This window comes from Haemorhous mexicanus, chromosome 30 (genome assembly GCF_027477595.1).
Source record: "Haemorhous mexicanus isolate bHaeMex1 chromosome 30, bHaeMex1.pri, whole genome shotgun sequence".
In the NCBI taxonomy this organism is placed as follows: domain Eukaryota; kingdom Metazoa; phylum Chordata; class Aves; order Passeriformes; family Fringillidae; genus Haemorhous; species Haemorhous mexicanus.
The window spans coordinates 468,643-747,484 of record NC_082370.1 but is presented as its reverse complement, the minus strand read 5'-3'; the positions used below and the strand labels follow the sequence as shown (position 1 = coordinate 747,484).

The 278,842-nt window shown below is 44.3% G+C and overlaps 3 protein-coding genes across 7 annotated transcripts; 2 read left to right on the top strand and 1 right to left on the bottom strand.

Moving 5' to 3' along the window:
* Positions 1-63,105: 63,105 nt before the first annotated feature.
* On the bottom strand, positions 63,106-192,085 carry EBF2 (EBF transcription factor 2). 2 transcript variants are annotated; one of them, XM_059870580.1, is made up of 16 exons: positions 191,462-192,085; positions 189,069-189,225; positions 188,041-188,104; positions 187,719-187,774; positions 187,275-187,348; positions 181,392-181,460; positions 99,536-99,617; positions 89,321-89,438; positions 87,444-87,574; positions 86,426-86,552; positions 81,053-81,141; positions 78,376-78,441; positions 77,706-77,883; positions 75,471-75,656; positions 72,886-73,053; positions 63,106-66,652 (listed from the first exon to the last, which is right to left on the bottom strand). In XM_059870580.1, exons 1-16 carry the CDS (start codon positions 191,590-191,592, stop codon positions 66,621-66,623), a joined length of 1,728 nt encoding a protein of 575 aa, XP_059726563.1. In that variant the 5' UTR covers positions 191,593-192,085; the 3' UTR covers positions 63,106-66,620. The 2 variants fall into 2 exon arrangements, with proteins under 2 accessions (XP_059726563.1, XP_059726564.1); XM_059870581.1 differs by having other exon boundaries at positions 63,106-66,548.
* Positions 192,086-223,519: 31,434 nt separating this feature from the next.
* On the top strand, positions 223,520-260,424 carry PPP2R2A (protein phosphatase 2 regulatory subunit Balpha). Of its 2 annotated transcripts, none has more exons than XM_059870317.1 (10): positions 223,520-223,825; positions 226,268-226,342; positions 252,359-252,456; positions 255,324-255,489; positions 255,957-256,069; positions 256,292-256,469; positions 257,089-257,253; positions 257,776-257,945; positions 258,446-258,537; positions 259,434-260,424. In XM_059870317.1, exons 1-10 carry the CDS (start codon positions 223,819-223,821, stop codon positions 259,711-259,713), a joined length of 1,344 nt encoding a protein of 447 aa, XP_059726300.1. In that variant the 5' UTR covers positions 223,520-223,818; the 3' UTR covers positions 259,714-260,424. The 2 variants fall into 2 exon arrangements, with proteins under 2 accessions (XP_059726300.1, XP_059726299.1); XM_059870316.1 differs by lacking the exon at positions 223,520-223,825 and adding an exon at positions 225,609-225,660.
* A 5,219-nt stretch (positions 260,425-265,643) lies between these two features.
* Positions 265,644-277,668, top strand: BNIP3L (BCL2 interacting protein 3 like). Of its 3 annotated transcripts, none has more exons than XR_009489789.1 (7): positions 265,644-265,821; positions 270,226-270,412; positions 270,895-270,967; positions 272,174-272,277; positions 273,064-273,213; positions 274,381-276,286; positions 277,399-277,668. XR_009489789.1 is itself a non-coding variant. In XM_059870746.1 (6 exons), exons 1-6 carry the CDS (start codon positions 265,737-265,739, stop codon positions 274,427-274,429), a joined length of 648 nt encoding a protein of 215 aa, XP_059726729.1. In that variant the 5' UTR covers positions 265,644-265,736; the 3' UTR covers positions 274,430-277,668. The 3 variants fall into 3 exon arrangements, 1 of the variants encoding a protein (XP_059726729.1); XR_009489788.1 differs by having other exon boundaries at positions 277,272-277,668; XM_059870746.1 differs by having other exon boundaries at positions 274,381-277,668.
* The last annotated feature ends 1,174 nt before the right edge of the window (positions 277,669-278,842 follow it).

Sequence of the window (278,842 nt, the reverse complement as noted above, 5' to 3'; positions counted from 1 at the left end):
CAAAAAGCTCAACCAAGCTTTTCCTGCTGTTTTACCAAGGGTTTCCTTCTGGTTTAAGCCTGGCTCTTGGTGTTATCGGAGTGATTTCTTTACCTGCTGAGTATTTCACTGAAAGAATTCAAGAATTTATGTTTGGAACAAGCCAAAATCCATCTCTACTCCAGGCATTTTGGAAGTAAAGAATGAATTCCAAATGTCAAGCTGGACTAAGGCACAGGGAGCTCCTTCAGAGCTGTGAATTTGCTTTTCCTTTGCTTTCCCCAGCACAAGATTTGCCAGCCTGTGTCACTGTCATATTTCCTGAAAAATCTCTTCGCCAGGACTTCTTCTCCTGGGAAGATGAGAAGCCTCAGAGGAAAATGAAAACAATATTATCTGATTGCTTCTCCTGTGTTTTGCTGCTTGGGAATGTGGCTGGAGATTGCTCACCAATTGGTCACTGTTTGATTTGTTCCACGGGAATTGTTTTTACCTAATGACCAATCAGGGCCAAGCTGTGTTGGGACTCTGGAAAGAGTCACAGAGTTTGCATTATTATCTTTTTAGCCTTCTGTCTGTATCCTTTCTCTATTCTTTAGTTTAGTTTAGTACAGCATTCTTTAATACAATATCATATATCATATCATCATATCATCATATCAAATTAGCCTTCTAAGAACATGGAGTCAGATTCTCAATTTCTCCTTCATCCTGGGGACCCAGCAAACACCACAAGCCTGGACCAAGTGTGGAATTTGTCCCTTGGCTTTGGCCTGTATTGATGGTTTAGGGTTTTAGGGAAGATCAATGTGTATTTCAGAAATGCTTGGTTGAGATATTTCTAGGACATCCCAGTAATCCCTGGCACAGCAGGAGTGTGGGGATACAGACATGGGGAATGCTTTAAGTAAAAGCCATGAGCAATAAGAAAAATAAGAATAAGAATAAGAATAAGAATAAGAATAAGAATAAGAATAAGAATAAGAATAAGAATAATAGTAATAATCGGAAGAAGAAGAAGAAGAAGAAGAAGAAGAAGAAGAAGAAGAAGAAGAAGAAGAAGAAGAAGAAGAAGAAGAAGAAGAAGAAAACAACCCCTCACTGCCAGTCCCCACAAGAAAAGGCATTCCCTGGGAAATGAATAATTGCCCTCTGGGGACTGCCCAACCCCTGCTGGTGCATCCTGCTGCCTTTGCCATTTTAAAATGGTGACTTAAATTATAGCATTATGAGGAAAAACATAAAAAATTTGGCTTAACAGTCCAACAACCACCTAAACTGAAATGTGTCTGTTACCTGCCAACAGACTTACAGTGGATGGCAGAAAAAAGTGAACTAAAAGCTTTTCTCTCCAGAGAACCATAAATATTTTTTCCCCAATTAATGACAATGAACCACAAACAAATGTTTCAAATGAGGTGACGACATCTTTCTTTATTTCACTCTGATGTTCTCATTGCTGGGTGCTGGGATGCAATTTGTGGAGAATGAATGTTCTGTGGTCAATTCTGTGTTAAACATCTCAAAGATCATTTCCCAAAATGGTCAGGGAAAATTCTTGATGTTCCATTTAATTTAATATTCTTAAATTTCATCTCTCTGAGTTCAAGATGTGTAATGTTCTGAACTTAAACTGGGTAATGTTTCTGAGCAGTAAATTTCACTGAATGTGCTGGAAAAAAATATTTTGGATTTTTAATGAATTTTTCCATTTGTGTTTGCTTGGGTTTTAAAGCCTGGCTACTTAGATGGGAGTGGAGCTCCCAAAAAGTCTGGTCTTTGCCATTTAATGGCCTTCTTGCTGTTTGCCTGTGCAAATATGGAATGAGGGAGGTGATTCCTTCCAATCCCCCTCAGGAAATCAAAGGCTCCTAATTCAGTGAAGCACCTGGGCTGGTAGCTGCCCTCCTGAGGTGCTGAGAACAATCTGATTTATTTTGCCTTTTGGCAGCATTTCTTAGCTCTGGCTCGGAGCTGCACTGGCAGTGCTTGGGTTGTTTGGGGCACAGGTGAAACAGGCTCTGGGAGAAGCCTCACCTGAGCTGGGTGAGGTGTGTGGGCGCAGGAAGGCCCCTGGAATTCAACTGGGTCAGAGGGAAAATACCAGTGATTTATAGCCAGGGTGGGCACTGCACTGGCAGGAGCTGGGATGTGAGGAGCCTCAGGTGGGACAGAGATGGGCTGGGTGAAGAGTGCAGCTGGAATGGTTTGGCTCAGAGGAAACCTTAGAGCTCATCCCATTCCACCCCCTGCCATGGGCACGGACATCTTCCACTATCCCAGGCTGCTCCAAGCCCTGTCCAGCCTGGCCTTGGACACTGCCAGGGATGAGGCAGCCACAGCTGCTCTAGGAATTCCATCCCAGCCCCTCCTCACCCTCCCAGTGAGGAATTTCTCCCCACCATCCCATCCCAACCAGCCCTCTGGCAGTTTAAAACCCCTGCCCTTTGTCCTGTCTCTCTGTGTCTCTATCACAACTCTCTCTTCCTCCTTTTTAGCTGCCACTGATTTGTTCCCTGGGCAGTTTTGGGTTTTGTTTTTCTGTTTAAACAGCACCAGCATCCAAAATTCGAGGAACCAAAGCACCATCATGAACCATCCTTTTGCTTCCCTGTCTTCAACTTCCTTCCACTTCTCTTTCTCTTTGCTCAATTTCTTGCCCTTCAGACTGGGCCCTGAGCTCCAGTATGGCCAGTCAGCCCCAGTCCCAGTCCCAGCCCCAGCCCCAGCCCCATTCCCAGCCCCAGTCGCAGTCCCATTCCCAGCCCCAGTCGCAGTCCCAGCCCCAGTCCCAGCCCCATTCCCAGCCTCAGTCCCAGCCTCAGTCCCAGCCTCAGTCCCAGCCTCAGTCCCAGTCTCAGTCCCAGTCCCAGTCCCAGTCCCAGTCCCAGTCCCAGCCCCATTCCCAGCCCCATTCCCAGTCAGTCCCAGCAGCAGTCCCAGCAGCAGTCCCAGTCCCAGTCCCAGCCCCAGCCCCAGTCCCAGTTCCAGTCCCAGCCCCAGTCCCAGTTCCAGTCCCAGTCCCAGTTCCAGTCCCAGCCCCAGCCCCAGCCCCAGCCCCAGCCCCAGCCCCAGCCCCAGCCCCAGTCCCAGCCCCAGCCCCAGCCCCAGCCCCAGCCCCAGCCCCAGCCCCAGTCCCCACCCCATTCCCCGCCCCAGCCCCAGCCCCAGTCCCAGCCCCAGCCCCAGCCCCAGTCCCAGCCCCAGCCCCAGCCCCAGCCCCAGCCCCCACCCCATTCCCAGTCCCATTCCCACTCAGTCCCAGCCCCAGCCCCAGCCCCAGTCCCAGCCCCAGTCCCCAGTCCCAGCACTGGTTCTATGCTGCTGGGGGGGGAGGGCTCTGCTGCACCCGCAGCCCCCCAGGCCTGGCGGGGCTGTGGGCACCATTCTAATTAGATAATAGAATAATTTCATATGCAATTGGAAGTGCTGCAGGGGGAAGAGAGGAGAGGTGTTTGGGAAAGTGGATTGTAATTACTTGAGCTGGAATTTGGCCAGGACACGGGGGTTACTCTTGCAGAGAGCACCAGGGGAGCTGCAAGGAGCACAAGGAAGGGATCTCAGATCCTGATTTAGGAGACTCAGCTCTCACAGCCTGGTGCCTGCCCAGAGCACCAGCCCAGTGCTGAGCAGAGCCTCCAGAAAAACCACAAGCAATTTTCCATGATAGAGGTGAAAAGGAAAGAGAGGGGAACTGGGAATGGTTTTTATTCTGCCCCAAATTGTCCTTGACATTTTCTGCCATGCTTTCCCTATGAAACAAAAAAGATTTGATGGTGTGGGAACTGAAGTTTGAAGTCGGGTAGCTAAAAAGATCTGATGGTTACGTGAGGGACCTCAAAAATTGTGACTTTGGCACCACTTTGAGTGGGAGATGAGCTGTGTGACTTGATAGAAACCTCCAGCCTAAAATGTGAGCCTTGATCAGGCTGAGCAGGCCAGAAATTGGAATTTTCAGAAGAAGTCTGTGTCAGTAAGTGAGACTCTTGACTTTTACTCTCCAAAAAAGGACCTCTCTTATTTTCATCCTTACTGCTAGTCAGGAAGATATATACTCCCCAAATAATAGCAGTTTCCTTGTGCTGGAGTTATAGTGGCTTTGTGATACAATAAACAGCACCCTGTCATAAGTCTGGGATAAAAAATGGCCTGACATTTCTTTAAAAGTAAAGAGAAACACCACTGCAGCAATGACCTCTGGGCAAGGGCACAGATGTTTTGCATGGTGGGGGAAACTGTGGTTCCAGGCTTATCCACGAGGATATATTGCTTACTTTTCACAAAGAGTTTTCCTGAGAAATTACAGTACATTAAAAAAAGAGAGCCCCTGGCTCAGCCCTTCGGTGTTCATTTTTTAAGTGATACAAAGCAGAATAAATGGGGCAGGGTAGGTTGGTGACTTTTGTTCTCCCTTCTGTTCCCTCACTTTGCAGTTTAAAAAAAAATTCTCGAGTCCCTCATGGTCCAAACTGGATGGAATTTTGAAGAAAAAAATGGAGAAGGTTTGTAATTCAGCACAAGTTTGGAGAATTGCCTGAGTGTTTGGATATTTATCAGCGCATCTGCAGGAATGGAGTGGGGCATCTTGCCATGGTAGTTTATGTATTGGATTTCTTGTATTTCCAGCAGATGGGAAATCAGCTGGTGAGGTCCAGTGCCACCATTCAGCCCTGAAGCGCTGTCTGGGGCGTGCTGTCCTGGCTGAAAGGTTGGAGGTGGTGTGAATGGATTTCCAGCACCTCACCTCTGTGCAGGGAGGGCAATCTGACTTCCTGCTGGTGGCTCCAGTGGTGCCTGTGACCCTGGATGCCCAGATCTTGATGCCCCATCGCCAAGGAACTCGCTGGGGGCACCAACACCCGTTCCCTGGAGATTTTCACCTCCCCTGCTCCATCCCCCTGGGGCTCTGTGCAGGTGGGTTCCTGCTCCTGTGTCAGCTGAGGCAGAGGCTCACAGGGCTCCCTGAGCTTGGGGGTAACAGGACAACCTCACTGCTTTCCCAGCTGAAAACATTCCTGGACACTTCAAGCCATGGAACTCAGCGTGCCAGGAATCCTCCAGCCCCCTCTGGCCAAGTGAGGGCTCAGAGTGATGGATTTAAGCTGAAATAGCTGTGATAATTCCCTTTTCAAACTACCTAATTTAGGTATGAGGGTCATCCAAAATCTGGGCTGGGTAAATGATGAGCTGGAAACTCTGTTGGTTCAGCAGCTGCTCTGTGGATATTTGGAGATCTCCAAAACCAAGAGCTAGATCTGAGCTCAGGAGCCCTTTCCCCAGGTGAGAGCCCACAAATAGTGGCAACTGGGAGAGAAATGGCTATAAATGAAGATTTTTGGTGACTTCTCCAGGTGGCCAGGGCTGTTTGCCCAGGTTTCTCCCAGCTGTGTTCAGCTGTAGCACTGCAAGGCCATTCTTCACCCCCAGTCCCACCCTTGGGGTGCCTCCCTGCCTTGGAGGGTCTGTGTTTGAAGAAGAAAAGTTGATTTGTATGTACACTAAGAAGCTTTTCCTCCCCAGACAGCACTTCAAGAAATCTTGTGGAGGACACAGGAAGCACAAGGAATGTTGAGCTCCTTTTGGTACCCCCATGATCTTACAGCAAAGCCAGGAAAAAACACAGCTCCAGGGACTTTGCTCTGCTGTTTTATGTGTCACACTCTGGCTTTTTCAGGTGTTTCCAGCCTGGTGACAGAGGAAAGTGACCCAAGTCCAGCCTCTGGTGAATCAAATGTTCTTTGGTGAGCCCTCCCTGGGAGCCTGGGGGACTTTTGCAGAGTAAGGGACTCAGGAGAGCTGGGATGTCCTGGGAGAGCCACTGGGAGGCTTGGAGGTCCAGTCCCAGGCAGGAGTGGCCACTGCTCTCTGACCTGTCCCACTCCTCATCAGAACCAATTGTATCAGCTTCATCACTTTATCAGAACCATCTCTGATTGCCTTTGCTGTCAGACAACAGAATTTCAGTGACCACGTGGGACCAGTAAAGCTCATAACCCCCAGCTCATCTGTCACTATTTAACGTGGGATGGCGTTCCTGGCAGGGTGGAAAATGTTCATCCCCTTTGCCTGGGGCCAGAAAATAATAGGGAAACATCTTCCTGCTCCTGAAACACCTCCATGGACATGAACTGACTTCTCTGACACCTTGTTTAAAGGACAAATAGCGTCAGACATCGGTGTGCTCATCCTGGGGATCCAGGGCTCAGTGTGGGGCTAACAGGGGGTGACTGAGTCACTTCAAGTGAAGCTGCTTCTTCAAATGTTTCTTCTTTAAACCTTTTTCTTAAAACATTTTCTTCTTTAAATGTTTTTATTTAAATGTTTTCTCTAAATGCTTTTTCTTTAAACTTTTTTCTTGGTATTTTTTTCCTTTAAAGGTTTCTTCTTTAAATGTTTTTGCTGCAAATGATTTTTTCTTCAAATGTTTTTAAATGTTTATTATTTTAGTGTTTTTTCATTAAACGTAGATTTTTTTTCTATGGTTTTGGTTGGTTTTCTATTATTTTCATTGACTGGATATGAATGAATATCTTTGTTGGAATTTATATCAGTGTCTGACTCATGGCACCTTCCTTACATCTTCCTCAGACCTTATTCTTCTATGTGCTATCATTGATTTTGTGATCTTTTTGTCCTTGTGCTGGCAGCAAAATTCAAAGGATTTTTTTTTTTTAATAGCATGTTAATAATAGGTAAATTCTAGCAGGAATTGCCACTTGGGAAGTTCAAGGGGGGGTTAATAAATGAAGGTCCAAGGACAAGTTGCAATTTTTTCTGCAGGGAAACTGAGGCAGGAAGACTTTCTGGGGTCATCTGGCAGGTGATGTGAATGTCTGAGCTGTTTTTATTGGCAGACACCGAGCCAATGTGTGATTTAACCCAGTATCCATAAATCTCCAGGGGTAGGATTGAGAGTAACAACTCCTCCAGCCCCAGCTCCTGCTTCCCTCTCTTGCTGTTGCGAACTGGGAACTCAAAAAGGGGCACAAAACCTCCCATTTTTCAGAATTAGCCCTGTCCCATGGTGAGGCATTAAACAAATGACATTAAACACTTTCATCCCAGGGTAAACTGGGAGAGGAAGGGCCAGGAGGGAACTTGGATCACATTGTTCATGAAAAAAGAAAACTTTTCTCTTTCCCAATGAACGTTAATTTAGTGCCCTTTTACATGCCTCAGTTCAGGTTTTCACCCCTTGACCACTGCTTGATCCATGAAATTGCAGAGCAAACCCTTTGTTTGCCATTTGGCACAAGTTTCATCTGCTTTCCCCTTCTCTTTCATCTTCCAGCCAGTTCTTCAAACTAATTAAAGGAACTTAGACTTGACCCAGGCTGTCCTTTCACTGAATTTTACAGTCAACAGGAAAAAAAAAATCCCTTTATCAGAAAAGTAAACAGCAAGCAGCTGATAACAGTGGAACAGAGCTCAGAGATAATCCAAAGGGAAAGGTGCTGAGCTGGGCTGAGAAGGAGACTGGGATTGGCTCGCAGCTGGGATTTTGGTGTGTATTTTTCATCCACGAGATGGCAACAGCCAGCCACCTACAGAGGCCTGAGAGCAGGAATTTGGGCTCCCTCCAAGCAGGATTTGGGTTCCCTCCTGGCTCTCGCGCCCTTTCTGGGGCGGTTCGGCACAGAGTGACCTTTGCTGCCTGGGGCTCTGGGCAGGATTGGCCGAGCCGTGTCTGACGGGCCGCCTTTGTTCGAAGAGACCCTGCCAGGGGGTTGGGGTCTGTCACGGCCCCCGGGGAAGATCTCCTGCAGAACACGTTCTCTAAAAGGCATTTTAGAAAGGGTGCTTGGGCAGGGCTGAGGGAGAAGCTGCCCTGAGGATGTGGCTCTGGGGGGCTCTTGGCCCAGCCTCAATTTCCCACCTGTAAAACCGGGGTGCTCAAAATTCCTTTTTGTGAAATAGTGAGAAAGGCTTGGATGTGCAGGGCAGGGAATAAACGTCTCTGGGGTCTGGAGCCCCAGGAGGGGCTGAGAGAGCTGGGAAGGGGCTCAGCCTGGAGCAGAGGAGGCTCAGGGGGGTCCTTGTGGCTCGGCACAGCTCCTGCCAGGAGGGGACAGCCGGGGTCGGGCTGTGCTCCAGGGACAGGGACAGGAGGAGAGGGAACAGCCTCAGGCTGGGCCAGGGCAGGCTCAGGGGGGCACAGCAGGAATCTCCCCATGGAAAGGGGGCTCAGGCACTGGAACTGCCCAGGGAGGGTTGGAGTGCCCATCCCTGGAGGGGTCACCTGGACGTGGCACTCAGTGACAAGGTGGGAACTGGGCACAGCTTGGCCTGGGAGCGCTCCTCCAGCCTCAGCAGTTCTGTGATCCTGTGATTCCACAATGGAGCTGTGGGGGGAGGATCACTGAGCCTGTGCTGGGGGTGGTTTTGTTTGCTTTGTGCTTTGGACAGTTGTGTGAAGGGAAGTTAAAGGCCTGGTCTGCTGAAAGAGGCTGTGGAGTGGCAAAACACTCAAGACTGAGGATCCAAAGCAGTGTGAGCAGCACCTTCCCTGCAGCTGCCCTGGCAGGAGGGTCTCTGCTGAGGCACAAACACCTTCAGGATGTTCTACAAGAGCCAAGGGGGTGTTTGCAGTGTTTCCTTCAGGTGAACTTGAGCATTTTCAGTGCAGGCCTGACACCATCACCCCTCATCCCATGATCTACACAAGTCCAGGCTAGAAATGGGAAATTCTGACCATTTCCAGAAATATTTTGCAGCTGACGGAACCTTGTGCCTTTCCCCTGTGTGGATTGAGCTGTATGTTATCACTTAAAATCCAGCAGGCACTGGGGTGGGGAGCGGGATGTGGAGTCTTCAATAATTAGACTGGAGAGTGCCCAGGGACACCACAGATGAATCTTCACTGAAAGATGGGCTGAATATTTAAACTGAATGCACACAGCCAGGGAGCTCGCTCTCCACCACAAGGCCCAGAGCTGCTCACCTTGTGCAGGGAAGTCCCGGACACTTCCAGGTGTTGTTGGTATTTTGACCAACTTTGGAGAGTCCTCAAAACTGAGCCCAGGGCCTGGTGGAGGGAATGTGTTTTCAAACCACTTTAAATAGTTTGAAAATGCAAAACAAGTAAGCAAAGGCATCAAACCAACCCATTCACTCGGGTGAACTCTGCAGTGTTTGGTGTGAGCACCATGGGCAGGGACACCTTCCACTATCCCAGGTTGCTCCAAGCCCTGTCCAGCCTGGCCTTGGGCACTTCCAGGGATCCAGGGGCAGCCACAGCTGCTCTGAGAATTCCATCCCAGCCCCTCCCCACCCTCACAGGGAGGAATTTCTTCCCAGTATCCCATCTAAACCTCCTCTCTTTCAGTTTAAAGCCTTCCCTCCCTTGTCCTGTCACTCTATCCCTTGTAAATAATCTCTAGGAAAAGAAAAATAATAATAAAAACAAAGTACAGTAAAATCCTGTGCTTCTTTCTTATGTTTGACATCAGGTTTTTTTCCTTTGTACCTCAGATTCTCGTCTTGAAAACCTGCTGTGGTTTTATTTTCCCTTCCCTTCAAAGTTCTCTGGGATTTGCTGGTGAAGAGTCTGAAGTTTATCTCTGATGATCTGAATGTTCCTTCTGGGAAGGAGGAAGCCATTGACATCTGGCCTGAATCTCCATGGCTCTGCAGAGATGCTTGGATCCTGAATTAAAGATGTCAGGCTCTTGGAATTGTGCAACAGAATCTGCACTGTGCAGCTGGACTCTGCAAGGGGATTTTATTTTGAATCCTGGGAAAGATTTGGATTGAGTATTTGGTTTTAGTCTTTAACTGGTAGAGGCTGAGGATGGTGTTTTAAGGCTCAGCAGTTCAGGGGGTGTTTTATTTGCTCAGCAATGGAGCAGAGCAATGTTCTGGCAAAGTTTTCATTTGAGAACCTGGGGGTGCAAAAACCCGGAATGGTGTTTTGGGTGGGGAGCAGGGGAAAAACCAGGGCCTGGGGTGCAGAGCACCCTCAGGTGCAGAAAGGAAGCTCTGGCAGTTGGGTGCAGATCCACAGCCCACCTTCCAGGCACAGACGGGGATTTGTTGGCACCAGCCAGGTAGTGCTGGGAAGTGTGAGATCCTGGAACATATGGGCTGCAATATCACAGCACAGTACCCTGGGTGAGGGAGGCAGCAGCTCAGAAAATATCCCTGCTTTTGTCAGTTTAAATACATGCTGTTGGAGTCAAAACATTTGGATTGGGGAAAAAAAAATATAGAAATGCTCTGCAGTGCGTGTCTTGAGGAGATTCCCCTCCCCCTCCCAACTGATGTTGTGTTTCTGTGGCTGCAATTAAGAACAAAAAAACCCCAAGAGAAACCCAGAAAAGTTTATTGGTCTAAAGAACAGCTCCAGTGCAAGAAAGTAAATGAAGGTTTTGGGGAAGAGAAGTCAATGAGAGTCTTCATTGCCTGAACAAGTTCCAAGGAATAAATGAAGAGTCTGGTTGTGAAGGACCACGAGCCCTTTCTGCACTGTCCCTGGCACCAAAGGAGGGCACCTGAGGGCAAAAGCACTTTGCAAATCCTATAATATATATAATATATAATGTACAATATATAATACATACTATAGAATATATAATACATAATATATAATTTATAATATATTATATATTATATATTATATATTATATAATATTATATATTATATAATATTATATATATAATGTATAATATGTATACTATATATATATATAATATAGATAATAGATATGGTTCTGATTAAACATCCAGTGATTTAGAGGCTACAGATTTTATGATTTTTATGATAATAATAGTTTTTACTTTTGTTTAAGGGGCTGGTCCTGTGTTGTTGCCATCAGGGGGAAGATGAAATTCCAGCCCTGTTTGTTCTCCCTGCTTTTTGCTGAACCAAACTCCAGCTCTTGTCACTCCTTTGGAGAATTTGGCTTCAAATGCCTTTTGCATTATTGTAACCGACAAGTCTAAGACACTGCCTAATGTTAATGCTGCTCATTGCTGCCAATTATAATCAGAGCTAGTCAAAATAAACAAATTAAACAAATAAACATGTCAAAACATCTCAGTCCTAGAGAAAATAAGCCAAGTCTGAGCCCTCTCAGCGCTGCAGCGTAACCGATGTGCTGCCTGTTATGAAATGCTCCTTCAGGTTTTCCCCCTTTTTTGGGGGGAAGGGAAGTTGGGTCAGTTGAGAATTATGGCTGAGTTCTGCCCATCTCAGGAGGCTGCAGCTGAAGCCAAATGAAGCCCAAATGTTCCTTTAGCTCCCTCACCCACCCTAATGATCATCTGCTGTGTTTTAGCTGGGTTTTAGTGTTTGGGTGGGTTTTTTTGTTTTGTTTTGTTTGAGTTATTCTTTGCTGTCAGAGTGCCGAGATGCTAAATCATTGTAGGGACTGGACAAGATGCAGGTGAAAATATCCCAAATGTGGTTGTGCACATCAATATGAAACACGCTGCTGCTGGGACCATCCCAGTAGTAAACGCAGTGCAATTTAAATTAAAAGCACCCCTGGTTTAAAAGAAAAATATGCAAAATAGACAAAATGTATTTTTGCTGCACAAAGGGGAAATCACAGCCTGGATTTGCTGAGGGAGGAGGGAGCATTTTTTTAAAATGGTATGCTAACCTTAAAAATCTGTTGGGAGGTTAAGGGAAAAAGCTGTCGCTTTAGACAGGTGGTTCTTGTAAAGAGGTGATCTTTTAGAGTGCACTCAGCATGTCAGAGTCTGGGCAGAGATAAAGCTGTAACACAGGTGAGTGCTGGGGCTCTTCTGGTGTCTGTCACAGGGCTTTAAAATCCCATTCAGAGCTTGCATTTGGAGAGGCACTTGCTTTTTTCTAATATAAGACACATGCAGCAAATACCTGCTTCAAATGGAAATGACCCCTGGAGATGTAAAGCCCAGAGCCCAGGCTCTGCTCTCACACACCTCGGGCTATCCCTGAGGGTGAGGGGATCCAAGCACCCACTGCTGGGGGACTCTGCTGGATTTCTTGTCAGGAGCCTCTGCCTGTTGTAAATGGCTGAGATCCCACTGAGATCAGGTATTCCACGTTCTCCAAGAGGATGGAGGTGGGAGGTGGAGAGAGAGAAATGTCCTTGAGGAGCCACCACAGAGCTGCTCAACAAATCCTCGTTTAGTCCTGCAATAAAGCTGGCAAAGCAGCAGTGTCCTGCTGGAGGAAAACTCAAACATCTTCTTTGAGGTGCAGTTTGGAGAGAGTGTGAATTCCCCCCAAAAAACCACACCAGGTCCACAACTCTTCCTCCTCTCCCTCCCTTCCTTTTCTTCCCCCCAGTGTTTTTAAAGCATGCAGGGGCTGGGGGAGCAGAGGAGCCCCATGCCTTTGAAATGCTGTTTGCTGCAGACAGTGCAGAGAATCTCAGTTATTAACAGCCTCTCACAAGACAGTTATTTTTGGAGTGGCCTCTGAGGAGGCAACCTCTTGGAATCGAGCTCATTTATTCTGCGTTTCACTGTCCTGCCATTTCCTGCAGAGAGGGGGGAAAAGTGAAACCACATGTTTGGAGGAGCGAGCGTAGGAAACCCCACTGAAGACAAATGACTGCTCCTCTCCCCTGGCAATTAGTCAGGGCCGGGCCGGGTGCCAGCCCAGGTGTTCCCGACTGTGTAGAAATTTGCCAAAGAACAATGAAAATAGCAGCTGATTGTGCTGACAGATTCTTCTGGTAATTTCCTGTTGTTTGGCATCTTCAGGTTACTTTCCCACAATTATGGGTCCTGATGAAGTCCTGGGCCTTCAAATCCACTTTTTTCACTTGAAACAAAGTAATTGTGTGTGTGTGTGTGTAGATCAACCCAGCTCTGCTCTCCAGCCCCTGCCTTTCCTCCTTACTCTCAGATGTTTTAATTTCATACATTTTGCAAAATACATATTTTAGTGAGTCTGAATTAAAACAAACAAAAAAGCAACAAACAAAACCCCAACCAAACAAACAAACCCCACGCCCCACAAACCTCTTTGCACCTGCACCATAACTTCCTGGCAGTCCCACTGTGGGTTTACCAGGATTTCTGCTTGTTCTGTCACCTCAACCTGCCACTGGGAGGGTTCTCCTCTGGTGCCCTCCATTACCTTCAAAATCAGGGCTGGTCAAGGAGCACTCGTGGATGGAGCCGAGCCCTGGGCTGGTCGTGGGACACGAAGGGAGATCTGGCAGGGGGAGGTGCTGTTGAAAGCAGGGTGTCTGCAGGACTGGCTCTGCAGATGCAGGAACAGCTCAGCCCAGAGAGCCCCGAGTCTGATGGTGGGGAGAGAGGAGGGAAGACAGACTTTACAGGGCCTTAAAGCTCTGTGCAGTCCAGGCTGTCAGGAAGTTATAAATACTTGTTTGGGTTTCTTGAACAACCTGACAGGGTTTTTTGAGCTGGAGCAGAGCTGGATGGGCACCAGGGGACGTCAGCCCCGGGTCCATGGTCTCGTTCCTTGGCAGAGCGTCCCAAGGAGAGGCAGAGCAGGACAGGGGGTGTTGGAGCAGAGGATGTGACAGGGAGGGGGAGTCTGTCCAGCCTCTCCTCTCAGCATCCCCTGCCAGTTCAGTTCTTCCAAAAGATCGACTCTAAGGGCGACCCTGAGTTCTGAATGCATTTTATGTATAGTTTAAATGTACATTTTGGCAAGATCTGACTTGTGTGTTTTTATATGAATAAATGTCCTGCCTTGGCTAGAAAATTTCCTAACTTTTTGTTGTCCTTAAAGGGAGGAAATTTTGCATTACTTGTGGGACAGGTGAATTGGGAGTGAGGTTGATTAAAACCACCTTGCTTTTAAACTCTTTTTCAGAAAATTGCTGGTTTGACCAAGTTAAAGTCTCTGCCTTCCCTTTAAAAAGCCAAAGCTGCCCAAAAAACACCAGCTAGAAATCTCAGGTAGATTCTCTGAGTCTGGTTCTTTTGGAGGAGGGGAAGAATAACCATTTCTGCAGGTTGAGGACCTTTTCTTTTTGCCTCTTTGCAACTCCCAGTGCCCAGGTACAAAAAGAATTGCTGAGGAATCGTAGCCAGTGTCCCAAGGAGTTCCCTTCTTTGAGGCCACTTGTGTGAACAGTTCATGGAGCATCCTCTGCCTGGCTCTACCATCCATCCCACTGTGAAATTCCTTGGGAGAGATCTCTGTTCCTTCCAGAAGGTCCCTGGTTGTGCTGGCAGCCTTTGCAGAGACCGTCACAGCTCTCTCAGCAATAATGGCTGTTACCAAGGAATGTCCCATGTGGATTCCACCAAGCAGGTTCAGGAAAAGCAGGGAAATAATGTTGTGAAACTCCCCCCTCCCCTCACCCCCTGGTTTGCATCAAAAAACTGTTTTCGGTGGAAATCTTCTCCCAGCTGGAGTGTCACCTTCTGTTCAGATCCCTAAAATTAGACTGAGAATCTTCTCTCACTTCAACAAATCTGTGCAGTCTGCCTGACAGGAATTATCCTTCTGGAGCAGAGATGGGCAGCTCTGAGGGGCTCTCTGAAGAGGGACAGCCAGGCTCTGGCTGAAGAGGGAGAACACATGGGAAGTGCAAGATTGAAAATCTTCTCTGACAGGCAGGACTTGCAGTCCTTGATGGGAATCCACCTTGCAGGACGCATTCCAGGGTTTTGGCTCTGGGGACCTGCTGCTTTGCAAGCCCCTCAGCCTGATTCAAAGCCTGCTGAAGGCAATTAGAGCCTTGCTGCTAATTATTGTATGATCATGGGATGGCTTGGGTTCAAAGGGACCCTAAAATCACTGGGTGGGATTTAAGGTCCCTTCCAACACAAACCATCTCTTGATTCTGTGATTTCTGTTCCAAATCCTCTGCTGATGAATTCTCCTGCCCCCTTTCCTCCCTTTTTTTCCGGGACAAGGACACTCCCAGTGCTTGTCCAGTTCTTCGTGGCCCCCAGTTCTATGTGAATTTATGGTTCCCAAATATTTCAAGCACTGTTGGGTTCTGCCTGAGCTGGTGCAGAGAGCTGGAATGGGGATCCCTCAGGATCTGCTCCTGCTTCTTTTACACACTTCATACAAGACTTTGGACAGCTCTGGGCCTCCATTTCATGGAATCCTTGAATTGGTGAGGTGGGAAAAGACCCTTAAGATCATCAAGTGCAGCTGGGAGCCCAGGACCACTGTGGTCACCATTAAAACACATCCTCAAGTGCCACTTCCAGGGTTGGTGACTCCACCACTGCCCAGGGCAGCCCACTCCCATGTTTTAGGACAATTTTCATGACAAAAATAATTCTTGATATCTAATCTAAACCTTCCCTGGCCTGACCTGAGTCCATTTCCTCTATCTCTGACACAGAGGCAGGACCTCTGTCCCAAACACTTCAAAATGTTCAGAAGAGAGATTGGTGCCAGAGCTGAGCTTTGTTTTACTCAAATTAAATAAGAACAGAGATGTTTAAGGCCTGATTTTCATCTGTCTTGTGACTTAATTCTGTGCCTCTTGGCTTTAAGCTGACAAAACAATGTCATAAATTCAGCCCTGAGTGGCCAAAGCTGAGAATTTGGTGTGCAAAGGAACCCCTGGAGCAGGTGGTCAGCAGAGCAGGGGCTGGAGCAGCAGCAGGGCCCTGGATGAGCCTGTGCTGGAGGTGTCATTTCACCTCCCAAAGGCCCCCCCAGCCAAGCCCTGCAGCAGCTGAGGAGGTGGCAGGGCCTTTACAAGGATTTTACTTGCACCAACTGGGGTTTTTATTCTGCTTTTAATTCAGTGAAAAAACGCTGCTTTCAGGACGCCCCGTGCAGCCCAAGGAATGTGATCAGCCAGCTCCCCATAAAATGGAGGCAACTGCAATCTAAGCCCTGGTGGTGGCTGCAGTAAAAATTGGTGTTGGGGGCTTGGTCTTGTGAGATAAAAACGCTGCTAAACTGGGCCATGGGGTAAGGGAGCTGAGCAGGGCCCTTTGTTCAAATAAACTCCCTGGTTCCTGAGAACTTTTCTGGGCTTAAATCAAACAAAGTGTTGTAAGAGTGAAAAACATCCAGGCCTTCCCCAACAGCAGCAGGCTGGAGAGCTGAAGTGAAGTTTTCTCTCCAGAAAAGTATCTTGAAAGAGCTATTGTATTAAAAAATTAAAGAAACCAAAATTTTTTATTAGACTTTCTGTGAAGCACAGCATGCTAGCAGGGAGTCCACCTGTGTTTCTAGAAAAAAATAGGGAAACTTAGTGTACTTTGTATTAGCTAAGCATGAGAATACGTTCTAATTCCTGATTATCGTGGAATCCTGGAATGGTTTGGGTTGGGAGGGACCTTAAAGTCCATCCAATGTCACCCCTGCCATAGTGACACCTTCCACCATCACAGGCTGCTCCAAGCCCCTTCCAGCCTGGTCTGGGACACCTGGAAAAAAAAAAGATTTTTCCTGCTATTGCAAGAATTGCATTGAATTTTGTGAGTGGGAAGAGTGGGGATGGGAGAACTCCCTGGGAGGCTGCTCTCCTGTATTTAGGATAGGCCTATTAATGTCTTTCAGCCTTGGTAAGTCAGGCTATTTAGGAAACAAAACATGCTTTAAAATGGTGAACCCAATCATTTTCCCCCTCAGATCAGCAGGAATTTCCATCCCAGATCTGCTTCTTTCAGCTGTAGAATTTGGTGCATAATTTTCTCTGGTTTCTTGGAAAAAAACCAACACAAAACCCCCAAAAATCCATGTCCTGTGAATGAGATGTTTTTAAGGTGTGGTTGCAATTTCTGAATGTTTTGAAATGACTTTTCTGAAGAGATCCATGTTAAATATATTACATAATAGGGCTGTTAAATTATCAGAGGAATCCTCCTGGATTTGTCCCTGTAAGAAAGATCAGGCTCTTCCCTCCCTGTTTGTGCCTTAATGTTCTTCCAGTAACTTTCAGCCTCAGGCTTGTGACCTCTGAACACAAACTCAAAAATTAATGATTTTCTCCTCTTTTTTCAAGCCAGTGCCTGCGTTTCTTCAAGTCACTTATCATGTGTCACATGACAAATGAGCTTCTGGAGTGCTGAAACTTCTAAGAATATTATTTTTCTTCTTTTTTACTCTGCTCTGTCTGAAAAACAGCTCAGTGCCTCTTAGTCTTGGACAGAAAGCTGAGGCAGAGAAAATCCTTCGGGCTGCAGTGAATGCCTTCAGCTGTGCAGTGCATTCAGATGTCACTTCACCTCTGATGCACCTTTTTAGCTGCTGCTTCTAAAGGTGAATATTTTATTGATTAATTAAGGCTGGAAAAGACTTCCCAGTTAATCCATTGAGTCTTTGAGCAAATCCCACCATGCCTATTGCATCACTGGGGAAGGGCCACATCCAGGGGTTCCTTGGACACCTCCAGGGATGGGGACTCCAAACCTCCATGGGCAGCCTTGCAATGTTTAAGCCCTCTTTTTCATGGAGAAACTCCTCCTGATGTCCCACCTGAACCTCTCCTTGCTCAGTTGGAGGTTATTTCTCCTTGGGCTATCACAGTTGGCTGTAAACCTGAATGGAAAAAGAAAATGCTTATTCTTGCACTGCCAGCAGGGATTTCCTGGGATCCAGCCTTCCATGGGCAGGCAGCTGGTACAGGGGCACCTCCCACCTGGGAGCGCTCAGGAGGAGGATGAGAGATGTCAGGCAAGGAGCACTTGGGGTGTTTGGTGTCTGTCTGGGTGTCTGTGTGTGCTGACAGAAGCCTGCAGGACACTGGGGTGGGGCGTCCCAGTTGGATCTGCATCATGGAGGGTGTTCATCCAGCTCCAGAAGAGTTCATGGAATCACAGAATCCCAGAATGATGAGGTTGGAAGAGACCTCTGAGATCATCGAGTCCAGCCTGTGCCCCAACACCTCACCCAGACCATAGCACCCAGTGCCATGTCCAGTCTTTTTTAAACATACCCAGAGATGGTGATTCTGCCCCTCCCTGGGAAGAGCATTCCAGTGCTTTATTATTCTTTGTGTGAAAAAATTCTTCCTGATATCCAACCTGTGCCTTCCCTGCTGTAGCTGGAGGCTGTGTCCTCTGGTTCTGTCAGTGCTGCCCAGTGGAAGCGACTGACCCCACCTGTCTGCAATCTCCCTTCAGAAAGGTGTAGAGAGCAATCAGGTTACCTCTGAGCCCCCTCTTCTCCAGGCTGAACAGCCCCAACTCCTTCAAACATTCCTCAGGGTTTGTGTTCCCAGCCCCTCTCCAGCCTCCTCTGGTCGCGCTCAAGCACCTCAACCTCCTTCCTAAACTCATCATCACGGAATGGTTTGGGTGGGAAGGAACCTTAAAATTCATCCAATTCCACTCTCCCACTCTCTCTTCCCCCAACTCCCACTGTCCCAGGTTGCTCCAGTCCCCATCCAGCCTGGCCTTGGGCACTTCAGGGATCCAGGGGCAGCCCCAGCTCCTCTGGGAATTCCATCCCAGCCCCTGCCCACCCTCCCAGGGAGGAATTGCTCCTCTCTGTAATTCAGGAAAGCACAAACCACATGGGCATTGGATAACTTCTGAACCTTTTCCTGGGTGTGGACACTGGCCCTGTCCTGCTGGGGAAAGGATTTTGGATTTTCCCTTGGCTGGAATGCCTGACCTGCTCCGTGTTTGTGCAGTTTTGCTGTGGTTTCACCCCAGGGCTGAACCTCAGCTGAGCACTGAGGTTCCCTCTGAAACACTTTGTGACTCCATTAGGGATAAAAAACCAAGATTGATGGTATATTAATGGCAAATCTGGGAGCTAAGTTTTATTTCCAAAGTGAAAAATCTGACTGTAGGTGAATCCGTTCCAGGGCTGTCCAGTTTGACTTATCTGAAAGGGAATCACTTATCAGCAAAGCAGGTGTTTTTCACTGCATTTCACTCTGGGTCCCTGAAAATCATTACTCATGACTGGAAACCTTGTTCCTGTGTTTTAAATTTTCCTTTTCCCCTCTTTTTGTTTTTTTCCTCCCTCCCTCTCAATTTCTGAAGCTGAGCAGCCAAATGTTGGGAATTACTGGTCTCTTGGAGACACAGGAGATTTTCAAATGGTTTTCATGTTTTTTGGAACAGTTTACATTTGGCTGATCTCTTTTAGTAGGAATTCTTGGATTCCCCCCCCCCCCCCCCCCTTTTTCTCTTTGCAGTTATGAAAACCAGGTTTGCTGCCTTGGGGGAAGGGAGAGGAGCTGAGGAAAGTGAGGCTGGGAAGTAGAAGATGAATTTATTCTGACTTTATCTTTATTTCATTCTCCTGAGTTAAATTCTACACTGCTTCTCCGTGGCCAGCTGGTTTTAATCATTCCAAGAGAACACTATTTATTAAGTGTCTGTTTCAGGCAGTGTCAAATCCTTCAGCTCCTGCTCTATTCTCCATTGTAAGCAGGAACATCAGTAGCCCAGGTGGGCTTTGAATAGCTTTGGAAAGGAGGGAGGTGAGAATCTATTTATTACTTACTGTGGATCTCAGTAGACAGAGACTCCAATTAAGGCAGGAAGCTGACACACTTGCCAACTCCTTCCAAGCAGAGGATGCAAAATGAGGGAATAAAAAATTAAATAAAATACCCCAAACTTCTCTGCGTGCTCTCCCACAGCCTGGAACTGTAATTCCTCTGTGCTTTGCTTTTTCCTTGCCTCCTTTTGTGAGCAATGAATGCAGGAAGCAGTGGGCGAGTTTATTCCAGGGCACAGGTGATGTTCAGTGCTGGAAAAGTCCATGAGCCAGGGGATCACAGGCAAATTCTTTTGCTCCAGGACTTGATCCCCCTTTATCTCTGTGCCTGAAGTAACTGAATTTACACCTCTGAAACTGATAATTGATGTCACTGTAACTCAATTGTAACCTTAGATCATGATCAGATTTACAGTATCTCATTTTTAGAGCATCAAATTTATGTTCCTGTTTAGCCAATACCTGCATTCAAATCCACAGAAGAAGTCTAAGATATCAAAAGACAGATTATTTATTGTAGCAACAAATGTGTGGATTTTAAATACACCAAAGAGCAGGAGGAAAGTAAAACAAAATAAATAAAAATTGCTGATTTAACTTTAGTCTGCTGACATCTAATTCGGAGATCACAAAATCTTCAGCAGCTCTGGTGATTCCTGGTTTCCTTCTCACGAGTCCCAGTTCAGCCACAGGAGTGTCAGCCCTAGGAACTTCCTGTAATCTCATTCAAAACTATTTGATTTGTAGAAACAGAGTTCTTTTACAATAAAATTTTGTTTTGTGTAACATAGATAGAACTGGAATTTCCACCTGTGACACACCTGTTTTCAGGACAAGGCTGGTTAAATCTAGAAGTTATTCACATGCTCATTTTTACTGCAACTTTGATTTTTCTGTAGCATTTCACCCTCTGTTAAACTGCTTTGAAAACAAAGCAGAATAAAATAGGGGAAAAAAAAAAAAAAAAAGAAAGAGAAAAAAACCCACCCATCATCAAAATTTCCAGCTCTGGATGTTTTCCAGTAAACTATTACTGAATGAAAACAGTGTTCTGTCTTCAGTGCAACGCTGGCTTTAATGGAGATAAATCAGAGCATTCAGTTACTCCACAGAAATCCTTAAAGGAGAGGGAAAAACCCCAAAGAAAAGAATGATCCTGATCATTACCATTTATTTAGCAGCTCAGGAGGAATTTGTGTCTGCTGAAGCACAAAGTGCAGCTGCTGGTGCTTGAGGAAGAAAAACTCTCCACGTACTTTTTAATTCTCTTTTTTCTGGAAAACTCACAGGGCTGTAAATATTTGCATTAAGCCCTAAGCCTGCATTCTGGTGCAATACAAAATAGGTTTTATTTCTCCTCCCTACCTCCTTCCAGTTCCTCCAAAAAGCCTTTTCTTCAATCAAAAATAAATTCAAGATGCTGCATTAGGAGATTTTTTGGAAGCCTTTTCCCACACCTACTCTGGGGTAGTTCCTTTCTGCACCTGCTGTTCAAACATTATTTTAAGGAGAAGTCCTTGGCTCAGGATTTGAAGCTTTCCCAAGCTTTGAAATGCTTCAAATTCAGCTGCAATTTTTTCTGCCATTGATGTCAATCTGTGAAATAAATACATAAAAATATTGAAAGCTGTGGAAAGAGTGGCATGAAAAATAAAAGATTCAGGGAATCAGGAAATGGTTTGGGTTGGAAGGGACCTGAAAGATGATTCAGCTCCAACCCCAACCCCTCCCACTGTCCCAGGGGGCTCCAGCCTGGCCTTGGACACTCCAGGGGCAGCCCCAGCTCCTCTGGGAATTCCAGCCCAGCCCCTCACCACCCTCACAGGGAGGAATTTTTTCTGTCTATCTGAGCAAAATTTCTTTCACACAAATTCACAGAAAGAGTTACAGGGGCTGAATAAAACAGATGCTGATTGTTTTTTAATTGTGAGGCATTTAAATAACTTTTGATACTTCATATTGCTCATATATTTCCTGTATTGATTATTTAGGGAATTATTATCTTTTAAAGCAGATTGGAGACAATTTTTAATCGATTTTTAATTTTTAAGTTTACGGGGTGGCTGCAGTGAAGTCACTGGAGCTGCAGCCACTGGGTGTAGGCTTGGGGTGCCTTTGCTCTGCAGAGTCAGGTGGGATCTGATTTTGGGGCACTCAAAGGACTCCTGACTCCCAGAAACTTCTGTAAGAGTTGAAAATTACCCCAGTGGTTTTAGTGGGAATTCTCTCTGTGACAGATTCCCAGCTGGATCTGTTGGAGCATCGTTTGAGACCCAAACATTTTAATGCAGCAATTTTTGGGGGTGTTTGGTAAGGGAGAGCTGGTGTGGTCCAGCAGCACAACAATTCAGGAATTATTGAGACCCACCAGCACACGAAGAGGACTTCATTGTTCACACACATCTCCTCCACTTGACATTTCTGCAACCTGGTGTCATCCTGCAGCATACCCTCTTCAGATTAACAGCAATTCATCATTAATCCATTTGAATAATACTTTATTTTTTTTTCCAACAGAAAGAGACAGAAAACATCTGCATATTGAGTAATATTAGCTGCAGTTTGTGTCTCAAGTGAGCCTAAGTGACAACCCTCATTTGTTATGACTGTGGATGCTTAATTGGGTTGACGTAGGATTTGGACTTTATGAAAGGAGAAACAGTTTGAAAATATTCCCCCCCCTCCAAAAAAAAAAAAACCCAAAAACCTCACAACAAAACACTTTTAGAGAGGGAAAGATCAGTGAGAGGAGCAGGGGAGGAGAGAAAAAAAGACTGAATATGTAAAAGAACAAAGCTGAATGTCCTGGTAAGGCCCAGACATTCAGGAGGTGTTTTAATAACGATGCTTAAATGAGAGATTAGTTATTAAGCCATATGGTTTGGATTACAGCTCTCATCTTTTGTTTCCTGCTTATGCTGTCAGGCATTAATGTGATTGTTTTGATTCTTTAATGCCTTAATGCATCATTCCTCCCCGTGCATTAGGATAATAACTTTGGTCCTCCAAAGGGCAGCGCTGCCATTCATTACCCTTCTGGGTTTTGGTTGACCAGGGACGTGGAAATCTCTTGGAAAATATTCCCTGTTCCAACATTCTGGAGCCAGCATGGGGAGATCAGGCAGGAAAGCTGAAGGGCATCAGAAGCTCCTTTGTCACTGTGCTGGTGCCACTTGTGTCATGGCCAAGGCAAAGCCCTCCTGCTCCAAGGGATGGGATTTGGGATTTGGGATTTGGGATTTGGGATTTGGACTCAGCTCTGCACCAGCTCCCAGGCAGCTCTTCATGGAGCTTCAGGAAAATAACGTGTGCACTTGGAATTTCTGACTGCATCTGTGTGTGTGAGAGCCTGGTTTTCTATTAAAACACATCTTTTATTCATTACCAGAAGTTGCTTTTTGGGTGAATCACAGCAGTAACCACCCAGCAGCAGAAGCTGGTTCTGCTCTGCTGTTGTTCAGGAGCTCTGAGGTCCCAGTGCCCCATGAAGCTGGATTTTACAGAGCCTTTACAAAGCCTCCAGCCCCAGGTGAGAGCTGGGATTTCTAGTAAAAGGATCATCCCTGGGGCTGGGAATTGTCCATGTTGATCACCCTTCACAGCATAAGACTTTCAGTGCATCCAAGCAGAGCTGATTTCATAAGGAAGGGTTTATTTTTTTATATTCTAATAAATCAGAGCAGTAGTGAAACAGGCAGCGTTATTTTGCAGGGTCTGCTGCGAAGGCTTTACCTTGAAATGATAAAGTTTGATAAATTCTAAGAGTTTTGATTAAATGATTAATTTTGAGTGCCTCTGTATGTGGACAGAGCAAACAGGCAAAACAAACACATACAAAACACTAAATCATAAACAGACCTTAGCAACTGGGATTTGAGAAAAATCAACACATTTTCTTCAGGGCCATTTGGACATATTTTTGTAATGGGGTTATTCCCATTTTTTCCTTCTGAAACCCACGCTGTGATTTCCCATGGTGCTGAAGCTCCACGTGCCAGTAGGAAAGGCTGTGGGGCAGCAGTGTGGCAGTGAAGCACAGGTGAAATGTGTAAATCACTCAGCAGCCCAGGGGAGGACAAGTGCTGCATCACCCTGAGATTGTTGTCAGTCTCTGGTCACCCCAATTTATCCATCAGGAAGAGCAGAGGCAGAAGGTGGAGGGAGGATGGAAGGTGTGACAGGCTGCTCACAGCATTCAAATCCTGCTGGGCACTGGGAGCCTGCTCTGTGCTCACAGGGCACTGGAGCACTCTGTGCTGGGCTGCACTGGAGGAAGTGCCCATCTGAAAGACAAGCAGTGATTTGAGTCCAGGAAATTCCCAGTGGGATTGTCACACAGCCTGGAACTGAAACCCACAGCAGCTCTCAGCCTGGGAAGTTCAGGGTGGGAGTTCTGGGAAGGGGAGGTGGGAGAGCTATTTTACCAGGGTGATTCTCCAGAGCTTGGTGGGTTTGGGGATTTTGGGGCAGAGGGTGTTGAGGATTTTTGCTTTTTTCTCCTCACAGGACATTTCTGGTGTGTCTGTAAGCAAGTTGGGTGTGTTGTGGGCAGGAATGCAACAAACTTGGAGACACTGGAAGGAACTGAAGCTGCAGAATTCAGCCCGGGGAAGAGAAGATCAGCCTGGGGCAGAAAATGCAACATGTTCTTGGGCCCAGCAATTGTTGGTACTCAGTTTAAAGGGAAAAAAGGGGATTCCTGTATTTTGTTGTATCAAAGTTGAAATTTCCTGTTGCTTGGCAGAGCAATGTCCTTTCATACAGAGCAGCAGAGGTGAAAATGCTTTTAGGATGGAATAAGTGCAGAACACATCAAGGACAATCTATGTTGCCTCCTTCCCCTTGAGCCTGACTTAGAACCCAGCAGTCCCTTCCCAGGCAATGTTTGTGCTGATCCTTGGAGTGCTTGGGCAAAATCTGTGGTGTACGAGGTGAAAAAACCACCATAGCTGAAAAAATATCTTTTTGAAAATAATGGAAATAATTCAGCAAAGCCTGATGTGATACAAAAGTGTGGCGGTGTTTGAGGGTCCCCAGGACCAGGGAAGAGATGAGAATCTTGACTCCATATTTCAGAAGGCTGATTCATTATTTTATTATATATATTCTATTTAAAGAAAATTAGATGCTAAAACTATACTAAAGAAAGAGAGAAAGGAGACATCAGAAAGCTGGAAAGGAATGATAATAAAATCTTGTGACTGACCAGAGAGTCTGACACAGCTGGACTGGGACTGGTCATCAGGAAAAACAACCACATGAGACCAATCAAAGATGCACCTGCCACATTCCACAGCAGCAGAGAATTATTAGATTTCATTTCTGAGGCCTCTCAGCTTCTCAGGACAAAAATCCTAGCAAAGGGATTTTTCAGAAAATATGTCAGTGACACAAAATGTTACCAGCAGAGCCAGGGCAGGCAGACAGGAAGGTCTCTCTCAGAGAGGGTGGTTTGAATTCCCTTTAGGCTGCTCAAGGTTACAGGAAAGGAAGATGGGATTTGGGAGAGGAGGGGGTTAATGCAGCCCCAGAAGCACAAGCTGAAGGATGGTTTTGCAGCTGGGAATAAGGACTTGCTCCCCTCCCCAGCCCCTTTCCCAGAGCTCCTCAGCTCTGCAGAGCGTCTCATCCCCCAGACCCTTCATCCTTCCCACCCCAAAATCAGCCCCAGCATGGTGCAGGCAGCAAGGGGTTAAAGGCTCCTTCTCCTGGAAATGCAGCCCTGGCTGTCTAGAGGAGCTCCTCCATCCCCTGGGGTGTGGGACGAGCTCCGGGCTGTTTGCTGCACACCAGCATTGAGTCATCTCCCTCTGTGCTGCCTGTGCCTGGCTGAGCCCCCAGAGAAGCTCGGGCTCTGGTGGCTGCTGAATGAAACAATGAGAAATATATTCCAGCTCTTTCCATTTGCTTATTAATAGGTTCTGTGTCTCGTGCTCCAAGGGGATTGTCCTTGCTGTGGAATTGCTGCCGGGGAAGCATTCAAGCATTCAGTGCCCCTAAATGGAGAAAAATGGGGAAGGAGAGCAGAGGGTTTCAGGGAAGGTTGGAGTGTGGCTCCAGAAATGTGAGACTCTGCAGAAATAGGGATGCTTGATTTCCAGGAACTTGGTTTAAATGCTCAGGGTCTCTGTAAATCATCACTCTCTGTAAATGGTGTGATTTCCTGATACCACAAGCAATTCCTTGGGCTGGAGCATCCGTGCATTCATGGGACACTCCACTGTGAAATTCCCAGTTTAGATGAGTAGGTTCAGTGAGATATTATATGAAGACAGGACTGAATATTTTATCCTCTTCCCAAATTTCCAGTGATTTGTGAATATGGGTAATATTTGTGAATGCAGACATGAGTTTTGAGCTCCTCATTCACTTCAAGTCCTTGGTTGCCAGTAAATCCTTTAGGGTTTGAGAATCTCAGCTTTGTGGTGGTTGTTTCCCCAGAAATTCCTGGTGGTTTAACAAATAATTATATGTTCCTGTTCAGATCACTGAGGTCTCAGTGTTTAAAAGGCTGATTTCAGTCCATCCTTAACCTTTTCTAATGGAGTTCTAAGATAATTTGGGTTGAAAGGATGTGTGGAGGTCATTGCTCCAATCCCCCACTCCAAGCTCAGCCACTTCTGGGTTAGATCAAGTTGTTCACAGCCTATAAACAGATTTAGACCAAAGGAAAATAAATCAGGCACAAACCTCAGATGGGTGGAAATTTGGAAGTGCTCATGTGATCCTTTTTCAACAGAGGTTTTGGAGATTAAATTCCATTGTCTCTCACTGTTTGGGGTTTTTTTTTTTGCCCCAATTTTTGAATGAAATTGTTAACTTGACCATTTTGGAATCCAACAATTAATTTTCTTTGGAAAATGGAATACAGGCTCCCACTCTACGCACAGACTTTAACTCCACATTAATGAGGTGATTTCATTCAATTAAATCGTTGAAATTCCTCACATGAGCATGGCCACAAACTCTGGGTGATGGTTCTAAACAATCAGATAAATAGATAAACTCTGAGCTGATGAGTTTTAGGTGCCAAACAGTGGCTTCAAATCTTGAATGAAGAGTGATAATGGGTGAAGGGATTCGGGACTAGCTTCATGGTTTTCCAACACATTCTTGCACAACTTTCTTATGGAAAAATCCGTGCAGGAAACGCCAAGCAGGTGTATCAGTAATTTCATTTATCTGGTGTTGTGCAGGTGACTCAGGGATATTTGCATGCACAGGATTTATGTGAATAGGTGAAGTTTTTATGGATGGAAGGTTTGATTTGCACTGGAAACCCGAACATTTGGGCTTGGTGATTCTTGTTTGGTTTGGTTCTGTGATTCAAGATTCTGGGATTTTGCATCCAGGTAATTGTTCCCATTCCCCTAAATTTGCTATATTGGGCACCCATGGGCTAAATGACCACAAACTGGGCAAACGAAGCCGCTTATTTCTGCTATTCCACCAGAAAAGCAGTGACACCTCCCAGAGCAGGCAGTCCAATGAGTTAATTAAGGAAGAATTGTCTATGATTTCATCTCACCTTATATTCCCACCCCCACCCTGTGCAGTGGAGCTGCCTCTTGCCCCCCGTGCCAGGATGATGAATGGGGGGAGCACAACAAGGTCAATTAGCTGGGTCAGTTTGGAGCTGAGAGGTGCAGAGTGTTTCTTTATTGAACGCTGCATTCACACTCCAGCCCCTGACCTGGGCTCCAGTGATTTATTGCAGGGGCAGTGTTTTGATCACTTACCTTCAGTACCTTACACTGGCTCCAGAAATCAGCTTTTCACTGTCAATTAGAGGCTGGGAAAAGAGATCCCTTTAAAATCCAAAGTGTGAGCTCCGAGAAAAGGGATGGGGAGCCTGGGGATGCTTTTCAAAACTGTCTTTGTAAGTAACAAAGAAATTACATTGGGTTCTCTCTATCTCAGAGAGAAAAAAAAAGTCATCCACAGCTGAAATTTTACAGCGTTTTTCCCCCCTGAGCTGAAACAGAGGAACCAAATCTGTCCTAACAAATTAGGAAGTGCTGCCAGGGAAAAAAGCCTGCCCTTAACATTTATATGGATTTGTGGTGGAAGTCACAGGAGAACAACCTCCTGCTATTTTCGAAGGGTTAAAAAGCTCTCATATGTCTAGAGAAGGTGTTTATTAATGATTTTTAGCAGTTATGAGGCATCTTTCACCAGAGGATACTGAAGTGAAGCTTTTGATGATGGAGTTGGGAAACAAATCTCTGCTGGTCCTGCTTGGAGTGGTCAGGCTGGGATATTCAGGGGTGGGTTGGGAGAAAAGAGGAATTGAAGCACCAGACAAAGTATTTGTGGTTTTGTTTGGGGGTTTTTGGGGGTGTTGATTTGTTCTGAGGTTTTTTGCAGTGGTAGGGCTGGGATGTTTGGTGGTGGGGTTTTTTTTGGAGGAGGCGTTGGGTTGGCGGGGTTGGTGGTTTTTATTTGTTTGCTTTCTATTGTGTATTTTTGTTTGTTTTGTTGATGTTTGGTTTGGATTTTTGTTGTTTTGGTTTGGTTTGGGGTTTTTTGGGTTTGTTTTGTAGTCCAAATTTCTATTTTTATTTCACCATTACCTCAATCAGCATCTCAGCCCTTTGCCTCAATCCTGGATTTAGGTCTCATCCCTTGATTTATGAAGGATTTGCTTTTTCTTGTTGTGAGGTACCTGTTGTTGAGTGTGGGCAGAGCCTCTCCTGTGTCCCAGAACTAAATAAACCCAATAACACTAAAAACAGTGATGGCAAAGATGCCATTCACGTGAACTTCCTAAAACATTTCTCAAGTACAGTAAAAACCATTCCAGTTCAGCTGAGATGTAACACAGGACTAATATTCTCTCAGCTCTGGACAAGTAGTTTTATATTTCAAGATACAATAGTGTGTTTTCCCCTGCATCTTCATAGCATTTAATGAATTATTTCCTCTTCTAGACTTAAGATTTTACTGCTATTGCAGTATTTAAAATATGAGCATATGACAAAAGAAAACATATTTAAAACTTCACCTGTCCTTGTAGATTTTGGAGTAATTTCCATGGCATCCTGTTTTATTCCTATAGACTGCTGTTGACTCAGTGCTATTAATTTTTATGAGACTCTCTCCATCAGGCTTTGTAAGGGAGAGGCAGATATTTAGTCCCTGGCCTGGTAAATTTTAATGACAATTTTGCATGCTTGACTTAATTCCTATTTCTCATGTCCCAGTCGTGCTTCTCCCTCACCTTGTTCTTTTAGGGCTTGATCTTGTCTTTTGAGGCTGACTCAAGAACACCCTCCAGCTCTGCTCCCTCAGATTTAACAGAGGATTTTTCCACGCTGAGTTGGTCCCCAGACCTCTCTGGATTCCAGAGGGAGCTGAATCCCAGCTGCCCTCCTGCCTTCCACATCAGAACTGTGAGCCAGGGACAGAAGGAGCTGTAAAACAGGAGAAGGAAATGTCTCTTAGCACTGCTCGAAATCTTTTGGATCTTGCAGTAAATCCCAGATGCTGAAATAGGAAAAGGAGATGATTTCCCACTATTTTCTATTCAATAAAAGTACAATGAAACTATGATAGTATTTTTGCTCCTGCTGTACACAGTGACTCTGTTCAATGCCTGTTCAAAACTCTCCCTGCCTGGGGAGAATGAGGAGAGAAGAACAGATCTTCCCTCCTACCAACCAGTAGAAACGTGACCCCAGATTTCTGGTTCTGGATGAGCACTCCCATACCCATTACCTATCGCCGCCCGGGGCTTTCTATAAAATCACAAACAGGACAGGGCTGCTGAGGGACCCCTCTCAAGCTGTTCTATTTTCCAGCATCACTCTCATTCCATGGTTATGACAATGGGAAGGTGCCAGCAGCTCACATCCCCAGCAGCAGACAAAGAACTCAATGTTACAACTCACTTTAAAAGTTTTTTGAGCAATCACACAAAGCAGAAGCACATTGACAGTATTTATATCTGTATAGTATATATTCTAAATTGACAGTGGTTCCATCCAACCACTATAAGCACAGGTACCTTTGGTTAAACAAGGTTTGCTTATTTCAAATACAACACCTGCTTGTGAGCCTTCAAACACAAGGCACAGAGCTCCATTATTAAGCTTAGAACTTCCTAATATCTCTCTAGATAGACCTTTCTGTAGCTTAGGGAGTTATTCTAGACAAGCTTTAATTCACAGAACATTGTTCTATTTGTCCTCACTTTTCTACTTTTTAAATAATTTTTCTGCTGACCAATCTCATGGCTGCAGCTTAGCCCCAATCACAGTTCTGCTGTCTCTGAGGCTGCCTTTTGCAGCTTTCCCAAGGCCCTCTGATTTTGTGGATTCCCACATTACCACATCCCATCATTGCCTTTGGCACTGGGAGTCAGCTCCTCCCCTGGCCTGTGGCTGGAGAGTTGTACATCCACAATAGGATTAATACAGCCTTTGGACAAGCTGGATCTAGTCACAAATTAATCCAAAATTCAATGAATTGGCCTTATCTGTTAAACTCTTTCTGCCTCAGAGGTGACCTGAAACAGTATAAAAACTACAGATATTTTCTAATACCTGTCTGGGTTTCTCAAGCCAGGTGTCTGCTAAGGAAGGCAGGAGCCTCCCCTGAAATGGAAAATGCAAACCCCCTCCCTCCAAACTGCTATGAATTTGAAATTAAGGGGCTCTCAGGCAAAAATATGGGAACAGGAATAACAGTTCTTTACTAGGGAAGAAAATAAAAGGATAAAATAAACACTGCAGTGAACCAAACCAACCCTGGCAGAGCCAGAGCACAGCCTGACACCCTGTGGGTCAGGGGGCTGGCAGCAGTCCCACTGGAATTGTGGCTCAGCCCTCCTGCAGTGCCAGGGCTGGTTCTGCTGGAGCAGGGATCCTGGAGAAGGGTGCAGTCTGCCTCTGGAGATCCAGGGGAAGAGGCAGCTGCTGCTCCTCTGGGAAATCCAGTGGAGAAGCCGTGCTGGTGTTCCAGAATCTCCAGATTATATCCGGGTAGGAATGCTTGGCTCCTCCCCCTGGGTTCACATCTCCCAGTGGGATGCTGCAGTTCTTATCAGCCATGTAGGGACATCCAATGGCCTCTTATCAGCAGGTGTCCCCCGGAGGGAGGAGTGGGTGTGGCAGAGATAAGGAAAACTGCCCCCTGAACAGAAGAGAACTGCCATGCAGGTGGTGAACAGAACACAGTTTGCTTGGCAATCCAGGACAGCACCCAAAATCCCTCTGGCTGTACCAGTGTCCAGGCAGGTTTGTCCTTCCATTAGTAGTTGGAAAACCTCAGACAGCTCAATCCCTCCAGGCCATGGACTCCTGCCTGGGAGCTGGGAATCTCAATTTCCAGGGCTGGTTCCGTGCCCTATTTCCTCGTGACTCTGGGAAGGTGCTTTCCCCCTCTCTTGCTCTTGTTTATTTCCAGAACCCCACAATGATTTGGGGAGGGACCTCAAAGTCCAGCTCATTCCAAGCCCTGGGACGCTGCCTGACCAGAGCCCCTGGATTTGGCTGCAGTGGGAGAACTGATTCCTAGCAGGATATTAGGAATGGGGTAGAACTAAAGCCCAAGTTGTTTCCATCCCTTTAGAGTTATTTACTGCCTGAGTCATAAAACACAGTGCTGGGCTTCCAGATAATCTCCTGTAATTGCTCTGCAAATAAAACAACTGGTTTTCCTGTCCAAAGAGCAGCTTGCAAGCCAAAATCCCAAATTATTAATCTATCTGTCCCCATTGTAGGCAAGATTAACTTGATAGAATGTTCCCCAAGGCCCTGGGTGCCCTCAGGACCTGACCCTACCTGGTTTTCTCCTGTGAATATTTACTTGGGAATGGTGCTGCAATTACAGCTTCTCATACTGGGAATGAAAGCTGCTGGAAATCAACAATCCCTCCCCCTCCCCCCAATTAGAAAATAATACCATAATGAATTTTCCATTTTGTGACATTCCTACAGAATTTCATTGAGGATTGGATCCAAACCATTGCATTCCCCAGGACACCCTGCAAGCCTCATCCTTGAAATAACCCACGGAAATGATCTGATTTAAATCCTGGAGTGTTTTGAGGTGTATTTATAGAGGTCCCTTTTGGCTTTCTCCCCAGTAATCACTGTAAAACTTTCCCTGAAGGGAACATGAATATATGTAAACCTTGGTGGGAGCAAGAAAATAAAAATAGAGCCATGAACCAAATTTGCAGCAAATATCAACTCTTTTAACTCTCTGCAAGATGGATAAAGCAGCTGAAGAGCTGCTTCTCAGTTCAGGGAAAAAAGGCTTCTCTCCTTTTCTGAGCTGCTTTTGCAGAGCTGCAAATGAATTTGGGGTTTATCCCTTGTTTTCTGGGCAGTCCCAATGAATTCATCTCCTTTCTTTGTGTGGGCACAGAGCAGGGCTGTGGTGGCTCCCAGCAATTCCTAAACATTGGCCGTGGCCTTGTTTTAATCTGGAACCCCTGACTGGGCTGATGGGAATGACTGGGGCCATCACTGGGGTGATGATCAGGGCCAGACACAGTGGGGGCACGGTGACACCTGACCCTGAGCCAGGGACACCCTGCACCTCACAGGGCTCACCCTGCACCCACAGAGCTCACCCAGCACCCACAGAGCACACACTGCACCCACAGAGCACACACTGCACCCACAGGGCTCACCCTGCACCCACAGGGCTCACCCTGCACCTCACAGAGCTCACCCTGCACCCACAGAGCACACACTGCACCCACAGGGCTCACCCTGCACCCACAGGGCTCACCCTGCACCTCACAGGGCTCACCCTGCACCCACAGGGCTCACCCTGCACCTCACAGGGCTCACCCTGCACCTCACAGGGCTCACCCTGCACCTCACAGGGCTCACCCTGCACCTCACAGGGCTCACCCTGCACCCACAGAGCTCACCCTGCACCCACAGAGCACACCCTGCACCCACAGAGAACACCCTGCACCCACAGGGCTCACCCTGCACCCACAGGGCTCACCCAGAACCTCACAGGGCTCACCCTGCACCCACAGGGCTCACCCAGCACCTCACAGAGCACACCCTGCACCCACAGAGAACACCCTGCACCCACAGGGCTCACCCAGCACCTCACAGGGCTCACCCTGCACCCACAGGGCTCACCCTGCACCCACAGGGCTCACCCTGCACCCACAGGGCTCACCCTGCACCTCACAGAGCTCACCCTGCACCTCACAGAGCTCACCCAGCACCCACAGGGCTCACCCAGAACCTCACAGGGCTCACCCTGCACCCACAGGGCTCACCCTGCACCCACAGAGCACACCCTGCACCCACAGAGAACACCCTGCACCTCACAGGGCTCACCCTGCACCCACAGGGCTCACCCTGCACCCACTGGGCTCACCCTGCACCCACAGGGCTCACCCTGCACCCACAGAGAACACCCTGCACCTCACAGAGCTCACCCTGCACCCACTGGGCTCACCCAGCACCCCACTGGGCTCACCCTGCACCCACTGGGCTCACCCTGCACCCACAGAGCACACACTGCACCCACAGGGCTCACCCAGCACCCCACTGGGCTCACCCTGCACCCACAGGGCTCACCCTGCACCCACAGGGCTCACCCTGCACCCACAGGGCTCACCCTGCACCCACAGGGCTCACCCTGCACCCACTGGGCTCACCCTGCACCTCACAGGGCTCACCCAGCACCCACAGAGCTCACCCAGAACCTCACAGAGCTCACCCTGCACCCACAGGGCTCACCCTGCACCCACAGAGCTCACCCTGCACCCACTGGGCTCACCCAGCACCTCACAGGGCTCATCCAGCACCCACTGGGCTCACCCTGCACCTCACAGGGCTCACCCTGCACCCACAGGGCTCACCCTGCACCCACTGGGCTCACCCAGCACCCACAGGGCTCACCCTGCACCCACAGGGCTCACCCTGCACCTCACAGAGCTCACCCTGCACCCACAGGGCTCACCCTGCACCCACAGGGCTCACCCTGCACCCACTGGGCTCACCCTGCACTCACAGAGCTCACCCAGCACCCACAGGGCACACCCTGCACCCACAGAGCACACCCAGCACCCCACATGGCTCACCCTGCACCCACTGGGCTCACCCTGCACCTCACAGGGCTCACCCTGCACCCACTGGGCTCACCCTGCACCTCACAGGGCTCACCCTGCACCCACTGGGCTCACCCTGCACCCACAGAGCACACCCTGCCCCCTGCACCCACAGGGCTCACCCTGCACCCACTGGGCTCACCCTGCACCCACTGGGCTCACCCTGCACCCACAGGGCTCACCCAGCACCCACAGAGCACACACTGCACCCACAGGGCTCACCCTGCACCCACTGGGCTCACCCTGCACCCACAGGGCTCACCCTGCACCCACTGGGCTCACCCTGCACCCACAGAGCACACCCTGCCCCCTGCACCCACAGGGCTCACCCTGCACCCACTGGGCTCACCCTGCACCCACTGGGCTCACCCAGCACCCACTGGGCTCACCCTGCACCCACTGGGCTCACCCTGCCCCCTGCACCCACTGGGCTCACCCTGCACCCACAGGGCTCACCCTGCACCCACAGGGCTCACCAGCCAGGGCTGCTCCCTCAGCCTGAGCTGCTGCCCTGCACAGAAATCTCCCTTTAGGGCTAGGGAACAGAGATTTCCCTTCCTGGGGACCCCACTCCTGCCCCTGGCAGTGCCAGCCTGCCAAGCCAAGGGGGCAGGGTCCGTGGGGTGAGTGGGATCAGATCCCACCCCTGGCTGCTCTCGCTCCCTTTAAGGCTTGTGCTGAGCTCTCAGCCACTCCCCTTCTCCCCATATTAACCTGCTTCTAGTTTTCGGTAAAAATTTTCCATTTCAAGGCTCCATTCAGCCTTAAAATAATTCCACAAGCAAACACAAACTTCTAATGCTACCAGAGAAGAAGGTTTTCTTTCTTTCATTATGATGTTGATAATGATGATGATGATTATTATTATTTGGAAGAAGGTGGTAAAAAAGGGAGAATTTGTCATTACTGTATAATTTAAAATTGCACAGCCTACAGCCCACAAAACAGAGCATGTAATTACACACTTACTAGAGGTAACAGCAGTGCTGATAATTATTCTTTACACAGGAGAATCTCGCTGATATCCCAGAGTCGGAAAGTGGGAACTACAATATCTTTAATACCATCCTTGGAGACCCTCATAAGCAGAGGAGAAGTATGAGGAGGCACACAGGGTCCAGAGCAATATCTTCATCGTGCTGGAATGTCAGGGGCTTTGCTACAGCACAAATCAATAGATCCAAGTACTTCTATTTTTTTCTTTTTTTCTTTTTCTTTCTTTTTTTTTTTTTTTTTTAAGGTACAATATTTTTTTTATGACCCAACCTCGGGAAAGTGCAGAGAAGTCAGAGGAGCAGCCCTGGGATGAAACAAACAGTTTGAGTGGGAGCCATGGTGGTTCAGGAGAAGAGAGAGCTGAGATTTATTCATTTATTAATTTATTTATTTTTAAGGCACGTTTCTGCTGCAGGAATTTTTAACAATTTCAGGGCTGTAACCTTAATATTTCCCAGACATTAAAACCCCAAGTATTTCTCAACCAATTTTTTTTTTTTTACAGTTATTTTATATTCCTCTCTCGCTGTTCTCTTTCAACCTTTTTTTAGCATTTTTGTCCCCTGGATTTAAATAATTCAGATTTCATCTTAATTTTGGAATTTCTCTTGGTGCTTGCCAATCTGAGCTAGAAGACAACCTGCTGGAGAATTTTCCCCATCCTCAATTTTTTTTTTCCTAGTAATTCATTGGAATCAGGGTGTGGCTTATGGTCTAAATATCCTCCCCTTTATTTCGGTTGAGTGGTATTTTATTTTGCAAGCAATTCATTTGACTTTTAAGGAGTGAAATTCTATTTACTCCCCCAACTTTCCCACGTTTTTCCAGTTGGCTTTTCCCCACCTGGTGCAAAGGGATGGGAATTTACCTGTCAGTGGTGAATGTGAATGGAGGGAGGCTCTAAATTAAGGTGTTCCTGTAGAGATGTGGGTTATAAAACAGACAAAAACCTAGTGGCACCTGATTTTCCTGTGCTATGGGGTCCAATCAGACTGAAGGTGTCTGAGAGGGCTCTCTGGGCTGCTCTAACTTAAGCCATCAAGCCAGGTGTGGTGTGGCTGCCCAAGGTGAGCTGATCCTGCTCCTCCTGCATGCTCCCAGCTCCAATCTGGGTCACGGTCACAGGGAGGCAACAGGAATAATGGTGTGCATGGAGCTCCTGGGGAGGAGTCAGGGGACAGAAAGTTAATTAAAAAAAAATCTGCTCTTCATATCCCTGCTAACAAATGTGAAATGACATCAAGGTCTCAGCAGTTGGTGTAAAGGGAAATGGAACTGCTCCACTCCACCTCTGGCACGGGCGACAGCTGGGAGCACCTGGGGCTGAAATCAGAGTCTGCCCTCTGAAAGGGACTTTCCAACAACCTCTTCCCAAAGCTCTGGACATCCCTAAAGGTGTGGATGTGGCTCTGGAGGATGTGGCTCAGTGGGGAACACAGTGGCTAGGTTGATGTTTGGACTTGATGAATGAAGGGTCTTCTCAAACCTCAGTTGTCCTGTGATTGCATTGGAGGGAGAGAGAACAAAGGAGGAAAACCCTGGGCGTGCCTCTGCCTGGGGTCCTGAGGGAGCAGCGGGGGGGTGGTGGGAAGGTCTCAATGCTGGAATGCAGGAATTCTCCATTCCAGCCCCAGTGCTCACTCAGGATGCTCCTGGGCAGCACCAGTCCCCCACCTGCAGCCTGTCTTGGGGTCAGTAATTCAGGTGATGTTCAGCACAAAGTGCTTATTTTTTTCTTTAAAAAACCCCAAATCTTTTAAATTCAAAGTGTCTTGCACCAGGATCTACAACAGTAAATTGTTTAAAACAGCAAAACAATGGAGGAGGAATGGACTTGTAGGAATCGATTCAAATGCCACTAATTTTTATTTGCTCCAAATCCTTGGTGTGGATAAAAACTTAAAGTAGTTGAACATTTTGACTTTTCACACTTAATAAAGTAGGATAAATGGACCTCTGGTAAAAAACCCAACAAATGTCTTGTAAGAATTTAGGACTTTTCTTGAGGTTTATTAATAGTGATAGATCTGAAATGAAATGGGGTCTGGGAAGCTGGAACAATGTATTCTTTATATATATATTTTATATATGTACTAAAATGCACTGGAGCCCCTCAGAAACCTCATGTTTAGGGGCTGGTTCTGCTCCTTCTTCATTCTGGGGTTTGCAGGACAGGTCAGAGATGCAGGATATTGACCATGGGAGCTCTGGGTTCAGCTGGTGGCTCTGCTGGAGGCTCCCAGGGTGACCTTGGGAGAATCACAAAACCTCTCTGGGCCTCAGTTGTCCCCTTTCAGAGCTCCAACAAAAAATCAGAGCAAATGTAAGCACCAAGTTATCTAAAATATTCTCTGTGCTGTGTAAATGTTTCTTTTCCCCTCTGCCTATCGTGCCCAGCACAGAGGGAGAGGAATTAGCAGGACACAGATGATCTTAGTGGATTATCAAGAATTAATTATTTATTAATAATGGATTGTTTCTTCTATAGCTTCTCCTATAATTTTCCAGAAAAACCCTGAAATTTCAGGTCTCTCTTAATTGGCAGAGGTCAAATTATTATCAGAGAAATGAAGTCTCATGGAGCAGTATGGGATTGGGATTGTGTGGTTCTGTGCAAACTTCTTCTCCGTTGAATTAAAACACAGGTGCAACTCCTGGTGCTTTGGAATTGTCGTGGTTTGGTTTTGGATGACAAAATACTGGAGAACTTCCTGGTTTTTCTTTGAAATGCTTGTCAGGAACATCTTGGGGCTTTTGAAAAAATATTCAGGTGGTGCTTGGAGCTGGTTTGTGCTTCCAAAATTAGAGCTCTGGTTCTGGCTGCTCTCAGCTTGGCATTGAGCTGATAACGAGGTGTCTGGGGACACTTGGGGGAATGTCTGAGGACACTTGGAGAGGTGTCTGGGGCACTTGGGGGAATGTCTGGGGACACTTGGAGAGGTGTCTGGGGCACTTGGGGGAATGTCTGGGGACACTTGGGGAGGTGTCTGGGGACACTTGGGGGGTGTCTGGGGACACTTGGGGAGGTTGTGTGTGAAGGTGGGACAGGGGAGGGTGTCTGGTGGCACATGGATGGGGAGCTTAGAGCCCAGGTGCCCAATGCCACACCCAGGGCCAGGTGGGGATGTGCAGCTGGCACCACAGGCACGTTGGAGCTCCATTCCCAGTCCTCTGTGTGGAAACTTCCACCTTGTCCCACATTTGTCTTCACAAGGAAAAGCAAGGCACAGTTCTTCCCAAGAATATTTCTGGGTTTCACATTCTCTGAACCTCAGAGAAAGGAAAAACAATTCTATCATTGGCTGTGCCTGTGTTTGTGCCAAAGCAGAATGCAATGTGGAGATTGTTTACCCACAGGGATGGAGTTTGGTTCCTTGGCCTGTCAGGGCCAGGTGTGTGTGTGTGATGGGACTGTCAGGACAGTCACGAGATTCTGTGCAGTGTGTGCAGAGTTGAGAGCTTGGCAGATTCAGTTTAGATGTAATGTAATATAATGTAATGTAGTATAGAATAATATAGTATAATAATTAATTAACCTTCTAATAAGATGAGTTAGATTCTCTCCCCTCGTCGGGGCTGCCTGCAAACACTTTAGCACCTTGCTCCTGTTTTCCATCTCCTGCAGCTGGAGCAGGAGGGAAAGGTCAGAACAAGTCCCATGCTGGGGGCAGGAGCCATGCCAGGCCTTTTGTCCTGGACTTCCTTGCATTTCAGAGTCAGACAAGCAGCTCCACTCGGGGTCTGCCCTCTGATATTTCTCCCCTCGTCATCCCAGACCCTGTGGGATCCCCCTGTGCTTCCACAGCTGAAGCTGACCCTTTTTTCCAGGACTTCCCTGGAAGTCTGGTGCCAAAAGTGAGGTACCATTTCCATGCTAATGCCTGCAGACATCAGTGGTGGTGGCTGAGCTGATATCTCTCTTTGCCCTCGCAGCTGGATTATATCTGGTTTGTGATTCCCATGCCATACCCCTAATTATTATTATTTCACACTTCATAACATTTTGGTAACCAAAATGCTCTGGGGCTCCAAACTTATCTATTCCATTTTAGCCCAGAGGAAACTTCGCAGCCAGTTCCAAATTCTAACCCCCCAAATATGAATTTAGATTGGAAATTCTGATGGATCCTGCCCGGGATTGGTGCAGCCCTGATAGAATATTGAAAACCCCGACTTTGTTACACATTGAGAGGGGGGTGCTTTCTCCCCCCCTTCCTTTCTTTTGTGTAAATCTGTTTTCACCACAGGAGCACATGCTGTCTCTTCTGGCTACAACACTACTTACTAATTCATCGATTCATCTTTAATGAGGCCCCCTGCCAATGTTTAAATAGCATTCGGAACAAAAAAAGGCAACATTTCCAAAACAGCTGCTTCTCCCAGTCTTGACATCTCAGCCTTTCAGAATTTTAAAGTCTTTTTTTTTTTTGTTTTGTGCCCCCCAAAGTTGGTAATTTATAATTTAGGTGTAGTGTTATAATTAATTGTTTGCAAGATGGAGGGGAAATAGGAAGAGCTAGGAATGGAATTAGAAAAAAAGAAAGGAATAGAGTCTCCCCCAAGCTGTAGGGAGACATGAAACCAACACTGTGGTTTCTGGGGCTCGCTCGGCATTGCAGATTGAGCAGAGGGAGAATTCTCCTTGGCAGCCAAAATCATTTGTTGTGTGTGGCAAGCTGGTCCAAGGACATGAGAATGCAAAGTTTCCTCTGTTCCTACAGCTTCTCTTTCCCTGGAAGTGTTAAAAAAATGTGGGGATGTGGCACTGGAAGATGTGGTTTAGCAGTGAACGTGGTGGTGTTGGGATCAAAGTTGGATTTGATGGTCTTGGAGGTCTTTTCCAACCTTAACAATTCCATGATTCCAATAGTTCAAACCTTCTCAGAGTTGAGTTGGCTCCACAAACTGCTCCCACAGGGGTTTGGGGCACCTTGGTCACTCCTGTCCCTATCCTGGTTTCTCTTTTCTCCAAGGACTGGAGGTCAGAGGGATGGAGCAGCTCTGCAGGCAGGAAATGCTCAGGGAATTGGGAATGTTCAGTCTGGAGAAGAGAAGCTTGGGCTGGCCTAACTGTGGCCTTCCAGGACCTGAAGGAGCCAACAGGTAAGATGGAGAGAGAGTTTTTCCAAGGGCCTGAAGTGCCAAGACAAGGGGGAATGACTTCCCACTGCCAGAGGGCAGAGTTAGGTGGGATATTGGGAAGAAATTCTTCCCTGTGAGGGTGTGAGGGGCTGGGGTGGAATTCCCAGAGCAGCTGTGGCTGCCCCATCCCTGGAAGTGTCCAAGGTCAGGCTGGAGCACCCTGGGACAGTGGAAGGTGTCCCTGCCCGTGGCAGGGGCTGGAATGAGATGAGCTTTAAGGACCTTTCCCAACACAAACCATTCCAGGATTCCAGGATCCCATGAAAGTTCTGTGTAATGTTTTCAGACCAGGAGTCTGCTCTCCTGAGCCCTGTCTCACACTGAGTTTTGAAATTCTGCTAAATCCGTGTACCTCTTTCAGGGATTAACTTGCAACTTCTGGATGCTTTCCAAATAGGAACACTTCTTACATTCAGGTGCTGCCTGTCCTTGGTTCCTCCTCTGGACTCTCTCTAGCAGCTCCACATCCTTCCAGTCCTAATGCCCAGCACTCAACAAGGCCATGGAAAATCATCCTCCTGTTGATAGGAGAGGTGGGGGTGAGCTACAGGGTTGGACCTGGGCCTGCTGTGGGAGAGATCCTGGGGATTGCCCCAAAGGTGCTGGCACTGCCCAGGCTCCCCAGGGTGGGCATGGCCCTGAGGCTGCCAGAGCTCCAGGAGCCTTTGGACACCACTCCAGGGATGCCCAGGGTGGGATTTTGGGGGCTCTGGACAGGATCAACCATCCCATGGGTCCCTTCCAGCTCAGGGTATTCCATAATTCTGTGATTCTCTTTTCTCTTGACCATGACAGATGCAGGGAAATCAGTGAATATTTTAATACCCATGTGCCATCCAAACTGCAAGGCCAGTGTTGGCAAAGGAGCCCCAGGCAGAAGAGGGGGAATCCTTGGAAAAAAGAGGATATTTTCCATTTAAATTAATGCTGCACCCAGTTTGGCTCCCCAAAAGGACATTTCTACATTAAATAACAGCAGAAGTCCTACAACCTCAGTGTGCACATGCAGCAGACTTGTGCAGAAAGAACAACAAAACCAAATGAAGGCAGTTTGGAGGCATTTCCTGGGAAAAGATTCATGATTCTGTTTCCATGGAAGTGACAGCACATCCCAAGTGGCAGAGGGAGCTGACAGAGCGTGGCTGGGAGAGGGAAAGTGCCATCTCCTCCCTCCCAGCAGAGCAGGGGGGCAGAGCAGGGGGGAAATGGCTTCTGAAAATGAGGCAGGGAAATCTGAAAGGACACATGGACATATGGTTCCAGGGAGGTCTGGGGAGCTGGGCTGATTCCCAGCTCTGCCATAAACTTCCTGTGTCCCTTTGGGCAACTCACAGAAGACGTCTTCCAGTTCCTGTGGAAATCAATAATTGATTTCATTGAGCACTAAATCAGAGCCTTAAACATCCTGGGCAGGGTTCAGGCCGGGTCCTTTGGCTCCCAAGGCTCAGGTCCAAGTCCAGCTTGGTTTTGCTTTCCTTAGGAATGAAACACTCCCCATTCCCCATAGTTTCTGATCACCTCGGAGTGGGGGGTTTAGTATCTGCCCCCACAGAGCTTTACACAACAACTGTTAAATCCTGTGCTGGTGACTCCACAGAACTTAAAACACCTTCAGGGAAGCCTTTCCTTGCCTTTGGATCATACACTTAATTTTTTTTTTTTTAATTTTAGATATGGCCTAATGAGTAGAAGAGTTAAAGAATGAAAGAAGTGAGGATGGGGAAGAAAATAACTTGACTGTGTGTAAATGTTACTGATTGCACTGAAAATTCCTTCTCAGCACCTGTAACCAGCCACATCCAGAGACAGGAGGACCCTGCCATGGAGTGGGATCTGGGATTTGTTCCCTTTAGAAATGAAAGCCCAGTGTAAAAGGACAGAAGAAATCAGACTGCAGCTTATTACAAATATCTCTGTATTTTTGTTCCACATATATCCCATGTTCAGATTTCTAATTCTTCACGTCTTTCAACCTGAAAAAGTATAGTTGGCTCAGGGGGATTTTTTTGGAAGTGTTGTAGGGGCATAGAGAGCAGAGGGAAAAAAAATAAATCCTTTTTTTGGACAGAATTATTTTGGCCGAAGTTTAGTTTGTCTCAGATTTAAACTTAGCCTTTGCCCTGGGACGAGGACTGTGATGGAATCTCAGCCTTTCCCCTTCTCCACTCTTTGACTGAGTGAATTTTTGGAAAGCAGCAGGAGCTGGTGGGCTCAGGAGAATTCTGGAGAATTCTCCAGCCTGTGCTGCACAGGAGGGGAGTTCAATGGCAGCACTGCTGCCCTTCAAATCCAGCACATCACTCCAGCAGCTCCCGGGCCTGCGGGAGGAATTCTGCAGATCCCAAACAATAACAGTGGGCTCGCACGAGGCCTGGCCACAAAACACCAGGTCTGGCTGCCAGGACTTCCCCCATAGCCAGAATCCAGCCCAGCCTTTGGCCCTGCACTGGCCAATGCATTAATTAATACAACTTCTGCATTTTGTTCCTCTTTCCAAGGGCTCTGACTGAGCTGGGGTGCTTTCACTGGAGTTCCCGGAGGAGGAGCGGGGCTGCAGGGCCATCCCAGCAGGCAGGGGAAGGAGCTGCAGTGTCTGGGCTGCTGGATGCTTGTGGGTTTTTATTTTTAATGGTTTCTGGCACTGCATTACACTGAGGTAAGTGCTTTGTTTCTCCCTCAAGTGGCACTCAGCTCCCTGGGGTTTGCTTATGAATGCTGAAGGAGTATGTCCACTCGCTTTACTTCTGTTGTGTTTGTACTGTACAAGCTTTTGGCTGTCTTTGCCAAAGGAAAAGGCAGGTTGCTGCTACTTAGAAGAAATATTTTTAATTGCATAGTATTGATTTTCTCTTTTCGTTGGTGGAGCATTGCTCTGTTGCTGATGGATGCAGCAGAACATGGGGCTGGTTTGTGTGGAGGGATCAGCTCTGAAATAATAAAATTGTATTGGGGTTCAAACCCACCCAGTTCTTTTGGGGCAGGTTTTCCTGCTTTGAGCCACACAGAATTTGGCTTTTCATGACAGATTTAATGAAAGACACATAGCTGAGCATCTTCCTCTTTCATTGCTGCACTTTGTGCATCAATACAACCAGTAGAACAGCCCCCCACAATGATGTTATGGCCACATTTGTGTTGGATCCATGTGTTGGATTCCTCCTCCTGCTCCTATCCACAGCTCTGAGGTGGGTCATGGCCAAGGGAGATGGTCTCAGGCTTTTATGTTGTTACCTTTCACCAAATGAAACAAACTGCAGAGCCCTCAGCATCCCCAGCAACACCTCGAGGAGAAAAAGAGTAATTCTGCAAATCCTTGGATGTAAACAGGTTACCCTGGAGCTGTGGAGCAGAACCATTTCTTTTATCACTGCTCTAAAGTTAGGATAATACCCAGCTCAGAGCTGGGAAAAGGCACATGGATGTTGATGCAGGGCCAGGGAGTTCTAAAATTGTTTTCACATTTATATGTAAAGCAATTACTGATGATTTTTTTTCTCTGCCTCATAACCTGGAGAAGTGGAGCAGACATGCAGGAAGTCTTACTTTTTATTTCACTCTGGTAGACTTGTAAAGCAGGCAGCCCTGGTGTACAGAGCAACAGGAGTCAAATGAAACTGGATTTTATTTTATGGCATTACTTGCAGCCCCATAATGCAGGCAGATATCTTTAGGTTGGGAAGGGGGTGACTGAAGCCCAGCATGTTCTGACAGCCCACAATCATTTCAAAGAGACTCCTGGTGACCAGAGCTTCATCCAGCACCCTCCTCTCTGCCCTGCCTGTTCTGTTCTGTTCAGGGCACTGGGGAATGCAATTTAATTTTTTTCACCCATTGAATGCAATTTAATTTTTTTCACCCATTATTACTTTGCAAACTGCTTGCTCAGACCCTCCTCCAAGCCCACACATTCTTTCCTGAGCTCTAATTAATTCATTTGCAGAGTGTGTGCTGCTCTCCCTGCTCATCCTGCAGACGTGCTAAGTCTTGCAATCAGAGAGAAGGAACTTGAACAGATTTGTTTTCACACCCTGCGTTCCGAGGCTGATGGAATCAGACCCAGTGCTGGAAAAAAGAGACACCTCAGAGAACAGCAGCAGGGTTTGGGTCAGGATTGTCCCGAGCTGAGCCCTGGTTTCCCAGCAGCAGCCCCTGGAGCATGTGCTCTGCACGGAGAGGCAAACCCTGGCCCTGCTGGTGCTCAGCCTTTGCTGCAGCCCTGGTTGGAGCAGGGAAAATGCCTCATTTTCCACCCTGGAGTGGGAGCTGAGGGGAGGCTGCGGAGTGCACCACCAGTAATGAATCACCCATCACTGCTGCCAGGCTGGGCTCCTGCCCATGCTCAGGCACCTGGGGTGGTTTGGGGGCCTCCTCGGAGGGAGGGGACCCAGGGAAGGGGAGCAGGGACTGCTGCCTGCAGCTCCCATCCCTCCTGCCTTTATCCTGAGTGTCCTGCAGCCTGTCCTCGCAATATTCCCTAGAAAACCGGGAGGAATGAGGGCTGTGTGGAGCCTCTGGAACGTCTGCTTTCCACAGAATTCTAGAATCATGGAATGGTTTGGCTTGGAATGCACCTCAAAGCCCACCCAGTGCCACCCCCTGCCATGGGCTGGCACTCCCCTGCCCCAGGCTGCTCCAAGCACTGTCCAGCCCTTTACCCACACCCTTTATCCTCCTTCACTGGGGAGCAGCAGCTACACTTCAGAGTCACAAACACAGCTCTGCTGAGGAGCCAGAGCTGCTGCTGGGGGTTCATTGTGGGCTCAGGCCCTGAGGTGTTTGTCTTCTGCAGAATCTGGATGTGCTGAGCCCTAAAACGCTTTGGTTTTCTCTGTAAGCTTCATGGCATCCTAAACAAATGTGTTTTAATGTGCTGAAAGGTGTTTAATCAAACAAATCCGGTGGCAAAATGCCTCTGAGTATTTCAGCTTTCGGGCTTCTCCTGACATAGGAACATGAGTCGTTTGAATTTGCCTTTTTGTGCTTATTCCACCCTTGTAGTGATGCCTGGATACGTATTAAATACGCAATTTAGGGTCCTTTTCTGGGGAACAAGGGGATGTACAATAGCACTAGAAAGAGACTCCACATCATCAGGGTTATATTTAACAGAGGTTTCCCTGACCAGGCAATTTTGAACGCTCAAGACTTCAAAATAAAAACCAAAAACCAAAAAGACAAATATAAAAACCAAAAACAAACAAAAAAATTAAAAAAAAAACACAAACAAATAAAAACAAGAACAAAAACCAACCAACCAACAAACAAACCAGAGGAAAAGTGGTTACTAACAATTATTTATTGTGGAAAAGGAAAAATATTTACATGGATAAAAATCTTGCACTTGGCATGTTAGGACCAAGAATAAGCTCATCCCTTGTCCTGTAGCTCTCATCTATTATTCATTCTTGCTGTTTGGCTCTTTGCATTTTGAGATGTCAAAGCACTTTGCAAATGAAGATGTAAATTGTTCTCCTGGTTTTGTAGCAGAGTGGCTGAGAGAGGAGAGGACTGCACTGGAATGAAGGGGCCTCCACATCCCAGGCCAGTGCTCTCCAGTGGGTGCTGGAGATTCCATTTCTCCAAGGGTAGCAAACATGATGGGGTCAGTTAGCTCAGAGGAAAAATGGAGGTGGAGAGGTTGGTGGCAGGGGAAGAGAAGGGGAGCACAGAACCAGGGGCTGAGGGGATTTAGGAGAGGTGGGAGAGGCAGATGTTGGGTAGGGAGTGGGCGAGGTGGGGTTGGAGTGGGCTGACAGGGATGTGTGCTCTGGATCTGGGGTGGTGAGGGTCTCTCAGGGAGCTGGAAAGAACTTCCAAGAGCAGCTGTGTCCATGGCTTTTCCAGCAGTTTTAGGGAATTGCAGAACAAGCTGACCTGGAAGGGACCCACAGGGTCATCAAGACCATTGTGGGCATTGACCTGCAGCCCTGCAGAGACTCCTAAACTTGTTTTTGTACCTTCGTAATTAATAACAAAAATCCACCTGACTTTGCAAATGGAGAATTCACAGCTCAGTGCCTCACCAGTCTGTTAAAATATGACCCCTTGTCCTTGTTCTTGATGCTGACTCTGTGTACAAATGATGCTGATGGCTCTGCCTCTGAATATCCATAATGTGCCCATCCAGGTGACGAAACATCCTAAATTTTTGAGACTGGAAATGTCACTCTGGGCCTGGAAGGATGTTTGATTTCATTCCAGGAATTGAGTAACAAATTGCCTTTAATGGCAGCATCACCAGAAATAGGCCTCCCTCGCTTTTCATGTCACTTCCAAGTGTCTTGTTGATATTTTTAGGGATTTTTATTCTCCAGCTTGTTATGCAGCAGCCAGAGCCATGCCAGGTTCTCGGGGATCAGCAGGCAGGGGGTCTAAGCTGGAATAAGAACTCCTGCACTCGTGGGTTTAATATCTTTTACTTCAAAGCAAGGAGCTGATGTGATCTTTCATCATCTCAGCTGTTGTTTACCAGCTTCCTACAGATGCTGTTTGAACTAACAAACCCCACATTTCCTGGCTGGAATGAGGAATTCCCTGGGTGGCTGCAATCCCTTCACTCCGAGGCTGAGTCGTCCTGATTGAATGATGCCACTAACGAGAAGGGGATAAAAGTTCAGGATCACCTTTCAGGCAAAGAATAACTGCCCAAATTACTCTGGCTCAGCTCCTCAGCCCTGCTCCTTATTTTCTGCTTCCAGGGAAAACCACCAGCAGCTCTAGGGCTGGGTTTGGGGTCAATTCACTCCATGTCTCAGGGACAGAGGGACGTGCCCGTGGTGCAGGGGCTCCTCTTTGGCTCTGAGCTCTGCCCAGGGGTCGTTTACAGCAGCCTCTGAAATGAGCTGAAATCCAGGAATTACAGGTGAGGAAAGAGCTGCGAGGTCACCTGTGCTGAGAGGATCAGAGCAGGGTCTTCAGTGCCTGTGATTAAAGTGCGTGAGAGGCTGTGAGGGAGAAAATAGCAGCAGTTGCAGACAAGTTCTTTTTTTCCCCTCCTGCTCCTCCTTTCCCCCCCTTTTCCCAAGCCCATCAGCAGTGTGTTCCTGCTACTTTTATCCCTTTTCCTACAAGTTTGGTCCTGCTGCAGAAGCTGATGAAGCTTTCAAACACACTGAAATAAATATGTTATAATAAAAAATGGGCTGAAGCTTTTGTGTTCCAGACTGGCCTTCAAATAGGTGCTGATTTTCCTTTCAGGATAGCAGCCAACCAGGGCTTTATTTTCCCATTGTTTATATCATAAATCATGAAATGATTTGGTTTGAAAGAGACCTTAAAGATCTCATTCCACCCCTTGCCACAGGCAGGGACACCTCCACTATTCCAGGTTGCTCCAAGCCCCATCCATCCTGGCCTTGGGCACCCCCAGGGATGGGGCACATTCCAGGCATTTTGTGTATTTGTATTTTTATGGGAACATTGTTCAGCTGCAGAGCCCTCATGACATCAAACCTGCTCACCTCTCACATCCAGGGTCCCTGTCCCAGGTAGCTGCTGGTCTGAGCAGGGAAGGGTTGGGAATAAAAAAGGATTTGGGAGTAGATTTGCTTGAGGTGATTCAGTGAGTAAGTGGCAGGGATGGGAAACAGAAGGTGATTTTTATGGGCCACTCTTAGTTCTGTTGTTCTCTAATTGTTTTATTGGTGAAGAAATGCTCTTTAAAAGCTGAGATTTAAAGTGTAAACTGCAGGGAAAATTGGCTGCTTCTGGAAAGGATGGTCTGGCTATAATGAGTTTCTCAGTCTCAAAGAGCAGGGGAGAGAGCAACCATCATTTTAAAGTACAGGCAATGATATGAAAATGTATAAATTTGTGGATATATCTGAGTTCCCCTGGTCTGAATCCCTGAAGTTGTCAGTCAGTGAGCAGATCCAGGAGTCTGCCATCAGAATTGCAATCACCCAGCTGTGGAAGACTGGTCCCAATTAAGGCTTTTAGGTTAGGGTGAGAAACTTGCTTCTCCCATAGATCTTTGCATGCACATACTGATTTATGTAAAATTATGTTACCCCATTGGCCTGTTGGCCCAGTTACCCCAGTTCAACCCCTACTGCCCATGTTTGGTTAATCCCTGGAATGTTCTCCTCTCTCTGCCCCTTGGTTTGCTGCATTCCTCTGCCCCTGTTTCCCTGTTAGCTGACCCAACCCCTAACTCCTCCTTTGCACCATTTTCCCCAGGTCCACTGGACCCTGACCCTCAGCTCCACCCTCACCATCCCAAATAAAACCCCGTGCCCTCAGCCTACACTCTGGCTTTGTCCCTGGACCCTCTCAGCTGTGTGCCCTGCTGCTGTACCAACAAACCCAGTTTCTGGAGATCCCAGGCAGACCCATCCTGCCTGTCCTGCCAGCTCTCCAAGGCAGCAGTGAGCTTGGGGCTCGGCAGTGCCTGGTGCTCCAGGCCTCACCAAGGCTCCTTCCTTACAACACTCCCTGTCAGAGCTGTGTTCCTGTCAGGGAATATGTGCAATTTTGTCTTGGTCTAGGGCAAATTTGGGAGAAAACCTCTAAAGAGGGCCTTTCTAGAAAGCAAACTTCAATGGCTCTTCTTAACTGGTTTGGGAAGGATTCCTTGGAGAGAGGTGGGAAGAACCTGTTTATTTAACAGCCACAGCACCCCCAGCACACAAAATGGACAATACTGGGTGACAGCACTCTGTCACCTCTCTGAAAAAGATGACAAATTCAGAAAGTCTCTCCTGGGGTGGTCACTCTGTTATCAGTCCCTCTGGTGCTGGGGCAGCTGCTGCAGCCACAAGGTGCAAACTCTCGGTGTTTGCCAGGGCCCAGTCCAGAGCAGGTTTGAGTGGTTCCAAAAAAGGGAAAGGAAAAACAGTCCAGGGACAATTCAGACTGCTTAGCTACACTAACTAATGAGCAGGAGCAAAACCAGGAGCAAAGCAGGAGCCAGAGCAAAGCCAAAAGCCAAAGTGCACTCTGCACTGCCCCGTCGCTGTGTCCCACCAGCCGTGGGGGAGCAGCTGGTAACAAAACCAAAATAAAACTTCACTCTTCAGAGCCAGCCTTGAAGGCACAGGACAAATATCCAGCATGAACAGAACAACTGGGGATATAAGCATCAGAACGTCACCCTAGGACAAATGTCCATGGAAACCGTGCTGAGCAGCCATCATTCCCTTTCCTCCCCATCCCACTCCTGCACGCTCCCTTCCTCCTCGTCCCAGCATTTTTATGGAAAATTGTACCCTCAGAAACCACTTCTGCCCAGCCAGCTGAAAATGCTCTTTTTTGGGTGCTGGCAGCCTCCAATCAATACCTCCTGTTGGTAGACTCTTGTCTCCAGAGCAATTTTGGTGAACAAAAGTGTTATTGACCTGAAAGAGAAACTAAACTGCTTTTCAAAGCCACCAGTGCACCTAAGCAAAATAAATAATCGGTAGGGCAACTTCCATATTATTTCTCTGTTGACTTTCTGGGTTTTTTTCCTGCCAAACAGCCACCTCTCAGAGCAAAAGGCAAAACCACCGTGTTGGAGTCTCCTCTGATTTTAATATTTCTTAATAAAACAGCATTTTAAAATGAAAAGGAATTTTTCTAAGGAGCAAGTGTGGGAAAATGATGGCAAACCTAATTTCATACAGATCCAAGAATAACTTTTCCACTGTGCAGGATGCTTGGCTATTTAGTCTGCATCAGAGGCAAGGGACTTTTATCAATCAAAGAGCCACTTTGTCATTAAATGGAATCTGGAAGTTGCTCTGAGATTCAACTCCACGTAGAAACTGGGAAATAAGGGTCTGCTTCTCAGGCACACTGAGGCTCCTTTGTGCACCTACAGTGCCAAAAAAGGCCCCCAAGACTTCATTTCACATCAGATCTTTCATAAAATCTATTCACCCAAAGTGCTTTAGGGTTAAAATTAATTCAGTTAATGAGTTAAATAACTGCCAAGGGAGAGAGAAATTAAGAGTCATGGGCAAGGGGGAAAAGAGATGCTTCCAGCTGAGTTTAGAAGAGAGTGTGAATGAGTTGAAGGGGAAAAGAGATGCAGTGATGGGCAAGAGCTGCAGTGGAGAAAGCTCTGATGCCCCGGGGGTCAGATTATGTGAAGGGAGGAGGAAGAGCCTCTTTCTGCAGGAGAATTGTACCAGTGGCAGATGATTTAACACCCAGCACAGAAGCAGCAAGAGAAGCTGAAGGTTTGTACCCAGTGTAGTTCTCAATTCTGCCCAGGCTGCACAAACACTCATCTTTTATTGATTATAATGCAATGGAAATTATCATGGAGAGGGTTCCTATTGCATCAGGCATTTTAGGAAAGGAAAGGCAGACTCTGACTTGGTCTTTTGACTCCCAGAGTCATTTTAGAATCATTTTTGGAAAAAAATGAGGTTGGAAAAGCCCTCCAAAGTCATCGATCTGTGCCCGATGCCCACCTTGTCCCCAGCCCAGAGCACTGAGTGCCACTTCCACTGAGGCCTTCCTTGGGCACTCCAGGGATGGGGACCCCAAACCTCCCATGGCAGCTCATTCCAATGTTTAACAACCCTTTTTGTGAAGAAATTCTTCCAGAATTTGAGCCAGGCAGAGCTGTAGCTGGTGCTAACAACTTCAATTCTCCATTCTCTCTCTCCTTAGCAACCCTTTCATTTGTAGTGGTTGAACTCCTCTGGATCCGAGTCTGTCACTGGTTTCAACGACAAAGAACATTTGAACAGATGTTTTCCAAGTGAGCCATTCTTTCCCAGTTTTTATAGAACCTCTCACTTCACATGAGGCAGGGCTTAAGTGGGTCTGAACGTCAAAGAAACTGTGCTACACCAAGCTTTAAACAACCCCCAGCCCCCAGCACGATCAGACTGATGACGTTCCCCACCCTTTAAGAAGCCTCTGAGGCTCACAAGCAGAAGTTTTACATTTAATCGTTTGGATATGACCAGCCCTGATTCATTTCCCTCCTTTTTTTCCCCTCAGTGCTCCATGACGGTGCATTTATGGTACAGGAAGGTGCCTTGGAAGCTTGAGAATCGTAAATGCAGGCCTGCTTTTGCTCAGCAGAACTTGTTCGGGGCTTTACAAGAAATTTTCAGACAAACTCATCCAACTAAAGTTGGTTTGAAACAAAAAGAAATAAAAAAACCAAACCCACAAGACCCCCAAAGCCCCAAGTGCCTTATTTGAGGAATGTAAATAAAACATGTCCTGGATATTCTCTTAACTTTGGCTCATGTGAGAGAGAATTTGCCCTTGCCTAATGTTCACTTTGTGTGGAGTTTGCTGCTCTGCCCCAGGTTATTGGGAGCTCCTTAGAGCAGGGCAGGGAGAAGGGAAGGTGAGGGAGGAACTGTGAGGTTCAGGGGTTGTACCCATCAGCACAGGGGCTGAAAAGTCCCTCCCTCCACAAGAGAGTGGGCTCAGTGTCCAACACCAGGAGGATCCTCAGGAGATGCATTTCTTCCCAAGACCCACTCAGAAAGTGGAGGGAAGGATTCCCAGGACATTGTGCTGCTTGAGAAGGTCCTGTAAAACAGCTCTGGGTAAGACACACATCCACGAGGCTTTTCCTGCTGGCTCTAGAGCTTGAAAAGGCTCAGATTTCCAAAAATTCTTCTTTGAACCCAGAGGCAAGATTTGGCTTTCAGATGTTAAGTTGGTGTTGGTTTGCCAGGTCTAAAGCAAAAGCTGGGTGCCCGTTCTGAGGGAAAAGAGCAATTAATGTAATTTCTCCAGACTCTTCATATTCAGTGCCATGGACTCACCCGTCCCACAGGGTCTTGTTTCTTCTCCACTCGTCTGGTCTCTGTGGCTCAGGGATGAGCACATCAGACTCTTTAAAGCAGGCTCTGCCTGCAGCCTGTTGTTTTTGGATCCTCGTGCACGCCTGTGTTTGATTTGGACATACCTTGAATCACTGAGTGCAGGTCTGAAGCAGTTTCTCTGCAAGCCTCATTTCCTCTCCTCTGTGAACCAGGATAGATAATTCCTGCCTTGTGGGCATGTAAATTTTAATGGTTTAGTCCCCCAGTTCAGCAAAGCACTTGAGTACATTCTGCTGAAGTAAATGGGATTTTAATTCTGTGATTACATTTTTTTGGTGAACCAGGGCCACAATAAAATAGTGGGAGATCACCGGAATTAGAGGTATTGGAGAACTGTAATGTCATTATCAGTGTTTTGCAGTAAAAAATCACATGGTGATATTTATTCCCTACCTCCAACCAGGAATAAATGGGGTTTGGTCATTTTAAGCATATAATTTAGATGTGACAAATAGCCTGAGATGCTTGGGAATAATGGTCTGCCTGGTTATTTTGGGTTAGTTTTGTTATTTAAAATGCACTGACTCAGTGGCTTAATGTGCTTTCTGGGCTTTGGGAATGCAGTTTCAGCTCCTTTCTGCAAGTGGTTGTGGGGTGTGTGTGTCTGTCAGGGAATGGGTGTTAGTTTAGGATTAGGAGCTCTGTATTTGCATCAATAACATCTTAGTAAGTATAAATAGTGTCTGCCAAGGGCCCAAGCCCAGTGCTCTGCCTGCAGGGTGGGGAAGGGCTCTGTGTGCAGCTGGATGCCCATGGCTGGCACGGGGAGCAGCAGATACAGGGAAGGAGCAGCTCAGGGCAGGGAGAACTCCAGAGATGCCAGTCAAGGAGGAGGAGGCTGGAAAGGGAAGCCCGGTGGCTCAGCAGCTTGTTCTTATCACCTCCCAGGGCTGATGGCAGCTTATCACACCCAGCCCGGAGCTCCCTGCCCAGACAATCCCCTAATTGTCTGTCCCTGTTAAGTAGCAGCTCTGGTGACATTCCAGACCTTGACCTCTGCCCTGTCCAGCGCCAAAGAAGTGCCATTAGGAATCAGGTAACAGAGGGAATTAGGGACTGCTGGAAGAGGCCAAGGGTCAGCCTGCTGTGGAGCTGGAGCAACAATGCCAGACCCAGCTGCCTTCCCCCTCCCCAGAGCTGGCAAACGGGACATCAGGCTGGGCTGGAGCATTCAGGGAAGGAGGAAAGGACAAGCCCAGGATTGCTGAGGAGTTCCAGCCACTTTATAAAGACTTTGGGCAATTCTTGGTCAAGGAATGAGCTTTACATGTTTTATATTTAAGTAGTCTTGGACACTGGGGCTTGGAGAGTCAGTGTGCAAAGGTCCTGCCAGCCACAGCAATAGGTGAGATGTGTGTGTTAGAGCACCATGGAAGCCAGCTGAGGTTCAGGGATCTGGGAGATGGGAGGCAGAGCAGCAGCCACTGCTGAAACTCTCCAAGAACTCGCTGAAGAAAAAGGCAGCAGGAGTTTGTGATTGCACTAGGACACATTGGCCTTCCAGAACATTTTCTGTATTCAAATCCCTCCTCTCCAAAGGGAACCTTGTGTGTAACTTACCCAAATGAGGATCCTCCTGGCTATGGCTGTCAAAATCCCCCCTTCTGCAGTCCCAGCCCACAGACCTGCCACTGGAAGTGTGGGGGTTTGGCACGTTGGAAGATGAGGCACTGAACCTGTGAACTGAGGGTCCAGTTGAAGGAGATAATTGAGGAGATTGATGGATTCACTAGACCTCCCATTAGGCATGTCCTGAAATACAGGCTCCACTTAGTCTGCAAATCTCTTATTTAATAACAGCTGCTCTTATCACTTGAGTTTGATTTTCTATGCAGCATTCAAGCTGAGCCTTTTACATAATGAGAAATAAGCTTGTCTGGGCTTGTAAATGTGCAAAAATTCTCAGTGAACCCTGCAAGTGGAGCAAAGCAAGGTAACCATTAAGATCAGTGGAGCTCTGCCAGTTTACATCCGTTAAAGACCTGACTCTCTATTCCCAGGCATGTTAGAGGTGTTACTGTGTAAATGACTGCAAAAATTATTGCTGAAAGGTTTTTTATGCTCCAAAGGTAGATCAGGTATCTGGTTCAGGGAGGGCACATCCATTGCTGCAGGAGGAAATAAAGGAGAGAAAATTGGGAAGTGTTAACAGAGATTTTTTAGAAGCTTTATAATGACAGGTCACATTCCCGAGGACTATAAAGTGGCAAATCTAACACCAATTATTCAAGAGGGGCAAAAAGATGCAGCGAGCAATTACAGCTTAACACCAGTTGTGGGAAAAATATTAGAAAGCATTTGAGGGGGTTTGTGGAGTGAACAGCTTGAGAAGTGTAATTTGATTAGAGATGGCCAATGTGGGCTTTGAGGTGGGTTTTAACTGACTGAGGATTCTTCCCAGGTATTGCTGCCAGGGGAGCCTGGATGGGGATGGAATGAGGTGAACTTGCATTTTTGAAGTGCCAGCCTGGGATGCAGCAGCAGAATTTCACAGGGCTGGGCTGCAGAGCCCGTTGGAAGGTGTTCCAGTGAGGGGGGTGATGGATGCTCCTTGCCAGGAAGGGGGAGGAAAGCCAGGTTTGGTTTGAAGCAGTGGAATGATGGGCTTGGTTTTTTGTGTTTGACTTCCTGAAAGTCATAAAAGACCATCTCACAGGGGAAAAGAGAGAATTGGGCAAGCTGGACTCCCATTCCAAGCTCTGGCACCTGGGGAAGGGTCTCTAAATGAGCTTTTCTGAGTGTCAGTGCAATCCAGGTGCTCTCTCGAGGTCAGGCACAGATCAGGGCAGTGTTACTGTGCCCGTGGGGCTTTGCCCACGCACACAAATCCTCTTTCTTTGTGAGTCACCTGGAAAATGTCCTTTCTGTTGCCTGTTTTAATTGCAGGCTGCAGCTCTGGGAATGTCTCTTAGGGTCCCCCCTTCCCTTGGCCTGTGGATCTGGACAGGTCTTTTTTCTCTGCTATTTATTCCCCCTGAAACCTTCTCTGTAACTGGCAAGGGCTGTTTGGGACCTTGTCCTGCCACCTGAGGGACAACAGGGAGCACAGGATGTCCCTGGCCCTTAAAGCTCCTTGGTGCTTCTGGGTAAAAAACCCTGATATTAATAATAATCAAACCAGCTTTAAACAAAGAAACAGAGAGAATTGTCCTCCTGAACTGCCAAAAAGCAACTTAAGATCCATGATTCACATATACCAGGTCTCTTGGTGGGGCCAGCCAATGACCTCAGTCCCTGCCTGGCTGTGCTGGACCCTGGGAAACCACTGGATTAAAAAGATGATGTTTGGTTATGCAGAGAGCCATTTTGGGAGGGAATAACTGGAATCTTGCAAGCAGCATCCACAGATGCCCTTTTCTCTCTCAAAATGCTTTTCCAGCTCAGTTTTAAGCTCTTTAGGGCCAGCCCTTTTGTGTTTTGTGATTATAAACACCTTACAGCCACAGTTCAGCACAGCATTCCCTGGGTGCTGCTCCAGGACAGATAAAAACTGCTCAGAACTGCAAGGAAAAGCTTGGGAAATGGTGAGTGGCCGTAGGCTTCTGTTATTGTAAACCCAGAAATGTTTACTCATTATATTGAAATAGGTTTGGATCATTGTGGATGAAAGTGAAACAAGATATAAGCCTGCAATGACATGCATAAATACATAATTAAGTGTATTTCCTTTCCATATGGAAAGGATTAAGTCCCCTCCCTCAGCAGGGAGTTGCTTTATTTGGTGTCTGCTTTGGTGTCCCTTTCTCTCTGACAGCTTACAGGGGACGCTGAAAGGGAATTTCACTCACTGCCTAATGAATCTTGGAATAAGGACTTGGAGGGGAAAGAATAAGTGATTACCTCAGAAAACAGAGGTTTGCTGACCTGAAGGACCGCCCTGATTTCTCTTTTTGACCTTAAGTGGGCCCTATGGGATGGCAGTGCCCACCTTTCCAAGATTTATTGCTTAGTCACAAATCCACATGGAGGGGAGAGGGATGTGTCTGGTAAATGCTGAGGCATCAGCAAAAGCTCCCGAGCTCAGGTTTCATAACTCGAGAAATATTTTATCACCCCTGTGAGCCAAACCTCTGAAAAATCAATAGAACTTGAGAGTTGCCTGTATTGATCTGGAGGCCTGAGTTGTACTGAAATATTCATGGCCCCATATGTTTGTCTATGTGTGGTTTGGGGACCCAGGCGTGGGCAGATTTCAGAGGGAAATATTCTCATTTTTCACTTTAACTTGATTAAGGTCCCTTGCAAAGCACACCCTTAAGAGGCACTGAATTTGTTTGTCTCACAACCAGGTTCCTGCCAGCCAGCCAGAAATGCATTCTTCTTCTTCTTATTATTATTTTTCTTAAATGACAAACTGTTGGGAGGAAGGAGTCAAGGAGATCTGATAAAATTAGCACCACGTCCTCCTGGGGATCCCCGGGCTTGCTTTGTTTGCAAAGCCAATTTGGACACTGCCTCTTTGATCTTCACTTTCAGTATTTGAGCAGGCATGTTTAGTATCACTCATTTCACTGGAGATTTGGGATTCAAGTTTCCTCAACAAGCTCCAAAGCAGTGCATTAGAAGGGGAATTGTCTGCCAGGCGTCTGAGAATCTCAATCCCCTGGATACTAATTTGATGTGATGCATTTCACCAGATGTGTCTACCTGAGCACTGCTTTATGCCCAGGGGGGTTGTGCTACTGTAGAGTTTAAAGTTTACTCTCCCCCCTCCCCTCTTTCCTTTCTTCTCTTTTTCTTCCAAAAGCAGCTGAATGAAAAGCATCCATAATTTTAATCTGCATAGAGGTGGATATTTGGAAGGAGGAGTGTGTGTGTGTGTGTGTATGTGTGTGTGGGGGCAGGACTTACGCAAAAAACCCCACTGATAATAGAGCTTCAAAAATATATAAAGCAACTTCAATGAAGCTTCAAAAATATTTTAAGAAGCTGGTGTTTAAATATAGGCTAACTGATTAATTTATCCTTTCAAGCTCCAAAACCTGCTTTTATAATTTTTCCATAATTATGGATGTAAAGGGACAAGCTGAGAAAGGAGAAATGGACAAAAATTGGTGAAAATTAGTCTTTAGGAAAAAATGTTGGCTAAATAGGCTGCCAGGAGGCTGAAAATACTGTTATGGGACTAAGCACCTCCATAACCTTTATCATCAGTGTGGGGTTCAGGCTACCAAGGGTTTGTGGGTGGAGCTGGAGCCCCAGATCTTAAATGGAAGGAAAAATAAAGGAAATTAGAACTGATCTCTTCCTTAGCTCTCCACCCTGTGCAAATTCATCCATGGTTAAAAATAGTCCTGTGAAATAAAAACAAGCACCCTAGAGAGTCATTGCTCCAATCAGTGCCTCGAACTTAGCAGCAAACAAGGCTTTAGGCACCTGAGATTTGCTAGTGTTGCTAAAGAGACCAGGAACAGCTCGTTCCCTCCATCCAGGGAAGTGTCTTTTCCCCAGGGAGTGGGCTGTGAAGGCACCTGGTGCTGGTTTGGGATCTGGATCACCACAGTTGCTTCCCCACCCCCTTTAAAATCCAATAATCTGAATTATTGCTGCTGTGTGGAGCTTCCTAGAAGAGGGAACCTCCAAGCTCTGTGTAAACACCAACTGCTGCTGGAGTCACACCATGGCACTGAGTGTGACCAGAGCTGGTCCTTGTGACCAGGGTTTCATTCCCTCAGACTGAGATGGCATTTTTTCTTGCATGAATCCCATTTTTATCCATGTGAGTGTTACAAACTTTCCTGTAGAAAGCAGGAGGGGATAAAAGCATCCTCGGCATTTTTTATTTATTTCCATTCCTCAATGGCAAAGTAAACGGAATGTTTAAGCAACTGACATCAAAGATGTGATTTCTCTGAAGCTAAAAAGCCCATTAATCAAAATTTTAAAGTGTTCTTTAATTACCCTGTAATAAAACGACACGCACGGAGCGGGAGGAGAAATTGTGTATTTTAGAGTTCCTCGTGCTTGTTTGTGTTTCAAATCTCCCTGGAAATCCCTGCTGATCCCTCTTGCTCCTGCTGCTGAATTCCCCCTGCCCCAGCTCCTGTCTGTGCTGTGTGAGGCACAGGGGCAGCGGGCAGGCAGAGCAGGGAGGGTGGCTGGATGGGGTTATTCATTGTTGTGGGGGTGTTGGGAGGGTCCCAGGACGAGGGAAGAGATGAGAATCTTGACTCCATGTTGCAGAAGGCTGATTTATTATTATATTATATTATATTATATTATATTATATTATATTATATTATATTATATTATATTATATATTATGTTAAAAATGCTATACTAAAACTATACCAAAAGAAATAGAGAGAAAGGATGTTATCAGAAGGATAGAAAGGAATGAATAATAAAATCTCATGACAGACTCAGAGAGTCTGACACAGCTGGCTGTGGTTGGCCATCAGTTAAAAACAATTCACATGCTGGGTAAACAATTCTCCAAATCACATTCCAAAGCAGCAAAACATGGAGAAGCTGAAGCTTCCCAGCTTCTCGGGAGAAAAGATCCTGGCAAAGGGATTTTTCATAAAACATGACGATAACATCTGGAGGATTGGGAATTCCATCCTCCCAGGGAGTGAGGTGGGGCACTGAGCCTGTGCTGGGTTGAAGATGGGGTGTTGAGGGGACAAGGACCATTCCCTCCTGGCAATTTGAGGTGTTGCATCAGGACTCCAAGTCTGTGGTGTGTGCTGGGAAAGCTGGACTTGGAATCGCTCCCTAAACAGCAAATGAGAGAGGCAGGAGCAGTGGGGACAGAGCAGAGGCTGGAGCTGGGTAGGGCCAGCACGGCTCCTTCCATGCGTCACCTTTCAGGGTGTCACCCTTAAAAATGGGCTCTGGATGGAAGCACCGAGAGAAGGAGACAGCCAAGAGACACCAAAGGGGGGCTGGGCAACACTTGGAGGGACGTGAGCTCTCCAAAAAGAGCTGTGAGGAAAAGGACAAGGGGAAAACCTGGTTAAAAACCTCTTTGTAAAATTCAAATTCATAAAGGAAGGAGAGTGAAAAATCAGATAGAGCAGGGGCCCCCCTCCTGTCCCTGTGAGGGAGGTGCTTGGGGTTGTGGTAGCAGAGAAAACCTTGGGCACACAAAGTTCAGAGATCAGCAAAATCATAGGCCTCACCTCGCCCAAATTCCAAGTCCTGCAGTCCAATAAACCTGTGCAGGTCCTAGAAACCCTCTGCAAACTGTTTTAAAACCTGAGCTTATCCACAAAACCGGGACCTCCAGCTGAGAGCCCAGTCCCTGTGGGCAGTTGGGTGAATCCTCATCTTCCTGGGGAGGAATAACTGGGAGCTGGAGGTGGGACTGGCACCGTCCCCTCTTCCACACCCAGCTGGCCCAGGCTGGTGTTTTGGGCTGAAATCCACTGCTCTTGCCAAACTCAGCCGAGTGGGTACGCTCGGAGTTGATCTGTTTTCAAACCCAGACAGTTGTTAATGAAACAGTTGCTGTTTTGTTGACAGAACATTAATTACTTGATCTTAGGACTTGGTAATTGCGCGGGCCCCCTCTGTATACATCACTAATTACATTAGCAATTATATGGCATTTTAAAGACAAAGAAATGACTGCAGCAACTGCAGTGTCAGAGGGACCCTGCTGGTAAATTCCAATCAAGTCTCTGCAGTGGCAGGGAGGTGTTGGGAGAAGTCCTTCTCCACCCCAAACCTGCACAAACCCCACTTTGTGCTGCGGTACTGCCACACCACACTAATTCAGGGAGCCTTGAGAAAAGAAGGAGTGCTTGAATTTCTCATCCAGGTTAGTTACACTCTTAAAATTGATCCAAAGCATTCTCAAAAAGCTTCTTGCTGTTGGAAATATTTTTTCTCTGTCACTCTTAGAAATAACTGAGTCATATCTTAAAAATCACAACTAAAACTAGGAATAACCACCATGTGTAAAAGCAGTGTAAAATGCCTCTCTGAAAAGCTGCACTGCATTTCCAGGGATCTTCCCTTGCCAGTGAACAGGCCAGGAGGGGGCTGGGGAGGGTCCAGTTCTGTGCCTCCAGAAGTGGTGGTTTGCATCCACGTCTCCCTGTGGATAGGGATGTGCCAAGGGCCAGGCTTGTGTTTTCTCATGTTTTAACCTTGCCAGACCTGACATAGGACAACAGATCCCATTTCCCTTCCCTGTGGGAACCCAGGACATCCCTCTGGCTGTCCTGGAGGGCTCCAGCCCCTGCCAGGGGGCTCAGAGACCCTGGCACAGAGCCCAAGACCCCTGTGCCTTTGATTTTGACCCATGGAAAAAATTACCAACCTTATGTGAGGAATTACAAGCCAGGAGAGTTTAAGTAGAATGATAGTTTGTCCCAGGGTGAAAAGTAGAATTGTGGAGTTTTTAGAATGGGGGCTCAGGGTCCCAAGATGGAGGAATCTGGGTGTTTTGTCCTTCTTTCTCCTTTTTCTTAGCCTCCATCTCCTGGGTGGTGGTGGCATTTTTGGATTGGTTCAGAGTTGAAACAGACTGTCTAACATAGGTGATAGGTATTGGAAAATAATTGTAAATAAAGTAAGTACAGGTAGTTTTTAGTATAAAAGCACGCCACCACCCTGAAGGCAGTCAGTGTGCCATGGACTGGCCTGCTGAACGGACCTCAGAAAAAGAATGTTCTGGATAACTGAAAATAAACAACCTTGAAAACCAGAACAGAAGAGTCCTGACTCCTACTTCAGTTGCCAGGCTGGAAAAAGAGACTTTCTGACACATCTCGGGGTCAGCCAGGACCACAGGGACCCCCGAGAGTTCCCCACTCCCCGCTGTGCTCCCCAGAGCTCTTCCAGTGCCTCCATGGGACAGGTTTTGGTGCCTTCCCCCTCAGGAGGGAGAAGTGTTGGGTTTCCCCTACCCTTATCTCTCTGGTGTTTTTTCTCCTGCTCTGTCAGCACCCTCAGCTCCCTCCCAGCTGCTGGAGAAGCCAGTCCTGCCCAGGAGTTAATGAGATATTCCTGCCTCAAGACTGTGCTGCCATCGAAGCTGCAGATCCCTCACCTCACAGCTGTGTGTTGTCACAGAGATGAATATTTGAACCGGGCTGGCAATTCCCTGCCTGCCCTGCACAAGTGGCTGAAGGAATGGCTTTTGTTTCACCATTTATTGAAGTGAAATTCAAATTATTTCCATCTAGAAAATACCTGTAAAGAAACAAACAAACAAACAAAAAGCCAAGAGGGTGGGAGAGGCTGTGCTGTTCTAAAGGCCTTTCTGAGCCAAGGCAGTTCAACCTGCTGTGCCCAGATGGGACTGTCCCCTCCCTGGGGAAGGACAACCTGCACAGTCACTGACCACTCCTAGAATTCCCATTACCTCTGCTCTCAGGAGGAATATTCCTTTGCTCCTCCTGACACTCTACAAGTTCACAGTGACCCAGACACTTTGCTTTTGGAAAAGGGACACTTTCTATGGCTGATGTGACCAAAGTCTTTCAGCTCTTCCCAGAGCTGGAGGGAAGGCTGAACTTCTGATCTTCCTGTTAAACCTGGTGAGCCAAGGATTTATGGGAGGAGATTTATTTGTCTTAACATTGACCAAAGAACTTCTTTTCACAATGTTTTTTAAGAATGGAGTAAGACTGATAATGAAATACATTCATGACAATGATCCTAGAGAATTATTTTTTTGTTTTTCAAGACATTTCTGTGCAGATAATCCTAGATAATCGGAGCTAACTGGGCTTGGAGGCAGTTGTTCATGTGCTTATTTGAGTTAAAAACTTGATTTTTTGGTCTGAAACTGTCCTACATCTCCTTCCTCCCCCCGTCAGCATTTTGTTGGGAAGTCACTCAGGCTCCAGCTCAGAGGGTGACACATCCAGGGCTGTGTTTGTATCTGTCCATCATCAGGTCCTTCAGCAGTGTAAGAAAAGCAGGAGTGAGCAGCAGATCTCCAGCTTTCATCTGCCCAGCACACTTCCTCCCTGGAACTCCACAGTAGGGCCCTGCTCAAGGCTCACAATCTCTTTCACAGGAACCAGGACTTGTATCACCAAAATCATCGCTTAAAACACTGCTGGAATTTCTTAGGGGGAAAGAGCTGAATAAGACTTTCAGGAGAATGGGCCTCTGTTCAGGAGGAGATGAAGGGTATTTCATCAGGACAGTGGAAAGCCTGGGTTTCAGTGCTGGGATGAGGGTCAGCTGCTGATTGCTCATTATCCTGAAAGGAGCAATGCTGCAGGTCACCAAAAACCTCTGTTTTCTCCTCAGTTTTGGGCTGATAGTGCCTCCTGTTTTCAGATGCTTTCACTGACATCTGGCAATAATTTAAATACTGACTCACATTCTGTCGAAAATTTCAGTAAAAGTGACCTTCATCATTAAATTTTCATTTGTTTGAACCTTTCCAGTAATTTTCATTGAAGAAATGGAATATTCCTGGTTCAAATGGCCAATTACTGTTTTCCAAGCAGTTTTCAGCACTGTTTTGTCCATCCCTATGGCTGAGATGTGCACTCTGCACAAGAGGGAGTAAATATATCCAAATTATTTTTGGGAGCCAATGTGATTCACCTCTGCAGCATCAGTTTGTTGTTTGCTCAGAGTTTTTCACAAAGGCAAAATGCCTAAAAGAGAAGCAACCCCAGATTTAGTCCAGGGAAAGGCCAGGCTCAGTCAGTCCCAGCTTTTAATTTTGATTTTGTTCTTTGACCAGCTGTACACTCATAACAAAAAGGGGAGGTGTCCAAAAAGGTGTCCAGATTCCCCTCGTCCAATCCTTTGAGTCCTGCCCTCTCCCAAAAAGGACTGAGCTCTCACACAGGTGGTGTCCATTTGTAATAAAGGAATGGTCAGAAGAGACCATTAATTATCCCATTATTCCATGCCCAACATAATCTCAGCCTGGCTCTCCCAAATTGTGGTTGGATGTTTTACAGGGGAATCTTCAAAACCTTGATTTAAAAACTCTCACATAACATTTTATACCATTTTTAAAGTGTTATTGTTACTGTGAGTGACCCATAAAGATGATAAAGAGCAGATTGGACACTCTGAAATTAAGATAATTCCCCCCTTATTTACAGTACAAAAATTTTATTTTTTTTTTTTGTTAGGATAATTTAAAGTTTAAAACTGAAGTAGACATACTCATTTTACAAACAAGATATTCTTCCATAAGTAGGACCATTAAAAACAGTAAACAAAACCCCAAAAAGCTATCTTTACAAAAGCTCTGTGCATAGCAACTTCATACCGGATATAACTGACAAAGCAAAAAAACCCAAAAAACAAAAATCAAAAAAAAAACAACCAGCCAACCCCAAACAAACCCCAAAACTATACAGGAGGGAGAAATGAGGCCTTAAATTACAGGAGGGAGGAATGGTTTGGAGAAACCATGCAGGTGGGAAGTGTGAAAAGAAAGAGGGAGAGGGAGGTGCTCTACTGAGATAAATTGGGAGATCAAACCAGCTCTTCAGGAGTTGTGATGAAATTTGTCATTACCTATTGCAACACCTTCATCTTCCCAATGGCAAAGAGGAAAACTCTCAGGGAATTGTCAACAGCAACCACTCAAAGAGGACAAGTTTGCTTCTTACAGGGAAAAAACTCTCACACATCAGTTCTGGAATCATCTTCTCCCTTTTGGTCGAGTGTTTCGCCACTGCCAAAGTCCTTTTTCATGGCTAAGGATTCCTGACTCTGTTTATTTAAAGGCGTTTTTCTCTGTAAACCTCAATTAATTCTACACTCATCTCTAGTACCATGATTTCCCTGCATGAGCAAAATCCCTGTTCTAAATAATTCCTAGGTTTAATTTGTTTTGGTTTTTTTATTTTGTTTTTTTTTTTTTTTTTGCTCAAAGCAAACCAGATTTTTCATATTTGCATGAACACAGGCAATTCCTCTTCTGCAAATGCTTGGAGCAGCTTTTCAGGGAGGTTTCTCTTTTTCACTTGGACTCATGGCAACTAGGCAACTGGACAGAACTAATAAAAATAACTGAAGGGTGAAAGGAATGTTCAGTGTTCCAGAAACTTTCTTCTTTTTTTTAAAATTTTTTTTATTTTTTATTGCCAGACTGTCATTTTTACCCCTGAATCTTCCCAAGATTTCAGTGATTTGGTAGACCCTTCTTTCATGTACCTGTGCTGACTAAACAAAAATAAAACAGAAGGATGGACAAAACCCAGCTTTCCCATGAAATATCTCTTTTTTTTTTTTCAGTTGGAAACTTTCCTGACTGAGATTTTGTAATGAAAATCCCATTTGATAAGAAAAAAGAAGAGGATTTAAGGTAGCAAACTGCTGCTCTCCAGCAGGTGGTCTAGAAATTCCCACTGATCTGGAATATTTGCCAGAAAGAATATTGAGTGCATTTGATGATCAATTTTAGAAGTAGCCTGGACAGAGAAGGGCAGGGGGAATATTCAGAATCTTCATGCTTTCGAGCTGTTTGGGGATTTTAGTAGGTGGGAATGGAGGAAGGGATTTGATAGAATGAGCCTGGTCCACCAAGGTGATTTTTGGAATTAGGACTCAATGTGTTATGACTGAAATTTATGGAAGTTTTAATCCAAACTCTTCCAGTCCTTAATCCATTTTTATCCCTGGATAAATGCATAATTCCAAACATGAATTTGGACTCCCTACTTAGCCCTGCTGGGATATCACTACCTATGGATATATGAAATATTTGGGGGATTTGTTGTTGCTGTTTTGCTGTTTGGAACATCCAGGTCAGCCCCTGCACCCTGTGGTGTTGTCAGAGATACACTGACACCTCCAGAGCTTTTAACATCCATCACCCTTGGATGTTTCAGAACTCACCTGCTTTCAGGGCTGCTGGTTGACCTCCAGTGGCTGCCACATCCCTGGTGGCATGAGGGGCACGCAGAGAACCCCTAGGGACACTCAACCTGCAGCCATAACTGACAGGGATTTATTTTATTTCATTTTTTGTGGAACTCAGACAGTTTCAGTAGCCTGACTGTGAAACATTAATTATATCCATGTTCCTTAAACCCACATTATTCCCACCAAATCTCTCTCTAAATTGGCATTTCTGCTGATGTAAGTTGGGCCTTGAGTTTTAGAAGAGATTAACCCTCCTTCACCTTCCTAAAATGGGACTCAATGGCATTGAGAGGCACCAAATGAAGACCCTGTTGAACCTCCCAGCACAGTCAGGAACACAAAACTCCTTCCCAGCAAGTGGGACTTGTTTTAGGAGTGGCCAGAGCAGCCCAGCTGGTGTCTCCAGCCCCTCAGATCTCCTCCAGAACTCCACGTGCAGGGAATGGATTTATCCCATGAACTGAGCTGTGCACTGTACCACGAAAGGGAGCCTGGGGGACCTGGCCCCATCCCTGGAAGCACTGTTCAATCTCTGGGAGTGTCCCAGGTCAGGCTGGACAGGGCTTGGAGCACCCTGGGACAGTGGGAGGTGTCCCTGCCCCTGGCAGGGCTGTAAGGCCACTCCCAACCCCCTCATTCCAGGATTTTCTGATTCCATGCCCTGCTCTCCCAAGCCTTGTCCCTCGGTCATCCCCCCTCAGCCTCCCATCACCATCCAGCTGTGCACCTGCAGAGAAGATTTTTGGCTCTTCCTAATCCCAGTTAGCCCCACAACAGCCCCAGAAGAGCTCAGCCACAAGAGTTGTCCCAGTTCCACCATCCCAAACCCAGCTCAACTTCTGCCATCCCTAAAGATGACCAAGGACAATTTTCCTCACCCATCCGTTAAACTACTGGCAAATGGACAAGTTCAGATCCTGGGGCCTTATTTAGGCTTTATTGGTTAACATCAAGATGTTTCCACAGGAGCAATTGTCCATGCAGCCATTCATTGTGTGGTTTTTAGAGGGGTCTCTGTAGTGTAGGTGATTCCCCCCCCCCCACTAAAAATGGCTTTCCAATAACCGAATTCTTTTGAGTGTTCTCTGGTTTAGTTGGATAATTCATGATTTATTTTATCAGACTTGTCCTCACCTTCCAGTTTCAGGAGAGGAGATTGCAAAGGAGAGCTAAACTCTTTTTTTAGGTTAAAATGCAGAAAAATTCAAAGCAATTGAATCTATGACTTCAATATATAACTGGCAAATACTTACCATTTTTAATGACTCAGGATAAAAGTGCATAAATCATTCAAATACATGTTCACCCTTTATAAATGCACCCTTAATATGAAGCATAACTGAACTGAAGGTGTTCTAACTACATGGAAAACCCCAGAGAACCCTTCCCCTCCTAATTCATACATTGAATCTATAAAATAAACTCAGTACCTCATGAAAAATCCGATTCATTCAAATCCCTAAGTGCCACTCACTCGTCAGCTGGGTCTTTGAGACTTAGCAGTTAATCTTAGTACCTGAATATTTTAATTGAAGCAAAAAATTGAAAGGGGGAAAGATGAGGAGGGTGAAAAATTCCTACTTGAGCTGTTTACCACAGTGTAGGTGAAAGTTTCTGAGGGTTTTGTTAATCAGAAAGAATCCGATACATCCTTGCACATGAATTCAGTAAAGGGGGGGAAAGTGAGGAGCAATTGCAGCAGTAATAATATATCTCAAACTTATCACTACATTTTTGCATTATCTGTCTTCATTGTACAACTGGAGGAAAAAATCCAAAACAGGGTTTAATTTCTACCTCTACATACAATAAGTTACAAGTTTATTTATTTAAATAATTGTAAAACATCTTACATTTTTTAAAGAGGTTAAACTATAAGCAAATACACACATACACCAAAGTTCCATCATTCATGTCAGTTTGTCCTAGAAATCCTTTCATGCTGGTACCCTGTTTTGTTGATTTGTTTTTCTGCATAAACTAAATCGATATCTGAAAGGCTCCATAGAAAATAGAAACTTCAACTTTTTTACCCCTACAAAGTAAAACAAATTGTATCCAAAATATCAACCTTGAATCATTTTGCCAATTTCTTTTTTTTCCTTTGAATATTTTACAAATCTTAGGAAGGTTTTCATGTCTTCCAGGAAAGACTTAGCATTTCTAATTCCATTCTGCCAACTCTTGTTCATCCTGGCTCTTGCTGATTCTTCATTCCCAATGTTTGAGGAGTTGATGTGGTTGTGTCAGAAATATGAAACAGGTAAATGATGCCGACTTCTATCTCATCCAATCCATAAAAAATGTTCCTTTTTTTTTTTTTTCCTGGGCCTGGCTTTTCCCCAAAAAAGAGCTTGTAGTGCTATTTTTTTCTTTTTAGTGGTCCATCACAATAAGTAGTTTTGTGCTGTAAAAGAAAAATGAAAAAAACGGAGGAAAAAAAGGAAGAGGGAGGGAGAGCAGCAAAGCTGCCCCTTCCTTACATCGGGGGAATGACAAGACCAGTCATGGCTGAAAAAGAAAAGTGAAAAAGATGAAATTGTGGCAAAATGTTATGGAACAAAATCTATTTGAGCCCTTCGCCCTCCTGTGAGCAGTCAGGAATCACAGGAGGGGCCTGATCTGAGGTCAAATTAGAGGTTTTGTGTCTTTAAACCTTTTGGTGCTGCAGTGAGAACTGTGAGGACTGACTGTGACACAGGCAATGGGCAAAGGGCTGTTCCAGGGTGAAAAGGAATCAGTTTCTTCCTGTGAGGGTGGGTAGGGGCTGGGATGGAATTCCCAGGGAGCTGTGGCTGCCCCTGGATCCCTGGCAGTGCCCAAGGCCAGGCTGGAGCCCCCTGGGACAGTGGGAGGTGTCCCTGCCAGGACAGGGTGGCACTGGGTGGGATTTCAGGTCCCTTCCCAAACCACTCCATGGTTTTCTGATTCTGTGAAAATTCCAGGCCCACCAGGGTTACCAAACGGATGAAAAAGTGAGAGGATAAATTCAATTCACATGCATTTGTGGAAAAACCTTCCCATTTTTGGGTTCTTATCTCTGAGAGAAATCCTTGGAGGTGGACATTGCTCAGAACTGTCCCCAGATTCCGACTTCTCAAGCTGAACACTCGAAACCATCCTCAAAACCCAAAACTGAGCAGGGTCTGTGCTCCCTACCCACCCTGCTCATCTGCTTGGAGGGGCTGGGAGCAAGGAAAGGTGTGGATCAAAGGGAGCTCCCCCTGTGCTCCTGACAAGTCTGAGCCAGGGAATTCCAAGCCCTGAGTCACGGCCAAGGCTCAGGGCTGGGTTTGCCAGTCTGGTTCCAGTGGAAACAGCCTCACTTTGTTTGCCCCAGTGTCTGAGTCACTGCAGCCCTACCTGGCACACTCCCAGAACACTGGGCTTATGTCAATTATTTATTAGTCACTCTCCTGCCTTTAATTGCAGCTCTGCTCTCGTAACCAGCAGCAGCAGCAGCGTTTGGAGCTGCCTGGGACTGCTGCTGCTCCCCGAGGTCTGAGGGGTGAGTTCAGTTTGGATGTGTTTATAGAACAAACGAGTCAGTCACGTTTTCAAAGGGGCCTCGCTGCAGTGCGAGGTCCTAATCCTGCAAAGATTTATGTTCCCTGCAATTTGTGGAATTATTGGTGTGTTTAGAGGCCCGTCCCACTGAGAATTCATCTCACCCTTTCCTTGAGAGGGTTTAAAAAAGTGCTTTGGGCAAGTTCCTGAGCTAACACAAGTCTGTTACTAGAGCTGTGTTTTTAGACAGCTGTGGATATGGTCTGTGATTTAACACAATAGGAAAATAAATATTTTCATATTTTCTTACTGACTGGGGCTAAAGTCCCTGCCAATTTTAGCAGATAGCTGAAAGGGAAAGTGAAACCCAACAGCCCAAAGTCAAACAGATACCTTTTGTAATTCCTTTGGAATTTGCTGTTGTTCCTCATATTTTCAAACCTAAATAAAGCAGGTAAACACTTTCATGCCTGTTTCTGGGACATGTGTGAGTGCATTAGAAGAGAGATTTTCTGGTGACACCAAGGATGCTGCTCCATTCCTTCTCCTCACCCCCAAACCCCAAAAATAATCCTGCTGGTGGTGTCCCAGAGTGCCATGGAGAGCTGGCTATGGACCTCATGCCTGCCTCTCTGTCCCTAGAAAGGAAAACTTGGTTGAGCCTTGGATTTGTGCCCTGCTCCAGGCTCTGCTGGGCTGGAGGAAGAGGCGAGCTCTGTGCTGGCTCCATGCCACAGGTGTCCCAGGGAGCAGATCCTCGTGCTCTGCTCCAGGCAGAGCCATCCAGGAGTTCAAGGGTTTGTCTGAGGGGTCCTGGCTGGGTCTGTGCCTGAAGCAGTGAAGGAGCAGCTGCACAGACAGTGCCTGGCTTGTCCCCACCCGGGATGGCCTTTCCTGCCTGTGGGATGTCTGGGCACAGGGGCTGCACCCCTGGCACAGCTGAGCACAGCTTAGTTTCAGCCTTTCAGGGGCTGATGCCAGTGTAGCTTCAGCTTTGTTCCCAAGAGAGCCAGTCCATAATGGCATAAATGCTTTTTGTGATGCTATTTTTATTCACAGTATTTTCACTTTTTTTTAATCAAGGAAAACTTCCAGCAAAGCAAATCAAAGCTAAAACCTGAGTTTCTGCCATGTCTCTTCCAAAAATATTTTGAGGAAACTTGTAGATCCATCATTTTGGGAAGTTGCTTAACTTTAAATTAAAGATAATTTTACTGTAGGATTAGAGATATTAATAATAAAATAATATATGTATTGCAATGAACAGGTTTCCAGAGAAGCTGTGGCTTCTCCATCCCTGGAAGTGTCCAAGGCCAGGTTGGATGGGGCTTGGAGCAGCCTGGGACAGTGGAAGGTGTCCCTGCCCCTGGGCACTGGATGGGTTTTGATGTCCCTCCCAACCCAAATGATCCTGGGATTTTGTGATTCCATGGTCTGATATAGCAAGTTCTATAACACAGAAAATTCAAGCAAAGCCTGATTTGTGTCACTGGCATTTCATTCTCAGTCTCACCTCCACCTGCAACAAAGAATGAGTCGGTGGAGGAATATTGGCTGGAATTCTCACCTGGTTTTCCCCTGCTCATCTCTCAGCTTCTCTCTCTTTTCACACACCCTGCTCTGCCCATTTCCACCCCACCTCCACTCCCCGTTGGGGCTGCACTGTCAAAAGCCTATTCCCAGCCTGGATCGCTTTTTATTGAATGTTTGGGAGGTTTGGATTAAGGTCTTACACTGCTAGCAAAGCTGTAATTATTTTTGCCTGTATTACTATATATTGAATCGATGTAACTTTTCAATAAAAGTGGTTCAATGCAGGACACTCCCTGATGAGTTGGGAATATAGCAACCACCAGTCATTATCCCAGAGGGTCTTTTTTTTTTCTCTTGGAGGGAAATGGAAAAAGAATTAGAGATGAGCCTTATTGTATTAACCTTGACAGCTTGCAATTATCAACTGAAACACTTGATTAAAATTGTCACAAGGTTGGAGAATTTTTTTATAAATAAATAATCCAAGATGGGTAGCACCCAGATGATCTGGTGATGGGCACCTTTAATGGGTGTAATTAATAATGATCACAAGCCTGGTGAGTACAAGTGGCCTTTGGAAAATTGTCTTGGAGTGGAAAAGGACTTGCTGCAATTCAAATGGGAGAACTGGGAAGGGGATTAGTGCTGAACTCCAAGATCATGGAATGGTTTGGGTTAGAAGGGACATTACAGCTGATCTCATCCAGCCCTGCCATGGCAGGGACACCTCCCACTGTCCCAGGCTGCTCCAACCTGGCCTTGGACATTGCCAGGGCTGGGACAGCCACAGCTTCCCTGGGAATTCCATCCCAGCCCCTCCCTGCCCTCACAGGGAGCATATCCTCCTAAAATACATTCTTGGGAAAAAACTACTCCCTGTAAACTGCTGGAATAATGGGAATGCAAATCTGAGGAGGAGCATTGCACAGCTGCTCCTGTTTAGACTGGTTTTAATCCAGGCTTAAATACTGCTGTGGTCAACAGACATGGAAGCTCTAATCTAGATTTTCATTGCTGCCTGTTAGGAGTGGCATGCTCTGAGGGACTGGTGAAGGAGGGGATGAAGATGAGGAAGAAGACGAAGACGATGAAGACAACAAAGAAGAAGAAGACGAAGACGAAGAAGACGAAGAAGAAGAAGGAGAAGAAGAAGAAGGAGAAGAAGGAGAAGGAGAAGGAGAAGGAGAAGGAGAAGGAGAAGGAGAAGGAGAAGGAGAAGGAGAAGGAGAAGGAGAAGGAGAAGGAGAAGGAGAAGGAGAAGGAGAAGGAGAAGGAGAAGGAGAAGGAGAAGGAGAAGGAGAAGATTACCATCCTCTAAATGTAGATATACAAGTCTATAATATATATATGAATATTATATATTGAGGAGATGTTTTCCACATGTTATGGGTGGGGAAATTCGGAGTGAATGGGCTTTGGAAAGGGGCCTGCACGTATTCACTGCTTGCCCTGTGCTTTTGCTATTGTCTCTCCAGCAGCATTTTTGGCTAGCTAAGTTTGATAAATAAGTAAATAAATCCTAAATTCCATGCCCAGCACACCTATCCCTGGTTTCTAGCCCCAGGGGGTGCCATGGCAGGGGGCATTATCCATCTCCCACTGCCTCAGTCCAGGCAAGAAGCCTCTCTGGGAGCCTCCTGTTGACTTTTTGGCCACATCTGTCTGTCAGCACTGTGGGAACGTTAATTTGGATATCAGGCTGCGTGTACCTGGATCCTTTCCAAAGCATGTGCTCCCCAGCTTGCATCAATTTAAATATTTCAGCTGGAATTTGCATCCCTGGCTGAAAGAGCACAATAGTTACCAAGAGCTGGCGTAACAAACCCTGTCTCTTCTCGCTCTGTCACTGACCAGTTCAGTGTTGGATACTTAAGTTTATGAGTGTACTTCTGTTTGTGTTGGTGTACAGGTGGAAATCCCACCAAGAAAGGGATGTGGTTAATAAATTCTGTATCCATTTATCTCTGATTTTGCTAATTCAGCAATTATTCACAACCTTAACTCATAGATTAATCCTGACCAGCTCAGGACTGGACTCTGGTCAGTAGACATGGATGGATGTCAGGTTTTAGCTTTGAGATTTTGTTATATTTAATATTAAAGCTCAATTTTTAGAATCTCTCATTGATTACTGATTTATAGACTGGATGAAATACGTTGTGATCACGAAATGGCATAGATGGCACCAGCTGGTCTCTAGTGCTTTATTTTTGTATAGGTTGAAAGAGATAAACTCCTTCTAAGCAGAGCATTGAGTGTTACCTCAAGGAAAATTATTAATTTAAATATTTCAGTAGTTTCTTAATCTGTCCTTTTTCTGTCTTCCAGAAGCTGCCAGAGTGGTTTTCTCTCTGATTTGTCTTTAGCACCACCTCAGGTAACTCCTTCATATTTAGGCCTTCTTTACAAAACAGTTAGACAAGTTTAAAGCAGACTTAAATCTGTTCATTCACATGGTGAGATCAATGGATCCAGCCATTCATGGGAAGGAAATTACCATAGGAAAGCGTGGATTTTCTTGTAATTGGGGCAGGGGAAGAAGCTGTTTCAGAATTCTCTGACTTAGCTTTTAAAAATGTTCCTGTTTTTGTTCAGCACACTTAGAATTTCCTTATTACGTACAATAATCACACTTTCGGCAAGTTCCTGTGGCCCAGCTAAGGGTTTCTGTCACACCCAGCCAAACAGGTGCTGTTTGTGGGGCTCATTTGGAATTACCACTGGCTCTTGGCACGGCTCAATTCCCAGAGCTGTGTTTCCTAGGCTATCTCCAGTGAAGTCTGAAGGAGCCAAATGACTTCCCAGGCCCTATAAAGGCATTTTTTATGGAGACTTGGAGCATATTTATGTACACCCCCCCAGCCTGTTAAAAGCAAGAATTGGGTACAGGTTTCCATTCTTATCTTACTGCTCACATTTGTTTCACAGATCACCTTTTAAAGGGCTGTAAATGGGCTGTGGGGCTCAATTCCCGGGCTGAGCCTAAATCTTGCAACAGGTTTGTGTTCTGGACAGAGCTGGGGATTAACTCTGCTCTGTTTAACAAGTCCCCCAAGCCTGAGGAGAAGTCATTCCCCATGAAAGAGCTGATATTCCCCCATATTCCAGGGAAAGGTGTCCCTGCCTGGATGGGGGTTGGAACTGGAGCTTTAAGGTCCTTTCCCAGCCCAAACCATTCTGGGGCTGAAACTCATTGGGTCAGAGCCTTCCTGTGGAAATCAGTGCCTGGCCCCTGCTCTAAAGCCAAAAGCTTGGGTTAATCCTTTAACCAGCTGGGCTGGGGCAGGCTTTCGCTCCTGAGCCCTGTAGTAGCCACGTGATGGCACTCGGGTGATGCCTGGTGGCACTCAGTGGTGCCTGGTGGCACTCAGGGTGATGCCTGGTGGCACTCAGTGGTGCCTGGTGGCACTCAGGGTGATGCCTGGTGGCACTCAGTGGTGCCTGGTGGCACTCAGGGTGATGCCTGGTGGCACTCAGTGGTGCCTGGTGGTACTCAGGGTGATGCCTGGTGGCACTCAGGTGGTGGCTGGGGGCACTCAGTGGTGGCTGGGGGCACTAAGGTGGTTTTCCCAATGGAAGCTTTGGTGTGAATGAACAGGAGCACATTCCACTGGGATGGGAATGAGCAGGAGCAGATTCCACTCAGATGGGAATGAGCAGGAGCAGATTCCACTTTTGGGAATGAGCAGGAGCTCTTTGCTCACCTCTGAAGCCGTTCCCGTTGCCGCTGGAGCAGGCGGGGGAGGGGGAGCCCTGGGGTCTGATGACAGGAGCAAAGGCACTCTTCTGTTTGACTGCAGGGAACACCGAGGAGGAGAACGGGAGGATGGAAGAAGTGCTGGAGGAGCCAACTGTTGGACTTGAAGACATCACTGCCAAAGGAAAAAAAGGAATTTCTCATCAGGAATTTGGTAAAACTGTTTCAGGAATCCACTGTCTGATTCCTTGTTTTACCTCTCAAAGGAGGTCTCATTCTCTCAGTGAGTATAATTGGAGTAAGTCTGAATTAGAGAGGGAGTTAAACTGAATTGTTCAGAAAAAACTGCTTATTTCTTTCAAAATTAAGGGCGAGGGGGCCAGAGAATTGAAAATCATCAAGGGAAAAGCAGAGTCAGTAGGAGCTGTAATGTCCTACCCACTGCAGTGTCCTTGGAATTTGGAAAGGGTTGGCAAATCCTGAGTCTTCCCCAGGTTTTTAAAACTTAATTTTCTTTGGTTTCAAGCTGCTGCTTAGGTTTTACTCTAAATTGGCTACTTTTTAAAGAAGTGCCTTGCAAGAAAAGAGCCCCTTTCTATGTCCAATAACTTGTCCAGGAACTGTTTGCTGAGCTTCCAGAACAATATCAGCCATTCCTCAGCAAAAGGAGGAATAAATAACAATATTGCATGTGAATTCCCACTTCTCTTGGTAGTATTAGTTTGAAAGCACAATAACACAAGAGAGACCTGGTCCCTTCCTTATGGAAAGCCCCAGAAGAGGGGGTAATAATAATAATAATAATAATAATAATAATAATAATAATAATAATAATAATAATAATAATATTAAGAAGAAGAAGAAGAAGTTTAGCTCTTCATCCTGTTTATATATATGTACATATACTGCATATATTTAATTATTAACTTTCACCATAGCTCGTGGTGTATACATTTTTTTTCTTGTTTTTCACACATTCCCTAGACAAAGGGAAATCAAGGTATGGAAGGAAAAGTGGCTGTTCATGGTAAAACAAGCAGAAATTGAGAGATTAATTATATTATATGTTATACTTCTGGTTATGAAGTTAATATGGTTTCACAGGATATTAATCCCCAATTCAGCTCTCAGGTATTGATAATGCCTTCAAACTCATGAAGATTATTTTAGAGTGGCTTTTACCCAGGACTTGCAAAGTCTCTGTGCTAAGAGCAGTGGCTACTTGCTCAATAAAGCTGCAAATTGCACCTCATTTCCCACAGTGGCTTTGCCATTCAGGAATGCGCATAAGGATAAAAAACAGAGGAAAATAAAGTTCAACACTCAGAAAATGGGAGCCTTTTCTCGTTGGTACCCAAAGACACCCAGCCCCAAAGAGAGCCTGTGGCTGGATGTGCCCTGACGCATTTGCTAGTTTCTGGGGCAAGGGGCTGTCGCCACATTTCTGTTCACAGAGAAAAGCAAGGCACAATTCTTCCCAAGGATTTCTGGGTTTCACATTCTCTGAACCTCAGAGAAAGGGAAAACACAATTCTTATCACTTGCTGTGCCTGTGTTTGTGCCAAAGCAGAATGCAATATGGAGATTGTTTACCCACAGGGATGGAGTTTTGTTTCCTTGGCCTGTCAGGGCCAGGTGTGTGTGTGTGTGTGTCAGGACTCTGGGCTGACAGTCATGAGATTCTGGGCAGTGTGAGCAGTGTGTGCAGGGCTGCGTGCTTGGCAGACTCAGTTTACATGAAATGTATATAATACAGTATGATGAAGTAATTAATTAGCCTTCTGATATCCGTGGAGTCCTCCTCATCATTCTCTCCCCTTCGTCAGAGTCGCCTTTGATTTACAATAGAGGGGCAGAGCCCTGCCAAAGGAGAGCCTTTGGCTGGGTGTGCCCCAAGCCATTCAGTGTTTTGGGGCAGGGAGGTAGATCTCTGCCAAAGAGAGCCTTTGGCTCTATGTGCCCTGATCCATTTGGTATTTGTGGGGCAGGGTTCCTGTGGCTGGATGGGCCCTGAGCCATTTAATAGTTTCTGGGGCAGATCCTTGCCAAGGAGAGCCTTTGGCTGGATGTGCCCCGAGCCACTCGGTGTTCCGGGGCAGGGGGCCTGTGGCTGGGTGTGCCCTGAGCCATTTGGTGTTACTGGGGCAGACCCCTGTCAAGGAGAGCCTTTGGCTGGATGTGCCCTGAAGCATTTGGTGTTCCTGGGACAGGGGGGCAGATCCTTGCCAAGGAGAGCCTGTGGCTGGATGTGCCCTGATCCATTTAGTGGTTTCTGAGGCAGGGTGTTTTGGCTGGGTGTGCCCTGAGCCATTTGGTATTTCTGGGGCAGGGGAGCAGATCTCTGCCAAGGAGAGCCTTTGGCTCTATGTGCCCTGAGCCATTTGGTATTTCTGGGCAGGGGAGCAGATCTCTGCCAAGGAGAGCCTTTGGCTCTATCTGCCCTGAGCCATTTGGTGTTTCTGGGCAGGGGGCCTGTGGCTGGGTGTGCCCCGAGCCACTCGGCGTTCTGGGGCAGGGCAGACAGGTCAGGGCAGACAGGTCAGGGCAGACAGGTCAGGACAGACAGGTCAGGACAGACAGGCAGGGCCGTACGTCCGTAGGGGGAGCCGCTCGGGGAGCCGTTGATGAAGCCGGGCGAGCCGGGCACGCCCAGGTTGCCCATGGGCACGTTGCTGTAGCCGTTCATGCTGCTGCTGGACGTGCTGTAGCTGGACTGCTGCGGGGTGGAGCTGGACGAGTACCCCCGGGGGGAGATGCTGCTGGTGTTACGGATGTAACCTGGAAATAAAGCACGTTTCACAACACCTGAGTGGCTCAAAACTCCCTCCTGCACATCCTCTGCCTTAATAAATGCCATCAAAATCCAGATTATTTAAAAGGTTTAGGCAACACCAATAAATTCAGTGGTTTTTCCTGCAGTTAAAGTTCTGAACCAACTTTTTGAAGTGATCCAATGTACATTTTCCCAATAAAATTTGATTTATTAAAATTTTTAATTCATTCAAAGACCCAGACGACACTGTGTGTGCTTATGTTTATCTGGGGTAGAATTTATAATATATGGGATTTTCTGCCATTGAATGGGGGAGGTTTCACTCTTCAAACTATTGTTGAATTGTTAAATTACAGATAAATTACAGATAAAGCAAGTACATTACTAATGGGAAATTATAACCCATATAAAGTTTTTAGTTTAACTTTTAATTTCCTCTACTTGGGAGAAAGAATAAACTGGATAAGTATAACCCATTTTGGTTGTATTAAAAAATACTAACAAATATTTGAGAGACAAAATTCAGCCTTTTTTTACTCCAAAAAGAGAGGTAAAAATGAAAGCTACCAGCATAAAAGGATAAAAGCATTATTCCAGCTGCCAAAGGGTCCTTCCATGAAAAAACTTTCATTAGAGAGACTGATACAGGAATTACATTAAGAGTAGTCACTATTTAGGTATAATGGTTAGGTATATCAAATCAGGTAATTTCTGCTCGTTTACATCATGAGGTTCTAATTCAGGGCTGGTAATACCTTCAAAAAATGAGCAAAATTATCTTCATGATGGATTTTAAGTGGGCAGATAGAAAATTAACTTTAAATGACCTGGGTTTGCTGCTTTAGAGTGTTAAACACAGCCAATTATTGAGATCAACCACAGTCTGTGTGTGCTAAAAATCAAAATATTCAGGACGCAGAAAAGTTGAAAATTCTTTCAAGAAAATTCTTTCAATGTCAATGCATTGTTTTATGGGTTGTTTTCCTCACAATCAATGGTGTATCTGGACTAAACGTAATACATACAATGTATGAATGTTGGTAAAATTAATACTGAAGCAGCTGCCTTAAAAACAAAAAAAAAGGAAAATTTTCCACCTCTGTGTGAGGTTTTTTCCAGCTGCTGCCATTGCTGTTTGTGAAAACAGAGATATAATAAAAAAAATTGATATTTTGAGGGGGAGGGAGGGAATTCAGGAGTGAATTGGTATCGAAAGTAATCAAAGATTATTTCAGATAAGACACAGGGGCAGCACCACCCTTTGGGATGCCCAGTGTGGGAATCTATAAAATCAGAGGGTTTTGGGAAAGCTTCTTTTTAGGTGAACCAAGAGGGGGAATTGTGGGAATCCACAAAATCAGAGGGCCTTGGGAAAGCTGCAAAAGGCAGCCTCAGAGACAGCAGAACTGTGACTGGAGCTAAGCTGCAGCCATGAGATTGGTCAGCAGAAAAATTATATAACTAGAAAAGTGAGGACAGATAGAACAATGGTCTGTGTATTAATGCTTGTCTAGAATAACTCCCTAAGCTACAGAAAAGTCTATCTAGTGAGATACTAGGAAGTTTGAAGCTTAATAATGGAGCTCTGAGCATTGTGTTTGAAGGCTCACAAGCAGGTGTTGTATTTGAAATAAGCAAACCTTGTTTAACCAAAGGTACCTGTGCTTACAGTGGTTGGATGGAACCACTGTCAATTTAGAATATATACTATACAGATATAAATACTGTCAATGTGCTTCTGCTTTGTGTGATTGCTCAAAAAACTTTTAAAGTGAGTTGTAACATTGAGTTCTTTGCTGCTGGGGATGTGAGCTGCTGGCACCTTCCCATTGCCATAACCATGGAATGAGAGTGATGCTGGAAAACAGAACAGCTCGAGAGGGGTCCCTCAGCAGCCCCGTCCCACTGGGGATTTGTACACAGAGCCCTGGCAGCAATGCCCAGAGTTAAAGGCACCGCTGGCACAGGGAGAGGTTGGCAATCAGATCTGGGAAAAGCCATCGGAAGGTGACTGGGTTGGGGTTTCCAGAGTGCAGGGAAGCTCCGGGGCTCACCCTGGTTGTTGCCCTGCGCTGACTCGGAGATGCTGACGCCCAGTTGGCTGCCATAGGAGTTGATGCCCATCATGGAGCTGTGGGCAGGGGAGCTGGGCAGCGCGGGGATCTGCGCGGGGTTGCGGGGCACGCTGTACAGCGCCTCGGCGATGTCGGCCGCGCGCTTCAGGATCAGCTCCTGCCGAGGAACAACGGGGCACAGCTCAGGCAGGAAAGGAGCAACGGGAACCCCCCGGGAACCTCCTGAGAACCCCCGGGAACCTGTCAGGAACCTCCCAGGAACCCCCCAGGAACCCCCGGGAACCTGTCAGGAACCTTCTGGGAACCCCCCAGGAACCTCCTGGGAACCTCCTGGGAACCCCCTGGGAAACTGTCTGGAACCTCCTGGGAACCCCCGGGAACCTGTCAGGAACCTCCTGGGAACCCCCCAGGAACCCCCCCCTCCCTAGGAACCTCCCGGGAACCTCTGGGAACCCCCTGGGAACCTCCCAGGAGTCCCCCAGGAACCCTCTGGGAACTCCCCAGGAGCCCCCCGGGAGTCCCCCAGGAACCCCACGGGAACCCCCCAGGAACCCCACGGGAACCCCCCAGGAGCCCCCGGGAACCTCCCAGGAACCCCCCAGGAAGCCCCCGGGGCCGGGCTGCACCGCCCCACCCCCTGCAGCCTGACCTGGTTGTTGTGGGGTGTCCCGTACAGGGCCTCGACCAGGTCAGCAGCTCTTTTCAGCAGCATCTCCTGTGGGGCACAGGGAAAGAGGTGTTGTAAAGGCAAAAATAGCTCTGGTCAATAAAATGAAGTAAAATAAATATATAATAAATAAGAAAATAAATAAACAAAAATAAAAATAAATATATAATAAATTAAATAAAAAGATACAAATAAAATAACAATAAAATAAATTTATAATAAATAAAAAATAAACACAAAATACAATTAATTAAATAAATATGTAATAAATACATATAATACAAATAAAATACAAACAAATAACTAAAGACAATAAATAAAATAAAATGGTAAAATAAAATAGAACAGGATAAAAGAAAATAATAAGGCAGAATAGACTAGACTAGCCTAAAGTAAAAGAAAAAAAAAAATACAAAGAATAGAATAGAATAGAATAGAATAGAATAGAATAGAATAGAATAGAATAGAATAGAATAGAATAGAATAGAATAGAATAGAATAGAATAGAATAGGTAAATAGATAAAACCACGAGCTAGTATTCTCTCAAGTGACTCCAGTGTTTGTGTGTGGTCACGCTGAAGCCCAGGTGCATTCAGGTGCTGTGTTCAGGTGTTATTTGCCAGGTACATGAGGAATTTCAGCCCTCCCAGTGGGGCGCGCCCAGCCTCCCAAACCAGGAGTCCCTTTGGAGCCAGCGGGGGCTGATCCCCGGCTCGGCCGTGCCGAGTGCCGGGTTCCTCCATGACCCGGAGCTCTCCAGAGTCCTGAACCTGCTCCACCTCAGCAGCACCAAACACGGAGACAAACCCCAGACGGCGCCGCTCCCCCGGGGATTTCAATGGATCCCTTTACATGGACACACGCGTGGGATTCAGTGCAGCCCACGGCATGGACACACAGGCAGGATTCAGTGCATTCCTTGGCATGGACACACATGTGGGATTCAGTGCATCCCTTGGCATGGACACACATGTGGGATTCAGTGCATCCCTTGGCATGGACACACGTGCAGGATTCAGTGCATCCCTTGGCATGGACACACATGCAGGATTCAGTGCATCCCTTGGCATGGACACACATGTGGGATTCAGTGCATTCCTTGGCATGGACACACATGCAGGATTCAGTGCATCCCTTGGCATGGACACACGTGCAGGATTCAGTGCATCCCTTGGCATGGACACACATGTGGGATTCAGTGCATCCCTCGGCATGGACACACATGTGGGATTCAGTGCATCCCTTGGCATGGACACACATGCGGGATTCAGTGCAGCCCTTGGCATGGACACACGTGCAGGATTCAGTGCATCCCTTGGCATGGACACACGTGCAGGATTCAGTGCATTCCTTGGCATGGACACACATGTGGGATTCAGTGCATTCCTTGGCATGGACACACGTGCAGGATTCAGTGCAGCCCTTGGCATGGACACACGTGCAGGATTCAGTGCATCCCTTGGCATGGACACACAGGCAGGATTCAGTGCATTCCTTGGCATGGACACACGTGCAGGATTCAGTGCATTCCTTGGCATGGACACACGTGCAGGATTCAGTGCATCCCTTGGCATGGACACACATGTGGGATTCAGTGCATCCCTTGGCATGGACACACGTGCAGGATTCAGTGCATCCCTTGGCATGGACACACATGTGGGATTCAGTGCATCCCTCGGCATGGACACACATGCGGGATTCAGTGCATCCCTTGGCATGGACACACATGCAGGATTCAGTGCATTCCTTGGCATGGACACACGTGCAGGATTCAGTGCATCCCTCGGCATGGACACACATGTGGGATTCAGTGCATCCCTTGGCATGGACACACATGCGGGATTCAGTGCAGCCCTTGGCATGGACACACGTGCAGGATTCAGTGCATTCCTTGGCATGGACACACGTGCAGGATTCAGTGCATCCCTTGGCATGGACACACAGGCAGGATTCAGTGCATTCCTTGGCATGGACACACGTGCAGGATTCAGTGCATTCCTTGGCATGGACACACGTGCAGGATTCAGTGCATCCCTTGGCATGGACACACATGCAGGATTCAGTGCATTCCTTGGCATGGACACACGTGCAGGATTCAGTGCATTCCTTGGCATGGACACACGTGCAGGATTCAGTGCATCCCTTGGCATGGACACACGTGTGGGATTCAGTGCATCCCTTGGCATGGACACACATGCAGGATTCAGTGCATTCCTTGGCATGGACACACGTGCAGGATTCAGTGCATTCCTTGGCATGGACACACATGTGGGATTCAGTGCATCCCTTGGCATGGACACACATGCAGGATTCAGTGCATTCCATGGCATGGACACACGTGCAGGATTCAGTGCAGCCCTCGGCATGGACACAGCATTTGGGCTCGGGGATGTGACACCAGGGATAGGGCAGAGCACAAGGACAATGAACTGGGAACGTTCACTGGACTCAATTTAGCAGCAAAATTACACAGAGAATGTTTGAACTCTAACATACAAAAATCTCTGTGGGTTCTACACAATCCCCTTCTTGCCGGATTTACAGCTAATTGGTGAATTCTGATGTGATTGTCATTTAAGATATAATTGTGTCTCTTTTGTGACTAGAAGTGAAAAAACACATTTGGCGGGCTGAGTGAAATGCTTAAAATTATTTTACCTTAGCTAATCTTTCAGGGTCCCCAGGATGTCTTGGGATGACCTTCTGCAGCCTTTGGAAGCCGTAATCTATGGTAGGTTCATTTAAAGCTGGAAGGAAAACATCAAACCCCACCACATTATATGACTGTATCTAAACATTTATTTTTATATGGCTCTGTCTCAACAGGGCAACAAAGAAATCACAACTTCTGCACTTAAAACTGCTCCTGTCTCCCTGGCTGACTCCTCATCCTCTATCAAGGGCTGAATGAATAATTTGCAAGATGCAGCAGCACTGTCACAAAATACTCCTTTAAGGATGAATGTTTCACTCTGGACAAAACCATGACAGCAATATTCAAATTATGAGACCAATCCACACCAGAACAGGTCTTCTCCTGCTGGTTACAGAGCCAGAATCAGACAGTGTTTGCTCCTCTAACAAACACATTCCACACACGCCCCCAATGTTTTGCAGTCCTGAAGTAGGGCACAGCTATTCATTAGACACACTCCCTTCCCCACTCGTGTGTTCTGCATACGCTGCCACTTCCCTGTAATGATCTTAATCTCTGGTGGATAAACCAGGATATTTTGACCCAGATCCTCAGTTAGCAATAGCTGGCAGAGCCCTACTGGCATCTCTGATGATTTAGAAAACTTCAGACACATTCCTAGTCTCTGCTAGGAAATCACTGCAATAACACTCAAATTTCTCATTATTCAGACTCCAATTTAAATTGGTGCAGAACCCAAAAGTCAGCTCACAGCATTCTGTGTGCTCGGGCTCTGCCTGCCTCCAACACCTCAGCAGTGCCACTGAGCACCAGCATAGTTACAGGGATGCTTTTCTCTGAATTCCTTTATTCTTCAGAATGCACATTTTAACACAAATGGCACATTCATGCTGAGGATTCTGTGAGGAATTTCATGACACATTTAATAAGTAACATATGTAAGTCCTTGAGCAGTATCCTCAATCAGGACTGGCTTAGACCTTCTTGTAGCATTTGTGGTTCTTTTGGGAGGGAAAAAACATCTTTATTTTTTAAAATAACTGGCACTGGCACAGCTGAAAACCCCTGATGATAAGAGATGTTGATGGTTCTTCTTGAATGATCCAAAATATCTTGAGCACCTCACAGGAGAACCATCTTCTGCACCAGAAGAACCCAGCATATGAGACAGACACTGATCCAGGTTCCCTGTTTGTCCCTGTTCCCTGTTTGTCCCTGTCTGCCTTTGGTATAACAACATGAAGGTAAAAGGTCACATTCTCCACTGAGATACATTTTATATTTACTTTTTATTAAATAATTATGGCATGGCATGAAGTTTAAATATTACAGGAGATAATCAAGTGGGAATTGAGCAGAGAAAACCCAGACCTGAGAATTTAGTCTTGGCTATACTTAGAATGTCTTTGCTCTCCACTGGGAGCCATTCTGGTTTGCTCAAGGAGTTTAATAATACAAATTTCAACTGCCACAGAATCTACATCCTGTTTGGGAAGAGGAGATTTTTGGGGGGTGGGCTATTTTGCCAATAATCCTGAGAATTAGAGGCCAATTCTCTCAAGAGCCTAAGCATCATTATGTCTCAAGAACCTAAACACCATTATGTGGCATTTCTCTTCTTGATCACAAATTTAAGTGATATATCTAAAGCTAAAGAAATGTGAAATATATAGGAATTCAAACATGTGAAATATACGGGGATTCAAATATATATCAAGTTACTAAAAATAGCTAGTGGGAATATGCAAAATGCTAATTCAGGAAGAAGAAGCTGGCTATTATTCAACAAACATTTTTCCAGTGGATTGACATGGACAGTTTCATCCTGATAGATCAACAGCAGCAAATCATTTCCCAACAATGCTGAATTGTTCACAGGACTCAGCCATCCTGAATCAATGTGTACATTATGTCTTTCAGCACAAAGCTTTTCTGTATAGCCTGCAACAAAATTGCCCACTACTGGTTTCACTCATTAATGGAACAAAAATATCTCTGTTGTGAAATCCTGTGAAAAACCAGTACCAAGTGTTTGGAGGAGTAAATGACACCTTCCCAAGTGGAGGCCAAAGATGAAGAATCCACCAGCAATTTTAAGCAGCTTCCCCACAATCCCACTTCCACTGAGGAAAGAGCTGCTGGCTCAGGAGTGATTTATCTGTGTGTTACATAGAAATATGCTGGAATTATATCCAAATGCTTTGGGGTTCATGGATTCAGAGACCGTAAAGGGGTCTGACACACAAGCAGGCTGTTCTTTGTTTCGTAGAAATCAGATATCTGAAATGAAACTCCTCAGAAAATGGACTCGGGTACAAAATCCCTTCGGCAGCCCTCAAATCCAGAGTTTCAGGCTTGAGGGGTCTCTTTAACTTCCCAAAACAGTTTAAAAAACTGGGCATAGAATGATATAATTTATGCACAAAAAGAGAAGCCACTTAGGGAATAAGCTAAATTATCAGTGAGCCTGTAAACCTCTCCCTAGCACGACTGTTTTAACAACAGATTTGTTGTATAAGAGTAGGGATGGATCTAAATGTGGCACCAACTACCCGACTTTATTGATGTGAGGCTCAGAGTCTGGACAGTGCTTCCCCTTTGATGTTCTTTACCCCTCAAAACCTGTGTTTTTGCCTTTAACCCAGCTATTCTGACTTGCTGGAATAGGAGGGGAAGAAGAATCCTCACAGCTGAGCAATTCGTCCATGGCACGTGGCTGCACCTGCCAGAGCTGCAGCAGCAGCCCAGCCTCTCCCTGCACTGCCTCCCAGCACAGTGCTGGCCCTGGAAGGGGTCACTGTCCCACCACACATCCCAGCACATCGGACTGCTGCAGGAGGGGCAGCAGCTCGTGCTGCTGCCACCCTGGAGATCTGGGAAAGGACCAGCTCCAGGGGCCTCAGCACAGCTCTGCAGCTCACCTTGGACTTACCCCACAAAGCACAGGGAAAACGGGAGAATCAAAGTCTGCATATCTCCAGAAATATCCTGAACCCAGAAAGCTGCAGCAGAGGGAGAGCAGTTTTTGCAGTGGGCTGCCCAACCTTTAAGGTATTAACAGAGAAAAGGCACCTGTGGCATCAAAGTTTGAATCATGGAATGCTTTGGGTTGGAAGGGACCTTAAAAATTGTTGTATTCTACCCTGGTGCCACGGGCAGTCACACCTTCCACTAGTCCTGGATGCTCCAAGCCGTGTCCAGCCTGGCATTGGACACTCCCAGGGATGGGGCAGGCACAGCTTCTCTGGGCAACCTGTGCCAGGTCCTCACCACTCCCACTGGGAGGAATTTCTTCCATAAATCTCACCTAAATCTCCCCTCTTTTAGTTTGAACCCATTACTCCTTGTCCTGTCACTCCAGATCTTGATCAAGGGTCCCCCTCTGGTTTTCCTGTCAGCCCCCTCAGATCCTGCAATTCACTATTTCCCCATGTCTCTCACAGGCTAAAGCAGCGACAGCAGGAAATGCTTTGTCACCTCAGCTTTTTCTGTCCAATTGGAACTCACTCTTCCAATTTATAGAGCTCTCTGCATCCTTGTAAGTGTTGTTTCTCACAAGCAGAAGACAAGAGCTCCAGTCTCCTTACAAGATTTAGCAAACCAGCACCTTCCCCTCTCTGGATCCTGACACAGAGGCTGATGCAGCACAACCCAGAGCCCAGCCTCTCCCACAGATGATTTAATATTGCTTTGCTCTGACAAGGTAACCCCTGGAGGATTTCTGCTCAGCAAGGAAAATTATGTTCCAAATCTCCCTGATATACACATTTCCAGGTTAGCATCCCTGTGACAAAGTAAATGCAGAGCTGTGATCAAAGCTGAACTAGGAAAGGCTGCAAGACATGCCCTCAGCTGGCATAAACGGGTGTGTTATTAAAGCCAAGGGAACCATAATGGAACCACTTACAGCAGCAGAGAATTTGAATTTGTGTCGTATTAAAAACAGAATATGAGGCTACAGCAAGATTAGCAGCAGAGAACAAATGTCTTTTTATTCCAGGAGCAGCTGATGAAAGGAAAGCAATTCAGAGCAGGGATGTGCGTGCAACCTGTATCCTCAGCAGAGGAAGGCACACACAGGGGCTGAGTGCCTGGGTGTGGTTGTGGGGGTCTCATCCTGCTAAGATTTTTACCTCAGAGGCTTTCAGAGAGGGTTTTGACCTCAGACCACGGTGGACAGTACACTGAGGGGGGGCACCTAGTTGGGTCACAGTGGGAGCTATGGGTTCTTGGGAGCCAGTATGCCAACAGCACTATCCTACATTGGGTCAAGTTCTATCCTATAATGGGTCAAGTTTCCAGTTCTTTTTCTCTGTGGGTTCAGGACCTTTTTCTGATAAGGTCATGTTCCGGGTTTGGGATGGGACCTTTGGGATGGAACCTTCACGTTTGGGATGGGACCTTTGCCCTCAGATGCCCCCATGCCTGGCTGCGTTTGTCCTGCCCAGGAGTCCATGGAATCTGCCTCTGTAACCTGCAGTTGTCACCTTTTGTTATTTTCACTATTAAAGTTTTATTTTCCAGGCTAGTCCATCGCTCCCGCTCCTCATTGTTAGCCAGCTTCTCCCAGCCAAGGCGAGCAAGAGATCCCAGCAAGCTTCCAACTCCTAATGTGATGATTTAAAAACAGGCTTTTATCTCTCATTTGAAGTATTTCATCTCTTACTTCAGCTGCTAAAGTTGGTTCAGCCACTGCCATTCCCCTCCAGCGAGCCCTTTGTCTGGGTTTTTGCTGTACTCTCCAGCACATCGTTACATGTCTACAGAACCCTGCTGGCTTCATTCTGACAGGAAGTTTTCCATGTGGGAACCTTATGGAAAAGTCCACGTGTCCCATTTTGATGAGGAGAGGAGGCTGATGGCCGGGTTGCAGCACCCCTGAGTGGGAGCGCTTGGGAGGGGAAACACTGAGAGCCCCAGAAGAGCAGCAGTGCCAGCACAGCACACTTTGCAGAAGCCCGACAGAAAGACACATTACAGGGCACAGATGAGCTCCCACAACAGCCTCACTGTGCCAGTTAGATTTACCCTTGAAATGTATAGCTAATTTTTATATTAACCTTTCCAACAGTTTTAAACAATCTCAGTGTGACTCCTTCCAAAAAAAGAAAAACACAAAGGAAAGAAAAGCTCAAATATAATCAGGTTGAATGTAAATATTTGGTTGCATATTCTGTAGGCAGACCCATGTTGTGACAGCAGTGGAGTAAAAATGCCTTGTGAAACCTCTTCCTTACACCCCCAAATGTCACCACTGCCAGAGTGGCCTTGGACGAGCAATGGGGTAAATTAATTAATGAATTAATGAATCCAACCAAGGGCTGTCAATAGCAATTACCAACACAGCTCCCGCAGCCAAAATCCCAGGCACCCACCTGTGTAAATGAACCTGCCTGGTGCTCCTTTGCAGAACTGTTTGGATTTGTAGGACAATGTCACCTCCACCACGCCGGGGATGTGCCGGGGAGGCGTCTGGACGCGGATGGCGTGAGGTGTGATCAGCTGGAGACGGCAACAGGACAGCACCATCAGGGCTCTGCTCTATCCTTTCACTTCACCAGTAAATTACAGAAAAGTTTGGGTTGGAAGGACCCTAAAGACCATCCAGACCCACCCCCAGTGAGCACCTTTCTCTCTCCCAGATTTCTCCAAGTCCTGTTCAACCTTGGACGCTTCCAGGGATGGAGCAGCCACAGCTTCTCTGGGCTACTTGTGCCAGGGCCTCATCATAAAAAAGGTTATCCTCATTTCCATTTCTACCCTTGTTCACTTTAAAACCATTCCCCCTTGTCCTGCCATCACAGGCCTCAGTAAAAACTCTTTTTAAAAAATTATCACAATAGATCAGCAGAGGGATATGCCGGGGTAAGATCCTCGCCTCCAGGGAGAGGATCACACATTTTAGGATGAATTGTCATCAAGAAACTTGTCCTGTTAAGCCCATTGGTTAATTGATGGCTTATTCCTGGGCCCAGATGGATTTTTTTTTTTCTCCTCCCCAAACTTAAACCATTTATTTCTCTACCTTTGCTTATGTAAATAAACCTTTGTAAATAATAAACCCTGTGGAAAAATTGGTAGAGTAACATTCATTAAGTTCATCCATGGGTAAAAACAGATATGTGAATATCAAATGTCTCATTCAGCTCATATCAGGAGACAATATCTAATGATTTCTTTGATTTTATAGACACCTAGAATTGTTCAGTTCCGTTCTGGGTATCATTCAATAATATCACAGAGCAAGGAAAACACATCCCATAAATCCCCTTCACACAGGTTTCTGTGTCCCACCTCAAACAGCATGATGGAATGGGAACAGGAATTAACCCCGTTCCTCCCCAGAAAAGGGAAGTCTCCCCAGCTCAGGGGCAGAGGGGCAGCTGTACCCACCTCACTCCACACCAGCATGGTCCCAAACACCACCTGCAGCCCATCGAAGAAGTTGTCCCCGATGATGATCACCATGGCTCCCCCCGTGGTCCAGCCCTCGCTTGGGCTAATGGCTTTGATGCAGGGCGTGGCTGCACAGAACAAAAAACCACCAAAACAGCTCTTTAAGGTGTCTTTTTTCATCCCCCCAACAGCTCTGAGGCCTGGGTGTAAATCCCTGGAGCAATTCCTGTGAGTATCAAACATCCCAAGTGATGCAAAAACTGCAGCTGGGAGCAGCTCCACCCATCCACACCTGGGAATTCCTGAATTCCCACTGCTAGCAGAGGCCTAGGACAAGTCCCTTCCAGCCATTCACCCATGAAGGCTTCTCACCACTCCACAGACCCCAGTATGTTGATAAATAAATAAATAAATAAATAAATAAATAAATAAATGAGTGTTTTCTGCCTTGCAAGTGTTAATTACTTGCCTATTCATTACTGGCACTTAACATCGTGTCATTAAAGCCTAATAGGCCAACTGTAGTGGGTGTAAAAATGAAATGCTTAAATGATTGTGCAGAGACTGCTTAAAAAAACAAAATAACACCCACTGATTAGCATATGATCCCACAGACACAAACCCTGTGCAAAAAAAGGTAGAGTCAAATTCATTACATTTATCAATGGGTGAAAGAATATATGGGAATATCAAATGTCTCCTCCAATTCATATCAGGAGATAATTTCTAAAAATTTTCTTGATTTTATAGAGCCTTTATTTTTTTTATGTCTCTCTTCCATATGTTCCAGGCCTATGGACTATGCATCCCATCAGGAACCCAATATGGTTTCCAGGCCATAACCAAAGTCAATCCATCACTCCATTCCCAATGTTGACAGGGTCAGAGGTGGAGGGGAACTTTGGCAGTGCTCCAAAAACATGAGACTCCTTTGAACAGCCAGTCAATCACATCCAATCAGTCAAGGAAAAACTGGATGGCTTCCTAGGCTAGGAATCCTGGGATTTTCCTTCTACCATTTCACTGCCCGCTGGGGGAGAATTAACACCACTCCGAATTCTTTACTGATTCAATCATTTTCTTCCAGTTCATTAATTCTTCTTTTAGGTTGATACAGGGCACAGTTAAGAAGTGGGGCAGCAAAACATTATAATGAAATAATATCCTTGCTTGTCTTTTCTACTAACATCACCAGCTCTTCTCACTTTCAGTGGCTGCAGGAGAGGGAAAAGCAGGCCCTGATAGCACTTTCCAGCATTTTCCAGTCGTTTTTGAGCACTGTCTGCGTGAGGGAGGTGGAATGTTTTGGGAACCAAGAGGGAGAGGAGGGGCCAAACGTTTTGAAACTTAACAGATACAAGAATTTGTAATTGCTTGAATACAGTCCCCAACCCATCCTCGAGCTGGCCATGAGTCTGGCTTAGCCAAACAAACTCACATCAATTAGTGTCAGCTCCCTCTGCGCATCGTTAGGCTCTGTGCACAGTTTGTTTAAGGGAACCAGTGACACTTTTTCATACACATCTTGTGCTGGAACAGCTCTGTTTAACTAAGATGTCATCTTGCCTAATTTGCCTGAAATCAAATCTATCCCAGCTGAATGAGAGGGCTGAAATTTAGATAATACTTGGTGTTTCTGTGTTTTTCATCTTTGCAGTACATACTAATTAATAAATTGCAGGGGGATGGGGAGTCAGTCCCTTAGATGTGAGGAGGATCATATTTTGCATGCAGTAGACACTGTTTTCCTGCCTCTGCCTTCCCCAAACCCCCTGAGGCTCTGCAATTCCCCCTTAGCTCTCCTTCCCTCCTGAAAACAAACAGAAATGGAAGAACGGGTAATTTCTGCTCTGCTCTCCAGACAAAGCTCCCACCTTCCGAGGGGTCGAGTCTCCTTGCTCTCCGCCCGTGCTTGGAGTTGTTGTGCACGAACATGTTGTCAGACACTGCCAGCACGTGCCCATCCACATTCACCGTTGTCGATAGCACCACCTGCATATTTAGAAAGAGAAAAACAGCCAGGTAAACAATTTATTTGAAATCCAACTTGCTAAGGATTAATTATTCAGTTCAGCTAAAGTTTACACCCTTGTTTTGTACAATGGCAGCACACCCTGCAGGGGTTTAAGAAGGGAAGAAAATATTTTCAGCCTTCATTCAGTGCATTAATTGCATTTAACACAGCATCCATAGAAGGCTCACTGTAAAATGACCCAGCTCCTGCAGGATGGAAATTCCATGAAAACAGGACCTAATATCGTGCCTGGGTTTGGTATGTGAGTGCATGTTGCCTCCTGAAAAATCATCTGAGCCTGAGCACCCCAAACCACGCAGCAGGTTTTAAACATCAACCTCCATGACTGGGCTCCAATCTGAATTCTTAGAGGAAATAACTGTATATATTAATTTAGTTTTTACAGTATCCAAAGCTCTAAATCCCATTAATCCAGATAAAGATGTGTGACTTCAAACCACAAACTTTTGGGAAAAAACAGCATTTTAACTCGTGAAAGAAGATGCCCTCTGACTGAGTGGTTTTGACCATTTGTTGGTGTAAATGAGCTTAATTCCATCCCACTGCCACACCTACAGTAATGCACAGCTATGGAGAGTCAAACCCTGGATGTGCTCATGGATTTTCACAGCCTCAGATGTCACAGCTGAGGTAAGAGAATGTCAAGCTCTAATTGTTGATAAAACTCTATCCAGCACAGAGCAGGAGAGACCTTGCCCTCCCCAGGCTTAGGCGAGCTTAAAGAATACTTTCTTTCTCGAGACAACTCTAATTCATTCCAAAAGGCTCTTGTCATCCTGTACTCTTATACTTCTCAAGCATTCTTGTCACAGAATGTGTTGCTTTTGTGTGCCAACTGATTTCCTCATTCCCATTAGGGTGGGGCGTGACTCCATCCAAAGGGAACGTTTCCCACATGACATAGCTGAGCCCACTCAGATGCACTTCATTATTTTCCCTTAAACAATGGAAATAAATTTTAGTCTCTCACTGGCCAGCCCAGAACACACTGTGGCAAAGGGGAATAGGCCTGAATTATTCCAGTGTCTGAAATATTTATGACAAGTGTTTAAATTGCAACCAAATGTAAATAAAAAGTGTGTCTTGTATATACAGTTACAGTATGGAATGGAGACATCTCTGAGCTCACTCACTCAAGTGGAGTAAATACACACCCACCTGCTCCCAGGAAGAGAGAACAGAGGCAGGCTTCAGGTGTTCACACATAGAATAGAATCATGGAATGTCCTGAGTTGAAAAGGGACCCACTGGGATCATCCAGTCCAGCTCCTGGCCCTGCACAGACACCCCAAAATCCCACCCCGGGCACCCCTGGAGCGGTGTCCAAACTCTCCTGGAGCTCTGGCAGCCTCGGGGCCATGCCCATCCTCTGGGGAGCCTGGGCAGTGCCAGCACCCTCTGGGGGAAGAGCCTTTCCCAAAATCCAGCCTGACCCTCCCTGGCACAGCCCCAGCCATCCCTGGGTCCTGTCCCTGTCCCAGAGCAGGGGTCAGTGTTGGAATCACCATTTGGGTTGTGCACAACACAAGAGCCACATTTTGATAGGAGATGTAGAGACCCCATGGCAATGGCAGAGTAATGGCAAGAACCAGTCCAGAAGACAGGTGCTGAGCATCCTCTGCTCCCTGAGCCAGCAGGAATGGAAGATGCACTTCTAGACCTCTCTCCACGTGTGATTCCATTTTTATCCACCTCTCTCATCCATGACAGGAGGGCCAGAGCCACTTGGCCTGTCACAGGCTGGGACCCAGGGTGAATAAACAGAGCATTCTCATGGACAGGACGAGATGCAAAGTTCAGATCTGGAGCAGAACCTTCTCAAAGTTTGGGACCTTTTTTGCTATAACCTGAATTTCAGCAGAGAGCTTTGTCATTGCTACACCACCACCACCCAACTCCTCATCCGTGGTCTGGAGAAAGGACACATGAGAACATGGACATCAAAATTACTGAATTTCTTCACTTTGCCCCAGCTGTTCCCTCTTGCCAGATGGAAATCACAACACAATTATTTTATTCTGGAGATTAAAAGCCAATGTTTTATGGATAAAAGGAGGAGGAATGTGCATTCCACCATGGTCTCTTACTCCCAGGCCCTTCCCTTTCACAAGCCAACTGCTTTCCCCCAGTGAGTATTTCCTGGGTCATGAAGGGTGACCCTTTCCATCTGGAATCAATCAGTCAGCTCCTGACAACTTCCTGAAACACCTCACTCCATTTCCTGTTCTCTCCCCCTTCCCTCTTTCCCCCTGGTTTGCTTCACTCTTCAAAACTGCAGGCCACAGCAGCTTAATGTTAGAGGGTCAGACACAGTTAGACTCCAAAACACTACACAAGAACACCTTTGACCTTCAAAAATCTTTACATCTTAGCTAAACAAATCAAGGTCAACATTTCTTACCATTACCTTGTTAACCATTTCTATGCACTTTTGCCAATACCCTCCTAAACACGTATTTATCAACAACACTTGTTCTCCCAACGTCGTAAAATAGTCCAAGCCCTTTTTCAAAAACCCTGTATTTAGTGCTGATGGAAGGTGATGTGCAAACTTCCCTGGAGATTTAAATTCTGACTTTTGCCCACAGCGCTGGCAAATGGTTCTGGTGAGTTTTGCTTGTCCTGCCCTGATGGCACCACTTCTTGTGTATGATAATTTGCTTCTTTGCCTATTCTCAGTGGATGATCCTTTACCTAACACCATTTGTTAATGCAAAATTTAATCTAAAGGTAATGACCTGAGAACAACAAAATAGGTCAGGTAGGCCATGGATTCTGGTGAGGCTGAGGGCCAAATTTTAGGCACAGACAGCATAAACTTCAGATGTTGTGCCGCCCAAAAGCTGGACCAAGCTGTCACCTCTGCTGAGGTTTCAGAGCACAGCAAGCAAGAAAGAAGTAGAGAGGGCGATGTGTTATTCCTTCATCCTTCCAAACACAGATCCCATCTCCCTCTGAACACCGGGGGAATTACAGGATTCTAAGCTGTTTTCACATTCCTTGAGGTTCTCCCTGCCAATCTGCAAAGGTCTTCTTGTCAGCTGAGAGGCCACAGCCATAAAGCAGGGGTTCCCCAGCAGTCCTGGGGAAATGCTGGAGCTGTATCTCCACATTGTTTTTGTTTCCCAGGTGGATTTCTGTAATGCAATCCCGCTCAGAACCCACAGGGAGGGCTCACCTCTCGTGACATCCAGCCAGAGTGTCTTTAGCACTTTAAACTCGGCTTCTCTGAGCTCTGCTGCCCCTCTTTCACCTCCCGGCACAGCTCAGGGGGTTGTGTTTCTTTACAAACCTTCACCTGGCTACTACAAATTTCCCTCCCCCAACTATGTTATATCAGTATTTTTATATTCTAAAGGGTGCTGCTCTTCAGATCACAGATATGCAAATCCATTCACATCCCCAGATATAAAATCTGTATCAGTCACACACACCTATTTAGACATATGGTACAAACATTCCAGGCATACAGGCATTCACTTACATGTAACATATCTCATCACTGTGTAAATGATCTCTCTCAAAAAATTCCTGTTACCATTCCAAGTGTGGAAAAAATTCTTTATGACATCGTACATCTGGAAACAATATTGCATTCCTGATGCACTTTCCCTTGTAACTCTCTAGTCACAGCACCATATTATTTTCACTTTTCAAAAAAAAAAACCCTGCTATAAGGATTATTATTATTAATATTATATTATTATTATTATTATTATTGTTGTTGTTGTTGTTGTTGTTGCTGCTGTTATTGTTATTGTTATTGTTATTATTTTCCAGCTAAGTGGAAGGAAATATGTCAGGCCTCATCCTGCTGCCTGGACTTGGACAGGGCTCCCATTGATGTCAACAGGAATTTTGGTTGAGGGAGTAACACAGGAGGAGAGTCTGGATATCATGGGTTTGCCTCAGAGTTGGATTAGGAGTAAGATAAACAACGTGGAAAATGCCAGCAGCCTCACTCTGCTCAAAACTTCCATGGAATTCTTTGGGAAATCCTCTCCAGGACCCTGATCCTGCAGGCTGGGCACCCTGCCTTCACCCCAGAGAATCTGAAGGTTCTGGGGACACAGGGTTGGACCCACCTTGTCTCCTGCTGTTATCCACAGACAAACTGGAGCTGCTTTCCTAAAATCATTTGCAGCCATTTCTACCTTCTGTCTTTGACACTCATCTTGTTTAAAGCCTGGTGATGAGGGAATTTATAGCTTACAGCCTAAATTTATTCCTAATCACTTTGTACTTAACATTAGCTCTAAAATTATTCTTTCCCTTCCTGACCTTCCTGGGGGTAATTTCAGAGAGCAGTTCCACCCTCCCCAGTGCAAGTTCTTGAGCCAAGCTCTGGTCCAGCCCCTGTCCCCTTAATGACCCATTCCTGCACCTGTTCCAATGGCATTTTGCTCTCCTTTGGCTGCAGTTAATCCAGTATATTGTACCCAAACAAGAAATCAGAAGGGCCCAACACAGCAAATCTGCCTCCTTTCTGCTGTCAATCTGAGACTGAGTGGATCTCATCTGTGGTTTGTTTTTAATGGATGAGACATCACTCTGGGAACTCTTTCCCCATGGATATTTGGCCTTCAGATCTGAGCACATTAAGCTCCTTGAGTACTTTTTCTCTTGCAATTGAGTCAGTCCTTCCCTTACTCACTCAGAGTGTAAAAGAACATCACCTTTTGTTGGGTCAGGCAGTACCCGATGAAGAAATCTGCCCCCTCTAGGAGCAGGCCCAGGCTCTGCTGCCACCAGCTGCATCTGTTTTGCAAACTCTGCCTGGGAAATTAGTTCCCCATCATGATTACTCCATGTAGTATTCACCTCTCCCAGCAGTTCAGTGATCCCTGTCCATATCCCAGCCTGACCACAGGGGTCTCTGGCACATTCCTTCCCCATCAGCCTGAGCAGGATTCCCATTTAGAGCAGTTATGTTTTATCCTTGCCATCCTTTTTGCTTCCTGCAGCCTACATTCCTAACTCCCAATATCATCCCACCCCTCTAAATCATTTTCCATTTCCCTGAGTGACACAGAGCCCTCGGAGCCTGGATTAGAGCGAGCTGGGTGAAATCCCAGCCCCAGCCAGCTCTGCTCACATGCCTGATGATGAACTGATCCAACCACTCCGAGGTCAGGAAGGAAACCTCCCCAGGGGTGCACCTTGTTATTTTTCCTTTCTCTTTCTCCCTAGAGCATCTAGAGGAGGGGGGGTACCTGCGAGGAAACATTCCATGTCATGTTTTCTGCTGAAAACAGAGGGCAATTACTGACCTTTCTCATTTTGCTCCTAAAAAAGGACATTGGTTCAAAGCTGACCACTGTTAGAACCAATGCCTGCTGCCTCCTACCCCTCCCTGGCACTGCAGGACCTGTTTAATCACTGTGCTCCTGGAGGAAACAGAATTCCCAATCAACAGGAGCCTAATGTGGGAGCACCAGGTCTCAGCTGAAGCATTTCAGCTGAAGAGACTCATCTCAGTTCTACAGAATCACTGTCCCCCTTTACACACCTCTCGTTACCATTAAAGCATCACTGGGCTTCAGTCAAGTTCTGTAGGATAATTCCTCATTAAATGGAGGGCATTGTTTTTGGGGGTTTAATTTTTATTTGAAGTTCCATTCCTGGGAGAATCCCTCACTGACAACACAGCCCTGACTCACAACATCTATGGAAACTCAATCTGCAGAGGAGCTGAACTCAAACCCTGTGTTTGAATAAGTGATTTTAGGATGACTTTTGCCTCAGTTTTCCACCCACCAGCTTTATTTGGAAATATTTTAATTTATAAATAACCACTATTGGTTTCAGTTAAATTCACAAGGACATCCTGCTCCATCTCTGTGGGTTTTGGGCAGCCATCAAGGAACTATGAACCCTTAGTTCTAGAAATATTCCCTTTCTTTTAGTTCTAGAAAGAGTCTCTTTCCCTGCTTTAGCCACTGACAGACATTGAAGCAGTGATTCACAATAAAATCATGTTACTACAAGGGAAAAAAACCCTCACTAAAATAATGATCACACGTTCCTTTACTTCTGATGTAAAACATAGTTTTCAACAGCACAAAATCATTGCATTTGGTTAAAAAAGGAAGGCAAGAGGATCACAAAGCAGCTGGTGTTGCTCTCCAAACTAAATTATAGTAAAAAAAGCCACAACTCTTCAGGCATCTGGAGCTGCATTAATTTACAGCACAATGTTAATATAACCTTTCCTCCTCACCCCCCCCCCCCCTTTTTTTTAATGATACACAAGAAACCTAACATTTAATTTATCTTAATATATTGCTAGCATAGTATGAAATATCTAAATCTTGTAATGGCTCTGGAAGTGAGGCTGGGGCCAGGCTTGGACACTGGATCCCAGTGCCTCGGAGCTTTGGGGATGAGCCAAACCCAGCCCAAACTGTGCAGCTTCACACCCATCTTTAATCAGAAGCACTGGCTTGACACTTTCCCAGTCATGAGTAACCATTGCTCTGTGCTGGAACACTCACAGGATGCATTGCAAGGCACTGTTTCCACATCTCCTATTTGTACTTGTGTCTCATCAACAAAGCCTCAGGTCTGGGCTTTCATTCAGGCTCCATTAAAGAGCAAAACCAGTGTTGGACAAGACCCTGTCAGCCCAGGTTCCAGTAGTGATTGAAATGTGAACTTTGATTGAGGGATTTTCGCTGCTCTTTTGTTTGATAACCACAGAAGAAAAGGAGCATCCTGATGTCTCCTGGAGGTTTGACAAGCACTACTCCATGGAAAATGAAAATATTTGGTTCTGCAGAAGAGCACAGATAGGAATTAAAGCACACTTAGATGAGCATTGCTGCAGAATTCTGTTTGCATAAGGAAAGCCAAGTGCTTGGAAGTGTCTGGAAAAGGAGGGACTTAATAACAACAGCTGTGCAAATAATTTATTGGGGGAAAACCAGCAGAAGTCTTAGATATGGCCCAAGACTGAAACATGCTGAATTAAATAATGAAATGAATAAACCACTCTACTGCACTGTGGTTTTGGAGCCTGCTTTTACTCTGCTCACAGGTTTCTGCACTGGCAGGATGCACAACTGCCCCTTCAAACCTAACAGACAACTCTGCACATTCCTTACTTTGCCTGGTGAATATCTTAACAATTAAAATGAAAATTAACACGTCCAAAGTGTGCAAACAGACCACTAATATTTTAAAGTAATTTTTTCCCCCCGCTTTTGACTTTCAGGGTTGCTGACAGGCCATGTCCAACAAGAAGCAGACAAAAAGAATTTATCAAAACTTTAAAACAGAAAACTCAACAAACACAAAAAATCCAACCAAAAATAAAAGAAGTGTCCAGAGGCTGCTGGAGTGTTGAAGAACACTCCTAACTTTGGTTATGCTGAGGGAAGTAATGATGAAGTCCTTAGAAACCAGGAGGCAGACAGAAAACAAGCTGTCTTTGCACATTGTCCTCACTGTTCATCACAGCTAATTTGCTTTGGAACACAGAGCTTTGCTATTCCCAAGGTGTCAAATTTTAGCAATTTGAGCCACTTTTGGTATTTTTTTTTATACACACTGACCTCTGTAGCCCAGAACAAATCTCAACAGCCCACGTGTCCAGCTTTGAAGCAGCCTGAATGAAGATCCTGCTCTCACTCAAAACCTCAAGAATTCTGCCATTTGTCTCAAAGGTTTTCATTGTGTAACTCTGAGAACAGGTTGACATTTTTTGGGGGGGTTGATAAAAAGTAAACTGAATTCAATGGTTTGAAAGGCTGATCTTGATTAGTTTGGGGGCCTGAACTGAGCTCTCACACTGAGGAACTCCCATGGACTGAACATGCAGGAGGACTTGAAGATGTCCCAGAGAAGCAGAGCCCTGGAGTTTCACTTGGCTCTGTTTTCCCAGCCTGGCGTGTTTGGAGGTAGAAAACCCAGCTGAGGAGTCCATCCCAGCTCATTCTCCTCAAAAAAGTGCTGCTTTTGGTGCAGAGATCAGAAGCAAGGCCAGGCTCTCTCCCATGCAGAGAGCTGCCAGGTGGATGGGCTGAGGAATGCAGGAATTCCCTCCCCATCCACAGCACCCTGCAGGATTTGGTTCTGGTTCCCTGTTCAAGGTTTCCCTGGACATCTGGGGCTGTTGGGCTGCCACATCCTCATTCAGGTGAGGTGACACCAAGAATAATGCAGACACCACAGAGAGATTTCTGCCCCCCCAAAAGAAGTTAGATCCAAACTCCGCCTTCAGCTCAGCATCTGATGGAAATCAAGGATCTGAGGATTTTTTGGGAGTGGCCAGCAAGGGTTTGAAATCAGAGCTGAATTTCTCCAATATTCTGATGTGGTTGGGTCCAGAATTTCTCTTCTGGCAGTCACAGCCAATATTCTGTGTATTATGGCAGTGCCTCAGGTCTCCAGGTGTTAATCAGGAGAGCCCTGGGCATGATTTTTTTTACAAACTCAGAACAAAACCCCCAAAAAAGGAGATTATTTATGGTTCCTGACATTCCACAATCAGTTCTTCTTGCTGGCTCCAAAAGCCAACAAGATGTGTTTACATGCAGTAAAAGAGGTTTTCTTTTGCTTTCTAGATTTTTTAGCATTCTTGGCAGATGATAACTAATTGCTGGTTCTTTTCTTTATGGAAATTGCCACTTGAAAAAAAACTCAGTATGAATTCCCTAACAATGAGCACCTCTTTTTTTCTCTTGTCTTATCATCTCTAAAAAACACAGAGTGAAGAAGTCACTGCAGTCTCTTTAAACTACTGGTGAAAAAAATTAGGTTGGTCAGGAATTTTTCTTTAAATTTCTTCATGCTCCAAACAAAAAGCTAATAATTTTTTTTTCTGCATTTCTTTAATTTTTCTGAGCTTTCAGAAGATTTTGTTTTGCAGGATTTCTCATGAAAGTTGAAACATTTTTTAAAATTATTAAATTTTTCATTGCTAGCAGAAGAGCAAGAAAAATAAAAATCACTTTTTCTATGAGAACACATTTTGATGAAAAGTCTGAAGCAACTCTGTAAACTCCTGTGGAGTTTTAACTCCATTTATAAATGAGGAAGCTCATGTAAGCAACCCCATTTGAAAAAGAGTTGAAAAGAGGGGAAATGGCTCATCAAAGGTCCCCCAGAAAAGCTGGGGTGCAGCCCAACCTCCTGGTTCCCTGGCTGTGCCTCAGCCTTGCCCCAGAGTCAGCTCTAGCCCCACTTTCTGCCTCCTCTCCTCTCCTCTCCTCTCCTCTCCTCTCCTCTCCTCTCCTCTCCTCTCCTCTCCTCTCCTCTCCTCTCCTCTCCTCTCCTCTCCTCTCCTCTCCTCTCCTCTCCTCTCCTCTCCTCTCCTCTCCTCTCCTCTCCTCTCCTCTCCTCTCCTCTCCTCTCCTCTCCTCTCCTCTCCTCTCCTCTCCTCTCCTCTCCTCTCCTCTCCTCTCCTCTCCTCTCCTCTCCTCTCCTCTCCTCTCCTCTCCTCTCCTCTCCTCTCCTCTCCTCTCCTCTCCTCTCCTCTCCTCTCCTCTCCTCTCCTCTCCTCTCCTCTCCTCTCCTCTCCTCTCCTCTCCTCTCCTCTCCTCTCCTCTCCTCTCCTCTCCTCTCCCTCTCCCATCGCTATTTTGGTTCTTGGTTTGTTGTTGTTGTTTTTTAAAGAAGCTGAGGGGAGGATGTGAGAGTGTTAGAAAGCAAAAATAAGAAAGGAAAGAGGTAGGAAATGAGGAGGTTGCTCGTGTAGCACATACAGAGCTACTTTGAACAATTCCGAGGCATCTAAATATCACAGGCACGATCCCTGCTGTGGCCAGCTGGATGTGCGAGTGCTTTGCCTGAGGGTGTCAAATCAAATATCCACTGCTGGTTGGTACAGCACAGCACTTCCCCCTGGGGATTCAGGGTGGAGAAAGAGGGAAGGGAAAAAAAGAAAAAGGGAAAAAAAGGTTTAAACACAACAAATGGAGAAAAACTTGAGCGCTGTCTGATACGGTTTTTCATAGCTTGTCATCATGTTTGTGAGGAGCAGGGTAGGAGAGAGGAGATGGGAAAGGAAAAGAGCAGAGGCAGGCAGGTTAATGCTGAGCCTTGGAGGACTTACCTGGAACCGTCTCATATCTCTTGGGTTTCCTGCTGTTTTCAAGCAATTCTGATTGCATTTGAGAAAAAATTTAAGGAAGAATCTGGAAAGAGAAAGAACCACATCACTTCTATTGACCACAGCAAAAGGTGTTGCTATATTCTGGTTGACAATGTACGTGAAGTGATTTGCATGAGAGTGAATCTTACAGGACTACAAGAATTTATCAAAACACAAACAAACCAAACTCTAATAAATGGAATTTTTAAAAATAACGGGTAAAGTATAACCAGTGTGGCTGAAATCACCCGTGGTGTAAGGGAACATCATTCCTCTGATCGACACCCACTCCCGCCCCGCAGGTTTGGCCACACCATTTCAGTCTCTTCCTTATCTCTCCCTCACATTCAAGGTCTTTCTTGGGCTGTCTGGAGGGACTTCCCATGAAACAATAGAGAAGGATGATGGTATTGTGGAGACCACAAAGCCAACAGGGCAACTCCGAGGCAGATAAGCCTTGGAATGTATGAAAAACCCGGGAGCAAACACAGCTCAGAGAAGAATCTGATGACACAGCTCAGAGAAGAATCTGATGAAGTTTCAGCCCGATGATGTTTTTTCTGATGGAGATTCCTGTCAGAAAAGCAGAGGAACAGAACTGCCAAAAGCCCAGATTGTTCCTACCTAGATTTGGAGGGAGGATAAGGAAAACACGAGCTCAAGTGAAACATGACAGCTCACGCTGTCCGAGCAGATAAACCCATTAATATCCCACAAAGTTCTCCTGCCAATTATTTTTGCTCTGTCATATACACCCATCTTCATATGGTTTATTATTCTGTAGAGTTCAGCTCGTCATGTACCCAGGTTGAATCTCCAGCCTCTTTGTTGACTCACCCAACACTGCATGGAGATTTTAGAGTTTAGAAATATCGAGCAGGAATTTTTCCCTAAGCTATTCCACAAATTTTGTCTCACATCCATGGAGGAAAGGATTCACCCCTTTGTTTTCTGATTGAACCTGGACATTTCAGAGGTAAAGAAATTGTGTGAAAAGCCACAGTTGTTGGATTAAAAACAAAACAAGTCTTCAAAATTTAGGCATGAGCAAGAAATATTTTGGCATCCTCTGTTGCGAGTGAAAATATTCTCTGTGATTCTTTCTGTTTCTATTTGTCAGACAAGATGGGTTTAACCGCAACAATTATAATTAAAAAAATAAATCAAAGACTTTGAGATAGATTTGAGAAGGAAAAACAATCATATACAAGAAAAAATAAATAGTTGAAGAATTGATTTTGAATACAAAGAACAAGTTATTTATTTATTTCTCTTACTGAGTGCTTGCCTTTAAAAAAAAAAAAAAAAATCTGCTTTTGCAGTAAGTTAAAGTCCCAGGTGAGCCAGGCCTATTTCCCTTTCTGTTACTATGACAACGATTTTTTACCGCAGTCCCTAAGTCCCTTCAGAACTCACACATTCATGCCTTGAATTAGAACTTTAAAGGAGAAAGATGGATATTTCCTGGGTTTACCAGCAACCCTCCAAACCAGCCCCAGCACACGACAATAACACAGAAATCTGCTCCCCCTCGTTAGTGCCACTTGCTCTGCACTACTCCCACCACAAGATTTCTCCTCCATCTGCCCAAAATACAAAGAAAAAGCCCCGGGCTGGATCTATTTCTGCGTTGCTCAAACAAACCAAACCCCTCTGAAAACCTCACCCACAAAAAGCCACAGATTGTGTAAAACCACTGCCCAAAATCCACCCTGGCCAGGGACCCTTTCCAATTAAAATGTCCTCTGTTTAACTATTATTTCCTTAAATATCTCCCAAATATATTAGATATTTTTAAAATGTTGATTTTCGCAAGGTGAGCCTGTTATTTTCTCCACATTTCCTTCTCATTTCAGGTCTCCCTTCAGCAGGACAGAGGTGTGAGTGCTCAGCTCTCAGAGGGCAACTTCTGCCAACAGAGCCCTGGGCACCTCTGTGGCTTCCAAAGTGAAAATCCTGCAGAATTTCATGCCTTGGGAGCAGCACTGAATATATTTTATTTAAAAAGTCCTGTCAAGTCCATGCTAAAACCTGAGACCTCTTTCACACGAAAGATTTGGTGAGATTTTATCCATAAAAACATTTTCAGAAGGAAAAATCCCCTGCACACTGGCACTCTCAGAGACTCACAGTATAATGTGAGGCACAAATGGTACCCACAAACACTCCTTTTTCTCCTTCCCTCTTCTTAGAGATATAAAAAAGAATACTTGCAAATATATAAACAGCTTATAGGAGATGTGTCTGTGCAAAGGAAAACTCCAGAATGAAATCAAACTATAAAATGAACCAAGACAAGGAAAATCAATGAGCTGCTGGCTGATCATTCTGCAGGAAAACGACAAAAGAAAAAAATTCGCAAGTTGTTACTTCTAAGGAAATATAAAATAAATTAAGCAGGAAAATGGCCAGCTTCTTTTTCAATTTTTTGAATGCTTGTATCCCTTTTGATAGAGATGAGAAAAATTATCAACATGAACCAAAGAATGAAGAAAATGAGCAGGGAAAAGTGTTTGGGAGAGAATTTGCTGTGTCAGCTGGGCTGATTTTGGGAAGAGGACAGATCCTGGGGCACTGTGAGTGACACAAGCCCCAAAAGGCAGATAGAGAGAGGCAAAAATTCCAAATGTGCATTTAACAGCATCCACGAGCAAACTCTGCAGCACGGCATGGCCAGGAACAAAAATCCCCTTTTTCTGCTCAGTGCCTGCAGAAAGCCAGGGCTCAGACCCCCAGCAAACACAAACCAACAGCACACCTGAAAATGAAGCTGGACTCCAGTTCAATCTGGGCTGATTCGTGGCGAGGGGGGCAATGGCCACTAAAAAATCCCAGAACACAAAACTTGCCCAGTGCCTGAGCCGCCGCGGCGCTGAGCTCCCAACCTCCCCAGCTACGGAGCCCGGCAGGCTCAGCCTGGCCATGGAACCCTGGGGATCCCCCTGAGGGGTCCTGGAGGTGCCTTGGCCTTCTGGAATTGATGAACAGCTCCAAATGCTGACATTTTTGCTGCTTTAAGATATCACAAAATTCAGAAAGGGCTGCGTTTTCTTTTAGTACTTATATACCGTGCCAGAATTTGTATTTATTTTGCTCAGATGTTTGTTGGAGATCACTGGATATGCTGCACTATGACAATTCCCCTCCTATCACCCCAAAATTTAGATTTAATTTCATTTAACTGCCCACACAAGGATTTTTATCTTTTGTATTTTTTTTTCCCAGTTGAACCACATCTTTCTTTTTTTCTTTTCCAGAGTTCCTCCAGTCAATTTGGAGCTGCAAGGGGGCATCTGTATGAAGTATTTGGAAGGTTGTTGTATATACACACATACATATATACATATCTATCCATATAAATATATATGTGTGTATGTGCATGTATAAATGTGGGGGGTTATTTTTAAGATGTTGCATCTGGGAAAGGCATTAATATTTATTGCAGCATTAGAATAAAAATGACTTGGTGGGGAGCAAAGAGGAGGGAAGGTTTAGCACTAAATGAAGCTGATTTAGGGGTAACAGGAGAATTGCAGAAAGATTTTATTAATTTCTTTAAATGAGACACTTTAGCCAGTTTTTGGCCTTAACCTATGTATACATGAAAAATAATAGATTTTTTTTAACAGAATTATAAAAAATTAGCTGATTTGTGTTTCTGGCCAATCTTTAGCCTTGCTAAGGACAGAATTAGGTGGGAGTTTGGCAGGTGGCTCTGGCTCCAGCCAAGCAAAGGGACCTTGGCCCATCCTCTCACTCTTTCAGGGTGGTGGGGGAAAATCTAAATGCATTTCAATAACTACCCCGAAAACTCTGCCATTGCTATAGAAAAGCTGACTGACTTAATGCACAAACATTAAATTAATTAAGATATAAGTGCAGACTTCTGCTCCTGTTGTCTCTCTCTCGTTTTTGACCTCACTGGTGACAGATCGAGGCACTTGAGAGGTCTCCAAAACGCCACCTTAGCTCTGCCTCCCTCTTTTCAGAGCTATTTTAAAAGTTACTGCTCCTCCTACTGGGAGCTCCCACCAAGCCCAGGAGTTCAGCGGAGGAATGGTTTAAGTGCCCCTTTCCCACTTCAGGACAAAGCCAGCTCTGGTATCTCAACTATTCTTCAGCAATACCCTGAGCACTCCTTGGTGGGGAAGCACCAGGAGAACTCCCAACGCAGCCGAGGGGTGCGTGGACATGGAGGAAGGGTGAGGGCAAATCAAGCCAGGTCTTGCACAGGTTAAACTGTTTCCAAAGCAGGCTTTGACCCACAGTCCCATCCTGCCTATGCCCAAATGATCAGGTTCTGTACCTGGCTAGGACTGGAACCTGTGTTCCACACCTGTGAGGATGTTTATCCACCTCAGATGAGTGAGAAGAATCAAATTGACCTGAATCAAATCCTGCTGGAGTCAGAAAAATCCTCCTGGTGACTTTAGCAGGACTAGGCAGAAGCCCTAAAGCTCAGTCCCCCATGCAGCAGAAGGTGCAATTTTAAAAAAATAAATCAATCAATTAATAAATTTTTTCCCCCATCCACCTTTTATGCTTCATTAAAATAGAGGTACAGAATCAAGAGGTCCAGCATTGGCTGTACGTTGGGAACAGCCTCTGGATACACCTCAAATTCTGGACACAGCTAAAAATTCTCCCTTGTAAAGCAAATACCTCTGGCTATTTGGGGAATTTGGAGTTGTGGCCTCAGTCATTTTTTGGCATGAGAATCACACCTACCATCTAGGATAATTCTGATTATGCCTATCAGCAAATCCTGTGACCCCAAAACCTAATGAAAATTTAAAGATACAGTGCAATTCTGCTTAAATAATTCTGAGCTTCCAAAATGTCACAAAGGGAACAAAGAAAAACCAGAAGTTATTACTATGAGTATCAGTGTAACAATATTAAATCAAAATGCACTGTGAACTGCAAAAGTGTTATTATTGCAGTGAGGGCCTGACTCCAGCCCCATCAGAACGAGGGAATTCTGGATCAGGTCAGATCCTCCCCTCAGGTCCCCTGTGTATGTCCTGGCATGGCAACCTCTGAGACAGGTATGACAGGTAACCCTGCCCAGTGCCCCACACAACTTCAAACTCCTTCCTTTCCAAGGGCCAGATTGGCAGGTCGCTGTTTCAAATCAATTAATTGCATTTGTTTGATATCACCATCCCGACTTTAATGAATCTCACAGTGGAAGACTTCTTTGTAATCTGAATATTTTATCTCTGGAGTAATTCCGATCTATTGTGTCAGGCTGTGTTATTAGGGAGCTGATGAGAAAATTTCCCATTTTTTTGCAGGAGTTACAGTCAGTGTGGGATCAGGCAGTGCACAAAGGCACTTTAAATGAGTGTACACCTTCCACTGTGTGAGAAATGAGCGGGGTTATTGCAGTGAGCCAGAGCATTTATATGATACTCCACAAACAGCAGCTAATTAATCTTCACAAAACTCCTGTGCATAAAGTGTGAACCCAGTTTAACAAACGTGAAAACCAACATATGTAGGTCAGGAGACTTCTCCGAGTCTGTCAGAGCTTTGCTGGGAGAGAAGGGAGCAGGAGTTAGATGATGAGATCCCAGGCCTAGGCCAGGAGAAGAGGAGTTGGCTGCTCATTTGTCACTTGGGGTTTTTTTAATATAAAGACTCCAGCTGCACAAAATAAACAACAAACCAACCAACCAACCAACCAAAAAAAAAAAAAAACAACAACCCCAACCAAAAACACACACACAAAACCCCCAAACAAAACAAACCAAAAAAACCAACCAAACAAAGCAGAAGGCAGATTAACACTATGCCTGTTATTCCTACACCCAACAAAACCCTCATTTCCTGATGGGACAAACCAGAAACACTTCTCCATCCTCTTGCCTTGACTCAAAGATTTCTTCAGTCTGGTTGGACGTTTTTCTAAGTGACTTTTCTTGCAGTCACTCACTCCTATTTAGATTTTGGGTTTAAAGTTCAAGTTTTGATGTGGGAATATTATCTGGGACCTAATCCCTGAAATGCCCCCTGGGGGAAGGCAGAAGTGTCTGATTTCCTCTTGCCCTGAGCTCAAAAAAGCCAATGTTGGAGACAGGTGTGAAAAAGGAACAAAAACAGGGTCAGGAGTCAGCTAAGGGAGTCCAAGAAATCTGACAAACTTTAAAAACAACCTTAAAGCTGCAGCATGGCAAAATCCATCTTCAAACTGCCTCTAATTATAATTATTTTGCTATGAGAAGATGTCCTGCTCACACTTGGGTGGGTATCACTCTCTACAATGGATTAAAGAAGACATGGGGTGAAAATATCCCGTATTTCAGATGGATCAAGAGAGAAAATTGCACACAAGTCCACAGCAATGGATCCATGTCCAACTTCCAGTCCTTTTTCTCAGCTGCAAAATTATTCCTCCTCAAACATCCCCTCTCTCTGCAGCCTGGAACAACATTTTTCTCTCTACCCTTTACCTTGTGGGTTTGTTTTTTTTTAAAAAAAGCTTAGTTTCAAACCAATAATGACTGAATGTAAACCTGCAATGTGTCACCCAACCTCCAAATGTGTCAGAAAACTTGATTTTTTTTCCTGTGGATTTTCTATACGTTTTGCAATTTTCATCTCTGAAGCAGATTGTGTCCAGAGCAGAGACACACCCCCACAACTGCAATTCACACTCTTTGGGGTAAATAAATGCTGCTTCTGTTGCAAAATGATCCCATTTTCAAGAAACAAGGTACCCAGGCAGTCGTTCCTTGCTGCTCAATGTACTTCCTTCCCATGGCCACATTTGCTAGGGGGAAAAAAACCAAAATCTCCAAGGAAAACCTCCTTGTTTGTGCACTCTGATGAAAACCTGACACCATTAATGAAAATAATAATTGAACTCTATGGGCTCGAATTGAAAATGAAACACAACACTAACAGCGTGTTTGTAATTGCAATTGTTCTCCAAAAAGTCTTTGGAGGACTCTTTGCAATTTGAGCAGTTTCCCCTTGATCCTTTGGGCTTTCCCCTTTCCTCCCACACCAAAACTTTCCAGTAACTTCCAAAACAATGGGTAAAAGCTCATTTATCCTGCAAGACCCATATTATTCATGCCATTTGGCACAGGCCCAAATGCCAGAGCATAATCAAAAGCCAATAGGCAGGGAGGTAATAGAGGAGAGGATTGGGCTGCCGGGCTGCTGAAAGGGACCTTCAGAAAACACTCCCTGGTTTATCACAGTGTCTGTGGGCTCACACTGTGCTGGGCACGGCCCAGCCACGCTGTGAAATTGTAATTGAGGAGGGGAGACACAAAGGACAGCAGGGAGGAAATGCTTCTGTGCATCTCAGGGATGGGGAAATCGAGGCACAGAGAAATTCAGCACCTGCCCCGCCACACAGGGCCAGGGGCTTTTCCAGGCAACAGCCACATCCCATTCCTGCAAGTCCATACTTGGGATTTTACTGGCTCTTTTCAATAGTGGCACAACTTTCATAGAGCTCATTGCCTCCACACACAACACCCAGCAGAATTTGGAAAACATGGCCAAAGTCTTGTTCTTTACGCTCCTGTCAGCACCAGCAGCACACACAAGATTTGGAGCTGGGCCGTGTCACCCAACACAGGCCCAAGGACACTGCAGTCCTGCTAAAATCCACTCATTTTTGGTATCACTTCAACCTCAGAGCTCTGCACAGGTGCAGATTTATCACCAGATCCACTTTGCAAACCATGCAGATCCCATAAAGGCTGACAGAGGTGTTAAATGAGCACAGACCCCAATTCCCACTCTTTTTTTTTTCCATACTGAGAGAAACCTACAGTTCCTTTCTCTTGTGACTCTTCCATCCTCCCAGGCCATCTCTCTCCAAAACCTCAGTCTGCTGAGCCATGCTAGGCTGAGCAGTGAGCACCAATTACACCAGTAGCTTCTCTCTGCTGGCTCTGCTGGTTTTTACTATCACTGCCAGATGGCAGACCCGGCACAAAAACACTCCTGACCCTGCAGCTCATGCAGAACTTGGAAATACCTTCCCAGCACCTCCAGGAGACCACGGAGCTTCACTGATGTGAACACTGGGATGGACCAAGGCTGGGATCCCATTTTACACCTGCCAGAGTGGATATCACTCAGGTCAGAGCTCTCACTCATTTCTGAAGGGATCTGTCCCCAGAATGGGCTTGTGTGGAATGAACGTGCATTCATCTGCTAAAGAGGCAGATTTCCATCCCAGCAGCTCAGGTTCCAGGCACATTCTGCCTCCTCCCTTCTCCAGGGCTATTCAGAGGGTGGATTTGCACCTATTGTACTTCTGGGTCTAGGCAGAGATGACCTTGAATCCAGCACTGGTGTAACATTATATTCCTATGACAGATTTATGGATTGGCGGAGAGGGGTGCATTGGGCGCATTCCTTCCCTAAGACAGGACAGCATCCAATGTTTGTTAGCATCATTAAACTAAAACTGACTTTTCACCTGCTCCCATACCATATGCAGCTGCAAATTTTTAAATTAAACTATGAAGCCATGCATAAATTTACATATATTACAGACTAGCCTCTCCATTTAACATGCAAATGTACTCCAATGTTTCAGAACACCTTCTGTCGCTAATTAATTTGCTGAATTATAATTAGACTAATCCTGCATAATTAATAAGCACAGATTTTTTTTTAATTTCTAAGCAGCTTGATGAGATCATTCACTTCCTTCTATAAACTGCTAAGTAACTGTTAAAAAAAATCTGGAAAGAACATATGTGAAAAGGTATGTTTGATGTCGCATACAAATTCAAACTAGCGGGCAGGCTTCAGGAGAGTCAGGATTAATAGAGGTGTGTGCTTGAAGAGACCGTCAGCACATTATTTTCAGGGGCATGGACCAAGATTTTCTGTGTCTGTTTTATTCCTTTTTTTTTTTTTTTTCCTTTTACCCCTCGGACCTTCCAAGATCACGGAGTGAGCAGGGCGGGATGACAGAGCCTGGTGTAGGATCTGAGGCCACCCCGCGCTGGCTCTCAACCCCTCACCCTGGACATGCTGGGTGTGGATCAGCTCCTTTGATGGGATTTGGAATTGTTTTCATCCCTGCTGCCAAAACCAACCGAGAGCATTTTAGAGAAACAATTAAGTGCTATTAGCACTGGATTCACTCTCTGCTGATTAAAAGGAAGGGTTGTGTGTTCATGTTGGAGAGCTGGGCTGCAGAGAAGGGCACGTGCCAGAGCAGGTTTAAACAGGCTGGGTTAGAGGCCACAAACTGATGCACAAAGAATCCGTGTGCCTAAAAGAGCCCAGTCTTAAGATCTAAAATATATCCTCCTAAAATAATCATGCAGGGAGAGAGGGAGATCCAAAACAACACAGAACACTGTGCAAACAAGGGTGCCCACAATATTATGAGTCTTTTATTTACAAACACTGTCTGGGCCCCATTCCTGTATTTATTTACTGACTTTGGGATGTAGTATTTCAGCTCGACTGCTCCTTGTTTTGTCTTCCCCTCAATCCTCCTCAAATTCAGCACCACCAACATCACCCTGTGTTTGCCTCAGTTGTGAGTAAGCAAAATCTGTGACAAGACCTCCTGATCCCCAACAAAGGAAGCAAGAAAAAAATTAATTCTTATCTGAGGAAATTGCTGAACCACTTCAAGTCTTTGAGTGTGGCTTGTCTGCTCCAAACAATGCATGTAACATCCTCATCAGGCACTTCTGCCTGAAGTTTCTGGTTTTTTTATTAACTTGGACAAGTGCCCTTCTTCAGATAAGTATATCATTTAAATTGACCCGGGTTCTACATGAACAGAAAACATAAAAGCTTAAACAGGACAAGTTCTTGGCTCTGTGTGCCAGCCAAGCCTCTTTCTAGTATTTCCTACTGGACAGTTCATAGGAAATCGCTCTTTTTTAAAAATAAAAATCAAACCAAACAACTTTTTGGCCCAAGGAAGACAGGAAATTATTCTGCTGTGCTTGAACTCATCAGAACCTCCTCAGAGCAGAGAGGTGCTTTGAATGGCACGTGTTGAACAAAAGTCTCTCTTTGGGAGAAGACATATCATCTCGAAATTAAAAATACAGAAGAATTGCACTCTTTGAATCCTCTCCACTCCCAGGGCACAGCAGTATCACGAAATCACTGTGGGACAGAAGGACTGAACATGGAACAGCTCTAACAATGCTGTGTTATGAATTTACAGACAGCCCCAACAGATTTGTTTTGTTTTCTTAACAGCCACTGGACACATCAGCAGATAACAAAGAATTTAAAGGGGAACAAAGAAAACATCTCTCTGCCTCATCCATCTCCATTTCTTATCTTCCAATATCCCAACCCAGCAGACAGAAAAGATGTAATGAGTTATAAAAATAAAAAAAAATAAATCAGGACTAGGCCTGTATTTTTTCCCTCCACGTTTCTGCCTGCACTTATTGTTTTTTTTAACCCTGGATGAATTGGCCCAAAGATGCACAGGTCCCATGGCTGAGGCACTAATAGAAGCTGTATCTCCAGAGCCATGGTTCTGGTACACGAGCAAGCCCCTGACATTCTTTAAAGCTATTCCAGTTCTGTCAGGAGAAGAGAAAAAGGAGAATTTTGCAGCCACAGCATGAGGCCAACCCTAAATATCAACACCCACATCTTTCAGATTTCTGATGTCCAGGGCTTCCCACCAATTCCCATCTCTCTGGCCATGGAATCTGCCACAGCTGAAATGATTTTTCACTTTTTTGTTGTTTCAACTCCTGATAAAGATTGTGTGTGTGCACATCTGCCTGTGTATGGAGATGCAATTTAGCTTTAAAGAGAAAAATTCTGGACTCTGAACCCCACCTTTTCCTATATTTTAACATATATCCTCAGAAATCCACTTGTTTTCCAGACACTTTGTATTTTAGACATTTATGCACCATCTTGAGTTGATGAGGAACAAGAAAATACCTTACATGCTGTGAAAGAATGAGCACATTTAAAGTGATCCCACCCTGTACTGCAATCATTGCATTCACCCCTGGGTACTGGCTTCCAAATTTAATTAACCTTTTCAGTACCCTTTGATGTAGCACACACAGAGACCAAGAAGCAGCAGGATTTGGGGTACAAACTGTTAACTGGCAAACAGGTGATGTATCAGTGAAGAATCTTCATCTTTTCCAATCTTTTAAGATCTGAAAGATCTTAATCTTTTAAGACCTTTTCAGGATCTTAGTATGGGGCTGCAGGAAAGGCTGCGGGAAGGACCAGGACAAGCTCTAAGAACAGGTTGAATGCAAGAAGAGCATCTACAAGTGCCAAGTCTCAGCTCCAAAAGAGCCCAAGTATTCCTGAAATCCATCACCAAAACCACCCTCCTTAGAGGTCTTTAAATTGGCCACCCAGAGCTCCCAGTAAATCCAAGCCCTGGGGCAGTTCCTTTGCTGGAAACTCCTGGCTGCAGGAAGTTCTTTTGCCCCTGGCCAACACTTTATGCTACAGGAGAAATTGTTTCCCTTCCACCCCTCTCCCTCAGGTGTGCACACACACCCACCCCACGTTGTGCAGCGATGTTAACAGCACAGAAAAATTGCTGCCTGACCTTCCCAGTGATCAGCTGACACCCTGGAGCATGAGATTGTTTCATTTGGGGGAGGATCTGTGGCACTCACTCCCACATGGCTGCAGACAGTGCAGAACCTGCTGCCCACCTGAGCCCCCGTGTTCAGAGCTGGCTTTAGCAGGAATGCTCCTGCAGGACACAGAACTCTGCTGAGGGAGCTGCTCCTCCAGCACCGGCTTTGTGGGGAGGTCACAGCTCTGATTTCCCCCTCTAGCAGCCCAGCATGCCTGTGTGTACATTCATGCAGTCTTTGTGTTCAGCCACAGAGCCTCTCCCCACAGAGCCAAGAGCCCTCACAGGGCTGCTGGGAGAGACCCCAAGTTAACATTTGGTCATTCCAGCTCCTGCCCTTCCACCCTCTGAAAGTGCAGATGCACTTTTTTTGCACCAAATGCAAAAAATATCTCATGACTGGGCCCCTTTTCCATGATGGTTACAGACCTGACTTTGGACTCAAAATATTCAGAGGGGGCTACAAAGATGGGGAAGGGTCTGGAAGGGCCACAGGAGGAGCAGCTGAGGGCACTGGGCTGTTCAGCTGGAGAAGAGGAGGTTGAGGGGAGACTCCTCAGGGTCTGCAGCTCCTCTCTGTTCTCTGTGACAGGGACAGGACCAGGGATGGCTGGGGCTGTGCCAGGGAGGGTCAGGCTGGATTCTGGGAAAGGCTCTTCCCCCAGAGGGTGCTGGCACTGCCCAGGCTCCCCAGAGGATGGGCATGGCCCTGAGGCTGCCAGAGCTCCAGGAGAGTTTGGACACCGCTCCAGGGGTGCCCAGGGTGGGATTTTGGGGTCTCTGTGCAGGGCCAGGAGCTGGATCAGTGATCCCAGTGGGTCCCTTCCACTCAGGATATTCCATGATTCTGCATCTCGTCGAGGGGAATTGCAGGAGGCTGAACACTGTGTGTAGTTTGGGACAAGCTGAGTGACCAAGCTTCCTACCCCCACCCAGTTTCTGATCACACAGCTCCATCCAGTGATGGACAAAGACCCCAAAGCCCCAAGAGCCTCCCAAAGTCACCGAGAGGGGTCATTCCCACAGGGGCTGGTTGGGGCTGGTTATAATTCCATTAAGGGAAGACTTCTGCAAGACTCTGCTTTGTGAGCAGACTAATGAGCTCATGTGAGGGCTCCAGATGTTTCCAAACACATTCTTCACTCACTTCAAGCCCTGATATTCCTCCCCAGTTTGTGGAGATCCCTGGGACTGAGGCTGGTGCTGAAGGAGGTGTTTCAAAAGTCAGAGACAAGGCTCTGTCAAGAGTCTGGCAGTGACAAAGCTGGACACAAACCCACACTTAAATGAGCTTGAAAGACTTCTCAGGGAGAAAAGCCAACCTCCTTTATCTTTTGGAGATGTCCTACAAACTTCTCTTCACATGTGCTACATGTTTTATGTGCAGGCACACACACATCCACGAGAGCACAGATTGCCAGCTGACAGTTGGCTTCTGGACTGGAAAATCCTCCTGTTTGGATGCCTTAAATAACAAGGTACCGTTCCAGATGCATCATCACAACGTGCTCTCCACTGAAAAAAGGTCTCTTGGCAGTTCCCAACTTTAGGACTTCCTGCCCACGTCCCTGGTGTGACAATAGCCTGATGTGTGCAGTGAATTTTGGATTTTTTTTTTTTCCCTTCCCAAGTTCTACTGCAGCCATAATTCCTGGAGAAAAGTTTTCGAATGCCTGAAACATTTGCTGGATGTTTTCTTCATTTATTGAATCCAGATGTTTACATTATAAATAATTGAGAAGCTGCTATGGTAAATAGACATCAAGGAAGGCTAATGGGAGTCGTGCTGTCGTTAGGGAGAGCTTGTAGGATGAGACACGGGATAAGGACTCAGTCCCTGCCCTGTCAGGATGGCTTAGGGGAAGGAAGGAGTGCAGCTTGTTGGAAAACATTAAATCAGGGCAATCCCTGGCACTCAGAGAGATGCTGAGCAAGGTTTGACACCAGCTGCACAGAACTTGTAAGGGAAAATAGATCCTGGGCTTTGCCGTTGGAGAAGCTTCTGGTTCTTCATGTGGTTTGCTTTAAAAAAATGAATTTAAAAAGGTAATATTCCCATTTCTCCACCGTGCAGACCCCCTCACTAAGCTCATAGAACATCAAGGGTGGTTTCTGAGGCTCCCAAATGAAACACTGCGCTTGTTGCTTGACTTAAGTCTAAGGTTGCTTTGATTTAAGGTTTAAGGACTGACAGTGAAACTTTCAGTCTGAGAGAAAGTGGGTTCTACTCAAAGCACTGGAATTTGCTGCTCTAATTTTTGCCTCCATTGCTAAACTCTTGTTTTGTTTCAGTTTGAACCTCCTAAAAACCAACCTTAACCTCACTGAAGTCAAGTCAGTATAAGAAGTAACACAGTGTGCAGGTCTTTGATAAATTGATTTTTAAAAATCACTTCTTAAATTCTACTGCTGTAACTGAGAATGGTGACAGCTTTGTGATGACTGAACTTTCTACTATTCCTTACAGGTTTTTTCCCTGATTTTCTCAAATACTCTCAGCTATGTAAAGTCACACAAAAATTGTTAAGTTATAATTATTTGGAGGAGGTAAATTTTTTTCTCCATGAAATCAGCTCCTGTCTATTTCCTCTCCACTCCATTGCACAACTGAGGTTTCCCCCAACGTGCAGAAAGATTTCAATGACTCCACATCATGATGTAATCCCTTGTAAAGGCTCCTTTGGAGCTGCTAGGAAGTATCTCCTGGAATATCTGTGGAACAGCAGTTTTATAGGAGTTATGGTCCACTGGGCCCAAAATCCATCTTAAAAGGAGCCAGCAGGAGAGGGGAAACTGCTCCATAAAAGATCAGAAGATTTTCAAAGGTGTTTTTTGCTACCAAGAAAATTAACTCTGTGAGGTTACGTCATGCCTGAGTGTACAGTTCCAGCCCTGGTGGAAGCTGTGGCTCCAAGAGCCCCAGCCTGAGCTGGGATTGCACTCCCAGTGCCCAGAGATGCTGCTGCAGGGTCTCCATGGAAGTTGGGCATCATTTTTCTGTAGGACAATTACAGCAACATTTGGCTTGTGAGACCTTACATCCAAAAATTCAGTTCGACAGAGATTCAGGGTTAAGTGATTTTACAGACTTTAATTCTGGCAAAATGTGTTTTCTTGGGGACCCGCAACCAAAACCTTATTTCTCTTTCTAGAGGATGAGGATTTAGTATGGATGAACAAAAAGATTTGCATGTCTTAATACTTGTCCTACAAGGATGCGCCCCAGCTCTGAAGCTCTTGGGGTTTTAATCTACTGATCACACTCATAAGAAATCATCAAACCCAGGAATGCCAAGGCAGAAACTCTGATCTCTGCCAGGACACTTAAAAAATTTTAGACAATTAATCAGCTCTGCTAATAATAGATCCCAAATCCCTCCCTTCTCCAGTCCTCTTTTTCTTCTCTACCTTCCACCAAAAAAAAAAAAAAAAAAAAAAAAAAAAAAAAAAATTGAACAGTTTCAGTCTAAATTCTGGTTTTGTAATAATTCAGTGAATGCCAACATAATTTTTTTTTGCTAATTAGACTACCAATTTGGAGGACAGCTTAGGAAAACATTCACTACAATTCTTGAAATGAGGCATTAGAAACCATTTAATCTTTCCTACATAATTACTTTGTACTTACCCATTACCAAGTAAAATATTAGGGGGAAAGTGTCTTTTGCACACAACAGAGCATTTCTTTCTAGTAAAATAAAAGCCTGCTCATTTTCTTTCTGTGTTGAGTAAGCTCATATTCCTGAGCACCTGAGCAAAAATAATAGGGCAGTTGTTATGCTTGGCACTGTTTGTGCTGGAGCTTAGAAAAGGACCAAACTCTGGAAAAAGGTGAAATTGTTTTTCTGTGTGGCTTTCCCTCTCCCATTCCCTACCATAGTTTGGTTTGGCTCCCTGTGGCTGTGACTGCCTGGGCTGGCCACGCTTGGGGACCTGTGAACATCTTTCCCTCTCAGTGACAGGAATTATTTTCACTAAAAGACTCTCCAAAACCTTTAAAGAGGGATCAGGGCCTGGCTGTCCCAGCAGTTATAAAAGAGCAGGAGACAGAACAGTCCCTTTCCTGAGCCTCTAAGGATCCAAAACGAGGGGAAATCACCTTCACAGCCTCGCCTGGATCCAGCAGAAGTTTTGTTTTACCAGGGACTGCTCCCAGCTCAGAGTGTCATGTGGGAGGTGAAGCTGACAATAAGAAATGATTCAAAACTTAATAAACCCTCCTGCTCTCTCAGAACCAATCCTCCCACCATGAGCATTTTGTTCCTTTTCTGGGTGGGAGAGTGATTTTCATTTTCCTGCAGCATCCTGTGGGGAACTCCCTGCCCAGGCTAAACTTTGGGCTCAGTGTTTCAAACTGCCTGTCTCAGCCTTGGTGTCAGCCTCCCCATTTAATGGCCATCCCACTGGTGTTGGTTCTGTTTTTGTTGTAACTGTTGACAAGAACAAATCCTGCTCTGACAAACACAACCTGTCCAGCTCCATTTCTTACTGAAAGTTAGCAGGAATTCTGTGATGATTAAGGGTTAATATCCTACTGCAGCCAAAGTCACACTTGCCCTGCACACATAGGATCACCCCAAACTTTGCTCTGCATCACTTTATCCCCATTAATCACAGCAAAATCATAGATCTGGCCATGGAAGAGCAGCAGACAGAAGAAAATAGAATGGCATTTATGATTCAGAGACCTTGGAACAGGAATTTTGGACAAAGCCCTACCCAGACTCGGATGGTCCAGCAGCCCTCAGAACTTCCTTGGGGACAGCTAAGTCTGTGCTGTTATTGCCCTTCCGTCTGCATTTTATGGTCAAACAGGTACTGCCCACTGATACCCACCAAAGCTTGCCCTCTTTGGCCAAGCTGAACTTCTGAACAGGCAGAAAGTCATCCCACAAAGGGGGAAGAAGGAGATAAAACTTGGGCAAGAGGAACTGTAAAAGTGGCAGGTAACAACCATCACATTCACTCCAGACCAATAACTGCCATCTCAGGGGAGAGATGTGCCAGCCTGCAGAACACTCCTGATGAAAGCACACCAAGAAATGCATGGGAGGGCATTTTGGGCTTTTCTAGGTCCTGTGACAGACTGTACACACATGAGTGAGATGCTGGAGGTGGCTCATCCAAGCACTGAATCACGCTCTGCTTACCCCTACTTGTCAGGAGTGTCATGAGCTCAGAGTTTCCCCTAATTTACAGTTCAGGCTCAAGACCTGGGTAACTTGGGCTTCTTGGAGAGCTTAGCATCTTTAAACTCTCCAAAAAATAAACTATTCCAGTCCTTGGCATCCCCCAGCATTGCCCACGTCCCTCTGAACGCAGCACAGTCTGGCCTGGGTCTGCACAAGTGCCCAGAGATTCTCTACCAAGTGCCCACTCTGAGACATCCTCAGATGAGACTGTTTTTTACCAGGACTGCTCACCAGCCTCTTCAGCGTCTTAAATTTAAAATCCAACATTTCCAGATGCTTTTACCCAATATATTTTTTAGGTTTTATTTTCTTACTCAAAGGCTGAATTTTGGTGAGTGTGCATATGCAGAGAGGCTCAGAGGGGCAAGAGGCATAAATCATTCCAAACTGCTGCTGTAATAAATGTGGACAAATGAATAAAATTTGTCAACAGCCTGATATCACCATCACTGTTTTGTTTAGCTACATTTCTTCCAGTTTGAAAACAGTTCAATACTCCTTTTACCTTCAAGTAGCAGCACTTAATAAACAGTGATGGATGCTTTTTATTCCCTTTCCCTGCCCACCCCCTTCCTCCCATTCCAGGCTTTCCTATGTCTTTTACAAGGGGATTGTTTAGCTTGGGGGAGATGTAGATCCTCCATCCTTCTTGCATTGACATGCATCCCTCAAGGAATGATGACCATATTTAATTCATAACCCCCCTTGGCTACACAAACATACAACTTCCCATCAATTAGGCAACACAGAGATGCTGTTAAAAATCAATGAGCTTATTATTAAATATATTTTCTTTTCATGTAACAATAATAGTTATTGCTGCTCCATTGTTAGGGCTGTGATATCAGCTGGTTAAGCAGCTCTAAAAAAAAGGGGTTGATTGCTTTTTGATCAGCTGGGGTGATATCAGTGTCAGGACATTGTGTGATGGACCCTGGCAGACGAAGGTGACAAAAAGTGACCAAATAGATGTTTTTGAATAAAATTACCTGTGTGAGCAGAACACAGCCGAGACTGAATATTTACCTGATTGTCATAGGTGCACCGTGACATGTGTCAGTACAAGGCTCTAAGCACCCATCACACCCCATCAAAGCACGGCCAGACTGGTACCTGTGTTCTCACTGTGCTGTGTTCATCAGGAATTACTGGGATATTTTGGCACATGCCACTAGTGAGGGACATCCCTGCCTATAACAGAGATGTAAAATCTGTGCCAGCTCGTGCAAAGGTTAAAAAAAATTACACACACACACACAGACACAGACACACAATTTTTCTTTTTTTTACCAAAAATCAAACCAACAAAAAAACCCGCTAAACAAAAAAAAAAAAAAAAAAAGCCCACAGAGCACAGATTTTGGCAAGTGCATCAGATGCTGTCTGGCCACAGCTGATCTGAAGCGAGTCCCCTGTAATTACGGGAGAAGGTGGAACAGGTTTCCTGCTAATTGGAAAATTCTGCAAATGGCACCACTGAAGTAAATTGACAGTCGTTAGAATATTAGCAAAATGAGGGAACTGATTAGGAAAAAGCTCAGATGTGGATTTCTGGTTTGGAGGGGTTTTTTTTTGTTTTAAATAGTGCCTGAATCTACCAACAAATTGATAATAAAAGCTGAACTTAAAAATAACAGCTGTTATTTGACCTGGATGCAAATAGATTTGTGCAAATATGCATTCAGACACATATAGGTGCTATACACACATTTATTAAGTGTATAAACACACCATTCCTGTCACTTTTCCCACAATAAGACAAATACACTGAATGTTTGCTAACTTTTTTTTTTTAGAAAAAAACTATTTTCCCCAAATATTTACACCTAGCAGGGGAGAAGAGCTGCACTTCAGGACACGGGCAAGAGGCAGGTTCTAATGAAACAGTGATCACTTCATGCTCCAAAGAAATCTTACAAGGGAATTGTTTACACCCTTAAATCTTTCAGTGGTTTGTTCTGAGGGGAAGCTGAATTTTCCATTGTAAATGTGGTCTTGATTGACTGCTGGGGAGAATTCCAGTAGCAACTTCTCTTTGTGCTTGAGTCTGAGCTGTACAGGAAGCACAGGGTGGGATTTGGCCACGACTTTGGCCATCCATCAACGGCCCTGGTGTTTGTACTCCTGATTTTCCACTACCAGGAGCAGGGGGAAGCAGAAGTGAGGGGGAAATGAGACATTCTTATCAGAGACACTCCTACAAAAGCCATCAAAGCCACCTCTATGTAACTTCATCAGGAGTCTCCTGTTTCCTTCCCTACAATCCTGGTTTTAGTTTCAAACTAATCTCTAGGAACTGATCTTGCTCTGACTTTTCTGGGAGCTCTGCCTCCCTTTGCTAAGGACTCACGCTGGCCCTGGATGATCCCTCTGGTCACTGGGACCCCTCATTTCACAGAATCCCAAACTGGTTTCAGTTGGAAGGACTTTGAAGATCATCTTTTCCAACACATTTCCTATCAGCTCCACAAAAAGATGCTCAGTTGGCCACTGGCTTTGAGGGAAGGAGGATGTTTCTGGATTTTTTTCCTTTTTAACAAACTCAGACATTTACTCCCCTTCTTGGAAAGAATTCCAAAAGGCACTAATATAACTTAGCCAGAGATTCCTAAAAGAAATTCCTATAAGATCCTTCCAATTTAAATTTAATTTTAATTTGAATATTAGATGCTATCAGTCGATTTTTTAAACAATCCAGTGGAATTATGGAATAAAACCACGACTGTCTGTGAAATCCTATAGACAATCCAATAAAATTTCATGTTGTCATTTCATTAAGACTTTTCCTAGTAACAACCACCTCAGAAATTTTTATTTATCCAAACCAATGCAGACTATGCATTTCTGTTATGAGTTTGAGATTACTTTATTCATCCCAGTGATGCCATAAATTTAATAAAAACTCCAGCCTGGAAGATTATATCCCAGGAAGAACCAAAATAGCTACAGAGTATTCTCCATGCCTAACACAGTCTAACCTTGAATTGATTTTAAGTATAACATTTTCAGGCTTCAGAGATTTCTCTTTACTGAAGCCCTTCTTCCTGTTCCTTAAACATTTATAACATTTTATTTCCTTCTGTGTAATTTTTAGTGTAGGTTTGGTGTCTCTTATTACACTTCACTGTTTGGGGGTTTGTTCTTCTACCTGTGTGTCATCCAATAACAGAAATTTTTATACCTAACACACAACATAAAACAATGAAATGCACCAGAATTGAACATAGAATGAGGATTCATAGGCCAGATCCAGAGTTAATTTGAATAACCATATGTTTGGGCTTGGGGAACCTCAGCTGGACCTTCAGCCTGAGACACAATGCTTTACAGAGCAATTCCAGGAGAATGATCTCAGTTTATATCCTGTTAAAATTCTATAGGACTTTTGTAGAGTGATTTTTTTTTCAGTACATTTTTGCTTGATCTGATTAGCAGAAAACCTCCTGTTTGCATTTCAAGCATCCCTGTTTATTTTCACGTATTTATTTAAACAAACCAGGCAGCCCAAGCCCTGCCAGCTCCGGTCTCCTCGTGCTGCTCCCTGGATGAAAGCACCCAGCAATTCCCAGACCCTCGTGCTGCTCCAGCCACCTCAGCATCCCAGCTCCTGCCCCAGAGCCACCTCCAGCCCATGGGCTGATCTCCATCATCTGCTTTGGGAGTTCTGGATTTTGGATCAGCTCTTTGGGTGCCGCAGTCCAGCAGAACGTTTCCCACAGGAGCAGATCTGCTGCTGCTCGTGGGGAAAGCCGAGGCACAGTGGAAGCACACAGGATTCCCTTTTAAAGTTCTGGGAGAAAGGATCGGAATAAAGAGGTTTTATGGCTCGGTACATGATTTTCATTCCTATTACCGTGCATGTTGAACATTCTGTCCCAGTTTCCAGCCCCCTCAGAAGGAATTCTCAGTAGAGAGACACAAAGATCTTCAAGCCATTTGCTGTCAGTCCTAGGAGTAGGAGGGCTTTGAAAGCTTTTAGAGGAGTAACCAGACTGTTCTCCACACGAGCCAGGTTTTTCTCTCCCACCCTTGCAATTTTTTTGCTTCATCTTATTTTTGGTGTTCTCCCTTTTCTAGATTTCATTCATCCCGACAATGAAACAAAAGAAGGGAAGAGGGGGAGAAAGGAAGAGGAGGAGGAGAAATCCTTCCCAAAATTTAAAAATTAAAAAAAAAAAAAAAATTAAAGAAGAGTCAACCCAGACATTTTGTGCCAAATACACTTAAGGGTGGTTGGGGAGAGGGGGAGAGAGAAAAAAAAAAATCAAGTCACTCTCAATCAAGTGTCACACCTTTAAATAGTGGTTAAATCTTTGCATTATGCAGCTCATCCCTTTTACAACACGCGGTTCCCGTGGAGAATTCCCTGTTTACACTGGGAATTCCTCCAGGAGAGCATCAATAAAGCTGAACAGATGTCGGGGTGGGATGCCAGCGGCAGTGGCTGTTGTCAGGGTGGCGGGAGCGGCGCGGGGAACAATGAGCGGCGGCAGCTGCGGCCCCGAGCCCGTGCGGGGCAGCGCTGCCCGGGCGGGGCCAGCCCGGCCCCTTTGTCCCGGCGCTTCGCCTCCCTTGTTCCGCCCTGACAGCGCTGACACATGGCACCCAGCCCGCCGAAAGGCGATTTGTTCGGCTCCTGCGTATGCACCGGTGCTGTGACCTCCGCTGCCTGCGAGGGATGGAGCGGCCCCGGCAGGGGGAGAGGGGGAGCGAGGAGAGGAGGGGGGAAATACAGCACAAAAAAAGAAAGGCACCGCCGAGCTCACGGGTCCTCCCTGAGACACAGTTTGGGGATGCACCTCGTGTCCCTCGGTGATGCACTTTGTGCTCAGTTCCGTGAGGCACTTCGTGGCCAAGGTGAGGATGGAGGTGCCTCGCTTGGAATGAAAAGTGCGGTTGGTGAAACCGAACTCACAGGAAAACATACCTAGAATGGGAAATACTTCTTGAAGGTAAGTCCACACGTTTGAAAATTTGATTCAAATGCCCGAATCAAATTTTGGGTTGTAATAAACGTATTAAAAAAATGAAAGTTTCCATATTAAAATAGTGAAAGTTACCGTATTAAAAAAAATGAAAGTTTCCATATTAAAAAAAATGAGAGTTACCATTCTCTAAAAAAATAATCATACTGAGAGGCAGGAATAAATGAAAATATTTACAAGCTGAGCTCTATTTTGACTGTAAATTTCATCACATTAGCTAGAAGCTTGCAATAAAACTCTCATTAATAAGCTCATACAGAATTTGAACCTCAGCGTGACTTTGCAGTCAGATCTCCTGATGGCTTAAATTACCAAAAAAAAAAAAAAAGTAGAGAACTAAATAATAATAAATGCATAAAAATAACACAGAAATGAGGAGAGAGAAATAAGAAAGCAGGAGATGGTTGTGTGGTAGACAAGCAGGTTGCATACTGGGGGCCCCTCCCTCAAAACTGTTGATTGGGAATACCTGAAGATCTACGATGGAATTTTGACAAAATCTTTATCCTTACTCTTGAGAAATAATAACAAGAAATAAGGACCATTTGGATAACTTTTCCCCCTTACAAAAAACTTATCACAGTATCCTTCCCCTCCATTAATATTTAAAAGACATTTTAAGATAATCTTCACTCAAAATCCAAAGCTGCCCAAGAGAATGCTTAGTTCTGATTGCCTCTAAAAGTGCCATTTCCCTGCAAACAATAAATACAGCCCCTAACTAAAACTGATGAATTTTGGGGACTGCAGGAGTGAAGAGTACCCCTAAGTGGAGATATTCGGGTGTAATAGGAAACCTTCAGGCGGGGAGCTGCCCTCAGAGCAGCCCAGCTGGCAGAATTCCCCTCCTGAGCGCCCCCAGGATGTGCTCCTGGTGCTGGGCAGGGGTTCTGCCGGGTGGGAGCCTCATTGCCAGGGGGAGCAGCGCTGCAGAGAGCGCTGGACGGGCTAAAATGCAATTCCCACCAAAGTAAAACGGTCTGAGCTGAGACTTCCCCATCATCTTTTGTCTCCCAGCAACATCCTCGCTGTGACAGGGAGGGGTTTTAGCCAGCAGCACCTCGAGTTTCCGGGGAGAGGAGCCTGGCCCCACGTCCCAAGGGATCTGGGGACGTTCCGGGCTGGCCCGCTGCATCGAGCAGAGCCAAACCTTTGAACCTTCCCCGCTCCAAATCTCTTCATTCTTTTCAGAAGTTCAAAAAAGAAACCCACTTATGCAGAGTTTAGAATTCCTCTCTGATTAAATGCTTGCAAAATAAAAGAGGAATCTCACTTTTTAAAAATCTTTATATGCTTCAGAGGTGCAGTGCTTGGGGTGAGGGTTTTTCCCCTTTTGACAATTAGAAATTATTTTTGGCTGCTATGTAGCTAGCAAAGGTTAATTGGGTTTGCTGCTGTAAAATACAGAATTCTGATCACTTGATTAATGAGGTGTCAGAAACCACAAGTAACCAACACTTTTTTGAAGGGAAAACACTGAAATAAAATGTAGTTTTAAAGATTTTATGTTTCTCCCACTTTTCTTCCCACCCTACAACAGGCAGCTGTTTCAAAGGCAGTTGAGTTTTCAGTCAAAAAAATACAATGTAATAAAAAAAAATCAATACTCTGGTTAAGATTAGAGTAGGCACAAATTTTTTGGAAGTGTAACCCTTTTAATTATGACTATGAAATGGGATTTTTGGGCTCTGTGATGGGATGGAGCCGTACAGGAGATGTCTAAATTCCCTACCTGCTTCCTTCCCTCCTATTCCCACAATCAATAACAGGATAGAACACACAAATTTGGATGAATCCTCTGCTAAAAAAAAAAAAAATTCCTGTGGAGAATTTCAATAGATTCCACATAATTTAAGAACCATAAGTTTCATATATATTTGTCTTGTGCCTGCAATGAAAAAAAGCAAACCAAACCCAACCCGTAAATGGTACTCTGCTCCCATTTGACTCCACTCAGGAGCAAAGCAAAGCCTCTCTGGCTGTGGTATAGATGCACTTTGTCACAATAAACCACTGTATATTATGTTTATATATGTCCTTCAGGCATGTCACAACAGTTTGGCATTCGGGGCTGCTCTACCACTGTGTACATTAAATAGTCATGTAGTTACATTAAACAGTGGGGAGTTCACACTTCACAACCACTCAGTGCTTTAAAACAGATGTGGGCTGTCTGCTGTCAGCTGCGAGAGGAGGCTGAGGAGGATCTTGGTGGGAATTTAACCTCCAGATGATTGAGGGCTCCCCCGTTCTCCTGCCACCCCTCTCCCCCCCAGAACCCTGGGTCCAGGGAGGAGGATGGGAATAAATAAAGAAACAAACAAACAAACAAACAACCGGGCCCCACGAGTTCGGGAGCGGCGAGAGCAGAACGGGGAAGGGAGGGAGCCAGGGGGGCATTCAGAATTCGGAGGACTCTGTGGCTTGGAATATTTTTAAGTGGGGTGGGCTGGAGAAAGAGTACCCAGGGATTTACTGACAGGAGAATTTTTGACAGTTGATGGACAGATGAATTCCGTCATGGAAGCGTTAGTCGAAAGCGGCAAGGCCAGATGGAAACTCACAGCTTGTCTTTAATATTAATTTTCTCCCCCCCCTCCTTTTTTTTTTCTTTTGCAGGAGATCAGAATTCCCTAATTCCCTAAAATGTTTCAATGCATCTTGAGGTATTATTTTTCCAATGCCTTTACCCACCTACTCTTAATAAGAAGTGCTCCTTTGTGTTAATGTTATTTTTTTCCTCTTTCCTCTCTGCTTATTCCCCTGCCCCCCCCAATTCCCCCCAAGAGTCAAAAGAAATTAAGGAGAAAGAAAAAAAATAAATCAGTTTAGCTACATGGCTGTTAAAAAGTCTGCCTGGCTTAAAATACACCGAGATGCCTCATATCTTAACCTTGTACAGAATTTTACAGATCCAGATGTATCTCTGAGAGCTTTAGTTAAAAAGAGCCAAATAAATACCTGAAAGAAAGAAAAATTAGGAAGGAAACCCTAATGACATCATCTGGTTTTTAATGGAGAAAAAAGCCACAGGAGCGGGAGTGTAACTGTGTCACTATCCAGAGATGATTTTTCAACAGTTGCACAGAAAGAAGTCTCTTGATTAAAAAAAAAATAGATATGACAGAGAATCAAATATCAGCCAACAAAATAAGTCACACATTTCTAGATTTTTCTTCCATGTTTGTTCACAGGCTTGACTGTCAGAAACATCTCTCTTAGAATCAAAATCAACTCCCACCATCCCACAGTGGCCCTTCAAAAAAAAAAAAAAACAAACCAGAAAATGGAATATTTTAACAGCTTCATTTCCCTAATATATACTTGTGAAACTGATGTAAATAGACAATGATGGTTGTACTAAAAAAAAATTTATGCCACCATCCTCCTTTTCAGAAGTCCTATATTCAGTTGGGAATAAACCATATGGTTCTATCATAATTTAGCATGTAGGATCCTATGGATATTTACTCAGTAGAATTCCAAGAGGGAAGAAATAAATATTTTTTCCAGCTACTACTCTGGTGAATTAAATCACATTGATGCAAAATTTAGAGATACATTCACAGAAGTGTCACAATACTTGGAGAAAGGAGCTTTTTTTTCAAAAAAGTCACGGAACTCATATTTAACATTCCTTACAAAAGGAGGCTCATCCCAGCTCGGAGCTCTCAGCCAGTTCTGAGGGAGTCTCTGTAAGTGTTGCTCCAATCTTGCTGCACATTAACAGGCTCCAAGATTAGTATTTCACATTGAAATTAGAACATATGCACATCCTGTATATTTGTTTTCTTCTCAATCTTGGTTATGTGCAAATATTTGCCAAGCAGGATGATTGACATGCAGCACGATGCCCTTTTGTAATTGCAGTAATTAAACATTTGGACAAACTACTGAAATCAGGGGATGTGATGGAGCTGCAGTTTGGGGGAAGAAGCAAATCCCACTTCCCTGCTGCAGGCAGGCTCATTTCCAGGGGTCTGTTTGGGGCAGTAATGGTTTGCACAGAACTTCGGCCTCAGAGCTTCCCTGCAGCAGGAATTGCAATTTGCACATTGCAATCCAAAATCTGGGAAATGTGCAAGGATCACAGAAGTGGGGCAGGGAGCAATTATTCCAATTTTAATGCAAGCCCCATGCCCAGTCAAAGCATTGCTGCTTTACCATCCAAGGTGCAAATACTTCATCAGGCACGTGGGATCTCCACGCTGAGCCCATACCCCTCCTAGAAGGACACTCACAATTCCTTCCCTCCAGCACAACTCTGCCCTCCCTGACAACACTGGAAATTCAAGGGCTGCAAACCTCCACCAGTTCAGGCTGCAAATTGAAGGGGACAAAACAAGCTCCAAAAGAAAACACAAGGATCTAGACTGGATCCAGGCCAAGGAGGAGCTCAGACTGCAGCCTCACATCCCAACGCCCATGGCTGTGAATCTGGAAATGAATCCAAACCTTGTGGCTCAGACACATCCTTACTCATAACTGCAGTTTTCACATGGTTTCAACACAAAAACAGCCCCATTAGCCACCCCCGCAGGTCAGGAAGTCCTCTCAACCTTATTTGCAAATCTGGTCCTGTTTTTGAGTGTGGAAATGCACCATCCTCCTTCTCCAGTCATCACCCTGCTGGTCTCCCATCTTACACAAAATATAGGATTTAAAGAATTTTACACGTGCCTTAAAGCAGAGGTTGGGAATTTTGGCTTTCCTTCATCATTAATAAAATTAAACTGCCCAGAGCCTTGATTAGAGGTGAGTCCCACCCTGTCCCATTTGTCCTGTGGGCAACAATCTCACAGATGGGTTTGAATCAGAAAAGTTGGGTGTCCCCAGAAACTGGGTACCCTCCAAACCAGTGAATGATTCAGGCTTACATGGGAATCCCATCATTTCCACACAAAGACAGCTCAGACAACTGCCCAAACTCTATCAGATCATTTTAAGCACATTGCAAAGATCTGGAGTTTTAAAACTGAGATCAGTTTTGTCACAGCCAGAGTTGCACATAACAGAGCAAGATCTGAGCTGTGGAAGCATTTCTGATTCCAGTGGATGAGAAAACCTTTCAGTCACTGATATAGATCCCATCCAGCATTCTCAGATAAATTAACAGGTTCGTTCTTGACAAACCACTGCTTTTTTTTTATTGTAAAGTGGGTGATTAGGAAGAGGTGTCATGCAAGAGCTGACTCATTTTTGGTGTGGGATACAGCCTGTGGAAAGGGAATGAGTCAGGAATTCACTGGAGCGGGGCTTTTAGTTAGGGAACGTAACCCAGCCTCATCACAGTGGGCACAGAGAGGCACAGGAGAGCCCTGGGCACTGAGGAGGGGATTCCCAGAAGAGATGGCAGCACCAACCACATCCAAGAGCAGCCCCATCCCACATCAGTTCCCTGCCAGCATGAATCAGAAGGTGGATTTTCCCAGGCCTATTCTATCTGCAAAGACTATTCCCCTTTCCTCTTTGTTTTATTTTCCAATAAATTGCTGCTTCTCTTTGACCTGCTCTCCTGTGCTCCATGCAGGGTGTGGAAACAGCACACAGGGGTGGAATCACCAAATATGTTGGAAGGATCATAAAAGTCCTGCACAGGACACCCCCAACAATCCCACCACGTTCCATGTGGGTGGAAAGAGATGGAAAGGCCTGTCTGCCCAGCATTAATTTTGGTATTCATGGGGTGAATTTTTGGTGGAGCTGGGAAGGGTTTGGTGCTCTCCTGACAGCTCTTGCCTGCCTGATTGCTGCCCCCCACCCTCGGGCTGGCTGCACTTCAATGGGCCTGGGACTCTCCTGGAAACACTTTTGGGGTGACATGTGCCAAACACTACAATCTATAGCTCATTATCAGTGTGGTCATATGTTCTCAGCTGCAGACATGTGTCTTCAAATGCAGTTTTCAAAGCATTTGATAAACAACCACTAAATGTCAACCCTCTGCACCTCTCCTGTCTCTCACCTCTTTGTGTCTTGCTTTGTTGAGCTTTTTTCTTACCTTTTTTTTCAAAGATATTTGTATACTTCAAAATAATCTCATCAGCCCCAGCCTCAGGGTTTGAGGGGGTTTAAGCATTAATTTTACATCTTTTGGCATCTCTGCCTTGTGTTCACACAGAGTTTTGTCATTCACAATCCTATAGGATTTCTCCTGTGTTACTTTCATCTGGTCCAAATTTTAATCCAGGACTAGGATCAGACCCTGCCATAGAATCCTGAAGAGTCCAAGGCTGGGTTGGATGGGGCTTGGAGCACCCTGGGGTAGTGGGAGGTGTCCATGCTTATGGCAGGGGTGGCACTGGATGGGCTTTAGGGTCCCTTCCACCCAAACCATTCCAGGATTCCATGAGGATCCATTCCCTTCCCAGTCTAGCCAGTGAAAAGCTTCAGCAGAAGGAGCTAAACCTTCAAGCAGAGCCCTTTTCACTCTGCCCTCCCCGTGAGGGAAAAGGTGCAGGGTCCAGGCTCCCATGTGGTGACTGAGCTGCCCAGATGTGTATCCCACCCCTGCACATCTGTTCAGCATTTCCAGGGGGTTTGCACTGCTAGTTTTACAGCTGTTTAGCCATGTAAGTAGCATCTACACTTAAGAGATTCCTTAAAAGGAAGGATGGGGGGAGAGGGGAAGAGATATGAAGCAGAAATGGAGAAATAGCATAAAGAAGATGGCCAGATGCTGCTTAAAAACCTGGGACAGCACTCCCTTAAATTTTGTGTCCGTTAAAAACACATTTCATTCTGCAGATCTATTTTTTTCAACAATACCCTGAAACATAAAGGAAATGTTGTGCAACCACTAGTCATAGTTAAGAGCAAAACAACAGCTGTGAAAAGGCTACAAATTCCTTCTAGAGCTCAAAAGACAATAAAGACTTTCTGGAGTGAAGCTACTTGAGCTAAATATCAAATGATGTTTAGATGTCAAAATATCATTTATTTTCTGTTTACTAAAAAATAAAAACTGGAGTCAGAGGGCCAAGTCCTAGACTGCAAAAATTAGAAGTAAAACAGCAAACAACCTACAATGAGTTTATTAATAGGTAAAGTTAATATCTTATAAGTAATACAGAAGTTTTTATTTATTATTGTTGGTTTCGATTGTTTAAGGTCCTCCTTTCTGTAAAACCTGGCTCGTTAATTGCCATGATCACAGGATCTAAGCTCTCATGAAGTCTCAGATAAAAATATCTATTGGAATATTTTGTAGAAACTGACATCACAAAGCACAGAGATCTAGGACAGCGCTCAGAGACAATCCAGTTGTCCATATTTTGGCCTCACTTCCCTGATCCAAGCCTTTGAGGATGATAGCACCTGCCAGAGTTTTCATCAGGACAAGCCAGCCTCAGATTTTCAATGGTCAGTCCAAAAAAAGGCAGGAAGGCTGGGCTGGTTCCACTGAGCACCAGCAAGATGCCAGGGGGTTTAATCAGAAAATTGTCCAGTGGTTACCTAAAAACACAAATAACCAGGAAACACAAGGATTGGCACATCACATCCAATCCTGCCTTGTTCTGTGTTCTTTTATAGCAACACTGGGCCCTTTAACCTCAAACTTGGCCTCTGACCCGAGCCAGCACCAGGAGTCATTTCAGAAGAAAGGCAGCAAGAAAGTTCATCATAAAGCCTTGAAATGGGAGCTTTTATATCTCTTCACAGCTTTCTTTTTATTAATCAATGAAACTTTGATGAATTGCACCTTTTTTGATAGGAGGGTTGTGGGGAGGGAACAGATTTAAATCCATAAAAGTAGTTCTCTTATGAAATCCCTGTTTTCCATTAAACTTCCTGTCATCTTTATCAAAGCAGTTGTTAAACCTCTTTGTGTTTTGTTTTCCTTTCAATCTCTCCATGCCTTGCTTTTTACTCAACTTCTCTATATCTTTTTTCCCTCACCTGTGTTGAGCCACAGTAATACAAGAAGTCCTCTTTGTGAACTTGACTCTGACTGTAAAAGTCAAATAACCAGTCCTTTGGAGGGGTTCTCCACCTTTACACATGGAAAGGCCTAAAACATCAGTGGGTGGTTTTTTGCAACTGCCTTGGGTAGGGAAACAATTTTCCTGGACAGGCTCTTTAAAGTCAACAGGGCCTGGGACAGATTGAATTACAAGATGAGGGTCTAACACCACAAATCCATAAGCCACAGAATTGTTTGGGCCAGCGTTACTCAAAGGCTGCCATGCACTTTGGCTGCTGTTTGCAGGGAGCTCTGGCCTCATGCAGGCCTGCAGGTCATTTACAAACATTAACTGTGGAGCAGACACAAAACACCAACCTGCTGCTTGGGAAATGACACACGGGACAGGGGTCAGCAGAGAATCAGGCCCTCCAGAAACCCACCACAACATTTGTAACAGATTTTATATTTTCACAGATTTAACTTGTGAGTCCAAGGCACGAAGCCTCAATTAAAAGTAATTACATTGTAGGATCTCCAGGGTGAGGCAGCTCCCCTGAAAAGAGGACATTGCCTGATCCCTGGACTGGTTATTCCCTGAGCTTCAGTTCTGGGAGCACAGCATTGAAGGAATTGGCTCAATAGCTGAAGCCCAGCCTAAGTTTAGAAAGTCCAGATCCTACCCTGAGCTCTGCTCCAGGCTATGGGATAATTTGGCAAGTTGCTTGCACCGTATTTCTATTTTGTGGGCTCAGATCAATAGGAGACAAATGGCTGAGTGACTCCAAAGCTCCTGGCTTTGGGTTTACTGGGTGTTCAGCAGGAGTGACAGGACTTCCCCTCATCACTGGAGCAGTGAGAAGCCAGATCTCCACACGAGAAATCAGAAGCAACTGCAGAGAGGCCACAAAAGGACTTTGGGGAAAGAGCACAACAGCATCACTCATCGGATGAAGTGCAGAAAGGGAAACAAAACTGTCATTAGCCTGCCCAACTGCAGGGGGAAATGGGCTCATATTCACAACAGTTTAAGCAAATCAGCCTACTTTGTAATTAGCAAGAACATACCCGCTGTCAATTGCCTCGATGCGGGCTTATTTAAATAATACACGATAAATTTTTATTATGCTGCCATATGCCTGGAGTTAGGCATAAATGCTCCACTGTAGAGAGGTAGGAAGGAACAAAAACAATTGAGAAAATGATAACACCAATAAAAACCTGCCCAGAAGACTTTATATCCCAGGCTGTTTATGAGAGGTCCAGAACACAAACGTGTAGTCCCAGCAATGACATCAGCTACTCTTCCTGAAGAGATCCTGTCAGATGATAAACGAACAGATCCCCAGTCCCACCTCACACCTCGATGTGGAACAGTGCACAGGCCAAAGGAATGTGGGGCCAAAACACACAAGGGGCAAGAATAAGTCAAATGTAAAACTCTGCTCCCTGTAGAATGCAATGCTCGAGCTGAGCCCAGACCTGTCATTCTCTACAGACCCAGAGAGAAATTGTTCCCAAAAAACATTAAACATGAATGCACCTACTTTCAGCATTATTTCCCCTCAGTTTTTTCTTTTTTTTTTCTTTTCTTTATTCCTCTCTCCCCATCAGCCCCCCTCTCCCTGTTTCTACATCTGTACTTTATTCAATGAACACATCTGCATTCTTTCTTTCTGTTTTTGGCCAGAAACTCTATCCAACCTTTATCACTGACACCTCTCTGCAGTTTCAAATTCCAACCTTGTGCCAAATCCCCATTTCCTGCTGCTTAATTTCCATTCATTTACTCTTGTTTTTGCTTCTTCTGCCATTCCCAGCATGGACCAGCTCCAACCCAGCTTCTTCTAATTTTTTAAGGAAGGCTCCCTATTGAGTGCTATTGGAACTTGATCCTCTGCTCCAAGCCAATGGCTGGCTATTGTTTATACTACCTAACAACAGTTGCCAATATTACTGCTTTTTTCCTTTTCTTTACTTCACTCTCTAAGTGTATATCCTAAGACCCAAGAGAACTCCTCTCCACATATGGTGACCCATTAGGTCTGGTTTTATTATTACTTCTGCAGAATCTGAAGTAGCCTCTTTATACTTTTTTTTTCAATGGCTGAAAATCAAAAAAAAAAAAAAAAAAAAATCAAGTAGAGAGTCTGTGGTGTCTTGTTTACACAGGTCTGTTGATCTGGCTCTGGACATGTGGAATAATCTGGCATTAGGATTGTGATCTTTAAAGAAAAATCATCCTCTCAGTGCTCATTTAAGGGTGTGTTTCATGCAGGTGGAACCCAAAAGCTGAACTGCAGCAGAACTGAAGTTCTCACTAAAACTGTCCAGAGTCAAAGAACTTTCCAGGTTCTAAATTATACAGAACAGTTCTGGGGGAATTGCAAAAACTCTCTCCCCTTTTCACACATAAAGGAAATGCTGGTAATAAATGAGAAGCAGAGTCCCAGTGCTGCCCCTCACCCTGAGCAGGTGTCAGGCACCAACAGATCACAGAGGATCAGGGAACGGACCAGAGACTGAGGTAAAAGCAGCCAAAACAAACCAGGGTTACGGGCGAAATGCAAATGGAAAAGGCCAGCTCTTCCCTTCTTGACTGCTGGCTCTGGTGCCTTTCCTCCATAATCATCGTCTTCCTCTAGATCAGCTTCTCCTCAAGACTTCCTTACTCCAGGTCAGCTCATTGCAGCAATCCCAACACATTTTCTTGGGCTCCACTTTAAAGCATCCTCACAAACCTCTCCACCTCTCCCTGAGTCTTTTCCACTCTTGTGAGAGCTGACCACTCGATGAGCAATTTTATTCAGGACTTTTAAACTTACATTAATATCCCTGGCATCACTGTTTGCAGCACCCCCTGTCCAAAATAACTCCTGCACCCAAGAAGTAACAGCAGAGTTTGGTCCTTCTGTTCTTTCCCCTCTGGTGTAATTCAGAATTTCAACCTGAAGCTTCCAAAACCTTCACCCCTTCTTAGATTTGGGCCTTTCCCTTTAACCTAACAACTGTAGATCTGAACTTTGGACAGTGAACTACCATTATTCAAATATTTCTTCTCCTTTTCAGGTAGAAGAGGACCAAATTCTGAGGGAGACCTTCACTTTGTTGGGAGCTGCTGGTTTTTGCAGCTGGCAGAATCCCACTCTGTCCCTTAAGCGGCTCACTGATCTCCCTGTGACAGGGAGAGAACTCCAGCAACACTTAGGTTCAAAACACACCCAGACACAGGTAAAAATTTCAGGCCCTGAGTGAGCATTGTGCTCCAGTACCTTCCCTGTCCCTGGCTGGAGCACTGCTGTTCAAGCTCAGCCTTTCAAAGGCAGATTTGCCTCCTTGGAAGCTTTCATGGCACAAATGGCTTGCAAACCGCGCTATGTTGCCTTTTTATTTATTTATTTTTTTATTTCCTCTATTCAAAGTAATGATAGTAAATTTTAAAAGCAACGTGGTTTTTCACAGTTCTGGTCCTGTTTCCTCATTTTCCAGCAGTGTTGGGGGCTCAAGCTGCCTCTCACAGCTCTTCCACAAGCTTTGCCCAAAGGCAACAGTCCTGTGGCCAAGTCCACCTGCCAGAGACAAATTGTAATTATGAGGAGAAGAAAGTGAGGTTTCAGCTTCCAGACAGGGAGTGACACAGCCTGGCAGGCCAGGGATAAGAGTAAGCCTTGCAAAAACTGTTTTCTCCGTGTGTCTCTGAACCAGACAGTCAGACAGGGTGTGAGGTGCAGCGTGGGTTTGATGAAGCACAGCACACCCCAGACTGGTTTGAGCTCTCCTGCTCATCTCTCCTGCAATGCTGCCACCTCCTCAAGGTCAGTACTTGCTCTTCTCTCTGTTTGGACTGGGAACTCATCAGAGCCATTATTCTATCCCCAAATGCCTAAACCCAGAGTTTTTTCCCCCCACTGGTGTGTCAGTGGCACTCTGACAGAACTTCCAACCCCATGTTCCCGACCAAGTCAGTCAAGGTCAGTGAAAGGCTTCCACTGACATCAGCTTTCTTTTCAGAAGTCACAATTCCAGCTAAGTGCATCCTTATCCCATGCTAATTAGGATGCAGAGTGCAGATCCCAGCAAAGAGAATGCAGTTTTGTATGACTGAGCTCCAGTGACTCTGAATAAAGCTTCATCCCCTCTCCTGTTATCTTGACCTGCTAACAAGTGTGAACATTAAACCTGAGCTCCCTCTCCCCTCCATTCATCCTGCCCCTTGCAGTCCATGCATCTGTCTCCCATTTATTCTTATGAAGATATTGTCCTCAGTTTAGAACATTCCTCTAACACGAGGGATTTTCTCTGACCTCTGTGTTTAATATTTCTGTACATGCTTCATTTGTCACCCAGCACAGCCTGAGCCCAGCCCAGCCCCACCCCAGCAGCATCTCCTGGTGTGGAGAATAGAGATATGAGGTGCAAGCACAAATATTCTTTTATTGCCTCCTTTTATTGATTAACAGCATTTAATTAGCAGAGAAAGAGCCAGTCCCTGCCATCAAACTGGAGCAGAGGCCAGGCAGCAATAGCATAGGTGTGTTCTCCCAGCCAGGTGACTGGAGATAAAGTGATTTACAGGTGAGATAAAGTGATTTACAGGTGATCAAGATCAGTGTAAACTTGCGTCTGCTAAAACAACCAGCAAGTGTTTTTTTAAAACACAAGTAATCTCCTGAAGCTAGGGTGTTATACTGGATTTTTCCTCACTGGAAGGAAATTCCTGCTGGAATTCTGGTCCTTCCTGCTGAGCCAGAAGTAAGGGTCACAAAACTGATACATATTTATCCTCAAAACTTTTGCACTTTTAATCTTGTAACCACATGGCTTAGCAAAAAACTAAAAATGTCATCATCGTGATTAACAGCATCTTTACAAATACAGTTCCAACACACCTCAAGTTTCAGTGTGCCAAAAACAGAAGGAGGTTTACCATTTGTTATACTTTTCACAGGGACCAAAGGCATTAAGACTGCAAAAAATATTTTATTATCACCTTTTAAAATAAGGAGCTTGATTTTAATACAGAATTTAGTTTTTAGACTCAAAACCATGAAAAATTCTCATCTTAAATTGGCTTGAAATTTCCTATCTTTAGTATTTCAAAATTTTTTGTTTGGGATCTCTGAAATATTTTAGTGAATAAACCAAGAAGTTGATTAACAGCACTCCTCTGTGGAAAACACCAAGTTCTGTTTAATGTAAGAGTCATTCAGCAAAGTGAGGAAACTTTGCAGTGAGAGAGGAAAGAGCCTGAGGAGGACAAGACTTGCCCAAGAGAATCTGCAGCAGATTTAACAAATTCTTCACATCTCCCCCACCCTTCCCTGAAAGCCTCCCCCCAGCCCCTGTAACCTTGCACAGATGACACGAGTCCCAGCACAGCAGGTATCAAGACTTTGGCAATAATTTTTGCAAGTTTAACACTGGCCAGTGCTCAGCACCGTCATCTTTGGCCAGGAGCTCAAGAATGACAAATGTGAGATATTTCTCTCAGAGACAGAGGGGCTCAGCCAGCCCCAGGAGGGACTGGGGCTTGTCCCCAACAGCACAAAAAGTCCAGCTGGGCACTGTGTGCCTCAGCTTGCCCACTAAATAAATAAATAAACAAATAAATAAGTAAATAAACCACGGTAAAATGCTGTGATAACAGACTGGGATTTAGGGAATAGACACTAATCCTGCCACTGCCCTGCTGTGAACTCCTCAGGAAGTTGTCCCACTGGCTGCTGTGGTTTCTGGGCTCTGTGTTTGCACAGTCTGCTTTAGAAGTGAGCTCTCTCTCTGACAGGGACTGTGCTGAACAGCACCCAACAGAGCCAGGCCAGCTCCAGCACTGTTGGGACACAAATGGTAAATTTAGATGCAAATAACTGTAAATATCACTGTAAATTATCAGAAGATGGGGAAGGCATAATCCAAATAAATGTAACAACATGACTAAACCCAGACAAATAGATGTCACATATTTTGCTGGTGACTCGTTTGTCAGAACAAATTCCCATTTTTTAAGAAACCTCTAAGTTATGACATCATTTTGAAAGTATTTTGTTGGTTCTTCCCCCTTCCCAGATCAAGTCTGCTTCCCTCTTGGTAGCTCTGCACCCCCCACAGCCTGGAAATCTTGCTAAGGATAAAAACCAGGGGTATCAGCACAAGGCACAAATTCCCCCTGCGCATTTAAGCCCTTCCTAAACCTCTGAGAGGAAGCAGCTTTCAGCTCACTCCAGCACACGACTGCAACACAGGATATTTTTCCAGCTCACTGATATTTCATAAATACCATTTGTTGTCATGTGGTAAATTAAAAACTCAGGATATCAAACATCAAACAGTATGTTAATGTCAAGTATGCTTGAATAAATACTAAAGAGTTCAACTGACTGAAATATGTGGACTACGAGCTAATTAAGAAAGAAGCAGGTGTGAAAAAAACCTAATTTAAGCAATTTTTTTTTTATAATTAATAATGTTTACTTGTAGTTCCCCTTATAATAAGGCTCTGGTTTAACCTCCAGAGAATTCGTAGCTGTAATCCAGCATTTTAAAAATAATAATTGAACACTGGGCTCTTGAAAGGAGATCAGTTTCCAAACCTGGATAATCCGTGTGGCATATACTCAGAGAGGGCTTTTATTTTAAATCACGGTGCATCTTTGTATCCAGTGGATCAGTTACCAAATGATTGCAGCAAATCTACAAAACAAGCCCAGTTCAGTGTCCATCATGCTGATTCCTGCAGGGATTAGAGCAGGAACAAGGTGGAAAAGGCTCAGTGCTATTGCTGCAAACCTCATCCACTTGGCAAAACAAACACAGGTAATTTGGAGGCTGAGTTTTCTCCAGCTTCTCAGAGGAGCAGTGTCTCTGTGATATTATGGTCTAGTTTTACATAGGCAAAAAAAAAAAAAAAAAAAACAACATTAAGATTTTTATTTGAACTGTTCTGGCAGCACACACACATAGCCAATCAACTAATCCAAGGCTGTGTTTAATGGAGAGTTTCTTTCCAAGAAGGCAAATGGAAGTACAGGAGGAGAAAATGGCTACAGATGTAAAAACAGACCTGGAATATTTCATTGACATGACATATCTACTGCATTTAATTAAAAGAAGAATGTATGGGAACAATGCATCCTACTCAATTTGGGTCGGGGGAACAAACTAGGGCTGGATTAGATAGGACAACCCTGATCCCCAGGGAGATTCCCATGTTTAATGGGAGCACCACATGTTTGATATGTAGGGAAGCAAGTGGGTGTTCCTGGACTTGATCCACTATTCATCATAATAGCCCAGCCTTGTTCATTCCCAGTGAGGAGGCTTAAAACCATGAAACCATATGTGGAATATTAAAAATCAGTTAAAGTTAAAACGAACATCGTGAAGCTGAGCACTGGGGCTGAGGCTGCTGTCCAAGAGCCTTCAGAGGCTCGCTGTGCCTGGGGAAGGCAGAGAGGGAATTCACACTCATGTGCTCTCACACGCACACCCCCTCAGAGCGGGATCTTCAGTGCAAAGAATTCCTCCCTACTACTGCAGCAAGCTCATTATCAATAATTGATGGCCCTTTAATACCTACAGCATCAATGCTTTCATTTATAATTAAAGATCAGAAACTCCACTTCTATTTTTCCCCTCCTACTATCTGGTATTTAAACTTTTTATTTTTTCTCCCCCTTTTTCTCCCTGATGTTAAATTGTTTTTCAGACACAGTCAATAACTTTACTATATTCTCATTGCCTCTGAATTAATCATGGCTCTGCACTAACCACATGGAATTCAATTTCCCATAAGAGAAATGTTTACTTTGGTTTACTTAGTTGGAACTCAACGTACTTATACAGTCTATAAAGATTTACTGTAAGATATTTTGTTAAGCAACATTAAAGCCTGTGCTGACAGATCTTGTCTTGCATTACTTCACTTATATTCAGGTCTTTAATGCTTTTGCTTTTTAGCAATAGGGCAGCAGGACCAGCTTAGAAATGCAGGTTTTAAAGTACATTAAATGCAGGAATCTTGGGGCCATATTCTGTCCCGACCGAGTTTATTCAGAGCAAACCACTCCTTCCTTTGCATGAATTTTTATTGCACTCCTTACAGCCACGGGGATGAATGAACAGAAGACAAGAACTTTGCTATTTAATTCCTTGTTACGCATTAATTGGGTCTGAATTTATTGCATGCAAGAAGCGAAAGGAAGTTTAAAGATAAGATAATGCCAGATAAAGCAGTCCAGGGAGAGGGAAATTTGAGGATTGCAGTCTTGTGGTGCAGCTTGATTAGATATTGGGAAGGAATTCCTCCCTGTGAGGGGTGGGGATGGAATTCCCAGAGAAGCTGTGGCTGCCCCATCCCTGAAAATGTCCAAAGCCAGTTTGGAGTAGCGTGGGACAGTGGCAGGAAAGCAGAGACCCCTGTCCTCCAGTGCTCCACTGAAATATTTAGAGATTCTGCGCTCTGAGTGCCACCCAAATCTATGGGAATTGCCATAGATCAGTGCCAGTGGAAATTGAATTTGAGGTCTCAGAAGCAGAAAATTCCTATAAATATCCAAGCACTGGAAAGCAGAGCTGCACACACACACCAGGCAGTCCCACTGCATTTGAGCATCCTGCTGCTAGATGTTAAGCAACAAGAACTAAAATATTTTCCGTACCACTGAGCAAATTTGGTTAGGGAATTTAGGGAATTCTACTTAGTGCCAGCAGGTTTTGGCAAAAGAATCAGCACAATACCTGGTGGAAACAGTGACCGGGGCACCCTGATTTTCCCTTTCTCCACAGTCTAATATTTAATTCACATTCTAACTTGTGAGATGGACTTCCACCCCAGATCCAAAATACACAGGCAGTGGGAGAAGGGAAAAAAGAAATAAAAAGGAACTAGTTTAAAACAAAGTCCAGATCATGTTAAGTTCTGGTGAAATCAGAGCTATCAGTGCCTGCGGATATGAATTCAGTTCACATTCAGATGCACATTCTGGGGGTGGGAGTTGGCAGCTGGGCGGAGGAGAAAGGAAAAAGTGATTTTGAAATGTATTTATTAAATCACTGCTGAGAACAGAGGGGAAAAGAGGAGCCTGGGAATCTGCTGCAGAGGCTGAACTGATGAGAAGACAAAGAGGCCACAGCAGTATAGGAAAGGAACTTTAAAAAAAGAGAAAGAAATCACCCCAAATTTTCACACATCCCCCAAGCAGGAGAAACGTTTGGTTTAAAGAGGCAGGACAGGAACCAGTGAGACAATTTGATATCAGAGCTCTGCCTTGCAAACATTTTGCACGAAGGCAGCATTCACATCCTCACCAGTTTTACATGGAACTATTGATGTTAATGAGCTTTTAGAGTAATTAACAGTTTATTGCAGGGCGTGGTGATCCTGCGATAGACGGGACTCCACCAAAGTCAGGGCAGCCTGCCCTGGGCGCTGCTCTGTCTGGGGGCCAACCCTGTAAATCCTCGGGGATTGTGCCAGAGGGGCTGGATCAGTGTCCAAGGGTCCCAGAGCAGCATCTCCCCAGCCACAGATCCTAGGGGAAATCCTTGTCCTGGCACCCTCGGGGAAATCCTTTCCTTCCTGGGGTCAGCCCAGACTCTGGGGAATGAATCCCGAACTTCCTTCCTCCTCCCCTGGAGCCGGCAAGGGCAGAGCAGACCAAGGAGAGCCCTTTCCTTCACCTCTCCAGCAGAATTCCGTGATTTCCTGGGGTCACCGGGACGCTGGGGCCAGGATCACACCGGTGCAGTTCCTCAGCATCGCACCAGGTGGCTTCAATCACCTGTGCCACACGCTCCCCGAGTGATTATTATAATAAATAAATATGATACAATACTTATATATAATGCTTTTCATGTTGCATCATGACACCGAAATCCGGTCAGAAGATTGGGTTGTACAAGGAATATTTATTCTAAAATCAGAGCTGGTGAAATACTATTTTTTTTTAATTTAAATGAACAAATTTGTTGTTGAGGGTACCCTCTCCCCCACATTTTTCCTATGATTGGGCAAGAGGGAGAAAGACAGTGCTTTATTAAATTTTTATTCCTTTTTCTGTCTTCTTCTCCAACATCAATTTCTTATATAAAGATCCCAGAATAAAATAAAATAAAATAAAATAAAATAAAATAAAATAAAATAAAATAAAATAAAATAAAATAAATACACAGAAATAAAAAGTAATTGTCTCGCTACTCTTTTTAAAAGCTCTGAATAACTAAACAATAAACACAGCATTTTGAAAAATCTTAAGTGTTATTGGATAAGAAATAATTTTTTTTAAACATATACAGAATTTGCTCCCCATTAAAGTCACCTAAATTCCAGTTTTATTTCTCTATATTTAAATGCAAACACAACATCTGAAGGCTCAGGAGCCTGGATGGATAAAAACCAAACCTGACTCTCTGCTCCCAGTGTCCCCCATCTGCCCTGGCCTCCTGGGAGCAGGAGCGTCTCCGAGTCCCACAGAAGCAGGTGGAGGGCACTTGAACTAACAGAAAATCAGTTTAATTAAGCTCTCCTCAGACCTGCAAACTGGAAGAGTTACTTTCCTTCCCCCAGTGAAAGAGCCAACGACAAACAGAGCCGCTCCTGGGTCACATCTCCCAGACTTCCACACCTCCATGGAATGCACAGGCTGGGAATACTTTTGGAGCACTTCCACTCTCAGGAAAGCTTTGGGGGAATTGGTTTTGCCTCATCTGAGTTTGTGGCTTGGGAAATCCCTCATCAGAAGGCAGGATCCTGCTGTGAACCTCTGAATCCTGCAAACTCCTGAGGAAGCATAGTCCCACTGCCCCAGCCCTTCCAGCCACAATGGAGCGTTGGGAGCACGGCAGTGGAAAGAGAACCATTAATCTGCTAAAAAGTCATCATTTGTCCATTTCTCCTCAGGATCTTTAGGAATATTTGTATTTCTCCTCAGGATCTGTAGGAATATCTGTATTTCTCCATTCCAAGGTAGTAGGATCCATACATGGGGAACTGAGGCAAAGGCCTGGCTTTTCTAACCCAGCTCATTTAGTCATTTTTGTAAAAAATCTTTCTGGACTCTACACACATCCTTAGATATCTCAGATTTTCAGAGCCATAAAAATAAGCTACAAGGTGCCCTGAATGCAGAGCTGTCTCCAAAACTGTGTTGTCTCTATGGCTGCTCCTCCCATTCTTTATTCTGAGAACCCCACCAGTTACAGCCCATGTACAATCAGGATTTTTTTTCACCACAGACATTCTCCTGCACGAGCACATTCCAGTGGTGCAAAAACTGCTCCATGCCCACAACTGGTTTAATTTGCCATTTCTCCAGATCTACCAACATTTATGGAAAGCTGATCAGAAACTTCCTGAAATACTTCAGCTCAACTGAAGTGGATGGAGCAGCCTGGGCTGGTGGAAGGTATCGCTGCCCATGGCAAGGGGTGGAAAAAGATGGACTTTAAGATCTTTTCCAACCCAAAATACTCCATAACTTATTGGTTGCACTTTCTAGAGGTGTTTGAAATGCAGGAAGAGCTGGGAGTTGGAAACCTCACACCCTTCCAAAAAGGGTTCCTGAGAAGAAACCCCCAGGAACAAGCCAGGGCAGGAGGCAAACACCACTGGTGGCTCTGGGTATTGATTTATGAGCCTTCCATGATATTGGAGCAAAGTCCAGAAGGAGCAGTTTGCAAGAAAAATGATTGCAGGCAAATGGTGGTTGGCATTTTAAATGTCCCACTAAAATTGATAAGTTTGTGTGTGTGTCACACTTGCTGATGATTCCTGAACCAAAACCAACCCCTCATCTTGTCTTTGCTGCAGCCTCTGAGCCCCAGATAAAAACCCTTCATGCTGCTGAGGTCTACTGCAATATTTACAGTTTTCTGACTCACTGACTTTCATTGTACATCTGGATTTTGGCTTTGTGTTTGCAAAGTCAAACACAGCCAGGCCATTTTCCTGCCTCAACCTCCCCTTTTTCTCTGGGGGAGTAGTGGTAAAAAAATCAGCATTTTTCACCTTCCCTTTGTTTCAAGAAAATGAAAAATAACTTAATAACTTTGCTCTTCAATATTGTTTGAGCCAAGTGGGCTTTTTTCAAATTTTCATAAAATCTGAAAAAAGTTAAATAAATAAAAAAGTTTTTGAATGAGGTTAAGTGTCTGGCTTAAGCTGACAAAGCCCAGGAAATTGAAAGTTAAGGCTGATAGTAACAAATTCTGGCTCGTATGGAAAAGAAAAGGCAAAGACAAAATGATCTAAGCTATAAATAATTCCTGCCAGAACTTTTCATCTTTAGGCTCAGGCCCACTTGTGCACAGATGGGAGTGCAAGGACACTCTCCTAACCCTCCCTATGTTATTTAAATGTTGTTTTGTGTGTTTAATTCTTACCAGCCTCATAAAACACATCATTTACGCCAGGGAGCTGGGAGGGACCCGGGCTGAGGATGTTAAGTAAGCACTTCTGTAAAGGGTTCATTATTTACCTTGAAGACCAGAAAACCACCACTGGAGATGTTTGGTCTCTCAGGTAAATAAGGATTTAGTCTGCAGGAATGAAGAATTCAATTTATTTTTTTAAGGCTCGTTTGATAAAGTCCTGAATGTATTTTTTAATTTTTCTAGCGGAGCACGATAAACCTGATTTTTCTCTGTTAGGGCCTGGTTGCTTTGACAATGCTGAAGTGGCTGAAAAACAGAGGCAGTTTTGATCTAAACTTCCACAAAGGTCTAAAGTGACCACGGTAAAGAAAGAAGCACTTTTGCTTTTCCTGTATCCCTTAAAAAGGGGTTACTCTTCAGCATCCTTCTATTTTTATTTTCAAGTAGCAGACCAGACACAGTAAGAATTATTCCTTTTTCAAGAGTGAGAGATCAGAATTTTGCATATATAGTTCATATATTTTTAACTCTATTCGTTATGTTTGCTGATTTCTTCTCTTAATTAAGAATTTTTTGGCATGTCTAAACGATTACACCTCATCAAGAACAGCACCTTAAAAAAACGAATCCCCATCATCCATGTCAAGAGTATTCAAATTAAAAAGCCAGTGCACCTTCTCTATTAAGATGCTCCAGTAATGAAATCCCATCTAGAGCCAGGGAATGTTGATGATAATTTAACAAATCCAGAAAAATGCCTGGCCTGGCTGCTGCCTCAGCATCTGTGCTGAGATAAGGGGCTCATTTGCACCAGCAAATCATTTAAACTCCTTCAAAATCCAGCCTCAGTTCCTCCTGTTTCCTTCCAGATACAGAAACCAAAGCATAGACAGTGAAAAGTTAATTTGTTCAAGCCAGCCTAAGCTGAACTTTATTCCCAACTCTTCAATCCATGCCCAGCATTATGGATCATGTGGGGAAAAAGGGGAGAATACACTTGCAGTGAACTAAGAGGGAGGGCAGGTGTGTTCATTAAAAAATATATATAATTAGATAAAAATACCAAGAAAAAACACAAACCCAAGCCCTGAAGAAGTGCACTAGAGAAACTGTGAATCAAATACACCCTGCTGTCCTCTAAACAGGAGGGGGAGGTGAAAAAATTAAACCTTGGCTCAGGAACTGAAATCTTAAAATGTTGACTAAACTCTCTGCAAGTTGTCTGCTCTCCATACACATCTCTGGCCATTGGCAGAAAAGATCTGGAAGCTCTTATGAGCCCAGAAACTGCAGCAGCAGGGCCAAGCAGCCCCTCTGCAGTCAGCCTGGTATTGTCCAGCCCCAGCCCGGGCTCCCCAGCCCAAACAGTTCCCTGGGAATTCAGAGCAGCAAGGGAAGGATCCATAACTTGCCCTGCCTCCAAATGAAAAAAACTGTTGCCAAGGAAACACCCAAATATCAAAATTGAAATATCGCTCAGCCCTTAATGAGCCCAAAAGGAGCTGTAGGAAGTTTACTCAAGTTCGGCAGAGATTTTTGGCTGAATGTGGGGAAGAGATTATTAAAAGAGATCCCAGCCCTGTGGTGGAGGAAGGAGAAGGAGCACAACACAATTTTGCGATGTAAATGTGTTTAAAAATCCTCTCTCACATTTTTTTTTCATTTCTTGAGACAGCTGCAAACACCCAAAAATGCAATAAAAACGTGAACATTACTGAAAGGATACAAAACAACAACAACAAAAAAACCCCAAAATATGCATTTGGGGACAAAACCAAACAAAAAGGAGGAAAACTTGTAATGTTAGCACAATGATGCAATGTTTAAAAAAAAAAGGTACAGTTCTCCAAGAACTGCATTTTTTCTGACATCTTGTGCATATTGAGGCCCGTGGAGACTTCCCATTTTCCACACTCAGCACTTTGAGGGTCAGGGAGGTCAAGGTACCAGAATTCCCCGAGGATGGCTGAGAGTTCATCCAGAACAATCAAGCTCCTGGCTGTGCCTCCCCCCTCGTTACTGGGCTGCCACTGGGGGAGAGGAATGGCCACAGCCACGAGCACGGGGAAACCCAGAGGCACAAGATTAATTGGGGATGACCCCTTCCCTCAGTGCTTTCATTCTTCTCAGTCATAACCCAACATCTACCCCCCAAAAATACAAATGAAAGTTTACATCCAGCTCAAAGTAACTCCAGGCCAAAGTGGCACTTCTAGGAGCTGAGCAGGGGCAGAATTCCTACATTTTTAATGGGTTTATATCATGTAAAATTAGAAACTCTTGGAAGTGCCCTGGGACAGGAAGAGCATTTTCTCTGGGCCCTTCTGAAAACACCTGGAACAAAGATACTCATGTTTGGGAAATCCAGCAGCAGCTAAATTAACCTCTGGTTCTGTAAAAAATTCAAACCACCAAGTTGATAGTAATAATAATAATAATAATAATAATAATAATAATAATAATAATAATAATATTATTATCATTATTAATATTGATTCCATCATTCCTGGCTATAAACTAACACCATTTGCTTGATAAATTAGGTAGCAAAATAATTTACTGGGGAAAATTTTAAAAAATTAAGCAAATAGGTAGAAGAGGAAATTTTCCTCCTTTTTTTCCCAAGGAATTGTTTGCATACCTCAGCTAAGAACCCAGACCAGATTCAGTGTTTCCATTCTCTAACACATGCAGTTGTGTGTTTATTCAATATGTTCCCTAATTAAATCATATGATTTAAATAGTCCATCTCTATCTGCACTTTAAACTTCCAATGCAAAATTACTGAGAAGAGGCACCCAATGCATGTTTTTATATTTATCTAAATCGTAGTTTTCAAAATATGTTGTTACTTTCATCACGAAATAATATCCAAAATAATTGAAAAGCACCCCAAGCGTTCAACTACTTTACATCAATGTTATTTTTCAAAACAGAGAATTAGGCACCATGCAAATTTAATGTGTATTTGAAAAACACCAACAAGCCATGGAACTGTATTTAAACAGTCATGGTTTCTCAGGAATGTCTCTCAGAGTTTATGTAGCTACCAACAAAAAGTAAAAATTTAAACCAGAAAATTAATTGATGCTACTGACTTAAATCTTTACAAGATTCTTAAATAATGTTTTAACCAATATCCAGTTTAAAAATAGACAACCAGCACAGATTTAGAAATAATACAAATTATGAGTAATTTATGATTCTGATGGAGATGTTCAGGAGATAAAACATTGCATCATGCACTTCACACAAAGAAATTTTTTTTTTTTAATAGGATGTGGTTAAAATGGTTAAATCATTATCGAACAGAGCTCTTCCAAACCACAGGCACTTTTTCCATGTTATTTCCCCACTTCAGACTCAAAATCAGGATAATTTGGCCAGTTTGGCAATCTCCCATCACAGGCTGCTCCTAAAGGCCAGCCAAGTGCTGAACTTGCTGACTCCACGAAGGTTTGTGGCCCCGGTAGGTGCTGAGCGGTCACTTGACATCTTTAGGACCTCTCATAAATTCTGGGCATGAGACTTTGGAAAATGACACAAAGTGGGAACGAGCTGCAAAAAATACCCTCTGAGCACAGGGATTACTTGGGTTTGATTCCCCATATTTTCTTGCATTTATTAAAGTTTACAGGAGAAAAAAATTCAATTTCTCCTAGGAAATGTCTCTGCTAAAATTTTAAAGCCTAGGTTTCATTCCTACAGTTCTGAGAAGAGAGAAGAAAAAGAAAGGAAGAAAAAAAACCTCCTCAAACTGATTGTTGCTTTCTCTGCCGTTACTGTAAATATTTTATGAATGGATACCTCAGAGCAAAGAACCCAGATAAAAATTCCCTATAATTATTTGTCTAATGCACCAAGGAAGGATTTGGACTTTGCCATAAGTCCTTAATGCAAAGAACTTGTCAACATCAGCTTGTTGAGACATTAGGAGGATTTCTTTAGGTGCCACCTTTTAAACTCCAGTATTAAGCACAGCTTCTAGTAAATATACTCCATGGTAAGCAATTCCAGATGAGTTCTAGTGACAGGCTTCAGTCTCAAGGTACTTTTTCACTGCACATTAAAATCTCATGTTCCCAAGGCTGGGTTGTTTTCTGACTGATATCCAATTAGGGAATAGAGAAAAAAGGCATTTCCAAAGCTGGGGCTGAACAAAACAGCCCAGAGCAGTAACTCACTGATAACCAGCAGCAGCAGCTGATGCTCTCTGTTTACTCACAAGAAGTTACAATGGAAAGAGATGAGATCCTGAGCAGCAACAGCTCCTCCAAAATAATTGCCCAACAGAGCAGGAGCAGCGTTCCAGCCACTGAATCATCTTCAAAGCAAACTGTGGCAAATATTTGCACTAAATCAACTTTCAGCCCATTTAGGATCTTCCTCATGCATGAAACACTGTGATTGCTGAACCCCAGAATCTCAGACAAGGAGGAGTTGTAAGAAAATGCTACAAAAACCATTTCCTGAACCAAAGGAAAACCAAAATTTTGTGGAACTGAGTAAGCCCAAGTCACCAAGGACGCTTGTGGCAAAATTCCCTATTGAAAGCAGGCCACTTTTAAGCATTAAATCCCATCTTCATCCCTCTTTTCCTCTTCCACACCAGATAAAATCAAGGGTCCCAGCAGAACAAGTATTGTCCTGAGATAACCACTGGAATGCCATGTTTCTCTGCAATCAGTGAATTGTGAATTCAACACACAGGGACTGCTGTAACAGCACAGGCAGTGCTTTCCTGCCCCCACCAGCCATTTCAGCAATAAGGAGCCCATTCAGCTATGCAGATATAATAATTTATAATTCCTGTAGAACAGAGATGGGGCACAAACCCCTTGTGAGGGGCTGGGAATGTCCGGCAGATGTCTGGTTTTTGCTCAATGCCTTACTGCCACCAAACCAAACAGGAGCTGTACCTGCAGGATCAAACTGGAAGAATTTCTCACTCCCTAATTGGATGAGCGCTTGGCTACCAGTTTTGCTAAGATTAGAAGGATTTCCTGTGTGCTGGGAGAGGAAAGGGGAATTTTAGTTCTTGCTTTGGAAACTGAATGTCAAATCTATTTAGGGGTGGCCAAGGTCCCAAGGCTTGTGGCACTTTGTCTCCATGAGCGATGGGTTAAGGAGGAAGCCACCAGAAAACAACCAGGAAAGAGGAACCAGGAGTGAATATGCCTCTCTCATCCCCACTGACCTCCCCTTTTCCTGGTCACTTCAGAAAAATGGCCCTTCTCACTTTAGAAGGAGCAGATGAAACAGCACCAACCCCATCCAGCAGCAGAGTCCATTGTCACAGGCTGGTGACGTGACAAGCATCACTGAAGTCTTGTGAAAGACTTCAGTGATGGAAACCAAAGAGCTGCACTCCTTGAAAGGAACCCTGACAGCAGACAGACATGTGCCAGCAAAGCTCAGCCAGGTTTACCTGCAGCTCAGCAAGAAGCAGAGCTGCTGCAGGAGCAGGAAATGGAGTGTGGGGAGCAGCAAAGCCTCCCCAGCAGCAGCAGGAAGCCTTTTCTTTTACGACTGCTAAATGCCTGCCTTTTCCCTGAACAATTCACAGTGAGACACATGTCAAGATGACTGTTGGGAACCACGATGCTCCAAGTTACTGAAAATAGATCAGGGATTCTACTGACAGATGCCTGTGGTATTTGCCTGGCTAATTTGCTTTTATTATGGTGAGCAAGGCTCCTGTGAAATGCTGGCAGGCTGCTGGACGTTTGTGGGGATGGGGAGGTTCCTACAGGGGTTTGCAGGACTCTGCTTGTGTGACAGGAGGGGTTGTACCAATGTTTGCATTAGCCCACTTTCATCACGGTGGGAATGAATGTTTTTAACAGCCTCCTTCACTCTAATTACATTGGAGGCTTTATTTAAGAGCTCCTAACAGCCTCCTTTTAACACATTTGTGTGAAGGCTTTTTATATTCTGCTGCTATAACCAAGTAGAAGAGTTGCTGTCCCCAGCCCTCCTGATACTAAAAGCTTTCCACATCCATAGAGCTGTTCCCAACAAGGCTTCCACGTAAGGAAACAAATATTTGCAAAGAGCTGGCAGAAGTTTCAGTGAGTTTGGCAATGTCCTGCACAAACACTGCCTGTCCATTGGGCTTCCTGCACAAACTGCAAGACACTCCAGAAGAAAGAAGGAAGGCAAAGATGGCAAAGTGGATCATCACAAAAGTTAGCGCTAAAGGTGATTTTATGGGAGAGTCTGGGAGATCTTTTCTAAGTTCCCAAAGGTTTTTAACAACTTGGGAGCAGGGAAAAAAAACCCTATAGAAGGTCTGGAAAGGACAACAACAGGGAAGAGGTAAGAAATGGGTCCTGGTGCAGCAAAAAGGAATTATGAAATTAAGATTCACCTTGAGCCTGTAATTCTTGAAGATAATGGAGCACTAAAGCTTCTTGGAAAATAATCTGACATCATTATCAGAATAAAAGTCAAATTTACCTTGCAAGGCTGCTGCAAAGCACTGACCATCAAGGGAAACGGGGAGCACGAGAAACACGACAGAGGAAAAATATCTGAGGATTGGTTTAGAGGAGGAAAACATTGAAACAAAGTCAAATTGTGGAGGACCAGTCTAAGAAGAGAAAATGAACTCAAAAATAAAGTTTTCCTGGCTTTGCAAAAAGCAATGAGGACAAAGATTTCACAGAAGGGAACACAGCATCCAGCAGGCTTGAAAATACAGAACCTAACAGACGCCATCAAAGAGCAGCCAGTCTAATCCAGTAAGTTTTACCACCTGATGGGAGGCAGAGAAAGTGTCTGAATCGTTCAGATGGGGACAGATGGGAAATCCAAGGCCGAGGTCCAGACTTCTTTTTTTCTCTCTCTCTTTTTTTTTCCCCCTTGGTTTGTTTTTTTTTTTTTTTTTTTTGACTCCTCTGAAGTCAGAACCAGAGCAGACCTTCTGTATGCCCTGATGCCCTTTTCTTTATTCCACTCCCAGACAACTCCACCCCTCAGAGCAGGGCAGGACACCAACAGCTCTGATCCCCTCTATCCTGATCTAACAGATCAGGACCCCCAAAGTCCAGGCCTGGGCTGATTCCCCAGCACTGCTCACAGGGCAGAGTTAAACATGTTGGCAGTGTCTCCAGCATCGAGGCTCCACTGGGAATTGCTTCTGCTTTCACATTGTTTGGGAATCAATCAACAGGAAAAGCAAAACATGGCAGATGTTGGATTTATTACCTGCCCCACACAAGGTAAAAAGCCTATAATAATATCAAAATCTCAATACTAATCTCAAAATCTCTTAGTCCTACTGGCATTGGAGTTTCATGACTGATCAGAGCAGTATTTGTATCACCTTGCCCTGGGAAGGAGGCTCGACTCACCACAGCATGCAAAGTTTTTGACAGAGAGCTCTGTAACATCATTTTGCATCATCTCAGAGGCTTCACAGCTCGGGGAGAGCAGCTCTGATTCTCATGAAAGGAAGAAAAAGTGGATAAAGGTTCTGGGGACAGAAATAGGACTCTCAAGCACACGCAAAACCCTAATTCAAGGTAAGAAGAGGCAGAATGTGAGTGAAAGCAGAACATAAATCAAACCAGAATGAGCAGCCAGCTCCAAAAGGGGAGGAGAGGGTTTCTTTTTCCATTTTATTTGATTATTTTATCTGATTGTTTTGTTCTATTTTTAAATTTTATTTCCTTTTCAATCCTTCTTAGAAGAAGGAGTAAGTGAAGAGTTTTGTGTAATCCAAAGAGCTCAGGCCCCAGTGAAACCACACAGCCAGGAATTGCCCAGGTGAGCTGCACCAGCTCTACCTGCCAACCTGCTGCACCCAAACAAGCCTCACACAAACTGCCCTGCCTGACACCTCAGAGCAGAAAGGGAGAGGGGAAACGCAGCTGCTAGAGCCCAAACTGCCCTCAGAGCCAAGGAGCCAAGCCAGGAGCAGGGATTGCAGCAGAGAGCACAGAGGCAGAGCAGGTCCGGTGTCCTGCAGCCCCACAGGGAGCAGAGGAGATGCTGTTGTGCCTGTCCCTAGAATGGGTCCTGGCCCTGCACCTTGTAGTGCCATCCAGCCCAGATCCCGACTGTCACGGGACAGAGGAGGGCAGCAGTGCCTGTGCCCGGCCTGAGGGCTGCAGTGCTGAGTGCCCTGAGCCCAGCTGTGAGCCCCTGTGGCTCTGAGGGTGCTGCAGCAGCTGCAGTGCTGAGTGCCCTGAGCCCTGCTGTGAGCCCCTGTGGCTCTGAGGGTGCTGAGGGTGCTGCAGCAGCTGCAGTGCTGAGTGCCCTGAGCCCAGCTGTGAGCCCCTGTGGCTCTGAGGGTGCTGAGGGTGCTGCAGCAGCTGCAGTGCTGAGTGCCCTGAGCCCAGCTGAGCCCCTGTGGCTCTGAGGGTGCTGAGGGTGCTGCAGCAGCTGCAGTGCTGAGTGCCCTGAGCCCAGCTGAGCCCCTGTGGCTCTGAGGGTGCTGTGGGTGCTGCAGCAGCTGCAGTGCTGAGTGCCCTGAGCCCAGCTGTGAGCCCCTGTGGCTCTGAGGGTGCTGCAGCAGCTGCAGTGCTGAGTGCCCTGAGCCCAGCTGAGCCCCTGTGGCTCTGAGGGTGCTGAGGGTGCTGCAGCAGCTGCAGTGCTGAGTGCCCTGAGCCCAGCTGAGCCCCTGTGGCTCTGAGGGTGCTGAGGGTGCTGCAGCAGCTGCAGTGCTGAGTGCCCTGAGCCCTGCTGTGAGCCCCTGTGGCTCTGAGGGTGCTGCAGCAGCTGCAGTGCTGAGTGCCCTGAGCCCAGCTGTGAGCCCCTGTGGCTCTGAGGGTGCTGAGGGTGCTGCAGTGCTGAGTGCCCTGAGCCCAGCTGAGCCCCTGTGGCTCTGAGGGTGCTGAGGGTGCTGCAGCAGCTGCAATGCTGAGTGCCCTGAGCCCAGCTGTGAGCCCCTGTGGCTCTGAGGGTGCTGAGGGTGCTGCAGCAGCTGCAGTGCTGAGTGCCCTGAGCCCAGCTGAGCCCCTGTGGCTCTGAGGGTGCTGAGGGTGCTGCAGCAGCTGCAGTGCTGAGTGCCCTGAGCCCTGCTGTGAGCCCCTGTGGCTCTGAGGGTGCTGAGGGTGCTGCAGCAGCTGCAATGCTGAGTGCCCTGAGCCCAGCTGTGAGCCCCTGTGGCTCTGAGGGTGCTGAGGGTGCTGCAGCAGCTGCAATGCTGAGTGCCCTGAGCCCAGCTGTGAGCCCCTGTGGCTCTGAGGGTGCTGAGGGTGCTGCAGCAGCTGCAGTGCTGAGTGCCCTGAGCCCAGCTGAGCCCCTGTGGCTCTGAGGGTGCTGAGGGTGCTGCAGCAGCTGCAGTGCTGAGTGCCCTGAGCCCAGCTGTGAGCCCCTGTGGCTCTGAGGGTGCTGAGGGTGCTGCAGCAGCTGCAATGCTGAGTGCCCTGAGCCCAGCTGTGAGCCCCTGTGGCTCTGAGGGTGCTGTGGGTGCTGCAGCAGCTGCAGTGCTGAGTGTCCTGAGCCCAGCTGTGAGCCCCTGTGGCTCTGAGGGTGCTGTGGGTGCTGCAGCAGCTGCAGTGCTGAGTGCCCTGAGCCCAGCTGTGAGCCCCTGTGGCTCTGAGGGTGCTGTGGGTGCTGCAGCAGCTGCAGTGCTGAGTGCCCTGAGCCCAGCTGTGAGCCCCTGTGGCTCTGAGGGTGCTGTGGGTGCTGCAGCAGCTGCAGTGCTGAGTGCCCTGAGCCCAGCTGTGAGCCCCTGTGGCTCTGAGGGTGCTGTGGGTGCTGCAGCAGCTGCAGTGCTGAGTGCCCTGAGCCCAGCTGTGAGCCCCTGTGGCTCTGAGGGTGCTGTGGGTGCTGCAGCAGCTGCAGTGCTGAGTGCCCTGAGCCCAGCTGTGAGCCCCTGTGGCTCTGAGGGTGCTGAGGGTGCTGCAGCAGCTGCAGTGCTGAGTGCCCTGAGCCCTGCTGTGAGCCCCTGTGGCTCTGAGGGTGCTGAGGGTGCTGCAGCAGCTGCAGTGCTGAGTGCCCTGAGCCCAGCTGTGAGCCCCTGTGGCTCTGAGGGTGCTGCAGCAGCTGCAGTGCTGAGTGCCCTGAGCCCAGCTGAGCCCCTGTGGCTCTGAGGGTGCTGAGGGTGCTGCAGCAGCTGCAGTGCTGAGTGCCCTGAGCCCAGCTGAGCCCCTGTGGCTCTGAGGGTGCTGTGGGTGCTGCAGCAGCTGCAGTGCTGAGTGCCCTGAGCCCAGCTGTGAGCCCCTGTGGCTCTGAGGGTGCTGTGGGTGCTGCAGCAGCTGCAGTGCTGAGTGCCCTGAGCCCAGCTGTGAGCCCCTGTGGCTCTGAGGGTGCTGAGGGTGCTGCAGCAGCTGCAGTGCTGAGTGCCCTGAGCCCTGCTGTGAGCCCCTGTGGCTCTGAGGGTGCTGAGGGTGCTGCAGCAGCTGCAGTGCTGAGTGCCCTGAGCCCAGCTGTGAGCCCCTGTGGCTCTGAGGGTGCTGAGGGTGCTGCAGCAGCTGCAGTGCTGAGTGCCCTGAGCCCAGCTGTGAGCCCCTGTGGCTCTGAGGGTGCTGAGGGTGCTGCAGCAGCTGCAGCAGGGCCCAGGCCAGGCCAGGGCACTGCCCCACACACCCTCTGAACCCTATGAGAGGGGATGGGAGGGGAAGCGTGTCCTGGCCACTCAGACAGGGAGCTGCTCACAGAATCAGGAATTCAGCATTTATTTCACCCACTCCCTGCCTCTGCAAGGATATGGCACCTCTGGAAAATCAGGGCAAACCTTTCTGATGCACACATCTTTCATCTAAAAATCAAAGATATTCTTCCCCCCAAATCATTGTCTGAACACTTGTCTCACCATTTCCCTTCTTTCACCATATCTGGCTCTGTCCTTTCTTATCAGTGAGACTTTGGCTCCAGTTGTCCTGTTTAATCCCTGTCTGATGGTCCCTTACAGAAATTAGGCATAACTGGTTCCTCTTTGTTACAACAGAGACCTTGCATCACTCTAAGCCAAAAAAAGTTATAATTAAATACAAAACCAAAATCAGCAGAGAAAGGCACAAAATCAGATTTACTTTTGCAAAGCTTTGATTGAATTACAAATAAGAAACAAGGAAACACACCAAAAAAGCTCCTCACAAAAACTCCTCAAGACACCCTCTGCGATTAAAGCTGTGGTTAAGGTCACACTGGGGGAACATTTCACCTGCAAAAAGAAGGCAGGGGTGAACATTTGTGCTGATGACGGGAAGAAGAAAAATTACAGCTGAGCAATGTGCATTCATACATTCTAATAAAAGCAAACCCTTCATTTCCTCCTCGGCAGTGAAGCATGCTCAGACACTCCCAGTCCCAGGAGTGCCACCCCCATGGACCACCAAAATAAAGCTGAACAAAGGAGGCTCATTTAGAGTATATTCAAGGGAAATATCCTGTTTACTGAGCATCTTGACTTTTTTGGAGGAGGACAGCAGCTGAAAATTCTGTCATTACTGAAGTTGTGGAATGGGAAGGAGTTTCTGGCTATTGTTTCTTGCTTTGCAAGCAGGAAAGGGGAATTGAAGAGAAGAGACATTCAGGGAAGTTTATCCTAGCAAACATAATCAGAGGGGATGTTCACAGCACCACTAAAAAGGAAAAAAAAATTAACATTTCACAAGTTCCCCCTGTGGCCTCCCTTGCTCCTCCTCCCCCATCAAAAATTCATAAAGGGAATCAGCATTCTTTCCCCAATGGGTCCCCAAGGTGCCATAGCCCTTGTTGGAGAGCAGGGCTGTAAATACCGGGTTCCCACCCCATTCGCGGCTCCAGCCCCGGCGCTGGCCCGCGAATGGCTCGGGCAGGGCAGGGAATGGGGCAGTGTCAGCTCTGGCATCGCTGCCACCTCTAACGACAGCCCGGCTCCTCCTCCTGCAGCTCCTGCTGCCCCCTCCCCGAGCAGCACAAACTGCCAAAGGCCTCTCCAAGTGCAAGAACAGACAGGGCAGCACCAAGGAGCCTCTCCAAAAGCTGCTCCTGGCCCCTCAGAGGGATGTCAGGGCTCAGGTGTTCAGGTCTCATCACTCATCTCCAAAGCACAGCAACCTCTGTGAAGGTTTTGTTCCAGGTAAAAATGCAAACTCCATATTATTAGACAGCACAAAGCTCAAAAACTAACTGATTCTTTTATATATATATATATGTATTTTTAATATGTTTTATATTCTAAAAGCATTTCCAGTTCAAGCTGCAATAGGAGGTAACAGGTGTTAAACATTTCAAAAGCTGAATGAGCATCTTTGCAAAGAAATATAAAAAAAATTAAACCAATAAAAGTCTTGTCTATAGGCACAACCCAGCAAATGTTTGCCACAGAGCTGCAGGAGGTCAGAGGAGCTGTCCATACCTCAGCAAGGAGCAGCTCCGGGTCTGGCCTCTCCCCACATTTTTGTCGTCTTTTGCTTAGGCTGGTGGAAGCCAAAGCCACCGAGAGCAGAAAACAGAAAGAAAAACAGTTTCTAATTCTCTTTCCAAGCCAAGCCCAGCACACAACATCTTCTATCAGAAGTTTTAAAGAAATTATGATGGAAGGAATACATCCAAGTAGTGCCAGCAGGAATTATAGCCTTGCATAGGTCACAGCACAGAGGACAAAGAAGAACCTCACCAGGAATCACAGGTAGAAAGGGATGACCCAGCACCCAAAGCAGGATCTGCCCCAAGGACATCAGGGCCAACAATTCCCCTTCCAATACAAACCATCATCGTATTGTAATGCCACAAAGTATTTTCATCATAATGTAGAAATAAAACAGGGTTTAACACACTGTGGTGTTCTGGAAAGGTAAGGAAAAGATCCAATCTGCTCAAAATCTCCAAGTCCTCCACCAAGTCAGCCAACTCCACCCATCAGGGACTGGGGTGGGAGCTGGTGGGATTTCCCTTTGCAGCACAAATATGGTACAGCCTGGAAATGTCCCAGGCAAGATTGTTCCTGATGTCAGATCCTGGAACTTGCTGAAGAAAAGACTCAAGATTCAGCTTCAGGGGCTCTGTACAAACACCATTTATAATTTGGCTGCAGCTCAGCAGCAGCACAGCTCTACAGCAGGAAAAGCAGGCTTAGACAGCTTTAATTCTGATTTACAGCTGCTACCACGAGGGTGAAGTACAAGAAAGAAGATGCCACAGTGAGGTGGCTGAAGGAAAATATGACAACTCAGAAATGCCATGTTCCAATCCCAGCCACAGTCCCAGCCTGGCCACAGGGAACCAATCCCACAGCTCAGATCCTCAAAACCCTGAGCCCAACCACAGCTGGCTGTGCCAGGGCATAATCAAAGCAATAGGCAAAGTATTGCTTGACAGCATTCTGTTGTCATAATATATAAATTATATAATCATGGAATGGTTTAGGTGATTGGAAGGGACCTTAAAATCACCTTCCACTATCCCAGGTTGCTCAAGCCCTGTCCAACCTGCCCTTGGACACTTCCATGGACGGGGCATAAATATATGTGAAGATATTTTGTTAAATTCTTGAAAGTCTGTGCTTGCTTTTCTGTCCCATCTTCCCCAGCCCAGCTCTTCCCCTGTGAATGGGCTTGTCCCTTAGGTGAGAAGATTTCTGAGCCTGAAATCAAAGTAATTCTGTGCTGCAGGAAGGAAACTCACCTTTCTGTTGGGTTATGTCAGGTGGCAGGAGGACAGACTTGACGCCCCAAAAGGGATAAATTACATTTGGTAATTGTAATCATTAAAAAAATATTTAAAACACCAAGAAATAGACTCAGCTATTTCTGTGAGAAAAAACAAGAGTTTTTTCTCACACAGCCCCTCATCCTCAATTTGGACAGATTCTCTAACTAAATCCCATTGAAAACTCTCTTCCAGGCGATGGCATATGAAAGGATAAATCCCACTAATCAATCATCCCAGGGGAAAGCAGGTTCCTGTGGATAAGCAGAGTTGGAGATGATGGGAACTGGGAGCCTCCCAGCACAGAGAGGGCCATGCTCCAGGTCCCCACCCCTGAGGCACAATGAAGGCAAGACCAAAAGGTTTTGCTGACTGGCCAAAAATTGTAAGGGATGTCCTCCAACAAGTGAAAACTATCTAGGTGGTGCACAGTCACACAGACACTTGCTCTGCAACCCCAGGATGCAGCCAAACCCCTGTTAACCCTCTAGTTCCCAGATTTAGAGAGTGAATGAAATGCTGAGAGAAACCAGATGGTGGTTGGTCCTTGTTTATTCTGAATTATTGGGTACAGGAGAGGCCACAGCCAGACAAGTGCAGTGTCACACCAAGGTTCTCTGTCACTGCATTTGATGGTTTACAAGTAACTTCTGGGGTGTTTTACAGGTACTTTTTGCAGGGGAGAGGAGAAGGGACTCTTGTGGAGTCCCCATCCCTGGAGGTGTCCAAGGAAGCCTGGAGGTGGCACTCAGTGCTCTGGGCAGGGCACAAGGTGGGGATTGGGCACAGCTGGGACACGATGGTCTGGGAGGGCTTTTCCTGCACATCTGAGCAGGAAACGTTCTCTCTACACAAGAGGGAAATCCCCTTCCAAACTCATCCCCACCCTTCTCCTACCACCTCCCAGTCTGAAAGCACTGGAATATTTAGCCCATATCCAGCATTTCACAGAACACCAGAATGGTTTGGGTTGGAAGGGACCTTAAATCTCATCTAATTCCACACCTTGCCATGGGCAGGGACCCTTTCCACTGGTCCAGGTTGCTCCAAGCCCCATCCAGCCTGGCCTTGGACACTTCCAGGGATGAAGCAGGAAGTTATTGGAGTGATTTTGTGACAAATGTTCCTGCAGGCCTTTAGTTTTGCTTCATCAAAACCATTCAGAGCGTTGGAACCACATTACCTGCCCGCAACTTTAAAGGCTCCCCACTTTGATCAGCACCATGTGATCAGCACCATCAATCATTTATGCAAACCAGTCTTCCCATGGACCCTTCAGAGCTGCCCTGCTTTCCTCCCTTTTGCTTATAGCACTTCCCACATTGTGTTTGGGAGTGTCATTAAATGCCCTTTTATTGCTCCCTCGTTGTAAGCACCTGAGAACCAAGCAGAGCTTCAAGATTTACAGCCTATTTTAAACTCATATAATGATGTTTAATTTGTTATTGGCTGTGTAAAGGTTAACAAAGAAATAACTCAAACTATTAGCAAAGGAACAGCACATTACAACAGGGCAATTTAGAGCTGTAGCTGGCACTGCATGACAAGGCTCATCTCGTTTCCAGAGGAGCTGATGATCCACATTCACAACTCGTGGAGCACAAGGGTGGCCCACAAGTTCATCCTCTATGCACGGTATGTCTTGTTCAGTTGGGTTTTATCACTAGACCTGCCCCAGGAACAGATGAGAGATGTCTTCACACAATCACCTGGGAGGGTTGAAAGAAGTGCCTGCCCTCAGCAGTTCATCATTCTGACTTTTGGGGGTTACTCCTCTCAGCACAGAGTAGCAAAGGGAAACAAACAGCATTTACCTGCCTGTAGAAGGAACTAAGCTTGGCTTAAACCCAGCTCAGCTGCAGTTTGAGCCACATCTTTGTCCATAATGTGAGTGAAATTCAGGCACGTTTGTTGATCTGGCTGCTCCTGGATCCCTGGAAGTGTCCAAGGCCAGGTTAGATGGGACTTGGAGAACCCTGGGATAGTGGAAGGGGTCCCTGCCCATGGCAGGAGGTGGCACTGGAAGGGCCAAACACTCAACCCAAACCTTCTGGGATTCTGTGGATCATTCCAGCAGCTCTGCAGTGGGGAAGAGGCACCATCTGAGCTAATGTACTATAAATAAACACAAACCAAAGCCCTAAGTGAGCAGATTTCAAACTGATTTTATGGCGCTGCTCAAACTGCACCCCAAGGCCTTGCTTTTAAAGCTCCATGGCTGTGGACTCCATGGATCACACATTTTCCTGGGGAGGGAGGACTTATCTTTTCCAATTTTATTGCGCTCTTACAGTCTGTCTATCTATCTATCTATCTATCTATCTATCTATCTATCTATCTATCTATCTATCTATCATTCTCATGCAGATAACCTATTTTATTTTTTTTCTCATCCTTATTCAGGCCCTTGGGCAATTGCAGGAATCAACTTTTGGAAGAGCTGGGGAGAGGTTATTGGATGTACGCCCAACAGCTTTTGGAAAAACAGCAGAAAATGTGCAGAACTCATGGAAGGAAGACAAGCAGATGCTGCTTGAAAATATGGTTCTATTCTTATGTCAACAAATTAATGCACAGGCAGCCAAAAAGCCCACACAGAGGTAACACAACAAATGTGGCCTGAAGATATTGCAGGGAAACACAGACTCTCCCTGTAGGATCTGCATGAAGACCTGACTTGGGAGCAATTCCCACAATTTGGGATCAAGGTACTGGGAAGGCTGGGCATGAAGCAAACTCAGCCTTGAGACTTCTGTAGCTGAGCTCTACAAACCTTTTCTTGAACAAATCTTTTCACTCAGAAATGATTCCAAACCACCTTCCATGGGGATGAAAAAAATACAGATGGGATTAAGGGAACATGGATTCTGCAACTTTGGCTTGAACAGCATTCATTTTATTTCCTTAAACACTCACCCAACACTGCAGCCAAAGGCAAGTTCCAGCAGTTCTTCCCAAGCATTCTCTGGGAGAAGAACAGACCCCCAGCTGGTATCCAATGGAGTGGGAATTCAACAGCTTTAGGTCTATTTCCACCAAGCCCAGGGTCTAACTTCATGTTAATTTTAACACCTCTTTCTTCATTTTTTTCTACCTGCAAGCCCTGTGTCTTTTCTGAACACCTCCAACCAAATTTTATATCTCTTGGCTCTAAACTGGCAGAAACACTGTGTGTGTTTGTGTGTGCACTTTCCCTGTAGCACTTCAGCATAAATTCTAAGGACTCTTACTAAATTCAGTAGAAGCCTCTCATCCTACCCTTCCCCCACTTTTTTCCCCTTTTTTTCTTTCTCTTAACTCTTACCACATGTTGTGGACACCAGACATGAGTCAGACCAAGCTCCTTGAGCTGGGGAGAATGGCGGGGGGGGGGGGGGGGTGTGGAGAGGGGAAGGTTCCTTATCAGCTAAGAGGGGTCAGCGCCCAGTCTGCCCATTCCAAACCTCAGTACAGATCAGATACCCCCCTCAAAAAGTCCCATCAGGCAGCTGAAGAGTGAAGACTATTAAGGAATTAATTAAATCAGCATGAAAATGGTGGAGGTCACTTTTTTATTGACCATAAACTTTCCAGTGAGTGCCCAAGTCCCCAGGGTCAGTACCTGGGGTCTCCTGGGTTCCGTGGAGCCTGAGCAGAAGATAAACCTTAGATAACACTTTCATACTGGAACAAGGTGAAATCCATGGCTCCCAGCTCTGGACTGGCTTTTCCAACTTACTCTTTATCTACTCTGTCATCTATTTCCAGAATCTACTCCTAAAAGGACTTCCAGAAGCTTCCAGAAATTTTCGCTAGTTCCATTTGATTTTGTTGTTGGGTTATCAGTCTTTAATTTCAACAAATTTCTATTCCGTTCCCATCAGACCCACAGAGGCAAACAGGGAGCCTAAAAGCCCATGGAGAAGTGATGATTTTGGAGCATGTCAAAGGACCACGGAAAAGTGCAAATGGTCATTTTGGGACAGATTAGAGGTCCAAGGGTAAGTGCAAGAGGTGATTTTTAGATTATGAAGTGCCATTCAGAGAATGGCAGTGGCATGACAATCACCAGGAAATTGAGTCATGCAGCTGGATTTCCTGCAGAGCCAGCTCAGACATCTCTCCACATCACAATTCCAGGCTTTTCTGGATCCATGAGTATTTGCTAACTTGGTTGTGCTCCACACAGAATGGGCTCAGGCCCAAAGGCTGGACCCTTCCAAGCCCTTCCAAACCCAGCAGAGCTGGAAAATAATGATGCAGGAGCACAGGTGGTTCTGCCTGGAATGCATTGAATGCTCCCAGCCCTGGACAGCCCTTGGCCCAGCAGCATTTGTGAGCTCTGTGCCAGCATAGCCAGCAGCCCAGGGAATCCCACCTGGATACAAGAACTACCCACAGACAGGGACATTAAAGGACAAACTGCCAATTCCTTGATTAAAGAACAGGCTTTCAGCACCCAGCAGCAGCTCTATTACTGCTCAGTTTCTCCCTAAGGCTGCAGCACAGGAACAACACAGGAGATTTTTGCTGCTTCTGGGATATTAGTGTTAAAAAAAAAAGAAAGAAATACATTGATGAACTACTTTGTCATTGTTAACAGCACTGCTGACAAACTCACAGCAGGCCCACTGTGAGGAAGACAGCAGCATGTCTACTGAATGCCTCTTGGAGCTGAGACATGTGCTCTGAATTAGGCAAGGTGTGTAAATTACAACAGCCAGAGCTCTTTGGAGAACGCCCAGGTCTGAGGGATTCTGGTGCACTTTTGTTGTTGCTGGTGCATTTCCCCATGGTTCTCCTCTCAAAAGAAACCTTGCTCCTTGGAGAGAGCTTTAACAGGCTCCAATTCCTCAAGTGTCATTTGATAGAAATAAAACCAAAATGCTAAAAAGAAACCCCAGCTTCTTTTCCTCATCGCATTCATTATTTTATTCTCTCTGACTGTAGCTTAACCTCAGAGGAGAAACAACCACATGAGGATGGGGGAGGAGAGAGGATGATACACAGCCTAAAAACGTGGTTTGCCTTACAGAAAATCATGCATTAAACTACCACACATCTGGAAACATCTGGGAATACCTTGCCTGGAACACAGGCTACCAGATGGACCCCAAAAAGTTTAATTTCCAGGAGTGCCCTTACCAGGGCAGGAACACTGAGAGTTGCTGTTTTTTGAAGGAAATTAGGCTACACCACCCTCAATCTTTAAAAAATAGCACTGAGAGAGACCTTGAAGGGACATCAGTTTGTTCCTCTACCTTCAGGCCTGTGCTCAGACAACAACATTGTCCAAACTTCCTACCAGAAATGTCGTAACTCTTTCAAGATGGGATTTTGGACCTTTCCCTAAGCATCAGCCTTATCACAGTCTCATATTCCACATACACACATTCCAAACACATAACAAAGTCCCTGTCACAGATTATTTGGACACGTGGAGGTGGCTATTTTAACTTTCAAAAGCAAAATCCATTAACACAATTTGAAATTTGCAAAAAAGTAGTTCTTATTAGGAAAATTGTCCTGAAATTAGCACACAATCACCAAAATGAGAAGCTGATAATGGAAACATTAACTGAAAAATATTTTTATTACTATGGAAGGTATCAATTTAAATAATTCAGAAATACTGCTAATCAATCCTATTCCACATCCTGCAACTTTATCTTTGAAAAGGGCTTGGGGATCTGAAGGAAAAAACAAACTATTTACAAAAAATAATCTTCAACAGTCCTAATAAATTATCTCCATTATTAGCTATTCTCCTTTCAGGATTCAAGAAGTACTGCAGTGCAACACTTCATCTTTATTGGGCATTTACTGATTGAAAAAAATGGGGTTTTTTTTCTCTGCAATAATTGAAAATACACTTACAACGTACAAGAGCTTCTTGCTAAGAGAGGAAAATTTTGTCTCTCTTACTTTTTAGAGTTATTATGCAAACACAAAGTTCCAAAGAGCTTCCAACCCATTTTAATTATCAACCATCTGAGGGGAAGTTTCCTCCTGTCAGCTGAATCAGAGAGATGCTGAGCTGTGTGCTGAAACCAGAGAGGTTCAGTGAAAGATTTGACCATCAGATCCCACCACTTCCTCCTGACCTCACCCCTTGGCTCTGGAGCTGTTGTGCTCTTCCCATCACTGCAGCACAGTGTGGGTGGCTTTGCACTCACAACCATTGCGGCCATTTCAGCCCCATCCTGCTGCTGTGCTCAGGAAACATTCCCATTCTGACATAATTAGTGGTTTATTGCAGGGAAAATTAATCAAATGAAACTTTATCAGCTGTTTAATTAATACTCACTTTGCCAGTGCTTTTTTTGCCAGATATGGCTGTGTTGGACTCGTTCATCCCATGGCTCCTGCAGGGAATGAACCCAAATGCCAGCTGGACACTGGTGCCTCCAGTGCAGCACAGAGCAACTCACAGCTTCTCCAGAGCAAAGCACAGAATTTGGGAGGTGCTGTGACAAATGAATCATCTCTGCTGTCAGCTCCAGCTACAGAACCAGATACAAACCTACCTTCCCTCAGGAAAACAAGTGCAAATTAGAAGCCAAAGGGTCAGCAAGGGAAGCCATATCTTCTGTTTGATAGGAAAAGCCACACTATCATGTTCTCCTAACCAACTTGACACTGCATTACTTTTTTTCAAACTTATTTATGGTTATGTTAATCCAGTATAATAAATATGGACACCAGTTGCCTGTCAGTCCTATTTGGACTATTTCCCATACAGAGATATACCAGCTGGACAAATTTTAGGCTGAGATCCAAAGCTGGGAGAGTATTTTGATGGAGCAGAAGTAAGACTTGTATTAGCTCAGTTCAGGGATTTTCCTTCCTTATTTAAAAGCCATGAAAGGCGCCATTGAATTTCCAGCACTGTCACCTTCTATCTAAACAGGTATTTACCTCTAGTTCCCCTCAGCTTACAGCTTTCCTCTCTCTATTCCAGTCCTAAACCCATCAGGTGTCTGGGAACAAGGGGACAGATTGAGCAATTTCTCCTTTGGAAGAGAGAGCAGGCACATCCCTGATATCCATCCCTGGCACCCCAGCCACAGCCAAGCCCTGGGTGTTGACATTTTACACTGGGAGGTCACAGTGCATTCACATCCTTCCTCCTCAGATCACATCCTGCCTCCTCTGCCACAGCATTCCCACCTGCTCCAGGCACTCTGCAAGTTCCAGGCAGGATTACACAGCACATTTCCAGACTTTCTTTACTCCTACTTTGAGCTGTGGTACCACAGCTCTGCTTTAACAATCCCAAATGTCATTGGTAACAAGCCAGGCTGATGTTTGTGATGACCTAGACCAGGCTCAAAAGCTGCAAGTCACAATTTTCCCATACCAGAGCTGAAACTGAACAATACTAACTTTTTTATTATTTTTCTTTCACAGTTTTCTCCCTCTTACTTATGGAATCTAACTGAGGATTTCCTACCCAAACCAGTCAGGTCTGCTAAAATTGACGACATTAAATTACTTGGTTAAGTGGAAGTGTATCAGATATTAATTGAAACTGGAGTCCCTGGCTTCTGCTTTCCTGGTAATTCCATATCTTTTCCTGCATCATAATCAGCAGGGCTGTCTCATCTCTTCATATCCTACAGGACGGATTTTCTTAAAGGCTGGAGTGATGGTGTAACATTTTCCCATTTCAATTCTTATTGTTCTAAATAGAAGGCCAACTCCCAAACCTGAGAGAGCCAAAGAATTCAGCAATCTCAATCTCTTTTGAAGACGAGAGATGAGCACAGAGAGAAGCCCGCAGGAACAAAGGGAAAGCTGATCTCTGTGACAAAACCATTGCAACAGGTAAAGGGAGGTGGAACATTACTGGTGTCAAGCCATAACTCCATAAATACATCCCGGCTGGACAAATTCTTGAAGAAAAAGCCAGTGAGTGTCTGCTGTTATTGGTCTAACGAGCTAACTCTGAAATCCGAGCTAAAGACAGCTCCCTAGTGGCTGCTGCTGCTGCCGCGGGAGCCGGAGCAAACCCCGCAAAGCCATCACTGCAGGGCGCTGCTGACAGCCCGGCACACGGATGGATTTCACAGGCAGGAATTTAGCACCCCGAGCCGGCCTCCTGCTTAGCAGGGAAGGTGTTAAAATGCAGAGCCCTCCCTGCTCACGGGGTTTCTTTTTTCCTCCATGACCCCTCCTCGCACAGAACGCAGAAGCAACTCATCAATTTGGTCACCTGCTCTCGGCTGCAAAACACTCACCATGTTCCCCCTGTCCCTTTTCCCCCTAAACATCCCCTGTTGGGAAGGATGAAAGTTTGACAGGAAAGTCTCACAGATGTGAGTGCTTGACAGAAAGATTCTTAAATGCAGAGTCTGGAGAAGGAATAGAGATGGAAGCAAGTTTTGATAGAGAAGAAAAGAATTGCTGAGCCAGCCTTACTGGATAATCAAGGAGGCAAAGGGTGTGTTAGTGAGAAGGGGTTTTATGGCTCAGAGCAAAGGATAAACCCACCCCAAACAAGAAGATGTTTGTACCAAGCAGGAAGAGAGCACAGGCAAACAAGGCAGCAAATGGGGCAAGTAGAAAAAAGGGCTCAGAATTTTCCACTGCAAGAAAACTGAGAAACAACTTCTAGCTTCAACTGCAATGTACTGACTGTGAGTGATTGGGGAACAGTGACATGAATGTGGTAATTACAGGAGTTATGGTAGGCTAGAGATAATAGTTCAGGTATAGATTGGTTCTACTGTATGAAGATGCTCAGCAAAGAAAAGTAAATAATGCACTGTAACCAAACCCAAAGGGTGTCCAGGCCTGCCTGCAGCTGGAGCTGACAGCTGTGGGCACAGCTCTGCCACCCACGGCCCTGGGCTGCTGTGGCCTCTTGGATGGAATAAACTGCATGTTGTATACAATAAACTGCATTCTGTATGCAATAAACTGCACTTTGTATACAATCAACTGCATTCTGAAGAGCCACCTGGAGTCCCATATCCCTCATTTCGGCTCTTACAATCCCCCAAAGTAACACAGAAACACCTTGAGGAGGGAATCCAAGTGGCTGCTCCCAGTGCCAGCTGCAGAACTCCCAAATATTTTGTGTGACCTTTCATCCTAGAAATTTATTTATTTCCAAACAGCAGCCACCTCCTTCTGTACCTGACAACTTACAAGCACTGAGCTCACCCAAGGAGATTTACAGGAGGAAAATTGAGAAGTCAAACACCCAGGTGCTGATGGTGCCTAACCTGTAGGATTCCTGTCTTATTTTAAACTTGGCTTTCAACTTTGAACATGTAAGCCTTTATTATTATTGTTCCCCCCAAATTTGCTTTTAAAGATTAAAAAGGGATTTGCAGAGTTTTGCATTGTTTCAGTTTAATAATATGCTGATAAATCTGGGGTTGGAAAAACGGCTCAAAACTGATCACTGCTGGTTCTCAAACACAAATATTCAGATGTTCATGCAGAGAAACTTCATTTCTATGAACACAACTGCAAAAGCCCTGGAAGATCCCCCCAAACAGAGGAAATTCAACACAGTTGACTGTGCAGCCAGTACTGTTTACACACACAAACCTTGCCTGCTCATACATCATGCTTCTATTTTTAGATTTTTAGGAAACAAAGAGCCCTTATTAATGGCTAAATTCTTGTTTGGGGTAAAGGGAAGGGAATAATTTTGTTTATATTTCTCCATCAGCCTGCTGGCTTTCACACAAAGCTCTGAAGCAATTACACTGGCTGGTGCACTGGATGAGAGATTTAGCAAACATCATTAATGTGATTATTCACTTACTTCATTGAGCTCTTTCTTCTCCTACTCCTGGGTACAGCACATCAGGGTCCGACACATCCCTGGGCCAGTGGATGTAACTCCCATCAATGTGGACACCTGGCTTCAAGGAAGCAACTCTCCAAGCAGGAGATTATTAATAAAATACAGCAAGAGATTCTTGAGCAGGACCACGCCAGGGAGTGCACAGGATGACCTAATCCAGATGGAAAAGACCCAACTTTTATCATTCTGATTCCACTCACAAAGCAGCCCAAAACTGAAGAACTCACAGAGAAAGCACCACAAGCACATTCTGGGCACTGCAGGTTAAATTTTCTCTTTGGACACTGATGAAATGTGCATCTCATTCTCTTTCCTGGAACAAGGTCATTCATGTCATGTACATTAGATATCATGATCTAGAACAGAATGCTTAAATTCAAAAGCAATATGCTGGAGAGGGCTTCATTTTCAAAAATTCTTGAGAGCCAGCTATTTCTATAACATCAATTGCTGCCTTTAGGATGATTTTTTCAAGCCATCCATTAGATTTGGATCATAAGTACTGTTTTAAAGTCCTAGGCAGCATGGTAGATCTGGTCTAAATAGTGATGGGGGAGCTAAAGATTCAACTTTTGAAGTCCAAGACCTTGGTGAATGAGTAGGTGAGCTTCAGAGAAGGTTTCCAACTGCTGGTTAAGACGCAGTCTGCCACCAGCAACGGTAAAATTCAGCCCTTCAGTACTGTCACGAGAACCTGTCCTGATGTCACTGTAAGACCTCCTCCACTCCTTTAGAAGTTCCTACAGCCTTTTATAACTCCTAAAGGATGGATGGTTACAACGTCTTGCTGGCCCACAGTAACCAGGCTCGGTGTGACCCAGTTTACCCACCAGTGACAAAGTGGATTTGCAGTCCAAGTTGAAATCTATTAAGGTGAAAAGATGAAGTGTAAGATTGCAGTGCAGACAAGCTGATCAGATACTGACATCATCCTGCACAACACAGGGCATGGTCATGTTAAGTGGAATTGTTTGGTGGCTTTCTCCTCCACCCACCCACCCAGTACACGAGGCTCCAGATTCCAACAGAAGATACAGGGAAAACTTCTGCTGCCCAGGGTTTAGCTTAGATGAGCACCCAGGTAAGAAGAAGAGCTTGAAAAATCTCATTGAAAGTCTCCTCAATATAGACTCTTCCTTCTTTTAAATCAGATTGATACAAATTGTCTGTCCTCATTTCCCAGAGCACATTTACAGCCATTCATGGGTAGGACAATGTATAAAGAGGCCGTTCTTACCCAGACAGCTCAGCCCAAGAACAAGGCTCCTGGCTGAGACAAATCCTGGGAAAAGGACACCCCACAGGTCCTGTCAGCACAGGTAAGCAGCTTTGCCTGCTCACAGCAGGAGCTCTGAAATCTGATGGGCACAGCATCCACTGAGGGGCTTCTGTCCATTCTGCTCTCCCCAAGTGGAGCTTTCACCCTCACAAAAATTTGTCCCTTTTTTTTTTTTTAATTGCTCTCCTTTTTGCTCTAGTAACTTGAGGACATAACTTCTGCCAATACAGTCTGATCCAAAGTTCCAAGCAATAAATGGGAATATTTTGATGGTTTGGGGTCAGATTCTGCTCTCACAGACTGAGGAGGGAGATGAGCCAAGCTAGCTCTGTGCACTGGCAGAGTGAATTCCATTATCTCTGTGTCCTTCTTTGCCTTCTTTACATCCAACACCTTCCTCCCACTCCATGAAACAACCTCTCACTTCTTCCTTTCTGCCCCAGTTCCCCAGGGTATTTCACCCTGCTATTTTACTAAGCCTGTTCAGTTACCAGTATAAAGCAACTCTGGATTAAAAAGCCCCGACAGGATGGGGAGAGATGAAGATCATTATAGTAAATAATATTAAGTTGGGCAAGGGTGAATCCATTGCAGAGTTACAAACATTAGAACTTCTTGTACCAGCACAGCACAGGAGAGCTCTGCTTCTCTCCAGGCTGGGGAATTTGGGTTGATCCCTCCTTTGGGGTCCCAGCAGGTCCCTGCCAATGCCTGGAGAGCATCATTAAGGTGCACCGCAGAAAATCTCATAATAACACCCAGATTCATACTGAAATGTGGCAGTTTTGGGGGTTTTTATCCAGCTCTCACTTTCCCCAGCACAATGTGAATCTTCCTCCAATCCCACCCTTCACTGCAATCTTGCCACGGGCAACGTTGCCTCCAGATAATACCAGCCTTTGTGTGCACCTCCAGAATGAAGAGACATGCGGGGGAATTTGGGGACTGCAGGGAGATGATTTCAAACTGAACCTTAAAAAAAGAAGAACATGCAGAGCTGAGTAGTGCCAGGTAAGAAAAAAATCCTCTCCCCTCTGATCTGTGCTATGGATCTCCCCTGCCCATGTCCCACTTCCCCACATCATTCTCTCTTCTGTCAGCATTGGGTGTTGTGGGGGGATCAGCTGGAGTTCAGCAAGTTGAGGAAGGTCCTGTCCTGCCACACTGGCTGCAGGACCGTTTTTGACTCGAGGAGCCCACAACCCAAACCAATCACAGCTGAACAGCAAGACCTTCCTTCTGTGAAATTTAAATTAAAAGGTGTTAGGAGCAGTCATTTCACTCCCAGAGTCTTTACCAATTAAGCCAAGTGTTCAGTATGATCAGGTCACCCTCTAATTTGGATTTTTCACCCACCCACATGTCAACTCAAAAAAAAAATTGATTTTAAAAATTGAAATCATTGTTGCAAGTTGCTCAGCTTAACATAAAGCAAGAGCACAATGAAGGCTACTGGTGAATACTGCTGCAAGGGACTGCACAGCCTGACCCTTACTCCTAATCCCCTGTAAATTCACCCAAAAAGTCACGAACTACATAATATTAGTTCTTACAGACTGACATATTTCCCTGATCTTTCATGGGCCGCATGGGGAAACAGTTTTCGCCTGATCTGAATGAAGAAGAAAAACAGTGATCCTAATCAACCATTTACCCTTAGTGGCTTCCCTAAACAAATCTGGGAAAGAGCTTAAAGGCTTGGGAATATCCTCGACCCTGCTTGATGCACTGTAATAACCCTACCTAATTATACTGATATAAAAACTAATTGGAAAGATAGCAAATGTCAGGGTAAGATGCAAATTGTAGGGTGTTAATTGCTGAACAGGTGCTGGAATAGAATTAAATGAGCATCTTGATTAGGAGAGTGGAAAAAACAAATGTGGACCCCGAAATCAAGTTGGCCACGTGAATTATTTAGCAGCCTCCTCGTCCCAGCCAAGAGGTCGTGAGGATGTGACCTCTGCTTTGTGAGGGTGGGCTGGCAAAACAATGGTGAACTCCAGGAGAAAACATGGCTCAGGAGACAGAGCTGGACTTTGGAACAGGGGAAATTTTCAGTGGGATAAGGGAGGAGGATATTTTATATGACAAGACAAGGGGAAGTTTTCCATGTGGATTATGGGGGTGATACAGAATCACTGCCCCCACAGAACCCGAGTGCTGGAGAACACTCAGGTGTCCCACCTGGGCCCTCTGCAGTGATGTTACTGCAAATATTTGGGGATATGAGACCTGGGCCAAACACAAATGGACTAAAAGCCAGTTTTTGTGTCTGCCCACACCAGGAATTCCCTCCACAGCCAGGAGCCCTGCACTGACACCACCGTGGCTGTAAATTTTTTTCACACAGACCCTTGAAAACCCATCTCATGTTCCAGTTGCCACTCAGTGCCCAGCAAACAGATCAGATCAAATGACATCAATTAGAAGCAGTCTGGAAACAGGAGACCCCGTTGTTAGCAAGGATTATTTGGGGCATAAGAGTGCAATAATTTTCATTAAGGATTTTATCCCTACTTTTTAATCTGAGATGACTTCATCTTGGTGAAACAATTAGAATGCTACATGAGCATGCTGAGTATAGAACCAGGTTTTATAAAGAAAAACTTCTTATTTTCAAAGAGTTTCAACAAGTGACAAAACCTACTGAAATATTTTGCCAGTTATACAAAAAAATTATGAAGAATTCTAGAATACAATTTTAAGAAACTACCAAAATATTTAAATGGTTATTCAGTTTTATGAATTACTTTACACATAATGCTTCAAACAGCTGTGGTGTGGGGAGAAAATAAACGGGTTTTTTTGAGTCCATTTAATAAACCAACACATTTCCATGTGTAGCAGTAATCAGTATTAGGGCAAGTTGAAATGATTGCATTATTTAAGACACAGCACAGACTCAGTGCAGAGCAGGATCCCAATTCCTTAGGCACAGTACAAACCCCTGCATTCCAGAGTTTCCCAGAGAGAAAGGATGGAGAAAGAATAGCTGAAACACAAGAGAAACAGGACAGTTGTCCTGGACAGCCCTAAAATATGAGGACCCTAAAAGAGATGTTTAAATTAATATAAGCAAGAGCCAAATGTGAGGTTTTTAATGCAGTCAGTGAAGTGCAGAGAATCCACTGCATAAAAGCTGGATCTTGATTTTTTTTTGTCACTAACTAACTACACTCTGCAGTTGTCTCCAGACTAATTCTCCATTAAATAAAGTTTTCCATCAGCCCCTTTTTTGCAGGAGACAGCACAAAGCAGAGCTCATACAGACAATAGGATGTGGCTTCCAACATTCCTCTGACACCAGGCACTGGAAGGGGCTCAGGTAGAGGTGGGAATACAAACCCTTCCTCTCCTGACAGTTCCTCCAGAGGAAAAACCAACGGGCACAAGGTGACAGCCGCTGTCAGTGACACAGAGACATGGAGCGTGAGAGTGCAGAGCCCTTTCCCCCACCCAAACACATAAATCTCAATAAAAAACATCTGCAACAGTGCCAAACCTTCAGAAAGGGACATTTTTACACTAGGAAATGCAAGAAAGAGACAAGAAAGTGCCTAAGAAACGCAGGAAAGGGACGATGTGCTGCTCCAAGGTGGGTCTGCATACACATAGAGGATGTGCTGCCATCACCCTCTGTCAAAGGGACAGGGATCATGGCAGGGATGAAATATCTCAACAGACCTTGGGGGACAAAGGGGGAGGAATCCTTAAGACTGAAACCTGAAGATTTATGTCTCTGAGAGCTCCCTGCCCTTTGCATCCAGGGGACATGACATACCAGGGGTGACAGGAGAAGGGACTGGGTGCCACTTCACATTGCCAGTCCCCTGGGGTGGACACACCAATCCATTATCCACAGCCATCCCTCCCTCCTGGAGCCTGCCCTGCTCCAGCAGGGAGCTGCCAGGCTCCTTCCCTGCTGTACACTCCTGCCCTGTGCTTCAGGGTGGGCTGGAAGCAGCTGCAGGGAGAAACTGGCTCAGGGAATTTTCCCAGTTCAGCCCCACAGCTCGGAGGGGAAGGGGCTGAAATTCAAATCCAGCCGTGTCTTGGTTTAACTTCACTGCTCAGGGACACAAAGGATCTGAAATGTTGTGTCTGGGGGAGGAGGTGGTGGTGGCAGAGAGGCTCAAATCATGACCTGAGCAAAACCTAGAGAGTTTTGGTACAGTCCTGGAGGTGTGGTACCTGCAATGAGCTCGGTTGTGCTGCAGGCTTATGCTGGGATGTGGAACTGGTGTGTAAAAAACCACCCTGTGCTGCTCTGCCAATGCTTGCACTGCCCCACACCAGCTCTGGAACAGCCCTAGTTTTCTTAGATAGAGAGAAAATAAAGTACATGGAAGATACAGAGAAGAATTATTACTATGATTGTTATTATTACTATTAACACTCTTTTTAAAGCTTGGAGAAAGAACAAACCTCACACCCTCCTGCAGCTGCAGCAATGTTAGAGGGAAATCTTTCACACACCGAAGATCTGAAGTACAGGAATATTCCTCATAAAAACTCATTCAGAGGTTACAGAATGCTAGAATCAGGATGAAAGAAGTAACTCTAAATTAAATCCTCTGGGGCATATCCAGTACAACCCTGAACTCTATTATGATATTTTATTATTCTAAAGAACCATCAATTTATGAGTGCAAAAAAACTCTGAACTTCATGAAGATGTTATATTTGTCTGTAAAAAATATAATATCTAATAATTTTATATATAACAATAACACATAATATATAAGGTAACTTTTAAATATATTGTGTTGCATGTATATATATATATATATATATATATATATATATATATATATATATATATATATATATATATATGTATATATATTTCTCTGTAAAAATAAAACCAAAGTTGTACACACTCCCATCCCAGAAATGGTTTCTGTCTCTGCTTCTGGAGGGCAGCTACATTTTAGGCAAATTCCTGGGCAAAGCTAGTGTCCTGCCTGTGCTGCTTGGCTAAAGAGGAAGAACTGACAGTGACACTTTTTGAAGGCACCAAAGGAAAGCTGGAAAAAGAGAGAGCCAGATGTCCCTGAAGGAAAGCTGGGAAATGTTTCAGATAAAGAGGAAAGAGGGGAAAACTCAAAACATCCAAAACATCCCAGAGGATGGGGTTTTTTTGAGGTTCTGTGTGACCAAGTGACACTGACACAATATTGGGCAGCTTTTTCTCCCCTCTTTAAGAGAGAAATTTTGACGGAGCAGATACTTTGTGAGCTTCAAAGGGGAAGGATTTATACTGGCAGGGAGTCAGCTGGAAAAGTTGTTGTTACTTTTCTACCAGGCCCTGAGCACCCACATTCCCAAAGAGAGCAGAGATTTGGAAAACCAAATTCAAGCACTCCTAATGCAAATTACAATTTCTATTGAAGCACTCCTAATCCAGATTACAATCTAGCACACGCAAGTTTGAAGACCCGGGGAACTTTCTAGCAGCCATCAATTCCAAGATCATTTCCACAGTAAGAACAAAAGGTAAATGGGTGTGGAAGGAGGCAGAAATCAGCTTTATCAGCCACCCAAATCTGCATTTTGTGGTTTAGAACACAAGAACCTCAAATTTCATCTTTTCAAAAAAGGCACCTTCAAGATCTAAATTTTCTTACAGAAATGTTGTGACTGTGAAAGAAAGTACAATCTTTCTTTCCAAATATCAACCCAAATATCAATCTTTTCAGTTTCACTTTTCTTCTCAGGACTTACTTCATTTAAACTATTTACATACACCCTTCTTGGTGTTGATGCTAGATAATACAAAGTGTTAATTGCTTTGCTGAACCAGGATCCATTTAAATTAACTTTTTATGATAGGAAAACCTAAGCCCATCTCTTAAAAATTAATTAAATATTATTTGTAAGACATCAGCACTCAGCTTTTATTTCTATATGCCATGAGCTGGTTTCATGTGTTTGTTGTGTGCTGTTTTCAGCTTCTTTAAGCACCTCTGGAATTGCCCTCCCTCTTCCCAAACACTGTAGGATCTTCCTCTCAGGTTTGGTTTGGAAAACGAACCTGTGTGTTCCTGGTTGATGCAAACCCCCTCGTACTTCTGTGCCCTCACAACAGCTCTGCATACAGAGCCGGCCAATTTCTTTTCCCTTCCTGATACAAACCTCCCCCACTGAGCTGCAGAGATCCAAGGCAGGGACCCAGAGGGGAAATGGAGAAGTGGAAAACTTCCCCCCTGGAGCAAAGGAAGAGACCTAAGCAGAGAGCAAGGGAATACCTGCAATAATCAGGCTGAAAAGCAGCCTGGTGGTACAATCAGAACACAGAATGTGCAGAATTCCTCACACATTCCAAGGAGAAAGTTGCCTGGTTCTTTGAGAGAAGCATTGGGGATGCAAGGGAAGGACAGTCAGAGGAGAAGCTTCCTACAGGCTACACCCAAAACTATTGTTTTCATTTTTTTTCTGTTTATATAGATATAAAACCACTTCTGGAATACTTAAATACAACCTTCCTGCTGCTTCCACTGAAACAAATCATGGATTTGCACAAGATAAATACCCAAACCCATAACACACCATGCACATGGGAGCTCTGGGGGTTGTTCTCTGCTGGAATAATTTTAAAAAAAATCTCATTCAATATGAAAAATGCCATTTTCTGGTGAAAACAGCCTTATGTCAACCCCTGTCAGTGACAGCCACTGAGAAGTGCAAGGGATTAAAAGCCACCACAGGGCAACCAGTTTTCTCTTGACTTTATTTTATTTCCTTGAACAAGCCTTTGTAGGAAGACACAAACTCGTGGAGGGAAGAGCTGTTTGCCTAATGGGCTCCCAGGCACTGAGACTGAATGAGCTGGCTGCTTAAAAACAACTGGGGAGCTACAGTAAAAGATAGAAAATTATTGCTTCCTGTCATGACCAAATATTAACCACAGCACACACCTAATGGCTCTATCACTCCCCAGGGAAGGAGCTTTATGAACAATAAAATCCCAGCAGACTTGCACTGTTTGGACTGAGAAGCCTCATTATGGGCTCACTGATCCAATACAATTTACAGGCTCGCTGGACTCCACTTGGAGGAAAAGCCACCAAATGTGGAGCTGTAAGTGGGATGCCCATGGAGACATTAGCATTTTTTTGTGAGGAAAAGTAGCAGAGGAGATGTGGAGAAAAAGGAAAAATAACAAGGAGGAAAAAGAGGGATGGCTCAGATTATTAAAGATCCAAACCAGGGAGAAAGATGGGAATGTGAGTCACAGCTGCAGAGGGGAAATGCTGGTCCAGGATATGCTTACATGATCCAGCCTGGAGTACAAGACTTGGATTCCACTCTTTCATGTGGAGTGTGTCCTACAGCCTGTCTCCTACATCATCTTGGGCAAAACATGGCTTTAAAATCACATCTCCAACTGATTTAAGCGCAGATGCACATTTTGTACTTCCAGGCTCAATCTTTTCTTCACTTCACAAGGATTTGGGGTAACATTCCAAGCAGGACAAATTGTTTCATATCCCATCTGAAAGCAGGAACACATTAATTGGGAGAACTTTGAGGTGAAGAAATCACCTTCAGAGAGGCTGAAATCCTGGGATGTTTACAGGGCAGAAAATATGGGAGATCCCACCAGAAACAGATGGTGAGAGGAACACGCAGAGAAGGGATGAAGAGAAAAACAAAAGGTTCAAAAGGAAAGCCAGAGGCAGTAACTAAAAAGCTTAGGGCAGATGAAGTGACAAGTCCATAAAACCAGGTCTAGACAGAGGCCGAGAGGAGTGCAAAAGTGAGAAGAGTATTTCAGGTCATAAATACACAGAGGATGCTTTCATTAGGATGCAAATACTCTGAAATACTGGCACATTTATTGGTGAGTGCAGATGGAGCCAGGCAAACACAGAGCCAAGGAGAGGAGCTGTGGAGATCCCATGTCACACTCTGCTGCTCCACATACCCAGAATTTCTTCTGTGCTGTTTGCACAGTGAATTTATCCTCAGCTTCTATTCCCAGAGGTGCTTTAGTCCATGGGAAACTTCTTTTCCATTCCCCTTTCCACTACCACCAACCTCATTGATTCCAATGGCTCCTTACCCTGCTCTCTGTCCTTCTGAGGTCAGCAGCCCCTTAACCTCCTCATTCACTGTTTACGAGCACAAACTGGACCAAATTCTCCCTATTTAGAGGGAAAAGCCTCAATTTACAAAGAAACAAGGATTCTCCTACACCATGTGCAAACATCACTCCCATCTTTGCATTGCTCAGGCAGGATTTAGCCTCAGCACCATCAATGTTATTATCTGAACTGGTCTAACAAGACTGGAATCCATCCATGCTTGTGTCCAGGGTGCTCCAGAGCATCAGGGAAGTTTATCTGATTTATGCAGAACTGCTGGAATCCTTTGGGTCTTGACTTCATTGGACTTATTTTCTTAAGGCTGCCAGGCAGTAGCAGCAATAGTTAGATTTTATTTTTTAAATTATATCAGGTGCCCTTGCTTAGGCTGAGCCATGTTTCCCTCACAGTTCTCAGACCAGGACATGAGCTAACTGTTCTGGTTACAGATTCAATGGAACTGAAGGGATCAGTATTGGTGGGCACATCCACACGTGTTCCCTCCAACACATCCCAAAGGCATCTCTCTGTTTGGAGGGCAGAGGTGCCCACAGTGACAGCACATGGCCAGGAGAAAATCTGCACAAAACAGAAATGAGAGCAGGTGGAAACGAGGTTCCAGCTCTGTTTAATTCTCCAATAATATGTGCTTGAAACCAGCAGTGATTTAAACTCATCTCATTTCTTGCTCCGTTCCAGAAGAAGCAGCACCTCCAGCCCAGGCAGCAGCAACCAACAGTCCTGGGGGAGAGAAACTTTACAAATTGTACATCACCAGAGTATTTCCACACATCAGTTCTCAGCAACTGTGTCTTTGTGTTATCAGGGAAAGTCAGAAAATCACATCCATAGTTTGTAGTTAAACACAGACTCTGAGAATGGCTGCAGAATTCAGGGACTGTGATGGGCAGAAAGGAGCAGAACCCAGAACTTCCACGGACCCAACCAGTCCATTCTTCATTTTTCCAGCACACTCAAAAAGATATTTAAGCTTCTTCTGACTCACCAGCTTGCTGAAAAATCTGTTGTCTGTCAACAGTAAATGACAAATATTAAATGACACAAGCTACTCTCCAGTTTAGTCTGTTTACAAGCTTTAAGTGTTTGCACTCATCAAAGATTTCAAGATGTTTTGGACAGCAAACTAGTAAAGAATTTTCTTTTTGTCTGAAAGAGAGGGGGAAATAAAAAGAAACAAATTAGGCACGAAGAGAACCACTTGTCAAATGGCTGGGATAGTGCAATTTTAAGTTACTGACTCCCCACAAACATCCAGTCTACTAAAAAATTCATTAAGAGACAGATGGCACAACAGCAGCTCTTTGCAGGAGAGCAGGGTTTAGCAGTGAACAAAGGACTTTGACTCCCTAGGACAAGGGGAGAGATCATTGTAGCTTTTGGGGGCTTGGAAGGGGGGACTGGGGCACACAGGGAGCTGGGAAGAGCTCCTGGTTTCACCCCACAGCAGCACAGATCCCAGACATTCATTTTTCCTTGGCAGACTCACAAGGGCCACAGAGAGCAGGGCAGAACAGGAACAATCAAACTCTGCCATGCAGATTAAATCCTCCTGGCACCAGGAATGTGAAAAATAAACTCCAAAAACTCCTGTTCAGGGATCTGAAACCACTTTCCACAGCCAGGTAGTTGCTAATGCTTTATATTAAGGGGGAAACTGAGGCACGGACTTCTGTCACTAAAGGTGACAGGGCAACCCACTGGCAGTGGGAATTTAATCCAGGCCTCTCCAGTCCTGCTGTTCTGCCTCTGAGCATGAGGAAACAGCCTTGTGTTACCCAGTGGGTTTTGGAGCCACCCCAAAGGGATGTGTAAGGGATAAATTCCTTTTCAGATGGCTGAGAGAAGAGAAAAGGAAGAAAAAGAGAAAAGAAAGGAAAAAAAAAAAAAAAAAAAGAAAAAGAAAAAAACCCAGTAAGAAGTCTGCATTGGAGCCTTCAAAATGAAAATTCATCTATGTGTTCTTTTGGGGTTTTAGGGAGAGGGAAGTGGGGTGGGAGGGAGGGAGAGAGGGAGGGAGGGACACACACACACACAGAGAAGATGTAAAGTCCATCCCTATTAACCCTGAAGTGATTTCAGTGCCTGTGGGAGAGCTCAGCCCTCTGTCCTGCAGCAGGGAGGGCAGGGCACCAGCAGGGGTGGAAGTTTCCATCCCTGCACCTCAATTCCATGGGAAGGGATGGACCCCTATGGCACAGGGATGGCATCAGGCTCTTCTGCTCCTTCCCAGAGAGGCTGACAAGGTGCCAGCTGTGCTCAGGGCTTGGCTTTTTGTTACAGAACAGCTACAAAACCTGATTTTTTCTCTTGCAGTATGGGACAGCTGATCCGTGCTGCCCTTCAGCACCCACCAAAGCAGGTGCCCCGTGCCTGGCTGGGTACTGACCCAGCTGGAGAACTGGACACTGCTCTCCATCCCAACCATTCACTCCAATCCCCCCCATTCCCTCCCCAGCAACAACCACAATAAATAAATTAATACAACGTGCAACACACAACAGACCCCTCCCAGGACAATTAGGAACAGTTTAGGAAAAGGAGTTTAGCTAAAAGTAGAAGGAGTTGGACGCAGTGTCTCGATTCTGAAAGAACCTGAGCTAAAAGAGCTCATTCCACGAGCTCAAAGGAGCACAGCACCACGGGGGCAGCAGGGTTGTGCTCCCAGCTTTTCGTGCTCTTCTGAGGAGTTTCCCTTGTAGGAACAAAAAAATCTGTCCCACCCTGGTGACACTGCATTTTTAATTGAATTAAGATGTTCATTTGAATGACATAAACATTTCTTTTGTCTGTTTAAGAGGTTTCATTTGAATTACATGTAAATTTCTTTTGACTGCTTCTCTCTATTTGAAAAGGTGGAGGGAAGGTAAAAAACAAAAAAAGCAAATTTTTCAACTTATAAACTCACACCAATTCTCCCCTATACCACAGAGGCTTCAATTAAACCACAGCTTCAGTAAACTCAGTGAAGCATTAAGAGTTACAAGTACACAAAGTAACCTCCTCTAAAGAGCTTGAATCTTCAAGAACACAAAGAAAACTAAAAAAATCAAAAGGTCATTGCCATTTGATGAATTTATATCCAAAATTACACAACTCACCTACAATGAGAGAGAAAATCTGCAGTAAAGTGATTAATTAAATTAATTTTCATCTTCCACAACCTCTTAATCCTAATACCAAGGTTCTTTTTATTTGCATAAGCAGGGTAGGAAAGGCAACAAACTGAGTAATTCTAGCACAGGTGTAACAAAATACAGTTTTCAATTGGAAGTGCCATCTCCAAAGGAATGAGATTCCACCCTTCCAACCAAAAGTTCCCCAGCACCTGCACCTCACATCCCTGCCTGTGATTTCCATGAAGGAAACACAAAGTTCACTCTCCAGTTTCAAGGAACTACCAGGAACATCAAGAACCAGCACTTCAGCCATGAGAGAAGGGGGAAAAAAGATAATATTTACATATTTGATGTCTCTTAAACCAACCAATTCCCCACATACCAATTTCCAAAGGCAAGCAGAAATCCAGGACGCATCCATCAGAGCTGGGATGTACCACAAGAACACCAGACCCAACTTAGCTCTCACTAATTCTGGTTGTGCACACAAAGTTAAATCTTGCTGTAACATTCTGAAAACTGATTATGGCTCATGTTTCCAAAACCTTGGAGTGCAAGTGCTTCTGGACTAAAAATGCAGTCCCAGGTCCTTCCAGCCCTGTGCTCCAGTGGAATTCCCAGTTCTGGACTCCTGTAATAGCAGCACCACAGGATCTGAGCTGTGCCACCCCTGTTAAATCAGAGGCATCACTCTGGAATCCAATCCTGCCCAGAGTTACACTGGAATTCTGGCTCAGAACATCACAGGAGCCAAAATATTCCAACGTATCCTGCAGAGCTCTGCCAGCAGGAGAGGGCACACACTGCATTTCAGTGGAGAAGTTCCCTTTCATATGGAAACCTTCTCATTTCCAAGAGGGAGTGGAAAAAATAACTGCAAGGGCCTTCGGATCTAAATCCAGTTCCCAGAGCAAAGGTCACTGCAAAAAATGTTTTATTCAGCATCAGAACTTTTGGAATTCTTTCAAGGAGAAGAAAAAGCCCAACAACAACAACAGCGGGGCTGACATTTTCTTCCCACTGAACTATTTCTTGCTTTTTAAACAGGGCTACAAGTCCCCAGGATCTGGTGAACACCACGGAATTGTGTCTCCCTCCAGCACACAGCAGGTAAAGAAGTGGGAGAGAAACAATAAAGGGAAAATCACTATATTGATGACAGTGTTACAGTTGAACTCAATGACCTTGGGGACCTTTCCAATCTCAAAGATTCTGGAATTTTATTCCATGGAAATTCTGCTTCACTTTGCCCGCACTGCTTAGGCAGAGCTCTGTATAACACAAAGGTGTTTTTGCAATTCTCCTCTCTCCATTTTCCTTTTTTCCTTTCTCCAGAGACGTGAGACAATGTTACAGCCAGGTTGGTACGTGGCAGATTTTTACATTGACCTATCATTTCACACCAGGGAAAAACACCTGTATTTCAATCACTATTTAAAGAAAACCTGGAGTTCATTTTAACCCACCATAAAGGCACCACTGAGCTGAAAATATCACCATATTTATTGATCCACATGGCTGCAAGGTGCACTTCAGAAATCATATTCCACCTGCTGCCAAGCCCCTAAGCAGAGGTGTTTTCCTTTAAAGAAGCTGCAGAAAGACCCCCTAAATAAATCAAAGCTGGTGCCCAGCTAGTCCAGAGCACACAGGACTCTCCTTGCCTGAGAGACAATAAAATATGACCCCTCAGGGTGCATTTGAGAGGAGTGGAATGTGCAGTTCAACTCCTGAGCTGTTGTCCTTTGGTGCTGTGGAGGTGTGTGAGGATGACAGACAAACCAAGGGTTTTTCTGTGCACAGACAGGCCCAGCACAGCTCTGTTTCTTCATTTGCATTACACGATGGAGATGTAGCACCCAGGATTATCCCTCCCTCCTCGGGCCCTGTTTGCTGGGTGAAGAGGTGGAACAGAAATAACTGCAGAAATAACTCTGCCAGAAGGAGGAGTCACTCTCTTGATGCTGTGCCACCAGTTAGTGGTAGAAAAAAAAAAAATATTTAGCTTTGAGTTTTGCTTCTTTCACCAAGCCAAGCCTCCTCCAGACAGCAGGGCAGAGCTGGGATAAATTCTCTCTGTGGCCTAAATCTGATTTAGTGACTGCCTTTAACTGAATGGAGCAGCTTTATCAGGCTGCACCCCTGATTTATTTCCCTCATTGACCCTCACTGAGCTCCAGAGTTCACCTGGAATGGAGACACACACACACACAGAAAGGGAAGAACCAACACACAAAAAGGAGTTGCAGGACTGAGCCTGGAGGATGCTTCCATGCCAAGAGAATGTCTATTGCTGTTAGCTGGGCAGGCAGGAAAAAGGTTCTGGGCTCAGAACAAATGAGGAGAGGTCTAGACTAAGTTAGAAGAGGTTTTAGAGCAAAGCAGAAAAGGTTGGGACTCACTGAGCACAACAGGTGATTTGTGATGCACATTTTACACATAGTTGTTAGAAAGAAAAACCCCGTCCTTTCTCTTAGCTTCCATTTAATTTTACATCAGCACATCCCAAAGCCCTCCAGAAAGCATCAGAATCTTCACTTTGCATGAGGATAAGCAGCTGGCTCAGGATTACAAATTCACCTGGGGTAGGAACTGTCCCTGTCAAGGTCTCAATCCAGGGGCAAATCCAGGGTCTTCCATCCTGAGCTGCTCCCAGAAAATTCAGACGTTGGGCTGGAAAGTTCCCAAATGCACATTCATACCAAGCATCAACACAGCCAAAAATAAGCTTGAAATTTCATAGGAAAGGTCAAGATGGCACATCCAGGACTTCTGCTCCCCAAAGAGCCCATTTCACTGCTCTGGATTTCTCTGGCCCCAGCCACAGCTTGAGAACACAGAATTAAAAGGGAAAACCATGGGGAAAAGGGAGAAGGAGAACCCATCACCTCATCAGAATTCCAAAATGATTTAGATCAACTCTGTGATTTAAAAAAAAAAAGGAAATTATAGCAGATCTTTATTCAAACCAGCTTTACTGCTGTGAATGCCAAAACAAGTCCAGCAGAAATACTCTGACAAATAAAACTTATTAGGAAGGAGATGGAACAGGCCAGACACAGATAGGCACAAAACCTGGCTCTGAAATCAATCCACTCCAGCAGCAGCTCTCTTGTAGCAGCTGCTCCAGGGAGAAGGAACCCTTTAACAGTTACTACAGAATAATCTGGGGAAAACATTCTCTTGCTGGCTCGTCCTTATTTACTGTTCCCCTTTGGAGTCCTTGTATGTGTGCTCCTTTCTGAAGCAGCCCTGCCTGGTTCTATTTTCCCTGTCTGAGCCTTGCTGAACTCCAGATTTCAACCCTTCCATGTCAGTGAGTTCCACAAGGAAGTTTTCTAAGCTCCCCCAAATACACACAATTTTTACAGTGCCACTTCATGGTTTAACAAACTGCTGTTCTCTCCGTTTATGTTTTGGCCTAAAAACTAGCAAAAGAACCTAAAAACTAGCAAAAGAACCTAAACCTGAACTGAAACTGAGTAATACACAAAGCTGCTCTACATAAAATTGTTACAATCCCAAACCTGTCAGATTTAACGTTGCATTTTTGCCTTCCTACCCCTCCCTTTCCCCCCACATTTCCACAAAAATATTGCTCTTTTGTTAAAGAACATTAGTGAAGCTGCCAGGCTGCTCAAAGCTTTATCTGTCTCAGTAATCCAGTTGGATCCCATCCCTGGTGAGGAGAGAATGTTCCAGCTGCACACATGGAATATTTGGTCACAATAAAAACAGAATTTCATTTAAAAAATAAACATAAATTTTGTCAAGGTCCCCAAATGGCAGATATCAACAGATAACCAGTGAGAAACAATCTCTGATGATTCAAAGTGAAAACCAACAATTTTGGGATGCTTTTGCAGGAAAATGAGAATTCGTCTCCTACCTGTCAATGATCACAGGGTCAGATGGAGTCTCATTTCTGTTGCCACAACTTTTCTTCTCACAGCACCGACTGGAGAGGGAAAGAAAACCAAAATGAAAGAACCACTGGCACAGCTGAGAGCAAAGAACCAGCTCAAAGTCTGTCAGAAACCCTTCGGCACTCAATACATGCCTGGAAGGGTAAAAACTCTGCTTTCCAGAAAGGAAAATTAAGGGAATTGGGTGCCTAAGTCCTAGCTGGTTCCAGCTGGAGATTGGCACTTAGCTCCCTGTAATCTATTCTGAATTACCCAGCCAAAAATGAACAGCAATATGGCCACACTGGAGACTGAGGTGATATTCATAAAGGTCTAATAAGTGATTAACAGATGTCATAATGTCATTACAGGCAGCACCAAATGGGTTATGTGGGGTTAAAAGTCCATCAAAAGGTGTTACAACTGACTATAAGCAACCTAATGGTTTGGCATAGTCCAATAATTTTTTTTTATATTACTGTATTTTTTTATTATTAAATATCTAAGTTTTATATGGTGACTGAAAACTTCAGCACTCTATGAAAAGCCAGAAACTGAACATATTTAGGTCCTACAAAGGATCTGAAGAAATGTTTTTCAGGTCAGCTTTTGTAATCCCTTTGCAATTGCTTCAGTGATAAACCCTTGAGACTAAGTATTAATTTATACACTTTCAATGATAATATTAATTATAATAAATAATAATAAATATTTAAAAATCAGGAGACAGTTCATTATTTCCATTGATATAATCACTGACATGGGTGATACTCCTGCACACACAGTAGCTGAGGACCAGGAGTTAAACAGACTTTAAAAACAGTCCTTGCTCTGAAATCCTCACTTTTAATAATCTGAAGCAACAGAGAAGATTTAAGCTGTTTTCATGCTCAGGTTTTTTGTTCCAGTCAAAGCCAACATGGGACAGGGAGGATGGAGGCACCCAAAAGTTTAAAAGTCTCTATCAGAAGTCCCACATCCCTCAAAAGTCACCAGGTCAGGTGCCTTTCTAGAAGGTATTTCCCATATTTTGCAGAGGTTTCTGTTCAAATTTACACACATGGGATGAAGAAATGTTGGTGGGTTTTTGTACAGGTGTGCTGAATACGTCTGCAAAATTCTCAAGCTCTCTGAGTGTCAGAGCTTTCCAGCTGGGGAGAATTCCAAGCAGAATAAAATAAAGACTTTTTTAAAATAAATAAATAAATATAAAAAGAAGAAACAAATAAAATACTTGAATTCATTAAAGGCAGAATGAAATATTAAAGTGGGGATTTTTTTCTTGATATGCCGATTATTTAATTATAAATGCCTAAAATGAGCATTTAGACAAGAAACTCTCTTTCAGCTATGAAAAATCCCAACATTTCCTCCAGTTTCCGGGAAGTTCTTGCTCAGGGGCTGGAATTGCCCAGCCTGATGAGCTGGAAGGAGCAGATCTATTTGAATAACAGCTCTGACTGTTTCAACATTCCTACATTCCCCTTGCCTCAAACCTGCACTTATTCATTGATGCTGCTCCTTTTAAAATAAAAGGATACACTAAATATTTAAAAATCCCTGGGGCAGTCCCTGTAGCTGCTGTAAATTGTCATGGCTCCATCGACTTCAGTGCAGCTCTGGTAATTCACACCAGCACAGAACATCACCCTCCCTCCCTCTCCCAACTTTATTTTAAGTTCATCTTTTATGCATTTCACTGCCTAATTCGAGTTTAGAAAGAATGGAGCATTTTTACACCAGGACCAAGATGGTAGATGCTTTCTAAAGGAGAAAATTATAATAAACCCCCCCAAAAAAGCAGAAAATCTTCCCAAAGGAACATCAGTTTGGGATGTACTTTGACATGCCCAGTATAGCAACACATGGAAAATAACATTCAAAACAAAATCTTTGCTGCTTTACAGGCCATTATAATAAAGCAGAAAAAAAAAATATTCTGTAGTGATTCCAGGGATGGTGCCACTTCTTGACAGAGCATTTTAGAATGAATTCTGTGAGACTGAGCACAATGTGGCTGGGTTCAGAAGCAAGTGCATCTCGTTATATTTCTATTTCCACTATTATTGCTGTTCTGAACTTTATGTTTGTAATATTCAAATATTTTCCCTCTAAAATGGTGGCTTGCAGCTGAAGTTCTCCAAATATTTCACCGATATCTACACATCTATCACAGCTGGAGAAAGATCTTTGCATGTGGTAGACTTTTTCCCCTTTGACCATGGTATTTTCTGAGCCAAATATATTTTTAAAAAATCTTGATGAGGGAGAAGAGCCACTTCCAGGGAAGGAATTACTGTTTGCACATAAATCAGAGTGGGACTGAGGATGTTTCAGCCCAACATTATAGCAAAACTATCTCTTAAATCTCTAAATCCCCATTTTCAAGAGTTTCAGCCCATATCCAAGTAGTAACATTTCCACTTGGTTGGTTTCACAAGTGACAGAATTGGCTGGTTCCAATTTCAGTCCAAGCCAAAAGCCCCAAACTCTGGTGGTCCAGGACCAAGCCTTCAATATTCTCTTCAAGAAAATTATTGGCAAGACTTCACCAACATTTACATTTCTGCTACAGTGTCAGGCTGGGAACACACTTTTAGAGATGCTCATTTGCTTAAGTCAAGAATATCAAGGCTTAAGATGATTTTCTACACCTTCTGTTGTTATACTGTCTCCTCTAGTGAGATCCACATGGTGAAAATGATGGCTTGTGTTAAGGATGGTCCAGAAAAAACTGAAACCAAACCCAGAAAGTTCCTAGAGACAACCCCAGCCCTACAAACTGAGCACCCCAGAAACCTCATGCCGAAGCCAAACTTCCATCCTTTCCCCTCCTCACACTTGACTAAAATGGTTTTAAAATTCATCCCCCAACTTCCCTTCCCTCACCCCAACACCAAAAAAAAAAAAAAAAAAAAAAAAAAAAAATTAAAAAAAAAATCTGTCTCTAATTTCAAACTCAAATAAGCTCACAGCATGGTGGCCTTTGTTTTGTTTTCTTCTGCCCAACTCCTCCCTGCAATTGCATAACAAAAGTGTCTAAATTCACACCATCTGGCCGATAAAGACACGGGCCCCAGCGGCCGCCTGGCCCAGCTGATTAGAGCTCCCGTCTAGTCTGAGCCTTGTGGCGAAAGTCACAGCTGTGGGGCTCGCTCCACTCAATACAACTCTGTTATTAGCCAGCTGTAGACCCTGAGACTACTTCTGTTCGAATTATAATACCTTTTAACCCTCTGAGCATTGAGGGCGTAGGGGGCTGCTGGCAGCAGCATAACAACGAGTTTCCTCTTAGTGGATAATTGGAAGCAAAGGAAGAAGATGGGGGGAAGTTATTCCAGGAGAGGAAGGGGTTTTACCTTGATTTCCAGCCCTCAGGATTGTGTTATTCCACACAAACACACCTAACAGGAACTGTTCCTGTTAGGCCATAAGAAGCAAACGGAAAAAAATATCAGACTGGAAATGAATGAAGGGAGGCTGGCACTGGAAGCCCTGAAAGCACTAATTATTGAGAGCTGGACTTTCAATGGCTGTGACAGATTGATGCAGCCGTATCAATATTTAGACAACTTTCCTGCTAAGCAGGCATCTGTCACCGTCTGAGGGAGAGACGGGCACTTTCGGAGGAGCTCGTCTCCACACAGCAAAAAATATCTTCATGTGTGGTTATGTACAGAAAAATCCCCCCTAAAAAACCCTGCCTTCAGCTAGGGAGGATTGGAAGAGGAGCAGAAAGACAGACAGACCCTTCTTGTTTTCCTTTTCAGATGCAGTAGGCATCAATTTCGACAGCAGAGTGGGTACAGTGCATTAAAATTTTATGTACTGTTCCTAATGCAAACTAAACTAGAGGCTTTAAAAATTGATGCTGCCACTTAAGCAGCACACAATGAGGAAGATTTGATTATTGTACTTAAAAGAAATAAAATAAAATGTCAAGTTTAACTAGAGTTGGAGGCATTCCCCTGGCATTATTCAAAGTGATGTGTGTAATGCCTCTTCAGAATACATAGCGTCCTGCTCAGAGACACTTCAGGAAAACACAACATTTAAAATCAAATGTCTTCATTAGGTTACAGAGTGCTTTTGATTCCCTTCACTAATCTGTGTTTTACAAGGGAAGGACGTACCTGAGTTGTAATTCTTCCTTGGTTAATCTATCAAGCAACAGAGCTGAGAATAATCAGAATAATAGCTTCGATTTGTGCAACGCTACCTTAAATCAAGCACAGAGGAGGTTTGCAGGCATCACTGGAGCTCAGAAATATCACAGCTGAGCAGAGCATTTGATACCATAAAGGCAGGGAGAGGAAGCAGGGGGAAAGCCCAAATTAATTCTAAATCAAACGTGGATGAGAAGGTGCTGAAATACTTGAACTTCCAAACCAGAACTGCGCTCTGTGCAGGGAGAGTGGAGACAAGAAATGGGCTCACTGTTCTTATGTTATCACAAACCACAACCCAATTGCATGAGAAATCAGACTTTTCTTCTCTAGTTTTCACTGGTTATGGTGAAACCTTTCAACAGCATGGATGCACATATACATACGTATATATATATATATAATTATATACATGGGTTCTAAATGTGCCCCAAAGTCCCTTTTACACCTTTGATCTTTGCCACGACATCACCAGGCCCTTGTAAAGCCCACCCAGTGCATCCCTCATACGTGATATACATTGTGTTTGGGCATAAATACGAAAACACTGGTCAAAAGCTAATTTACTTAATTAAGGAGAGCCACACAAAACAGAGAAACAGCACATTTGTTTCATACTGAATACCTGATTCGCGTGCTATTAAAAAGTAACAGAATTGTTGACATAATTAGGTACTACTACCCCTTGATAAAAATTCTGTCCAAACAGGCTTCTCTCACTGCTACATTAACTTAAAAAGGTTACTCTAATTAAAAAAACAACAGTCAGGTAGCAAGCTGAGCCATTAAAAGAAGCAACGTTAAGTCCACCAGCTTAACCCTCTCCCACTGATGCAATCAATTACAAACTGAATAATAAAGGTCACGAACGGGTTTTGCCTCTTGTTTTATGAATGTTCTATGCACATTTTAGCACATTTTAATACAAGAACATTGAGTGTTTGCATTATTATATATATTGAAAAAAAATTTAATTACCCGAGAACAGGAAAAGTAATAAGTTACCATGGAAGCACGACATACATACATAAGGTACATGTAAGTTCAGACTTATACAAAAGTTATTAAAAACATCCTCAAGTCATTTCACCCTCTAATTTATAAATTTAAATGCTAAAAACAGTGTCCTTTTTTTTTGTTTTAATTAAAAAGTAGAAGGCCTCTAAATACTGTTCTCATGTAGAGAAAGGAAGGGTTTGAGGGGTTTTTCTTATGGGGTAGAACTGCCCAAAATTAAAGAACATTAATGATGCCACTTTAATTGATAAAATGAAAATATTTCACCAAAGGAAATTGCATTAAGAACATCCTGCAGTTTCCAGGCAAAAATATATAAATTAAACTTCTCATTTTCATAAGGGGAGCAGAAATTTTATCAGCAATAAGCATATAAAAGTCTTGATTTAAACAACACATGCAAAGGCCTACTTTAAACAAAAATAGAGCAGCTGTGGTTGCTGAGTCTCCTGCAGGAAAAATTAATAGCAAAGAAATAGGAAACCTCCCCCAAATATCTGGTTTGAACCCAAGCAAGCATTACCCATGTAAAGAGAAAGTCTTCCTACACAAAGACCCTCTCTGAGCCAGCAACAAAATAAACAACAAAATCAAAATCTGTCTACTTAAAATTTCCTTGGAGAGGCTCTTCCAGCATTTTGGGAAGCAAAGCTCAAAAATGATGAGTTAATAAAGTCATCTTACCTGCACATGACTTCGTGGGTGAGCAACACTCTGCACATCTCGGGGTTCTTGTTCTGGCCTTCGTAAGTTATAGGCTACAAAAATTAAGAGAAGGGGTAAGCCAGGAGCTTCAGGGGTTATTTATTCCTTAGAAGATTCAGATGTGAGGGGAAGGGATTTTACCACTGCTTACCATCGCCTGCAAATAAACACCTTCCCTTTTACGTGCAGGGAAAACAGCTTTACATAAATATTGCTACAAAGTACATAAAAACCAACAGTCCAAGAGGGGAAAAAAAAGAGACTTAAGAGCACAATTTTCAATTACTCTCCAAAATAGGTCTGCAATACAGCTGAGCAAGAGACCAAAATGAAACAGAGAAGGAAAAACATGCAAGGAATTGTTGAGCAAACAGGAAAGATGAGGTGGGACAGGACAGCATGGCACAGGTCAGCCTTGCTCACCTGCTTGGTGACAGAATCAATGAGCCTCACATAGAGATCCTGCTCTGTCCTGACACCTAGAGCGAGGGAGAACAGGGATAAATAACACTCCACAGGCGTCTTGCCCTGAGAGCAGCAGAGCCAACGCAGCCAGTGCCGGATCAGACGCCCTCGGCACCCCAGGTAATTCTGTTTCCCAAGCCCATGTAAACTCCAGGGCCCATCTCTGCCCTGGAGGGACCTCATGCAAGGGAATTTCGGCCTATTTTGGAAACCACAGCACCGACAGCCAGACCCCACCTCACTGCGCAGCCCCCGGGAGGTGCCAGGGACGAGCACTCACCATTGCTGTAGAGGAGCTGGAGTTTGTAGTGTGTGCCGTTGTTCGTCTTCTCGTTGCCTTGCTCCTGAAAGGGAATTTGAAAAAAGGGGAGGGAAAAATCCTTCCAGAACTTACACTTGGCACATTTAAAATGCAAGAGCTGATAATCATGATGGAAGTGACAACGAAGTTGATTAAAATTCTAAGAGGTGAATCCAGTGATTGGGATGTATTAACCTTCCGGGTGACCCAGGACAAACTACAAAATACTCCTGACATCTTTTCCTGTAGGAGTTCAAGAACTTCTTTCCTTCTCTTATTTGCCATTATGCTCTCAACTTTTTCAAGGGAATACATTGAGAAGAATTTGTGCATTTCAAATCATTTAATATAAAGCTGATTGACACCAGGAAAACACAATGGCTTTTGATTTTACTGCGATCATTGCTTTTCAATAGTGCTACTTTGAGTCAAAATTTATATTTGTTTCCTGAAGGTTGTGTTACAGGGATATTTCTTGTGTCCTTTTTTATTGTAATTTCCTGTAAGATAATTATTTAAGATTCATGGTTCAAACAAAATCTTGTTCATGGCTAAGAAAATAATTGAAGAAATGCAAAGTGCTCAAGACATGGAATTAAAATCTAAAAGTAAATGCTTTTCAAGTCCTGCCATTGACTTTGGAGCCTTAGGAAATACATATAACCACACTCAATTATAATCTGACATATTACAGGTCAGATTCCACTTCTGTTTGGGTACTAATAAAACCTGGCAGATGTGGTAGGTAAAAAAAGCATTTATCCCCCATGAATTTTATTTATTTTAGTTTTAGTGGGTGAATGAAATTCACGATGGAGCAGAGGCTTTCAACCCTTTTTAACCACAGCAGCACACACAGGGTTACAGCTCTACCACAGCACCTGAACCCTGACCAAACCATGAGTGTATTTTTTAGGGACAACAGGTATTAGAAGCTGGCAGCTCGGCGAGGGGAGAAGATCAAAATTGGAGAGGAAAAGAGGAAGAAGAAGAGTAAGGAGCCTTACTTTATCATTTTCTACAAAGTCCACAAAAGCTGTCCTCTCTATTTCCACGGGCTGCCCCTGTCTGTCGTAGAGAGCCAGAACAAAGTGAAAGAAATTGGATTTCCTCAAGTTGGAGGGTGGCTGCTTTTCAAAGTGGGCTCTGGACAAAGCTACTCCGCTGTGGAGGAAACACACGGGAGGGGGTGAGGGGGGAGAGACAAAGACATTACCAGGTTGTGCAGCAGTAACGGCAAAACAACAACAGCAAAGGCAGAGCACGTTCGGGCTGTCCCTGCCGCCGCCGGGGCCGTGCTCGCTGGAACCCGAATCCCGGCGTGGCCCCGCGCCCTGCGTGCCCCAGGACAGCGCTGATTTACAGAGGGGGGACTGCTAAAGGCAGCGCGTGTTTGCCTTCCTCCGCTTATTTCCCTGCCCGTCACCGCTCCTTGCTGGAATGCGGCCGGGTGGGAAGTGCTGTAACGTGTCAGAGGGTCTGGAAGTGTTCTCTGCACATCCTGCTCCTGGTCTCTTTTCCTGGAGGAGAAAACAAGCGATCCTAAAAATCTTTCCTAGGGGCAGGATGTCAACTCGGGGACAGCTCCGTTTTGGTCAGAGACAGCGACTTTCTCGGCAGCGAAGTTTGACTGTAGTCACTGACTTACTTGAACTGATTCCTGTGAATTGAATCTCTGTTTTGAACTGAAAGAATTTAGTCTCGGGTTAACCAGCCCTTGAGAAAATCTTGTCCCTGACTGCAGAAAACATTGTGATGTTTCCCACGCATTTCCCGGCTTCGAAAGATTCAAATGCTTCTGTTTACCCACGATATCCCTGACCGCAGCTTTATTTCTTTGTGAAATTAGTTCCAGTTCCCTCTCCCTAAAGCCAATTTCTACTTACTGAGAAGAAAATAGGTGCGCACGAGCACCTCCAAATTACTTAATAGACAGATTAAGTCTGTGTGCCAGACTAGTTAGGAGTTGCACAGCTTTGGGTTTTAGTCCCCAGAATAGATCCACAGCACTGGCAAAAGTATTTGACGCTTTCAGAGAACTCCAGATGTTTCCCTGTGTTTTCCTTGCCAACGAGGTATGGGTGTGAACTCACCACATCCGCCACAACTGCACCTAGCCTGGGGATTCCTCTCATTCTGCGTGTAAAAATTGGGATTTATTGGTTTGTTAGGAATATCTGGGAGAAAAATCAGCAGGCAGCACAACGCGGCTGCACCTCCACCGCTCCCGTGAATTGGAGTCTTGTCAGGAGCTGTTTCCTTTTACTTTCAGTTTCCTCGAGCATAAACCTCTTCCCCCTCAACCGTGTTTATTAAACGCTCTATCGACATTCATAAAACTCTGATAACTCCTCCCATGGTGCTTGGAAAACCTTGCTGCGAGATCAGGCCGTGGGTGGGGGCATGGATGCACTATTTCTAAAACATCTGTTTCATCTGAAGTCCCCTCTGCTGTTTCGTACCTTTCACCTTGTCCCTAATACTAAATAAAATCCAGCTTACTCTCGGGGTTCCAATTTAGCCTTCCCCGCCGCTACTACTTTCTTTTTTAACTTTTTTTTTTTTTTTCCGAAGTTATCCAGAGAGCAAGGAAAAAGAAAAAAAACCCAAAAGAGTTTTTATCGTCTTACCCCTAACGGGAAGAGACTGGGATAACTGTCCTGTGCCGACTTGGCTGGGAAGAGAAAATAAAAAGGGGGCGTAAAGGGTGCTAACCAGCCCAAACGAGTAGAAAGCAAACAGGCAGGTCCCAATTTCGGGATGTCCAGAGCCATTTCAGCTCAGCAGAGACCTCTCGGACCCTCGGGCAGGTGCTCTAGGCGGGCAGGCACGGGATGGCCGCAGGTTGCGGGATGCCCGCAGGGATGCGGCGTGCCTGTGCCCTCCCCTGCTCCCTCAGACCCTGCCCTGCCTGCCCTGAAACCACGGGTGACGATTTCAGCAATGCCCACCGTGAATTAAGCAAAACAAGATGGGCCGGGGGAGCTCGGGTTTGACATCTAAGTTAATTGACATTTGGCATTTAAGTTAATTCCAACTTGGTCCACTTCTGTTCGGCTGTCTGGCCCAGCAAGCAGGGAGGAGTACCCTGGGTCTCTGGGAACAACCAGTCCAGAGCCCCCCACATCTTCCTGGGGCAGAAAATAAAAGGGTGATCCTGTCTCGCTGTCATCTGAGCCCGGCACGGGTGTTAGGACTCCTGATGCTCCCCAGTTTTGGAGCGCTGCTGCCTAGCTCTAGCTCCAACCTTCATTTTTCGCTGACTGGAGGAGACCGGGAGGGGTACAGAGAGGAAAAAAAAAATTTAATATCAAATGCTAACAACGGGGCATAATGAAAATATTTGGTTTAAAAAAAGAAAAAAGGAGGGGGAAAGTGTGAGAGAAATAGTCACGGTTACCTTTGTGCTGCTACGTTTGCATCCACAACCCCAACGTTTCTGACCCAGGACCTGACGGAATCCATCTCAGAACCTAGAGATTTGTCTTTCAGAATTGGTCCTCTTCCTAAAGTATCTTGAATCCCAAACATTTAAAAAGTCTATGCCAACTAGCAACAGTTTCCTTTTGGGAGATAAGGGAGAAGGAAAAAAAAGAAAAACAAAACGACGCAGCCTTTGAATCTGACACACAAATCCCAGGAAAGTGAAGTTCAGCTTTAAAACCAACTTCTTCTGCTTTTTAACGCTACGTGTTTTTAACGCCTTCAAACGGCGAAGAAAGTTTTTCCTCTTGCCAAGTAGAAGTTACGCTGATTCAGTCTTGCCCGGTATCATTATCCTTCACACGCAGACGAGGGAGCCGCATCCAGAAACCGATCGCCGCTAACGAGGATCACTTGTTCCTCAAACAGACAACGGGGAGAAGGATTGATTGCTGCCTAATCCAGGAAGAAGGAAGGAAGGAAGGAAGGAAGGAAGGAAGGAAGGAAGGAAGGAAGGAAGGAAGGAAAAAAGCCACCAGTCGAGGGTGAATTGCAGAAGAAAGGCGGCAGCGGAGCGGCAGCGAGGCCGGTCCCACCCCGCGGCCCTTCCCGCCGCGCCATCAATGGGTTACAGCGCGAGCGGGCGGCGCGCGGGGGGCGGGGCCCGAGCCACATAAGGGCATCTCATTTGCATTTCGCGCCACGATTGGTTGAGTGGAGAGGCCGCGCTCCGCCCACCGCGCTGCTCCGGAGGGGCCGGGATGGAAGGAGCGCGCCCGGGCGGGGGACGCGCGGGGCTGTCGCGGTCGGGATGTCTCGATCGGGTTTTGGGCATGGGTTATGGTGATAGCCCGGCAGCCCCACAGCGAGCGGTGCTGCCCCAGACCGCACAAACTGCGCTAAAGCAGCGGGACCGGGGCGGAAACAGCGCGCCCGCCGCACACCCTGGCACAGCTGGAGCACGAGCAGGGGACCCGCGAGTTTATCGTGATGGGTTTATCGCCACAGCCCGGCAGCTCCACGCCAAACGGGGCTGCCTCAGAAAGCACAAACTGTACTAAAGCTGCGGGACTGGGCTGCAGGGAGCACGCCCGCCACTCGCCTCGCGGCTGCCGAAATCCGGGCAGGGGAACAGCGGGTTTATCGTGATGGTTTATCACGATGGTTATGGCCAGGGACCGGCAGCCTCACACCGAGTGGTGCTGCCCCAGACCGCACAGAGTGCGCTGAAACTGTGGGGCCGGAGCGGGAGGAGCGCGCCCGTCCCGGGACAGCCGGAGCCGGGCACGGCACTCGCGGGTTGATTGCGGTGTCCCGGGCTCATCACGGTGTCCCGGCAGCCTCACCCCAACCTGTCCTGCCCCAGAACAGCCAAATTGCGCTGAAAGCAGCGAGTTCTGTCCGTCTGGCCGCGCTGCGCTGCCAAAGCCGCCGCACGGGGAGCGGCCGCTTCGCTCTCAGGCGCGGGATTTAAAATGAAAAATTGCCCAGAGGGAGAGAAATGGGTCTGGGGGAGGGTGAAGGCAGAGGCTGCCTGCAGGGCAAGAGCCGCCCCAAGACTGCCAGGCACCCAGCAGACCCCAAAGTTACACCCTGAGAGCTGTCAGGTCTCACCTTAAAACTTTTTATACCATCCCATGTAGGCAACATTTCCCATTAAAGGAAACCGGAGCTCTTCCCAGCCCGGCCCGCGGTGACCCGCGACCATACCTACGTCTGCATTTATTTTAGTTCATTTTTTAAAACTGCTCTGCCTTGGCGATATTTCCCTCCTGGCCCTTTTGTATTCTGATCTGTGTATAGATCTACCTCTGAAATCTATATAACACCAACGCGAAAACAGATTTCAAGACAATGAATGCAAATCTGTGCTCAGAGACCATCTGCCAGATGAGGGAATCAGATGTTCGGTAGTTAAAGGCACAGCGCAAGGATTCAAGGATTTCCTTGACTCATTATGTGCAGCTCCTCTATTTAACCTGCTTGATTTTTTTTTTAATGGGATCGAAATATATTTTCCATTTCCGAATAAGTCGGAACTCCTTCCATCCACGTTCAGCCGCGATTCAAAACGCCACCTATTAAATGCAAGATTATTTTCACAGAGTTTTATACAGTTCTCTCCAAAAAGAATCTCAAATTAAAATCTTCCCATGAAACTTTCATTAAAATGTATCCTTAATTCAGGCACGATTGAGGGCAAAGCCGGGACTCAGATTTATTCTGTCTACATAAGTGACAGACATGGTCTTGGATGAACTAATACATCTCACCCAATCTTTGTTCAAGGAAATTCGCCATGCTAACCCACCTCCCCAAATTGATAAATATGCAGGAAATGATTTTGCCAGGTTAGCAAAAGGCGAGGCTGGCGTTATTTTAACATTAGAGAAAAGCAACAGCAGTTTGACGGAGCTAGAGGGTGGAGGTTAACCTTTCAAGATATGATCTTAGCATCTCTGAAATGCAATTCCTCTGTATTAAAAAGCCCAAAGAGAGCAAGATATTTTTTTAAAAATACTTCTAAAAAGTGAAAAACCAGAGCATGTAAGATAAATATATAGGCGGTGGTAAGGCATATTATAGTGGGGCTTTTTTACCATTTCGCAATAGGCGTAGGTACATTTCCTCCAACAAAAGCCCCCTCTTTGTACCAAGATAATTTCTGGCAATACCCCTCCGACCGTTCCTACTTTTGTTCCAAAACCCTGGGCAGGGGCGGAAGGGGAGGGGGCGGAATTCCCTCTCGCTGCAACCTTGGCCGATGCGTTCCCGAGGAGAGAACGCTCCCTGATAACCCGAGCCCATCTCCCCTGGAGATAAAGCCGAGCCTATCCCCGCAAGGTCGGGTCCAACCCGGCCGTTCGCTCGGCCCAGGCCGGTGGCTCCAGCCCTGCGAACAAAGGGGACTCGTGTGCCGTGGCCCCGGGGGACCCCCGCTTGTCGGGATTCGTGGCGGGTCAGAGGGCACCACCGCAGGTCAGGGGAGAAGCTCTCCCTTCGCCCCCAGCAGCTGCCGCCAGAGTTTGGCTCTCGAGGTGCAGATGCGGGAGCATCGTTCCCTCCTGGCCCCGCGGGAGCTGTGGCCGTGGGGTGCCCCCTCCCCGCGATCGCGGGGGGCTTGGGGAAAGGCGGAGGAGCTGCACTGCTCCAGGCAGGGGAAGCGCTTTCGGGGACAGAATTTGGTCCCCCAACAGAGTTTCTCGCCTTTAAGATACGCTGCAAAAGCACAGGAGTCCTTGAATACTTCTGAAATGACAGACTGCTGATCTAGACTCCCCGTTTCAAGCCCAAACTGTATTTAAACCAAGGGAAAAGCTCATTGCTCAGACTCCTCTGATGCAAATTCACTCAGAGAAAGAAAGAAAGGAAAAGAAAAAAAAAAAAAAAAAAAAAGCCGTGTTGATACCCGTGCGACCGCCGATAAATCTGGATTTGCACTTTAGAGGTTTCCGCAGTTCGGCTCAAGGAGTCGGATCCACCGGCAGGTAAAGGGCACTGCGGAACTCCGGGAGGGAAAACAATCCCAAAACAACCCTCCAGCCCCCGGGAAAGCGAGGGGAGCGCCCAGAGGAGCATCTGCCGTGCCGTAAATACAATTCCAGCTACGAACGGGAGCCGAAGGTTTGGGAAGGGGCTCCGGAGCCAAGAGGGGCCGGGAGCGGCTACGACTCCGCGATGCTCCTGGCGGAGGGAGGGGAGGGCGCCGGGCCGGGCACTCCCCGCACGCCCCGGGCTCGGGGGTCCCTCCCGGCCGCCCCCGAGTCCCCACAGCTTTCCATCCAGCGGGGTTCATGTTGCCAATCGCTTCGAGCGATTTTCTTCCTCGGACTGAAAGAGAAAGCGCGGGGTGGGGGGCGTGTGAGAGGGTGGAAAGCAACTGGTTCGGTGCGTGCTGATCATTTCCTTCTGGAGGAAGAGTTATTCCTCTCCAGATTGCCGCACTCGTTTCCACATGCAGGGGTCAAAATGACAGGTGAGGCAGATTTGACGCGGTAAAGAGAGATGCTCGTCTTTGTTAGCAGGTTTTTAGCAGCGTCGTTTCATACACCGGAGTCAACTTTCACTCCTCGGTACATCTCAGCAACTCCCAGCAGGAAGAAAGATGGATAGAATATAATATTTAACCCATTTAAAAGCATAACCTTCAACTACTATTGTTTCCTCTCACGTTTAAGAGGAGAATGTCAGGGGAAAAAAAAAAAGGTAAACTAATCCTAAAGACGACACTTGGAAGGAAACATTTAATTCTTGTTCCTATTCATTTGTGAGAATTCACCAACCTTCAGGTGCCTCAAGGGAACGAATTGTAGGTTAAAATTATGAGTGTCAGAACGGAGAAGGACAACTAATATATTTCCCTGTTTATCCACTAATCTCACTGGAAGGTTCATTTTTCCAGTACACCTGTACCAGAAAAATAAATGTGCCTTTTAGAAATGTTTTCTTAAGCTGGTAACAGCTTCAAGTTCTGAGTCACGCAACGCACACACCAATTGCACTTTTGGCAATAGAGTAACGGTATTTAACAAACAAAAAAGTCCCCGAAAATCAACTTTCAAGTGCCAAACACCAGCATAAAGAAAATATTTACTTGCATCGGATAGCTCGCAGCTTGCGACAGAAATGTGGCTACAAAAACCAGGAGCAGGCTGAGTCCTAAGCTGTGGAATGAGGAGTGTGAGGAGGGCAGTCAGAGCGCTACCTACAGAACCAGAGCAGAAAACTGCTCCAGCTGATGCAAGACTACTCTGGATTTACAAGACTCTCCATTTAACTAAAATAAAACCATACAAAATGAAAAAATGCTTCTTAACAGGGGAGGTCTAAAGTAGTTCAGGTGGGTTCAACTAAATCCTGGAAGCAACTTGAGTTCTTAACAGTGAAAACTGCAAAGCAGGGTCTAAAGTATTGCAGTGCTTTCCGTTATATTTATTATAAACCTGATTTATACAATCAACACATTTCCCAGAAGAGAACTCCATCTGATTGCTACAAAAAGTTGAACTCCCAAGTATAAAACAATAAATCCTCATCACAACCTCCCCAGGCCATCAGTAAATAAGCAGAAACACGAGTTTGTAACTGGAAAATTGTGAACCCTACCTGGTCTCTGCCTCTTTCTCTCCCCCTTCCCTCTGGCACCATAAAGGCACTATTTACTGGAGGCAGCTCTCCACACTCATCAGCTCTCACAATCTGCCAGTTGCAGAGATTTCACCAATCATATTTATAAGCAGTGAACAAAGGAATGCTTTCAAACTTACAAATGCATAAGTAAACATTTAATAACGTCTTCCCCACCTCATCTTTCCCAAAAGAGAGAAAACATTGTATCCATCAGATCCACTTTTGAGTATCCTGTTCGTTCCATAAGTAGGTGTTTTTCTTTTCACTAGAACAGAAAAACACATCTGCTACATTTTATATTCAACTTTTTTATTTTAAAAGATACTTTTACTGCCTTTTGCCTGGCAGAGTTTTGCAACACGTTAGCAAATAATATTTTACCATAGGGAGTGTGTGTTCCATTTTATTTTATAATGCAGATTTGAGGAGTCGCAGCACTGAAGTTTGTTTTTGTAACCACATGGAGGTTTGAGGCAACAACCACACTCAGGAAAAATACTTGAAGCGGGTGTATATTTGTGCTCCCGCATTTTGCACTTTATGGAAAGCAATCAAAATAAACTTTTCAATATGTCTTTGTATATAAACTATCTGAAATAGTCACCAGGAAGGAGTTTAGGTTATCACAGCCTTTCTAGCTCCAGGTGTGTGCTTAGGACCCAACCCCAGCTGTCAAACAGTCTCCACAAGTAACTGATAAATGCAGACATACTGAAGACCAGAATTCAATTAATTCATTAACATATGAACCAAATAAAAGTCCCCAGAATTGCAAACATTGTTAGAGTGGCACTTAACCTCCTATAGTCACTCGAGTGGTCTTACAAGAATTGCTTGACAATACAGTCATGCTTAACATCATGCTCAGACATCTGCACAGTGAGGGCCTCATTTTTATTTCTTGACTCAACTGAATGCAGCTCTGCCTTAAACAGGTGTCTCACTTTAATTACATGAATAGTCACTCTCAAGTGATGCCACAAGGACACTTTGCCAGCTCAAAAGTCAGCAAACCTTAAGCAACTCGCTAGACAAAACCCCTTCTTTAAAAAAGTATTTAAAAATATAAGAATTGCAGATTTCTGCAGTTCTTCCATGAAGTACAACCTAACATTTAAACTAGAATACTCTCGAGTGACAGGGATATAAAACTACATTGATGTAAACTGGTATTGTAGCAGGAATATGCAAATTGTGTTTAATTCCAAATTTGCCAGTTTTGCCCTTGATTGATAGAAAAGGTGGGGCACATTAGGATTAGGAAAATCACTTGGGTGGTCAATAATTGCCTCCTGTCAAGTGTCCTGTGCCTTCTTTTAAAGCATCTGGTAACAGAAGCTAAAATAAATACACCCCAAAAAATCTAATCTAACCTGACTATTCCTACATTCTTTCCATCAGCTACAAAAAAGAGGCTTTTAAAAGCCCAATCTTCTACAATTAAAGCTTTACAACCTTGGAGAGACAGCTCAGCTCTTCTTTGAAGCACATCAAACAAAGAACCTTCAGGTTATTTTGTGGAACAGAGCTGTCAACACACCTCACTCCAGAAAGCCAACAGGACCTCAGTACATTGCACTCCAAAAGCTGCCAAATTACACAGCCAGATTCTGATCCTGAGAAGATTTGCAATTGTATCAGAAGCAGGGAAGCTGATTTTATGTGACACCATCTCCTCTCATCAGATCTTTCCATGTTTACTTCCCATAACCAGTAAAAATACCAAAAACAAAAGCTCAAAATTTAAGTCATCAGAATCGAGGTTAGGCTAAACATTATCTTCCAGAAGGTAAGAAATCTTCCCAGAGATTTAGGCCTCCTGCACTGTTTAATTACAATTTACCACTTGAACTGTTTCTTTCATCACTGATTTTAACAGGGTAAACAGCAATGCTTTGAAAGTTTCTCACACCTAAATGGTTTTGATACTTAAAAAAATTTGTTCAGCCTGGTTGTAAACCATCACCTTTTCATCAGTTAGGTGAGTAAAAATAATATCTTTTACCAAATAATATGATTCTATTTCTGAATTTCAAGAGAAAGTTCTGCTTGCTAGACAGAAATGGCTGCAGAAATATCTTCAAATGAAAGCTGGAGCTTGTTCTCACCAGGACTGATCTTGCTGCGGACTGTGAATGAAAGAAAGGAAATTATATGCCATATGCTTCAACATATTCCTTCCTTCAGAGCCTTCAGATGCTCTGAACACGTGCTCCTGAAAACAACAGAGGGTGTTTTCCTTCCCTAAGGCCAAAGAATGCATGTGGACCACAAGGCTGGATCTGCTCAGGGTGCTCTGAAACTCTCTGAATTTGCTCATCTGTTGTGTTGTCACTGATGTCCTGTGGACTCGGAATCAGCCAAGGATAATTTTTGTCTTCAGCATCATCTTGAGGCATGTGAGTATCAGAAAAGTGTTCAGTGACCACTGCTATGGATGGACTGAGCAATTTGCTTGGTGAAATGCATGTCACACATCTTTAAGACATGTCACAAACCTTTAGGATTTTCTATCTGACCTCTGCCTCCACTGATACCTCATTTTGGAGGCCAAAGCATCAAATCATCATGCTTTCAACTGACTTTGTGCTTTTCTACCATGGTAGTATCCAAGGTGTAACCCAGATGAGATAAAGCTCAGTCACTGCACTGCTCACAATCTAAACTTTAGAAGAAACAATGAGGGGAATGAAGATGGAGCAGAGGCACAGACAGGGAAGCCAGGAGGAGAAAACACAACCTCAGAACACTTAGGATGATACAGTATCTTCAGTAAGCAACTAAAGGACTTGATGTTCATTGGCTTTCCCCTTCACTGTAGTCCTGTTTTGTCAGAGCAGTGTTCAAGGGCCCAGAGCACAGAAGGAAAGAGGACATCACCCCACAGGAGGGACAGCCCTGGATCTGTGCACTGCCTCAAACCTAGAAAGCACTTGATGTTCGAAGGGCTTGAGCCCAAGACTTGATATTTGAGCCACAAAATCTTAGATGCTGATGGGTTGTAGTCGAGGATGAAACCTCCCAGCGCTGGGTCTTGCCCTGAGCTGTGCACAGGCACCCCCAGAGCCCAGATGTGCTGCACTGAGCTCGAGGTGAGTGGGCAGTGGAGCTCACAGGGAGGGCCAGGCTGGAGAACAGCACAGACCTGCAGCCCTGGAAGGCATGGCCACCCCACAGGAGCTCTGTGCCATCTGATCTTTCCTGGTGCACAATATGAATAATGGTAATGGTGACAGAGCCTACCGGCAATAAAAGGCCTTGGCAGGTATCAAACAGCTCCAAATTTGCTTTGGCTCCCTGCCAGCTGCCGCAGCCAGCCAGCACTTCCTACTCCAGCCTAGGACCAGTGGCCATTAAGGAATTACATGGCATTACTGGTTTCCAGTGAGAAAACAGAGGGAAAATGTGTTATATTTTCATTTTTTAAAAAATCCCCCAAAAAACAGAAAGGAAGAAATTTGTGTTTCACACATACCTGCCCTGGTTTTTAATATATATTTCAAATGAATAAGGCAATTGTTATTATTCACATATTCAGCTGCCAAGGCTCCAAACAAGAACATAGGCTGGGAAGCCAATGAAAAAAATCCCTACTTTTCTTATCATCCTTTGTCCAAACAGCACATGAAGGTTCAAACCAAGAATCCAGAGCTCCCCAGTGCTAAGATGTTCATTGAAATTTGTAAAGAGTTCCAATGAGAACTCAAGTGTGAGAAGAAATAAGACTACAGGATGGAATAAGTAAGAAAGCAGAATTTTTCTAGGCATTATTAGTCCTGCATAGCAGTCAGCTTAAACAGATTTGGCCAAGTGGTAACAACCTGCATTTTAAAGCAAAAAAACCACATTCTACCATTCCACTGCCATTCTTTTTTTTTTTTTTTTTTTTTTTTTTTTTTAATCAGCTAGGATAAGCAGCATTACCAATCAGGCAAAATACTTTGTATTAACTAATAAATCATATTAAGAAACACTTCTAATCTCCAAACCATAAAAGAAAGAAGTTTTGTTCAGTGACTAGTCCAGTTTGGGAGAACTGACACAGTTAAATTCTTCTTATTTTCCCTTAGGTTTTCATTTCTTGATTCTTTCTCCCTGGATTTGTTGACCACTGTAGCTTCAATAAAATGATATGATCCAGTAAGAGTCCAATGGGTGATTTCCTCATTATTCAGCCCCAAGTTGACAAACCCCATTTCAGTGAACACCAAGCCCTGCTGCTCAGCATCTGCTGTGGGTAAATGCTGCTGTATCATTCCTGTCCCACACAAAGTGGGAACGCAGGGAAGTCAAAGCTGCTGCAGGTCAGTGGCAGGGATGGAAATGGATTTCAGGAGCTCCTGAATCCTGGGACAATGCCATCCATGGACACGTGCAAATATGTCCCCAGGGCTCAATTATTGGCACTTTTGCCACATACCCTGCGAAATAACAACACTGAGGAAGTGCCAAAGACAGCCAAAACACAAACATCTGTTTAGGGAACATCCCTGCAGGCTGGGAACAAAACAACCTCTGCCTTTCCACCAAGGATTGGTAGAATGAGCCACAGACATTCACTTGGATCAACAGCGTCACCTAAAAACTTGAATTTACTGCACCTGCACACTCTTACATATTCATGGTACACATGTGTAACATATGTACATCTCTAATATAAAATTATAAAGTTTAGCTTGACACTACAGGGAGAACTTCAGCTACTGATAAAATGTTCTCTCAGTGGCTGGAAGGTTTCCACTACCACACTGTTTGTAAAACAGGAAATTTGATTTACAAGCCTTAATAGCTTGCAGAACTCCTGTTTTACACCTGGCCTAATTATTTGGTAAGATAGGAACTAAATATTTGTTCATCTGAGGTGTTTAAACACCTGCACTGAATTCCTGTCCCCAGATCTTGGGTACATTTGTTGTTCATGAGTACAGCAGATGAGAATCAGGGATCTGCTGGGCTGGTGAAGCTTCACCCTCAGTTTCAGCAACAGCAAAGCTGCCCTTGGATCCCTGACTTCACACCACACCCCAGACTTGTCCTTTGTCACAGGAAAATCCCCTGCACCAGACCAACTTTCTCTTGTGCTGTGCAGTGCGGCCCAGAAACTCCAAATATCCAGGAGTTCAGAATCTGTGTGCAACTCAAGAAATACAGGTTAGAAGGAGTAAAAAGGATATGTCTGTAGGCTGAAAGTAAAAGAGCACTTAGTACAAAAGCAGAAGTCCATTCAGTTGACAGAAGCCAAACATAAACAATATAAAATCACAGCTCTATGATTTAATCTGTTTAACACAGTTTAAAGTTTTTCAGAACAAAACAGATGAATTCTGATCTACATTTCCCCCATATCCTAGTACAAAACTCCCCTTCAGATCTAGAGAATTCCTAGAAAAGGAAAGGGAGATCACCAATCTTGTTTGAAACTTTGTAAAGTCTGAAGAGTTTGTCAGGCAACTTTCTCCTCAGGCACTGCCCGGTGCTGCAGGAGGAAGGGGTGAGCTGAAAGATGATGGCAAATAGGCTGATAAGGCAGCAGCTCTGACAGCACTGGGGAAAGAGGCCATGGAAAGATCTTGGGAAAGGATGGATTAGGGAATAGCAGAAGGAGGCAGTGGGGCTGAACCAACAACCTAAACTGATCCCCTTTAGTACCATAACAATGGGGAACACTGCCAATACAACCACAGGGCAGCACATCCCTGTCCTACAGCCCAAGCCTGGAAATTCAGGTAGAATGACAAAATTCAGATCTTTAAAATATTATTAAGGTGTGAGTGTTGAGGCCTATTCATGTTTCAAGGTCCAGGAATTGGGCTCAGCACCCCCTTAACACAAGTTGCTCCTGGCACTGAACCCCCAACACTCAACTCATTTGTGCAAATTTATGAACTACAGCCAAATGAAAGATGTTTTGGTGCTGTGGCTCTTGATTCTGCAAGGATTACACTTTAAATACTCAAGAAAGGAGAGGGTGTTAGTGAGGGAGGCAGCAGCTTCACATGACATGAAGAATAGAAGGAGGAGACGTACATTCCAAATTTACACATCTGAAACAGGGGTCCATGAAATTTAAGCCACTTGCCTGAAATAACACAGGAAGAAAAGAACTCAGCCCTACTCTCCCACTTTCCAGAGCTGTCTTTCAGAGCACAATTACACTCAATAACAGCTAAATGTTATTCTAATTGCTTAGTATTGAGAAAGCAGGAGAGGAAAATGTTCTAAAAGAGAAAATAAGAGTCCTACCATCAAGAAAAGTATTTCACATTCCTGATTAATTATGCAAGAATCAAATTTTTTAAATGGTATTTCCTTTCCCATAATGATGCTGGCACAAAAGACAAACCTGCAGTTCAAACACACAGAAATATTAAAATCATGATATTTCACGCACCATTTACCTGGGCAATGCCACCACCTTGTGGTCTGCACAGCAACTCTCTGCTCCAATCCCAGCGTCTTCAGCAGGGACTGATCCTAAAGCTGTTGGCTGTTCTCTTTTGAGGGAGTTTTGCTCAAACTCTACTGCTGAACAGCCCGAGCAAGGTGCCACTGATGCATTTTCATGAAATATGATTATTCAGCCTTTGTTAGTACAAATACCTGTTCTCAACACAAAGTTACACTTACTCAGTGAGCACAGCACCTCCTGTTCATGTAACCCTGAAAAAAGGCCTTTTCTGTACTGCTATTCCAGCATAGATTCCTTTTCTCTCTTCTGAACCACATTCTATTCCAACAGGCTTTCCCATCCAAACTTTTCTTTTTCCTTACAGCATCTTGAGGTCAAACTGGTTCCCATAAAATCTTGCCACTCACCACTTTGAGCAGTGCAGGTACATATTTCACTTCCCAAGTGACACTTCATAGAAATGTTTGCTTGCTCTTTATGTTCAGAGCAGAAACTCAGTGTTCTGGCACAATTTTACTGCCTGGAATTACAGATTATCAGTACTGTCTGCTCTCCAAGAGGATGGAACATTTCCTGCCATGTGGCCCAGGCACACACAGGAGAATTCTCTGTAACTAGGGAATTACTCTAGCAGTGGCAGCAGAGTCAGAGAAGTAGCACCACAAAAGTCAGTCATCATCAAAATGGAAAGTCAGTGAACCAGCAGAGGCCACACTCCATGGGGAAGGGTGGCTGGAGCACTTTATTACAGAATCAGCCTTTTACAGCTGCTCTCATTTTCTCCAAAGCAGATCAAGACCAGGATTTTCAATCAAAGCCAGGACCTTGGACTGGAAACATCTGCTTTGGGAGTGATCAAGGACAGCTACAGAGCCATTCCTGTCATTTTCTTTGCTCAGACAAGCTCCAGGGTCCAATCTCTGTAGGCAATTGAGCACCTTATTCCCTTGGTTCTCTTTGAAAGTTCTAGCCCATAAAGTGTTCCCCCTAAATCCCACTGGCATTTGCTACATTCACATACTCTATTTAAACCTCTTAATCGAAATTACAAACTCTGTAGCCTCTTTACAGCCCTCTTAGTACTCTTAACACAACAGGATCCTCATCATCAACAGGCATTTGCACAGTTACTACTATAAAAAAACATATATGGGGGAAAAAAGTAACTTTATGGTCTAGGGCTTGAATTTGATTTACAAGAATTGCAAATGGCTGGCAGAAAAAAGGAGCAAGCAGGAAATGCTTTATCAAATGCAACACAGATAACAGCATACCTGAATTTTGCTAAATACTTACATTTTTAGTATTTTTTTGTGTATTCAAAACTCTCAGGGGAAGAAAAATCACATCTTGGGGAGTTAGAGGTGATCATAAACACAGGGAAGTCTCCAATCATATCTGCAGCAACTGAGTGCCAGATTATGACACAAAAGCCATGCTAGTGATCACTGAACTCTGTCTCATTAGCAGCACCCAAGTATTTGAAAATTCATCCCTTCCTGCTGAAAGGTGCAACAGCAATGCTCTCATTTACCCCTGGACTTCCTAGTGCTCCTCCCCACATTTCATCCCACAGTAAAAGCATCTTCTATTTATTATATTTATGGAGGGAAAGTAGGACTAAACTAGAGAACTAAACCATTTGTGAATATTTATAAACTCCTCTTTCTGCAGGCCTTGGTGCTTCACCTCAAGGTACCTCACCAACATTCTGGAGAAGTTTCACTACTCCTTGTTTCATTTCAGTATAGCTACCACAGTAAACCCCCCAAACTGGAAACAACCCAAGAACACTACAGAAGGCTGAAGAGCCATTTTACAGAAAAGAAGGGGCTGCCCAGCCCTTCCCAAAACTTTCCAGAAGCTCAAAAGGAAACAGCACCATCTGGGCAGGATCACAAGAAGCTGCAAACCAGCCACAACCAAAGGGAAAAAATTACTCCAAGCACCACATAGAGGCATAACCCCATCCTGCCACTCTGCTGCAGCAAATTCAATCATCTCCTACACAGAGAACATTCTCAAACAGTTGTTTTTCCACCAGAGAACCTTCCTTCCCCCAATCTTCTTCCCCAGACAGGCAGAGTTGTGGTCTGGGAGAGGAGGACTCAACACCTCAGGAGCCAAAGCTCCTTCCACACTTCCTTCCACTTCCCCCCCCCCCCCCCCCCAGTTCTGGAAGGCTCTGCAGCCCCCTCAGCACCCCTCAGTCATCAGCACTTCAGAGGAAACACCTGGCACAGCTCACACCTGATGAAACTTTTCTCATCCTCCCCCCACAGCCTTTAAAGCTAATTTGCCCCACCCCCCCACTTTTCCTAATATTTTCCTTTCTTCCCCACAAGAAGAAAAATATGAATACTTTGATCACATTTTAATCAAAATTTTCTGTTGTAGGGCCACGTGCAAGGTGGGGGGTGGTCAAAGCTGTGCTTCCCTCCAAAAAAAAGGCACTCGCAGTGCTTTACCTCAAGCCTTTGGGGTTGGTTTCCACAGCACCTGGTAAGCAGAGAAAAACACATTTTCAGGATTTGCTAAACATTTAGTTCAACGTTTCTTGAACATTTTAAGCATCTTGACTTTTGCCTTGTGAGTCCCAGGGTGGAAAACAGGCACTAAAGCCTAGAGACTGTTTTTGACTGTAGAACCCGTAGCAGTGGTCAAGCACATTCCTCTTTCTCCTTACTACAAAAATGTGACCTCTTCCCAGACCTAATGTGCAAATTTCCTGACAGGTTTCTATTTTGATACCCAAAATGACACAAATTTAAGGGAAAAGGCCCCAACTTTACCATCATATGCATCATAGAAAATATGTGAGGGCACGACGGGGATATGCTTATATGCTTCCCCAATATATGTACATGGTGGAGATGAACTTCCCCATCATGTACATTGTAGAAAATATATTATATACACTCAGCAAGTCAAAGTATATCCCTGAAGAAGGAATTTTTCATGAAACCTTCCTTAGCTGTATCATTAAAAAAAAAAAAAAAAAAAAAAAAAAAGAGCTGGAAATGCTGCCCAGCTCTTTGTGGTGTTTTTACAGCACTTAAAATGATATTTTGCATTGGGACCTTGAGCTGCCCTGTCAAGCAAAAATATTGTCTTAAGGACCAATTTCCAGAAGCAATTTCAATTTCAAAACTAATTTATTTGTGAGGAAGCGAATGTGTGCCTCTTCATGTCAGGATTAAATATCCAGTAGAAAATAGGGAGTTTTATCAGCAGATCAGAGGAGCACACGCAGATCCTGTTTGCACAGCTGGAAACGCGTCAGACAGATTGCAAAGGTCGGGGCTGGGGAATCATCCATAGGTGGCAGCATTACTGCAGGATTTCAGGGAGAAACCCAGAGCAGGATGATGCTTCAGCATGGGCAGGAATCTCCGTTATAGGAAAAACCTTCTAGGAAATAATTTCTTTATTTCTGTAGTGCTGTCACCCAGACCAGGCTGCCATACAAACATAGGCGATGCACTATAAAATCCAGTTACGAAATGCAGCCACTTCTGGGGTAGGTTTTGAAATCTTTTTGGTGGAAAAGATCACAGCATGGGTCAAAAAGAAACTGATCCTATAGCTTTGTTTCACAGAAACGAAGGGTAAGGAATTCCAGCCAAACAAGGCCTAATAATGATAATTGATTGATAATTTATGGCTATTAACAGGCCTATAAATATCAATGAACTCAGCTTTTCTTTTCAGAGGCAGAATAAGGGGGGTTACCCCAAAACAGAGGTTCATTGACAAGGTAATTTTCCAAGTCAGTCCCACCACCATCCCCACAGGAGGAGCAGAAGCCTCCAGAAGCTGATTTTCCTCAGCTGCTTAATCAGCTTCATAATGTGCATGTGATTCAGAATTCCTCCTTCCCCTTTCTCATCTCTTTTTTAGGACACTGGTACAGAAATGTCCCAGAGGAAGCTGCCTGGCATCTCCCTGCTGCTGTGTCACAGCTGCCTCACCCACTTATGCTTTTGCTCCCCTCTTCTAGCTGATTTCATGTCCAAAAATAAGGAGGAAAAGGCAAAAGTATCAACCAATCCTTTTAGAGGAGGCTGAAGACATTCCCTGTTCTACAAACCATATTGACAATGGAAACCTGGAACAGAAATTATCCAGGATTTGTGAAATCCCACCTCAAACCTCCTGCCACAGCTGACACTGTACCCACCCCAAACGTTAACCTTCAAGGACAACTACCCTGAGCTGCCTTGAAGATCTTGGAAGTGTTCCTGGATGACACTAAATTCCACATCATGAACACAAATGAGAGGGACCCAACCAAGGCTGTCCGGGGTTTCTTTTTGAAGGGATCCAAAACCAATTTCAGAGTTGGGGGTGAGGGGTGTTCCCATTTCAAGTTTGATTTGAAGCATTTTGGGGCTCCTACCTACAAAAAAACCCCAAAAACCCCCAAAAACGTCACTGAAAATTTCACATAAATTCTCATTTTGACAATAGTTTTACCATAAAGATCTGAAAATTAGTTGTATTTTCTATAGGTTTCCCTCCTCTTTCACAGCATTTTAACAAAAGAGCACCCATTCCCACCAAAAAAAAGGGAAGTTTCCATTTGTTCTTTAGATATTCGTAAAACTTAAAAATCTGATTTTTGTTTGTTCTCATGACTCTCCAACACCTTCCTCCAGCAAAGCCCTTCTCCATAGTCTCCTCCCCTCTTCAACTATGACACTGAAATTCCTGGTATTAAAACCAGACCCACAACAAGCTGCAATTTCTATTTTAGTGCATTTCCCAGTCTTTTCTGAATAAGCTCCCTAGAGCACGGGAATCTCTTCTGCCATGACCCACGGTTCCTGGAGAGGGCACTTTCTGTCACATCAATCAGATCAGTGCTCTGGGAGGTAAGCAAAATCCAGGGGAATGATGATGATGAATTGATTTTTGTTTTCTTTAAACAAATTGAAAAATGCAACTAGCCTGCAATTAATTGTTCTGTCTACGAGGCAGATTGAACTTATTTAACTATTTAATTAAATGAGGAATTAACGCTGTTAGCAAAACGTGGTCTGGGTCATGCCTTCCTCGTTTTCTCCTCCCCTCCTCCATGCATTCGAATTTTATGACACAGAGGCCTCTCTTTGTCACAGCTGCAAACAGTGGCAGCATGAGTGATGTACTCATGTGGCCAAAAATAACCCAGCAAGTGTCCCCTCAGCCTGGGGGCATCCAGCAGCCTGGCCCAGTGCTTGGCACGGCCCTGGAAACTCAACACCTTCCCAGATGGGAAATAAAAACCCAAGAGCCTTGTAGATACATTTAAAGGGATGATGACTTCATTTTCCTTCACATGTTTAGTATTTTTAAAGAGTTTTTTTATAGCTGTATATTTTTTCAGGTCGTTATTTTCATTGATCTTAGCTGAATTCTACCAAGGGTCATTGTTCCCTGCTTTAATTTCCCAGTTTTACATAGAATCACGGAATCGTGGAATAGCTTGGGTTGGAAGGGACCTTAAATCCCATCCAGTGCCACCCTGTCGTGGGCAGGGACACCTCCCACTGTCCCAGCCCCAAGCCCCATCCAACCTGGCCTTGGACACTTCCAGGTCTGTGGGAACCACAGCTTCTCTGCAAATTCCATCCCAGCCCTCCTCTGCCCTCACAAGTAATAATTACATCCTAATATTTCATCTAAACCTGACCTTCTTCATTTTATGACGTTTCCATCTTGTGTTCTTTTATAATTTTTCTGAGATCACATAAAATCTTATGCAGAATTTATTTTACACATAGATCCAAAAGACTTTCAGGTCTTTCTTAGGAAATAGCAAGACATTCATGTGGCAATAAGAAGTCAGGTTCCTGAGTGCTAGGTGCAGTAAGATGTCCAAATGCATGGATCTGGCTAAAGAAGCCATTATTGTTCCTTCTTTTAGAAAAAAAGGAAGGAAGAAATGAGATTATTTGCTTAGCTGGCACAACAAACATGAAACAGAACAGAGAACAAATCTAGATCACTTAAGCTCCTTGTCAATCTTCTAATGAAGAACTTACCCTTCATTTCTGTAAAATAAAACTATTGGATCTGTTTCTTTTTGATCCATGCTGTGATCTTTTCCACCAAATAGATTTCAAAACCTACCCCAGAAGTGGCTGCATTTCAGTGCTACATGAAGCAGATCCTACAATAGATACAACTGAAATTTGTAAAGCAAAAAGGGCAGTTTCAGCTTAAAACCATGATAGAATCATTGGGTTTGCTGATTTCTAGGGATTAAAGCTTGTTTCCAGACCAGTAAACTTTTTTTAACTTCACGTTCAGCTCTGGAGTGATTTTTGACATGATGCAAGTGAAAAGACTTGCCTGGGTTATTCTGTTGGTGTGGATCAGAACAAAATGGGGAACAAAAATATTTAACATTGCACATTGCCGTACCTTCTTTAGGAGTCCTGGAAATATCAGGGACTGGGAAAACAGAGGTTTGATAGTTTATTATTGCTGTCAACAGAAGCCCTAGGTGGACTGGAATGCTCCTCACAGAGCTCTCAGTTTGAGTTGTCTCGTGGCCAAAACCACTTTTCCAAATCCAGGGAGTAGCTGGATAAACATCCTCTAGGTTCATGCAGAGTTAGGGGTGTCAGGTTGGGCCCTGTGGATGGTGTTTTCCAATGCCCTGTTTATTGCTTCTCCAGCCTCCCCCTCAAGGGAATGTTCCATTCCAGTTCTGGAGGAATGTGGCAATGAATCCACAATTTAACACATTTCAGATTTCACAGGGCTCTCCTGGTGAAACAACCACCCATCCCCAGGAAGGTGAGAGCGAGGTGCTCATTCCAGAGGAGCCCCACTTGATCTGGAGCACTCTGCAGGAGCTGTGAGGATGGCAAACCTACCACCAACTTGGGAGGGAAGGAGTGGGCAGGCTCTGGGAGCTGCACATTTGGCAATACTGGATGAAACTGGTTCCTACACCCAGGCTGTTTGCAACAGCTCTGCTGATGCTGGCACTGCACAGGGAAACCAGGAGGAGCAGCAGGCAGAGGAAGGATCTATTTCAGGCTGCTGCAAAATGAACACTGCAGCTTCTGGTTTCTCGTGGCAGAGCCAAAGTCCAGTTGTCTCCTCACTATTCCAAGAAAACAATAGAAATATAGTGCATTAAGCAAACAATTGCCTCCTTATCCCAGCTGATGCAAGAAGAGGAGCTCTGAGCAAACACATGGCCAAAGAAATGAGAAAGAAGGGAAATGCAAGTGGATATGTCTGTGACTTAAGGGATAGAAGGCTCTTTTTGAGCAGGAGAGCAGAAGCAAGGTGTCAGGGCTATGGTCCCTCACTAGAGGCTGGTTCCTGCAGACAGAAATTCTTCTGTGTCCTTTAAACTGAAGTTATGGTTAATGTGTTCAAATAACCTGCTATGGAGAGGGGTTTAGGTGCTTGGCTTTCAAAATGACCCGATTTTTAGAGGGTCCAAGTAAACCAATGTTTGGATTGCAACAACGACTTTGTTGCTGAGGATCCCTGAAGAATCTGCCTGTTTCCTTAGAGTTGGGTAAGAGCAGGCAGAGAGGATTTTGTAAGTTTTGCATTTTGTTTTTATGCTGGGAAGGGATGTTTTCCAAGCTTTGAAAAGTACACTTTTTTTTTTCTACAATGTAGAAAACTAAGGCCTTTAAAAACCCTTTTGTTATTGTTTGGCAAAGTACAGAGAAAGAGATTCAGCTTTTGCTGATGATGGCCAGCAACAAATTTAACTAGGGCACTGATTTTCAGTGTGACAGACTAAGTTCAAGAACTTGGGCAGAATCAAGCAGAACAAGAACTTAAAGTGACCCTATTGTGTATGGGAAACCCTTGCTAGAAAAAACCAAAACACTGTACCTCCCCTTCTTATCTGAGACCATTTCATTGAGATCACAGCCTTTCTTTAAATAAAATGCTATAATTAGTTGTGTCTCTGGGTGTGGAGACCCTGAGAGGCATTCCCTGAGTTAGGGAGACACAAGAAAAGCTGCTACAGCCCGTTGGCTCCTTCCCCTTGTTCCTTTGTCCCTCAGCCACTCCCCCCTATTCCCATATTGGCCCTCATCTTTGTCCTGCCCCCACGCCCCTGCTCAGCCCTTGCCTCTCCAGACACAGAAACCTGGACTCCCCCCACGAGTCTTGCCTTGGGACCCTGAATATCTCACCACATGGCTGAATATCTGTGTGTGAAAAACGCCGATCACTTCTTTTTAAAATTTTAAAAGTTTAATAGTAATAAAATGGTTATAAAAATAGCATTATAATTAGAGTAATAAAAATTTGGACAATTTGGATTAGGACAACATGAGACAATAGAGACAAAGAGTTACAGACAGTCCAGGTACCTTTTCTGGGCAGCATAAGCTGAAAAAGGACCCACGTGAAAAGAGGATTAACCCTTAAAAGCAACAGCCTGTTGAATATTCATACATCTCATACATGATGCATAAATTCCATTCAAACACAGGATTCTGTCTGGGCAGTGTCAACTTCTTAATCCTAATGGTGTCTCCAGGGCTGAGCGAGGCAGGAAGAAGTTCATTTCTTCTGATAGTGGAGCAATAAATTCTCTTTCTCTGAAAGACTGAGGTGTCCTGTGGCTGCTCTCTGGTGCGAGTACTTCATTCTTTTCTTAAAAAAAAAATCTCACATAGATAGTTCTTATTTTAACTACAAAAGTTACTTTTTAACTACAAAACTACATTTACCATATTATTAAAATGTTAATAGAGCACTACTAATCAATACAACACAATACATATAGTAAATATCCGCGTAAAGCCATATAATATGCACTTTTCACATGTGGATACCTGCAAGGGCCCTTTGTGCTTCCTTACCCGGCACTTTCAGCTATTTCAGCTGCAACATCCGGGTACGGTACAATATAGCTGCTGTCAGTGTGTTTGATTCAACCTATTATTGTGTTCACAATATTGACAAAAGCTTCTCGAACACACTCTGAGAAACCAAACACGGTTTTTCTGAGTGCCAAATGTTCCATTTGAAGCACTGAAAGTTCTTAAACTTTCACATTTTGCCTGTAACTGATTCATTGTTCCTACAGCCTTTCTTGTATAACCACCAGGAACACAACTGATCAACTTCTTGGTTTCCCAGAGTCCCTGCAGAGTCTAGGGAACTTCCAGATTCTGGGAAATATTCCTAGCTTTGTCCAGTTTTGGAAAGAATAAGTTTCTTTCAAACCAGAAATACTTTTGCTTTTAGGGTAGAGGGTAATTTCTGTCACTGAATATTTATGTGTATTCTCTCATGGCTCAGATTTCTCTAGAGAACAGCTCTGTACTTTCAAAGAGCAGCTCTCATTTGCCACCCACTTTCTTATCAGTTCTTGCAACCATGTTAAAATACGGAATGTGAAAACTGACTTTTTCTAACCTTGTGGTTTTGTCCATCAGGGTGGTTCATCCTAGGATTCAATGGCACCAAGAGGAGAGGGTTCTACACAAAAAGCAGAAATGAGCAGCTTGGGAAGCGGGAGGACTTGGCAAGTCTGGTCCCTAAGACATATATTCTTCAGAGACATGCATTCTTCAAAATTGGATTCTCTGCTGTCCAGAAGGATGCAAACTTTGATTAAGGTGTTTTCCATAGATAAATCATTTAAATAACACTTTTCCAGTGTATATTCTCTGGAGTTTACCAGGTCAAAATCCACTCTGCAGGCAAAAATTCAGTTTCGTTTTCTTGAAGTTGTCAGCAGCTGAATATTCTTGGAACATCCATTACTATAAAACTTAATTGGAATGGATAATTGAGTCAAAAGTGCCTGTGGAAATAGAGAAATAGGAATTTATCTATAGAGATAGAGACCATGACCATGTAAGCCTCATGTTGGTTGAAGCAATCGGAGTTGGAGAATTTTACCTTTAATCTCAGTGACCATAAAATAAAAACAATGACACTGCAGAAATATAGCTTTACCCAGTGGTCCAGCTCAAGGCTGGGAATAACACTTGGAACTCTATGAAAAATCTCATCTGCTGTTAAGTAAAGTGAAAGAAGTCAACCTGAACCACTTTTTAATAGTTAAACCTTGCACTAGTGGCTCAGATGAACTAATTTCTCTTTGCTGCAGCAGGCTGGGCAGATGATCTGTGACTAATTATTGCAGCTCAGTGCAGTGCTTGTTGGACATTATCAGCTGGATCTTGTGTCCTTGTGTGACCACATTCTAATTCCACCTTGTTTACATGGATGGCTCTTTTCAAAGACCCCCGGATACCTAATTCTGGCATTCTGCACCCTTATGTTTGCCCAAGAAGAGTTTGAATGAATTGATTGTTAAGTATCAGTAGAGTTTTTACTTTCTATCCCTCCATCCCTCTTGGAGTCTTTTATAAAGTAACATTCAGTTTAAAAAATAAAGGCTTTTTCCCCAGGGACAGAAGCACCCAGGTCCCTCTGTTGATGGGCAAAGCAAGAAGCAGGATCACATCAAAACCAGTATGTGCAGGGAACCTCAAAGGAAAATCTATTCTATTCCTTGTAGTGAAGTGCAAAGATGATACAAGCACAGAAAGAGAAAGGAGAGAAGGTCATTAACGAAAGTAATTCAGGGCTTCCTCTTGTCTAGAATTTTTAAACAGTATCTGGGTTTGGCCGACTAAGAATCACATTAAATAACTTGCTCTTTTCCTGTTTCTCAGGGGCCATTCCTCCACAGCTCTTTTGAGCTGCATCTTCTGCTGCAGATCATGGCTACATTGCAGTTCTCCCTGTAGAAAGGGATACCTTTTCCTCTTTCATGGCAGCACTTGGCTGTGGCAGTACCATTGTGATGTATTGCCAGGCTTAATTACAAATAACTGTGTCTTTCATTGGTGTCTTATAATTAGCTTCCCATTTGCCAAGTTGAAAACGACACTGTCTGAAGCATGAGCACATAATTCAGCAATCAGAATTCTGATCTGGGAAACCACACAGGAGTTACTTGGCCTTCTGCATGTACTGGCCCCTCCCTGCAGAGGAACTAGCACAGTGCAGTCAAAATGAAAAGAAAACGTCTGGGCTTGCTGGAGCTTTTGTCCTGGTTTCGCTTCTTTGACATACAAAGGTTTGGATTTTGAAGGGGAAGGGGAGGAAGTGAAGTCGGGGAATATACAGAAAATACGTAAGAAGGAATGGAAAAGCATAGGAGGAACAGATCATGCAAACAATGAAAGATGCTTTTGGACAGTCAGGTGGATACTCTGCTCTCATGAGCCCACGTGCAGAGCTGCTTCCAGCCCTGGGGTCCCAGCACAGGGAGGACATGGTGGTGCTGGAGAGTCCAGAAGAGGCATCAGGATGATCAGAGTACTGGAGCACTCTGCTGGGAGAAAAGGCTTGCAGACGTGGAATCGTCCAGCCTGGAGAAGAGAAGCTTCAGGGTGATCTAATTGGACCTTCCAGTACTGTCACAGACATATTTTATGAAAAATCCTTTTGCCAGGATCTTTTCTCCTGAGGAGCTGAGAGGCCTCAGAAACTAAATGTAAACAATAATTATCTGCTGCTGTGGAATGCAACAGGTGCATCTGTGATTGGTTTCATGTGGTTGTTTTTAATTAATGGCCAATCACAGTCCAGCTGGCTCAGACTCTCTGGTCAGTCACAAGATTTTATTATCATTCTTTCCTATTCTTTTCTTTTCAAGCCTTCTGATTAAATCCTTTCTTCTAATCTTTTAGTAGAGTTTTCATATATCATTTTCTTTTAATATATTATATATCATAAAATAATAAATCAGCCTTCTGAAACATGGAGTCAAGATTCTCATCTCTTCCCTCGTCCTGGGACCCCTGTGAACAGCACCACACAGTACCTGAAAGAGTCAACAGAAAAGATGGAGAGAGACTATTTACAAAGGCCTGGAGTGACAGGAGAAGGGGGGATGGCTTCCCACTGCCAGAGGGAAAGGTTAGATGGGATACTGGGAAGAAACTCGTGTGAGGGTGCCGAGAACCTGGCAAAGGCTGCCCAGAGAAGCTGTGGCTGCTCCATCCCTGGAAGTGTCTTGTGCCATGTTGGATGGGACTCGGAGCAACCTGGGATAGTGGAAGTCTTCCCCGCCCATAGCAGAGAGTGGCACAGGATGTGTCCCTTCCAACCCAGACTACTCCATGAATCTGATTGTACAATTCTTATAGCTCAGCAATAAAAGAGAATAGGGTTCTACACACATAAAACTTCATGGCTAAATTCAGGACATCATACCAGGCTCAGGACAAATGACACACAAATCAAAACCAAGTTTCTTTAGGCTCTCAACATTGTTTTTCAGATTTAGACTAGTTAATAAAGCTTTTCAGGGCAAGGATGAAATGTGTTTTTAAATACCAGTAGTCACAAAAAAGCACTGAGAAAGTTGTCTAAATTTCAGCAACAGTTTAGAAGTTTTGACAATTCAAAATGTTTGCAGTCAAGTGAAAAGCCAACAAGGTTTGGTAAGTAACAGACAACTCTTTAGCGAGTTTTCCTCCTCTAATTATGTGATGCAAGAAAATTGTCACTCAGTTCTAGAGATTTTTCCATCACTCCTCTGGACTAGCACAAGCTGTGTGTGCTCAGTAGCTCTGAAATTGTGTCTGTGAGCAGTGAGAGAGAAACAAAAGTGAGGAACCCAAGGTATGGACACCTTCCAGGAGTCTGAACTTCAGCCTTTTTATGCTACTATTAGCACACACTGTCACTGCAGCTCTCCCTAACTAAAGCTGGATGACAAGCCTCTAAATCTGGTTCATCACTTACAGCATTTACCTCAATACAGAGAATCTGCATTGATTAAAAAAAATGAGAATCTCTGCCCTGACTCCCTGCAGGGCTGTCACACCTCTAGGCTCTGTGCTCCTGCAGGATTCCCAGCACCATCCTCTGCTGGTTCCAGGACCCTTCCCATCAGACCTGGCTGAACTCTTGCCAGGCAGCTGCCTCTGGGGTGTGGAGCTCCAGAGGACAGGGCACTGCCACACCACCCAACAGCCAGAGCTGAGGCTTCCAAAGAGGGTCAGACACAGCCCCTCCCTCAAAGGTACTTTCCTCAGTGGGGTCTCCCCCTAACACACCCTCACTCACAGGCATGCAATCCAAGGTGAAAAAGGTAAGAAATGTGATTACGCTTGGCCCAGAGGATGACAGAAAATCACACCAGACAATAGGAGGCCACATTTCCTTCTGTCCCCAGTGGAGCATCTGCTTTGCACCCAAACGAGTGCGAGAAACACAGCCCTGTGTGTGCTCTGGTGACTCCAGCCCCAAAGGTCCTGGTCCTCAGGGCAGACAGGGTAAGGAGTTACCCTCAGAGCAGGGGATGAGTTTCAAGCCTGAGTGCCATGAGCTGCTTTCACACACATTGTGAACGTTTATAAAAGTGAAAGGCTGCTCCTCTGAGATAGTTAAGGGCTATCATGCCCAGTTTATTTCCAATTAAAAATCCAGGGACAGAATGCATTTGCTGAAGATCTCCAAGGGAACCAACAACACAGCAAGGATTAGAACTAAGGATTTCCTGTCCTATCTGCAAACCACACCTCTCTCCTGTTTACAATGTGAACTTATTCCCAAGCAGAAAAGCCATGTGAATGGAACAATTAATTCTGCTATTTTGGCCTCCCTTCCTTCCCTTCTCAGTTCATTCCTGGCATTACCTTCAGGTTCTTGCAAATCAGAAGAACTGTGGGACAAAGCAAAGAAAGAAAGGAACATTTCAGAACAAACGCTTCAGCTCAAATACTTGAATTTTGATTTATATACTTGTTTGCTTAAAGAAGTTTGAAACACTTTAGAAATACCCTCAAAATATGGTGCTCTTGTTAATGAAAAATGAAACCAAAAGGTAAACTAACACCTAAACCAAGGAGTAAGTTAATGAATAACTAATCATGGTAGTAACCTGCACGTGTTGTTTTTTGTACACACAACTGGAGCAACACTAGAGTGATAGTGTTACTACTCAGAGTAAATTATCAACAGTTTTAAAGAGACAATACCTTTGGTTTCCTTTTTTTTTTTTTTTTTTTTTTTTTTTTTTTTTTTTTTAAGTCACATTTTCACATTTCCTGGAATCAAGAGCTAAAAGCTCCTAGAAAAATATCATCTGAAAATTTCTCATGCCTTTCTGTGATTCCAGGGCTTAGGACATCAGTGCATTCACACCCTTCAAATACCATGGGAATTTGGTTACACCAAGCTGATTGAAATTGAATATTGCCTGGGATCAAGAGTGAGAATGCCTCAGCCCAAAGCCTAAGGTGACATTTTAGCCCAAATTAAATATTTAATCATCATTCCCCACAATTCATGGTTTTTAAGGAGCATTTCTTCTGGCAAAGTGGGATCTTTGAGGTGATAAATTCATACTCCCTGCTAGCCCCACAGTACTACCAATTAACTTCTTACTGCAAAATGCTACTGAAATTACAGGCTTCCTCAAAGTGCAAAAACCCGATTCCAAGGAGCTGATCCTGCTCCTTTTAGAACAGTTGGCTTTTTAGGTTTGTTTTAGTAACAGCTTCAGTGATACACACAAGATGACTACAGGGCCTGAGCTAAGACTAGTAGTTACATCACCCTCTTGAAATACATCTGCACAGGTGTAATTTTTTGGGCTTCTACTGATAGACAATAGCTTGTTAACTCAATTAACGTGGAAAAGCACTTTGCCTTAGTAAGAATGTAAAATAGAAGACGTTAAAGCTCAGCGTTAAAAATAACAGGGAAATCCTACAGACAGCAGTGCTTTTAACATGCTTGCTTTTCAACTTCCTGCTTTTGTTAAACAAAAATGTTTCATAAAATTTTCTGAGGTTTTTCTTTCACTTATTTAGATTCCCTAGGCAGGTTTATTAGTAAGGTAGAATCAATACTTCTTTTCCCTCCATAGCCCTGCAATTCTTCACCCAAAAGAAGAAACATTTCTGTGTATAGGCCACGAGAGTTTGAAGGCTTAATAAGCAAAATACCCCAACCCTAAATGAAAACTCCTCAAGGCTTTTGGAGTTGTGTGTGCTAGCTCCTCCCCTTCCTGGAAAGTGCCTCCTAAAGGTGGTGGGGATGACTGGGGCACCTCTCATCTCTATTACCTGTGCTCCTGAGCAGTGCACCATGCTATCTGATAGGGCTGGGCATCAAGGGGTGGGATTCCCCCCCAAGGTAACTTTTTCTTCTTTTTGTTTTTATTTCTGTTATGTTCCTTTCATTGATCTAAATGAACTCAAAGAGTCAAGAAATATTAATTATCCCCTTTCTAAAGACTGAATAGGAGGAGAATTTAATGGCTTTAAAAGGATTCTCTGAGAAAGGATTTATTGGTTTTGGTGTAACTTGATTTTGTCACTGGTACAAAGAACCTGTGTTCTCAACTGCAGAATCTGTTTCTCTGCTGGGAGGTGAAATTGGGGCTGGAAAGGACTAAAGCAGCATCCTTTACCCTTAAGCAGGGAGAAGCTCTACTTAGCCTGTTCCCAGGAAGGGAATCTGCTCTTCAGAGTGCCTTGTAGTGGGTGTGCTGTAAGTATTTTCTGGCAATGAGTTCAGTATTTAATCACTTTTGTTTGAGTAAAACCACTTTGTGAGGGCCTTGTGTTGTCTTCAGGGTGTGTAGTTTGGGATCACTGTTCTCATTTTGTTTCGTTGATGTTATTGTTCTCCTAGTGTTTCAGCTTTCAGAGTTCCAAGTTATGTCCAAATTATCCTGAGCTGGAAGACTCCAAGTGCCAGGTTATCCTCAACCAAACATTTAATTGTAGCTACTTCTTTTTAGGGAGGATTAAACATATGCCTTGTGAACTTCTTATCTTCTCCTATGGCTCCACTCTTAGTTTTGATAGGATTATTAGCATCCCATATCAGTTCTCTTATTTTTTGGTTGGGCTCGTCTTTCCACAGAACTAACTAGAGCTTGTAAAAAAATCCCAAAACACAAAATCAAAACAAACAAACAGAAAACCCAACAGTAAAACAAACAGAGATAAGAATGAAATTTTTCTATAAACTTCAATTTACCTCTCATCTCTTAATTTTTAATCCTGAAATACTGGGACACTCCTGCCATTGCCAACAAGCCCTCCAAGTTGAAAAATACTTGTTTTCTTCCCTCCAGACAGGTGCTTCCTGACTACCTCTAACACCTTTTCCCTTCTTTTCCAGGAGCTTTGTTTCCCCTTTATCTTTCCCTGTATTTTTGAATTCGTTTTAAAATAAAATTCAGGTGCATGAATCCTCTACAAAATGGGCTTAAATAATCAATTAATGTAATGTGTTGCAAATTGTAGTTTCAGTAACAGTGTCTTAGCCCTGCTCTAAACAGATCAAAATTGAAACTGGTTTTAAACCTGTCTTGCAAACTGCTACTGTAATGAACATATGAATTAGTTTTCCAAGCCTAATTACCTCTTCTGTTTGCTTGTATCAGGCTAAAGTTAAAAATAAAAGACTTAATAATTTATGGGGAAAAAATGCTGAGGGTTCTTGTAATGGCAGGGCATTAATCCAATGAACTTTACAGTTTTGGGGTGACACAAACTGCTTGTTACCAGAATTAGTGAGTTTCCATAGCAGAGGTTTGCTCAATGAGGAGTAGTTTGGAGCACTCAATTCCAGAACCATTTAGGTTGTTAGGCTGGGTTTTCTGGGAACTGGGTCTCTAAGAAATTCCTGGCAGCTGCAAAGTGAACTGCAAGATATGTATTATTCTCTTCCACTTTTTATCATTGATAAGACTTAAGCTAAACTGCCTAGTGACTGATCAGATGATATTTTATACCCAGGGCATGGACGTAGATGGTCATTAAGGTCCCCTCCATTCCAAAGCATTCCATGATTTCCCCAACAGTACATATGTTCAGTCATGTAAGAAACTTTAATTTCAACATTTCCCTTTCCAAAAACAAAGCCCAGTGACTTTGGAAGTGCCCCAGTGATACAGAGCACGAGAAATATCTTTACAGTGTTTAGGTTTGGGACACAGTGTGGCAGGAACTGGAAATGCTTAAACCTTTATTTTCACTCTGGTTTTAGCTGAAAAATTGTGGCCACTGGCAGTTGAGAGTTTGCAGATGGAACCTGGTTAAGGTGAAATCGGTCAAGAAAAGCCAGAAAAAGCAAATTAAATTCTGTGTGCCCATAGAAGAGGCCCTGGGCTGGCAGCTGGCACCAAAAACAGCAGTAGAGACCCAGCTGCCTGAGCCAGGTCGGTGTAAGAGGTGAAGAGAGTGGATGGGTTGGGACTTGTCCCACAGGTAATTTTCCTTGAGACTCATTGCAGAAGCAGGGTCTGCCTGAGCTTTTGTTCAGCTTTCCGGCAGCAGCACCAAGATGTGACTCAGTGCTGGTTTGGTAATAGCTGTTTATGTGAAATTAAGAGTGGGAAATGGGGGGTGAACATTAGCAAATATTTTCTAGGAGTTAAGGCTGTTATTCTCTGAATGCTCAAAAACAAAATGGAAACCTCTCAATGAGACACTTGAAGCTGAACAGAATAAAGTACAGAGAGTAGGGAATTACACTGCCCTGATGTTAACGTGCACATGGCCTCGGATGGCTCTGCTATTACTACATTCCAATGATAATTCTGGTGATAATTGTTCCCTTTATTTCTAAACTGAATTGTTGTAATTCATTATAGTCTTGTCTAACAGGTCAAATTACTGGAAAACTAAAGCAGATACAAAATGATTTGCTGATAGTGCTCTTCTTTGGAGCCTCAGTTGTTTGATCAGTCATTTTACATTATTAAATGTTTTTATTGGTTGCTGGTCACATGCTACACTTTGATTTTTAGGTTATTCTAACTTCCACAGTTCCTGGTCTAGGCTGCTGTGGACTGATCACTCCTTATGTAGTTTTCTGACAAATATCACAGCAAACAGACCCAGAAATGCTGTTTTGTGAGTGCGTGTTCCTGTAAGTCCCTCCCACTTCCCGGAGGTGTTCTTCAGTCTCAGCTGAAGGAGTTTGTGTGTAGAGTAAGAATTAGTCTTTAAAGCATAATCAGAGTACATAAATGCTCATTAAAGTTCTGTCCTGTTGGTGGCTGTGTATAAATTTAACACCATACAGTTACAATCCCCCCAGAGCACCTCAACAAACACTCAAGCTCCAGAGAAATCCAAGTATGTGCTCACAAACTTTGAGTCAGGGCTATGGAACACACTCTGCCTAATTTGCACCAACCATTCATAGTGTGAGCGCTCTGAGATACCAAGCAAGTGAACACCCAGGCAAAGGTTGTGGTTCCCAAGGTGTCTTGCTAATTGCTCTGGCTGTGATTTAATGTTATTTATTTATTACGCTCCATTATTTTCTGTAGCTCAGTTAGTTGACAACAAAACCCTGAAATATTAGAGTTACAATCCATCCTCCTAGCACCATGATATTAAATCTTTTCTAAGAGAAATTTTATTTTAATTATAAGCTTTGTACTAAGGCTTCATTAATTTCTATTACAGAGCTAATTGCAGGTCTCTTTTCCTTATTTAAATTTTTTTAGCAACAAAAGTTCTTAAACCAATGCTTATTCTACTAGGAGGATCAATTCTGCAGTAATTACACAGAAGGCAATGGATGAATTGGACTAGATTTGCAAATTTTCCTGCTAAACAGTTGCAGGACAATTCTGCTTAGGTTGAAAAGAGTATGCTTAAAGAATTAATTTAATTTATTATTTAAATTCAGAATTCAAGGAATTCTGAAAAGAGAGGAATGCCAGCTTTCATGCTGGATTTGGTATCAAGTAAACATGGCCACAAATTTGTAGAATTGAGTGAATTTTCTCTTGAGCTCTGGGAAATGTGGACTGGGATGTCTGGGACCAGGGAGTTTGTCTTTGTTGTGATTTTTTTCCCAAACATGCAGTGTTTTTGTTTTTAGGTTTTCGGGTTGTTCTCAAAACAACCAACGAAAACTACTTGGTTTTGGAGATTTCCAAACCTAGGTAAGTTGCAATTCTTTAGAACATCCCATACATGTTGAGTGTTCTTTCAAATGTTATTGTTCTTTCCAAGACTGATTTATTTGCTGGTGCAATTTTTTTACTGCGGATGCAGAGACAAATCTGAATTCCAAAATAACTTGTAATTTGGGCCAGTTGTGGGTTTCTGGTGGGAGTCGGTCTCTTTGTGTTCATTAGAGGCATTCAGTACCACAGCTCTGTTTCATGCTGGACTTGGCAAGCAATTCAAAGGCTTTTTCATTTTATAAAAGCATCCTCTTAAGTGTTTAGACCTGGAAATGCAGAAATCAGTGTATGGGATGGTTTTGGAGGCTTATTCCAAGTTACATTTCAAGTTTATGGCAGTGCTGGGTTTGCAGGATGAGCTTATGAATCTCCAAGTGAAATCTGGATTAGCAAGATCTACCCAGCCCGAGAAGAAAATGTTTGCACAAACATCTTTTAAGGGAAACTGATGACTTTCACAAGATCTTAAATAGATTGTACTGAATTAATTATCCCAGTCCTGTAGTTAACTACAGATGAGACTGTAACTGGGACCCAGCAAGCTAAAAAGGAGCCTCCATCCTTCCTGAGCCAGCAGGAGCTGAGCCAAGATGGGCTCGGCTGAAAGCCTTTCTTTGTGGATCTTGCTGGCTGTCAGTGTGAAAGGTGGATGGAGGCTAAAAATGGCTCAGGAGCACGGCTGGTGTATGCAGGGAATAGCAATGAGAACGGAGTGAAATCAGAGACCGAGCCCTGGACGTTGTGGAAAGCATACAAGGGGGTGGAAAATGCACAAGCGAACAGGTTATGTGTGGCTGCTGCACGGGGAAATGGCAGAAGGGAGCAAAGGGAGAGGGGGAGGAAAAAAACCCCCAAAACCAAAGGACAAGCGAAAGGGAGATGCTCTAAGAGACACGAAGGGATTGTCAGGGAAATGTTCTTCCCCCCGAGGGCGGTGAGGTACTGAACAGGTACCCAGGGAAGGGGCACGGCCCCAAGGCTGCCGGAGCTCCAGGAGCATTTGAGCAAACGCTCCCAGGGATGCACAGGGTGGGATTTTGTGCTGTCTGTGCAGGGCCAGGAGCTGGATCGATGATCCTGGTGGGTCCTTTCCAACTCTGGATATTCGACTTCATGAAGGGCGAGCCTGCGGGAGAGGGGTCAAGGAAGGAAGCGCTTCCTGCAGGGGAGTCCGGGGGGCAGTGGGCGGCGGATATCGCGGTGCGGAGGGGCTGAGAGCGGGCGATGGCGGGCCGAGGGGCGGTAGCCGCTCCATGAGAGCGGACAGGGGCCGAGCTGAGGGACGGCAGCCCCGCCATGAAGGCGGCCGATCGATGCCAGGCTGAGCGGCGGCAACCCCTCCATGAGGGCAGGCAGGGGCCGAGCTGAGCGAGGGTCGGTAGCCCCACCATGAGGGACAGAGCCTCGCCATGGGAGTGGTCGATGCTAGGCGGAAGGGCGGCAGCCCCGCCAAGAGGGCGGGTGGAGCTGGGCTGACGGCGGCCGATGGATGCCGAGCTGAGGAGCAGCACCCTCGCCGTGAGGGCTGACAGGAGCTGGGCAGGGACATGGCGGCGCCGCCCGCCCTCCTGAGGGCGGCTCGCTCCCGCCCCGCGCTGACGTCACCCCCAGCTCTGCCGGCGCCATTTTGGACGCTCACCGCCGGGGGGGCCGGAGCGGGGCCGCCCCAGCCCCGCCGCGGCCGCGCCGCCGCCGCCTCCTCCATCCGCCGCCTCCTCCATCCGCCGCCTCCTCCATCCGCCGCCATCGCCGCCCGCCGCCGCCGCCCGCCCCGCGCCGCCCGCCCCGCCCGCGCCGCCCGCTCCTCCCGACCCGCCGCGGCCGCTATCGCCAGCACAACATGGCAGGTAAGGGCAGCCTGCCCCCCCTGCTCCAGCATGGCTCGGGGGGCTCTACCCGCTGCCTCCCTGGCTCCCGGCCGCCTCTCCTATTCCGACTCACTTGCGCCTTGCTGCTTGTGGGGTGATTTTTTTTTTTTTTTATCCTCTCTTGTGGGAATTCGTGCTTTGCTCCCACCCACCCCTCCTTCCCTCCGTTCTCGGGGGGAAAAAAAAAAAAGCATGGAAGAAGCAAGGTGGAGCGGGAAGTGGTGTGTTTTGGAGTTAAAGAGCTTGCAGGCAGGGTGGGTCTGCTGCCTTTTCGTAGAATCATGGAATGATTTGGGTGGGAAGTGACCTTAAAACCTGTCCAGTTCCACACCTTAGCATGGGCAGGAACCCCTTCTGCTATCCCGGGGTGCTCCAAGCCGTGTCCAGCCTGGCCTTAGGCACTTCCAGGGATCCAGGGACAGCCACAGCTGCTCTGGGCACCCTGTGCCAGGGCCTCTCCTCCCTCATAGAGAAGAATTACTTCGCAATATCCCCCCCCCCAACCTACTCTTTAGTTTGAACCCATTCCCCCCCTGTCCTGTCACTACACGCTCTGGTAAAGAGTTTCCCCCTTGAGGCTTTGGGGTCGGTGCTTGTGGTTAGTTCTCAGAAGCACTGCCGTGCACGGAGAGGTTCCAGGTGCAGGCGGTGTCCAGATTGCAGTCGCACCCTTCTGTAAGGAGCAGCCTCTGAGCATCTGCAAATGCCAGTAAAATCTGGCACAGGGCGTAATTAAACAGCACAGGTCCCGCTGTTTTCTTTCCCGTTCTTTCCACTGCTTGCTCTCCATTTCACATCCCAAAGTACTGTTGGTAGGCTTGGGAGTGCGTGTGCAGAACGGATCTCTTCCCTCTTACTTTTCCTTGCAATTTCTTCATTTGGAAATTTATTCATCCCCCTCCTCTGCACATGAATTGTCTTTTCAGTGCTTTGCATGTGGAGGAGCAAAGCATAGGAGGCTTTGTGAGGCTTGTGCTTTGCCTTTCCCCCCTACACCATATGCACATGCTCCGCCCTCTTGCCGTTTTAGTCGTGGGGGGAAAAAAGTGCCAACTTAGTTCAAGTAAATTTTATGGAAAAGAGGACTTTGGCTCGAAGTAGCAGGAGCAGTGATTCTCTCCAAGCTGTTCCCTTTAAGTGCTGCTATGGCGCTAACTGCTTAATGACAAACGAAGAAGTTGAAGAGAAGAAAATGGGGTGTAGGATTTTGGGGGAATGATGGGGGAGGGAAAGCATTTTGCCATCTCCTGCATAAATCGGTTCTGTTGTTTGCCTTCACCTCCTCGGGTTATGCAGCTGGATGTAATCCTTCGGGGAAGAATTTAAAGCAAGTGAAAAATGCAAACTGCACTCTATTCCAGGACTTCTTATTCTGAGGCACTTCATCTTTTCTGGAAAGCTTATTTTCAGGCTTCTGATTTCTTTCTCTTTGAGTTTTTTTGACTCCCTTAACTTGGGAAGAGTCTCCTCCCGTATTCTTTGTTATCTCCAAAGCCCTACCAGAGCTCGGGATTAATGTGTAAATGCCATCTGTTGCTCAGCCGGTTTGAGTTGTGTGGAGGAAAAGTTCCATTTTGACAGTGGCTTTTGGAGAAAAAAAAAAAAAAGGAAAAAAAAAAAAAACCAACCGAGGCAAGCCCATTTCTGGCTCTTCCTGTATGTCCTCAGCCCTGCAGTGATTTGCTCAGAATGAAATGCAAAATAAATGGGTGGTGATTTTTGGTGCGTGTTTTGGTGGCACGGTTCAAATGAATCACTGCCTTCAGCCGAGGCAGTAATGTTCCTGAAGTTTTCTCTCCGATCCGTTTTCTATGGTAGTAGAACTTGTCCTCCTCCAATTGCTTGTTTGCTTTTCTGCTCGGATTTGCTGCTTTTTTTTTTTTTTTTTTAGGCTGATAATTGCTTTCATTACTTCTGCGAAGAGACTCTAAAATTGTGGTAAAATTCTTTTTCTTTAGCCTTGAGTGCATAGGGTCGGTGCAGTGGGTTAGTGGAAGGAGGAGATTAATTGTGTGCTTGGTTTGTATTGGCTGGGAGATCGAAATTTTCTAAAAAAGCACAGCTCTGATAGTTTATATTTAAGCTGTTTGTGTGTGTGTGTTTAGGGGGTTCTGACTGCTCGAGTAGGAAAAAACATTTGAAATTTAAATTCATAGTTAATGTTGCTTAGTCCAGCGAGCTTTGGTTGAGTGAAGCTTTTACACTGCTTATGCTTCCCTGTTTTTGACAAAAACTGCATTGAAGGCTGACAAAAACAATATCCAAAGGAAAAAGGTGGGGAGGGTGGTGTGTGACTGTGCCTCAGCCCTGCTGAGGAAGTGGGCGTGCACAGGCTCTGAAATGTGCAATCTGGAACCATTGTGTGCTTGTGCTGCTGCTCTTGGGGGGGCTCGTTTTATTGAATTGTTTTCATTTTTTTAGGAGCTGGAGGAGGAAATGACATTCAGTGGTGTTTTTCTCAGGTGAAAGGTGCTGTAGATGATGATGTAGCAGAAGGTAAGAGTAATATTTTTTACTGTTTTCTAACATTTTAGCCATTCCTTAGGTAGGGAGATTTGGATGCAGTCAGTGAAGTATCCCAGTGCTGCTGAGTGCTGGTTGAGCAAAGCAAATGGACATTTCATGTGCATTCCAATATCCAGGTTCAGGTTTAAACTGTGGTTTGAAAGTATCATTCAACACTCTTGTAAAAAAGTTCAGGCTTTCTAAGTTTTTTTTTCTGGAATTGTTTTGTAAAATTGTTAAGGTTTTTCTGATTTTTTGGCTTTTGATTTGTGTTTTTTCTTAATCTGCAAAATGGGGAATGTGATACTTTAATTCCACAAGGAAGTGTTGTTAGAATTAATATTTGTACTCTTTGAAGATCTAAGTACTAGATGAAGTAATTATCCCAATCTTTCTAGCTCCTATTAACAAGAGGTGGGAGAAATCTGAATATTTGTGCATGCCTACTTAGTACGGAAGGAGCTGCTTTGGCTTTGAAATAACACTGGAAATTGTCTGAAACTTTTCCATGCTGGCAGTGACAAGTGTCATGTTACACTAAGATGGCTGCCTCTGAATTTCACTGTAAAAACTGCACTGTTTGATTTTTTTTTCCTTTGGATTTCGGATCATTGAAGGAATAGTGCTTTTCTCTGTGTTGGAGAGCAGTATCTCTTCTGTGATTGTTCTCGAGGAAGGATCCCCTGACATATGAATTTCTTTGGCCATAAAGTCCTGTTGGCACAAAGCAGCCTCTAAGATCACGAGTTAAAGGTTGTCTTTTGCAAGCAGTTGGCCTTGTCACTTATATAATTCCTGGGTTTTTTTCTTTTTCTTGCATATCTTGAATGCTCTGGCATACAAGTGAGATTAATGTTATATTTAGAAAAGCAGTAACTACAGTTTCCATTATTTCCCTGCTTGACATGTGGTTCAGATTAGCTTCCAAAGGCCCAAAGAAAAGATGGGTATAAACGTAACTGAGTTGGTTTTATTTATTAGCTGCAACATGTAGCAAACAATGCACTGAGGCTTCTCTTGTTTGCAAGCTGGAATATGTTTTTTGGAAATGAGAAAGCTGTAACAATTTCAAGTTTAATTTTAAATTCTTCAGGAAGTAGATTTTAAAGCTTGAACTCAGAAGTACTGTTAAATGTGGTATAATTTTTTTCCTGACAGATTTAAAATTCTGTAACCTTTGTTTTATTTGCGTATCAAACAAAATCCTTAATAAGTGCAAGTATTGAAGAAGTTGTGGTTATGGTGAAGTTGTGGTGCTTGCAAATAATTCTTCATTAAAATAGATGTTGATATGCTTCTAGTAGTAATGAACTTACATATAGGTATAGAAAAGTAGCCTTTACAGGGATCTGGAAATGCAGAAGTGAGGAAATAGGAATGAAGGACAGACTGAGCTGTTTTAAGTGTTGCACTTAGTGTTAGGAAAGGTGCCTTGCCAGCCTTGTGCCTCCTGCCAGGCTGGGATCTACACTGAGCACTCCTGGAATCCTGGGGTGGACTTCCGGGAAGCCTTTGAGAGAATTAACTGGCTTCAGTTTCAGCAAGCCAGGCAGCTTGGTTTCTAAAACACTGTAAGAATGTCCATTTTTTGGTTTATAGACCGTGTAGCCTTCTGATTCTGTGACCCAAAGAGTGAAAAGAAATTTTGTTTCATTGTCAGCTATACCTGACTTAGGATGAGTCTTGAGGTCCAAAGTGTATTATTCTGCAAGATGTTGTGAAACTGAGCTGCCTAGGGAGAGATCCCAAGTATTATTGATGTTATGCTTGGTTGTAATTAGTGTGTGGAGCTGAAACTCTCTCCAATTCCTGTGTATTTGGCTCCCACAGTCCATTCTGGAAGTTGGTGAAAGCAGTTGTTTATATTGATTTCCTGTTATACATCACAGCGTCTTGCTGTAATTCTGTTGGAAGCATTATGTATCAGGATGGTTGCATTTTTCCATTTCCTAGCAATATTTCTGGCTTTAAGGTTCACTTTATGGTTCACTTCACACAGACATGGAGCCTTGTTTGGTTCTTGCACCACCTGGAGCAGCAGCTTCTGGTCTTTTGGAATACCCAATGACAACTTGACAGTGGGTCCAAGTGCAGTCTGAGGACCTTTTTTGTTCCCTGCCTTTCCTTCTGCTTTCTTGGGGCAGGCCCACAGTGAAAGCTCAAGGAAATCGTACTGTCTCAGGCTTTAATGACTCTAACCGCTGTGATCTGCCAGAGAACAGGTCTGCCCTCCAGTCATGCCTGTGGTGAGCACAGTACCAGTTTGTGTACAAGCAGTACAAGGCTGTGAAGATCTGATTTTTGAACAGCTGCAGAGCTCAAAATCTAAATAGCAGTTTGTTGTGGAATGTTGAAATTTCGCTGAAAACAAATGTGAAGAATTGGGAGTTTGACTTTCTGTTTTCCTTCTGTTGGTAACTTAGTGTTGCAATATTTACATTGGAAAGCTGTCTTGAACTAAGCTAAAGCAGAGATAACCAGGAAAACGACATCATTTAATTGCATTCATCAATGGGATACAAACCCTGTGATCTCCCTACAGTGTTTCTTGTCTGTAAAAGAGGCCCATGGAGAATAACATTTTGGACAGTAACACTTTTAATACAGTAACAGTTGTAAGAACTTTAAAAAGCCTGTCGAGAATGCTATTATGTAGCTTCCAGTATGTATCGGGTCAGACCTGACCCCCAGCCTTCCCATCACATGTATCACCTATAATTCTTTAGATACTTGGACTAGGCTGGCTGGTTGTTACAAAGTCAATATTTGGTGGTTTTGGTGGTTGAAACATGAACTCTGATACACAATTTTTAATTTTCTGGCTTTCCAACCACCGTGTTATGGATGGATGTGACATGTAAGGGGAAGGGGGGGAAATTGTGTGGCTAAAGCCTGGGGAAAGATGGCACTGAACTTGCATGTGGGGCCTGCCTTGGTTAGTGCTGTGGCAAAGCTTTTCTAAGAAAATGTGAATGTGAGGAGCAGAAGTAGCCTCTCTTCCCTTGGTATGTATGGATTTTAGCCTTGCTTGTAAGCTGTGGCCTGGCTTTGTCAGATCACAGTTAAGCACAGAAATCAGATTGTAAATTGAAATATTGGTGTCAGCTTCATTATAACTCTGGTCCTTAATTTTAATTGATTCTAGTGATTTATCAGTATGTTGTATGAGGATTAAGGTTGTTGTAGTTTGTGCTGCCTCTCTTTCTGAAATAGCGTTCCTCCCTACTTAGTTTTGTGTTTTCATAGTTTTGTAGACAGGTCTTCTGGGGTGGAGAACGCAGAGTGCTTGTTTGTGATAAGTTCAGTGATCAGGTTATCAAAAGTGTCTGTAATGCACAGATTTCTTTCTTTTGTGCCATTGCAGTTTCGGTACAAGTGAGAATTGTCCAGAAATACTCTGGTGTTTTCTTAGTGGAAGCTTCCTTTATGGTGATAATTACAGAAAAGGATTACAAAGATTTTCAGCAGCAATTTTGTTGGTTATACTCTTTTGCTGTTCTTCAGAATGTGGCATTATAGCAACTGCAGTTGGGAACAGCTAAAAGTTGTGAGTTTAAACTGCCTCTGAAAACTACACATTTGCTTAATGGAGTGAGTTTGTGCTTCAGAACAAATTCAGTCAATTTGTTAAATTGCTCAGCAGAAGGAGAAGAGTCAAGCAGCTCTATCTCAATGTTCTTTCAGGTGTAATTCAAAGATATGTAAAAGTCTGATAGTCCAGGTCCAAGGCTGGGAGCCAGGAACTTATGTCCTAAGCTTTAACCCTGAATGATTACTGCTCATCTTGGATAAGTTAACTGTTTCATGCCCAAATTGTCTCTGAAAGAAGCATTTGAATATGTGCAGTGGTTGCTAATTGCTGACTTTATTTATGCTTAATCCTTTTGTCATGCCGTGTTATAATTGTCTGTAATTTGCGTCATGTCTCCTCTTAGAGCCAAACATGGCTGTGCCTGTTTTAGAGTGAAAGTGATGAACAGATAAAATTCTGTCCCTGGCTTGTGTATGGTAGAAGACTGAAACGAAATCGGACATTTCCTGGTTCAGGAATGCTTTCTGTGTTTGGTTCTAGGTGTGTTATATCTGTCAAATGTAGTTAGATGCTTACTTTTGACAGGTTTCAGAATTGCGGAGCAGCAATGGGGACAGATGTTGCTTCAGCAATGGTAGTTTGTCTTGAATGCATGAAAAGTGTTATTTCTGAATAAAGAGAAGTGAAGGCAGGAATAAGGATGGATATAAAAAGGTTGTTTACTGCAATCTGTTTTTTTGGTTGTTTTGGTTTGGTTGTTTGGTGGCTTGTTTTTTGTTTGTTTTTTATTTTGGGTTTTTTTGTTTGGTGGTTTGGTTTTTTTTTGTTTTGGCTTTTTTTAATGGGGATTGATGGAATTGGAGAGGAGAAAAAGCTCTCAGTAAGAGTGACAGTTAGGCTGCAATAATATCGCTGAGGAAAGATTGGGATATAGTTGTGGGAGGGAAGCTAATTTGGGCTTTTGAGGGCTGTGGTTATGTTCTCTATGCTCATGAGGTAACAACATTTACAAGGAGCAAGGCCTAGTAATAGGTTTGTTTTTAAGAGGTAGATTGAAATATGCTGTAGATGGGAAAAGAAAGACCCAAGGTTATAGTCCTGTTCTGTATTCCTGAGTCTGCTTCTGTATTTGAGCTCTTCAGCTGTTCAGAGAATGTCTGTATCTAGAGAGAGAGAAATAGGCTACTGTGTTCTAGGAACTGTTGTTCTGGATGGACTGGAGTGTGCATTTAAAGTGTGCAGTACCCCAAAACAAAGAGCATTTAGCAGACAGATAAATAGGCAGTGGCTGTTCAGCTCCCCAGAAGTAATTCAGTTCTCTTTCTTGCATGGGTTTGGAAGCTGGGGCACTTCAGCTTGTCAGTCAGGGAATTTTCTGTCCCTTCTGTGAGGCATTGCTGTTCTTGGAATCTCTATCTTAAATTAAAAATTGGTGATTAAAAAGGCTTTTGTGTTGGAAATGCACTGCTAGAGTGATCAAGCCATCAGACTCCACAGCACACATGAATGCAAGCTAGGCTGTCAGCAGCAGTCTAGATGGAGTACAGCTCTGGATCAGCTTTGTGAAACTTTTCAACTTTTCATTTTATGGATGCTACCTAAATGCTTCTGGTTTGGCTGTTTCTACTGTAGGAATGGGTACAGCTATTGTAGTAGCTGTAGCTTCACAGACTGTATTTTTGAAGAGCTAAAATGAAGACTAAAGCTCCTAGTGGATGCGGAGCTGAAGGAAGAGTTAAAAGCTGGGTGTTCCAATCTGTACTCTCTGGTTCCCTCCCCCTTTCTGTTCTCCCTGACTTGCCTATTTAGGCCACAGCTGCATGTTTGGCAGCATTTCTGCTTAAAGAGGCACTCCTTCCCACTCCTTGGCATGGGTGTTCACCTAAGAGGACAGTGAACTTGTTGGGGAAGCTGATCCAGATGAAAAATTGGTAAAATCGTGGTTTTTCACTGGATTATTTTTCAGCTGAATTGAACCATGCTGTGATTCTCAGAGCTCTGCATGTGCTTATGCCAGTGTGGAGAGTAATCAAGTGGCTCAGGGGAGCAGGAGGAACTCTGGAAGATTGGTCTCTTTGTAGGACTTTATGTAAAGGCAGTGCAAGACCCTGACTGTTCTCTGAGTGCAGTGCTACTATGAAGGGTAAAATCAGCTGCTAAAAAGGACTTTAAACCTTTGCTGTTCAAGATCCATACTTTGAACATGTGCTGTCTGCAGGCCAGCAATAAAATCGCTGTACAGTATCAGAATTATTTTGTGATGTATTTTTTATAGTACACATGGAGTTGGTTTTCCACTGTGTCCACACAAGCAGTCTATGGAAATGGGATTTATTCAGTGTTGTTTCGAGCTCTGTTAGTAAAATGAGCTTGTTATTATCAGTGCAAGTTAAGTTTCTTTGAAGCTGTTGTAGGAAATAATACCAATTGAATGGGAGGTGTGTTATTACTGATTGCTTTATTGTAAAGCACTTAAAAAAGATAATCTGACAATTTTTTATCTTCTCTTGTCGTGTCTTATCAGTCTTAATACGATTTGAAAAATGGATCCCTTCTTTGGGGTTTCATCTTCACCTAAACTGATATATTGTCTTGCATTAAATGCTGCAGAATTAGTCTGCCTTTGTTTTAGCTGCTGTTAAAGTGTGTATGCAATTAAATCTGCTCTGTGTGTGCCTCATGGAGCAAAAACATCAATTACTGATGGTACCGAGTTAAGGCTGCAGTTTGTCCTTTCATCTGTAGGAAACACTGTGCTCCCACAATAATTTCATTATATAAGATGTTTTAATAACTGCCTTAAGGGTATTTTTCAGGCCTTTTTTCCAGTTTTCAATGTTCTGTAGTATATGCAGCACCATAACTGTGTCTACAGTATTTTTAGTATGGAGTGAACAGTTTAGCAGAACAAATGAGTGTTCAGTAATCACGTGAAACTGTGGTTTGCACTCAAAGAAGTTATTGAAAGGAGTAAAAAGCCTTGGCTTAGGTTGATGTTTAGGTTGTGAATGTGAACAGTTATCCTGTTCCAATGAAGATGAAAGCAGATAAATGCAGGAAGTATTTATTAATCCAAATCAATTTGGAGTAATCTCTTTGAAGAAGCAGTGGTAGATCTTGCAGTCAAAATAACAATGCAGGGACAGTTTTCTAGGCTTTAAACTTGAGTGGAACACGTAATTATAGCTTTGTTATATTGCCATAGCTCAGTTATATTCTTGCAACATGCACCAGCTAAGTGCTGCTTTTGTAAGGTCAGTGTGTCAGTAAACTGGAAATAGATGGGACATTGCCTTCGAAAATGTGGAAAGCATAAAAAAAGTCTTAAGAGGTAAAATATTGATACCTTGTGTGTGCCCACTTGTTAATAATTTGATGTAGCAGGATTTCCTTAGTTGAATATAGTGTTGCTCACTTTCTGGCTTCCCACACTGCCTGCTGTGGAACACTGCTCTGCGTAGCAGGCAGTGTTCCATCAGTGTGCTCTTGCCTGGCTCTTTAGTCACTGGAAGGTTTTGGGTTGTTAATTTCCCTTTGAAATTAAGTACCACCATCAGATTCTGCTACTGTGTGCTGATATTACTGAAAATAATTATTTGAGGCTTCTCTGCATGATTGTAATCCAGTGAGAGAAACAGAAGTGGCTGGAAGCTTCTTGCTTTCCACTCCTAACTTATCACTCTTTTGTTAGGCACTGGAGGAGAAGCTATTAATTTGGTCAGCCATTCTTTATCAAAATGTATTTTCCTCTCAGCCATCCACAAGTGATGGCACCATGAGGGGAACCAGCAAATTTAGGTCATGTGAAGTCCCTGAGGCAGTTCTGTTTGTGTCTAAGTTTGGAAGAAAATTTTAGGGTCGGGCAAAAAGGGTTTAAAAGAGTTGTATTGTAAGAAAGATTGATTTTTCCCAAATACATAGAAGGCGTTTTGTGTGGAAATGTTTCCTTTTGCATTTTCAACTGCAGTTCCTAAATTAATGCTCTGGGAATAGTGAGAGCTCCAAACATACACTGTTGCGGTGTAAGCAGTATCCTGTCCCTCAGGTGTGCCAACTTCTTCCCCTCCCCCTTGCCCTCTTCCTAAGTGCTGTCAAGTTCCACATTCCAGTAAGGACGTAGTGTGATTGGCAGAAGTTCAAAAGATGCTTCTCAGACCTGGGGTCATTGGCCTGTCCAGGTGTCATTGTCCCCTGAGACCCTCCCCCTCCCACCTGGTTGGTGGCTCACCCATCCTCTCCCTCCCCACTCCCTGTGGGCTTAGAAGACACTGAAACCATGTGGTCGGTATTCTGTTGGAGCTGTTACCGAGATTCAGAACTCTGTCACCCTGGAATAAACTCTGGATTTAACCTTCCGGCGGAATCCGCTCTCTTTCTCTTCACCATCGCCTGAACTTTTTCCACCAGAGGCAAACTGAGTTTCTACCGTGCCTGGACTCATTCCAAGCGCCTAACTGCAACCTCCAGCCAGCCAAAGGTGTCTCTGAGGTGGAACATCCACAGCTGCCGCCTTTGGTCCAGCACTAGAGCCAGACGAGCCCAGGCACGTTCCTCTCAGCAATATTGGGATTTTATTCCAATAATACACAGTTGGCACTCTGGTTTTGAGAACCTGAGAAAAGATAATTGCATGAGGTAATTGAGACTTCATATTATAGTTGCTTATTTAAAATATGGTTAATAGGGTGTAATTTCTAATATATTGTTGTTTGTTGAATGCCAGTAACCATATTTTCCCTTTTTTTTCAATGACTATAAGAAGTATTTCAGTGACCATTCTTTGATCCTTAAGAGCAGTTATTTTAGGTGTCATTTGTGCTATTGCTAAATGGTGATTTAAGAAGTCATGAGCTATGTTTATGTATAGCGCTTATAAATGTAGTCTGAAGGTCTTGCTTTATTTTCAAATAACTTGGAAGTGAATTGGTCCACTGGACAAGAGCTACATACTGAAATAAAGCTTTGGCTTTCATAAAAATATAATGACTCTCAAAGACACTTGTTTGAGAGTTCTTGGGCTATTTTCCAGAGGAATTGCCTAACAAACCCCTGACTTCTCTGGTTCTGGTTTTGGTGCATTGAGTAGGGAATAATACATAGAAATATTGAAGATAATAAAGAAAAACTTGGATTATTTTTTAATAATTACCCAGTTTGGCTTGTTTTGAAGTGTGACCTTTGTGTGGGAAAAGGAATTAGAATTCAAATTGCACCCCAGCCTGCCTGTAGGTTTGTTGTCACTTCAAGTAGCTGCTGCTCCTGAGAGAAATGGTCCTTCCTAGTGCCTCTGCCTGTAAGTGCCTTCAGCTGAGCCAGGTGATCCCTGTGCTCCAGGGTGCTCACTTGGGGAAGCCAACCCAAATGAAAATTACATCTCTTGGATTCCTTTTGGATTAATTTTATTCCACATCAGCTTCTCCAGACTTAATTTGTCCAACTTCTAGCATATGCTTGTGGTGGGATAGGTGGTAGTTCTACAGGAATGGGATGAGAGTTGAAAGGACAGATTGCTTCTTGGGGAGAGTTGATAATGGTTCTAAGGCAACATGGGAAACTATGGAATTGGGAACAATTCAGCCTCCTTCTCAGCCTTTTCACATTCACAATTGACCCCTGCTTGTTCACAGTCTGCCTTTCACATGAAAACTCGACTTTCAGTGCACTGAGATTTGTATGTGAGGACATTTCTTCTCACAGATCAATATGAACAAACAGCAGTTGAAGTTGAAGCCAACAGTGTTCGTTATATAGCCCAGTGAGAAAATGTCACTGTTTATAGGGGTAATACTAAAACATTCATAAGCTGTTTTACTAGAATGTGGAACTGGCAGGAATGGCTTTTTGCCCAGAAGTTTAAAACTTTCTATATAATCTTTTCTGCCTTTTTTCAGTCAGTTCTCCTCAAAGCTTCATGTAATTGTTTTAGTTTAGTTTTATTTGTTTGTTGAAGCTAAATCCTACACTCCTTTCTTTTGTGTGTGCCCATGTTAAAGAAGTATCTAGGGTCTTTCATTTTATTCCAGATCCTTCTGGAAGTGGTAACCTGCCCTGGAAAGCAGCAGGAGCTGACAGCAGGGTTGTGTTCCTGCAGCAGGACACGTGCTGTGCTTAACCCAGCTCGTTTGTATCTCACAGTAATGAAATGCCTCAGAGGAAGGGGCAGGAGGAAGACAAGGAGCATTTGAAACAAAATATTGGATATTCTGCATGTGAGGTTGTTGGCTCCCTGGAGCTTGGGGATGCTTTGCTTGGTGTGACCTGAGGAAGCTCATCCCAAGCCTGGGAGTACCAAACATCTGCCTGTTTCTGGAGGATGCTCATCATTCTGCTGGTTCTGAATTGGCACCAACAGCTGTGCAGCCAGGTCATGGTGCAGCTGCTGCAAGGTGTTTCTCCACTCTGGTTAAGAGCATGTCTGGGTTAGAGAAATGCCTTGGTAGGGTTGTATCCTGCGTTTCCTTCCTGCTGCTTGCTCACTGTCCTTTTGAAGGAGTTGTCAAGATAAGCTTTTCTTTGTGCTCATAAACTTTTTTATGTATACACTGAAATTCTTTTTCCAGGGGTTTTATGTTGCATTCAGCTGGAAGCAGTTTGGCATCTTCCAATTCATATTTGTTCTAACCAGGGTCTTTGGTCTGAGCTCCGTTTTCTTTCAGAACTCTTATTACTCTTTTGCTTTTTGCCAACTTAAAAGTTAAAATTTAAATGTCATTGTCCCAGGGCATAGTGGGAAGACTGATGGAAGACTAGAAATGGAGATAACTGAAAGTAATTATTTGCAGTTGTTTTCTCTGGAGTAATTTTAACCCTTCCCTGCTTTATTTTCCCTACTTGTGAGACCTGTGTGGTGTTTCCTAAAATAAGGTTCCAAAGCCTTTGATAGTTTTTTTTGTAATGATCTTTGACATCCTTGCAGGGCAGTAATGCTACCAAAATACTTTCTACCTTTTTATATATAAAACATATATAAACAAATTTTATATTTATTTATATATATATATATATATACACACACATAAAATCTGTTATGCAACTCTTCCAAAACCCACAGAAAAGGTTCTGATCTATAAACAGACATATTTGAAACAAATACTTAAAAATAAAGGCTGGTATTTTGCTTTGATTAGTGGACTATATTTATAATTTTAAGAGGTGTTATAAATATGCCTTGGAGTAGTCAAGATTCCATGTGTTAGGATTCTCAAAGTCCAGGCCAGAAATTCAGAATTGGCTTCTGTTTAATAATGATTTTTTTTTAAAGAAGCTGAGGCATGTATGCTTGGGCCAGAATAGAAACACAGGAAAACACTTGCCAAGTTGGGGGGAGGGGGGAGGTGGGGCTGGGGAAGAAAAGGCAACTGGGCAAAGGAAGACTGTTCTTTAAGGTTCCAAGTGCCAGTAAAGATGCATTAGGTATTAAAAGGAACTGGTAGCTGAATGAATGACCAGAGTGAGGGAAGTAATCAGAAATTTTGATTTTCTAGTCACTTCATCGAGCTGTGTATTTATCTCTGCTGGAAACTTCAGTTGTACTTGTGACCTTCAGAGGCCCTGTGCTCCCCGGCAGGCTGCCTGAAATTCAGCTGGAGAGTGTCCCTCCCTCTTGCCCTCCCTCCCTGCCTTTCTGGTAGGCAAGAGGAATTTCTGATCTCATTTTTCTTGCTTAGAAGGAGGCATTTCATGCATTGTCTGAGCCACAACAGCCTCCTGCATTCTACACACCAAAATTAAAAGCCTCCAAATGTTTGGCCTGAGCTTTGTACCTGAAATAAGTCCTTTGGTCAAAGAATGTGTTAGAAGAGTGTGAAACAGCAGGGCAGTTTTGAGGAGTTGGTTTTTTTATATCTACAACAGGAATGCCCACCACGTCACAGAGTTCTAATTTTGAAAGGCATTGCTAAAGTATTATTTTCTTCTGTAATAATACTGTTAGTAAATTTTAACCTGTGGTGTGTGTTCTGAATTGGCTTCAGCAAAAAGAGAAAATGAAGCTATTGCAGAGCTCTGTCTGTAGCTTTCTCAGTGACAAGAAAGGCATTGCCTGAAGGCTTCTTTTCTCTATGTGCAGAACAATGGCCCAGTATGTTATTTCCAAATATATTGTTATTTGCAAACAGACCAGCAGCTCCTGGCTGCACTGTGCTGTGCAGCCTATTGAAATTCTGGCTGTGATTCCAGCAGAGATTTTTCCATAAATAGCTCTGTACTACTTGGGAACACAAACAAACCCTGAAAAGATCTGAAGTAAGGTCTCCTGAGGGACTGTTTAACCTGTTATTAGTGTGTACTTCAGGGCAGATAGTATGGTGGATGTGAGGAATTTTTCTATAGGGTTATGTAGGGGCTGTCAGCAGGAATTAAAAAGTAAATAATTACCAATCAAATTGATCCAAGGACTCACAAATCATCTGTCTTGACCATAGGGGAAAAAAGAATAATAAAAATTAATAAATATGAGCAGAAGCAAGTAAATTTTCTTATTGGATTTTTTAAAATAAAAGCTATAATATCTAAGCATTAGGTTAGGGTTCAAGTAAATACAACTTGAAATTAAAATTATTTATTCTTTCCATAAACAGACATCAAAATTTGTGCTAATTGGATGTTTGTTATATTAATTAATACCTGCACTAGTAAATGGGCTGTATTTTCCAGTGCTGTGTAGGTAAACACCCACTTGAATAAGTAATACAGTAATATTTTATTGAGTATTCAGTTATAATTGGTGTAAGCTGTCTTGAGTAATTTGTAGTCTTGAGGAGAAACTTGTAAACATTCTGTGAAATAGAAAAGAGGTGAATAAATAATTCTGTGTTTTGCTTGGGTCACAGGGCTCATTCTCTGCTGGTCCTGTTGCTCATAAACTTTTTCCTAAGAAAGAATAAATCTCCTTTTAAAAGCAATCAAAGAGCATAAAAATGTTAGCATTTGAGAAATCCCTGCTTGGAGTGGGGACTGGAGTGTCCTTAACCCCTGGTTATCATGGCAAATGTCTTTATCAGGTATCAGAGTGAGGATGGGATCACTGAGAGCAGCCCCAGGAGATGTTAGGACACTGTCTCTGTGCATATCTCCCAGCTGTACCTACTGCTCCTCTTGGATGTTTATTAAAAACCTTCGGCTGTGGCCCCTGAGCAGTCTCAGAAGGATCTCGGAGGTCTTCACTATCCAGAGCCTTGGGGATGTCTGAAGTCACCTCTGCTGAAGGAGCACCTGGGCTGTGGGTGTGGGGTGCACACAAGGCTGGAATGGAAATCAGTTCTGATACAGCCCTGAGGCACTGACTTTGTGCTGATAACTGGAGATAACTCAGAGTCACAGAATCCTGGAATGGTTTGGATTGCAAGGGATCTTAAAGCCCATCCAGTGCCACCCCTGCCATGGGCAGGGACATCTTCCACTATCCCAGGGTGCTCCAAGCCCTGTCCAACCTGACCTTGGACATTTCTAGGTCTGGGGCAGCCACAGCTTCCTTGGGAATTCAATCTCAGCCCCTCACCACTCTCACAGGGAGGAATTTCTTCTCACTATCCCATCTTGACCTATCCTCTTTCAGTTTGAACCCGTTCCCTCTTGTCCTGTCTCTGCAGGCCTTTGTAAATGGTCCCTCTCCATCTTTCTTGGTGGGAAGAACAGCTGAACTGCTGACAGCCTTTTCTTTTTGAAGGCCTAGGTGGTATTTCTGAGCTTGCTCACGTTTTTTTTTATTTCATGAACATTCTTTTTCATTCTTTGTAGGCACATTAGGAGTAGCTCCCTGAGAAACTGGGAAGTATAAATAAAGCAGCTCTGCACTCCAGCAAAGCTCATTTGCTACCAAGGGGTAATTAGCCTGGGTTTGCAAAACCGATACATTGCCAACATTTATCACAGAGAGAAGAAATAAAGCTTTAAAGCGTCAATAAGACTCAGTCAGATACTTCTAATGCGTTTTGGGGAATCCTTATGCTCTGTATAGCTTGCATTTCAAAGAATGTCTTAGGAGAATTATGGAGCACTTGTGTGAGCATTATGGATAAACCCTGAGGAGCTTTGAGAGAATGAACTATGACTTAGCTCTGTGCATACAGGTTTTCCAGGGAGTAGTGGCATGAGATGGAGTTGGGGTCTCCTGAATCTTTATAGATTCCTAGGGTGCAGTTTTATCTCCAGGTCTGCAAGGATGTTTTATACAGCTCACAAATGTCATAAATAGACATTTAATTTCTTTGTTTCAGCATGGAGCTTATTCTGGAAAATCAGTTAACACGAATTTTTGTCTTCAGCAGTGCTAAAATTGAGTTGTTACCTTCTTGGAAATAGATATTCAGTTTTGCTGCAACTGTATTAATGATAGATAGCTTGTAAGTTAAAGCTCTGCAGGCAGAAAAGATGTTGGAACAAGTCATGTACCAGAGTATTAAAACCAGGCAAATGCTGTGTAAGAGGATAAATAATCAAATCTGTTATTTATAAGGTTTTTTTGTCTCTGTTCTCCTTCTATTGCTCAACAAGTCCCAGTTTTGTGAGTGATAGTGACAGAACGTTCAGGCACCTGAGGGGATCTCAGATTAAGCAATTGTGGGCATGAAGTTGGTTCCTGCTGGAGTTAATTTTGTTCCCCAGTAATTAGATATGTATGAGCTGTATGCAGTTGTACAAAGGACAGAAATTATGAGTAATTCCCAAACTTAATTCTACGCAATACAAATATAACTAAACCATTCTGTTGTCTTTGCCTCAGAAATCAGTGTATGTTTTGGTAGCTGCAAGTGCTTCTGAAAGAACTAGAGCTGGTGTGGATTGTGTGCAGCACTTAGTGCAGCTGCTTTGTTTAAGCGGATCAAGCGTCATTGAAACAGGACATTTCCAAGGAAAGGAAGCTCTTTCTTGTGTAACTTTGCCAAATCATCTCTATGTTGCAGTAATACCTAATGTTTTATCTGTATTCAAAACTGTAGAAACAGGGTACCCTGACAATGCCAGTCTCCCTTCAAACAAGCCATATATTTCATATTCTTGCCTTTTAGCGAGTATTTTACTTGGGGATAAAAGAAATTTGCTTTTAGGTAGAGTTTTATTGGTGCAGCACCAAAGAACACGTGCATGCTCATTTTTTTAGTGCATTTAAGGAAGGTTTGGTTTTATGACTCTTGTGGGCTGTTAAAAACTTTCTTGGTTCCCAGAATTCTGTGGCACTTGATGGAAGCTTGAGGTTCTGGGCTGCTTTGCATCAAAACAGGAACACAGTTTCTCCAGGTGAAGTGTAATAGATGTGGCCTGTGATAGCAGCAGGGCACAAGCAAACCTAGGCCAGGTACCCAGAATGTCAGATGGATTTTTATGGCAGATGATGTTTTGAAACAGTGACTTAAGAATTTTAATGCATTTAACACAAATGTTGCTTAGGTAGGATATTTTTTATATTTTGTGTTTCTGGGGTTTTTTTCCCCCCTATTTCCTCTCAAACTCATCATTTCTCATGGAGTGCTTAGGGGTGCATAGCCTCCGATTGTGGTGTTATCTAACCTCTGGATGACTGCTGTTCCCAGGCTTTTTTTGGTAATCCTAGACTGTGAGTGAAGAGGAGTTTTCACTGTAATTGAAAGGGGATTGATGCAACACTGAGTGTGACACATCCTCAGTAGGAGGGCCACTCTTCTTTACCTCTTCCCCGCCTGAAAATAGATTTAAGCTTCAGGAGCTGGAAGCTCTCAGCAGCTGAATTTTGTGATGTTGGGAAACTGAACCCCACAGTAGCTTTTCCATCAAACAGGTGCTTGGTATTTAAAAATGCTGAAACACTGGAGTTACTGCTGATTACTTTTTTTGTTTAAAAGCAGAACAGTTCTGCTTGGAAGGAGGAAAGCTTGTGGACAGATTGAGCCCTTTAAAAAAAAATTATTAGTATTCTGTAATATTGCAGTAGCTGCAAGGAAGAGGCTCAAGGAGACGCTGTGACCTTCAACTGCTCATTCCTGGTCCTGGATAAATGTTGTAGTTCCACAAACTGTAAAACACCCTCTTTTCTGAGGTGATTTCAGCTGGGTACCAGGAGTGGGGCTGGATTTCTGCCACTCCGGCCTCTCCTGTTTATGATATTAATAAACTGGTGTCAAATGTCCTGGGAACAGTTTATGCAGGTTGAAAGACCTTTGTTTCAGCCAACAATAGACCTGAATTAGTACGAATAGGAAAAGCAAATAGGTACTTCCTGTCATATTTGAAGGAATATTTGAGTTTGGGAAGTGTGTCTATTAAGACATGTAAACTAAATGCTCATCACTTGCTCTTTCTCCCCAGCAAAATGTTCCCTGTGTATGTGTATTTCTGTTACCTTCCTAAATATGTTTGCAGTGCTAAGAACATAAGGTGGAGTCCCCTGTTTGAATACATTATTTAGGATATTCTTTGGGGGAAAAACTCAATACCTGTATAATGAAGATTTAAAAGGGGTAATTGACTTAGTTATTGCTTTCCTAATCACATTTATTCCTGAAAGGAAAACTTGGAGGCCTCTTGCAAAGTCCAGAAACTACTAGGATAAAGTGAAATAATGGAGTGATGCCTCAGCTCATCTCGAGGTTGAGCTGCCTTTCACAGAGTGCTGTAACTGCTCTGTGTGGTTTCCAGGCAGAAGATGCCTCCAGGGAATTCTTGTCATGTATTAAATAATCCTTTATTATTGAGTCTGGAGTATTTTCAAGCTGATGTAGAGTTGGAAAATGGCACTGTCTTGAACTGGTAAGATCTCCACTTTGCAGTAGTGTTCACATGAAGTTACTGGGACAGCAGCAATCTCCCAGAGTTGTGGAGCTCTGGAAAAAGCTTCAGACACATACCCACTCAATTCCAGGATGGAAAGGACTGTAGGGTAGATTGTCTTGGGTGTACCTGTAAAATCCATCCTCAGTGCTGGAGGCAGCTCCTAAGAACTTGGGAACTGCAGCGAGGGCCACAGCTCCTCTTTTGCTGATTCCAGGGTGTTACATTTTTCACATCCCATCCACTGCTGCTGGACCCAGGTTAACCTTTACCTGTTAAATATGCAGTGCCTGGTTGTGGGCAGCCCAGTTAGCAGGAGTTTTTTGGGGTGTTTATTTGTGTGGTCTGTTGTAAATGTATTTATTTTCCTGCTTCTCTGCGTGTGATCAGGCTACTTGTGCCTTCTTCTGTTCTCCCAACTAGATTGTGTCCAGCCAAGGGGCAATGCAAGTACTGGGAACTCTGGTTTGCAGCATCTTTTGAACTAATTTCATTCAACTGATATGCTTTTGCTTGGTGGAAGGAGGGAATTTTCCTCTTGATCTCCTGTGCATGTGTTCTGAAGGGAACTGCGGTAATGTCTTAAAGTTTAAAATAGAAAGCAGTTAATCAGCATGATGAGGGTTAATGGTTTCTATCCAGAAACCAAGCAGTTTTGCATTTGTTTGTATAGAGAAAACATTCTTCTGTCTGCTGTTGTTGTAACAGGAGAGGATTTTTCACAGTAATTTTTGAAACACGAATAAAAACTTATTTGGGGTTAAAAACCCCCAAACTATTAAACTCTCTCATCAGATGAAATGGTTTCAAGGGGCCAGTTCAGGATTGTTTCCTGCTAAGAAATCCTAACCCCACAGGGTTTCTTTCTTCTGTAGGTTTGTAGTGAAGTTGGCTTGAAAGGAGTTACAGAGTGCAGTGCCAGACTTGGTGAGCAGAAATAAAACCTACAGCCCAGTGGTTACAGTGAGTGTGGTACAGGTATTATTGCCCAGTGGATCACACTTCTAAATTAGTTTAAGGTGTAAAAGTTCCTTCCTTAAGCTCATGGGGTTATTTTTCAGTGTGAATACTTTCTTTTCACAAAGATAAAATTTCAGAGCAATTTTATGCCATTTTCAGTGGTAGGAAGCAGGGACACATCAGTATCTGACACACCTCTTTTCAGAGTGCTTTGACGTGCTGCTGTTTGTCATCTCTGTTTTTTCCCTGCCACCACAGGTGTCTTGGAGTCCTGTGTACTGGAGACTTGAGTTTCCTACTATAGATGGAGACAGGAAGCCTGGAGTCTAAGCTTTAAATAAGTTTTCTCTCTGTTCTAGCAAAGCTAGATTCTGGCCTTGTTGTAGATGGAAGCTCATGGAGACTGCATACAGAAATGCAGTTAACTGGCATTTTGGGTGTGGGCTCGATGGCCTTTGTAAATCCAGCTGTGCTAGCTGGAGATGTGGTTGTTCCTGAGAGTGTTCCTTGCTTTCACCCACAGCAAATTTGCTCATCTGATGCCTTCAGCTCAGTCTTAGTGAACTCTGATAGCTTAGCAAAACACAAATTGTTGAACAGAAGTGAAATGTGTTACCATTGTTCACAGAAGTCTGAGGCGGTGGCAGTGTCTGTTGAAGAGGATTATAAGTGTTCCTGTAGTGATTTCTGCTCCTTCTGAGAGTTGCTGGATTTGTGCAATTCTTTGTTGGTCTCTTGCCTTGGCCCAGGAATGGACTGTGGGGGGAAAATACTGGTAAATTTAGTGGTGGAAACTTGCCCTGAGTAGAGATGTTGTAGCAGTTGCCCAAGTGAGGCAAAATGTGTGCCAAACGCAAGAGTTGAAACATTCTGTGTGCTGCTGCCTATCGACCTGGATTGTAATGTTGACCATAGAGTGTGCTTTCTCTGAATTCTATTTAAATGAGGATGTTACTCTGATGCCACAGTTAACTCGAGAGCTCGTAAAGATTTCTGGATGCATAAGAAGCTGCTGTTCCAGATGAGAGATTAGCAGATGGTCATTCTGTTCTCTGCTTTACTCTTATCTTGTAAAACACTTAATCTACATATTTGTTCCCATCCCAACTTGTAGAAGCTTTTGAGTCACTTCTGTGATAATGCTGTTCTCTGCAGTTCCAGTGCCATCCTCTCATTTTGCCTTTGCAGGGAGGAACAGCTTTTGGTGCATGGGACAGATGGGTTTGGAGTTGTTCTGCTCTGAGTGCTGAGCCCAGTAAAGCTCTTCAGGAGCATTACTGGCCTTGCATAAAACCTAATGGCAACAAGATTAGGGCTGGTGCCACTGTTCTGCCGTGGGAGGGGATGGAAGTTTGCTGTTGTGTTTTCTAGGAAGCCATGAGGCTTAACAAAAGTTATTTGCATGAATTTGCAAAACCACCAAAATAACATTGTTTTGTACTTGAGTATTAAGTTGCATTATCTCTAGACTATCTAAGTGTTACAAATGCAGCTGTAAGTTCTAAGCCATCCTAATACACACAAATCCTATGGAGTCTTGGAGTACTGATTCCTTCCCTTGCCTCCAGTTCCACCTCCCATTAAAAAAAAGTGACTAGTTCCAGCTCCTGCTTCTGAAGACTGGTGATAACAGAGTGTTCTTGATGTCATTGCTGGTACATGGATTTGACAGCACAAGGAGTGATATCAGGAGGATGTGGCGCACTGAGCTGTGCTTTGCCATGCAGGAGTAGAGTCCTGCTTACCTGGGAGCCCACAGTGAGCAGGGCAGGCATGGGGCATGCTAATGTGGCTTAGGAAGTAACAGGAAAAGCTTAATCAAGCAGTATCAAACTTTTGTTTTAGAGAGCTAAATAAAAAGTTAAAAATTAAACGTGTAGCAGTAATAATAATAGCTTTCTAATCCAAAGTTGAACTCATTGTTGAACTAGAACTTCCCTAGTGTATCTTTCCTCAAAGGATTGGCAAAGTTGGAGAAGGAAAGGGAGAAGAAACGGTGAATAAAAAAAAAAAAAAATGGGAATATAGAGGAGTCCAGGAAATGAGAGAAAAGTTATGGTGGCTTAGGCCTGCTTGACAAGGATTTTATTTGATTATTTTGCTTAGGTGAGTAATTTATGCTGTGGAATACTATGTGTATTCCCTGTTTGGCCACTGGTATCTTGTGTATGCTCCATGTGGGTAGGGATGTAAATAGGACTGGGTGAGTCTCAGCACTGAAGTGCATCTTCACCAAACTAAGTGCTTTTAGCATCAGCAAGAAAATTATGACTTTGTCATGGTCATGTTTTTAATTGTCAGCCTCCCAGGGTTGTTCAAGTGAGTTCACTCACTTGGAGTGAATGTGCAGGGCAGGGAGCACTTAGTAAATCTTCCTCCTCTCTGTACAGCTCCCAGGTTTGCAAAGCAAAGCCTAGCAAACCTGGCCTAATTACTGTCTGCTGGAGCTGCACCCTGGGCTCCTGTGTGTTTTTGTCTGCCCCGGCAGGGCCAACAGCGCTGGGGAGCGAGTTGGCCGTCAGACAAATTCCCCTCCCTGGGAAGGAGGGCAGCTTTGTGCTGCAAAATCCCAGAGCTGGTGCTTGGGAGAGAGCAGGGAACCAGCTGGCTTTGGCAGAGACGCATGGCACAGAGGGAGGATTTTTGCCACAAGGGCAATAACCCCTTTCTGGCTCTTCTATGTCTATGTGCATTTCTTCCTGTCCCCATATTTTAAGGAATTAATATATTTTTTAATGCCCTCTCTAGTAGAGAAGAGATCTATTTAAAGGACTTCTGGAATGAGTCTCAAGTAGTAAATTGAACAGTAAGAATGCCTTCTCCAAGCTGCCTTTGGATTTGTTACCTAGTCACTTCAGGGAGATGGAATGAATGCAGGGAATCATTCAGGCAAGTGAATGAAGAAGAGGGAAATGAAGTCAATAGTAAAACTGATCATGGTTAACTTCAGAGCACACAATCCTTGTGTTCCCTTCCCCCTCTCCACAGACTTAAATTAGGGAGAAGGCTGGAATGCAGAGGGTGTTTTCTTTTGCAGCACCAGCACTAAACAGTTATGGCATTTTGCTCTCACTTTTCCTGGGATGTGAAGTTGTGGTACCCTGTGTTGGGAGCTCTCTGCACACAGACATGTGGTCACCTTGCCTTAACCTCGTTTAAACGGCCTGGTCACTTTGGGATTGACACCTCACTATCTACCCTCAGAGATAAAATACACAATGAATCAGGACTCTGGATAAAGGAGTAAATCCAAATCACAAATGGTGGGGTGTTGGTGGGATGACTCAGTGCATTGTGGAGCTACTTAAAATATTTGAAGCCTTGGAAGAGCTTTTGTTTTCTCTCCAGTGTCTTTCATTGTTTGACTGGGGTTTGTTCCCAGTGATGAAGTACATAATTCCAAAACAAAACCATCATTGGAACAAGAAAGTCCAATCAAAAGCCATAAATTTCTGTCATTAGCTGTTACTTGAGCTGGAGTTTCTGGAAGCTGCATCTGTTCAGTAGTTTGAACGTGGGAGGTTTTGCCTCACCCTGGATTGGAGAGGACCAAACAACTCACAAGTGATTTCCAGACACTTAATGTCTGCAGGTTCTCCTGGACAGATACTCTTGCTCTCTCTAGGAAGAATGGCTCAGGTATATTCAGCAATTGTGCATCGTATTCAAATATTTCTCTGTCTTTATCCCTCATTATGTTCATCCGCTCCTCTGCTGCTTCCTCAGTTTGAGGCTGTTTGAGCTTCTGTGGATTTTAATACTAATCCTAAAAGTTGGTTTCTTAATGTTTTTGTTTTGAGACCATTTCTGAAGTTTCCTTGGAATGATTGATTGATGTTTAGTTTGATGAAAAGAGCTTTTCCAGGCTGATAAACTGAGGACATGGTCTCCACATTAGGTCAGCAAATTTGGTTTTCACTTGCCAGGACAGAACTGCCAACCTGTAAATAATCTGCTCTGCTTTATGGATTTTTGTAATATTTTTAAGAGTATTTTGAGTTGCTCCTTTGGAAAATTCCAGAAATGGCATTTTGAGCCACTGGGAAGGTATATAAACAATACTTTCTAAATAATTTGAAAATGCTTTTTAAATGTTACAATTCTTTGTTCAGTCCTTGGAAACATCAGGAGATTGCTCCACTTGTGTAAACACTCTGGTCTGCTTGCTCTCTGTTTAGGCAGCAGATCAACGTGATTCCAAAAACTTGCACAGAAACCTTTTGGGTCTGGTGAAATAAAGACTCTCTTTGTTCCTGCCTTGATTGACTTGCTGCTGCAGAATAGGTGACATGTTTTGCCTACCAAGCATGTTTTCTAAGCAGAGTTTATATAAAGTTCATGGAACATTAAAACAGATAGCCTCTTCTCTACGAATAAAATCTTCTTTATAGTATTATTGGAAACAAAGTTAATACAGAATTGCTTTTCAGGTTTGTGATGGGCCTTCTGGAATGAAGTCATTGGATTACAGTTTTCTTTTGCTGGTTTGGATTGATGAAGCTGGTTTATTCCCTTTTTCCATAGACAGTGGTAACACCTCATCACAATCCTTTCTTTTAAGTTTCAGAAAACTTGATGGTGACAGTGCACGTGTTCTGCATTCACTGCAAAATGTGGAGGGCCCCCAGAGTGTGAAAGTATGTTTAAGTATCTGTCTCTGGGTTTTTCTTGTTTCAAACACTGCTTTTAATGGGGGAAAAGGCATTTGAGATCTGTTGGATTCCTTTATTCTTCTTTTTTAATTTGAACTGGTTCTCTTTCCAGTGCACTGGCCTAGTGGCCTCAGAGCCTTACCTGAAGCTCTGAGATGTGTTTTCTACTTCTCCTATTCCCTGTCGAAGTCAAACACCATGTTTTGATTTTTTTTTTTTTTTTTTAAATTGGCTCCTCCAGTTTCTGTCTCTGTGTCTGCCGTGGAAGAATTTAGTCCTGCTTGAATCCAGTCAAGAGTCCAGATCTTGCTGGGGGTTTTGATTTTTGTTTGGGCACTTGAAAGGTGAAGATGTCTAAGATTGAAGCTTAAAAAACTTAAAGCAGGATATGAAAATAAAGGTGATGTGCAGAAGGAGAGGAAAGCTTTGCCGGGTTGTAGCTGCTTGATCTGGGAGAGCTGCAGGAAGCTTTGGATGGCTCTGGGGGAAGCAGACTCTGCCCTGTCTCCATGTGCTGATGGATCAGGGACCAAAACCTCTCTTTAGTTTGAGAATTTTGTGATCAGTGCCTTGGTTTGACTAGAGTTTTATATCTCTGACGTGGAGATACAAGTGTGCAGCAGCTCTGTTTCCATAGTATTTTGCTCAACCAGCTGCAGAACATTTTCATTCATAAACAGATTTCAGGTTATGTAGGTGATTTCTACCCCACTACCCCTTTGCTTTCAGGTCACTAAAAAACATTATTTGAAAGCATTTAGCAGTCTCAGAAGTGTTTCTACAACAGTAAGTGTCTGTGAAGGGATATTGAATGGAACTAAAGGATGTATGTATAGATCTGTGCAGAGAAATACTTGTGAATGATGTAATAACCGCTGAATTCTTTGTCCCAAGTTATGCAAGAAGGAGAAACCTGGTTCACTTGGTACTGGTATTGCAGGTGCCCTGCAGGAATGAGGGTGTACCTTGCTGTGTCCTGATTTTTGTCTTTGTCACAATTGTGTCTTCATCTCCTGTGATTGATGCTGCCATGTCGTGTTTTAAACCCTCAGAACTGGCAACGTCACCCTGCATCTTGGTGTCAGAGATGTCCTGAGGTGCTTGAGGGGAGGAGAAGACAAATCTGATCTCCATCTTAGGGTGCGACAGCAGATAATGCTGTGGCCTAGGAGGGGTTTGGGTTTCAGATAAGGGGTCAGTGGGTGTTTATCTCTGACATTGTGCTGGAAGGAAAGGGCGCTGAAATGCATCCTGTTTCCAGCAGCCATCAGTGTGGTGACAGTAGGGCACTACACATCTGCTTCTCCCTTAGATATCCCTTCCAAGTGCTCCTGGCACTGGGAAGGGATCATTTCCCAGCATGTGGACAGCAGGAGCAGCTCTGTGTTTGCAGGCACTCCCCTAGGGAGAGGAGGGAAAACACCACAGGCTGGGGATACTCTCCTGTGGTGCTGAAGGGCTAAAATCACCAAGGAATTAGAATTGTCACTGGAAAAAAGGAGGATAAGACGGGTACATGTTTTGGGCAATGAGGATGTTAACACAGATGAGAATCCACAAACGAATCCAGGCACTGGGGAGGTTGAAAAGCTCCCTCTGTCATTTCTCCCAACACCTTTAAATCCATCCAGGTCAGCCCCAGTGCTTTGATGTCTGGCTCTTGCTTTGAAGGAGGTGTGGGAATGTGGAATTCCAAACAGGGCATTACTGGGTTTGCATCTACAACTGCTTGTTTGCTTTCTAGTAAAGATTTCTTTGTAAAATCTGTATGTAGGTCCTGGTTTGGGATTACTTAAGCAGAAATCACTTTTTTCTGTCACATTTTAGCACCTTTTTTTTTTCCTTTGGAGAGGAAACAGTCCAAGAATACACTGTGGAAGGCACATAGGATTTATTGATGTATCTTGAATTTTAAAATGAATTAATATTTTTCCCTTGTGATTGCTGCTAAGGAATGTATTTGGTTTTAATTTAAAACTGATCCAATACTTGGAATGATCTGCATGGTGTCAGTCAGGCACTGGAGAGTTTTCAGTGTCTTGTCACCACTGCCTGGGCCTGCTGGACTCCTTGGGAGGTGTGGGATATGGGTGCTGAAAGTTTGTTTGTGCACTTGAGTCTGTGATAAAGGAGGATCTGTATGAGCTGGTAAATCACTGGGGGAAAGCTTGGATTGTCCTGGAAATTACAAAATTAAAAAGGCAAGAATGTGTGGGATCTACAGAAAAGTGGTTGTCTTTCTGCTAAGTGAGATTTGTGTTGTTATTAAATACAATATATAGCATCATCAGACCTAGGAAAATAGAGATTTTTGTCCTTAAACAAAGGTTTTTCTGGCTGCTGTTGCTGCCTTTTCTAAACTTTCCAGTGACTTTCACAAAATAAGTACTTTGATTAATTTATCCATCTGTTCTTAGATGGATATATGGGACTTCTAAGGCAATTTTTTTATCTGCTCTTCTCTTTCCACATGGACACATTGGGTTTGCTGATAATTCACTGTATTGTCTTACCAGTTTCAAGACTGTCAGAGCCTGTAGTGTTAAGTCTTTGTTTTTCTCAATAGTAATTATTCTGTGTACTTCTCACTGCTGAGATATGTTAGTGTGTTTTTCTTCAATTAATTGATAACCTACGGTCTTTTCCTATTGGAGGGGTACAGCCAGGTGCTTTGCATTGTGTGAAAAAGTCAAAATTGGACTGCTTGGTTTGCACTTCCCCCTTTCTGTGCATTGATGAGTTGTTTCTTATCTCTATGCCCCCTTCACCTGGGAGAGGTACCTATGAAATACCCTGTCTGCAGCTCGGTGGTTTGCATCTTAAGCCTTACAGATGTGAGCTAAATCACTTAATCTTGGTCACAAATAGAAGAATGACTGGCTGGAGTAACTGCTGCCTTCTGGGATGAAAAATGATGAGCACTGGAATGAAATTTTTTTGTGTGTGTGATCTGGATCCTGGTTCAGTGGGATACAGGCTGTGGTTGTATTTCTGTTCCTAACTCTGTTTGGAGACATTCCAGCCAGTGTAAGCAGTGGCAGGGGAGGTTGGTAGGGGGGTCTCTAGGGCAGTTTGTGCTTAAGAACACAGGCTCTGTGGAGCTGGTGTTTGGGTCTAAGTCAAGCAGGTCAATCTTCTTTAAGTCTGAAGTGTTATGAATGCAATGGAGAAAAAAGAAACCATCCCAGAGAAAATACTGTTTATCTACAGCTGACTGGCATGAAAGTGAAATGGTCTTAAGACTCCTGTATGTAAAACTCTCAAGTAGTTTCTCTGGCAAAAAATGAGATTTATAGAGTTGTGTTTCAATTTGGTGTTTCAAAAATGCTTTGGCTTCTGATTCAACTGTTTGGGAGTCCAAGGAGCATTTGTACCTTTGGAAATGGGAATGGGTGGGCTTGAACTGAAGTTGTAATTTGTCCTTTCTGGTGTATGAACAGCTCAATTTGATACTAGGGATTACTATTCTTGTCACTGTATATTTACAATTTAATTTTAGCACTCCCTGTAAAATCCCTTGTAATAGTGTAAATCTTCTTCATCCAGAAGAGGTACTCGGGTGTTTTGGAGACTATTGAGGTTTTTTCCCTGGTTTTCTGCAGCTGTTTATTCCTTGCTTTCCTTATACACAGATATCTGAACTTTTTTCCCCTAATACCTTTTGCCTTTAGGTTATCAAATGTGTACTGAGTCCTTAAAAAAAAAAAAAAAAAAAAAGGTGCTTTGAGGTCATATGGATAATGATTGTATCTAAATCATGCATTAAGAAAAATTGAGAAAATAAAGGTACACAGTTGCTCTAGGAAGGTGCAGTCTGTATTATCTAGAGTCAGAGTAGAAAAATCAGTTCTAAGAAGCTGAGGATATTAAACCTTTAAGAACAAAGTAATGCACAACACTGTGCTTGTAGCTCTGGCATGGTGATCTATAAATGCTTCTCAAATGTACAGCTTAAAAACTACTGTTTTTTGGAAGAAACTTCTACTTGCATTTTATAGATGTCCTTTAACTAAAGGTTTTTTTTTTTTTTTTTGGGTTTGTTTTTAATCGTGGCTTTCTTGGCCAACTGGTATTTAGAAGAATGATTAATCTGGGGGATTTATTTTTGTTGTTCTGCAGCGGATATAATTTCTACAGTAGAATTTAACCATTCTGGAGAGTTGTTAGCAACAGGAGACAAGGGAGGGAGAGTTGTCATCTTTCAACAGGAGCAGGAGGTGAGTGCTGTCTAATTACACTGTATTACATGTTCTTTCTGTTCCCTTTTTAAAGACAAGGAGCATGTTTTTATAAAACCCCTTACACGAAGTGCATGCCTGTGTGATAATTAAATTTCAGTATTGTAATCACTTAACTTTGTGATAGAAGTTATTTTAAACGCTCTTTGGTTGTGGTATAAAGAATGTTGGAAGACCAAAAAGGGGAAGGACACAAAAGACCCTTGAGGGAGCTGAAGTTGGTTCTTACACAGTGACTCTTCCTGGCTGTGACATTGATTTCAGATTTCAGTGTAACTGGGGATAATAAAGTTGCCCTTAGGTAAGTGTGTGACTGTGACCTCAGATGTTACATCAATCAAGTAAAACCACAGAATCCCCATAGCAGAGGTATCTTTTCTCCCTTTATCCTTGTTTTTTGGTCTTTTGGCTCTACCTCCCTGTCAGTGGGCAGCTGAGCTGCAGTGTCTGATTTTAGCTGAGGCTTTAGTTGGAAGTTGTTGTGGTTAGAATGTATTTCAGGGAGATGTCATCTCACTGCACTATTAGTTTAGTGTAGTTTTTCCTTCAATTTCCATTTTAAAACTCCCAAAGCTTGGGATTTCTGGTTCCCAGAGCAGAGGGGTGATCTGTGGGCAAGGCACCGTCCCTGTGCCAGCAGCTCACGTCGGTCAGTGGGGACATCTAGTGGGGCTGTGTGGCACCAGCTCTTGGGGTATTTTGTGGCTTTTTATTGTTTTCCTTTTACTTCTTTATTACTTTTAATTCTTGATCTGTAGCTTGACGCTTTTAAGAATCCTCTTGTGTAGCTTAAAGTTGCAGCAGTTCCTTGCCTGCTTTCAGGTGAGCTGTGTTTAAATGACTCCTTGGTTTTTGGAGCACAACCCAAGCTCACGTCCTTAGGAGCTGGGATTCAGGGGTAGGAAGACCAGCTGGGTTGTCAGATGAAATTCCACAGAATTGGTTTTGGCATTTTTTTAATTCTCTGTGTTTAGGAAATTATTTGTATTTAGGGGCTTACTTCCCTGATGCACTGGTAGTTGGTTGTTCCAACAAACTGTCTAGAGCAGATTTTGTATGTGAAAGCGTATAAAATAGAAGTGTTCTGTTTAAAATTCGGTGCCCCTTTCTGCCACACTGCACTGGAGAGCTTTGCAGACTATGCCTGCAGGAGGAGAAACACTGACAGGGGCTGTGTGAAGAGCTGTGCAAACCTGTGTGGCTTCACCCACTGCCAAACTGCTGCCACCTCCGGGCTGGAATGTGGCAGCCAGTGACATCAGCTCAGTGCCAGGCAGGAAGTGAATCCTGCATCTCACAGAAACTGAGGAGGAATTTGCGTAGGCATGGTGCAATTACCTAACGTGGAATTTAACATCAGGCGCTTAGGCCAACACCTCTCCTTGTTTGGAATTTTTTGTTTTCCTTTGAGCGCCATGAGACAGAGAGTTTAAATTTTGATTTTATCCCAAGGATAGATTTCACATATTACTGGCTTTATATATTATTCTGATCCTGTAAAGTTTTACTAGAATGCGCACACAGAATATTTAAGCCTCAGTCGTCGTGGTTAGTCTGGAATTGAAGTAAAGTTCCCAGTTCCCTGGATTTCCTAAGGCATTTCCTACAGCACAATAGATTTCCTTTCCAAGTTGTTCCATGCAGTGACCCAGCTTCAGTTGTTAGTTCTGACTGAAGCTTAGAACAAAGTCCCTTCCATTCTCCAGGGTGGGAAAAGCAGTGTAAGGGACAGGTGTGGTACAGAATTCTGGTGCCAAATGTGATTTCTAAGCGTTTTGCCCCCTTATCCCTTCTCCACCTCCAGCTTATTTTAAAGTACAAGAATTCCTGCCAGCTCTCAGGGTATGAAGCACAAGAAAATGATGCAAGGAATGTGACTAATGTGGGCCAGCAAGGGTTGTATCACATGGGTTTTGGTGAGCTGCTGAGGGATTAAACGAGCCCATGGACATGAGACACCAGAGAAGGAAGGAGCAAAGTCCCCAGTCAGGAACATATCACAGCAAAGGCATCTGATGGTGCAATCTCTGGAGTTGGTGGGACAGCAATAAATGACAAAATTCAGCTTGAAACCACTACAGGTGAATATGGGGAGTACTACACCAGAAATGGATCCAATTTTCTGCACCCAGTGGATGAAATTCAAGGTTCAGTCCATGCAGTGCAATATTTTGGTGCCTCAGACACAGCTTCTGGAAAGAGGAGTTGTGCAAATTTTTCAGTTTTGCAAAGGTTTCCACCTGGTCAGGTAACTGCGGGGGTGACTCTAATGCCAGAGCAGAGGTGATGAGCTTTTTCCCCTTCTAGAAAGAGGATGAAAAAGCTGCTGAAGCAGTTCAGAAGCTCTCAGGGGACTTGGAGATTATAAACCAGAATAGTGGAGCTGCTGGTATAAATTTAGAGGTGCCATGTGGGATTTCCATAGTGTGCCTGGAAAGCTGAATGTATTCACAGAGTAGATTTGCCATTTGTGTGTCTCTGTTGCAGGGGAAGGAATATTCCCTTTAAACAGTAAAGATGGAAAAATTAAAGGTGAAAGAAGTTGTAGTTTGCTTTTTGTTTTTTTTTTAATAGGTAAAATATTAGTTTGTTCAGCTGCTCAGCATTAATGTGAAAACTTGTTGGAGATGATATTCACATTCTGTGGGGAGTTTCTGGAAACTTAAGCTGCTGCATAAACTGTCTTTTCTCTGATGTTTTCTTAGCCAAAATAGTAGAAACTTTAATAAATTTCTTGCCACAGAGATGATGCTCATGTTATTTGGTTGACAGGATCATGAAAATCAAGCAGGTTGTTCCCCAATGTACATTGTATACATGTCTTGATCATTTAATTCTCTTTTTAGAACAAAACCCAGTCTCACAGTAGGGGAGAATACAATGTTTACAGTACCTTTCAAAGCCATGAACCAGAGTTTGACTACTTGAAAAGTTTAGAAATTGAAGAGAAGATCAACAAAATTAGGTGGTTACCCCAGAAAAATGCTGCTCAGTTTTTATTGTCTACAAATGGTAAGTATTTTGCACCACAACATGTTATTATGTAGGTTTTCTATTAGGATTTGGTCTAATCCTCTCCAAAAGGCTGGAATCAAGCAGGGTTTAAGTGCAAGGATCTGGGGATGTGGTTCTGGCTTCCCTGAGCCCAGGTGTCCCCAGCACAGGGTGGGGTATTTGGGATTTAGTTGCTTTACAGCCCCTGTGTACAGACCTTCATGTGTACATGAGTCCCTGTGTCAGAGCTTACATTAATCATTCATAGCAATACCTGTCCTGACTGGAACTTGCTCTAACTCTTCTAAAAAGAACAAACTGTGGAGGAGGTTTTTTAATGCTTTTTGTCTTGTCTTCTTTTCCCCAAGCAGCATTTTTGTCTTTTTTGGTGCACATGGGCAGCCTTGTCTTGTTTGAAGGCATCAGCAGTGATGACTGGTGTCTCTCCACAGCTCTCATTTTAAACTGTGGCCATTTCATTGCAGATAAAACAATAAAGTTATGGAAAATCAGTGAAAGGGACAAAAGACCCGAGGGTTATAATTTAAAGGAGGAGGATGGACGGTATAGGGATCCTACTACAGTTACAACACTACGGGTGAGTAGCTCACAATCAGCTAATTCCCCTCTCCCAGCCCATGGCTCCGGGAGGAACCGCCCCATCACATCATTAATTGAATCTTTCCTCTGATGGCACTTGGCAGAAATACTGACTTATCAGATATTTCATCCAGCTTGGGATGCTGCAGGACTGTGCTGAGCAGTGCTGATGTCTGTGGGAGGTTGGGCTCTCACTCTTGCCCTGCTCTGTGTGTTGCAGGTGCCAGTGTTCAGGCCTATGGACCTCATGGTGGAAGCCAGCCCACGAAGGATATTTGCCAATGCCCACACATATCACATCAATTCCATCTCCATCAATAGTGACTATGAAACGTACCTGTCTGCAGATGACCTGCGGATCAACTTGTGGCACCTAGAAATCACAGACAGAAGTTTTAGTATCCTTTTGCCATTGTTCTGTGGGTTGGGAGCAGGAAAACTGTTGGGTTTTATTTCCTTTCATGAGAAGTGTTTAGTATATATACAGAGAATTCATCTCCATTAATCCTGGTTATTTCTCCCTGGTAATTGTAAGGGCTTTTACTTCTGGAGAAGGAATGGTATGGTTTGGAAGGGACATTAAAGCTCATCCAGGTGGGCAGGACCAGGTTGCTCCAACCTGGCTTTGGACACTTCCAGGGATGGAGCAGCCATGGCTGTGTGAAGTTTTTAATACAAAGTAGCATTTTATAACATAGCAGTATATGAATTAAGCAAAGTAAATTTCTGTATTGAATTCTTGGGAGATAATTTGTAGTATAGAATTAATTACTACTGGAGTGTGGAGAAAACTGAAGCAGGTTTTTGCTGATAAAAGAATTATCCTGGAACCGATTCCGAATGTGATGTTACTATCTTGCTTCGTAGACAAATTGTGTGGCTTGATTTTAACTCTTACCTGGGTTGTGCCTGGGTCCCACAAGCCTGAAGTAGCATTTCTGAAAGCATCTAAAACTGAAAAACACCTTGGGGAAAAACCTATTTTGCTGGAGGCAATTCCTTAAAGAGCTTCTGCAGATATTGTAGATATCAAGCCTGCCAACATGGAGGAGCTGACAGAGGTGATCACAGCTGCAGAGTTCCACCCCAACAGCTGCAGCACATTTGTCTACAGCAGCAGCAAAGGCACAATTCGCCTGTGTGACATGAGGGCATCAGCCCTCTGTGACAGACATTCAAAGTGTGAGTGCTGCAGTTTAGTGTCTCCCTGTGCCAGAGGACATTTGCTGTTAGAGTTTATCAAACACTGAATTGTCTGTGTGGATTTGTGTAGGATTCATGTAGTATATTGAACAGATCTAAAGCCTAAAATCTAAATAAATCTTACATTTAAGTTTTTCTGGAGTAAAAGTAGTGAGTAAAATGATGAGCAGCTTCTGTTTGGACACCAGGAATGGCTTTCTGCAGAGTTCAGGTGGTTAAAGGCCATTTGGTCTGTACTTGGTGCTGGTAATCTGGTGCATGTGTGAGTCAAGACTTCACATATTAGCAAATCATTTATTAAGAAGCTGACCTTGGCTTGCTACAACAATAAGAGGGTATGGCAACTGTACTACAAATGTTTCTTCTTAAAAGTTATTTTATATAAGACAGAGTAACACAAGGTAGAAAGCTTATTGAGACAATGTTAAAGCAGTTCAGGTGTATCTTGTATCAAAGAGACACAAACTGACCTCTTGAAATGCCTGTCTTACTTTCCGGCAGTGTTTGAAGAACCAGAAGATCCTAGCAACAGATCATTTTTCTCTGAAATCATCTCTTCCATATCTGATGTCAAATTTAGCCACAGTGGCCGATATATGATGACTAGAGATTATCTGTCAGTGAAGATCTGGGATTTAAATATGGAAAATAGACCTGTGGAAACATACCAGGTATTGGGTGACAATCATGTGGGTTGGAAATCAAAAAACCTGGATAGGGGCTGAATCTTACTGATAGTTTTGATGTGGCAGTTACAGTTTTGTCTGTAGATTCAGGCAGAGCATCCCTGAGGTTTGGGGATTCCACACTCCTGCTGGAAGATTGTGGTATTTGCAGGGTGGTGGTGGAACCCAAACCCATGTTTGAGGCTGAAAAAGCCTCCCTTTTACCCAGTGGGAATTTGGGAGGTGGAGAGGTGATCTCCAGCCATGAAAACCATGACAAGTCTTTGGCTGTCTTTATGTTCTGACCTATATCCTGAAGAAAACAGGAGGTGAAACATTTCCTTTTCGTAAAATGTTTTTAGCTGCCACTGAAAATTGCTGTTTTCATTACAAGAAAGAGCTCTTGTGAGCAGTCTCAGGTTCCTTGCTTTTGGAACAGTCTGGGAAGGCTGTTTTACAGGTATGAGTCTAATGCTCACTCAGTTTCTCTGATCCCTCTTTCCCAGGTGCATGAATACCTCAGAAGTAAACTCTGCTCACTGTATGAGAATGATTGCATTTTTGACAAGTTTGAATGCTGTTGGAATGGATCAGACAGGCAAGTGGAATTCTTATCCCTATGCACTTCAGATCTTATCAAATTGTTCTTAAAATGGGCAGTGGACCTCAAATACCTGGTTTTGGACAACACGGTAGTACTTCAGTGGACTGTAACATGTGCATTATTAACTGTACGAATCTGCACCAGACCTCTAGGGGAACCCATGGGAAAACCTTCCAGGAATGTTCTTTTTACAGTGATTTGCCATGGTAGTGACCTGCCAATAACACCATTTAGGACAGCTCTTGCTTCTGTGCTAATCATGCCATTAACTGATTATTTGTGGCATTTAAAGCAGCTCATTGGTTCCCTGGCAGTACTGTCAGATGTGGGCGCTTTTTTGGGGGGTTTTTTTTGGTTGGTGTTTTTTTGGGGTTTTTTTGGGTTTTTTTGGTGTTTTTTTTGTTTGTTTGTTTGTTTGTTTTTTAATCTGGCATCTGTCTGCTCAAATATTTTTTGAGGCAAAGGAAGAACAGGGAAACTTGCAAGTCTTTCTTACTGACCAGCTGATGCAGAATCAGGGGCTATAAGGGATTTTCACAAATGAGATGTGCTGCTTAGTACCTAAATTTGCACACCTTGTGTGTCGCTAAAAATCCAACATGTTGGATCTCTCGTGTGTGTGTGTGTAAAAACTAAATTAAATAATGACATTTGTGATGCTTCAATAACAAAATACCTCAAAGTGCCCAGGGAAGGTAGAAGGGTATTTTTGGGGTTTTAAATGCATAAAACCTTGCAGTACCTGCTCCCCTTTAGCTGTAGCAGGTGTGGGTGAGGCCACCTCCCTTCCATTTGCGTGATCTCAGTTGAAGCCCTCCTTGAGACCCTCCGGCTGCTAAAAGGAGAAGGAATTCCTAACCGTCATCTTTCTTCCTTCCCCCTCTGTGCAGCATTGTCATGACAGGGTCTTACAACAACTTCTTCAGGATGTTTGACAGAAACACGAAGCGAGACATCACCTTGGAGGCGTCCCGGGAGAACAACAAACCGCGCACGGTGCTGAAGCCGCGGAAGGTGTGCGCCAGTGGCAAGAGAAAGAAGGACGAGATCAGTGTCGACAGCTTAGACTTCAACAAGAAGATCCTGCACACAGCCTGGCACCCCAAGGAGAACATCATTGCTGTAGCTACCACAAACAACTTGTATATATTTCAAGACAAGATGAATTAGGGTTGGCATTCCTAACTGAAGAGTCACTTCCTGCATAGTTGAAATAGTTGAATCTAGCATTTGTACCTGTAACAAAAGCGAGTGAGAGGTCCATTATGGCACCCCTTTCCAGTGTTTAAAAATGTGCCATATGACAACACACTTTTATAGCTCAATGGAGAAGGCTCTGTGGCTCTGTTGTCTCCGTACCTGCTAGCCATTTAGGTGAGGATAGGGCACTTTTTAATTTAAATGACTACTTGCACCATCTTGCCTAATGGACTAGACTGGACTGTCTCAACATCGGTTTACTCCACTTTTTATGCCTTCCATTGTGATGACGTCAGACACAGGGAAAAAGCCTTCAATCATGCTATGGGATTTAATTGTGTAACCTCATTACTGTATCATTCGTGGCCCCCTTTTTTTATTAAATACAGCTCATTCTTGCTGTGGCTTGTAGCATTCCTCCTCCTTCTGGCCTCCTGGACTCCCCCTTCCCCCTTTGTCCCCCCTCCACCTCGCCTCGGTGGTGGTGTATGGAAAAAAAATAAACAAAATAAAGCACATAAAATGGGTCCGTTTGGGGTCAGTGGTAAAGGGGGTCTGTGTTGCAACAAGTGTTTTAATAAACAGTTGACTGTAATCACTCCTTGCCATGTCTGGCACCAAAAAAAAGAGAAAATAAGGAAAAAAACAAACTACTGAATAAAAGTGACAAAGAATGGAGAATCTGTTTTCTTTTTTTTTTTTAATCTACCTCTTTATACAAATACTCTGTGTTTTACCTTAGATGCATGAAAATAAAATTATGTTTTTTGTAATGATTTTAACCAGTATTAATTATTTTTCATGGGAATGAAGAGAGGGAGGGATTTCACAGGTACCTGCATTCACTCCTGAGTAACCTGGGCACCAGCCAGTGTATGACCACTTCTGTCTCGGCACCACAACTGCTGTCAGGTTTTGATCTGAGCAGTCACTTCCTGTGCCCTTGAATGCTCCTCTTTTTAACCTGTTGCTTTAATCAGAAAGGGAATAGAATCTTCAGGTTTTAAATTCCATTTTTTGGGACTGATGTCTTAATGTTTAGTTTCATCCTGGTTTCTTCAATGCCTTGTTTTAGGATAAAATACCTTTAATGCCTTGCTTAGAGCACCAAGTCCCCTGTGGCTTTGTGAGAAATTGTCCAAGCTCCTGTGTGGTGTTCTGTAGTACCAGCCAGCGCCATGGTTCCATAGCTAATGACTGCACTGCATTCTGCTGCTCTATTTTCTGTATTTATTGCTAACTGGAAATGTAGTTTTAACCATGCAAATGTTTTCTTCTGGCTTTTGGCTTTGCAAAGTTCCTGCACTTATAGAAATGTTCCCTGGTGCAAGGAGTCAAACATGGCGAGTACAGAAGCTGCATGAAATAAGTGTTCATAGTGATGTGAGAGATTTCAACTCCTCAGCACATAAGGCTTATCCAAAGATTAACTAGATATTGATGCTTTATAAGGCTCATGAGTTTTTACTTCCAGTATTTTTGCTGATTGTTCTTTTAGGTTTTGTTCCTCCTTCATGGAAATGTTCAGTAAAGTTTGAATTCATGGTGAATTTACCTTGACTGGGAGAATTTTTGCTATTGAATTACATGTATTTAATTATTTCATTGGCCTAGAGGTAGTTATTAAAATGACATTATGATTTGATCAACTGAGATACTGTTTCTGCTGTAAAATTTTGGCTGGGTTAGAGGTTATTAACAAGACTGCTATTGCAATCACTCTTTAGGTTTTTTAAGTCCTTCTGCAGTGGTGTGAAAATGTAAAAATTCTAATATTTATTAATCCAGTTCTCTTAAATACAGTATTTGTCTTGTACCATGCATGCGTGACCATGAGCCTTTGTAAGGATTTTACCTTTTTTTTTCACCTGTTAGCCTTGTAAAACAAATGAACTGCCCCAGGGACAGCAGCTGTTTTCCAGTGGGTGAATAAACGAGTGGGCCCTACTCCTATTTAGCAGCATGTAACTAATTTTACTCCAGCAAACCAGACTTTCCAACAGTTCGAGAAACAACTCGTTGAGTAACGTTAATCACATACGTAGCTGTTTCCAGGGCCAAAGCTTATTCTTTATCTTCCCGTGAGGGCACTGAGGTGATGAGGTGCTTTTGCTGTGGAGCTGGTAAAATCGTGTTCTGTGAAGGTGTAGGTTTAACGGTGCTGCTTTGGGAAGATGAGGGCCATGGTATTGAGGCTGCTGTTCCTGTGCCACCCAGAGCCCCAGGGATGCACTGAAGGTGCTTAGCCCAGCCCCACAGGGAGCTGAGCTGTGAAGATGGCACAGAGTGACCGGGTGCAGTCACCCAGAGCAATACTCCAGTACAGCTTCCTCCTGCACCACAGCTGGGCCTGCTGGGATGGGTTAAAGCTCACCTTGGGAAACGGTTTGGGTTTGCTGGTAATGGTGATCCTTGAGGTGTCATTCATCTGAGGTTTAACTTGTCCTCACCAAACCCAGCTCCTGCCTGTGCTGTCACACTATCCATTAGAGAATTCTCTAAGCACACTGTCCACTGATACATGCTGTAAATCATATATTTTATTAATAAAAGTACACAGAGAATACACTTTGTCAGGATGCTTTTTATGCTCTTTCCTCCCCCTACCCTTTTCTGTGTTTGCAGGTATTAGTGAATGAGTGGTCTCTTCCCTGTGCCTGGGGAACTGTGTCCCCATTCCTGTCCCTAGGCAGGATGGTGCTGGCCACTGCCTTCAGCTGCTCCAGTCCCACAGCATCGTCAGTGCCCAGTAAAGCCAGTGCAAATCTGCAATTCCCAGTACCTGAATTCCCAGGTCGTTTGTATCTACAATGTGACAGCAGCAGTGTCACTCCTGCTAACAGTTACTGTTTAGAGTGAGGTATTTATACAGCTGACACAATGCCCAGGTCCAGGAGAGCCCTGTGCCTCAAGTCCTTTGTCACTTCCCTGCTAGGATGTGGCTGCTGCCTGGAAAACACGCTGGATATGCAGCAGCACCTGCTCCCCTACTGCTCTGTTCAGGGAGGACAGGATCATTTATTGCTTAACTGCAGATCCTTTAATTATCAGCCTGGTTGGAAAAAGCTCAGGTGGTGCTGACAAGCAGAAACCTGTGGGATTTCCCCTCCTGGAGAGGGGCTATGGATGATGGAATACCAATATTTTAATAGAAATTTTTATTGTCATCCTCTTAGGCACAGCAGAGCTGGGAAGCAATTTCCTGTGTGCTGCTCTTCTGCTCTTCCCCTCGGGCTGTAGAGGTGTAAAACATCCTGGCTCCCATCAAACACTCCTTTTATTGAACAAAAGGTGCCTCCTTTTGCCCTTTCCCATGGAATTGGCTGTTGTAAAGGGAAGGACTAATGCCTTGGATCGAGGTGTGCTGGGAGTGAGTGAGGCTGCTGTGTGATGACTGTGGGTGTCTGGAGCTGCTGTTTGCCTGCAGCAAAGATCTTATTCAACTTGGTTTGGGCTTGTAAAGATAAGCGGTGGACTAAAACCGGTGTTTGTTTCACAGCTGCGGGAATAAAAACTGTGAATTCAATTTCTTTACACAGTGAATTTTACCCTCCAATTTTAACAGTCTCAACCTTTGCAAAGAGGAAAACAGCCCAGGCTGGTTTTAATAACGCTTTTCTGAGCCAGGGCTCTCCACTAGGAGGCAAACGTTACCGTAAAGAGGTGCAGGCTTCGAGCGGTCACGGCGAGGTGTGGTCACTGTCCCTCGAAGTCACCTCCGGAACCAACAGCTATCAGTTGTTGCTAAATATGAAACAATATGAAAGCGTTTCCAGGGTAGATTAATGCAGTACAAAGAGTTCAGCCGAGGTTTGCAGGGCGAAGAGCCCTTGTGCCAGGAGGATGCTGGGTGTGTCCAGCTCAGGAAAGGGCACTTTTTCAGCTTTGGGGAACAGAAACACTAAACAAAGAAAATAAGAGTAATCATGGCATGTTTTAGACTTGAGAATCATGCAATGTTTTGGGTTGAAAGGACCTTAAAGCCCATCCAGTGCCACACCCTGCCATGGGCAGGAACACCTTTAACTGTCCCAGGGTGCTCCAAGCCCCTTTCAACGTGGTCTTGGACACTGCCAGGGATCCAGGGGCAGACAGAGCTCTCCTCCTGTACTCGTTTCAAACATTTAGAATACCTTGAAACCATGAGATAATCCCAGTGGGATTATTTTAGCACAGGTCTTGTTAATTGTTTGATTTCAATTGACTTAAAGGTTTTGGTTTTTCCCTGGAAGAAAAACCTTTGTATTGCACTCCAGTACAAAAAGCTGTTCCCAGGAATCTGTGGCCATTGTTTCTCTTCTATTAATATGTGGTTTTGTGTCCATCCAACGCTGCCATTTCCACAGCATTTTCCATCCGAGGATTCAAATTACAAACATTAATTACATCACTCAAGTGCCTCAAGGAACCTGTGGAGTGGTTTGAGCACAGGGCTGAAAGTCAGGCTTTGTGAATGCTATTTCTGGCTCTGCATTGACTCACTCTATAATATTGATCAATTTATTTCTGACTCAGAAATTTTAATAGTCCCACTTGACTGATAAATATTAATGCCACAAGTGTTGTGGCAAATGCTTCCTGAAGGAGGCTGGTGACAAATGCTCATGTTAGCCTGTGATTTGAGGGTTGCAAAGTAGGATTAGGTTACCTGGGCAGGTTTTTTATTCAAAATCACAAGCAGCTCATTGTTCTGATTCCAATCTCAAATGTTTCTGTTGCCCCTCCACCTGTAAACAGATGTTTTACCAAATTAATTCAATTGCCACTTTCTTTTTACTACCAACGTAGCTAATTCTCTCCCAGTGCTGTCCTAGAGGCATCCAGATTTTCCACAGGCTCAGATATTTGGTACAGTCATGCAAAGCCTGCAGGCAAATTCAGGAGAAGTCTTGGTGTTACAAAAGGTAGATTTCAAACCTCCAACATTAGTGTAGATGAATAGAAGACAAAAAATACTTATAACAGGTATTGTAGTATAGGATGATTGTGACACTTGTGCATACAAGCTTTTTGTCTAGCTAAAAGAAGTTCTGACAGAAATAAGTGATTTTTTCACATTTGTAATGGGGAGCAAACAAAGAACACTACTGGAGTTGTGTCTGCGTGGCTTCACTCTGACGGTGTTGCTGTTACTGAACTCCTTCAGTGAGTACAGTAATGAAAAAAACACAATTTATACTCTTGTGGCTGTTGATGGGAGGACTTTATGGTGTAAAAGGCTCCTTTACAACTTTTGGTAAGCAAAATGCTTATAAACACAAATATACGTGTAAGAGACATGAGACCGAAGTCACAAAATTACACCAAAAAGAGTCTAGGCCTCCAAATAAATCTTGACATTGAAGTGATGTCAAAAACAGAATGAAGAGAACAAGATGAAAAGCAGGCTGGGACGGGGGGCCCTTGTGGCTCGGCACAGCTCCTGCCAGGAGGGGACAGCCGGGGTCGGGCTGTGCTCCAGGGACAGGGACAGGAGGAGAGGGAACGGCCTCAGGCTGGGCCAGGGCAGGCTCAGGGGGGCACAGCAGGAATTTCCCCATGGAAAGGGGGCTCAGGGCTTGGCACTGCCCAGGGAGGGTTGGAGTGCCCATCCCTGGAGGGGTCCCAGGAAGGGATGTGGCACTGAGAGCTCTGGGCTGGGGACACGGTGGCGATCAGGCACCGCTCGGACTCGGCGCTCTGGGAGGGCTCTCCCAGCCTGACGGGCCGTGTCACTCACTCCCGGTCCCTGTGTCGCTCCCTGTCCCTGTGTCACTCCCCGGTCGCCGCGTCGTTCCCGGTCCCTCTGTCCCTTCCCCCTCCCTCTGCCCCCGCCCTGCGCACGCGCGGGACGTGCGCGGGCGCGGGTCGCGCCATGGAGGAGGAAGGCGGAAGCAGCGCGTGCCGCGCCTGCGCAGCGCGACGGGGCGGGGCGGCCGGGCCCGGAACGGAGTCCGGGTTTGTTGTTTTTGCCCCAGCGGCTCCTCAGTCGCCTCAGCCGCGCCGCCGCCGCCATGTCCAGCCCTGAGGAACAGCCGCAGCACAACAATAACAACAACCCGCCAGCAGACGGGACGCACGGCGAGCCCGGCCTCAACAGTGAGTGCGGCCGCGGGGGCGCCGGCGGGGAATGGCGCGGGAGGCCCTGAAGGGGCCGCGACCCCCTCGCGCCGCTCCGGGCCGCCATTGGCGTAGGACGCGGCGCGCGAGCCGCCGGGGGCCAATGGCCGGGGCGGAGCGGGTATAAATGGCCCGGCGGCCGCCGCAGGGGGCGGAGGAGTTGTGGCGACGCTCGTGAGGGGCCGGCTGGCCCCGGGCAGCGGCCGGGAGCGCCGCGGGGCCGCGCGGCTCTAGCGGGGCGGATAAAGGGGACTCCGGGTGCTGTGAGAGTGCTGCGCCTGGCGGGACCCGACCGCCTCCTTATGCAGGGGGCTGAGGGCGATCGAGTCCCCCGAGGAACGGCCCGAGCTCGTTGCGTGGTTACACGGAGTTTACCCGAACGGCGGCGATGGGGATACAGCGGGGTAGGGGGAGGAGCGTGGCTGTGGGAATGAGTTTATTCAGTGGCTGAGTCAATAGCACTGACGTGAGCTATTTCCCTCTATATCCGGCATCTCTGTCAGCTGCTTTGCTGCATCCTTTTGTTCCTGGGATAACACTATAAGGCACATCATGTAGGCTCTTGTACTTACTTGGCCAGTGCTTTCCCTTCGTTATAAACAGCTCCTTCGGTATGTCTTTTCATCTCTAAATTTTAAGGATAGAAGAGGTGAATAAATTTTAATGATTAACTGTAACCTCCGTGGTTTAGGATGCAGTTTAGCTGACCACAAAATAAAGTCGTTGGTTGCTTTTCCATAACTCAATGGAAATTGTATGAAAGGAAGAATAAACTGTGTTCTTTTCATAACGCTGCTATTGTGTTGTGGTAACACTACATCGTGTGATAACCGTGGCACTTTAAACAGTATTACCAGAGTCAATAATCTTGGCAAATTATTCAAGATATAATATTATATCTGTTATACTTAAATAACAATTAGGCTGTCAAAGTTGTGACGTGCTGGGTGCTTGACTCGATGCTTACTTCAGAAATGGCCATATTTGATGCCTGTATATTTTATTTTTAATTTCTGGCAATGTGGTAACTCTGGGACTCAATAATCTGCTGGGTGATAGGGGCGACGGGAGCTGAGAGCTCTGTAAGCCAGGGATGGATTTGCCCACGGGGATCTTGCTGCTGGGGCAGCACCCAGTGCAGAGGCTCACCCGGCTCAGTGATTGCTGGGGAGCTGAGCACAAGGGAGGAGAGGAAATGTTTGACACTCCGTGCTCCAGCAACAAAACAAATGCACCCAATCGGTTCCCCACAGGCTTAGTGCTGCTTTCAGATGTTCAGCCCCTGCACAGTGCTTTGGTGGGAGAGGTGCCTTTTCTGCCATTCTCTCAGCTTTTCAGTGAACTTTTCAGGCTAATGAGCTGAGACACTTTCATGGTGTTCATTGCCTCGTTTGTGTGTGTTTAGGACCTTTTATTCAAAGATCCCTTAGCACCTGGAAGGCAGAAGACCTGGGAAAAAACTGGTAACCTGTGCTTTATTGGGTTCAAAGAGATAAAAAATCCAAGTTGCTTGCTTTGGGAATTCTAGATGCTTCCTATATTTTAATTATTATAAAGCTCTGTTACATATTGACAAAAAAAAAAAAAATCCCACCTTAGGCAAGAGCCCATCTAGCTCTGTCATGGAAAATCTGCTTAATAATTAGCATTGTGGGAGTCTGGTTGGCTTTCTTTTACTTTCCCTCTTCTTTTTTTTTTTTTTTTTTTTTTTTTTTTTTTTTTTTTTTGTTACTGGTGTACTTTATTGTAAAAGTGATATTTATTAGTTAATTCAGGTTGATCATGTCTCTGACTACTTATGAGCTACTGAGTTGGTAGTAGCTTGGAGTATTTTTATATCTATAAAATGTATATAGGTATTTAATTTATATATTGCCTTTAATATCTCCACTTCATGCATCGAGCTGAAATCAGAGGGAATAAAAAAAATGAGACCAGTCTTCCCCAACATGTTTAACTCCTGCTGTTTAAACAGTCCACCAAGTTATGGAAAAACATAGAATCAAAGTCAGTGTATATAAATTCATAGTGAAATAATTAGCCATAGAGCAAAGCCAAAATTCAAATAATTTTGGAGAAAAATACCATTAACGTGAACAGTTGTTTATGGTATTTTTTCTCCAAAGAGTGTGTGTTATATGATTTGTGAGGGGAGGAGATACTGCCGCATTTCATAATTGTGTTACTCTTAATTCTACCGCTCTTCATTCTGCCACATTTCCTATTTTACTGTCAGGTAGAAATATGGTGAAAGTAAAAGTTCTCAGGCAGGTGATTAATGTACAAAAAAGCTCGGGGCAAACCCCATTCTCTATTATTTGGGCAGTTTATTCTCCAATACATTCCTGTCTATCTTTTTAAAGAAACAGAGATTAGAGTCCCTCTAATCAGTCCTGGAGACCAATCATGTTCCCTGCTCCCTGTCCCAAAGCAGTTGTGAGTGCCAGTGGGAGTGGGCAGTGTGCATGAGCTTGATGGCAGATTATGCTTCCTTAATGTATTTTGAGTCATTCCCGGTGAGGTCAGCTGGGAACGTGCTGCTCCTCATGTCAACTCCTACTCAGCTCCCAGGGACTCTTTACTCAGAGGGAAATTTGGGATTTCTTTATACTACGGCCACCGTGTGTTTGAGATAAATATAGAATTTGTCAGCCCGAGGTGAATGAGTAAAATCTTTATTTGTGACAGTGGGTTTAGAGCTGTGTATCAGAGTAAGGAGATCTGATCACCATCCTCTGGGTGTTCTAGTGTCAGAGGAACACATCCCCTCACGCTTTTGTCCTCTGCTGATTGTTTTGATCCTAGATGGCTTTGCAGATCCTGATTTTTCCAACAGCCAAAAGTGGTTGTTGGGAATATAAAGCTTTTTTACCTAACTTTTGACCCCTTGCTAACTGCATTTGCCACCTGCTTTTTTGCAGGTGTGGTCTCTTGTGGTGCAAGGCAGAACAACCTTCCTGATGAAGCTCTTAGAGTTTGGCCATTTTATTTAGGAATTCAGACACCAGCAATCATCACCAATCTGGAATGACACAGTCTCTGTCTGATGCTGACTGAGCAAAGCTGCCTCTTCCCAGTTAACACCTGCTTGTCTGAAAAGCCTAATGTGCAGTGCTGAGCTAGCGCCTGTGCACTCCCAAAATTCCCTGGTTGTGAATCTAGCCTGGGGAGACCAGGCTGGGAACCAGCAGAGCATCATGCTTCCATGGACATCACTGTAATGGCATGGTGAATAATTGGTACTAAAGGAGAATTCTTCATCAAATCAAGTTGAAAACAGGCTCATTATTAAACTCCCCTTCCTGTGCCACTGAGGGAGCTCCCAGAGACAAAACCATGCTACAAAAATAAGTGCAGGCACTCCCAGGTGCATTTCAGAAATCAAAAATCAGTGTTAAAATGTAGGACTTGTGCAAATAATGCTCAAAATGTTGTATTGTAGCTTCAGGCTTGCTTTTCTTACTTGGATATTTTTACATCCTGGGGGAAGATGTCCAAACTTTAAAAAATAGTTAACCAAATACAAAAAGAACCCTGAAAGCTCCTGCCTTCAGGTGGAATAAACTAAATTACACATGAGTTGTGGTGACATGTATCTCTGCATGTCACCAGCTGAAACATATCACTGAAGAATGTGTCAGAACATACACTCTCATATTTTGTTAATCTGTACATAAAATATAAGTGAAATACATTTTAAAATAAAAATCCTGTCTTTATCTACACAGTGTGTGAACTTCTTAGCAGCTGCTTTTGTCATCCAGAGTACACTCTTGCTCTTTGTTGGATCTTAATGCAGGTGTAGATGTCCCATAGGTAAAACTACCAAAAAATGGGGGGGGGGAAACAGTAAATCGGAGCTTTATGGGAGATGTTTGTGCCAGGCCAAAGCAAGCTGAAGGAGACCTGAGAATGGCAGCCTGCCTGATGTATAGAAAAATCAGGATTGATCCAAGGCCTTTGGAAGTAAAGGAAAGGAGAATATAAAGCTGCACAGGGGGAGTTTTGTAGTAGGGGCATAGGGATGAAAATTCTGTTTGAGAAAGGAATGTAGAACAGGGTGAGGTGTAATGGAGTGATCTGTAGTTCACAAACTGCAGAGAGATGTGGCTGATTAAAGTATTAATAGCTGGGGAGAAAGGAGACATCTTATTGACCAGCTCCCGAGTTAGGGAGCAATAGAGCAGCTTTCAGGGGTGTTTGTGTTGATGAAAGAAGTAGAACCCTGTCGCTGCTGTCTCTATCCCATGTTTGTGAGCTCTCTCAGGTCGGTATGTGTTATCAGAGCGCAGCATGCTGCTGTTTCCCTCTGGCTGCAGTTGATAAAGGGAAGGTGTGTTCAGTGCTGGGGTGTCCATGGGGTGATGTGTGGCTGCCCTGCAGGTTCCTGGGTGGAGCTGCAGATGAACGGCAACGGCAACAGCAATGACAACAGCAACGGCAAGAACGGGGGCCTGGAGCATGTCCCATCCTCCTCCTCCATCCACAATGGAGACATGGAAAAAATCCTCCTGGATGCACAGCACGAGTCAGGACAGAGCAGTTCAAGAGGTAGTTCCCACTGCGACAGGTAAAGAAGTGTTGGCTACTCTGCCTGTGATTTATGGCCGATTTTGTCCTGTGGATGGGTAAAGCTTTTTCTCAGGGAAGAATCTGTTGTGCTCCAGTATTTGGAATAGCTGCTGCGTGATGCTTCCACTTGTAATGATACAAAACCACGTGTAATTCACAGTACTGATAGTGTTCCCTACAAGAACAAAGGGAGTTGCATCTTTTCTGTAGCAGCTGAACTTTTGGGGAGTGCTTTCTTTGCTTTAGGGAGCAACAGTGAACTCTGTCGAGAAAGGTAGGATTATAAATTTTAAAAAATTGAAAAGTCGGGGGGGTTAGGAAGACTTTTAGTGCTGGTATTTGGGATCTGAAGGGTGGTGCATTTTGTAGCTCAGCTGAATAATGTCCAAAAGTACATGAGGAAATGATTCAGCTGAGATTTACCTACACTGATGACTCTTTAGTTGACAAAATGACATTATGATATCAATTTTTCTTTAGCCCGTCACCTCAAGATGATGGACAGATAACTTTTGATGTGGAAATGCACACAAGTAAAGACAGTAGTTCTCAGGTATTTTCTTCCTTTTAAAATATACATTTGTAAGTTATGGATATTTGATCTAGGCTTGAGGGGTAGAACATGCTCTTTGTGATGTCAAAAGACTTATATTCTCTATTAATTGAAATTTGACTTAGACATTAATAGTGTTGGAGTGAGGGAAAAATGAGTCTCCATCTGCACAGCTGAGAAATGCTTCTTTCCTAGCAGTCATGTTACTGTGTAACCCTGATGGCACTGGGTGTCAAAGCTGGGTTTAAAATGTTCATATTTCTGCACAAGATTTCAGGGTGTTCAGTGATTGCTGTGCAGGCACTCACATGACAGTGAGTAATCTCCATAACACAAACTGAGACGAGACTAATGCTGAACTCTTAGTTTGATAATTTCATAAAATTTGCTGTCAGCTGTTTAAATAAAAAGCATTCCTGGAAGAATGAAACCTTGCATTTAATTTTGTCAAAGACCTGGGACTGTTGCATTTCTGCCCTGAGAGCCAAAAGGGTGTGAATGAAGGTGTTGGTGAGCTCTGCCTCTCACTTGCGACTGAGCTATTTGATTACCTCTGGGTTTCTGTGGTTCTCACTTAATGTTGTAAGTGGCTTATCTTGTTTTAATAAGAGTCACTCAGGAGATTGTTTTAATACTTAGTAGGAGTTAAAGTCCGTGGTGTTCTCTACTCTTCCTAATTTATTTCTTTTCTTATATGGTAACATTTGCATCTATTGATGTGAAGTTAAATCTTTATACACAATTAGAGTGAGGGCTTGCTTTTCCCTCTTGCATCTGGGATTCCCAGTAGAAGCTACTAGTTGCAAGTAATGTAAATTTTAAATGATTAATAACACCTTTAAAAAGTCAAAATACTGGTTTTGAAACCTTTTTATTTGACTTGCCATGCTTTTAGTCACATTCTGTGGGCTTTAAATGGAATGCCATCAACCTAATGTTTTTTTTCCATTTGTAAATATTTTTTGCACGGTTCTGGTTTGCAATAATGTGGAAATCCTGGCTACAGTAATAGAATTTGTGGTTTCCTGACTTTTGCTGGCAAAATCAAATCTCTTTGAAATAATCAGCAGTCCAAGAAGACTTACTCATTTATCAGGTGCCACCATTTGGTGCTTATCATGTCACCGCTATTGTTGTCACTCTCAATTTAACACCCTGAGGAGGAGCTAATTGTGTGTTACAAGGCTTGTCCCCTGTGTGTTTCAGTCCGAAGAAGAAGCATTAGAAGGAGAGAAAGAATTGGAAGTTTTGAAGAAAAGTGCAGACTGGGTGTCAGACTGGTCAAGTAGGCCTGAAAACATTCCTCCCAAGTGAGTTCAACTCCGTGTTTTTAATGAATATTAATATATTTTAATGAATAGATGAAGGAAAGGATCGTCACAGTCTCACAATCAAAATAAGTTCATCTTAGGAAGAGATTGATTTCTCTGTGGGGAGGCTAAAAAGGTCAAAACAATGAAGTATGAAAATCAAAATAGCAACAGAATGACTTGAAGGTAATACAAAGCCACTGCAAACTGATTGCAAGGTTTCTTGACAAAATTATAATTAGTGGGAGAGCTGGGTACTTGGAGCTGGGATTCATGGGATTTAGTCTTGGCTTATTGAATGGAAGAGTGTTGAGCAAGTCTCCTAAATTCTCTGTCCCTTTTTTTCTTTCTATGTAAAATATGTAATGTTCATCCACGGAAGGGGAAACCTTGAGATCCTTGAATGCAAAGCATTTTTATTAAAATAGAGGATGCTGTCTAAATCTGGCAGACTTCTGTATCTGTGTTTGGAACAAAAAATGAGGCCTCTTGCTAACAAATCACATCCTGAAATTCCCTCTCTCGGACCTACCTCTCTCTGCAGCTCCTGCTCCCTTTGTGTCTATACTGTCTGTGTAAGTGGTCTCTGCACAATCCCTCCTCTTATTATCTTTGATTCCTTACTCTGTCTAAGGGATCTTGGGCTTTGATCTCTAGCTCTTTGTACTTAAAAAAAAAAATGTTCCTACAGAGATCTGTGCATTTGTGTGAAAAAAAAAAAAAAAAAAAAAGGAAAGAAACAAAAAAGTCTTGTTGAATTTTTCCCCCCTCCCCCTCTTCTTCCAGGGAATTCCATTTCAGACATCCTAAACGTTCAGTGTCTCTAAGTATGAGAAAAAGTGGAGCAATGAAAAAAGGTGGCATTTTCTCTGCAGAATTTCTTAAGGTTTTCATTCCATCTCTGTTCATATCTCATGTTTTGGCTCTGGGACTAGGGTAAGTATTAACCTAATTCTCACTTCAGCTTTTGCCTTTCCACTTTGCTTGAATGTCAAGTCCTGCTGAGAAGGACTTTTTCTAGAGTAATGATTTTTGCCCGTCACTCAGACTTGGTGTATTTTTACAAAAGCAGGAAAACTTAGCAGCAGTTAGAACTTTGCAGCCTTTAATGTGCTTTATTTCTAGAATAAATCAAGTTATATTGAATATGCGTGGATGAGTTTGCAAATAACCTTTGCAATTGTAACACGTGCAATGTGATTATGTGCCTTCTATTTAAATGCTTCAGGTTATAAGGGGGGAAATTAGAAAAGATGAAAAATAACTTCTTCTGACCAATATGAAACTACATTGTACAAATAATGATGCTGAGGTGGTGTGTGTGGCACAAACTCTGTAATTTCCAGTTTAATGCTTCCTTGTGGTATTACTGAAAGTCAAAGTTTGAGTACTTAGAGAAAGATGAAAAATTGGATATGGCCTGCAAGATCAGCTGTGTCTCTGCTCAGCAGTGTTTACATTGCCTGTGTAATCCAATATAATCTCTCACTTTGCCTAAATCCTGACATTCTGTTTATCCACCTTAAATTCTGGGATGAGACAAAGGCATGGACTCAAAACATGGTTTTATTTAGCTTTGTGTTTGGTTTCGTGGATGTAGTTCAAGTGTCTATTTAAATTCTTCTAAAGTTTCAAATAAATAAGGATAGAATATGTGAGGATATACTGTGAAATATTTGTACTACAGCAAAATTGTGCATTTCTGCAATGGTTGAAATCTTGCTTGTGGTCAGTGTTTGCATAGATCTTTGATGCTCAGAGTTTTAAAGCTCAACCCCCTCCCTATAGGCAGCACTTGATATGTTTTACCTCAGTTGTCTGGGAGTGTTGCTGTGTCAGGTACTCAAAACACAAAAGCTTTTGGATTGGGGTTTTCAGATGAGCCTGGGACTGGAGGAAAACCCACTTTGGGTGAGTACTGAGAGCATTGATCCTTCCAGACTCATGCAAAGCCTCACTGTAAGTAGTTTTATAGAAGAGAAGTGAAGTCTGTGGGTGGATCTTGGACTTGAGAGAGGGATTAGAGCAGCTGGGTGTGTGGGGACTGTGGGAAAGCAGGGAGTATTCCTGTGCAATACGATATCCTTATACTTTTTATTTCAGCATCTACATTGGGAAACGCCTGACCACACCTTCAGCCAGCACTTATTGAACCCATGGAGTGCAAACCTGGACCCCATGTGACCTGTGAAGGTGTTACTGTCTCATATAGTACATTTGACTTGAGACCATTTTAAGCATGACCCTGACTTCACCCTTTCCTTCCATATCCAGGTTTTTGCTAACTCTGGAATTCAGTATTGTGTTGGAACTCTGTTGAGGTGTTTGGCTATCCACATTCTTTCCCTCTTTCCCATTCCCCTGCCTCTTGGCCTGCAAGACACGTCAGAGTTGCTGGACGGAGTTTACAACTGTCTCTATGTTGCAAGGGCTTCTCTCAATGCAAAATGCCACCAGCAAGTTTAATTTTATCAGTGATGCTGTTGCCTCCTTAGTGCAACCTGACTTCAGTTGCAGTTGTGCATGGTCTAAGTGTTGACTGCATGGTGGTGATAAAACAGTCTCTTTGGAAGGAAATTACTGAAGTGGGAAAGAGTTTTTCTTTTGTGAAAAAGAAGCTGGTTGTGGAATAAACTAAGAAATCACTGGCAATAAAGATCCAGTTTAAATCAGCTTTCAGGGGGAATTTACTCGGCCCCTTGCATTGGCAAACAAACACCATTTAAATTGCAGGAGGCAAAGACTGCATAAATCTTAAAGTAGGATAACTAAATCCATCAGCATAATTTAATACTAGGTAATTGTTGTAATCTTGTCTTTTCTATGAAGTCAGCTCCTTATTCCTTGTAGGAAAACCTGTCTGATACCTAGGAAATATTAAAAAATTGCATTGTTTGCATGTGAAGAAGCTTTCATTTTCTTTACCTGTTTTCTTAAGGGAAAATTTTCAATGTGAAATTTTCCTTTTCACAGTAGTTCTAAATTAAGGAAAAACCCAGCAGCTGTAGTGTAGGTAGGCTCTGTGTAAAAGGAAATTATTCTGTTTGTGGTGGACCCATTTACATCTCTGAAGATCTGGCAATTTCAGCAGGAAAAGCGTTTGACTCATCCTTAAGGGGGACAATCTTGCAGGTGCATAAAGGTTCAGAAGTTGTAAAAGCTCTGAAATGTCTTCTGCAAATGAATTTTCAATATTCCTCTCTCTCATTGTTTACTGTACAATCTCCTTTTTGGGGATACTTGGAACCTGAAAGTCACCTGTGATGTCTCATGTTAGGGTAGATTTCTCACTGATGTTGTTGACCTTTTATCTTAGGGAGCATTAAGCCTTGTCCTCCTTCAGTGACACTTCTTTTCAAAATGTGAAGCTTTAGTACCAAATTGTTACAAAGCATCGGGACAGTCTTGTCCCTAAATAGATTTTATTGAATTTCAGAACATGTAGCATGAACTCTGAAGGATAGAATACTCCTTATATATATATATATGAATATATATATATATGAATATATATATATATATATATATATATATATATATATATATATATATATATATATGATATAGACTTTAATACTAAGTATTTAGGGAACCAATGCTAATTTTTAGACTAGCAAAAATCTCATTTAAATAAAAACTTTAGTCGGCTGACTTGTAGAAAATAAGAAAATCTAGTCAGCCATTTGGAGAAAACAGCTACCTATGATTGTTTGCTTCCATCAGACTTTATAAAGTTGATTATTTGATAGAGCAGTGATTGCATGAACCAATTGATGCATAGAAGCTAAATCCCAGCTGAGACTTGGGTTAAAAAAATCTTCAGTTAGCTCCCAGGAAGTGAAAAAGTTAAGTATGAATCCACTGCTAAACTGTATTTATTTTCATTCTCTACTTCTGAATACTGTCAGAGCATGCTTTCAGGGTGAAAAACAAATCCTCTGGAGTAATCTGCTTTTTTTTCCTTTTAGTTGTGAATACTTAGTGGTACTTGAGCTGCCCACAAGTGCAGGTTTGTTTTGGGTGTGGATATTGGGTTTCACCCAGAGGTGGGGGCGGGCAGGGGAACCTGGTGGAGGGTGTTTTAGAGAGCATCAAATACTTCATTTTATAGCCCTAAAATCTGAGGGGACGGGAGAAAGGTTGGACCACTTTAACTTCTAACATAGCACCTTGTTTTGTATGAAATAGGAGTAGTGGAAAAAGAGATTTTTACTAAGTAGGGAATACTTTTTAAAGAGGAAAACCCAGTAAATTACACCTTTCTAAATTAAAAGGTAATTCTTCAGAATATCTGATAAATAATAGTGCAAACTTGTGGCTAGAGTATCAAGACCACTAATGACATTTGGAGTAAAACCTATGAAACCCAGAGCTGAGGAATGCCCCGTGGTCACTGTAACACTGCCTGGGATACAATGCAGTATTTATTGAGACCCTATTCTAAGCTTTGGAGGAAAATCTGCAACTTCCACTTTTACAATGAACAGGAATAGAGTGTTGTATCATTTACAAAGGAGCTTCAATTATTGAGAATTGAAGTTTTGTTAAGATAAATGTTGTTTATAAAGCTTTATACCTGTTTACAGTTTTGGGAAAAAAAGTGTAGGCTTCATTTTTCTTACATTCAGTGAAAACTGGCCTAGACTTGTAAATAGGATCAAGAAAAAATGCATAAACTCGCACATTAAAGATGCAGGCTGACCTAACTGCAGCAAATGCATATTTACTTACTGTTTTCAAAAGTGAAAGCTGAAGATTGTTAGAAATTCAAATTTTTAATTGACATTTGTTGAAATATTGGAGTTAACTGAGCCAAAGTGATTATGCATTCTTCATAAATTAGTTAGCACTTTGTAACATTATATACAGTTTACATGTATAAGTTGTAGCTTATAAACATTTTGTGCCATTAAAGCTCTCACAAAACTGGTTGTCTGAAATTACTTCATGCTGCGCCTTTCTTTTGTCTTTCTTCTCTTTCCCTTTTTTTACAGGTCTGCTTTTTAAGATGTTTTATGGAACTGTTTTGTTCTGGGTGACATGAACATTGAAGCTGCTGTTTATAGACTGGAATAATTTTTTTGAAAGATTGCTTGGGTTTGTTTTTGTTTTGTTTTTTAGTGACATGGGATCATCCACTTCATTTCCTAAAGCACTTAATAAAAATCCTCCCCCTGGATGGCTTTGTGTACCTTCTCCAAGTCCTCCAGCACCTTGTCCAGGAAAAACTCTGGAAGGAAAATAATGTGGTGGCCTATTAAATGTAAAGTAGAATTGCTGAGATTTTGTATGATTGATCAACTCTATTGTATTTCTTGTACTTCTCTTCTGTTTCCTAATTGGGTTTAATTTGCAGATTAAAGAGTAAGGGACATAAACCCAAATTGTTAATCTGCCTCCATGTTCTTGGTTCAAGAGCACAGGTTATTTCTGTTTATCCAGAGGAGAGTTGTTCATTCTAGGTGGAAATGGCACCATTCTGATTACTGCTACCACCCATTTTAGTTATTCTTTTCTATATTTTTAATCTGTAAATCCAGAACTTTGTGTAAATGGGATGTTCTTTTTCCAGAGGAATAAGAGAAAGTTATAAACCCTACTTTCAGAAAGTTTCTCTCTCTGGGTCTCACAGTGAAACTTGGGCCTGAACTTTTGAATTGCTTCAAAACCTTTTTAGTTATAATGCAAGAATAAATACAAGATCATTTTGCATAAGGCAGCACTTTCTTTGCTCTGGGATTATTCTGGTGTAAATCACATTTTGATGGAGTTGAGGACTGTTTTCAAGTTCCTTTTTATTCTTGTCTAGGAATTTCAGATTCTGGGAAAGTTCCCTTCTACCATGACCTGAGGGAATCTCCAGGTGCTCTGTCATTGAGTTCAGTGGTGGGATGTTGAGTCTTCCTTACACTGGATTCAGGCTTCACTGTACACATATGAAAAGCTTAGAATTTGAATTGTTTAACGGCAAAGTTCACTCTAAAAACATTATTTACACTTTTGTGTGTGTGCATACCTGTAAAGTATGCATTTCACCATCTGAAAGCGAAGCCCTGATTCCCTCTAAGAATCTTTGCCTTGTGTTTGTGATTTATGAAGACTCCTTTGTGTTTTGGGTGGGCCTTGAAAACCAAAATAAACCACCAGGATTCCTGAACTATGCCCTGTAGTTCAGCCAGCACTTTCAAAACAAAACAAAAACCTGGAGGTACTCTTGAAAATCCTCGTGCTGGATACAGCATCCCCATGAAAAAGAGAAAGCTCAATTAGTTTCCACTTCATTAGGTGTCTCTTTGTGCCCTGCCCAATGTGAGCTGAGCTGACTCAGCCAGGCTGTGCTCCAGTGCAGGCAGTGCTGACATTAGGGGGAGAGCGAGGGGTGCTTTTCCACGAAGGAAAGTAAACACAACTTAACTTTCTGAGCTGCTGCCAGAGAATTTAGAGTATGGAAACATGCATTTTTCTATTTTAAACTGTTTCCTGACGCTTTTCTGATAAGACTGGGAAGTTTGTTTTGAGATTTTTTTTTTTTTTTTTTAGTGGTGCGGTTTGCTGTAACTTGCTG

What these genes read in the sequence shown, in the direction of transcription:
- EBF2 (XM_059870580.1), bottom strand. Translation starts at nt 191,592, where the DNA reads ATGTTTGGGATTCAAGATACTTTAGGAAGAGGACCAATTCTGAAAGAC. An exon ending in TTGATTCTGTCACCAAGCAG is followed by an intron (nt 187,349 to 187,718) that starts GTGAGCAAGGCT and finishes TAATTTTTGTAG; the next exon opens with CCTATAACTTACGAAGGCCA. An exon ending in AGGCAGGTTCATTTACACAG is followed by an intron (nt 81,142 to 86,425) that starts GTGGGTGCCTGG and finishes TTTTCCTTCCAG; the next exon opens with CTTTAAATGAACCTACCATA.
- PPP2R2A (XM_059870316.1), top strand. Translation starts at nt 225,624, where the DNA reads ATGTTCCTGAAGTTTTCTCTCCGATCCGTTTTCTATG. An exon ending in GACCTGTGGAAACATACCAG is followed by an intron (nt 257,946 to 258,445) that starts GTATTGGGTGAC and finishes CCTCTTTCCCAG; the next exon opens with GTGCATGAATACCTCAGAAG. An exon ending in TGTTGGAATGGATCAGACAG is followed by an intron (nt 258,538 to 259,433) that starts GCAAGTGGAATT and finishes CCCTCTGTGCAG; the next exon opens with CATTGTCATGACAGGGTCTT.
- BNIP3L (XM_059870746.1), top strand. Translation starts at nt 265,737, where the DNA reads ATGTCCAGCCCTGAGGAACAGCCGCAGCACAACAATAACAACAACCCG. An exon ending in GTAAAGACAGTAGTTCTCAG is followed by an intron (nt 270,968 to 272,173) that starts GTATTTTCTTCC and finishes TGTGTGTTTCAG; the next exon opens with TCCGAAGAAGAAGCATTAGA. An exon ending in CCTGAAAACATTCCTCCCAA is followed by an intron (nt 272,278 to 273,063) that starts GTGAGTTCAACT and finishes CTCTTCTTCCAG; the next exon opens with GGAATTCCATTTCAGACATC.